Consider the following 288,358-nt stretch of genomic DNA (forward strand, 5'->3'; position numbering starts at 1 on the left):
CAGTTGTTAACTGGCAACTAAATTAATAATTTTGTCAGGTTGGCATTAAGTTGAGTTGATTTTGTTAGGTTGGCACCAAGTTGAAGATTTAAATGCATTTATCGCGGAAAAATTGATTGGGCACTGCTACTTCAATCCTGGGAATATTATATTACTAGCAGTCAGACTCGCTTCGCTCGCCATATCCGTTTAGTCTGGACCCCCGACTGGATTGTCCTAACATAATGATAAAAATGCCCAAATGAAAAATGCAGGCGAGCGAAGTGAGCCTGCTGATCTCATTCGTGGACGATCCAGTCGGGGGTCCAGGGGGCGGAGCCCCCTGGCTAGACGGATATGGCGAGCGAAGCAAGCCTGACGGCTAGTGATTTAATAGAATCAACACTTGCCAACAGTTTGCAAATTAAATAAGCTTATAGTCTTGAACATCGAACTTATTTTCAATTTTAGGTAAAAATGTTACTGAACATTAATTGTAGAGATTTCTATGCTCAATCTTATCCACTTGAAATTTTTCGTTTAAATTGTATCTGAAGCCTGATAATTGAGAATCTAAAATCAAACTTTGCATGGATGGGGCGAAGATCCTGAAATTTTTACAGATATGGGACTTGTGGCAGTTGATAGAGCTTATCAATGACTTTTTTAGGTATAAATTTGATCAAAATCGTTGGAGCAGTTTTCGAGAAAATTGCGAAAACCCCTGTTTTTGACAACATTTTTGCCATTTTAGCCGCCATCTTGAATTGCATTTGATCGAAATTGTTCGTGTCGGATCCTTTTAGGGGAAGTACCTTAAGTTCCAAATTTCAAGTCATTCCGTTAATTGGGAGATGAGATATCGTATACACAGACGCACAAACAATCATACACACACACACATACAGACCAATACCCAAAAACCAGTTTTTTGGACTCAGGGGACCTTGAAACGTATAGAAATTTAGAAATTGGGGTAACTTAATTTTTTTTCGGAAAGCAATACTTTGAATACTTTATTGAAAGTAGTCATAAAAACGTTTAGAGATGTGAATTTTCTAAGTCATCATTATAAGAGAGCTGAGGAAGAATACTCTCCAAATGTCTTAGTGCCGGTTAAATTTCAACCGTGATTAGTTCCACGAGAACCAATCACAGAAACCGTCTTATCAAAAAGGCCTTCTCTGATTGGTTTCCGTGAAATTAATCACGGTTAGAATTTTACCGGCTTTTGTACAACCGGGCCTTAATATAAAAAATCTCCATAGTTTAATCATTTATATATGATAATAAATCAACTAAAATAGGCACTCGATTTTTTATCTATCCTACAGATACACATTAACAAACTATTATTCATTTTAACTGTATTTTTACTAAGTATTATTTATTGTTGGTTATCCATCTTGTTTTCACTGATTTATTACTATTGTACTCTTATATAACTTTTGAGTGAAAAAACACTCACATTCTTTGGTGTGGCGACAACCGTTTCGTGCTGGTATTGCACATTCTCAAGCCACACAGAAACTAAAGTATCTAGTATTAAAATATATTAAGAATACAACAGTAATAAGTATAATTATTTAATAATATGCCAATTTTGGGTGATAAACAGGAAGACCAAATCAAGTTTTTCGCACAAAACAAAACTTTAATTACAAAAGTACACTATAATAATGCAACACAATAAAAACAGAATCATTACTTCGAGATTCCAATAAATACATATTTAATAAAAATATGATATCACAGATCTTAAAATAATATTTGGTGGAGTTGAAACAATGAATAACTGATTTCCATTCTATTTTGAACAAGGAAGTATAGATAGAGAATACAATAGAAAGAGAAATGATAAATTGAGGGAAAACAAGGAATATTGTCATTTAGCATGATAAGGAATTCAGTTTGTTTGGAATTTGAATCATGCTGGAAATATGAATGTTATCATTATTTGCTTGTTCTTCTTCTTCTTCTTCCACGTATTGCACAATACAAGCTCCAGGGAAAAAAAAGATGATTACTGTCGACTATTGTCAATTATTACTGTTGGAAGAAGGACTCTAGAGAGGCTGTCTGTGACAGTACAAGGCTACTGAGCATGGGATCGCCAACCCCTACGCCGAACATATCTAACATTCTCTAAATAAAATAAGCTATAAATTAGTTTGTTTGTGAGTAAAGATATTAATCCATATAATCTATAAAAATGAGGAATACGACAATGTTTGATTCAAGAATTACAATAATAAATGATGAATTTCAATCTGCAGTCTTCGGATAATGGATTTCATAAAAGTATAGAGTGAACCATCAGGAATATTTAAAACGTATTAAGAAACCTGAGAAATAATGGAGAAGCGCTAGAACGATCTGACAAATGTGAGACCATCTAGTACACGTTTAGCTGTCTGAAAAATATTACAATAATCCAGAGAATATTATAGTTATTTGAGAAATGTGTGAACTAGTAGATACGAAAAATATTGCAAATAGGCCTACTTACTCGTGAATTTTTCAATGCCATAATGCTCTAATCCACTTACTATGATTTGGAATGATAAAGTACAAAGTATTAACCTTCCGGCAGTCGCGCTGTTGTAAAAAGTACAACAGTGTCAGTTTTTTTGCTGCACAAAACTATTGAATGGGGTGGTGTCAGTGGATGAGTCACCTATGCATTCCAAAACTTTTTCCCCATCACTCCACTGAGTTGCAGTATCAACCGAGCAATGGTTCAGTATTTAGGTGCCATTTAGTCGCCACAGTGCATATGATAGGGAAAGAGACTGCCAACGAACCAATAACACAGAATTGATGGCTTTGCTTGGTGTACCTTTTATTGGGCTACGAAAAGGTAACCATGCAGATGTTCATAGGCGTAAAATAATCCAATAAGATGGAAATATTAATTATACAATTAAATGTTTTGACAGTAAACAGAGTATATAACACATAAAAAATAGGATGTTGTAAAAATTACAACACGCGACTGCTTGTGATTGAGTAGAGCGCGACTACCGGAAAGTTAAATTCTTAATATGGTTACAAAAATGGTACGGTAGAACAATAGCTTATAAACTGATTACATAAATCATTAAATTTCCAAAGCTTCTACGCATGATTGAATATTATTAGAAAATAAGATTTATAAATAGATGCTTAGATATCAGTTTAAAAACTTGACTTATAAATAATTAACACTACAATATCAGACAAATTTTTGTTAAGAATATTAATATCAGTTCGAAAAAATTACTATTATGTAATCCTCCAACATGTCTAATATCTTCATTCTCTCTTCTGTTCTTATAAAGCACATTAAAGTGGTAACGTTCAACTTTCCAAGTTCTATATCCCTACATGAAAATACTCTGCAGAACAAGGAATCTTGAGATACATTTTCTATGATAATTTCAAAATATATGTAACCTATGATATTTCCAAGTATTTACATAAAGTGTGTTGATTAGATACAAGGAATATAATTTACACGAAATATTGAATTTAATTTCAAATTTCAAGATTAGTGGGTCTTATCTCCATAGAAGAAGCCATAGCTCTTTCCTATTGAAAAGCAACAAATGGTTAGTTGTTTTTGATTAAGTTATTGTACATGGAGAGGCATGCAACATGTTGAACGGAAAAGGTATTCAACATGTTGAACATCAAAGGAAACTAAACGGCACATCAACAGCTCCTCTTGTAGCAAGTAAAAATAATTTGCAGTAAATCTTGAACCTCGTATTTTTTATCTAATCATGGCTATCTATAGTGTAACTGGAGAGAACTGTTACTATAGATGGCTATGATCTAATTCAAGATAACAATAATTTCCTAGATTACTATGTACTATGTAAATCTGTACCACTATTCTGAATCTTGAAATTGCATCGTTTAATAATCGGCCTCACGGTCACTTTCAAGAATCAAGAATCAAGATTGAGGTTCATACAAACTTTCAACATAACTAATAATTATTGAAATTTTGGAGACGTTTACATTATCCATTTCTTGCTACACGTGAGATAATTATTTATTGTTCAATTCTAAACCCTACCTACGCAATTGAATACTATTCATTCAATACAATTATATTATGTACACTTTTCTAAACTAGACGTGAATAAAATAGAATAATTACAAGCAAGAACGGTAGGAATTTATTGAAGTCTTCTGCAGATGGTGAGATGATAAAATAGATGCTGAATTTAGAGAATATTATCCCAATAACTCAATGATGTGGATAGTTGACATTGTGGATTTATTTTGTATTTTCCTAATGTTATCTTCGTTTCATAGTTCACTGGTCTCTTTCCACGGCTCTGAAACATGATAAAACAAAATTATTATAATTTTATTATTGAAATTAGTTATTCCGAAGAAGACAAAACTTGGGATGGAAATTTCAATGGAATATGAGAACAAGTTCCAACTAAACTGGGTCTAAAAATGTAGCCTATAAGCATGAAATAAAGTTGTTGACAAAGATAAGTTTAAATTAATACAGAGTGGCCCTAGAGCTACCCAACATAAAGCTTGAGTTCCATAACCATGAGTAGTGACTTTAAAGGTAGAGCCACTCAGTATATTTGTGGGTCAAGTGGGGGGGGGGGCTCTTATTGCCCCAACTTCGCCCACATTACTTTTATTGTTGTAAAGTGTAAATAAAATTCATCTATTTATCTATATTTCTTTAATTCCTATACAACGATCGGTTGTTTACCGACTCCGTGACGGCACGACACTGGAAGTTCTCCGATTGACTGATTCTTAATAATGTCAACCTGATTAGCCAATCAAAGAGCTTCCTGCCTTGCCGTGCTGTCCCGAAAACGGCTATCTTTAGTGAGGTCCACGTTATAATGACAGTATTTGATCAACTTTAGTTTTGCTATCTTTGTCTATCATTCGACAAAGCCGGTGATACTATCCTTTTCTTGGTCCACAACGATGACAATTATGTTTTTGACAGTGTAGAAATATAATTAATTAATGCAGAGAATCGGCATCGCTATTCTTCTATCTTTATCCACTGCCATTATAACGTGGACCTCACTATAGGTTGACGTATTCAGAATTGATTCTTTATCACAAATGACAATGTATTGCCAGGTTTTGCAAGCCCATCGCATACTAACACTACATAATAATGGAAACAAATGAAAATTTAATCAGAACAGATAAAATATATGTGATGAGTAGATAACTTCTAGAAACAAAGAGTAAACTATTTGTTAAATAATACAGTATAGAAATAAGAATACTAGGTAAATAAAATGAATTAACTTTTCTAAACAGTTACACATACGCTCAACGAATTCCCAAATTCCCAATTCAAAAGAAAAAAATTATTATAGAGAAAAACAAAACTAATCATTGCCCTCCAAAAGTAATTTGAAAAGTCTCCTCTTGAAAACACTAAGTGAAACAGAAAAAACTACACGTTCAGGAATAGCATTCCAAAGTCTTGCAGCAGTCACCACAAACGAAGAATTGAATCTTGCAGTCCGATGGATTGGAATCAGCAAGGTATACAAATGATATCTCGTGTTGCGATATGGATTGACCGACAAGACGGATGAAATCATCTGCCAGATAAGTAGGACCCTCCCTCATGACCAGAATTTTTACACTTGACAGAGAAGAAAATACTGTCTACCTGAAAATACTGTCTGAGAATCAGCCAATCGGAGAGCTTTCTGCCCTGTCATGTCGTTGAGGAATCAGTAAGTGTGTAAATGGTTATAATAAAATTCTGGAATTCTTGTGTGTACCACATTCTTAACAAAAAAGTATAATACTAAATGTATGAGACCATTAGGCCTATACGTTAATAGTTTTATGTATAATAATAGTTTGTTACCTTGATACGCTTGGTTGACTGTCTCCTTCAGTGATATCTTCATTTGCCGAGTTGATATCCTCGATTATAGGCGTCATTGCATCGTCAATCTTATGGATAGCTTCATCCTCATTCGGGTAAGGAATGCTCACACGCTTCCGTAGCACTATGTTCTGCTTCTTCTTTCCAGAAAACGAGCATGCCATGATATACAACACAACTGGCAATACTGATATTATACTTGTTGCTAGAAGGAACAAAAGTTCAGGCTTTTGTCTGTCCAAACAACATTTGATCGTAACACTCCATTCATACCTGGTACTATTCATGAGATCAGTTATGTCCATGCAGAAAGGTGTGCTGTCTTTTAATTCGTTGTACTTTGAATTGAGATCTAGGTAGAATTGTTTACATTCTGAGCACACAGGAGGATCGTTATGATACAAGGATGTTGTATTTTGATGTTGGTCGATGCACTCTTGTGTCAAATTGTACAAACGTAGAATTTCCTTGGTTCGCGAATTTAGTTCCTTTGGTTTGTTATCACTTCCCATATCATAGCACAGATCACACTCAGCTCTGTCCCAAAGATTTTTGATATAGCTAAAACCACCTTCCACAACTTGAAGTCTGTCCAAATTCAACAGTTTCTCTTTGCAGAGCTCACCAGCTTCATCTTCAAGTTTTAAAATGTCATCATGGACTCCCACAGTGAGTAAATAGGGATCTTTACATTGTTGACACAAAGTAATAGGCCTAGCATGACTAATGGCACAAAATGTGAAGTTAGCTGAGGTGTGAGCAAATGATTCTAACAGATATTGGCAACCGTCTTTATCATCATTTATGTTCCCAACAACTACAAAATCCGAATCATTGTTGTGTTTTGTCGTTAGACGAGTACAATTTGCAAACACCAAACAAAATACCCAACACAAATTGAAACTAATTAACACTTGTGGTGTAACCATGTTTTCCTGTTTGAATTTCACCTTATGAAGCTTAATAACAAAATCCGGTTCTATGTAAAAAATTAAAAGATAAAACGTCGATGCGGTTCATTTCGTTCTTATTTGGCACAGCACAATCAATTATTTATCGAATTTTTAGGTCAAAATATTTAAAGTAGAGCAGAGAACAAATAACTCTTCTTTCTACTATAGAAAACTGACTGAGAAAAACAAAGAGCAGACAGCAGATTCATGATTCACGAACATGATTGTGTGTGTCAGCTGATAGTGGAAACGATGGTAGGAGTGAGTTCTCAAAACAATGATATTTTTTTTATAGAATCAGATTGTATGATAATTTATAAATTTAATATTTTTCCCAATATTGATCACATAATTTGTGAAGCAACAAACTTTGAAAAATATAATAAAATATGTTAGTGCATGAAGGATCAAAGAGGCAGAACAGGATGCTTTAATTTAAGCAGAGTATCCACAGGCATTTTCAGATGAAGCATGCGACCATGTGCGTGGTGTGTGCGTTCACAAAGTAGAAGGAATTTCTTCTCTGTGGTGCCACAGAGGAAAGAAACACTACTTGTATGCTTATTCCGTGGTGGTGCGTTCCATACGTATCAATACGCTGTGTGCCGAGGCATGTTGGTGGCCCAAATCCATGTCGATATTTTGTGTCGTACCTTATACCTTCTTCTTCATCCATTACCCAGACTTGTAAGATCTATGGCATCATGTCATAAATAAAATAGAATAACAAATAAACACTAATTGATAAAGATGGCAGTGATCACTTTCCGATCGAAAAATATTTATCATATGAGGCCTTGCTCTCAAACATAATGGCACTTTAGCCTAATAACATTTGAGAAAGGTCATCATTCACATATTCCTGGACATCGTAATAACCCCTGGCTCTCATGAAACCGGTCACAACTCTCTCAAACACGCTGAGGTCCAACTGGTTCACCCCTGCAGGCAGCCTGTTGAAGTAGTGTAATGCTGAACTCCTATAGCATACCCGTGATCTCTGGAGGCGCACCCTGGGGACGTCAAACAGCTCTTGATGCCTAGTGTTGTGGTGATGCACATCAGTCTGAGTCAACAAATTTTGTTGATTCTTCTTGATGTACATGTTGCAGAGAAGGAGGAAGTGGCTGATTACGGATAGAATACCTTGACATGTGCAAATATGCTCCCTTCTGGACATGCCCTGGCGGCATGTCTGTGCTATGAAAATAACCATTATTATCATTATCACCCAACCTAGCAAAAATGGGCTTTTAATGGGCAAGATGTTCTCTTCCAGTGATGATCCTGGTGGCCCATTTTAGCAGCTTCAATAATAATAATAATAATTTCTCTGGTTGAGGGTACCACACGACCAGAGGAGTTTATTCAATAATAATAATAATAATAATAATAATAATAATAATAATAATAATAATAAACTTTCTGTCCATAAAGTGACCATGCAGGGCATGCTCACAAGAGACAAGTCAGGAGAAAACAAAAGCCAAAAAAAAAACCAGCAGCGGACATTACAGCGCCAAAACAATCAAAAATATCTACTCACCAGTGCACTGTCACATTCAAAGAATTCGTTAAGTGAGTAGAAAGGATTCTCCTGCAGGAAGTGCTTCAACCTTCGCTTTAGGGCAGCCACAGGTAGACTCCTCACTGAAATGGGCAGCTTATTTATAATCTTTCCCGGCAGGTAGACCACACTGGATTGCGTCCTCCCCAACCTGCAGTATGGGAGATCCAGCCTTAATCTGTTACGAGTGCTGTACTCATGGGAGTCTCCCCTGACAGGCTGGACCTCCAGGTCACCAAATGCATTCACAGCAGATCTGAAAATATACAGGCCATAAACAGTTAGAAGACCCTCTTGTATAAACAGTGGGCGGCAATGGGCAAGGTTCAAAATAACCTTAACCTTAACCATAAGAACACAGTTCAAAATATAGACATGTTTACAAAAATCATTTAAGCTACAATTATTCACAAAATATCAATACAATTGATTGATTATTTGCTGATCTAAGAAAATGTGGCCCCCACTATATATGAATATGGGTCGTGGATAAGTATTTCCACAACCTTGGCTGAGTGACCCCACATGAGTAGACCATAGGAGATATGGCAGTGGAAAAGTGCATGATACACCATGACCAGATATGCCTCCATTACATGTCCCCTCAGTTTGAGAAGAAGGAGACAGATTCGGGACAGTCTCTTGGTCACTTGCTGGCTGTGGCTGGCCCAGCTGAGCTTCGAATCAAGCCATAAAGCCCAGCAGCTTCACAGGTTCCTGATCATGAGGCAGACTTTGTGGCAAACTGCAGATGATGTTTTATGTCTTGCTTCCATTTAGCTGGGAATGATTTACCATGAACCATGAGGTTGAAAACCGCAGATGCTCTGCCAACCTCTCCAGCACCTGCTGAAGGTCAATGCCAGATGACAGCAATGTTGTACCATTTGCAAACAGGAGAGTTGCATCATTGTTTCACCAACAGTCATGCTCAAAGGTGTCTCGGATGAGGCTGTCTTCTACATTCTGGGCAAAAATTGCTGCTTTTTGACTGGGGCGAAACAAAATGTGAACACAACAGTCGCCATAACCAAATAATGTTCATTTCTGTACTGTAGAAGTAATTGTAACAACATTGATAAGTACAATAATTATGATCGAATGGCTAATGTGATTAGTTATTATTTATTTGATTATTTGATATGTTTGTATAATGATTGTTATCAAGAGTCATGAATAGTGAATTGCTCTCTTATCATGGGTACATATACAGTATGGACAGATTTTATTCATTTGTCCATAATAATTATGCATTATACATTTTTCATTCTTGTAATGTAATGTTCAGCAAAAATAGTGTTGGTTCAATTCTATTTTTATTTTGTTTTTCTTCAATATTCTCATGTCCCTCTCCAGTTACATTACTTTTTTTTGTTCAATATTATCTCCTCCTCTCTAATATATAAGTACTACCTTTTCTAGTATTTCTCTCTCCGTCTCAGCTATTATTATTTCGTCAAGTAGTGACTGTTTGCTATGTGTGTGTGTGTGTGTGTGTGTGTGTGTGTGTGTGTGTGTGTGTGTCTCCTGCTATTATGTAATGTCCACATCCACATTATAATGGCAGCATTTATGTTCAACATAGGCACTATCATTCAACAAAGCATAGTGCTATACTTTTCTGTCTCCATTACATTGTCAGATTATTTGTTGAAAATGTAGAAACCAACACTTTATTCAATCTTGATCATGAAAATTCTTCATTCAATCTTCGAAACATATGTTTTCTTGATAAAAAAAATTGCATGGTTGCCTGTAAAGTCGGTATATGGGCGAAAGTTTTACGTGACAACAACTTTGAGTGGTAAAATAATTTTAATGTGAATATTCATTCGTATAGTAGGAAGAAGGATGAAATAATAACTCACAATGAGAGTGAGTGAAAGCCACGCGTCCCTTCCACTCGGGCATGGTTAGCCCGCGCCCACCTAAGAGCGAGAGAGACAACCATGATTGACTTGACATTTTGAAGTAGTGGCGCAGTCGCAGGAGATTGCTTGCGGCGCCTGCGCAGGTTGACTGCTCCGTTTCACTCTCTCTCCAGGTGAATGCTTCGGGTCGCTGCTGGTTGCTCGCCACTGCTCCTATTCGTGCTCTTTCCAGACGACCGTGAACCGAAATGAACGCTCTCACTCGCTCTCATTGTGAGCACATAACGTGGGAACGTAACGCAGTTTCTTGAAGTGTCTCCTGGCAAACCAATTTATAAGACATTGTCACGTCAATAAAATAATATAATAATTGACTATTTTCAACAATAATGAACAGTTAATATTACATATAAGGTAAACCGGTATCAACCACTTCTATAAAGAGCATTAGCAAGGCAGAGAATCGGCAACTCTGTTCTCCTATTTTTTTAATGAATGAATACATTCATTTGCCAAATAACAAAAACCAAAATACAAAAAATATTATTCTCCTCTTATATTTTAAAGTGAACCAACCTCGCTATAAGCAAAAAGCTCCCTGTGACAGACGCATATTGCCTCGCTAAGGCACGCGCTTGAGCCTTGCCTCGCACGAATCTGTGCGTCTGTCGGTACTGAGCTTTTGTTTCCTATGGACTATGGACGCCACAAATGTGAAATCAAACTTTGTTTTTTACCGGAGAGATAATGTTTACTTAATAAATTAAGTAAAATTATCCATAATTTGGTTTCAAATTTAACTGAAGACTACGACAAGGTTTCATTAAAATAAAAGTGTGTCATAATGGATCTCCCGAAACCGCCACAGGGTGAGTATATTGAAAATATTGACTGTCAACTCAAAGCATATAATTTTTTTCTATTTCAACATTTAAACTAGATTTTGTTGGAATACTAAAAAATATTAATGATTATTGTAATTTTAATTCAATTATTTTACTTATTATATCCTGTATACAACTCAGTCCACGGATATTATTTCAAATCGGCATTACAGTTTTTAGGTTAAGTTTTGATTGATTTTCCTTTATTTTTTATAATATTCACAAATTATGAATTAAGCTTTCTCATATTCATTCTATAATACAGAGTATTTATAAGTGATAATCCTTGATATCCTCAAATAATATTACTAGGTTAAAGAAACTCAATAGCCTAATATGTTTATTTTAATTTGTACTATTATTGTCAAAATTGTTAAAATTTTAATCACAATTTAAGTCTGTTTTGCATTTAGAGATTCAGTTTATTGTTTCATAAAATTTTACCAATTTTATTTAATTCAAGTTCAATTTATACAGTTCAAATAAATTTTGTGTTTATTTTCCTTTTTAGATGTCGAGTTACGAAATATCATTGATAAGCTAGCACAATTCGTTGCTCGAAATGGACCAGAATTCGAGCAAATGACCAAAAATAAGCAGAAAGGCAATCCTAAGTTCGGTTTTCTGTTTGGAGGGGAACACTTTAACTACTATCAGTACAAAGTTACTACTGAACAAGCAAGTAAGTCACTCAAAATATTTTCTAGATAATAATTGCTTAGTCGAAAAACTGTCTGATATTCTTTATAGATTACGAGTTTAAATACAAAATACAATAAGTTTTTCATGAGCAGATCATTCACTATTTCTGATTTCTTGTCCAACAATGTTGGACCGGTAGAAAGACAACTAGTTGGATCTTTCATCTCTCCCGCTCCGACTGGTTGTCCACGAGTTGGTCCAAAGTCCCCATTCACATTCTAAGTCCAACTCGACTCTGACTACGCGGCTGACCTTGGCATGTAGGATGTCTTGGGTCTTCAGTTCACCCAACTCGTATGGCTAGACATCCAACATCAACAACCCCTTTGACAGTCCCACGTTGAATCCAACTTTGAATGTTGGACCTACAATTTGAAAAAAATTGGATAGTAGTGGGCCCGCTTTAGCCTTGAGTTATCTAATATTTTCGTTCAAAAATCTTATGTGCTATTATGATTTGGTTTTACTGATGCTTTGATGAAAACTTATAAAAATTGTATTCATAAAATAGAATTATAGTACCCTTTAAAATTGATAAAATAATAAAACAATAATAGCCTACAAATTGTATTAAAATTGATTTAAAAATTGATTCATTCAATTATTAAATTAGTACAAAACCTACTTTTAACTATCATACAAATAAATAAAATTAACTACACTTGTGAGAAGCATTCTCCAAATTGTCTATATGAAGATGTATATTTGTTGTAGGCTACACTGTAAACAAAGTAGTGTAAGTTACTAAAATTGTAAGAATAGCAAAAGATGAACATTTTTTGCTTCTATTTATTTACTTTTTCCTCAGAAAAACGGTGAAAAATACAAAAAGGTCAAGATGTAAAAGTACAAAAGTTTTAAATACCATGTACATTTGAGTACAGGTCATTTCCAATTCCGCGTTCCCTCAACAGCTAGTGGAAGCTAGTATTGTCTCTGTGTACAGACTGCTTTATGAACTAAAAAGAAGGATAATAATAAAAATTGATCAGCATAATATAAAAATTATACTGGAGGTTTAAGCTGGATCTCAGATGGGATAAGTGGGAGAGGGGGCTCTTACTGCCTCAACTTCGCCCACATAATTTTTAATGTTGTCAAGTGCAAAATAAGAATCCTATCTATTTAGGAAAAATCGAGTGTACATATTTTACTAAAAATGCGTTTTTTCGATTATTTAAAAAGTAGCCTACAATGCCGAGGAAAAAATGGTAACATTTTGAAGTAGTTATGAACTAACAATAAAAAATAGTACAAATTAATCAGCATAGTATAAATTTAATTAAACAAAAATACTAAGAAATTGTCAAAAACCACAGATTTATTGATACTTAGAAAGACCGGTTTTGGTTGTTACATCATTGTCAATCTCTGATAAACTAAAAAAAAAAATGATTGAGATCCAAGCTATATAAAATTGGGAGTGAATTTCTCTAAGAATGCGTTGTATTTGATTATTTGCAAAGTAGCCTATGATTACGAGGACAAGATGGTAACATCTTGATGTAGTTATGAACTAACCATACAAAATAGCACAAACTTATCAACAAAGTATAAAATGCGATGATTGAGGTATAAGCTAGACAAAATTCAAAGTGCATTTTTTCTAAAAATGCGTTCTGTTCATGCCGCTCTGAAGTTCTCAAGAAGCAGAAGCAGAGTTCAAGCACAGTGGCAGTCTCGGCCGTTTCTCAGCCGAGCTTGAGCTCGCTCGTAATGGCGGCTGCTGCTTCTAGCTCAACCAGTCAGGCCTTGCAGCAGGCGGTCACCAACTTTCCAGGTAAGATTCGCCACTGAAAATGCTGGAAAATGTAGCTTCGTTTCTGGCTTTTTGATGATGGGAAGGTCCCACTTAATTTTGGGAACATTCCAGGCAAAATTCTCAACTGAAAATACTGGAAAAATGTAGCTTCGTTTGGCTTTTTGTTGGTGGGAAGGTCCCACTTAATTTCGGGAACATTCTAGGCAAAATTCGCAACTGAAAATACTGGAAAAATGTAGCTCCGTATGGCCTTTAGTTGGCGGGAAGGTCCCACTTAATTTTGGGCAAAATTCTCAACTGAAAATGCTGGAAAAATGTAGCTTTGTATGGCTTTTTGTTGGCGGGAAGGTCCCTCGTAATGTAGGGAACATTCCAGGCAAAATTCCCAACTGAAAATTCTGGAAAAAAGTAAATTTTTGTTGGTGGGAAGGTCCCACTTAATTTTGGGGACATTCCAGGCAAAATTCCCAACTGAAAATGCCGGAAAAACGTAGCTCCGTATGGCTTTTTGTTAGAGGGGAGTTCCTTACGGGAAGGTCCCACCTTGGAAGACGTTTTGTAGATTGGTGAACTTTGCCGCGGGGGGAGGGGGCATTGGAGATACCATTGCTTTTTAGTATTCGCACTGCGTGTGTCAATGATATTACCATAGAGAAAATATAGGATAAGATATATCCCATTGCATATTTATTTAGCGTATGGCTTCCAAGACAGTATTAATTTCCATATTCACTTCTTCAGGATGATCATAATTATTCCTTGTCTCAAAGGTATAAAAATGAACATAAAAAGCAAACATAAATGGTAACAATTAATTCAAATACATATATCCGGTCCATTCAGATAGGCTATTGAATCTGAGTGTGATATTTTTGTTTTCTCATTCTGTTTTCAACCGTCAAAATTTAAAATTCTTAGTTTTCGTTGTTTTTTAGTAAGAATGGACTAAATTTTAGAAAAGTGAAACCATAACCCTATTTCGGACTTTTAAAATGTTGCTGTATCTAAATTTGGGAGAGAAATAGTACAAGGAATATCCTTAGTTTTTCTCTCTCAATCAGTGCTACTTAGTAAAAATTATGAATAAATAAATAAATAAATCTGGAGTTGCCATCAAGAAATCTTCTTCTGTTCCTCCTCTAAAGACAGTATAGTATAGGTTGTTCATGTTCCAAATTTCAATCCAATTTTTTGATAACACAAGATGATTAACTTACTGTCGACTAATGCACACTGTTTTGGCCGGGTTAGAGCGAGAGAACGGCACAGTATGGGAGACCACCAGCCTCACATAGCTTCACAAAAAATAACTACTATAGTGTGGTCCACCTTATAATGGCAGTGGATGAAGATAGAAGAATAGCGATGACGATTTTCTGCATTAATTAATTATATTTCTACACTATCAAAAACATAATTGTCATCGTTGTGGACCTAGAAAAGGATATTACCACCGGCTTTGTCAAATGATAGACAAGGATAGCAAAACTAAAGTTGATCAAATACTGTCATTATAACGTGGACCTCACTATAGGACTGTCGGCTTGAGTTATCAGTGAAATTTGAAACACAAACAATCTATACCATGGGATATCTTATGCTATCTCTTCTCTATGGTCCCATTTAGTGTTGGAAGAATTTTTGTTAATATTGGTGAGTTATGACATGCGCACTGGAGCTTCCATTGCTTCCTAGTAGCTGTCGCACTGCGTGTTCCAATGTTATTACTGTTGTGAGATTCATTTAAATCTGTCAGAATTCCTTGTGAATGACATCAATTCTTCCCTTCATGTTTATTATTGTTTGTTTATTTATTTATTTGTGGACAGAATCACAAATCATATAAATATGATTAGGAAGGAACAACAGTTGTCCAAATTTATTCCATTCCCAAATTTTGATAAATTAATAAAATGTCCAAAAAATAGGTTTATGACGTTGTTAAGTGGTAGAGTGGGAATTTCAGCCCGAACTCTGCCATGTCATCAAATAATGAAGTTTTTCTATTAAATCAGTGTTGACAGTTTGAATTTAATCGCAATATAATGTGAACCCACTGTGATAGGCGATGCTTTCTTTGTTCGAACTTGCCGCCTCCTCAGTTCTTATGTTATCTTATCTAGCACTCGAGTCCTTGGATCTAGCATTTGCTTAAACATTTTTCGGAAATTTGTAGCTAATGCCTAGTCATATCTACCTAGAACTAGCTCTTGATTATTCAACTGAATCAATTGCTAGTAGTAATAACTGGCAACTAGTGGCTAGCAAATAGATTCTAGGTTTTAATCGATTGTCCCATTGTGATAGTGTTCGGGCCGAGACACACGAGGCGTTTTTCAAACGAGTTGGCATGACAGGACAGGAAGCTTGGGTTTGTGTTGAGTGAGAGCTTCCTGTCCAGCCAATCGGCTTCCAGTCCTGTCGTGACATGCCGACTCGTCTGGAAAAAAAAACGCTTCGTGTATCTCGGCCCTAAATGTTCTAGTAAAGAGCAAAGAGCGCCAGCAGGTTAGCCGAGGCGACTCGACGCATTGCACCCTTCAGTTTGCGAGCGACCTGGTCGTGGGTTCGAATCCCGCCTGTTGGCATGGATGTTCGATCACCTTAACAAATCACCTATGCACTTTCCATCACCCACCCACAAGCTTAAAGCTCACGTAGGCACCATCCGCAATGAAAAAGTGTTGAAAAGTTATAGAACGATAAATTATGTCACGGAAATTGGAGCTGCCACTTGCCACTGCAAGCGTTAATACTTTACTGTATTCAAAAATCGTCTGATTGTTACTTTGGAAAAATTCTATGTCTGGTAAAATATGGAAAGAGGAAAACTTTGCAAGAAATTTTGGATTTATTAATTATTTATTTGATGGCTAATAGTGAGTCTTGGTTCTCAACTCTTCGTGAGCTTTGATTGTTTGCAGCACACAAACAAAAATCAGCTTGTTGTATTTCTATTTGTAATGTAAATTGGAGAATTAAGTTATGTCACGCACATTGTAATTATCACTGCTTCTTGTTGATGAATTCACTGCGTTCTTCGTACACACACTCACTGTATTAATGCACTCAATGAGTAGTCAGCCTTTATTGTTGTATCTTGACTTATTATAAAATTGTAGTTGTATTTGAATGGACAGCTATGATTTATATTAGGTAGATTCAATAGTCTTAGTCATTTTCAAAAAAATCTAGGAATCTAATCAGCTGTATAGCTAGAACTCTCTGACTAGTTGCTAGTGATTACCATAGAGAAACTATAGCGTAAGTAGATATCCCATGGCATAGGGAATTTATGTCGCAACTTTAACTGTTATCTCAAGCCGATTACTGTCGATTATTGTCAATTTTTACTGTTTTGTTGGGGTGATAGTGTATGAACGGCACAATTTGAGAGACTACCAGCGTCACACAGCTGCATAGGAAAGAACTATGTGAACTATCGGCTTGGGATAACAGTAAAACTTGCGACATAAACGCCCTATACCATGGGATATCTACTATGCTATCGTTTCTCTATGTCATTACATTCTAGTTTTTATTCAATCGACTCATTATTCAAGTCATGGATTGATAATCTTTCTAACTTCTATAGAATACAGAAATAAAACTGTTTTTTCAATTAAGAAAATAGATTTTCCAATTTTTAGGCCCGGTTGCACAACATCCGGTTAAATTTTAACCATTATTAATTTCACAAGAACCAATCAGAGAAGACGTTTTTGAAAGACTCTGATTGGTTCTCGTGAAATTAATCACGATTAAAATTTAACCGGCTGTTGTGCAACCGGCACTCAGTACTCTAGTGGAGGCCCGTAGTAAACACAGCCCGTTACAAAATGGTTATATTTACAATTTCTCGGATGAATATTAGTTTTGCACTTGTTGCAGGCTCCACATTCTGCCTTTCTCAAATGTTGTTGAATAAAAGTTTAAACCCCCAAATCGTGTTAGTTTGATAAAGTGGACTTACAGAAATCTTGGAGAATTCAAATTAGGCCTATAACCATCCTCGGTAAATTAAGGATCTATATGAAAAATTTCAAGTTAATCAGTTGAGTAGTTCAGACGTGATGATGCATCATTCGTGAATTTCCTATCTCGTACGTGTATAAGCCAATTCTTTCCTTCATTATATTATAGACTAGCAGGTAACCCGTGCTCCGCAAGGGTCTATTTTAAATCTTGAAAAAATGAAAACTTGACCGAGTGGAATCTTAAAGAGTTTGAAGTAGGCCTACAACCACCTTCGATTAATTGAGAATCTATATGAAAAATTTCAAGTTAATTTCAGTCCAGTAGTTTAGAAGTGATGATGCGTCAAACATAATTTTCCTATCCCGTACGTGTATAGGCCAGTTATTTTCTTTATTATAGGCCTAGTATACATAGATAAGTTCTTCAACTTGGTACTAACATAATAAAGTGACAGAACTCAAATCTTGTTTAGCTTCCTCAACTTAATGCCAACCTGACAAAATTGGACTGGTTATTAATTTAGTTACCAAATTTAACCATTTTGTTTCGAAGAGGTAGTCTCTCTAGATTATAGTTCTATATTAACATAATGGTTTATACATTTCAATTATAATGTCCCATGAATGAAATTTGAACATTATTTCTGAAATATCTAGAAGGAAAATTGAAATTTGGGCTTCGAGGTGCACGAGATTGATATTTTTATAATCGATTTGCAAAATTTGGAGATCTAAATCATTCCCGTTTTTCCGGTATGCAATCCACAAGTTGACGTGTTTTGATGCGAACAAACACAACCCTACTCTCTATTACAATATAGATAGACCTATAACCATCCTCGGTAAATTAAGAATCAATATGCAAAATTTCAAGTTAATCAGTTGAGTAGTTGAGACGTGATGATGCGTCATTCGTGAATTTCCTATCCCGAACGTGTATAAGCCAATTCTTTCCTTTATTATGATAGATTCCTTGGATTAATATCAGTTTAGCTCTAGTTTCAGGTTCGACATTGAACATAGCAGCTCAATGGTTGGCTGCAGCACAGTCTCAGGTGCAGCAGACGACCGCCACAGATTCGTTAGCACAGCAGCAGGCCACACTGCAGGATCAGATTAGACAAAGTGAACAGAATCTGTCCGCACAACATGCTGTGAGTAGCTGTTTATTGATAGAGCCTCTCTATTTGGCTACTACGTCTATGTAGATTGTTGTTTGTTGATAGTCTTTCTATGTTGTTTACTACATCGATGTAGATTTAGGCTCAACTCACACCTTAGACCATTTATAGAATAGACACGCTGGGAAGCCTAGCCTCTGAAGCCAACATCTAACTGCCAAATCCGCCCACATTGACGTCACAACCAAGCTAACAACAATGCATTGAATAACAACAATGTAAGTTAAACACCACAAACACCTACACAACAAACTTTTGTGACGTCAAGGTGGGCGGATTTGGCAGTTAGATGTTGGCTTCATCGACTTTCAGTATGAATATACAATGGGCCGTGTCTAATCTATAACTGGTCTAAGACTCACACTTACGCGACTCAGGTCGAGAAGAGACTCGACTCTAGTTGAGAGCATGTGTTTCCAAATGGCGACACTCAGACCAGTCGATTCTAGTCTCCGTGACTGTCACCATTTGAAAACACATGCTCTCAACTAGAGTCGAGTCTCTTCTCGACCTGAGTCGCATAAGTGTGAGTTGAGCCTAAAGCTGCGTACACATATACGCACTTCCAACCCGCACCCAGCACGCTCCGCCTTCGTACCGCCCTCGTTCCTCCATCGTACCACAGTCGCTCCGCCCGCGCACCCATCATGAACGTTACAGAAGATGTTAGATCTTCTCGCGTTCCCCGGTCGAACCATTGTTGCTCCCCGGTCAATCATCAATCGCTCTGCTGGAGTGACGTTCGGTTGCGGAGCAGAGCGACAGTCTGTACGCACCTTTAGCCTTCCATGGCTAGAGGTTCGAAGTAGTATCTATATTTGGTTACTACGTCTATGTAAATTATTGAGCCTTCAAGCTCAAGTTTACATCTTTAATGGTCGAGATATTCCAAAAAATGTACTCAATTCAGTAAATGTCATGAAATATACCAGAAATTATTGTAATATCTCAATAACTAGTGTTACTACACTCACATAGAGTGTAGTAACCACTAAATATCTTTCTGGTGGCACCAATATGTTCTAAAATTATTGTGAAATCTTATTCAATTTCTAATTTGGAGTCCAATACTACTGGGTTCAAGTTCATAACTCCAATAGATATTGAGATATTCCAATTATTTTGAGAATTATTTGAGAATATTTTGAGAATTATTTGAGAATATTTTGAGAATTATTTTGATATTGAGAATATTCACAATTCATTTTTATTACACATTCCATGGAATTTTCCAAAAATTATTGTAATACTGTATCATATTCAAAGCATAGTACTTTATATGGTATTCCACTATCATCGATATATAATTATAGTGAGGTCCAGATTATAATGGCAGTGTTTGATTAGCAATGGTATTGCTATCCTTGTATATCATTCAACAAAGCGGTTAGCGCTATCTCTTTCTCGCTTTCCTCTGTTGCCAGTTCGTCTTTTAACAATTTAGAATTAATAATTAATTAACAAAATAGTTCATCTTAATTATAAAAATTCATTATGAAGTTATTGGAAAATATAATTAATTGTTGCTTAATAAAATATAGTTCCTTATTTTAAACGAGAATGAACAGTTAATATTACATTATTAAACCTGTATCAGCTACCGTCTATAGAAGGCATTGACACGACAGAAGATCGGCAATGTTGTTCTCCTATCTTTCTCCACTGCCATTATAACGTGGACCTCACTATAGATTCTAGGTTCTATTCAAATGACCCATTGGGTCATTAATTCCAGGTCCAATTCAGATAACTACCTATACATAAATGATAGGATTCCAGTCAGCTGTATAATATAATCTGTATAGGCACTTATTTGTATTTTACCTACAATTTATTAATTAGTACCAGTATACTCCGGGTCCAGTAGCTTTGCCTATTGGCGAAGGGCCACTAGACTATAATACTACCCTACTCTGACATTATAACGTGGACCTCTCTATAGACGCAAATATAAACACATCCTATGCTCCTTAGCAGGGGAACACGAAGATCTCTTATCTAACTTGAATATAGAGAATAACTTGATAAGAACAATATGAAAACTTGTAGTACCCTTTATTATTTAAAATATTATAACGACTTTCAACCGTAACTTAGATCATTTTCAACTTGATATATTTTTTAATTCTTTTTTTAAAGAATAACTTTTAGTAAGGACACCAAACTGCGACCTAGTTATTGACCTTCCTCTCAATTTTCCTTGCCAACTATCAACAGACTGAATTATCTAACCTTTTTTTGTTTCAAACAATTTCAGGTATACAATTTTCAGTCAAAAACCCCGCTCAGTCCCCATAGGCTGCTGAAATTTCTAGCTTTTTTGTCACTCAATCATCTATAAGATAGGAAGAAATAAGATATTGAACAAAAAATACTAACAAATTGTCAAAAACCACAGATTTATTGAGTTTATCAGAGATTGACAATGGTGTAATAACTGAAACCGGTCTTTCTAAGTATCAATAAATCTTTCGTTTTTGACAATTTCTTACTCTTTTTCATTCAATATGAATAATTACCACAATATCAACTTCTCAACTACACAAAAAGTGAAAAATAAGACATTGTTGAAATTCTATATCACAATTATTTAACGTCTAATAATTTCGCAGGTATTAATGCAGCAACAGCAAACGGCAATTGAAGATACGATTGAACAAACGCGCAAAGATAAATTGCTCGCTGAAGCGAATGACTGTAACATACAGTTCAACGAATTTGATGCCGTGCTCCAACCTATCATAGATTCCTGTACTAAAGATTCCATATCCAATGGAAAAGCTTGGTAAATTGTACATAAATAATACAATGGTATGAATACCATTGCGATTGTTACCATCGTATTGATTGTAATACGCCAATTACTATATAATTAAAATTATCGTATTGGTAATTGAAATACCGGTACCATCGATATTCCAATTCGATTTAAACAGTTGAAACAATAAAATCCAATTCTAACAATTGCTTAAATAATATTTTAATTATTAATTTTCAGAGTATTGGAGCCTGGCAGGACGTTTTTGCACAAACTTCACATAATTTATTTAGTGAATGATATACTACATCATTGGTAAGTCACGTTTCACTTGATTATTTTGCAATACGCTATTTGAACATAAGTGTTAAATACTTCAATATTTGCATTTCATATTTAATTATTGACATGCACTGTGTATTGATTCAATTAACAAATATGTAACCTATAACACTAATATTGAATGTATAAGGAGGGAGTTAATTTACATAGGTACTAAAATAATAAACCTCATTCCAAATCACTTTCTCATGGACAATAAGATCAGCGGAAAAATTAAACTGGATATAAAAAACTGGACATACAGTAATTTCTTCTTCCATTTAGATATATGACTCGAGATTTCCGCTCCAGCATTGTTTTTTCATTAGTTTTTTTTTTCATTTTTCAGTGGACTTGCTTACCTTTATTTTGAGTATCTATTCCTCTGTTTTCTTCCTTCCTCCCATTTCTACCTTCCCTTTTTTTCCTCATCACTTCTCTCTTCTCTTCTTTGCCTGCCTATTACATGGGAAATCATAGTTGGCTAGGTATCTTCCTCTCTTTTCTTCTCTTTTCGAACACATCCAACCACAAATCCCATGGTTTTATATTTGTAACATTTTATTGTATTTTATTTGTTTTGTAATTCTTTGTTATTTTGTTTTGTCTTGTGTTGTGTGTCTTTAATAAATTGAAATTGAAGAAAAAAAATTGTGTGTTGATATTTTATCGTTCACTATATTTCACTAGAAAACACCTCCCTTTTGATACATTCATTATTATGTAGTTACCCAATTGGATACTCGATTATTACAGATACTCAATTAGTACCTATCATTAGGTATTCAATTATTATTATAATATCGGGGCACCGAGCTTCGCTCGTTATTTTTATTTATTGATAAACAGAACACAATTCTCTAAAATGATCGTGTTTATATTTCACAGCTGGGTTGGCAGCCCTGATCTGCTGTTGAAAGTACTGTTGAGATCGTGTCTTACCGAAAATTAATTTTAAAAGTGTTAAGTGTGTTGGAGGAAGCATTTTCATACGACAAGTAACAAGTCGAGTTGTGATTTTGTGGAATTAATTTGAATTTTGCGTCTAGAGTAGTTTTCCGTCAGGTAAATTCATAAGAAAGTAAGCTAGACCAGTTTTAAGGTTAGTCAAAAGAAGCTGGCTTTAGAGATTGTGAACGTTTCGAAGTGGCAAATGGACTTTGATACACTTGCATCAAACCTTTGAATGTAAAATTTACCAGGCATGGGAGCAGGGAGAAAACAACGGAAAGTCAAGGTCAGAAAGCTTGGTGAGTAAGAGAAGGAGAAGCATCCACATCCATTTGTAGCACTGTTATCTTATACAATGAATGCTTGTAGACCGCTATCTTCTGTAGCCTACTAGTTACTGAACATCTCAATACTCTTATCACCTGTTGCCGTTAAAATAGCTACGATTTGTTATCTTCATTGTTGTCTTAGCAAAGTAGTTGGAAAAATCGAATAAATAACAATATAATAAGTAATTGTGGATAGAACAGTTTTTTGAGAAGAGAATAAAAGCGTCGTACAATATGGCTGAGATTGAGAAAAAACTAGACAAAATTCTGGAAAAGCTGGAAAAACTAGACACTGTAGAGAATAAAGTGGACACTTTGAACTGCCATTTTGAGAAGGAAATAAATGAGATTAAGTCTGAAATCCAAAATATGAAGGAAAGTAACTCAAAAGCTGAGAGAATAAAGGAGGAAAGAGAGAGAAAATTCAATTTGTTAATATTTGGAGTTCAGAGTAGAAATTTCTTTGACATGAATGAGGAAGTGATGAGTGTGTTGAAATTTCTGGTTCCGGAAATAAATAACAATTATATTAGGGACCTATGGAGAACGAATAGGAGCAAGGAAGGATCTCCAGTTGTCGTTGTACTGAATTCCATTACAGTAAAAAACATGATATTAAGGGGGAAAGGAAAACTTCGAGGAGAACAGCGTTTCAAATATATTCAGGTTAAAGAGGACTTCACGAAAGAGATTAGGGAAACCAGGAAACTACTATTTCCACATCTTATTAGATTGAAGGAAGAAGGAAACAAAGTGATAATGATTGGAAATAAACTGAAGGTAAACAATGATTGGTTGTCACTTGAGCATTTGAACAAGCAGGAAGTAAATTTTTCAAAAAGAGCTAGAAGTGAAGAGATATCCCCGAAGGAGAGGAAAAAAGGAAACACTTATACCCAAGGAAATCAGTCAAAAATTACAGGGAGGAAAATCGTCAGAGACAGCAGCTTGGATAAGTACTTCACAAAAAGCACGGAAAGGAACATGGACACCAAACAGGCTGATGAGCAGGGGGAGTCAAAGGACATGTCTCAGAAATCGGTTGGAAGGAACGAGGAAAAAGGAGGACCTCCAAATAAACAGTCATAGCAGCAACGGACAGAAAGAAAGATCGGATTCACACAGGAACGGAAAGGAAGTAAAACAAATAGCAACAGGAAATTTATATACATCGGCACATTTAATGCGAGATCAATCTTGGGAGAGGATAAAATTATGGAATTAGAAGAAGCAATGGAAGAAATCAAGTGGGACATAGTTGGATTAGCGGAAATAAGGAGGAGCTTTGAAGAAATAGTGGAACGAAACAGTGGACATATCTTTTGCCATTCAGCTGCTATTAGAGGAAACAGAGGGGTTGGATTCTTCGTTAACAAACAGCTTAAAGGTGGATTTTCAGAATTCAGAGCTGTGTCAGACAGGATTGCGCTTCTCAGAATCAAAATCGGAAACAATAAGTTGATGATAGTACAAGTACATGCACCGACTTCGGTCAGCTCAGACGAGGAGGTGGAGATGTTTTACGAAGCAGTAGAGGAGATAATTGCTCAGAAGCGATGCGGAGAAAAATTAATCATTATGGGAGATTTTAATGCAAAGATTGGAATAACAAATAAAGATCAGAGTAGAATAGCAATTGGAAATGAAAGAGGAGAAATGCTACTGGACTTCACTTCAAGAAACAACCTAAAAGTGGTAAATAGGAGTTTCAGAGGAAGTATTGAAGATAAATGGACCTGGAAATCACCATTGGGAGGCCTGCACGAATTAGATTACTTGATTATTGAAGAGAGTAACGATATGGTTCGGAAATTAGAGGTAGTTAAAACATTCAAGTACGACTCTGATCATAGATTGTTGATGGCTGGAGTATTACTTCACAAGCGAAGGTTTTTCATAAAGAAGAAATGCATAAGGATAGAGCAAGTAAATTATGCGAGGTTTGTGGAGAAATTAGAGGAGGAAATAAGGAGTAGGAGTCGTAACTTGACGGAAACAAGCAGTATTGAAGTGATTTATGAAAATATAATACAATCTATTCATATGGCTTATAGTGGACTGGAGAGAGTGCAACAGAATGGGAGAAGACGGAGCAATAAAATTTCGCCTGAAACGAAGTGTCTGATTGAAAGGAGAGAAGCACTAAATAGGATTCCTATGAAGACTGAAGAGGAAAAGTACGAACATAGCAATCTTAGGAAAGAAGTAAGAAAAAGAATAAGGAGAGAGCTGAAAGATTACGAAGAAAATGTTATAAGTACAATTATGTCAACTTCGGGTTCGACAAAGAAGATAAATCAGAAGCTTAGTTCCACTACAAGGAAATGGATCTCCAAGTTGAATACTGAAGATGGAACAGCAACTGAAAGAAAACAAATTTTGGATCAAGTAACAGTCTTTTATGAGCAATTGTATAAAAAAGATAACCCCAACGAAATATGTACAGAGACAGATAGTCTTCAGGTGGAAATGGAGTTTCAAGGATTAAGTATATTGGAAGATGAAATAAGACATGCCATTAAAAATCTTAAAAAAGGAAAAGCCCCGGGAAAGGATGGAGTCACATGTGAAGCAATAATAACAGGAATGGAGAAACTCATAAAACCACTCACTATACTATTCAACAAGATTCTAAAGGAAAAGGTTATACCCAGTGATTGGAAAACAAACAAGATCATAATACTGTTTAAAAAAGGATCAAGGTTTGATATTAAAAACTACAGACCGATTACTCTCTCCTCAGTTATATATAAGATATTTGCCTCAATCATAAAAAACAGGATAATAAATAAAGTATATGAAAACCATCCAACTGAGCAGGCAGGATTCAGACCCGGCTACTCTACAACTGATCATTTACAGGCTGCGAATCAGATTATTGAGAAGTGCACAGAATATAGTATACCGATATACCTGGGTCTAATCGATTTCCATAAAGCGTTTGACAGTCTTAATCATTGTAGGATGTGGGATGCACTAAGAGAAACGGGAATAGATAGAGAATATATAAATGTTATTAGAAGTTTATACGAGAACACGGAGGTATATGTCGAGCTTGAGAGAAGAGGGAGAAATATTAAAATAGAGAAAGGACTCAAGCAGGGTTGTCCACTGTCCCCGGTTATATTCAATTGTTGTTTGGAGTATATATTTCGCAGATTGGAGTGGGAAGGCAGAGGGCTTCGGATTAACGGCCAAGAGCTCACGAATCTCCGATTTGCAGATGATGTTATGATCATAGCAAGCAGCGCTATAGAGATGAAGGGAATGATAGAGGAATTAGTTGGTGCTAGTGAAGCGATGGGTCTCCATCTAAATGCACAGAAGACAAGAATAATGACCAATGCAGAAAGAATAAGTGTGCAAGTAGGCTGCGGAAGTATTGAGTATGTGGAGGAATATGAGTATCTGGGTCAGATTCTATCATTCACGAATAGAGCGGCAAAGGAAGTGAAACACAGGATTGACAAAGGATGGAAAAAGTATTGGGCTTTGAAAAGAATATTTAAGGGAAACTATTCCAACAATCTAAAAGCGAGAACTCTATCAATGTGCGTATACCCTGCAATACTATATGGAGCGCAGACCTGGGCACTCACAGAAAATCAAGATAAGAAGCTGGAGACGACGCAAACTAAAATGCTGAGAAGTATTCTTGGCCTGAAGCAAGTACAAAGAGTTACAAACAGGGATATATTAAGGAAAGTAAAGGTGAAGTACTTGCAAAAAGAGGCTCATGTAATGAAATGGAAGTGGGCCGGACACGTAGCGAGACTGCCTGAAGATCGATGGACAAGGATTTGCACGGAGTGGGTACCGATGGACAGGACCAGGAGACGAGGACGGCCACCGACCAGATGGAGGGACGAGTTGTGCCAGAGAGTGGGCCATGCATGGGCGACTACGGCCAGAAATAGGCAATTATGGGCTAAAATAATACAGAAATTGCTTGCTTAATATAATAGGATTTAGGTACCAGATTAATGATTAAAGTAATTTTGTGTGAATAACTTGAACACTTTGGAGTCCAGACATACAGTTTCATGTATCTCAGAACTTATGAACTATAATCTGAAGGTGCTTCTGTTTAAAAATTTTATTTCAATTTATTTTCTTCGTTTCTAGTGCTCGTAAAAATGTGGACAGCATGAGAAAAAGTTTGGAGAGCGTAGTCGTTCCTATGTTCTGTAATACAGCTCTGGATGTCACTGAGGAGCAAAAATCTAAATTGAATAAGGTATGTTTATAATAATTATTGCATTACACTGTATGTATTTTTAGAACATTAATATAAAGAATGAAAATTTTATGTATTTCATCTAGTATGATGTTTATTATTTAATCCATAATTATATTATCTGCTATTGATCTATTCATATATATACCTATTTCAGACCAAAGTTACTCATCTAATTTCTATCATCTACACATATTCACTCTCCTTCATTCATGTGATGTTCCTTTGAAATTTTCACTTATTTATTATTAAAATTGAGAAACTAGTCTAGGAAACTTACTGATTCCACTTATCATCTTAATATTTTGTATACTATTTGATTGTATGATTGCTATAAAAATATTTGATCGCATCCAATTACTGATTGTGGATTTAGTAAGACCATAGAGGAAAGGTAGGTTGCATCAGAAGATATCCCATGGTATAGGTCGTTTATGTTCCAAATTCCAAGCCGATCACTGTTGACTACTGTCTATTATTACTGTTTTGGCTGGGCCAGAGTGTAAGAACGGCACAATGAAGAGACTACCAGCGTCACATAGCTTCATGAAGAAGAACTACTGGGACCAACGGCTCCAGTCTACAGTGATGCCGCATCTACACGTTGGCCCAGTAAGCTTGCTCAGCCTGCAATTTGACCAGTGCCCAATGATGGCCAGCATTGGCAAATCACCCATCCACACACTGGCGCTGGTCGACATTGGCCTTCATTGGCCCAACATGTGGATGCGGCATCGAATTTCGAACATAAATGCCCTATTCTATGGGATATCTTATAATGTTACATTTTCTCTATGACCTACAAAGATGCAACCAAAATTAAATACTGATGGTTCAAGCTAGTTTATTCATTTAGTTGCTCATTATTTATTAACTAATATAACTCTACAGCGCATGAGAAAGGGAGCAGAGTTGGTAAACACCATAAAATGCCGGAAACTCCAATACCTCGGACATATAATGAGGAACACTGAAAGGTACGGGCTACTCCAAGAGATCCTTCAAGGCAAGATAAACAGCAAGAGAAAACCGGGTCGAAGAAGAATATCTTGGTTGGCAAATCTGAGGAAGTGGTTCGGTAAAACATCAGTAGAACTCTTCCGAATCGCAACCAACAAAATCAAGATAGCCATGCTGATAGCCAACATCCGGAACGGATAGGCACTTAGAGAAGAAGAATATAATATATTCTTTAGTAAATGAAATAAAATGTATGTTTTACCAACATTTTTGTAGCTTCTCAACCTAGACAAGTTGTAATTGTATAGTAGTTGTTGTAGTTGTAGTTTTTTTACAAAACACACATTAATTACAGACTAATCATCCAAGCAAAGACAAGTTGTCGTTGTAGTTAAATACAATACAGGAATCAATCGTTCATAAACTTTTTGCAGCTTCTCAACCTATGGGAAACAAAGAACCATTACTGCAGTGCAGAAACGGTTGGCAAACTGAAGAACCCCGCCCAGTCGTGGGCCGACTACCAATCACAGCTGATTGCGGATAACCATGAAATAGCCACGCCCATCATCAATAACATGAAGAGCACCCTGCAGAACTACACAGCGCAACATCAGGCGTTCGTGTCGCATGCTTTGCAACAGATACAGGTTAGTTGTAACATTTGTATCACATGCTTTGCAAAGGTGCGTACAGACTTACGCTCTGCTCCGCAATCGAACGTCACTCGAGCAGATCGATTGATGGTCGACCGGGGAGCAAGAGTGGAACGCCAGAAGAGCGTGTAACAGAGCTCAAGCTTGGCAAATTCCTAGGTCGAACTAACCAATAGTTGCGCATGTGCGGTTAATGTTTTTGTTGGAACTGTTACGATATCTGTGATATCATATAAAATTATCAAAATTAATAATTAATTATTAAATAATTACCTAATGTGAAATTATAAAAACATTTTTAATAATAGGTACCAGCATATAAGAATTTAGAAGAAAGAAGTCAAACACCCTACCACGCCTTTCACCTTTCAAAACATTGACAGACATACCTTTTTTGTAATAAAACATATTTAAACGTAAATGCAACAAACATAATAATTATATAAACATAATGTATTATTATGCTACCCAGCAATTCCCTGGTCAGAAAATTTTCTTTAGTTTTGTCACGCGATCAGCTGGATTGAACGTTTCATATTTGCGAGGTTAGGTGTGGTTAGGTTGTAGAGAAGTCAACAATACGACAAGCGCGCGATCATCCTTCGAACATATTTCGAACCTCTAGCGCTCATCTGGCGTAACGTTACATGATCGGATCGAGTGCGGAGCGTGTTCGAGGCGCGTATATCTGTACACACCTCAATAGATACAGGTTAGTTTTCACATTTGAATCACATTCTTTGCAACAGATACGTGTTGGTTGTAACATTTGTATCATATGCTTTGCAACAGATACAGGTTAGTTTATAGATTATGTCTACTGTTAGGGTGTGATCACATTGGATGCGTATATCTGCAAGTGCACGCTTGGTTATGCATGACCAAGCGTGCAGATGAGAAAAAAACTATGGAAAGAGCAATAGGAACACGCACACTGAACGCTTGCACGAACTAGTTGCGTTCAGTGTGAGCAGCTGCATGCAAGGCACAACGTGTTTCAATGGCTTTTTACTGATTATGTTTTTCGGCTCATGCATGATCACCTCATATCATGCACATACACGCATTCAAAGTGATCACACCAACAACATAGAGCCTAGTCAGTAGTCACATGAGTCATTTTTCAGTCGGCACGACAGAACAGGAAGCTATCTGATTGGCTGGACAGAAAGCTCACTGGATACGCCAACCCAATCAGCCAATCGGAGATCTACCTGTCCTGTCGTGCTGACTGGAAAAACGCCTCGTGTGGCTTGGCCCTTTAGGCCATTACACACAGCAGCAGACGGAGAAAATCTCTTTTGGTTATCGTATGTTACAATAAACACAGACTTCCTTCTGTCTGTTGCTAAGTGCGTTAGCCTGTAGTTGTCATCAGGAGAAAAGTTCTGGGCATTTCACCGTTTAGGGTAACCGTCCACTGGAACCGTATTCAACCGATCCGTTCGGCCGTTGGATTGGACGAATCTGCCGGCCGAATTTATTCGGCTGAATATGGTCGTCCATTGGAACCGTTTACGTCAGTCTACTTCAGTAGTTGGCTGAACTATTGAATATTGAATAAATATTGTATTAACTACTATCATAGCCACCAAAAGTTTTCCTAAACAGTTATTATATTAAGATTTGGATAAGTGAATAAACAAATATTTACTAAATTAGTTATTCATTACAACAATCTTACCTTCCGATCCTATTTGTTCAGCAATCTTTGTCCACTGATTCCTTTGAACATCACGACGATGATATCTTTTGTCTCACATATCTCACAATGGAACACGCTCTTGAACCAAACATATCAACTTTTCATTTTTTTAAATAGTTTTAACAAACTTAGAATGAGTTGTATTGTTTTAACCGAAACCTGGTTGGATGATGATGATGTTGTGATGCAGCTCCCTGGATATAATTATTTTCGAACAACAAATAAATTAAATCAGAATGACGGTGTTGTGGTCTACATTGATGATTCGTTGGCCGTTACCTCCTGTGATCAGCTGTGCCTGGGGGGAGTCGCCAACTGCCTAGCCCTGACCTTTAATCTGAACGGCGTGCCTTGCCACCTGTTGTCCGCCTATCGTAGCCCTAACTCTTGTCTCGATTCGTTTGTTTTGGCGCTTCAGAGCTATTTTCTTAACATAAACGGTAAGGATCATTTACAATTATTCTGTGGTGATGTCAATATTAACATTCTGAATGTTCCTCCGAATTCCCCACAGGACTGTTACCTTGATATGATGCATGAGTTTGGATTTATAAGTTTAATCAACAGGGTAACATGTCCCGCGGGAAACTCCTGTTTAGACCATTTCTTCCTGAAAAATGACAAAAAACTTCAAATAAAATCTGCTATTATAGAATCATCAATTACCGATCACTATCCCATATTAGTTCAACTTAGCTCTGGCGGAGCGCCCAACGATCTTGGCATAGTCACGGGAGAGATCCACCAACTTACAGGGTTACTGATTGGAATGCCGTTGGCGCTGCCTTGTTGTCAACTGATTGGGGCTGTGTAACTGATGTAAGGGATGATGTTGATTATTCAACTGATACTTTTATTAGCGTTGTCCAGTCAGCCATAGAAGGCAATACACGGATCAAATCAGTAACAGCTAAAAACAGGAAAATAAAACCTTGGATAACTCAGAGCCCTGTTAATTCTATTAGATTCCGAGACAAATTAAGCAAAAGGGTATTAAGGCAACCTTTCAATATTCAATTGCGTCAGCAATACCGCACTTATAGGAACATTTTACATTCAACAATCAGAAATGCAAAAACAAACTACTTTAAGGAAAAAATTAATAGTGCAGGAGGGAATCCTAAAAAGTTTTGGTCAGTGGTAAATGAGTTGGCATGCAGGCCGGGTGTGGCTGGGGGATTCCCCTTGGCACAGTTTCACGGGGATGGGGTGCCATCAGAGTCGGACATCAAGCGAATTAGTAATTCATTCAATAATTTCTTTTCAAATGTTGGAGCTCGTTTGGCGGGTGCAATTCCGGAGCGTGGTCCACTATTGGTGAGTGATGTAGATCATTCTACCGATGTGACTTTTGAGTTGCAACCTGTGACACGACTTGATATTTTTAAAATAGTCAAGAATATGCGGGGAGGCTCTGCTCCGGGTCAGGATGGCATCCATACTAAATTTATTAAAGAACACATAAATGCTGTGATCGAAACTCTCTCCCACATTATTAATGAAAGTATCTGAACAGGCAAATTCCCAAATGCATTCAAAATTGCCAAGGTCATTCCCATTTTTAAATCCGGCTCTAAATCTTCAATCAATAATTTTCGGCCCATTTCCATGTTAAGTGTATTTTCCAAAATTCTTGAAAAAATTGTTAAAATTCAATTACAGTCTTATTTAGAATCAAATAATTTGTTAGTTTCCAATCAGTATGGCTTCAGATTAAACAAGAATACATCAAATGCTCTGTTCGATATCACCAGCGAAATAGTGCAAAAGGTGGGCGAAGGTAATAATGTACTTATTACCTTCCTTGATATTGCCAAGGCATTCGATGCTGTGTACCGACCAAAACTATTGCAGAAATTGGAATGCTGTGGGATCAGAGGTGTGACACTGCAATGGTTTCAAAGCTATCTACATGAACGGAAACAGACCACCTGTATTAAAAATATTTCCAGTGATATGTATAATGTAGATTACGGTGTGATTCAGGGAAGCACACTAGGCCCTTTGCTTTTTCTGGTCTACATCAATAACCTCAGTAAAGTTCCCCTAGATAGCAAGATATTCTCTTTGCAGACGACACTGCAGTTGTATCATTTGGGACTACCTGGGAGGATGCTTTCAGTAAGGCTACCAAGGATCTCTTGGTGTCAGGAAGTGGCTCGATCAGAACAAACTTACTCTGAATGTTGATAAAACTAAGTATTTGCCTATTTATTTCAAATCAAACAGTAGCCCAGTTCAGGAGATCCTCAGGCTCCACTCATGTGATGACTATCAGTCCACTACGTGTGACTGTGGGGTATTGCAGCGAGTGGAGCAGTACAGGTACCTTGGCATTCTGATTGACCACAAATTAAGCTGGGCTCCACAAGCTATTTCACTGAAGCAGCGAGTGCGCAAAATGATATATGCCTTCAGACAGCTAAGAGAGGTCCTCCCTTTACATCAACTGCGGGTGGCATACTACGCATATATCCAGTCAGTTCTTATGTATGGTGTCATAGCTTGGGGTGGAGCCTCCTCGTTTGCCTTGGAGCCGGTGGCGGTGGCACAGCGAGCAGTCATCAAGACATGTCTCAGGCGAGACAATCGCTACCCATCTTATCTTGTTTACCAAGAGTTTCAAGTTTTCAATATTAGACAGCTTTACATACGTGTTTTAATGAATTACATATACTACAACAAACATTTCATTTTCAATAATTTAGCTCATACTCATAATACAAGAAATCTAATTAACTTTGGTATTGCTCATCCCCGACTCCTACATAACTGCTTTAAAAGTAATAGTAAATACATATGTCATATATTATATAGAAACGTTCCCAATCATTTAAAACAGTCTGAAAATTACAGTATTAACACCTACAAGCAACATTTGAGTAGATGGTTATTAGAAATTGGCAGGGATGCTGCAGAGCAACTGATTCAATCCGCCTTCTTATTCAGAACTTAGTGAATTTGCCATTTATAATGATTAAGTATAGCCTTTAAGCTACTATTTATATATTTTTCTATATATACTTATTACCAGTATGGAATTTCATTGTGTGCAATTCATATTCTCGATTTGCTGATGAATGTTAGTTGATTCAATTGAAATAGTTTTAATTATATGTACAAAACATGAGAACATATTGTCAATCAACTTGAAAGAACTCACTCTCCACTCACAGACTCAAGTCTTTGTGGAGAGTATTCACTGTTAAATGTGTTAATGAATTTCATGAATTTGTATTATGTTTTGTGAATAAAAATTTATTTGATTTGATTTGATTTTTGATTCATTGTCCATAGTTACAACTTTATAAAACAGAACAACTTCAAAAAACAAGACTATGAAACAATTTGAGGTTAGGAACACTTTGTTGTCTCTGCTCGACTAGTTAGTTCGGTCGGATAGAGCCGGAAAAATCCCATTCGATTCGGATCGAAAAATTGATCGGCCGGAGACGGCCGTGCACGGCCGTATGAACTTGTTGCAATAGACGAGCATCTATTCCTTTCTTTCTTGGGGGATCGTTCGGACGAGTTCTGTAGTTTTCAGCCGATGCTAGTTCGGACGAAAACGGTTCCAGTGGACGGCCCACCTTGATATTATCACTGTTTTGAGCCAAGCCTTTTCTTCCTTTTCTAATCATGCATGTGAATTGTGTATCATGAAATATATAATGCCTAGTCCACACTCTCTCCAAATCGCTGGTCAAGCTTGTAAGCTTGATCACGTTGGTCTTGCTATCCACACTGCAATGTGGCCATTTGTGGAAGCTCGGCAGGCCACTCGCCGTTGCTCGACAAAAATGGGAGTAATGGCAAGCGAAGGCCAGTGAAGGCAAGCGCTGGCAAACCATCCATCCACACTCTCGCGCTCGTCGTCATTTATACGCATTGGACCAGAGTGTCGCTCCGATTTTTGTCACATGAATGGCTGGCCTTAGTTTATTTATTTATTTATTTATTTATTCGTGGACAGAATCACAAACCATATAAATATGATTAGGAAGGAACAACAGGCTTGGCCCAAATCTATTCCATTCCCAAATTTAGATAAATTAATAAAATGTCCAAAAAATAGGTTATGTTTCCACTGTAAAACGTTCAAGTTCAATTTTCATCCAAAAATGTATACAAGCTAAATATTATAATAGCCTAATAAAAGTACTGAGGATGCGCTAGTGTATTTTGTAAACAATGTAACAGATATGTTAAATTCCAAGAAAAAACCACTTGCAGTCTTCATGGATTTATCTAAGGCTTTCGATACCATACCACATGATAAAATTTGCAACAAATTGGAGAAGTATGGTTTCAGAGGTCATTCATTAAAGTTTATAAGAAGTTACTTGGAAGATAGATTCCAAATTTTAACAATAAATAACAATAAAAGTATAGAGAAACTGTCATCTTACGGCCTGCCCCAGGGAACTGTTCTTTCACCAATATTTTTCATTCTTTATGTAAATGATTTGCTGAATATTAAGCTAAAGAATGGGAGAATTTCATCTTTTGCTGATGATTCAGTGATTATATTTTCAGAAAATAATTGGAATGATACTTTCATTGTTGCAGAGCAAGATATGAAAATTGTGAAGAACTGGATGGACTCTAATGCTTTGAGTTTAAATGTAGAAAAAACCAATTACATAGCTTTTTCAGCAAATAGAGAGGGTAAACCTAACAATCAATATAAGTTAAAAATCCATTCAAACTGTTCTTCAATAAATCAACCAAACATTAATAGATGTTCCTGCCCTGTTATTAATAGGAAATCAAACCTCAAATATCTTGGTATATGGATCGATGAGTGTCTCAAATGGGACATCCATGTTAACTTCCTATGTAAGAGACTAAAATACCTATCTTATAAATTTTATAAATTGAAAAATGTGCTATCTTTCTCAGAATGCAAACAGGTATATACGGCACTAGTCGAATCCCTAATGCGATATGGTTTAATAGTTTGGGGTGGGACTTTCGATACCCATATTAAAAACCTTTTTCTAATACAAAAATTCATCATAAAGACAATTTTAAAGAAACCTAGAACTTATGATAGTAAGATTTTGTTCAGTGAATTTGATGTTAAAACTATACGACAGTTATATCTTAGTTGCATAACAAATTACAGTTTCAAATACGAGCATAATTTCCCTCTAGCCGATGACATAAATTATAATCTTAGACCTAATACAATAAGAAAATATGAAATATATAACACCAACTCAGCTCTTCTTAGAAGGCAACTTTACTACATTAGCAGTCAATTCATAAATATACTAGAAAGTGAATTTCCATTTAATAATTTCCGAAAAAGAGCATATAATAACACAGAAAAAGAGCCATAGAGGCATGGCTAAACTTGAATTATTTCCAATCGTTGACTTTTATACGATAATCAACTTCATATTATAAATTATATTTTCGAACACTTCATACGCTAGATTCAAGTTTATATATTACATCCCTGATTAAGCTGATTCACGACTCACACTGGCGCACAAGGAATCTTCCTTTTGCCGGTGTTTTTGCCTCACCTACTGTACTTATGCATGTGATCATAAATTGAATCTTCATTTTAAAACTATTGTTTGTAATGTAAAGGATATCATTTCGTTATTATATCCAATTAAATAAATGTATGTATCTTGATTTAAGTGCAGTAGCATATACTTATATTTATTTTTTGTAAAGCTTTTTTGTATTTTGTTTTTGGCAAATAAATTCATTCATTCATTCATTCATATTTTGAATTCATAGAAATTAAAACACCAAACTATATTTGAATATAACACTTAATTATCACTTCATATTGAACTAATCAAGTAATTTTATAAAATTTTGAACCCAAAAATACACACAACTTCTCTCACTAAGCACAGCTGAAATTTTTGCGTTCTGTGTTTAATTCTGTGTTTAGTTATTGACATATGTGTTCTCTAAGGCTCAACTCACACTTACGCGACTCAGGTCGAGAAGAGACTCGACTCTACTCGAGAGCATGTGTTTCTAAATGGTGACACTCACACCAGTCGATTCTAGTCTCCGCGACGTCACCATTTGGAAACACATGCTCTCGACTAGAGTCGAGTCTCTTCTCGACCTGAGTCGCGTAAGTGTGAGTTGAGCCTTAGATTACTGATGTCCTATAGTTTGTTATTATAAGCAATTATTATTATAAGCGTATTGTTCTACTATGTATTTATGATAAATGTGCTAAGGGAACTTTCAAGTATGATTCTATTTTCCATTGTAAGAATGTTATTAATCATTTGGATTTCTCTTTTAGAGTCTAGAACAGCAAAAACTTGAGGTTCAGCAGAAACAACAGCAGGCACCAGTTACAGTACCGACGGTCACTAATTCACAACCTGGTAAAAATTGACAATTTTTTATTTAAATAGATTTAATCATAATTGATGATGGTATTACCCTATAGGATATAGGTCACTCGATATTATTATATCTCCTATAGAAGAATTTATAGAACTTGGAAAACTCATTGGGTAAGAGCATAAGAGATTGAATTTAATTTAACTGATTTTGATACAGTAATTTGAAACCTTCATTTCATATTTTCAAAATTTATGTCAGTAGATAACCTTTTTTACAGATGGAAATAAATTGGAAGTTACATTTGTTCAAATACTACTAATTAATCAATAATTATTATTTATTTATAAGGTTAGCAAAAAATACAAGAATCGGAAAAGAAAAAACAGGCTATTGCCTAAAACTTCTTTAATTTCCTAATTTAGTTTTAAATTGTCCAAATATTATAGGTTATGTCCATTCAAATTTCTACACCAAATCACAATCTAAAATATAAATTAGAATAAAACAAACAATTTTAAATTTGGATGGATTAATAATAAAAGTTTCTTAAAAACATGAAACAAACTATAAATTTACAAAATAAAGAATAAAAACACTTAAATTTTGAGCTCAAAAATATCACATTCACCATAGCTATATAACAGCTGTATTTTTTTTAAAAGAAAATCCAAATTGAATGCTGTAAATCAACCCGAAGACTTCTGCTACTGCAAATATTGACAACAGGGTAAACAGCTAGATGCAAATTTGATGAGCGCTATTATACCTTTAGATAAATCTTTTTCATATTTAAACTTGAATATGGGTAATGAGACTGATGTTGATGATATATCAGTGGACCTACAGCTTGAGGAGGGTTCAGAACAATCGATAACTCCTTTCATTCGATAAGTTTTTAATAGAACCAAATTCCATTATTGTTTTATTATACAGGGTGTCTGATAAGTCCCTATTTTTATACAGCTATAATTTCTTTATTATTATTATTTCAACGATTCATAAGAAAGATCTCAATGTTTTTGCATCCAGTGTTGCATGGATCTCTCGTTCAGCCCTCCACCACCTTTTTAATCGCACCACAGTTCCCCAGAACTCATAACGAGCTACTATTTTGGCTAGTTCTTCCATAGTCAAGAGAGGGGGCATTTTTAAACTGAAACAAATGAAAATTGGTATTAAACACAACCTGAAGGAGTGCTCTATCTAACAAATGTAGTACTAGCAAAAGTGGTTCATGAATAAAGAAATTATAGCTGTATAAAAATAGGGAGTGACTTATTCTATTATTAAATTAGTCCGTATCGTACTTATCTTGTAAGGCTACTTGCTTCTGTTCTTGTATTAATTGTCAAATAAACTGAATTTGTTGTTGTTTGCAGAAGTGACCGGCCTACCCCCCACCACCACATCCACTCAACAACAACAGCTGCCCTGCGTCAACATCGACCAACAACAGTTGGCCTGCGTCAACATCGACCAACAACAGTTGCTGCTGTTGCAACAGACCGTGCTCAGTCAGATGCAGATGCAACAACAACAGCCGCCGACAACAACCGACCCACAGCAACAACAACAGGCGACACCGCAACAACAGCAGCAGCTGACAGAGAGGGTGATGACCCCTCCGCCGCCTATGTTGACTGGTGGGGATATTGGGGAGGGGGGACCTCCCCCTCCGATGGGGTTGGAGAACATCAGCTTCTCACAGCCACCGCCAGGGTTCTCTCCGCACATACCGCCGCGTCAGTTAATTTATTTATTCTGTTCTAAATTTAAAATAGAACTTAAAAGTACATAAAATTTACAATTTCTCGGCAGTCAACCGCAAGAAAATTTCCAATGCAAATTGAAATTGATTTATTTCTTCTCCTTTTACAAAATACAATATTTATACAATATTAAATGTGAAGAAGGTTCCTCATATGGGCGAATGCCTGTGAGTGAGGAGCGAGTTTTTTTTCAAATCAAAATTAATTTATTGCCAAAAAGAAAACAAAGTTCCAAATACAATTTATTGTGTATTCTATACTTGGATAAGAATAAATACAGATCATAGAATAGTAAAGATTTCAGCTTTTAGAATTATTGATAAAGAACAAGCGACAAAATACTTATAATAAAATAAATATTCTAAAATACCTATAAGTACAGTAGTAGAATTCAGTATCTTTTCAAGTAGGTACACTTTTCAGGCATCGACAATTGGGACAGATGGGTGCTACGTTGCCAAATAAGAGTTGATCAACATTGTCCACAGCTGATTATAAATGAATAGATGAATTTATTTCCTCCTCAAATTACATAACAATATAGGGGCACCGAGCTTTGCTCGTTATCTATTTATTGACTTTTGATAAACCGAACACAATTCTTTAAAATGATTGGGGAAGTACTAACAGGCACAGCCCATAATTGTTCCTTTCCCGAATTTTGATTTATACACTATAAATAGTCCAGAAATTAGGTTATGTTCCATACACTTGATTTCAGGTTCAATTTTCTGTTCAAATATTTGAAATCAAAAAAATTATAATTTAGATTATATACAAACCAAATTGAGTAACAAAATAACACTCACTAATCACTTGAAATTGTCAAATAATGATCAACTTTGAAAATTATGATGTACTCTAGTTTAGGAGGATTATCATGTCATGTCAACAAATCAGATTATGTTGATCAAATCGATTAAATTGTCTAGCTAGATAAAATTTCTCGCTGATTGATTACACAGCTGGAAATAATTCTGTCTCTCTCACATACAGGCACACGCATCTTCTGTTATCGAGAGACGACGAAATTATCATATGATTTCCAAGGATGAATTATCCTTTTAATGTCGTTCAGCGAGTTTTCCAAAGAATGAGACCTAGTGCAATCGAATCTTTATATCATAAACCTACTATGTTCCAAATTTCGTGAAAATCGTTAGAGCCGTTTTCGAGATCCGTAAAACATAAATAACCAGTATAGAAATAGCCAGATATATAAATACAGAAATTTCTCGCTTAATATAATAGGATATAATTAAAAATTAAATAGTATTTTTGTAATTTCGCCGATCACGTTTCGATTAGTGTGATCAGATAGACGAAAAAATTAACAAGTATATAGTAACAAGAAATATAATAAATAATAGAAAGAAAAAACTAGTATCAAGTAAGAATTAAAAAATGTGAGTCTAGTCTAAGGTTTTAAATTAAATTAAATGAGGATTAATTTATATTGATTGGTTACAAATTATATGAGATTGATTGAATATTTTTATTATACACCTGACGAATTGGCAACACCTGAGGGGGCGAGAGGTTGAGGAAGGACTCCTCTGTTCCGATTTCCATCAGCCTATTTTCGGGCGGTTGACTATGACAGCTATACTATTGTCTCTATGTGCAGCGTGCATTTCATATAAGTGGATCATAGTTATACCATAGTGTTCTGTAAAACAAAACAAAACAAAGATTATCTTCGAATAAGCTGTTTTTTTTTGCCGGCCGGGTTCGTCTAGTGGTAATGAAGCGTTACAAACTTCGGTCTGCTAGCACCGCCTGGTTCATGGGTTCGAATCCCGCCGATGGATGGATGTTTGATCATCTCATTAATTCACTAACGCACTTTCCATTATTCAAATACAATTTCATAACTATTTTGAAGGAAACGATCTCAATGTTGAAAAAATACCAACAGCTGATTCTCAGCCAATCGGAAGCAATTCTGAATGTCGGTCGGCAATCGGTATAGCCTGGTCCACACGCAACGATATGATCGCAGAAATCTGATTACACTAATAATCGTTGCAATAAATTGGACATCGACATTCCGTCCACATGCAACAATCTTTCGCCCCAACTTCTGCATTGATCTAATTGCACCTATAGTGAGGTCCACATTATAATGGCAGTGTACGATCGACAATACTGTTGCTGTCCTTTTCTATCATACAACACCTTTTCTATCATACAGCACTATCTCTCTCTCGCTTTGCAATGTTGTCTATTTGCCAGAATATTTTATATTTACTTTTGACAGTGACTGTACAAAACTGAACAAACAATAAATTCTCAGCCGCCATTTTTATTCTTCATTCTACAAAATTCTTGAGTACACAAGTCGTATAATTGATTTAAAATGTATTTTTGAAACAATGAAATAATTTTTAAACATTACCGTATGAGAAACACAAATTAAAATACCTGAAATGACATTTAAAAAGTTGATAACTAAAACCATCCTAGACTTCATCCATGCTTCAGTTAGCCTAGGTTAGACCTACTCGTACCGGTATATATAATATTGAAAATTTATTTCAGAATTAATCCATTGAAATTACTTATTTTTAAATAGGATTTCTATTATTTTAAAAAGAAATTGGAATAGAATACCTACCAAATAACTCAATTTCTGTTGTTTTGAAATTCAGATAGTTGTATCACAGCTTTTTAAATTAGCCGTCATTTCAGGTTTGTATAAAAATAAAAATCTGATCTCAGTTATGAAAGCAAACTTTTTAATCAAATTATGAAAAAATATATTTTCTTGATTAATTTGACATTAAATTGATTATTTTATCAAGGAAATTATAATTATTATTAGATGAAATTTAATGGGATGAATTGAGTAACAGCTACGTACAGACAGTGGAAAAATGCGGAGACTTGGCAACGTTTTTCTCCTATCTTTCTTCACTGCCATTATAACGTGGACTTCACATCGTTGCTCCTTTCTTTCAGTTGTGATCAACATGGAAGAGATACTGTTGTGGTCCCGTTCTGTAATTTGTTTGGTGAAAGTAGAGAGAAAGATAACAATTCAAACCAAGAAGTAAGTGGTGTCGTTATTGGTTTCTCAAGAGAGACAAGTTTTCGCATGTGAAACTAATGTGAGAATTGAGGGATGAACCAAATGACTGGCGCAACTATTTGAGAATGGCTGAAGATTCATACTTGGAATTGTTAAATTGGTTTCTTCTCTGATGAAGAAACAGGATACAGTTATGCGAAAATCAATTTCTCCCCATAACGACTCATCGCCACCCTCAGATATATTGATACAGGGCGCAGTTTAAAGTATGGAATTCACGACCATAATTTCAAATAAAGTATGAGTGTTATTATTCGAGGGACCTGTGAGGCTATATACAAAGTGATGAGAAAATACATAAGGGTAAGTTCCAAAAATATTTTATTGAACAGATTGGATTGAACAGATGATCGGAGAAATTTAGTTTGATCAATAAGTTGATCGAAGTACTGTCTAGACGATACATCTTATCGCTCCAATCTTGCTAAATTGGTGCAATCGTTGCCAGGTTGATCAAGTTCTTTCAACCCCGATATATCGCGATCAATCTCGCTCAATCGCATAAATCTTCCGTCCATACGCTCCAATATTATTGTAACAATATGATCGGTACGTACCGATCAGATTTGTGCAATATATCGTTGCGTGTGGACCAGGCACAAGTTTGAATGCAGGTGATTTTCGGCCCACAATTGTTCAAGTGTGAAAACGGTCATTGGAATTGAACTAGTTTTAGTTGTCCTGTGTCAAATCATGAGGTGTTTAATAAAAATTTGATTTTTTTGCAGCTGGTATCGCACTGCCTGATTTCTCGCAGCCTCCCCCTGGTTTCCCGGCAGTTCCTCCTCCCCCGCAGATATCGGATGTGATGCCAGATGATCTCCTCCCCTCCCTCCCCTACTACGATCTGCCTGCTGGTCTCATGGTGCCTCTTATCAGGGTAATCAACTTATTCTTATTATTTTAATTGATTAAATAATGGGGGTTCCCCTGGTGCCCTAATATTAAAAATAAATAAATAATTTTTTATAATAATAATATTCGTATGGCTTTTATTGGTGGGGAGTCCCTGACGGAAGTTCCACCTCGCCTGAATCTATCATTTAAGCCGTCAATGAGCCTTACGACCGTCATACTTGTACAGTCCGTGACCTGTAGCTTTGCCTATCGGCGGAGGGCAACTAGACTACAATACTATCCGTTCAAAAACTTCAAACATTTTTTAAAATGTATCCTTCCATAAACAACAGATGCTCTTTTGTATCTTCTCAAAAGCAACGTGTTGCATCCGAAAAGATACACAAGGAGATTTTTGGAGGTAGCCCTACATCATTTTTGCACAACACAGCCTATCAGCTGACATTCTTCCAACATGCGCTTTCCATTGTTGGTAATACGTTGCAACTCTCTTATTTATAAAGAATCTTTGTGTGTAGGTAGTTTCCTCCATCTAGGATCTCTAAAGCTGATGTTTTTGTGAAGCCGTGAATATAACCCCGCTCACCATACTTTGCCAATATGCCGTTTCAAAGTCACGGAGTCAAAGCTACGAGACGTGCAACGTTAGTAGACAGAAGGTTGATCACTCACAGGTGTAAGATTCGAAGTGGTGGGGGGAATGCCAGCGTGACGTCACGTGTAGTAAAAAAGTGATAGAGTAACCACACTGAGCATACAGTTTATTCACTGTATCTTCAAATACATCGTCGTTTAATCCCCTCAAGATTGACCTAGAACTTAAAAATTCTCCATACTTATAGCGAATTAATCACCGATACTTATAATGTTGTTTAATATTTCAAGTTCATTCAACTTGTATGAATAAAATGAAGTTGAAAGTTTTTCAAGAATCTAAACACGTGACACGAAAAAGTTAATAAGCTGGAGGAGCGTTAATAGACAACGTTATACTATTATAATTTCAGATTAACCCATAAAAAATCTTGATAAACCAATGCATTGCAATAAAACAATAAACCGATCCCGATAAATCCAATGAATTTCATCCATATAAATGTACTGAACACATGTTGGTATGGAGCACATGTTCTACGAGAATCAAAATATCTCATCCCCGAAATTCACAAGCTGATGTATAGCCAAACTACAAAATATAAACACGATCTAGAAGATAAAGAAACCTTAAGGGTTTGAAAGGGAAGGTTAGGAGGTGGGGTTTTTCCTTTTATATTGCAAAATGCTTGTATTATTCAAATGTTTTGATCATTATTGTAAAGCAGAAACATAAAGCTTGCATGTCAGAAAATGTTTGTGTTATATAATTTGACTATAGGTCACCATATGATTTTCAAGAATGCGATATTCTGCCTACTCTGTACTACAGCCTACGTCACGTCTGCAGTTCCCCCACTCCAATTGCATTTCAACTAAAATACTATAGATGAGTGACCAACCTTCTGTCTACTAACTTTGCGAGACGTGTACTGTACAATTTCGTATATATTTCATCTTCATGTAGGAAGAATAAAACGTATGTGTAATAAACGATTCTTATCACTATAATTTGTACGATGTCATTAGTATTTCATTTATCTTCTCATGTAGTTAGAATAAAACATCAGGGTAATCACCCATTCTTATAATTAAAACGTGTATAATTTTATTAATATTTTCATTTAGAGGCCGTGAAATATAACATGAACCTCCTGCTCCCACCACATGAGACTTTACTCTAAATTTTTTTAGGGTGGGGGTAATACCGTTCCTTCACCGTTTGAGGGGTTCATGTTATATCTCGTGACTTCTACCTTGTCATAAAATTATAATAAGTTATCTATCAATTGGTTGTTTGATTGTTTGTTCAGTTTGTTCTCGATAGCAGGTATCCTAACTTGGAACTTTTTCTACGCTGACCGTTTGGATGCTGAGTGAGAGGGGAAGATGTGTGAGAGAGACATGCCCACCCCTACATCCCTACCTCGCTAGACATTCCTTGAGTGTTGGAGGCTCATGTTATATCTCGTGGTCTCCAGCTTGTCATAGAATAATTTTTATTTATTTATTTATTCATGGACAGAATCACAAATCATATAAATATGATTAGGAAGGAACAACAGGCTTGGCCCAAATCTATTCCATTCCCAAATTTTGTTAAATTAATAAAATGTCCAAAAAATAGGTTATGTTTCTACTGTAAAACGTTCAAGTTCAATTTTCGTCCAAAAATATATATATAAGCTAAACATTTTGAATTTAGAGAAATTAAAACACCAAACTATATTTAAATATAACACTAAATTATCACTTCATATTGAATTAATCAAGCTATTTTATAAAATTTTGAACCCAAAAATACACACAACTTCTCTCACTAAGCACAGCTGTTATTATTCTAAGTTATAATAATAAATTATCGATTAATTGGTTGTTTGATTATCAATTTCTGATTTGCTCGAATCAATAATTATTTGATTGTTGCTTGTTTGAAATCTATACTCGGTTCTGGGAGCCAAGAGACGATGTAAATGAGCATGCGTGTGTGAGAGTGAAGCAAGACCGATTCACAATAGTCACCTGACATCTTTGTCATGTGTCGAACTGAATATCACATTATCTAATTTGGTGTGAATGTCACCATGTGAACTGGTATTTACGAGTCGAACAATGAAAGCGGATCTGAGTCATCACCTTTTTACTGTATATAACTGTGATAACTAAGTACGCGGGACTGTTGGCTGTGATATTATTTCTCTGTTTTGAGTACCTGTGTGAAATGTATGTATAATGTATATTATGTTTACCTGATGACTTTGTCAATACATCTATTTGTTCACGGCAATAAAAGATTTTGAATTTTGAATTTTACTCTCACAAGCGCAAACGATATTTTATTGCCTCCTTTCTATGAATTGACTATAGAAATTTATAAAATATATTCGTAATACAGAATTTGATGATTAGTTTTGTTGAATTTGTTATGCAGCTAGAAGACTGTGAATACAAACCTCTGGACCCGGATGCTATCAGACTTCCCCCTCCCGCACCTCCCAGTGAGAGGCTACTGGCCGCTTTCAAGCAGTTCTACTTACCTCCTGGACATTCACATCCACTCGATAGGTAACATCAACATTTATTTAATCAATCCAATTTGAAATTCTTGAGAAATCTTATGAAATATAATATGTATAAAATAACTTGCGACTTGGCACTCCATCCGAGCGCCAAATTACAGCGTTGACAAATTGTATAAAATTGCAACGTTCTCAAATTTTCAATTTAACTATAGAATTGTAATTGAAGTTGCTTTCCATGATGAAACACTATATAATAACTTTTGTTGTAGTTCTGACACTGTGTCACAGTATACATACAGTACGGAAACTTGACTATATCCTGACGCCAAAATCCGCCATCTTGTTAGGAAGCGCCGCATTGTAATAGTATTGATGGTAGGTTCGGATCACTTCAATGATCCGGATCAATCAATTGATCTCGTTCACTGCCACGAGCCAATCAGAAGACCATGTTTGAAACTTTTTGTTCCAAGAGATAAGAGGGTGGTAAAAGCGAGAAAGTTACTCAGAAAATAATGAAATTATTTTTTCAATTATCACTAGTGCATTCGTGTGACGTCAGTACAGGTAGGGCTCCTACACCAATAAACATGTGTTGATTTCAGCTGATCTATAGTGTTTTTATTGGTGTAGGAGCCCTACCTGTGCTGACGTCACCAGAATGCATTATGGCTTTGTTTACTGAGGTAGTGCAAGTAGTCGGAATAAAGTATTTTGACCTCTCAGGAGTTACAAAGTCAAGAAGAGCGGCTGAATGGTGATCCACCATAATGCTATCAAAAATTTGAGACAATCAAATCTAATCATCTTCATCATTGAGTTTCAACCTCTTTTAACCCAAAATTTTTCCAGCAATCAGATTTTCAACTTGATTATGTGTAACGCTAGTTCGCCTCCATGGTGCACATTGGGTAACGCTAAATGGACTAGCAAATAATGGCGGTCAGACAAACTTATGTTCTCCTGACCGAAAACTACACAACATCTCAATGAATTTGAAAATGTACAGTTAATATCTAGGCATTTGAGACTCATGAGCTATATATTTGTTGTGTATCTGCCATACGCTAAATAATAATCACCTTCACCTTCTTCTAAAAAATGAAGTGAATGACTCTTCTATCGTGTGGTGTATTGAAACTAGATTTGATGTTTGTTTTGCAGTGAAGGCTGGGAAAAGTTGGGATTATACGAGTATTACAGAGCAAAGAATACGGCGAAAAAGAAGAAGGATGACGACATAGCTGCCGGGCGACGCATGAAGTCACGCTCTCCCTCTCCCATCTCCCGGTCCAAGTCAAAGAGCAAGACTCCGCCGCCCAAACGCAGATATCGCAGGTATTATCTATTTTTCATATAATTTTTCCTCTATACTCTATAGTTTTTCGCCTTTTACTACATTTTACATTTTAGTAGGCCTAGTAAATACAGCTTAGTCCTTGAGGTAGGTACTTGAGGTATTCAGTACGCGTTTCATGGCATCAGGTTTTCGTTGCAGGCTGATAAACTGTCAGCTACTCCGTTGCACACTAGTTAAGGATTAGGAGAAGTTATTTGAAGGTTGAAGACTGGGTTAAGGAAAGGTTGATGGTTAAGGTTTGCTTTTAAATGGCAATATTAATATTTAATAATATGGCAAATATTTGTTTATTTATTTCTATTTCTATTTATATTTTTGGCTAAAGTGCACGTCCAGGGCCAACATACCTGTCATCAAATTTTTGGTTGGGATCGATTTAGTATGTTATATTGAGCACAAAATCACAAAAATTATGGCGCTCAGTCTCTCCGAAAGCAACAGGAACTTGACTTACTTGAAACAGGACATACAGAAGTTACCTACTGAAAGAAATGGGAAGTTGAACCATTCAGTACGTCAAGTTTTCACGGCATCAAGTTTTCGTTGCAGGCTGATATCCAGTCTCTTTAGTGTTTAGTCGCTGGCTCTTGATCAACTGAAGTTTTGATCAAGTTATTATCCATGTAAACGCTGCAATTCTTGTCACTTGTGTATACCGTACTCAGTATTATTGTTCTGTATGTTGTATAATGCTGGTTGTATTTTTATTTCATGTCGAGCAAACCATCAAAATGTCAGGAAAAAATAAAGAACTGAATTTGAAGTGAGTGTCAGAATTAGGACTATTTTCAACTCTATTCCCCTTGTTGTGATTTCAGTCGCAGCAGATCGCGATCGAAAGGGCGTAGCCCCGTTAGACGCAACAGTGGAGGCTCATCGAATAACAGCAACAATAACAACAGTCAGAATCAGAACAGTGGCGGAGGGGGCGTGGCTAGGAGGCGACTGAACAGTGGCAGGAGGAGTGGTGGAGGTGGAGGGGAGAGGTCAAGGTCACGTTCGAGGTCACCGCTCTCCCCCCTCAACACTAACACTACGCCACAGAAACAGCTGATCGACAGGGATCGAAGTCCTACGCCGCCATCTTTTGCGTGAGTTTATTTATCTGTTCATTTATAGATAGATAGATAGTAAAAACAATATAAAACTTGTAGTACCCTTTATTTTTAAAAACTTTATATTTCGGGGAGGATCAATAAAGGGAACTACAAGTTTTTATATTGTTTTTATTGATTTGTACAAAAGTAGCCCATATAAGTGAAGTGTATTTATAGATAGATACATTAAGTCTGGTTGGCCTCGAATGGCGTCAGATAAGTCAAAGTGCAAGCAAAAAGCAAGACACCATTAAAGTTGCATGCAATTATATCTAGTATATAGTTACTATTTGTCTTCGACTATATTACAGTAGTCAAAATAGTCCTTCAGACTATAAAAGCACTCCTCCTTTAGGCCGGTTACAGAGCTCGACCGGCCGTCAATGCGTACGTCAGTCGCGCTTGTCTTTTCCATAGATATTCCATGTATCCGTACAGAGCAGGACTGACGGCACGCATGCGCACGGTCACGACCATGCGTTTTACACTGCGTACGAAAACCATCGGTCGAGTTCGTCGTGCGCGTCCGTTCCACCGTTGACCGACGCGCTATTGAAGCAAGTAGAAGCTTTCAGAGCTGTACTGATCAGTAGCCCGATCGCAACATAACCAATGTGCTGACACCTCTGCCCGACAATCAGCTGATATTGAATTGAATAGCATAATGAATGAATTCAATAAATTAATAGTGTCATATTTGAATTCATAGTTTTTCTATACATTTCTTTAATCATTTTTAAAATTTTTATTGTATAAATCGTATATTATTATCTACATTTATTTGATCCGTAGCTTAAAATGACTGTAAGTATTCCCAATGGTGACCCAAGCTCGAAATAACTCATCAAAATTTCTGATGGACATTCTGAGGTAGTTAAAAAATGTATCTTCATCCCCAAGCAATGATGTATATAATGTTACTAAATTCCCTTTGAAATGCTCTTCGGGCGACCATCGGGTGAACTTGATATCTACTTCTTTTGCTCCTCCGTTTAAGTTACTAGGATAATAAGCTGCAATTGAACAACTTTTAAACGCGTCCATTTTGTGAGCAGATAAGTTTGTTCGTCAAGAGAGCTCTGAATGTGTAAAAATGATGTATGGATGCGTATGGTCAGGATGGTACATACGCACTGACTGTCGGTCGAGCTCTGTAACCGGCCTTAGAAATGATTTCAGACTTCGTTTAAACTCCTTTTTACTTCATATTTCCCGCAACCGAATTGGTGGTACTTGGTAAATCTTTCTACCAATATAACTAGGTTTTTCTTCATACAACATCAATCTATGATACTCAGAGAAGTTACTCTTATGCCGTGTATTATATTCATGCGTCTTGTTAATAGTCTTTAGTGAACACCTTCTAATATAAATTTAATTTTTTCTTCGAAAGGTTATCTTCACTTTCGAGAACTATAAAACATCACTAACCTAGTAATATTATTTAATATTTCCGTTGCTTTAACTCAAGTCTCTGTATTTACTATCCCAATAACAATACTGGCCACCAAAATTTGAAATTTCCACTTCAGTAAATAGCTTGCCATTGCGAAGTAGGTTGATCCCCCTTCCCTTATTTTTATTCATTTAAGTTACAAGATACACAATTATTCATTTAAAATAATTGGGGAGGATCAACTGGCACAGCCCAAAACTTTTTCTCCTCCAAATTTTGATTCATATACTAGTCAAGAATGAATGTTATGCTTTTCCACTTTATAAAATGTATGTCCAATTAACTGAGAAAACACTCACAAAAATGGCCTTTATTAAGTATCTTAACTTCCCAAAAACCTTATACTGGGTGTTTCAGAGAAACGGGAAATTTTGAAAGTTGAATTATTTCAAGTAAAACAAATCTTTAAATAAAGTTTTCCATATCATTCAATAGTAAAAATAATGCCATTTTAGAATAAATAATAACGTAACATTTATTTTTTGAAGATTACATCTTGCAGGTGTATTCCTTTTCTACGCAAACAATCCTGTAGTCTCTTCATCACATTGTCCATGGTTTGACGTAACATTACAACTGGAATTTGAAATCGCTTCTCGAATCTTGGATTTCAATTCTGCAATAACGGAAGACATGGAATGCATGGACAATGTGATGAAGAGACTACAGGAACGTTTGTGTAGAAAAGGAACATACATTCAAGATGTCATCTTCAAAAAATAAATGTTACGATATTATTTATTCTAAAATGGCGTTATTTTTACTATTGAATGATATGAAAAACTTTATTTAAAGATTTGTTTTACTTGAAATTATTTAACTTTGAAAATTTCCCATTTCTCTGAAACACCCTATATTGCCCAATCTTGTGTATTATTTTTCTTGAATTGTTTTGTGTTTGTGAGAAAATTAAAATGCATTTCTGTGTTGGTTTGCAGTGGCGGGGCCTACGGCAAGATCAGCCTTGAAAGGTTGGATGAAAGCAACAAGGGCCATCAGATGCTGAGAAAGATGGGTTGGGGAGGGGCCGGGTTGGGTGTCAAGGAACAAGGTATTGAGCAACCCATTTCAGGGGGCGAGGTAAGTTTGCATTTTCATCAATTTTCAAATCGAATGTGTGGATGTTGTGTTTTATTGGATTCTTATCAATGAAACACCAGGGGCCTATTACATGAGAAAATACAAACTGATTGACCGAACGCAGTGAATTCTATGTTTTAACTCGGATTTTCTTTTGTCTGTCTGTATGTAACGCATTTACGGCCAAACGCGTTGATATAATTCTATGAGATTTGGCAGGAATATTCCTTTTTTAACTGCGCGTCGATGTATACACAATGTTTTTTTGAAATTTTGCATTATAAGGATAATATGAAAGGAAAAGGAATTTCTTCCATACTCTGATATCACTATATTTTATATCATCTACTTTGAAGATAGGATTAATTAAGGCCGGTTGCAGACGAACCACTATCGTATGTGGCATGTGGGAGCTACTATTTTCCTTCTGTGGTACCACAAACGCAGCGCATATGGAATGCATTGGCAGGCATGGCAGTGGTACTGATACTTCCACATGGCGTTGCGCGCTGTGGTAGCGAATATTTTCCTTGCGATCGTGGTGCCACTGGTTTGAGCACCACGCTTCCCCTAGCTTCTGTACCACAATCGCACTAATGAGCGTTTTCTCAAATGTAGTGTGAAGACACTCTGCGTTAGTCGTATTGTTCTGTGGTATGTCGGTCTCACATCCCACATGTGATTGTGGTTCGTCTGCAACCGGCCTAATCAAACTATAGCTTATCATAATCGGCTTATTCATAATAATCAATCAGCTGACAAGTGGATTATTCATTGCATGCATTACACAGATGTCTGGAGAAGCCGGTGAACAGGTGACACCAGATACTTGTGGATGAGAAAACTGCGTGAGGTCTACTGTTCACAGAACTACTAGTAATGTTAGTAGTCAACTGGTTATTAGAATAGGAAATTAAAAAAAATATTAGCGTGTATTTTCTCATGCAACAGGACCCTGTTTTACTGTACCGTTGTCTACTGGGTGTTCTACTCAAATTTTCGAGATATTTGAGGTTAAAATCCCGGGGGGCCGGGAGTCTGCCTCATTAGGAATGCCTTCGCAGTCGCATGCGGGAGATGGTCGTTCCGCAATGACGATTCGCGTAAATGAAAACGGCTTTACGAACATAGAAGCAGACAGCTGTTGTTTTCATGCACGACCGGTTGTCGTGTTGTGTCGTATAAACGAAAAAGCACCTTTATCAGGACCTCATATAATATATAAATGAGATATAACGGAGGTCCTGTCTTCATTGAATGATTTAACAGCTTTTTGGCATATTATGAAAACTTGTACCGGGTCCAGAAAACCACCAGCCCTAAAAACCACCACAACCCAAAAAAATCTGGTGTGGCGCACTCACACAACTTTCCTTGCCGTTATGAAAATTGATCACCTGACGCTAGTGTGCACGCGCATCTCAAGTCTACTTATAAACAAAGATCTGAGCCAGCTGGTGACAGGAAAATAACGCTGGAGACATACGGTGTCTGCCATCTCTTCATAGTGAATCATTTAATAGAATCAACAGTTGTCAACAGTTTGCAATTGAAATAATCACATTTTATCGAATTTCGTGCTTATTTTCAATTTTAGGTGAAAATGTTACTGAACATTAATTGTAGAGATTTTCATGCTTAATCTTTTCCACTCAAAATTTTTTGTATAAATTTTATCTGAAGCCTGATAATTGGGAATCTAATATCGAACTTTGCATAGATGGTGAGGAGCTCCTGAAATTTTTACAGATATGAGACTTTTGGCAGTTGATAGAGCTTATCATTTACTATTTTTGGTATAAATTTGATCCAAATCGTTGGAGCCGTTTTTGGGAAAATCTCAAAAACCCCTGTTTTTGACAACATTTTCGCCATTTCAGCCGCCATCTTGAATTGCATTTGATCGAAATTGTTCGTATCGGATCCTCATAAGGGAACCTTCAGTTCCAAATTTCAAGTCATTCCGTTAATTGGGAGATGAGATATCGTGTACACAGACGCACATACACTCATACACACACACACACACACGCGCGCACATACAGACCAATACCCAAAAACCACTTTTTTGGACACAGGGGACCTTGAAACGTATAGAAATTTAGAAATTGAGGTACCTTAATTTTTTTCGGAAAGCAATACTTTCCTTACCTATGGTAATAGGGCAAGGAAAGTAAAAATGAGACAAATTGGGCTATTTCGTCAAACTGAGACGACGACAAACTAGGTATTTTTCCGATTCAGCTTGTCGCTTCACTCACATGAAGAGAGATCTTTGGTTAACTATAAAGTGGCACCGTTAGCGGAAACTGATTTAAAACTCGCTGGTATATAAATGCTACATTTATGAAAGTATCCATACTCTTTCAAAATATAAATAAGAATTTTTATTTCAATGTAATATTAAGATTTGTATAAGTAATAAATAGTATTCCATTTTATTCATCATATTCAACTATCAATTTCGATACTGAACTGGTCAAGCAGTCAACGGTTCGGTCAATAGAATTTTTCAGTTGAGTAAAGCCAGGATGATAATCATTAATAATATTAGAACTAACCTATAAAATAGATAACGCAAATTGACCACTTTGTCTGATCTGAGCATATTATATCTGAGCCTATAAGTATCTTAGTTTTGTTTCCAATACAGTTAGATACTAGATTTAAGAAAAAAAGATCGTATTAACATTATGTTCTCATAAATTTGATTCCCTGAATATGATGGAATTCCCCAATATAAGAATATTACTAAAACTAATAATAACTCCTATAATGAACACTTTTAATAGACCTATTCACTTGTCAGACTTTTTAATGAAAGACTACTACAAACTAAGAGGAATACAGGTTCAGTGCTGCCAAAAAATGATTGATGTGAAATAGGAATAGACCCAGTTTGTCTTTCACTATTCCACTTTGGTGGCGTCCCTAAAAACTGACCATTTTTTTGGTGAGTGGTGGTTTTCAGGGCAGGCGGAACTCCGGCAACCCATTGTACCGGCACTTACAGAATGGATTATGACGGAGTGATCCGTGCTCCAGTGGATGGAGTGCTTGCGTAGCATCCTAGAGATCCCGGGTTCAAACCCGCTCATCACCAATAGTTTTTAACCAGGTCACTCCCGTGTTATCGGACTGGCAGGTTAAATCTTCGGTCCTGGCTGAAGTATAACAGTCTAAGGCCCATTGACGGCTTAAATTATATATTCAGGCAAGGTGGGACCTTCTCGCAAGGGACTCCCCACCAACAAACGACTTTACTTTAGAGTATAGGACATGAGTGTTATCATTATTTATTTATTTATTTAGCGTATGGCTTCCAAGACATCAATCAGTATTCATTTCCATCTTCACTTCTTCAGGATCATAATATGGGAATGATCCCTTGTCTCGAGACATAAAATTAAACATAAATGCGTTGTTGGTTATCCATCTTGTTTCCACTATTATTATTACTATCGTATTTCATAAAACTTTAAAGTGAAAAAAAAAACACTCACATTCTTTGATGTCCGTTGGTATTGCACATTTTCAAGCCAAACAGAAACATGAGAACCAGCACGAAACGGACGTCGCCACATCAAAGAATGTGAGTGTTTTTTCGCTTTAAAGTTTCATGTAATACGATAGTAATGAAACATAAATGGTAACAATTTATTCAAATACAAATATCCAGTCCATTGAGATAGGCTATTGAATCTGGAGTTGCCATCAAGAAATCTTCTTCTGTTCCTCCTCTAAAGGCCGTGACTGGGCACTCTTTCACTATGTGGTCAATCGTTTGCCTTTCCCCACACTCACAGGAGGGTGATGGGTACTTCGCCCCATTTATACAACTAGTCAGCAAATCGACCATGTTTGGTTCTAATTCTGTTTAGAGTCGACCATGCGTTCCGTGGTAAGCCAAAAAACCTGGTGGTTTTTGAGAGAACCATGAGATTTGATTTCGCTTAGTGTTAATACTTGGACTGTAGTCTGTTTCTTTGTCCTTAAGTTGATTGTAAATGATAAGTAAATAAATATGCGGTCATGCTCGAAAGAGCTTGCATATGTGTAATGTTACTTACTTTATGTATGTAATATTGTAATAAATAAAAAATAAATAAATGAATATAATATGATTCCATCAAGAAATTGATTACAACATTCATATTTCATGCTTTTTCACATCTCTAAACTTGTTTTTATTTCCATGTTTCATGCACTTTCACATCCCTAATCTTGTTTCAATTCTAGATAAGAGACAGAACCGACCAATACAAGGGTGTTGGTCTCAACCTGAACGATCCTTATGAGAATTTTAGAAAATCCAAAGGACAAGCCTTTATAACAAGGATGAAAGCGCGAGCGGAAGAGAGAGGGTAAGTCTTTACTTTATTCACTTGAATGATATATTTTTAATTAATCCAATTTTATATAAGTTGAGGCGTTTATATAGGAAAATCATTGTAATGATTTTCATTGAGTTTACAGAGTTTTAATGAAGTTCCAGTTCGCTCGGTCTAAGATTCAGATGCCGGTTTGGCATTTCTCTTAATGTTTAAATGTTGCGCATTTACGGCGAAACGCGGTAATAGATTTTCATGAAATTTGACAGGTATGTTCCTTTTTTAATTGCGCGTCGACGTATATATAAGGTTTTTGGAAATTTTGCATTTCAAGGATAATATAAAAGGAAAAAGGAGGCTCATTCATACGCCAATATTAGAGTAAAAATCAGACTATAGAATTATTCATCATAAATCAGCTGACAAGTGATTACACAGATGTGTGGAGAAGCCAGTCTATTGCTGTATTTCCATAAGGTCTATAGTTTTAATTAGGTACTTGTGGATGAGAATACTGCGTGAGGTCTACTGTTCACATAACTACTAGTATAAAATAAATAAATATTTTACTTGGGAGTGGTCGCAGTTGAGTGGTACGATTCACGGCTTTGAAACCAGAGACCCCGGGTTCGATCCTTGGCTGGCAAGGATATTTTTTTCTCAGGCCACTCCCGTGTTTAGAATCATACTTGGAATGGTGCGGCTACATCATTCATCAAAGATTTGATTCCCTATTGCATCTGTGTTAGTCTATCAAGTATGTGATGAAAGATGAGATTCCAAGCTTGAAAAAGCTAGATTCTCACATATCAGTATCAGTATGTGTCCGGTACAGTGAGAATATTATTCCTATAAGTTCAAATGGGACTATTCATACTCGCTCGGCCGGACTGAGTGTGAATAGTCCCATTAGAACACATGGAAATTATATTTTCACTGTGCCGGCCACTTGCACTGATATGTGGAAATCCAGCTTCACCCCATCAAATATCGTTGAAATTAGATCTTTGACCTGTAATGGATCACTTGGAAGATATTGGCTTGGTTGCACAAAAGTCTGTTAAATTTCAACCGTGATTAAACGCCTCGAGAACTGATTAGAGATGCATTATTTAAAAAAAAAAACACTTTCTCTGATTGGTTCTCGATTCAATAGTGATTAAATCCCGGCCCGGGCAAGATATTTTTTGGGCCACTCCCATGTTTTGGATGGATACGTTAAGTCGTCGGTCTCGGCTACGTTAAAAGCAGTCGTCAATTCATGTCAGAGCACTACCTCCGTAAACAAAGCCGTAGTGCATTCGTGTGACGTCAGCACAGTTAGGGCTCCTACACCAATAAAAACACAAGCTGTTATAGATCAGCTGAAATCAACTAATTTTTATTGGTGTAGAAGCCCTACCTGTGCTGACGTCACACGAATGCACTACGGCTTTGTTTATGGAGGTAGAGGTCAGAGGCCCTGAATTTTATCAGGTGTGACCTGAAAACTCTGACACCAGACCTGAGCCAGCCAGGTCACTCGACATTTGTTGTGATTAAAATTTAACAGGCCTCTGTACAGCCGGGTCATAGTGATTGTAATTCCTTATTCATCTTTCTAAATTAATGTATTCTTGTGAACTTAATAGGTTTTTAATTTTAAATAAATTGATGAGTTTCTATTATTTGCAGGCAAGAGCGTGAAGCAACAGCTGCAGCAGCTTCACCGGAACGAGATTGAATAATTATTACATTATTCATGAATAATTATTTTATTATTCATGCGTGTGTGTGAAAGAGTATATATGTGTGTGTGTGTGATCAGAGATATACGCAGGTGAATAGAACTGTATAGTTCAGTAAAGTCTATTAAATTTATGGCTGGAGTTCCTCATTATTAGAAGCTTTCACATGTAGTCAATTTTATATAACTTCAGAATAGGAGCTCTGAGGAATTCGAATATTCAAAAATGACAATCATGTTAGATCATTTTTCTTTATTTTTTTATTAATTAGTTTAGAGGATGCAGGTTTAATGAGTTTCATCCAGTTCCCGCGAGATCAGAAAGAACTCTTTCATAAGAACTTCTTTTAAAACTTATTTAGGAACGTATTTTTTATTTTTGCAATGCAATTTGTCTTTCATGTTTGTGGTTTACAAAATATCATTTTCTAATCACTTGTATTGGACCTTAACTGCGTCAATGAAAAACTGAAATCAGGTTGTAACCTTACAACTGAGACGACCTCACAACCTTACAAAAATCTTCTAACACAATAAATTGAATTAATTTCGAAAAAAATCTTCTTGAAATCAATTACTTTCAAACAATTTTTTTTAATTTTAAATAAATTGATGAGTTTCTATTATTTGCAGGCAAGAGCGTGAAGCAACAGCTGCAGCAGCTTCACCGGAACGAGATTGAATAATTATTTTATTATTCATGCGCGTGTGTGTGAAAGAGTATATATATGTGTGTGTGATCAGAGATATACGCAGGTGAATAGAACTGTATAGTTCAGTAAAGTCTATCAAATTTATGGCTGGAGTTCCTCATTATTACATGTGAAGCTTTCACATGTTGTCAATTTTATATAACTTCAGAATAGGAGCTCTGGGGAATTCGAATATTCAAAAATGACAATCATGTTAGATTATTTTTATTTATTTTTTTATTAATTAGTTTAGAGGATGCAGGTTTAATGAGTTTCATCCAGTTTCCGCGAGATCAGAAAGAACTCTTCCATAAGAACTTCTTTTAAAACTCATTTAGGAACGTATTTTTTATTTTTGCAATGCAATTTGTCTTTCATGTTTGTGGTTTACAAAATATCATTTTCTAATCACTTGTATTGGACCTTAACTGCGTCAATGAAAAACTGAAATCAGGTTGTAACCTTACAACTGAGACGACCTTACAACCTTACAAAAATCTTCTAACACAATAAATTGAATTAATTTCAAAAAAATCTTCTTGAAATCAATTACTTTCAATTTTTTTAGTTTTCTTCTTGTTTCAATTATTATTACAGTATTTATGCTTGATTGATAGCAGTAATGAGTTGATAGACTTAGGAAAGAGAATTGAAATAACAAATCATTTTAAATCCTTACTTAGAAAATATTTATTTTAAAAATATTTTACAGAGGTGGCATAGACGAAACAAGTACTCCTGTTAGGTAACTATACATAGAACAATTTTAATTCAATACATACAATTATCAATATATCTAATACCGAAATTTCTATTGAACTAAATGAGGATATCCTAGGTGAAGAGGAAGATGGAAAGATTGAGAGTGAGACAAAGTATTCACTTCACATCTAATTACAGAAATAAAAGAAATTTTAATTTTTAAATTTTTTACTTGAATTAGTTTTGAATTCTTCAAAATCATAATGAAATACTTGTAGGCTTACTAAGAGAAATAAATTCCCGATTTTTCATTACAATATAACTTTCCTATCAACTTGCCAATTAACATTTCCTACTTGAATCCGTAAATTTTCTACACAATTAAATATTCTCCATCGTTTCAATACAATACTGACAAATAACAACAATGTTCATCTGGAAAATAAAAATTTGCACTTTTCCGATCTTGGAAATATTTCTCACCTCGTCATTTAATTCTTGAAACTTAATTGAAATATACTTCTTTGTAAGTAAATATTGCTGACTTATACTAATTTTCGTGTTATTAGATAACACTATACTGCAATACGTAATTTTGTTGAGAAATTAATTAAATTCAATCATAGATTTAACAAATAATTATGCACCTATTAATAGTAGGTCTATTATGTACATGAAGAACTTATAAGTAACGTTCAATATATTTTTTAATTGTACTGAATATCCAACTTATTTTAATTGTTTTTCGTATTATAAGCTAAACGTTTAAAGCTTATAGTCAAATTCTTGAATTCTTTTAAAAGACCTAATATTATTAATAGTACTCAAGTGGACAAATTTTTAAATCTTTCCATTCTCATTTTAAAATCTGATAGCTGAATTGAAAAATACACTTACAAGGAGATTGGACGATGAAATTCCAAAAAACGGTGATTCACCCTCTATCATTCATTATCCTCACATTTCAATAAATTACACATTACCCATTAAATTTACACATCAATAGTTTCTGGAATACCAGCCAAAATTATCGACTTAATAGCCTATTTTCCAATATTAATTGCAGTTGGAAATTTTTGCCAATGGTGGAGCTGTTCAATTTTAAAACTCTCACAACTAAATTTTACTAAAACTTTATGATTTTAACCACAGTTTCTATTTGACGATATACCCTTTTAAATGAAAAATCTGACATTTTTTAGAGACTGGAACCGACAAAACTTCTCGGAATAAATGCTTTGGTAAATATATTTTAGTATTAATTTGCATCTCTGGCAATTCATCTTTGTCATGGAAATTAAATAAAGCCAATATCAAAACCCCTAAAATAATTAAAGTAAAACGAATGGATCACCAGGTAAAAAGTAAATTTAAAGATACAAAGAAGGATATATTTCCATGAAAAACTAAGTAGGTTTCAAATCTAATAGAAGAGGAAAATCTTCAAATAGCCTATTAAATAGTGTTTTCACCAGCTTTCAAATCCATATCAGAAAGATTTACAACAAGATTGAAATCAACCACATCGTATTTTTTGGTGAAACATAATATAATCTTTTTCTCTCCATTGAACTATGGCGGTTATATGTTATGATTCATGTGCTGCTATCTAAAAATGAATGAAATTATTAGATATTGAGGACCTATTTCCATTACTACAAATTTCTAAACACAAATCAACAATTTCTAAGGGATGAAAAAGCTGATAGAGTGCTACAAAACGTTAATTATTTCTAAAACTTGATTCGATAATAATTTTGATAAATCGACTTTTAACGGTCACAAACACTTTAGAGGAACGGTCACAATAACGAGGAAGTAGTTCTGGTTATTGTGACAAACTGAGGTGTGCTCATTCAAGACAGTGTAAAAATGGCAATTGAGAATGTTCTTAACCAAACACACTTTGGTTACCAAGCAACCAATCAGAAAGATTCTTGTTGCTGGTTGCTAGGCAACCAAACCTTATTCAACTAAGAATGCTCTTGAGAATCGTTTATAAATACAGCTCTAAATTTTGATAACAGAATTCGAAAGTAAAGAATATTCTACCAGAGTAAAGATAGCATAAGATATCGATATTATCCCATGTGACAAAGAAGAAAGATTTCTTATGATAGGTTTTCTCTGTGATACTCTTGTACAAATACATTGATGAAATTGATATGTACCATAATATCACCTTAAATGCTGCAAATAAAGACAGATAATGTAACAAAGGAGTTGTTCCATAATTAAACGAAACACATCATTTTTAACTAGAATATTCTAAAATAAAGCAGAATATTTTTCCAACCAAAGTATTCAGTAGAAAAAGATTATATGTTATGATTCATGTGCTGCTATCTAAAAATGAATGAAATTATTAGATATGGAGGACCTATTTCCATTACTACAAATTTCTAAACACAAATCAACAATTTCTAAGGGATGAAAAAGCTGATAGAGTGCTACAAAACGTTAATTATTTCTAAAACTTGATTCGATAATAATTTTGATAAATCGACTTTTAACGGTCACAAACACTTTAGAGGAACGGTCACAATAACGAGGAAGTAGTTCTGGTTATTGTGACAAACTGAGGTGTGCTCATTCAAGACAGTGTAAAAATGGCAATTGAGAATGTACTTAGCCAAGTACACTTTGATTACCAAGCAACCAATCAGAAAGATTCTTGTTGCTGGTTGCTAGGCAACCAAACCTTATTCAACTAAGAATGCTCGTTTATAAATACAGCTCTAAATTTTGATAACAGAATTCGAAAGTAAAGAATATTCTACCATAGAGTAAAGATAGCATAAGATATCGATATTATCCCATGTGACAAAGAAGAAAGATTTCTTATGATAGGTTTTCTCTGTGATACTCTTGTACAAATACATTGATGAAATTGATATGTACCATAATATCACCTTAAATGCTGCAAATAAAGACAGATAATGTAACAAAGGAGTTGTTCCATAATTAAACGAAACACATCATTTTTAACTAGAATATTCTAAAATAAAGCAGAATATTTTTCCAACCAAAGTATTCAGTAGAAAAAGATTATATTTTGTGTTTTTGTACTAGATTATTCAGTAATAAAGCACAATATTTCGTCTTTTTCTATCAGAATATTTAGTGGAAGGAGAGAAGATTTTGCGGTTTTATTATTTGAAGACAAATATTATCTACTTGACAGAAGTTTGTTGTAATAGAACAGGTCCTCAATCTTCCAGGTTTTCGTTATTAAATACAGATACAAGTGTAATTGTTCAAACCTCTTGCACGTGCTGTCTTTAGTCGTAGGCAGTTTCGAGACAAAACACACAAATTACGAGATCACATGCCGTGGATGATAACGCGAGCACGAAAATGAGCGAACTAAACCTGTGTACTGTGAGGTAGCTGGTGTATCTGTGGCTGGGCCCACTCCACGAAATCGTCTATAAGTACGGGCCAGGCTCCTTCCTCGTCGTAATTCGACATGTCGTCGTTTATAGCCAGCGCGAAATCGAGCAGCAGATTCCAGGTGTCTTTTGGTATCGATCTTTTATGGTGATCCTGGGAAAAATCAAAAAACGAAATTGCAAAAATTTGAAAAGTAATGAATATTTATTTGTTCACTAGCTGGCCCGGCGAACCTCGTACCGCCAAATAGTTAATGTATCTCATAACAAACTTTAGCTGGATGCACACCTGAGGAGGCGCGATGCGGCATTTTGCATCCAGGTGCTTCTTGCTTATTGGTTTGAATGTAAGAACTCACACACATTGAATTGAGCATGGCGTGGAACGGTGTGATAAGGCAATCTCCATAAGATAAACACTTTGTATCACAAAGCCGCGCCTCCTCAGGTGTGCTTAGCCTTAGCTTAATCTGATGCACTATATTTTTATGAAAATTAACCAACAATCGGTATTTACATTTATATCTCAAAATGGACTTCCTATGTACTTGGTTAGTTCTGCGGCAGTTTGTATTTCTAGTTACATTTGCATGCAGCTTGCTGGGAAATCGAATGGTATATCTCCTTGCTGCTGATTTTCCAGTGCATATTCTAAATTTACAGCATTTCGAGTTCTACGACCCAAGTTTTGACGTCGTTCGTACCGCGGCATTAATAAGAATTAAAATTTTGTGAATCAGTAGAAATAAAATTGAAAACAGATCTATCGACGGCTGTTGGATGACACAAATGATTATAACAGCTAATTTTGATTTCTGTGTGTGGCCAGCTCACAAATCTTCTCCCATAAGGATTACAATGTATACTTTGAAGGACCGTTAGGAGAGAGTCCTGAAGTCGGATTATAAATTTGATACGCCATAAACCTGGTCCTGAACATAACGAACACAACTAAAAAAAAAATCATCAAATTCGGTGCACACATAAAAAAGTTATTGAATGTCAAAAATTGAGGCTCGATTTTTATTTATAGATAGATTGGTTGACTCATAAATTCCAGTTCACAGTGCTTTCACGGAAACTGAGTCACATATTGTTATTATTCAGTTCAATCTATGACAAAGATGTAAGGTAGCTACTGTGAATCGGTCTTGCTGCTCCAAGATCAACTATCAGTCGTGCATGTTTGTTTACTCCGTCTCAGCTTCCAATAAAGACTGGACTATATGAAACAATGATATATTTGGTACTATTATATAGGTCTGAAACTGAGGATGACTAAGAAAAAAGAGGTAAAGATAGTAGTGTTTGAAAATAAAGTCCTGCCCAAGATTTATGGACCCATATACCAACAAGGAGAAAGCATGACTAAGAAAACAGGACCTCTACAATTGCCTATACATTGTGAGCGAAATAGAATGTAGGAGAATAAGATGGGCTGGGCACTTACTGAAAATAGGAGAAGAATCCGAACTGAAAAAATATTAGAGCTTCAACCCCCCAGGAAGGCGACCCCTTGGAAGACTTAGACAGGGATGGTGGCAACAGGTCAAGACAGTCTTGAGAGGCTTAGAACCGGTTGCACAAAGGTCTGTTAAATTTTAATCGTGATTAAATGCAACCTGAACCAATGAGAGAAGCTTTCTTTGATTGGTTCTCGTGATATTTATAATCATGATTAAAATTGCACCCCGTTGCACAAAGGCCTGTTAAATTTTAATCGTGATTAAATGTAACCTGAACCAATCATAGAAGCCTTCTCTGATTGGTTCTCGTGACATTTAATCATGATTAAAATTTAACAGGCTTTCGTGCAACCGGGAATTAGAGCTACAGAACGAGATGCTCAGGATCGATCTTCCTGGTGGCTTTTTTGATATGTGGTCAAATGTCGACTTGGATATAGATAGCCCAGGGAGTAAGTAAATATGCTCACGAACCCCAATCTTCAAAATTTCAAAAGATATACAATTCTTCATATTTCTCATGGTAACTAAAGAGAGATAAAACTATAATTCAACAAAATTATTGTGGTAATCAGAATAAATAATACCAGAACAAACTGACATCACAGGTCGAGAAGTAACTGGCCTTGGGAGTAAGTATACCTCCTCACGAACCCCAATTTTCAAAATTTCAAAAGATACATTTTTCATAATTCTCATGGTAACTAAAGAGAGATAAAACTATAATTCAACAAAATTATCGTGGTAATCAGAAGAAGTAATACCAGAACAAACTGACATCACAGGTCGAGAAGTAACTAGCCTTGGGAGTATGTATACCTCCTCACGAACCCAAATTTTCAAAATTTCAAAAGATAAACAATTTTTCATGATTTTCATGGCAAATACACAGACGTAAAACTGTAAACAATTATTGTGGAAATCAGTAGAAATAATCATAACCTACATAATATTTGGACAATTTAAGTCAAAATTAGGAAATTGAAGTATTGGGCAATAGCCTGTTTTTTCTTCTCCGACTATTGTATTGTTTGCTCTATCCAATCAATAAATAATACCTGGAGAAACTGACACCACAGGTCCAGAAACCTGAACCGTCCATGCAGTACTATGTTCCAGTAAGTGATGGCCATGTCTAGATCAAGCCCCTTCTGGTTTGGGTTCTTGGCGTAGTTGAACGTGAAGTGGTAGAAATCTTTGAAGCGCATTGTGTCTTTCAGTTCTGTTTCCAAAGATGGCAACCGGCATTTTAGCTTTTCTACGCTGTCCACTCTGCAAAATAAAAATTAGTTGTAAAATAAATTAACAAATTCGTTGTAAAATGAATTGACAAATTTGTTGTAAAATGAATTGGCAAATTTGTTGTAAAATAAATTGACAAATTTGTTGTAAAATGAATTGGCAAATTTGTTGTAAAATCAATTGACAAATTTGGTGTGAAATAAATTTACACATTTGTTGTAAAATAAATTTACAAATTCGTTGTAAAATAAATTTACAAATTCGTTGTAAAGTAAATTTACAAATTTGTTGTAAAATAAATTGACAAATTTGTCAAAGAATCGAGTCCCAAGTCTTCAAACTTTATTTAGTTTGCCCACTCTGTGAAATAAATTTGTTGGACAGTAGTCTGAAGTCGGTCCATTCTGTGAAATAAATTCATTATTTTTTTCAAAAACCGTAGCCTGAAGTTCCATACTATCAAATTTGAAACCTCAATTAAAAACAAGAATACTCGTAAATTTCAATTATAGTAAGGTAGTTGTATCCAAATGAGTATCAATTATTGATAAATGTATTTCAGCGAGGCCACACTAACGTCTTTCAAGTGTTTTCAAACGAGTCGGTAGGGCATGAAGTTCTCATGATTGGGTTGGCATTCAGGAATCAGCCAATCGGAGAGCTTCCTGCTCTGCCGACTTGTCTAAAAACGCTTCAAATGGCTTGACCTTAAGTGTCAGACGCATTTCAAGACACTGGGCTTCATCTTCAGAGCACCATAGTTGACACTATCAGAAAGAAAAAAGAAAAATCTTAGTGCCTTTTTTTAAAAAGTGTTTAAAACGATAATTTGACACTATCAATATTCTAGTTTGCAATGTATGATTAATACAGATTACAAAACCTCCATTGATAGTAGTACCGATAACAATAAGCATTATGCACACAACATAGCTGTGAAGAATAATCGTTACATGACCCCCTAACATGTCTTTCTTATTTCTGGGATGTTGAATGTATGACGTTTCTTATACAACTAATTTTTTTTTCATTTTATTGATACTTAATTTCATACAATAATATACAAATAGAAAATATATATTTATTTACCCCAGTTCGGTCATTCCATTCATGAATTCTTCCCTTGAGAATTCGCACTGCGCGGCTGCTCTGAATTTCCACGCAATTATTAGTACTAATTTTGATTCTGGACTCAAACTTAGGTCGTCTAAAAATTTAAGTATTCCATCCGCTGTTATCTTATCTGGCTCCGAGGGATCTGTAACAGGTTATCATGTAATCTGTGAGATATTTGTAGTGCAAGTATACAATAAGTTTGTGTACTAGAAAATGTAATGATAAATGATATTAATAAGTTGGTAAAAATTGAATAATTCATTAAGAAATTGTTTTGTATTAGTATTTATTGTTTTGTGTATCCATTCTTTAAGTTGGTAAAAATTGAATCATGCATCAAGAAATTGTTTTGCATTAGTAATTATTGTTTTGTGTATCCATTCTTTTCCACTATTAATTCAACATTGAATTGGAAAAAAACACGAAGTGATAAAAGCACTTTCAGTGGTGAGGATAGTTTCGATCTGGTCAGGGTCTTCATCAGACTCTACTACTTGAATACTTTATGTAGTTGCCAAGTACTGGGGTTTCCAGATCGGAAATAGGTTAAACCCAAGTCATTAGGGCTGTGGAAATGCTGCAACCCGAAAGAGAGGCTCCTCATGTATGTCCTGCAGTAAATACAGAGGCCTATTCAGGATTCCTCAGTTTTGAGCTGAATTTTGCGTACTGAGTGTCTTGCACTTCTCTTGGCAAAGTGTTGACACATCTTAGTTGGGAAGCTGTTTTGAGTCTCTCCCAGTCTACATCGAGGCATCTCCAATCTAGCAGCATGATGAGTGTTGCGGTGTTGCGGTAGCAAGGTCTATAGAAACCTTATGCCTTAAACCTTAGAAGTCTTATAGAAACTGTATTTATAGATCTTGTGCGGTAGTGTAAGTCACTCCTTTTTGATAACTGCTCTTGGGTCTTTTCTACATACAATGATCACAGTATGTACTGGCTGTAGACTGTGAGGATTCCAAGGTTATTGAAAAGTGGACGATAGTGATCCATGTAGACCTCAAGAGCCATCAAACTCAGTGCTCTCTTCCGTAGTCGACGACGGAAAGCATTGTTGACATTCGTATCGTCCAAATTTCAAGTGTGCTAAAATAGCTAATCAAATAACTTTTTATTATTTGTCTTTATTTTTTAAAGAGTTGAACATGCTACCATTTAAAAGTATAAAAAAGTATATAAGCTCAACCTGCCCCATTAAAACATAAATGAACATAATCTTTTAGATTAAACATCTACCCAAACTGAGATTCTCTCCTTGTCGTGGTCGACGACGGCATTTATGCACAAACGAAAACCCAGCTTAAGCAGTACATCCTGAACGGCAGGAACATGTCCCCAAAGGAGTACTCAATTCATCAAATGGCTGTGGAAAGGTGTATGGTATCCAATCACAAGGCAGGTTTTGTCGACCCCTTGTCTCAGCAGTCTTTCATGTCTACACTTACTTGATGTCTTCTCTTCATCTAGTCACACTCTGCCAAGAGAAGTGCAAGAAATGCAATACTGAAAATTCAGCTTAACATTGAGGAAGTGGCGCTTTTACAGACCCTTTTATTTGCTACAGGAGTTGGGTGAGAAGCCTCTCTTTGGCGTTGAGCGCCTTCACAACCCAGAAAACCTTTGGTTTAGCAAATGATACTGCCAATCTAGAAATCCCAGTCTCTTTGGCGACAACATCAAGTGTAAGTCTTATAAGTAAGTCTTGGAAGGTATCTTGACATCTTTAGCCACACTTGGTGTATTTGGAGGTGCCCCAGAACTGTCTTATATACCTATCATTATACCTTTTCTTCAGCCATTACCCACACATGTTAGGATCAATAGCGTCCATCAAGCCAGAAGCCAAGCAGTTTGATTAGTTCACCAACAGTCAAACTGGAGCCTTCACTAAAAGTAAGTGTTTTTAAATTAATATTTGAATTCATTATTTATTACTACAATATAAACAGAGAATGATTTCGATACGTTATTTTAATGGTAAGGTACGGCAGACAATTTGCACAGCTGAAAGCATCTAAATACTTGTAAACATAGGTCTATTCTTATGTTACATTGAAGAAAACAAGTCTAAGGCTATGATCACATCGGATGCGTTTATGTGCAAGTGCACCTCAGGTCATGTAGGCCTATGAGTCTAGATATCGGTTTAATTAATATAAATACACTGAACATACCTTTATATTTTGAATATGCAACTTCAAGCTTTTTTCTATCAACTGACAACTTTTGCTCTTTGAAGTAAGCGTCAGGATTTTGAAAATAGTTGTCAGAAGCTAACTCCAACTTCCAATCATTCTGTGACAGGCAGAAGATTGCTGTAGATTCGCCAGTTTGCGTGAACGAAATGAACTTTTTTACTTTATCTCGTTGCGACGATTTCAACTTGTGCTGGAATCAAAAGTGAAACAAATTTAAAATAGATAAAACTAAAAATTTTTGTTTGTTGTAATACAATTTTTAGGCTATGTACGACAAGGAAGTAACGTTAACGATTACACGACAACAAAGTTTCGTTCAAAACTCAAATACTACTTGGAATAATTATTGGTCAATAGAACATGAAAATACGTACCATATTCAAACAATTTTAGGTCGTAAGACCAAATGGTTACTATGCAAAACACCACATAAAATCTAGAATGGAATAACAAAGCTAAAATCTTGCGCAGTCTTCCATTGCCTAGCCTTTTTTATTTCGTCCCAAACATGTCGTCTGATTATTAGAATATCAGCTGATAATGGACTATTCCCAGCTGCATTGGTTTGTCTATTGTGTTGGTATCACTGTAATCATGTATGAAATTTTTGAGGTTAGTTTGAATTTTCTGTGTTCTGTCATAAACATTTGTTCAATCTCATTTTAATGTTTGATTATTTAAATGATTAGATTAAATCATGTTGTTTCTAAAATTAGCTATTAGAAAATCTGTTTCTTCCTCACAGTGTATTTTGAGAATTCATCATAGATGTTGTTCTACAACGAAAAATATTAGAGTACGGTTTGCTCCTAGTCCTACAGGTATGTTTCAATGGGTTTTTAATCAAATTCAACGTAAAATCTTTTACAATAAGGTATTTTTATTTCAAAAATAAATTTAATCAATTAAGTTTGTATCACTCAAGAATTTGTAATAATGGGGTATACTCACACTGTAACTGGAATGTTTAGTTTAATAATTTCTGTGTTTTCCTATCTGTATTGTATGATAAATAAGAATAACGACACTTAAATTAATTTATTTCATCAAAAAAAAAAAAATTTTTACAGGCTTGCTACACCTTGGCGGATTAAGGACCGCTCTCTATAATTATTTATTTGCCAAATCCAACCAAGGCACTTTTATTTTGAGGATAGAAGACACTGATCAAACCAGACTTGTGCCCGGTGCCATAGAAAAACTCCAAGAAGATCTTGCCTGGGCTGGTATTCATCCAGATGAAGGGCCAGGATGTTCAAAAGGAACGTGTGGTCCTTACGAGCAGAGCAAAAGAAAAGATCTCTACAAGTGAGTATTACTATGAATAAAATTAATGAATTATTAAACTTTATGATTCACTTCGTTCACTTTTACAATAGAAATTTTAAATTATCTGTAAGTCTAGGCGGGTTTCAGGGCGCTGATCCCCATCTTCAGCAGGCGAGTCCCTTGATACTCATAGAGTACCTTGAGTATTTAGATAATTCAGTTTTCTCCATCCATGACCAGCACTTGCTGGATAGATTGCGTCATTAGGTCAAACTTTATTTATATAAACACAAGATCGAGATAGGTGGCAGTTAATATGAACTTGAAAAACTCCGGATCTCCTCCTCATTCAGGGAGTAAAGCGGCAGGCTCACAAGCTTTGCCCAAAGCATCCTCTCAAATATCTTCACTTCCTGCACACGGAGGCTCATTGGCATCCTGCTGAATTTTTTTTTTTGTGCACTGACAGGAAAACTACTGTGTGACCGTGTGAGTCTTGCATGAGGTAGATCAATGTCAGCCCGTTGTCTAAATACAAAAATACTGGACCAAAAATCAAGTGACGAATCAGTGTGTGATTACATAACCTTACATTTTGGACAACATTAACATTTCATCAAACCTTTTGGAGAGAAATAGTACAGGCTAAGCCTAGTTTTTCCTCCAATATCATAATTGTATTATGATTATAGTGTTTTATACAATAAATGAAATGAAATGCACCTGTCCTCTTTGGAGATAGGTGTGCTGTCCTCTTCTCAACAGTGACAGGTAGCTGAACAGATACTGACTGTGGACTGTCATAATCTTCAGTCTCCTGAAGATCGGCGCACAATGTTCCAGGCCTTTTTCTGCAGGAGCAAAATCCTTCTCCAGCCACCTGCATGACCCCACAGCACAACACCATAGTTGATATGGCTGTGGAAGAGGCCATGGTATGCTGTTACAAGGCACTCCTGGGAAACATGACTTCTCAGCATTTACGCATAATCCTTGCCTGCTGAAGATAGTGCTCAGTGCCCTGAAGCGCGTTCAAATAAGGACCTACATTAATATTCTTGACGTGTTTCAGGGCGTAAAGCCCCATCTTCAGCAGGCAAGCAGTACATTAATTGACCGAGCGAAGTGAGGTCTAAGATTCAAGTCGACGGCTTTGCATTTCTCTTTATGTTTATATGTTGCGCAATTTACAGCGAAAAGCAACAATAGATTCTCATGAAATTTGACAGGTATGTTCCTTTTTGAATTTCTCGTCGACGTATACATAAGGTTTTTTAAAATTTTGCATTTTAAGGATAATACAAAAGGAAAAAGAGTTTCCTTTAAACACCAATATTACCGTAAAAATCAGACTATGGAATCATTCATCATAAATCAGCTGTCTAGTGGACTTATAATACTACCCGTTCAAAAACATCGAACATCTTGAAAATGTATCTTTCCATCAACGTTGGTAGATAGTTGTCTACTAACTTTGTCTTTCCATATGCTGAGACCATGATTGGATTTGGAGTTTGGAGTTATTGATAGAAAACATTTTTCTTTTTTAATCTGACGATTAAAATTGCATCAAATATTATTAAAAAGGAATCGATTTCTAAAATCATGAAAAGTGAGAAATAAAGTTTGTAGGAAATCAGCATTATGGTAGTTTATTTTGTTAATTTCAACACACCGATTTCTCGCCAACACGACAACACAGAATGTTCTCTGATTAGTTTATTGGATTGGCGTATCGACAGCAGCCAGACCTGATAACAGAGCTCACTCTCACATTCCGGGACGACACGTCAAGGTACAATAGGACAGAGAGCTTTATGTTTATCTAGGATTTTTCTAGACATTTTAAATTGATAAATTATTTATTCATTTTTGAGAAAAATCAACAACAGGTCTTACTGAGCGCGAGGTCTACTGCTCACAGAACTACTAGTAATCATGGAGTACCTTTAATAGGGTATTGAGGTACTCCTTGCCTGCTGAAGTTGGGGCTCAGCGCCCTGAAACAAGTCTAGACTTACAAGTATGTTAAAAGTTCCAGTTCAAGTTAGGATGAAAACCATAGGCTTAGAAAAAATCAATGGTTTGTGAAAGAATAACTTAATATCTCAATTTCTTTGATCTTATCTCATTTTTATCTCTCCTGTTGTTCTCAATATAATATTTTCCCATGATTTTGCTTGACTATAGATTACTTTTAACATTTATAGAAAATTGTGAATTTATTAAATTTAAAAGAAAATATTTGAAAGATAAGACGTTGATGTTGTCAATACTACTATATTAAAAATATAGTGGTATATTGACTTCAACGTATTATTCTTTCAATTTAAAATATAGTGGTATTGACAACATCAACATCTTATTCTTCCAATTATGGAGAAATACCTCAACATCTCATACCATACAATCAAATTATGAAAATAAATATTTTTTCATTATTTCCAGACAGGAAACGCAGAAGTTGATAGACTCAGGACATGCCTACTATTGTTTCTGTTCGGAACATAGATTAGGGTTGTTGAGGAAAGAAGCACTGAGAATGAGGCAGGTACCAAAATACGATAATAAGTGCAGAGATCTTACAAAAGATGAAGTGAATCAAAAGCTGAGCAGTGGTGTTGAAGCCTGTGTTCGTTTCAAGGTAATTAAAATTAATTTCTCATTTAACTGAAAATCATGACATTTTATCTCTTTCATCTTGTTTTTATCAACCTAACGTAATGCTGGTTTAGTGGCAGTGCTGTAAAATTAATTAAATAAAAATATAATTAATCAATTAAATTGTATAATTATTAATGCTGTAAATTAATGCGGCTGCCATAATTCATTCGTTAGGAAGTTTACTGCAATTAAACTTGAAAAAAAAAATCCCTGGAAATTTCAGCCTTTTTCTGTCATATACAGGGTTATAAAAAATAGTTTAACTTAATTCTAAGAAAAACCTGATATTTTGTGATTGGTGGAAATCGCTGAAATATTGTTTTTCGGTAATTCTTCAAAATTATATTTTTAATATGTGAATATTTCCTGTTTTAGTTATAATAATGTAAAATATTGCTTCTATGTTCAGTTTTGGAGCATCTAAATTTGAAAATCTACTCTGTGAAAATACTTGATGACTGAAAATTTTGTAAATTGAAGAACGACAAGACTTAACCTATTTTGGACGATGTGTTATCTAAATTTGGAAGAGGAATAGCACAAGGTTACCTTATTTTTCCTCTCCCTATCATTTTAATAATGTAATTATTGTATAAATTAATTTGTATAAAATACTGAAATATTGCAATTATTCAAATGCTAATAAATCCTATTACATTAAGCGAGCAATTTCGGTATATCTGTTTATATTTTATATCTGGTTATTTATGTTCAACGGATCTTAAAAACGGCTCTAACGATTTTCACGAAATTTGGATCATAGTAGGTTTATGATATAAAAATTCGATTGCACTAGGTCTCATCCTTGGGAAAACTCGCTGAACGATATTAAAAGGATAATTCATCCTTGTCTGAAACAGCTGATACTTTCGTCGTCTGTGGAAGATTCCACAAGACGTCATCTTTAAAAAGTGAGCGAGTGATTCTGTGGAAAATCAAAATATCGCATCCCGAAATTCATAAGCTGACGTATAGCCAGCTGTAAAATATAAACACGATCATTTTAGAGAATTGTGTTCTGTTTATCAATAAATTAAAATAACGAGCAAAGCTCGGTGCCCCGATATTTAATCAACATTATTAAACGAAAATCCAAATTAAATGCTGTAATTCACCCCGAAGGCTTCTGCTACTGCAAATATTGACAACCGGGTAAACAAATCGAATTTCCATCTAGCTGTACGTTGTCAATATTTGCAGCAGCAGAAGTCTTCGGGGTGAATTATAGTATTTAATTTGGATTTTCGTTTAATAATAATTATTTTGTCGATTGATTCAATTGTTTGGTACTTTTTCAGTTGGAAGGTGGGGAGCAAACACACTGTGACATGGTGTACGGCAGCGTGAGTCACGACGTGGCCTCCATTGAGAGCGACCCGGTCATCCTGAAGACAGATGGTATGCCCACTTACCACCTGGCCAATGTGGTCGATGACCACCACATGTGTGTCACGCATGTCATGCGTGGGGTCGAGTGGCAGCCTTCCACTGCCAAGCATCTCCTGCTCTACAAGTCAGTTGCATCATAGAGAGAAGATAGCCCATGGTTTATATCCCAAATTTCACTGTTAACTCAAGCCAATCGGCCCGTTCTGTGTACATGGAATGTGTTAAATTGTCCGATTCACAATTTACCAAGTAATAAGTTCCGCGTTCCATGGGAGGAATTTTGAGATTCTGTTCCAGCTCCAAAATCCTGCCCCACAGTCGAAGTGTGGTAAATTGTCCGACCTGGTACAGTTCCAACTATCTGAGCTCTCATTGGTCGATTATTGTAGTCTGCTTGCTTCTCTGCGCGTGCGCTGATAGTTTGTTTACCATAGCATTATAGCATTGAATACATAACCAACAATATGATGTTTGATAACCATTCATTAATAATGAATTTTTCTCGATAGAAAATTTGAGAGTAATGGAATAAAAGAAATTTACACTTTTCTAGACGGTAGGTTTGTAAAACAGAATTTCTTCATTCACACAGCTAGTAAACGGCACATTGACACATTTTAGTGTAAATCAACTTTATATGTGCGCGTCAGAAGCTCTGACATTTAATTATTTAATATTTCACCTGATTTCATATAGAATATGAATGAACACGAGTTTAGATCCAAATGAAAAATAGATTTCTCCAAGAGTGCTTTCTACACAAAGGAAGAGTACATTGATCATTACTCTACATGAATTCTTCTTCTCTTCATGTTTTCTTTGTCGGTGTCTTGTTTTTGTTACTGTAGGCTGAGTCTATTTTGTTTGACCATTTAAATTTTTTGACAAGTTCCAGATCCCCCTGATTAGGTGAGCAGTGGATGCTATTCAGGCTATCTATCTATTGGATTACTCCTAACTGACGAATGAATCATGACAGCCGCATGCAACTATTGCAGCACTGCCATTAAACTTGAAAAAAATTCCCTGGAAATTTCAGACTTTTCCTGTCATATACAGGGTTATAAAAAATAGTGTTGCTTAATTCTAAGAGAAACCTGATATTAATAATTATTATTAAACGAAAATCCTAATTGATTGCTGTAATTCACCCCGAAGACTTCTGCTACTGCAAATATTGACAACACACAGCTAGATGAAATATCCATCTAGCTGTTTACCCTGTTGTCAATATTTGCAGTAGCAGAAGTCTTCACCCCGTTGTAATTCACCCCGAAGACTTCTGCTACTGCAAATATTGACAACAGGGTAAACAGCTAGATGGATATTTCATCTAGCTGTGTGTTGTCAATATTTGCAGTAGCAGAAGTCTTCGGGGTGAATTACAGCATTCATTAGGATTTTCGTTCGATAATTGACCGAACGAAGTGAGCTGTATGTTTTAACTCGGATTTTATTTTGTCTGTATGTATGTAACACATTCACGGACAAACGCGTTGATAGAATTCTACGAGATTTGGCAGGAATATTCCTTTTTCAGCTGCCCGTCGATGTATACACAAGGTTTTTTGAAATTTTACATTTTATGGATAATCCGAGAGGAAAAGGAATTTCCTCTATACTCCGATATCACTATATGTATAATCTACTCTGAAGATAGGATTAATCAGACTATAGAATTATTCATAATCAATCAGCTGACAAGTGGATTATTCATTGCATGCATTACACAGATGTCTGGAGAAGCCGGTGAACAGGTGACACCAGATACTTGTGGATGAGAAAACTGCGTGAGGTCTACTGTTCACAGAACTACTAGTAATATTATTTTGTCGATTGATTCAATTGTTTGGTACTTTTTCAGTTGGAAGGTGGGGAGCAAACACACTGTGACATGGTGTACGGCAGCGTGAGTCACGACGTGGCCTCCATTGAGAGCGACCCGGTCATCCTGAAGACAGATGGTATGCCCACTTACCACCTGGCCAATGTGGTCGATGACCACCACATGTGTGTCACGCATGTCATGCGTGGGGTCGAGTGGCAGCCTTCCACTGCTAAGCATCTCCTGCTCTACAAGTCAGTTTCTCATAGATAATCGATAGTATAAGAACATCATAGATAAAAGATAGAATTATATATATATATACGATAGAATTATATATATATATACAAGATGTCCATTTATTTATTCATAGACAACAGATACAATACAGGTAAAAACAACAGGCAATTACCCAAAACTGCTTAGTTTAGAGGTTAAGTAGAGTTCATGATTCGATTTACATACAATTTCAAGTCTAAAAGATAAGAATATATCCGATGGTATAGGTCGTTTATGTTCCAAACTTCAATGTTAACTCAAGCCGATAGATTTATAGTTTGTGTAAAACAAGTTGAGACGTGGCCCTCCATCCGAAGCAATTACAGGGTTGCCAAATCGTGTAAAATTGCAAGTTCCTCAAATTTTCAATTCAACGTCAGAATTGGATGTACAGTATCATCCCCGATACTGGTTGAAACCTTGTTCTCGTTTTCTCATCTAAATGAATGGATTGTTTTGTTAGAAGATCGTTCAGAAGCTCTAATAAGATGAATTTCCACCAGGTGAGGAATGGGATGTTAGTATAGAGAAAAAACTCCTGGACCTTGTAAAGGATACGGGAGTTGGTTCGCCCAACTAACATACTTTGGGACACACAATATAGTCCAGTCATTATAGACCTTAAAAAGGGGGTGTGCTTGCAATTTATATAGTAGTTCTGGTTTTTTTATATATTATTTGTATACATGAGAGGAGAAGTCCAGAACCAAATTCTGCATGCAAAATTTCCTTGTGCTATGTACAGGGTGGCCCTAAAACCTCGTATTTTCGGTTCATTTTCCAGTTTTCAGCTATTTCCGTGCAAAATATCACTGTGAGGACAATATAGATGGTGAAGATGGTTGAAGCTAAAAATTAGGTGTTTTTCACAATACAAGGAGCATTGTTGTCAGGTGTACCTGGAAATCTATATGAGATAGAGCGCTCTACCTAGTCTCAGATTGTAGAGCACAAAATTATGCCCAGAGGGTTTTTGAATTTTACATCTACATTGTAACAATCGGGATATATTGTTGATCAAATTCTAAATATCATCAAAATTGATTTTTCTTCTAAAATTTTACTCATTTTTAAAAATCATAACTCATTACTCATTGAAGATGGAAATTTCCGAATGATCTCATTTCATTCAGAATTTTTATTTTTTTCATTCATCATAAAAAAGGCGTGAGCAAATTTTTCTGTCCGATTACTGGATTTGGCGGAAATACCTGAAAACTGGAAAATGAATAGGAAACAACGTTGCCGATCCTCAGTCTTGTCAATGCCTTCTATAGACGGTACCTGATACAGGTTTATTGATGTAATATTAACTGGTCATTATCGTTTAGAATAATCAGTTATATTTTATTAAGCATGAACTTATTTTTTTCAATAATTTGATAATGAATTTACATAATTAAGATGGAATATTTTGTGAATTAATTATTAGTTCTACATTGTTAAAAGACGATCTGGCAACAGAGCAAAGCGACAAAGAGATAGCGCTATCCGATTTTTTAAATGATAGACAAGGAAAGCAATACCATTGCTAATCAAACACTGCTATTATACCGTGGACCTCACTATAGATAGTGTAGATAGTTTATATAACTTTTTGGGTAGGGCTACTCTTAATTATCAAGAAATAGAAAATCCGACTACCCACTCTCCATTCACAGACTCAAGTCTTTGTGGACAGTATTCACTGTTAAATATTCAATTGGGTTTTATCAATTTGTATTATGTTTTTGTGAATAAAAAGATATTTGATTTTACCCTTTTATAAAATTTTGTACTCACATGTTTCAACATTAATGATCTGAGTACTCAGTTTTTTTTATTTCTAATTTTTTGATAATTAATAAAGTTTAGATAATAATTAGTTCAGATATTTCTTCACCTTGGAAATTCGTATTAAACTTTTTGAGAGTATCATGTGACTAGTGGTGGGGGATCTTAGAAGCAAGGCCGATGTCTCCGCCCTGTCGGAGAGTTATCACAGGTATTTCCGTAAGAGATGTTTTTGTGACGCGTCACAGTTCTAAATGCAGTATTCCCTAGAGCAACGCAGTGTGACGAGGTCCCATACTTTTTAGAAAACTTGAGATAAATCTTGGGTGTTTAAGTAAAACCACCCTCATTGTTCAACAATACTTCCTACAACATTTGACGCGTCATAGAAATGCCTTTCACAAAAATGCCTGTGACAACTATCCGGCAGGACGGAGACGACTGACTTGCCGTCGGCCTTGTTCCTAAGATACACCCCCAATACCCCCCCCCCCCAACTAGTCTCCTACAGCCGCATCTCTCTAGAATGTACAGTGCTGTCGGAAAATATTCATTGACATCACTTTGCGAACAGATCCTGTATAATATGCTATCTATAATAGTCGATGCTGTAGAACTCTTTATTATCAATGTTTTGTTTTTGTATACATTCCAGTTTGATATGAAGCACGTGAACACACACGCTTGTAAACTGAATTTCAGTCAACTGCCCGAATTTAACAGAGCTGAGTTTTTGAGAGTAATGTCCGAGGAAAAAGGAATGAGTGATATGATTCAGCAGTTGAGGGTTATGCTTCGGCAAAAGTTTCAAGACAGGTAAGGAAGATATTTTCTATAAATACAAATATAAATCTGTGTACCCTTTTCAAATTATCTCCTCACAAAAATAATTAAACTTGAAAAAATTAAGAAAATTTTCTTGAAAATGGCATTATTAGCCGAAACATGTCGTGACGAAAAAAAGAGTAGGTACTCAGATTTATATTCAAAAGTAGCCCTAAAGGAAAAAAGACAATATATTTTCTTTCTGTAGTAACTCATAGTGAAAAACTGAGTTAGCTGGATGAAAAAGTTTAATAGTTTATTTAATATTCAAGCATACTTTTGTTTGTTTGTTCGTTCCAGCGTTTCCATTAGCCTTTCCAAATTCGAAATTGGAAATTTAATTCTGGTCATCTTTCTGCAATTGAAATTCTTTGCTGTTGAAAATATTGTCAGCCATAGTCTTATTTGGATGTTTTAATTACCCACTTACTTGCTCACTTAATTACATACTCATTCTTATTTTTTTATTGTGCAAAATACTACAATCATAATATAATGATGACATTGGAGGAAAAAATAGGCTGAGCCTGTACTATTTCTCTCCAAAAATTTTGATAGAAGTTAATGTTGTCCAAAGTTTGAGGTTATGATATCACACACACACTGCTTTTTCACTTGATTTTTGATACAGGAATTATATTTAAAGATTTTGAATTTTGAAGGTTAATACTTCAAATGAATCACAGAATGTATCACAGTGAATAAAAACTTAATAATTCACTTACTATAGTCTTACTTACTCCCAGGGTCATCTATTTTTGTCGAATTTGACCTCTGTGTCTTTGAAACGGCGTATAGGCAAGGCATGGTTCGAAGGTGATGCTCCTACTTGAAAAAATCATACGCTTCCAAATAATAAGTACCTAGATCCCTAGATGGAGGAAGCTCATTACAGATGTTCGATGTTTTTGAACGGGTAGTATTATATTCTAGTGGCTCTCCGCCGGTAGGCAAAGGCACAGGACCCGGACTGTACCTACTTACTTATTTACTTACTTCCTCACTTACTTACTTATGTAACCAACCCACAATGGGGGTAGAATTAAGAGATCTCTAAATTCTAAAGGGCAAGTCATGGGACTTTATTTAAACAACAAACTTTAGCATTCTATTGAACTTGTAAAATTTTATTAAATGAATTAAACTAATTTAAATTTGGACAATAACAAAAATAATCTAAATCGGTTCATTGCACATTCTAAAAATTCAAGATGACTGCATGTAAGATTTTGCTAAATGCTTATCTGGATTCTAACTGTTCACGAAGGTAGCGTGGACTTTACTCATTTCTCAATTACAAATTTATGATACTAGGGACTCGGTCATTCAAGGGTTTTTAGCATGAGCTAGAAAATATAATGGCACTAACAATCGATCAATTTATAAATCCATTACTATTTAGAAATTTTCACTACACTGATTACTCCCGGATAAATTACTAATTCAAACAAACATTGACATATTCACTTCAAATAATTAATAAACTACTTCAACTTAACTCACGGCGAAAAATAATACATATTAACAAACTTAAACAGCAAACAAATTCAACACACACGTTAATTTTGAGCCCTCGAGGCCCGAGGCTACCTCTGGATTTTTTATGTGAATTCGGCCGCGGCTTGATTGGAACTGAACTATTCCACGCATATTATGTTCCCCTTCCACCAACGAGACAACGGTCCACGTGGAGACGAGCATAATTCCGTGGGAAAGGAAAATAATGCGAGTTTGAAATATTCCCAAATACACGTGTATTTTCCATCGCTAACGGAGATACAGTTCCGTGAGAATACCTCAACCCTGCATAAAATTGGAGTCTTCCCGGACGCAAGTTAGCAAAATCTTAATGTGAGAAAATTATTTTTCAACAGAAAAATTAATTTCTCACGATAAAAATTTACACACAAAATTCAGCTACAAGATCACTAAAGTCTCATTGTTGAAGTCCTAATTCTACACTCTTCGAATGAACCCATACTAAATTTATCTCTATGAAAACACAAACCCATAATTAATTAATTTATTTCAATATTATCACCATCACACTTACTCACTTACTTACGTACTCATCTACTTACTTACTTACTTACTTACTTACTTACTTACTTACTTACTTACTTACTTACTTACTACTTACTACTTACTCCCAGGGCCATCTATTTTTTTGAAGTGTCTAATTTGGCCGCACCAATAAAAACCACCTGGTGAACCTATCCTGAGCATCTTCTGAATTTGTTTCAGTAACGCTTGTGAACTGGATCTGGATAACGAGGAGTATTTGAAGTCGATGCTCGAATGGAGTTTCACAAGGATCACGCGTTTCAGAGAGCTCATCGAGCCTCAAATGATGTTTCTATGGATGCAACCGACACTCGAACAACTTCACAATGCTGTCAATCCTAATCAGAAAGGTATACATGATTTGAATTATTTATTTTATAAATTATACATTATTTATAGTTTAGTTTCAAACTTTGGAACTATAATGAGGTCTACGTTATAATGGCAGTGTTTGATTAGCAATGGTATTGCTATCCTTGTTTATCAGTCAACAAAACGGATAGCAATATCTCTTTCTCGCTTTGTTCTGTTGCCAGATCGTCTTTCAACAATGTAGAATTAGTAATTAATCAACAAAATATTCCATCTTAATTATGGAATTATTGAAAAATATAATTTCTTGCTTAATAAAATATAATTGATTATTTTAAACGAGAATGAACAGTTAATATTACATCAATGAACCTGTATCAGATACCGTTTATAGAAGGCATTGACAAGACAGAGGTTCGGCAATGCTGTTCGCTTATCTTTCTCCACTGCTATTATAACGTGGACCTCACTATATCATTAAGGATAAATAAATTTGAATTTGAAATTTACAATTCGTTAATTATTTATTCAATACAGAATTATCTTGGATTTTATGAAACAGGAGCAGAAAGACCGATTCACAGTAGCTGCTTGAAATCTTTGAGAGTAGCAAATGAATACTGAACTAAATAATCGCAGTACTTGATTCAGTGTGATTGAAAGCACTGTGAAATGGTATTTCGAGCCCAGAAATTAACATCGGATAGATCATTGCCTCTAATTATCACACTCTAAATAAAATTATAACAAGTGTTTTGGGCGAAGTTGAGTGGATATGAGTTGAAACGTTTATACGCACACAAGCGCAAACGTTTTGTTATAGTTTTCTCACATTTTGATGAACAAACCATGGTTTCAGATAATAATGAGTAACACAGATGGAGGCCCGACTGCACAAAAACCGGTTAAATTTTAACCGTGATTAATTTTACGAGAACTAATCAGAGAAGGCCTTTTTGATAAGACGACTTTTATGATTGGTTATCTTTGAATTAATCACGATTAAAATTTAACCGGCTTTTGTGCAACCGGCACAAGGTCTGGCAGGTTTTTCCATGAAACCAGGTACTGTTTGTAAAAAATGTTGAATCAAATAGTGTTTTACAACATTTAGTTTGTTCTTATTAATTTGATAAGATATGACTCAATTGCTTGGTTAACCTTATCTACATATTTTCTATTTTAAACCTTTGTATATGAATTATTTTGTCATTAAAAAAAATAAAATTTTCTGTATTTGATTATTTTTATTAATTTTGTATTCTGATTTAGTATTCTGCAGATTTTTATTGCTGGATATTTATGTTTGTAGCAAGCGCAAACGTTTTTTATAGTTTTCTCACATTTTGATGAACAAACCATAGATGGTTTGCTTCAAATGATAATGAGTAACACAGATAAGGTGTGGTTGATAATTATGTTTGTAGAGTTATTGAATTTAAAGTTTCGTTGAGTTTGCTAAAGGCTTTCTTTTGATTTGTGTTTCAGATTCACTGCATGAATTAGTGAACGGTATTTCCGAATTGAAAGAATACAGTGAGGATAATTTAAAAACCTTGATCAGTGAAATTACCAAAAGTAAAGACTTGAAGTACAATCATTTTATGAAAACGTTGAGGTTGTGCTTGACAGGTCTGAAGGTAAGTCACATCTCACCTCTTTCTTCAAAACACTAAGGTCCGATTTCCGAGAACGGGATTTGGTTAAGTCCTAGACTTTAAACAGCTGGAGTCAGAAAATTGGCTTTCCGATACGGGGCGTAGTCGTAGTCATTGTCATAGTCACGTTTGAATTAAATTTCAAAAAACTAGAAACTTAAACACAAAATAAAATAAAGAGAAAATAGAGTAAAGTTTCAGCTATTTTGAGTTATTTAGAAATGTTTAATTTCGTCAAGGAAAAAATTTTTAAATTATAGAAATGAGAAAATTAAAACTGCGACTACTGTTTTAAAAACTGCGACCACTCCCCGTTTTGGAAAGCTAATTTTCTGACTCCAGCTGTTTTAAGTCTAGGACTTAGCCAAATCCCGAGCTCGGAAACCGGCCCTAAGTTTCAACCAGTTTTATTATTCTTATTTTCTGAAATCATTATTACTTGTTCTAGTGCTCAAACACTTTGTGTTTGATGTTTCAAAGCGGCTTATAGACAGGAATGTAGGGATTGATTATAGAGTAGGATTGTTACTGGCGGAAATTGCTTTTCATTACGTCACTTCTCATCAATTTTCATTCAACAAACATCTGTCTAAAATGTTTTTTGATAAGACGGCTACTCTGATTGGTTCTCGTGGAATTAATCACGCTTAATATTCAACAGGCTGTTGTGCAACCGGCACAAACACAGGAAGTAAGCAGGTAGAAGTGAAACGATCTCACCCTTTCACAGTTAACAAAATCATCATTCCTCCTTATCTGCTTGTTCACTCTCCACTGTCAAAATAATTATGATTGAGGAGAGAAATAGATTGCAATAAGATTGCAATGTAAATTTGACAATTCACTCACTTTTTATCGTTGACTGACTCTATTTTCAATTGAATTATTGTCCTACAGGTAGGCCCAGGAGTGATTGAAGTAATGACATTTGGGAAAAGATTGTGTATTAAGAAGACTTAGGAGATCGCTGAAACTTGGAGAAGAGAGCGTTAAACAAGGAAAAAGTTGGTAAATTGAAAAAATTGGAAGTAGGCCTATTTTTTGAGTTTTTCAACACTCACTGAGGGTTAAACCACATAAGGCGTTTTTAAACAAGTCGGCAGGGCAGGAAGCTCCGATTGATCTTCATATCATCACCTAGGCTTAAAATACTTTTAGAAAGTTGCCTTGTAAAATAATAAATAAATAAATAATTGGCTGATTATCAGGTGATCCCGAAAGCCAACCCATTGGTTTCGGGATTCCCGAAAGCTGATTAGGTTGACTCTCCGGAATCAGCTGATAATCAGCTAATCGGAGACTTCCTGCCCTGCTGAATTGTCTGAAGAAACGCCTCATGTGGTTTGGCCCTAATTGTGAATGTATTCACAGACCTTTCCTGGTTATAGCACTCTAATAGACCTCAAATGTATTTGTGTTTTTTTTCATGTTGTATTTTTTGTGTATGTGAATAAATTGAAATTGAAAATTAGACACTCACACACTACAAGTCTACAACTACATCAATCATACTTTTGTATAATATGACTCTCTAGACAATTATTGTAGTAGCTCACACTTCCAGCTATATTGTAGACCTGCTCTGTAAATAATTGAAATTAAAAATATTACAACATATTGTAGCTCCTTTATCATTTAATCCTCAACTTGGCATCCAATTAATTTCCACTGTGATGTATCATCATTATTGTAACTATTGTGTTGGATTGAAAAAAAAATGTGATCATTATTGTACATAATATTTCAATAAACATCTTTTCATAGATTTTTCCTACTATTTGCATTTTTCAGGAGAACTGTTAACACTATTGTAGCCAACTACAGGCTTCGCTTTTTATGATCCAGTTAAGGAACTGGAATAACCAACCGGCTTTTTAAAAAGAATTATTTATTTCAACATACTAATACATCTAATACATGGTTATAAGCGATGTACGCTCTACGAGCTCTGGCAACAGACTGACTCGAAAAAGCAACTAAACTAATGGCTAGTAAATAACAATGCATAGCTACATCAGCATTATAAAGGGGGTTACCAAATGTAACTCCTCCCCCCCAAGTGTGAAGCTGCCCTCAGCTTCAAAAATAAAATAGTATTAAGTCCAAGTACAAAAATTAAGTATTAGTTACATGGCAATCTTGGATACATTTGTTGGGAATCGGTATTAACAATATCGTTATCCACGCCAGAATTACAATTATTTGAGTTAGAAATGGACAGTTTTTGCCAAATTATTTTAATAAAAATGAATATCAATAAAATTACAACCAAAATAAATAATATAGTAATTACAACAATATAGATGATTCTATTGTCTTGTAGAGGTAATTCATCAATAATATCAAGTTGTTGAAATTTTATGTTTGCAGTATGTACTTCATCAAAACTAAAATTAGAAATCTTCTTATTTTCTATAAGTTTAGTTGGCACAATAACTTCATTTTCCCAAAATATGTTTGGTCTGTAATATCCAATTAAAGTCTCTGAGTTATCAATTTTTAACAATTTAGTTTTTCTGTTTGGAAAGAGAGTAACATTTTTCTTCTTGGCAGAACTGTAAATTATACATGAACTTACATTAAATAATATAAAACTATCAATTATGTTAATATATTTCACTAAAGAAGATCCATCTTTTAAAACTAATTTATTACATCCATTTAAATCTCTATCATCTAACAATTGTTCAATACATAAATTTTCAATACGACTTATATTACTACAATAATAATTATCATTGATAAGTTCGCAAGTTCCAAAAATAATTTATCATTACGGAGTACAAAAGAAGGATGTACAATTGTTGTTACAATTTCATTTTCTTGAATGACAGGATATGACAACAGGAAAAATGTTTCATAAATTGCCGACTGTAGCGGTACTTCAATGAAATAAGAAATGTGGTCTTTAAACATTGCACAATGGACTTTGCTGAGTTTCCATATTACACTGACATCGTTTGAAATGAAGCTAAAATTCGAATTTCGGTGCATGAGAAAAAGTTCATCGTGAGAAATAATAGTCGAGTGGAGTACATTCAATTTACAAAATTCTAAGCTTGTTACAATATCAGAAATTTTATTATTTAAAAGCAAGAGAGAGTCAAATAACAATGAGGATTGCTGATTAAGTTCGATTCTGTTTGATTCATTATACAATGAATTAAAGTAATTACTGATTTTCATATTATTTGATCGTATTGTTTTCATTTCATTGTTGAATTCCTCCATTAATTATGATTAACAGCAAATTGTTTTTCTACATTATTACTAAGATGGTATTCGTTTGATTGCACAGTTTGTAAAATTTTATCATATCGTTCCTTATCGTTAGCGTCCATATTACCAGTGAGCCAAGAAAGTGCAGATCCTACACTATTAAAAAGGCCTCGTTTTTGTCTATAATTAATTGATTGGATTTGATTTAATTTACTCTTCGTATACTTTAATTTAATTTCATGATGCTTAGGCGACTCTTATCAATATCCTTATTAGCTAAAAAATCAATAAATGTTTCTATATTACTTAATTCTAATCTTAAATAGCTAGTACTTATTTTATGAACATATGTGTATGTCGTGTTAACAATAAAGGAGTTCTGAATTTTAATGGGAGCAACACCGGAGGATTTGCTCAGATCAATCATTTCATAAGGTGCTGCTGGGGCCAGCAACAGGAGAAGTAGGATTGGTATCATCGTGTCCTGTAACACATAAGTTCTTTCGTTTCACCAGTTTTTTGGGGCGTTTCATTCTATTGGGGTGTACTTTAAATGGGCGTTTCTGATTGCTCGAGGGTTCGTAGCTAGTTTATCGTCTTTACTGTAGTTTACTTTGAAGAATTTCGGTTTAGTTTTTTTGTTAAAAGTTGTTTTAATGTAAGGTTCTTTTTCAATTTCTACATCCTTTTCACGATTGACATTCAGTTGTTCAGTGCGTGTTTGTTTTTCGGATTCAATTTTATTCTTTATCAACTTGTGAACTAAGTTCATTCTTTCTAAATATTGGTGAGACTGTTGTTCTGTCACCAATCTTTCCGTAACTCTGTTAACAAAAGGATTGTTTGATATGCCATAAGTTATTTCCATGGGAGTCATTTTCAGAGTTGAGTTGAGCGTATTATTAAATGCTATAACTGCTAGTTTCATGTTTGTTTCTGTTGAATTGTTTTTATTCTCCAATTGAATTGCATTTAGGATTTCGATAAGCGTAGAATGAGCTCTTTCAATTAAGCCCTGAGAGTCTGGGTGTCCAGGAGTGACATAGTATGCTTCAACACCGTACAATCTCAAAAAGTCGCGTAAACCTGCATTGTCAAACTCACGGCCGTTGTCCATTTGTATAATTTTGGGTAGGGGAAAAGATGAAAAATAATCATTCAGGCGTTCTTGAATATCGATTTGGTTCAAACTTTTTAGGGGATGGACTGTTAATCGTTTGGAAAAACAATCAATCATTGTCAAAAACTTTATTTTATCGTATTGGAAACAGTCAATTTGTAGTTTTTCAAATGGTTTATCTGGAGTAGGAGTGACTTTATATGTGACTCTAACAGGTTGTCTATCATACTTTACTTTCAGGCATACAGCACACTTGTTAATGTAATCTTACGTCTCGTAGCATTGATGGCCAGTAATATCTTCTTCTTACCTGATTATACGTTTCATTGATACCTCTGTGGTACGTCTTTCCTTCATGGTGATTTGAAATTATCTGTTTTTGTTCATCAGTATCCACTATATCTAAATTCATTTTCTTATACCTTTTCAGTTTTATCGAATCGAACGTTTCTAATAACACATTTTTAAAATTGTTGAAAATTTTCTCGTACTCATCATACAAAACACCTTCTCGCGAACAGAAAACTCCATATACTGTTTTTGGTTTCAAAAACTCAATACATTTATTTTTCATGTCATCATAATCGTTAGCGTTCCTAAAATAAATGGTCAATCGTCTTTTACCAAAAATTTTTCTTAATTGAGGGGCTTGGTCACCTCTTTCAAGAATAAGTTGGTTATGCTCAATATTAAGCAACTTATCATCATCAGCTATAACTACCTGTTCATTTGAGCTTTCTTGCGAGTGTATCGTAGCTAAGCTGCGATTATCGTTCTCGGCTTCTTGTTCGTCATCATTATTATCATTACTCACGATATTCTCACGATCAATGTCATCATAAGCATTATTATTTACAAAGTTTCCTTGATTAGCATTATTTACTAAGTTATCATTACCAGTATTATCATTCCGCTCGCCTAATGTACCTATTCGTTGAAAAAAATCTTCGTAGGTACTACTATCTATCGAGGGTACGTCAGTGTTAGTATTGAACCTTATCAAATCGTCTATACTTATATCATCATATTCGTGGGGGTCATCACTAGTATTCTCCAAACCTTGAAAATCATTCACAAAACCTCGAAAACCATCCTCGAAACCTCGAAAACCATTCTCTTCATTTTCCATCATAGTGACGTCATAAGGACGGGACAAAGCATCCGCTACAAAGTTGGTTTTCCCTTTTATGTAGGTAATGTCAAAATCGAATTCTTCTAACAAAAGTTTCCATCTTATCAATTTGGAATTTGGCTCTTTAATACTATGAAGCCATTGGAGAGGTTTGTGATCAGTCTGAATTAAAAACTTACGTCCATATAAGTAGGGCCTAAAATATTTACAACACCACACAATAGCCAATAGTTCTTTTTCTATGGTTGAAAGATTGATCTCATTTTTGTTCAATGTCCTTGAAGCATAGGCAACAGGTAGATCTTTACCATTGAAAATCTGTGAAAGCACTCCTCCAATAGCAAAATTGCTAGCGTCAGTAGTAACTATGAATTGTTTAGAAAAATCGGGTAACTGCAATATTGGACTGTTTTGTAGCATTGTTTTCAGTTTTTCAAATGCATTAACGTACTCCTTATTAGAAATGTCAACCTTGACATCTTTTTTCAAAGCTTGAGTCAGAGGCTTAGCGATTTTTGCATAGTTTTTGATCATTTTTCTGTAGTAACCAGTTAATCCTAAAAATTGTTTTATTTGTTTTTCGGTTTTGGGAATCGGGAAGTCTTTGATTGCTTTCAATTTGGCGGGATTTGGTTGAATTCCTTCTTCTGAGATTTCATGTCCTAGGTACAACAATTCTCTTTTGAAAAATTCAGTTTTATCGAGCTGTATTTTAAGATTGTGTTCTTTCAATTTTTTGAAAACGGATCTCAAATGTTTCAAATGCTCCTCTAAATTGTCAGAGAATACAATTATGTCGTCCATATACACTAAAACATTCGGCATTCTAGCAAATAGTATGTTCATATTACGCTGAAAAAATGGGGTTTGCATTTTTCAATCCAAAGGGAAGCCTTAGAAATTCGAAGTGGCCGTCTTCTGTTGAAAAAGCTGTTTTTGGGACAGACTCTGGGTCCATTTCAATCTGATGGAAACCAGAATATAAATCTATCGTCGAGAAATACGTAGCTCGTCCTATTTTTCAAATAGATCTTCAATATTTGGTAGAGGATATTTGTCAGCTATAGTTTTTTCATTGAGTTTTCTGTAATCGATTACCATTCTAATTTTCTTTTGACCAGAAGCATCCATTTTCTTGGGAACTACCCATATTGGAGAGTTGTATGGGGAGTTTGAGGGTTGAATTATTTTGTTCTTTAGCAACTTTTCTATCTCAATTTGAACGTCTTTCTTGAAAATTTGAGGGTACCTATAATTTCTTGTGTATACAGGATTGTCATCAACTGTGTTGATTTTGTGTTTGAGTAAGTTCGTCGACCCTAGAGGGATATTTTCAAGTTTGATTATTTCGGGAAATTTAATTACTAAATCAAATATCTCCCTTTTCTCTTCATCATTCATATGATCTGTACGCAAAGTTTCAAAAATCAAATTCTTCACTAATGCAAAATGTTCGGGACTCTCGGTCACTGATTCATTAGTTGGCTCATAAATAGTTTCTATCTCATCTATTTCCATGGGTTCAGGACTGATGGTCATGAGTTCATGAGAAAACGCTAGACATGTACATTCATCATTAACTATATCTACTATACCTTCTTCAATACTAAATTTATCATTTGTTACAGGTTTAAGCAATCCTCGTCCTACATTGGGAATAGACCTAACTGGGACAGTTATCACATTAAAACCTGGTTTCAATTCAATTTCGTTACTACTAGAATTCATTACAAATAATAATTTTTTCGATCCATTATCATAATCTAACGTCTTATCCTTGAAATTAACATTGGCATTGAGTACACTTAGAGTTTCATGTCCTAATAAAATGTCATACTTCTTAGAAAATTCAAATAAATACATCTTAATTCTAGCACACATTGGAAACACTTGTGACGAGTTCATAAAATATACTCATCTCCTTTTCTTTCACCAGCAGGTGTCTTCACGATAAATTCTTCCTTAAATCTAGTCACATCAGGTGGTACAATAGCGGGATTTATATAGTTCTTCACTGATCCAGTGTCAACAAGCCATTTTAGATTAGAATCATCGACAAAGTACGGGAGGGATTTGTTGATAATCTTCAACTCGAACTGATTGGCGGGTCCCCCGAAGGAGCTGGGCCTAATCCTAAAAAACGGTCTGCCAATTCGTTTACAGCTGAAGTGAGAGAATCGATTTGAGTTTGCATAGATTGAACGAAACTAGTTTCATCAAGTGGAGTGACATTTACGTTAGATTCGTCAATGCAATTTCCTTCCATAATGAACATCGTGGAACGAATTGTTCCGTGCAGAGTTGTTACTACGATTGGTTGAAACAGTACGCATTGAGACAGTATTTTGAGAATTCCAATTTGGAGACTGTCGAACGTTTTGTGCACCGCCTTGGAAATTACGAAAGTTACTGTTGAAGGATTTTGGTTGGACAGTTTGAAATTGAGACTGCTGAAATCTTGCGTTAAATGGTACTAGATTCTGTTGAGGCTGTTGAGATTGGATTTGTGGAGGTTGTTGGAATTGGTTGTGTTGAAACCTATATTGGTTAAAAGGAGCAAAAGTTTGCTTGAAGGGTTGTTGGAAACTTCGAGGTGAATACTGCCTGAATTGGGGAAACACTGATCGCGGTTGAAAGAAGTTACGCTGCCGAAATTGAGGATTGATAACTGCATTATCAGACACAGATTCCGTAAGTTTCAATTGATTTAGCACAATACTGCAATCACTGCGAAGGGTGTCGCGGGCTTCGTCCAAGTTCTTAAGCTTGTAGACTTGGAGATGAGCTCCGAGTGTTGGATGAACACCGTGAATAAGTGTCCTTACAAGTGTCATGTCAAGTTGTTCAAGAAGGTTTTTGAGTAAGTCGCCGGATACACCGTCTAATTTGTAGCGAGTAACTACCCTGGTTCGTTTTTCGTTTAGTCTGTCAAGAAAGTCAAGGGGATGTTCATGTTGAAAAGTTTTCATGATAGCAATCTCTGCTATGAGGTCTGGAACAGTACGTTTATCGGAAAAGTGTTTCTTTATGAGTTGAATAAGTTCGATTACATTGGAGCACTCACTATTTTGAACTACGCTATCAGCTGTGCCTTCTAAGTTGTGAAGTGCAGCGGTATACAAAAGCCAGTGGTTCTGGTCACGTTGAGTTTTTTCGATAGCATCATTACAGTAAAGTCTGAAAAGTTCTTCAATGGATCTGAGAAATTTGGGAATTTTATCAGGTGTCCCATCGAACTTGGGAATAAAGTCCAACAGATGTTTGGGGATAGTTGCCATAGTGGAAGAGTCTAATTTGGAGGGCTTGATGAGTTGATTTGAAGCAGAAGAAAGTGAAGCTGAGGTAGAAGAATTCATTCGTTACTTACAGTAGCAGCAATGGTAAGAACTGGATTTACTTCCGGTTGTTGGATGAAAGCGTTCCGGAAGGAGTCTGCCAGTGTGGTTGCCAAGATGAAAGGAGTCCGGTGGCGTGGTTATCCCGTGTAGAAGTTCCGTTGAAGTTGAAGGTTCACCTCACTTAGTCCTCCGATAGGTTCCTTTTCAAAGTCGAAATAAGCGATCGCGACACGAATCGGAAAACTAATATTGTCAAACGAACAACATCGGAAAACTGCGCGAGGGTGGTTCGGGCGCCAGTTAAGGAACTGGAATAACCAACCGGCTTTTTAAAAAGAATTATTTATTTCAACATACTAATACATCTAATACATGGTTATAAGCGATGTACGCTCTACGAGCTCTGGCAACAGACTGACTCGAAAAAGCAACTAAACTAATGGCTAGTAAATAACAATGCATAGCTACATCAGCATTATAAAGGGGGTTACCAAATGTAACTATAGTCACGTTTGAATTAAATTTCAAAAAACTAGAAACTTAAACACAAAATAAAATAAAGAGAAAATAGAGTAAAGTTTCAGCTATTTTGAGTTATTTAGAAATCTTTAATTTCGTCAAGAAAAACATTTTTAAATTATAGAAATGAGAAAATTAAAACTGCGACTACTGTTTTAAAAACTGCGACCACTCCCCGTTTTGGAAAGCTAATTTTCTGACTCCAGCTGTTTTAAGTCTAGGACTTAGCCAAATCCCGAGCTCGGAAACCGGCCCTAAGTTTCAACCAGTTTTATTATTCTATTTTCCTGAAATCATTATTACTTGTTCTAGTGCTCAAACACTTTTGTGTTTGATGTTTCAAAGCGGCTTATAGACAGGGAATGTAGGGATTGATTATAGAGTAGGATTGTTACTGGCGGAAATTGCTTTTCATTACGTCACTTCTCATCAATTTTCATTCAACAAACATCTGTCTAAAATGTTTTTTGATAAGACGGCTTCTCTGATTGGTTCTCGTGGAATTAATCACGCTTAATATTCAACAGGCTGTTGTGCAACCGGCACAAACACTGGAAGTAAGCAGGTAGAAGTGAAACGATCTCACCCTTTCACAGTTAACAAAATCATCATTCCTCCTTTATCTGCTTGTTCACTCTCCACTGTCAAAATAATTATGATTGAGGAGAGAAATAGATTGCAATAAGATTGCAATGTAAATTTGACAATTCACTCACTTTTTATCGTTGACTGACTCTATTTTCAATTGAATTATTGTCCTACAGGTAGGCCCAGGAGTGATTGAAGTAATGACAGTTTTGGGAAAAGATTGTGTATTAAGAAGACTTAGGAGATCGCTGAAACTTGGAGAAGAGAGCGTTCAACAAGGAAAAAGTTTGGTAAATTGAAAAAATTGGAAGTAGGCCTATTTTTTGAGTTTTTCAACACTCACTGAGGGTTAAACCACATAAGGCGTTTTTGAAACAAGTCGGCAGGGCAGGAAGCTCTCCGATTGATCTTCATCATCATCACCTAGGCTTAAAATACTTTTAGAAAGTTGCCTTTGTAAAATAATAAATAAATAAATAATTGGCTGATTATCAGGTGATTCCCGAAAGCCAACCCATTGGGTTTCGGGATTCCCGAAAGCTGATTGGGTTGGCTTTCGGGAATCAGCTGATAATCAGCTAATCGGAGAGCTTTCTGCCCTGTCGACTCGTCTGAAAAAACGCCTCATGTAGTTTGACCCTAATTGTGAATGTATTTACAGACCTTTTCCTGGGTATAGCACTCTAATAGACCTCAAATGTATGTTGTTTTTTCATGTTGTATTTTTTGTGTATTGTGAATAAATTGAAATTGAAAATTAGACACTCACACACTACAAGTCTACAACTACATCAATCATACTTTTGTATAATATGACTCTCTAGACAATTATTGTAGTAGCTCAACACTTCCAGCTATATTGTAGACCTGCTCTGTAAATAATTGAAATTAAAAATATTACAACATATTCTAGCTCCTTTATCATTTAATCCTTAACTTGGCATCCAATTAATTTCCACTGTGATGTATCATCATTATTGTAACCTATTGTGTTGGATTGAAAGAATAAATGTGATCATTATTGGGTACAGTAATTATTTCAAGAAACATATTTCATAGATTTTTCCTACTATCTGTATTTTTCAGGAGAACTGTTAACACTATTGTAGCTAACTACAGGCTTCGCTTTTTATGAAGATTTGAAAGAATGTAATAAGAAAATAAGAAGAGAACTTGGTTTGATCAATATTGAAAAAATACGACTTTGATTCACTTATGAACACATATCTATATTTTCAGAATAATTATTGGTAAGTTATGTGAGGATAATTATTCAATGTAGTTCATTATTAGAAAGATTTTGGGATTGGTTAACAGTAGTGTATTTAGTAATACTCTCTTCTTAATTCTATGTTTAACAAGGAAGTAGAAATTTAATATAGATTAATGTTTAACAGAAGAAACAATACAAATCTTTAAGGTAATCTTTAAAGTTTTATTTTTCATTCTTAATTTCTTGTTTTATGTGTCGTAATAATTATACAAGTTATCTGGTGAAGACAAAATGTCTTCTCGACCAGGATAGAGCGTTGCACACTTCAGTCTGCTAGCGCTACTTGGTCGGGGGTTCGAATCCCTTTGGCGGGTATGGACGTTTGATCATCTCATCAAATCACCCTCGCAATTTCCATTACCCATGCAAAAAGGTCATTCGGGCGACATCCGCTATAAAAAGAAACGAAGATAAATTAGACCTTCATTGCAACTTAATATGAATCTCCCTGAACTGTTGGTCCCACCCCGTTTGATAGTAAAGCTATAGAAGATAATAATTATTTAATCAGCCTAATAGTGATTGTTGTGGGTAGAGGCCACTCAAAGGCCCGGTTGCACAACAGCCGGTTAAATTTTAACCGTGATTAATTTCACGAGAACCAATCAGAAAAGAAGGATTCTCTGATTGTTTCTCGTGGAATGAATCACGGTTGAAATTTAATAGGCTGTTGTGCAACCGGCACAAACACTGGAAGTAAGCAGGTAGAAGTGAAACGCTCTCACTCTTTCACAGTTAACAAAATCATCATTCCTTCTTTATTTGCATGTTTACTCTCCGCTGTCAAAATAATTATGATTGAGGAGAAAAATTAACTACCTATATGCTTCTGAGTTCCTAAAGGTCCCATCTACAGACCGAATAAACACTACACTGAATTTCGGATTGATAGATTTGAGAAATACTGTAATCAATTTGAACTTTCCAATAAAAAAAAGGAAATAAAAATCGCAATATTTCTGCTAGAGTTTGAGAAAATTTAAGGAAGTTGCAATAATATTTCTGAAAAAAAAACAAGGTCAACAGACCTCAGAACAATATCAATAAAAGAGTTCTGCTTTATTCAAATTCTGTTTTTATTTTTTTTGTATTAAATATTCATTCTAATCATTAGAATACAAAATATTAATCACATGTGAATAATATTTCTATGATTTTAAAATGGATATTACATTACATTACAATTATATGCGATGCGGCAATTTATAATAACGTTTTGAAAATGGCGGCTTAATGCAGTGCCATCAGAGATTCTAGTTTTACTTTTAGTTCAATTTTTCATCAAGTTATTTCCATGAAAATCAATGTAATGTGTCATTCTAATTTATTTTTTTAAATTCTATGTAAAAATTTGATAGAATAAAAGGTAGAAATCGAGAAAGTTTGGGTCTTTGCAATTATTGATGAAATACCATTATTAAGTCACCAGTGCAGCAGTCGAGAAATTCTGTGACGTTTGACGCAACTTGGTTATGATTTTGGAAATAAGCAATACGATTTTGTGTTAAAATGTTGGAAATATTTATTTGATTTCAATATTGTGTTAGTGTTTTGAGAAAATAATTCAATCAACGGCTAGAAAACAATTATTGTTGAAAATGAGCTTTGCGGACAAGCAAGTTGGCTCCATGAAGGATTGGCTCACGACTCTCGAAGGTCTTCATGTCAAGAGAGGAGAGATGAACAAATTAATTATGAATTATTTGGTTACTGGTAGGTTTTAAATGAATTTTATTCATTAGTATTCATACTGTTCAATTATTTGACAAATTGATTGAATAGCTCTTGTTAATTATTATTGATTTTGTGTTTACAAAGCCTGCTGTTCGTCCATTGTCTGACGATTGCAAGTTACAACAAAGAGCTGTGATCTGAAAATGCCCTATTAAAATTCAAATTTAATATTAATTGAGATATTCTTAAAATGAAATTATCAATTTTTCATTGAATAAAATTTCTGATTGGTTGATTTTTTTGGGTTAAACTAGGCCTACAGTATATCAAAATATGATCTAAAAACCTTGAGGAATAGTTTTGTTTTTGATCATTCCAAGTAATGCAAATTTGTAATTTTTGAATATAAATTAATTTTTTTAATAACAAAAATGAATTTATTAAAATCCGAGCCTTTGGTATGTTTGTTGATATGCTTTAGCAAGAACAATTCTGGAACAAATTCAGGTGCACTACGTACTTTTAGATCACGTTATAAAATGTTCTTGAAAAACTTGAATAATTGATCCTGGCTGTTTGCTTTGATATCTTCAAAGAAGATATAAATTTTCTTTTATTATTTTTGTTATTTGAACAAATGTTACATCATATTACAGTATTGGCTAAGTTAGGACTAGCTCATAAAAAATTAAGATAAAGAAAGGAAAAAAGATGTTGTCGAATTCCACTATAACATTTTTATTCACCAAAACTAGTTTTTGTTGCCTATGGCAACATCTTCAGTCGTAGATGAACTGAAGATGTTGCCATAGGCAACGAAAACTAGTTTTGGTGAATAAAAATGTTATAGTGGAATTCGACAACATCTTTTTTCCTTTCTTTATCTTAATATGGAGAAGTTCCACAATATCTCTGATAAAAGTGTTCAATTCATAAAAAATTGTTTATACTTTCAAAAAACGGGAGTGTCTTTACTAGCCGACCTTCCTTTTGTAACAGAACCAATTTTTATTGGTTGTTCAAGTTGTATACTTTGTAAAAAACTTGAAGTAAAAAGAAACTGAAGTGTCTTCAGTTTAAAAAAAATTAAAGACTTCACTAGCCGACTTCTTATGAATAGTAATTCAATTCACAAGATATCATACGATACCTAGCTATTTTCGTCACTTTTTTATGTAGAATACTACATAGTAAAAGTTTTGAAGTATTTCTACTTTGAAAATAACATGAAGTGTCTCTACTTTGAAAATAACTTTAAAGCCTGGTTTTCACTAGTAGAGTTAGTGGTAAAGTAACTGGGATACTAACTCTACCGAGCTTACTCTACACTACTTGGTCGAGTAACTGTTTTCACTAAAATTGAGAATAGTAGGTAAAGTGTGTTGTCTAGTGAACAGAACTAACCTTATACGAAACATTCCGTAGAGTACTCTACTAGCTCGAGACTGTTTTCATTAGCGTAGTAGTGGTAGAGTAGAGTGAGAAGCGTTGGTGGGGGAAAGCAAGTGCTAGAGTACTATCCCACGGTGCTATCCCACTCTATTCTACTAAAAACTAGTATTCTACCATGACTCTACCATGAACGTTTTCATTGGGAGAGCTTACAAGATAGTTAGTGCTTGCCTAGGGAACTCTACACTAACTCTACTAATGAAAACCAGGCTCAAGAGTCTTCACTTTATACAAAACTTGAAGTGTCTTCAACACCTGACCTTTTTCCTGTGACTGAACAATCTATAGCAATTTTCCTCTTCGGTTTATGTTATGTAATAATGTGTAATACGTTGATTTGTTTGGCAGAGGGCTTCAAAGAGGCAGCAGAGAAGTTCCAGGTGGAGTCGGGCGTGCAGCCCACCATAGATCTGGATTCGATGGACGAACGCATCCGCATCAGAGACGCCATTCAGAGCGGACGCATTGAGGAGGCCACGCTATTGGTCAACCAGTTGCACCCTGAGTTGCTTGACAACGACCGATATCTCTACTTCCATCTACAGGTTAGTTGTTGATCTATTTGATTCCATGCCACTATTGGAATGGATTAGTGGGTTGAATGGAAGAGGGGGCTCTTATTGCCTCAATTTTGCCTACATCACTTTCATTGTAAAGTGTAAATAAAAGTCATCTATCAATTAGGGCCAAGCCACACGAAGCGTTTTTTAGGCGAGTCGGGAGGTTACGAGGCTGTCCGATTGACTGATCCCTGAACACTATTCCAATCAGCCAATAGGAGAGCTTCCTGCCCTGCCGACACGACTGAGAACGCGTAGAAAATGCTTCATGTGGCTTGGCCCTTATTATATAATTTTTATCAAGATTTTCTCCGATATAAGATCTCTGATACTACATAAGTCGAAATAAAATCAGTACAAATATTCTGTAGGCCTATACAAGTTTGATACAATCAGCTTGTTACACGTCGATCAATGAGATAGCATGTTGAGTATGTTGTGACTGTGTAATGTGGCTCATATGTAATGTGGAGTGATCCGTGGTCTAATGGATAGAGTGCTTGCGTAACAGCATAGAGATCCCGGGCTCAAACCCTGTCATTACCAAAAGTTTTTTAACCAGATCACTCCCGTGTTTTTTTTTCAATTTTTATTGCCATTCTTTTTTTTTACAAACAAGTGAAACAAAAACATTCTTATAATGTTATAACTAATTATAATCTAAACTAATCTAAAAAACATATTCAACGAATGTTTTCTTTTATTTTAATATTGAAATAATGGGCTCTCCCAGAAAAGCTAATGCTTGAGCTCTGGAAGAGAGTTCAAAAATGTTAAAGGTAATTAGGATGGATGTCTAAGACAATTTAATTAGTACCAGAAGAAACAAATATGCAATATAAACACTAGAATATAAATGTACAATATAACAATGTAAGCACTAGAACAAAAAGTCAATTAATCTTCTGAAATCTCAAGTCCGAAGTAAACTTTCCTACATACCCTACATTCTATTTAGTGTTGACGTTAAATTGTCGGTCCCGGCTGAAGTATGATAGTCGTAAGGCTCATTGACGGCTCAAATGATATATTAAGACGGTGGGATCTTCCCGCAAGGGACTCCCCACCTACAAAAGCCATACGAATTTACTTTTTTTGTGGCTCATAAGCTGTACAATTGGCAGCTCAGTCATACAAAACAAAGATCAATAACAAACGTAATATATAGCTGTGTCAGGAAATGCGCTTAGGATAGTAAATTAATGATAATCAGGTGCTGACGTTAGGTCTATAACTTAAGGGCTGGTTTCCGAGCTCGGGATTTAGCCAAGTACAAGACATTGAACAGCTGGCGTCTTTGAATCACTACCGTTTTGTGTCTCCGCACTTGTGCCAAATCCTTTGTTGGCTATGAAGAAAAATAATGCATAAAGCATAAAACTAATAAGTAAATTAAACAGCTGGAGTCAGAAAATTGGCTTTCCGAAACAGGGCGCAGTCATAGTCACAGTCACGTTTAAATTAAATTTCAAAAAACTAGAAAATTTAACACAAAATATAATAAAGAGAAAATAGTGTAAAGTTTCAACTATTTTGAACTATTTAGGAATGTCTAATTTTGTCAAGGAAAAACGTTTTCAATTTATAGAAATTAGAAAATAAAGATTCTTATAAAAACTGTGACTACGCCCCGTTTATGAAATCCAATTTTCTGACTCCAGCTGTTTAATAAAGTCTAGAACTGAGCTAAATCCCAAGCTCGGAAACTGGTCTTTAGTGTTTGATTCTACCTTTAAATTGCTATTTACAGGAAAAGTAGAGTTGGAAATTTACTGATGACCAGTTTTTTTTTATTACCTCACATTTCATAACTTAGCATTTTAGAGAGATGTTTGTTTAATGGAAATTGATGAGAAGTGACGTGAGGAATACCACTGTCCGCCAGTAACAATCCTACTCTACATTCTCTGTCTATATGCCGCTTTAGAAGCATTAAACACATTTAAGGCAATAAACTATTTCTGGAAGTTGTGAAATGATTAAAATCAGGTGTATGATATATCAGGTAAATAAATGATATTGAATGTAAATAAATGATATTAAATATAAATTACTGTCCACCGATCGTAACTTGGCTTCTGAGGTCTGAGGCGTAGGGGGGAAATGAACGAGTGGCGCCATGTTGTTGACGACTCGGTAGTGTGACTACAAACCGTGCTCACTAATAAAGCTATTCACCATTCAGTTTTCAGTTTTGTTTCCGCAGCTGACTTAAACGTCGAAATGTTGTGTTATTTTTTCATTAAGTTAGTAGCCGTTTTAAAATAGTTATAGCGATTTATTAAATTAGTTTTAAAATAGTTATAGTGATTCTGTGGAATAGCCTCCGTAGAACTAGCATTTTTACAATGTCACAAACTGGGGAAACTTCTAATTGTCACAACATGGATGTACATTTTAATTATTTTTACTAAAATATATGTTGGATGAACAGTATTGAAAACCAATAGAGAGTAACTTAACCATTATCCCCATTATATTGTCATAAAATCCACCCTTTTTAGTAGGCCTAAATCTAAAACTCTATTATTTTATGTAACAACTAAAAACGTTAGGATGTAATTTTACTTATAGATCACTGGTTAAATTACAAATTTGGTGGGATGGAAATTGCTTAATTACATTTGGCGAAGGCAAATAGACCATAGCGTTTGTTTACTCGCTACCTGGCTCTCCAGTGCCATATGTCACGCCTAAAACTAGATCGACTGCATTCCTTCCAGAGGCCAAGTTACGAGCGGTGGACAGTATATGATCAGGTTTTGCAACTACACCTGATCGAGCTGGCGATTCCGTTTGTTTAGCAACATTATATTCATTTTGTGACTTTTGTTGATTTCGATGTTTGCAGCAACTGCACCTGATCGAGCTGATCCGTGGCGGAAAGGTGGAGGAGGCGCTGAAGTTCGCACAGGACCAGCTGAGTGAGGCGGGCGAGGCCGACCCAACTGTTCTCAACGAGTTGGAGCGAACCCTCGCGCTGCTCGCATTCGACGAGCCTCAAGTCAGTCCGTTCAGCGACCTCCTCGATCAGACGCATCGTCAGAAGGTCAGTCAAGTCTTCCAATCACTCACTAGGCTAGTTTCACACACATTCGGTTCGTTTCCGATAAGTGTGAAACGGTAATTCGGTTTGAATTCGGTACCGAATAGGAACCGCATAGAACCGAACGCTCATTTGACTCTAATAAATTCCATCAGGTTCAAATTCGTTTCTAGCGAAGGGCTACTTTCACACACTTTCGGTTCGTTTCGTTTTCGGCAAATTCCGATAAGTGTGAAACGGTAATTCGGTTTGAATTCGGTACCGAATAGGAACCGCATAGAACCGAACGCACATTTGACTCTAATAAATTCCATCAGGTTCAAATTCGTTTCTAGCGAAGGGCTACTTTCACACACTTTCGGTTCGTTTCGTTTTCGGCAAATTCCGATAAGTGTGAAACGGTGATTCGGTTCCGAATAGCAACCGCATAGCACCGAACGCCCCCTCGACACGAATAGGTTTTATCATATTATTCCAATTCGTTGCTAGGAAACCGGAAATAAAAGCAATATTTTTCTGATATCATGATTATCTGTTTGAAAATTTCCCATGTCCAAATCATGTGGTAAATTCATTTCTGTTAGTTCTCTAGACTACTTTTTTCTCATTGAATAGTTTGCTAAAAAAATAATATAAAGATAAATTAAAACTCAGGGAGAATATTTTTATTATTTTTATTTTTCCATGAAAATTACATGCTTTTATTAATGGAGAGAAGAAATGAACGTTATGTACCATGTGTCATAATTGAAACAAATTTTCAATCCAAAAAAAATCACTCTGAACATCCAAAATTAATATAATCAAAAATAAACTTTTCAAATAGTTCACAATTATTTTTAATTAAATTGAAAATTTTGTTGTTCAAGAAACCACATCTTACTATTTGAACACCAGCTTTTATATTTTATTACCAGCATGAATTATTGTAAAAATCCAAACACAGCTGTGTTTGAGAAGAAAATACCTCATTAGAACCGTACGAATTAAAACCTGATATGTTTGAAAGCCTCATTTGTTTTCGGCAACGAACCGAACCGAAGGCAATGAACCTTAGGTTACAGGTGTGATGACATTCAAATCAAATTCAGATCTTGATTATTTTTCTGATCTTTCTTCTTTTGATGACATTGAACGCGTGCTTGTGCAATTGCACGTCGAATCATGTATGAGCCGAAAAACAAGATCTGGAAACTGCCATTGAAACACGTTGTGACTTGCATGTAGCTGCTCACTGAACGCACCAGCAAGTGCTCGCGTTCAGAGTGAGTGGTTCATATTGCTCTTTCCAGATTTTGTTCCTCATCTGCATGCTGGGTGGTGCATAACCAAGCTTGCACTTGCATATAATTATGCACATTCAAAGTGATCACGCCCTTAGATAAATGCTGTCATCCACTCATATCATTCTTATTTAAAGAGTTTGACAAATTTACGACAGAACTTGAGTATGTGGCCTAGGCCCGACTTAAAATTAAACACTGGTGTGCCTTTTGTATGCTTGCTACCATCGGACTCCCGATAAACAGTGGTTGACAACATTTCTTTGTGCTTACTCATTACGGAGAAATAACAAGTCACTCACAATACTAATGTCATAATAATTTGAATCTATAGATGTTGGTTCTTCAAGTGATAGTCCTCACAACAGGAGTAGCAAGCACATGTTGAATCATCTTATCAATGTGACGACAGAGCCAATCGCTTGTGAACTAACATCATATTCATATCAATCTTATTAAACATATTTTTTTTGAAGTAAGTTTAGTAAATACACTTTTGTTAACCAAGTGTAAAAATTATCTTTTGGAAAGATCATCCAAGATTTTTTTATTTATTTCTTATTTTACAAAGGCGACTTTCTAGAAGAGTATTTTAAGCCTAGATGATGATGATGATGAGATGAATGATAATACAATGATGTTAGCGTTATGAATGAATAAAATGATAGGTTATGCTATCCACTTGAATAACAACTAGAAAATTTTAAATGTTATGAATGAATAAAACTAGAAATTTCAAATGTTATGAATGAATAAAATGATAGGTTATGCTATCCACTTGAATAGCAACTAGAAATTTTTAATTTGATTTGATTAAAAACCAAATATAACAGAATGATTACATAAAAAAAGTTTGTTTCATACTGTAAAAGTAACTTACAGTTAAACATACTGTTAAGAGAAATGACGTTTTCCAACTTCTCATGAGCATTCAGACTGTTTGAAATTTGGGTTTGAACTCGACAATAGTACTTTTTTCAACTTTGCTTAGCGCCCCTAGAAAGTTCAAAAACGTCAAACAAAGGAACAAATTATATTAATATTTGACATTTTTTCCTCTTTCCAACCATATTGTTAGAATTAAATTTTGACTGATAGTTTTCGAGTTATTGACGTTTTTCAAAAATATCGAAAAATCTAAGTACGAGTATCTCTAAAACTAAGGTCGATATATGAACATTTCACTGGACTTTTTGTGTAGTTGGGAAGTTGATATTGTGGTAATTATTCATATTAAATGAAAAAGACTATGTAGTCTTGAGTCATAGAAAAAGACTATGAAAATGTAGTCTTTTTCATTCAATTTATTATGAAAACTTTATTAAGAAAGTTTAGGAAGATTTTATTAAGGATAAAATAACAAAAACCAAATTGAGATTAATAAGATCGTGGGTAAAACAGAACTATTATTTTAAAATTGAGTTGGCTAAATCAACAATTTTTGGTAATATTAATTGTATCAAAATTATTAAAACTTGACAATTTTTATATTATTTTTCTGTGTATCTATATTTTGTTTATCAAGTGACTATTGATAAAATTCAACATCCATAGATTATCATCCATCAACAGAATTGTATCAATTGTACTGCTGTTATTAGATTAAAAAATGTATTTCTTATTTTTAGAACTTGTGGCTGGAGCTCAAGGCTTCTTTTTCCAGTCACGCCAAAAACTATTGTAATTTAATGATTATTTTGTTTGTAAAAAATATTTCTTGTATTTCGCAATAAATTCATTATTCATTCATTCATTTTTCTGGACATTTTTTGTTGCAAATTCCATGTTGGATCTATGGTCTTCGACTGTGGCACCTTTCGTGGGAGACTGTATTTATTCATCTTAATGGCATTAGCCTATTTATTGCACTACAGCCAATTTTGTTCCATGTTTCACTCTCACTCGATTCCCATCATGTAACAACCATTGCATCAATGAATGTTTGATTGAAACAATTTTGTTATTTTTGTCAGGTTGCAAGTGAACTGAACGCAGCCATACTGAAAATGGAACACCAGGAACCGACCACACCCCGGCTCTACACTCTGATCAAGATGATTCTGTGGTCGCAGGACGAGCTGGACAAGAAGAAGGTCAAGTACCCGAAGATGACCGACCTGGGTTCGGGTACCATCGAGTCGCCCAAGTGACGATTGGTCTCCCCCCCGCCCGTCGACCACTCCATGGACACGCACGACTTCTATCAGGGACAGTAGGCCGACGTCTAAAAAACCAACCTAACATAAATAATTGGTCGAGTGTGACCCGAAAAAGTGGTTTGCATAATTTAGAAAAGTTAAGGCAGAACCTTGGAAATGGTAGTTCAGGATAGGATTGGATCACCCAATGAACTCACGACTTCTATCAGGGACAATAGGCCGACGTCTAACCTAACCTGACCTAAAAAGTGGTAGTCTTGAAAAGTGAAGGCAGAACTTTATAAATTGTAGTTTTGGTTAGGATTAGATCACCCAATGGAAACTCACTCACGATATCATTCTATCAGGGTCAGTAGGCTGACGTTCAACCTAACCTAACATCAAAAAGTGGTTGTGTGACCTGAAAACGTGATTGCATCTTGCTTAATCTAGAAAAGTAAAGGCACCTTATAAATAGTAGTTCTGGCTAGGATTAGATCACCTAATGGACACTCACGATATCTATCAGGGACAATAGGCCAACGTCTAACCTAACCTAACATAAAAAAGTGGTTGTGTGACCTGAAAACATGATTGCATCTTGCATAATCTAGGAGAGTGAATGCAAAATCTTATAAATGGTGGTTCTGGTTAGGATTAGATCACCCAATGGACATCAGGATCTCTGTCAGTGATAGCAAAACGAAATGGTGACATCCAACTTCAAAATTTCAAAGCAATCTGAAAACGTGGTTACGTGGTTGCATAATTTTAAAAAATGATGGCCAGACCAAAAAAGTGGTTGTTCAAATAGAAATAGATGACTGGCTAGCCAGCAATCATGGTTTGGAAAGAAAGTAGCTGACCTCTCATAAGAGAAATGACTGACCTAACCTAAGAAAGTAACATCTAAAGATGTGTACTAAAAACCTGAAAAGTTGTTCTATTTCAACATAGATAAAAAGTGATGTTGGCCTGGAAACTGAAAATGATTGATTTATTAGGAGAATGATTGAATAGCCTTGAAGTGATACCTTAATATCTGATTGCAATAACTAAAATGTGATTTTTCAACTTCATAGAATTAATGCCTAGCCTTGGAAGTGATCTTATTATTGAAACAGGATGGTTGATGGCCTTTTTTAATGGGAAAATGACTGATCAACCTAACCTATAGTAAAATTAATACAAAAGCTAGAAATGTGATTGTTAAACTTCAAAAAGTTAGCTGCCTATCCTAGAAAGTGATTTTGATCTTGGAAACCAAGTGTTTGACTTTTTCTAAAAGTGTTACGTCCTCTCCCTCCTGAAGCTGTGTCCCCGTCTAGTGACTAAAAGGATATGACTGACTCCTCTCCACACATTAGGGTTAGTAAATACTTGAAAATATTGCCTCACATTTTTACTATTGACTGATGCTAAGCATATTATGGTATTAGATTAATATTTGTTGATTGATCAATTTTGAAATAAAAAATAGAAAAAACTTATACATCAATTATTGGTAGCCTACCTAATCTATTGATTGAATAGAATCTAAGAGTTAAGCCACGTTTACACCAAAATTGTCATCTGAGATTCGAACAGATTTCTGTGATTTCTTGACAATTACTTAACTCTGAAGCACAGCAACATTTAACGTGTTATCTATAGAAAAAATTGAAAACTTTTTTGAAGAAAAAAATATTCGTGAACATTTTGTTGACAACACTGGTGTAAACGTGGTTCAAGGATAACAATTTTAATAGTCCAATCTTGATACTTGCCTATATTTACAAAAAATAGAATATTTTAAGGTAATTAACATGGTATTAGAATGATACCATATAATAATATTCAATATTTATTAAGAGAAAATACATTCTATGGATATTTGTCGAGTAACATAGAATTTTAAATAATTTATTGAATTTGTTTTGACTGTGCTTAAAGTAGCATGATAATTATTAGAGTTGAATATGATGATACTCGTCCTGGATACAATAAGACTCCAATATAATATCAGTTTTAATAATATATAGATTATAGTAAGTATTTTACATGACTTTTTTAATTGGATGTATTCTTATTTATTACAGATATTCAACCAATTTTTGAATTTTGAAAAATACCACCAAATTCTATAGTATAACTTAGTACATGTAATAACCTATCAGTTTTTAACTGTAGAAGTTGAATTAACTAACCCTTTTCGAATATATACTTGACATTAGATTAACATTAATCAGCTTTATATAATAGTAATACAATGAAATAGAAACACTCAGATTATGTCAATTCTAAATTTATTTATGGTACAGGATCATGGTTTCGTGGCCACATAAAGTCCGAGATAAATTACTTTTAACATGAAGAGGAGAAACCCTCATAGATCCCCTCATAAACCCACTTTTTAGATCATATCATGAAGCTGACTCAGCCACAAAATCTTGTATTATAAATAAATGTGTAAATGGTCATATAATACCATTATAAAAGGTCTTGTACTATAAATAAATGTAGCCTAGAATTCACAAAATCTGTGTGTTTTTATTTCATTATACTCTACTCTATGGATTTTCTGAATATTAACTCTTTTTATGAGTATAGGATGAACTTTATTTGATGAAAATTATGATTGTAGAATCATTCAATGATAAGATCTCTAATATTGTTATTGTGTTTGTATTCTCAGTGTTTTTCAGCTTGAAATTTTGAAAATAGAACATTTTGATGTGAACACTTTTCGATGAAATTTGTGACTTAATGTTGAAGAAATCGACATTTTTGGACACTAGACTATAATATTGTCTACTTGAGGTATGATAATGTTTATTTGTTGTGATTATGATACTAAAGCAATGTTTGATTATACAATATTGTATTATTGTTGTTTGGATTAAAATTTGTAGAAGGTAGAGGGCGTGGTTTATTGATTCCTTAGATTCTGAGGTGTTGGTAATATGTTATAGTATAGTATTTATTGTTTGAGTATTCAAATGATTCTCATTTATTGATTATTTTATAAAAGATTATTTATTGAACTGATCATATAAAAATAATTAATTCTTACCTTAAATAACGTTAATAGGTGTTAACACTTAACCATTAGGCTAGAAACACACGAGGCGTTTTTACTCTGGCGGCAGACGACTCCTCTGCCGAGTTTCAATATGCTCTTCGATTTGGCAGTCGCTCGATGTGCCACTTAATAAGGCTGGCCGCTAACGACAGGACACGCATGATGAACATGTGTGTACACATATATGTTCAACTCAACTCACACTTATGTGACTCAGGTCGAGAAGAGACTTGACTCTAGTCGAGAGCATGTGTTTTCAAATGGTGACAGTCGCGGAGACTAGAATCGACTGGTCTGAGTGTCGCCATTTGGAAACACATGCTCTCGACTAGAGTCGAGTCTCTTCTCGACCTGAGTCGTGTAAGTGTGAGTTGAACCTTAGATGCCTCTTGTGTCTATATAAGCGTCTAATCGATCGGCAGACGAGTCGTCTGTCGACTCGTCTGGAAAAAAGCCTCGTGTGTATCTAGCCTTATAACAGTAGTCTATCGTCATGCAAGTAAAGTTGTTTGGTGGTGGAACGGCAGAAACATTTTGGAGTTATTACTAGTAATTAATTGGAATAGTTATCAATAATAGAATTATTCTGAGAGTACATCCAGACCATAATTCAATTACTGTACATCAATGTTGATTCAGTCTCTGACTGTAGGCCACCTTAGTGTTCTCCTTATATAGTATTTATATTATATTTCAAATTATTGTTGATACGAAATAAAAATCATCAGTAGGGACCATTTATATTTTATAAAATTTTGAACTCATCTATTTCACTACCCTATTCATGACTTACTGCAAGTAATTATTAGTTCTAATTAGTTAATAATTAGTTATTTAACTATTTTTGACGAAATTTCAGTCAGCTTCCTTGAATAAAAGTTATTATAAACTAGTACTCACGTAGAGCGCTTTCGGGTTTTTTCACAGAAGGCGTTTTTGATTGGTTAAATTTTAACCGTGATTTAATTACATGAGCACCAATCAGAGAAGGCGCTTCTCTGATTGTTTTTCGTTGAATTAATCACCGTTAAAATTTAACGCGCTGTTGTGCAATCGGCACTCAGTGTTGAAAATGGGTTTGAGAAAACCCGAAAGCGCTCCACGTGAGTACTTGACTAGTTTTAATAACTTTCATTCAAAAAACCTGGCTGTAGTGTCGTCAAAAAATAAAGCTTTGATAAAATATAAAAGGGTACTGATGATTTATATTTCATTTCAATGATACATATTAGTACTTTAGTAGTCCTATAAAAGAAAAGTGAATATTCAATTTATCGATATTTATTTAAAAATATATTCGATATTTTCAATTTGTCTTACATTGTCAGGTCTGACAAGACTTATGGCAAACACTTATAAAATTAAACAAAACAAACAGAAAAATAACACTTCTAAATTTAAATACAATACATAGTGAAAAGTATTAGTGGAAATTAATACAATTGATGAAAATAATCTGTGCTAATTTATTGGATGGGCAGAATTCACAGGGAAGAGGAAATTCGAAAGGTACATGTGGGAGGATATTAAGGCTTGGTGAGGGGTAAGGATGTGGAATATGGAGGATTATGGATATAAAGGAACCGGGATTTTCGGTAGGGTTCTACCACTCTAGCACCTTGGGTTGTTGGGACGCTAGGCCTGCTATTCTAGACCGGCAGCACCACGGCCAAACTATTAATTGAATGAGATTGATGAAAAGATTGGAAAAAATGGAGCAAATAAAATAAATGAGAATGGAGCAAATAGAAATAAATAAATGGAGCAAATAGAAATAAGAATGAGAAAATATACGTATATTTTGAGGGCACCAGAAACTCCAATCTCATTATTGCCTTCATAACTTTATATGTTATATGAGCATTGATAGTCTACCACGGTCTCTCAACAATCAATACCGAAGGTATAGTGAATCAATTTCCCTGAATATTTAATATCCAATTTGATAATGATATTACATGCGCGTGAAATGTATCAACTTTAACTGTTTGACATATTATAAGCTCCGACACGTGTCATGTCTCGCTGACATTTCACCACATTGTAGTGCATTACATTTTTTCATTCATGTGTAATCTATTTTATGAAGGCCTGATCTCAAATAACGTTCATCACTCAGTTTACATGTAGTGTATTATTATAATAGGACTGCAGACTGCTGTTATATGCTATACTATAGTAGGGGTGCTAACACATTTAGTTTAGCGAGTAGGTAACTTGAGCCTGATTTAACCCATCAATTTTTATTCTGTGTGTTGGAGGATTCATGAATAATATAATACAGGTCAATGATGAATGATAGAACATATTAATGGCAGGAACTTGTAGCAATTTAATATATTATTGAGGAATAATATACGGTATGATTTGCAATTTATTTGCATTTATTTGCAATACAAATGAGACTAAAGTAATAACATTGGTAGATAAAATAATAAGGTAGTCCTTGTGCTATTTTTCTTCCAAATTTGTAGGTGACACAGTCCAAGATGAGTTTACAATTTCACGTGTACAATTTTCACAAAATTCTAGTCCAAAATAAACATGAAAACTATAAATTTTGAATTTATAAGGCTTGAATTAATAAATTGATTAGGAATATTCCACTCAATTACCTCTTGTAACAAATAATATTGAGTTATTGAAGAAAACAAACTTGTAAACACTATTATAATAGATATGACATATTATTCTGGGTCATATTTTTTATGGTCCAGAAAGTAGGTTATGTTCTTCCACTTTATAAAATCAATTCTGATTGAATTTAGGATGCCTGCAGGAAGAGTCCATTTAGAAGCGAAACATATTTACACCTACTGGGAAAAGAGATTGATTGATTGAGTACTTTATTTATGTAGATTACAATATATACTGGCTTATACACTTATATACAATAGCTTACAATACAGCAAAATTATAGATGAATTTACATAATATAGACTAAGAAAATAATTATTGAACTGTATATGATATGAAAAGTATAAGAGATATAGGAAGGCCGAGGAAAAGATGGGTAACGAACAGGTTATTTACTAGACCCAATCTTTGAAGTGACGAAGAAGAAGAAGATTTATTATTGAATTGAATATCTGTCAGATTACCACAAGACCTCTATTTTCATCAATTCACGTATGTGAATGTAGTTACCCCCACACCAAATAGGACATAATTCTTTTTCTTCTTCTTCTTCTTCTTCTCCTGTTTTTTCTTTTTTTTCTTCTTCTTCTTCTTCTCCTCCTCCTGTTTCTTCTTCTTCTTCTTCTTCTTCTTCTTCTTCTTCTTCTTCTTCTTCTTCTTCTTCTTCTTCTCTTCTTCTTCTCCTCCTCCTGTTTCTTCTTCTTTTTCTTTTCTTCTTCTTCTTATTCTTCTTCTTCTTTTGGCATTACAGCTCGATGTGAGCTTTAGCCTCTCGCACAAGAGCCCTCCACACATCACGTTCACATGCCTATGACTATAATATATGACATTAATCATATTGATGGATTATAGGAAAGTATTAATATATGCATGTAATCAGTATCAATCCATTATCACTTTCTATCAGAATTCAATTCTCATCAGATAGAATAAATTCATTTTTTAGTACCTATCCTGTTAGTGTTTGAGAGAACGCCTGAAAGGTTATACAGAGTATAAACGTTCATTGTTGTAAATTTCAATAATTATTGTTGACCTCCTATTGTCAACACTTATGCCCGGCAGATTTAATGGCCATTTAGATTTAATAAGAGTCCTGGAAACCCGACACTACTGTTGTAAATTTGAATGTGATACTGTATTAATTTGAAAATATCAGATTATTTTATTACCTACCGGTACCTTTTGTGAATTTAACCGATTGATCATGAAGTCAAATCCAATGAGAAACTAAACTATCCATAAACTATCAATATATAAACTTTATGATGTGTAGTGATGTATATGGGCCGCTCTGTATATTAGTTTGAAGTGAATTAATCAGTTACTGTGATTTATTTTGTGCAAAATATTTTATATTTGCTTGGTTTGAAATAATTAGTTCTTTAATTGCTAGTGCTTTTCAGTTTTGAAGCATCTAAATTTGAAAATTTACTTTGTGAAAATATTTGAGGACTGGGAATTTTGTGAATTGAAGAACTACAAGACTTAACCTATTTCGGACTATGTGTTATCTAAATTTGGGAGAGGAATAGCACAAGGTTACCTTATTTTACCTCTCCCTATCATTTTGATAATGTACTTACTGCATAAATGAATAGAATGAATATTTAATTTGGGCGTTCACTCTCAACTTCAGTTCTTGAGTATGGTCCCAAAATTGATGTAAATAAATAATTAAATTAACGTTCTAATTTATAATTTTTACTAAGTAGCACTGATTGGGAGAGAAAAACTAAGGATACTCCTTGTACTATTTCCATCCCACACTTTTAATTAAAAGTTTCCATTATTTTGTCAGATGAATCAACTCATATTTGACAAAAATATAGCCTGTAGTTTGTTTTAAAAACATGGCCGATCCTGATATTAGAAAAGTCCTACGTTTACACCAGCTTTGTGGAGCATTTCCCTTTGATTTAACCGAAGATAAACAGCTCAGACTTAATTTAAAATTAGTTGCCTACTCTATATTATTAGTTTGTTTTACTAATTCATACTTCATATATCTCTATTTATATTCAGGTCTACTAGATTTCGAAAACAAACTGCCCAAAAACATAGTTTCCCAACTTAGTATAATTTTTGAAACGGTTGTTTTTCTATCAAGATTTGTCAACGTGTTATTTTGCTGGAACTCGATCATAAGTAATGTGAATAATTATCACGCAGTTGATGATCATTTTCGAGAAATCGGGTTTTCTTTGAACTACATGCACGGAGAAAATCCATTGAAAAATCTGTTAATATCTTTATATGTTCTTTTCACGTTTTTAATAGTTGATTTTATTGCAGACTTTGTTATATTGGGTAACAATGATTTTACTATCATGTTTTGGTTGTATTTAGTTGTAGTTCTGGCTTACAATCGTTTGATTTTATTTCTCACAATAAGTTTAATCTTTGATTTACAAAACAAATTCTATACCCTGAACAGCATCTTACTGAATGTTGGGTCAGTATATACAAGTGAGGACTTTAAATCTGTTAGAATATTCGAAAATCCCCTGAATTTTCCACCTAAGACCTTGATAAAAACATTGAAAAAAGCGCGGAGCTATTGTGTTTTATTTTCAACCATACATAATGGTAACACTAGTTTTTATATTTTCTGCTATCTGGCCATGAATATATTGTCCATTATTGTTCACCTTTATTTGTTGATCATTGTTCTGAGAACATCTCACGAAAAATTGGAAATCATCTATCCAGTAGCCGTGTGCATATTGAAAGGAATAAGTCTGATAAGACTCATATCATCTCATTGTGCTACTCAAAAGGAGGCAAGTCTATTTTCCTAAATACAAAATACACTTTCTGCTCTATATTTATTTATTCATACATTGATAGATACAATATAATTCTCAAATATGAATGATTGGGAAAGGAACAACAGGCTTAAAGCCCAAAACTGTTCCTTTCCCAAATTTAGATAGAAATTGTCATGATTTTATCTTCAAAAATTAAATAATATCCAATTCACTTTTTCTTCTCTCCCATCTAGGCAAATAGAACTGCAATAGTTGTTCATAGACTGTTGAAATATGGAGACATATCAAATATAGCAAATGAGGTAAGAATATTTTATGCAGCAGTAGGTAAACCATATCATTATATATAATGAATTAAATATCGAGTACAGTCGAAATGTTAGATATAAATGGTATATAATATGGAGAAAAATATATATATAGGCCTACAGTCAGAAACTGAATAAATTGAATTAAGTTCAATCATGTAGTCGAATACCAAAAGGTTTTAATAAATAAATAAAAGGTAGAAGGTAAGTAGGCCTACCATCGTAAATATGTAAGGTAATTTGATATTTTTTCTATCAGCATTAAAATAAGGCCTGGGCTGGCCAATAAAACAAAACAATGTGTATTGTATGAGAATATGTGATATTAAATGAAAATTAATAATAAAATACTCTGACAAAATAAACAAGAATGGGAATTAACGGGAATGAACCAACTAACCTATGGTCACAAATGCACTAAAGGTAAAACCAGATTTCTTTTTATTTTTACAAAATATAATTTTTTCAGTTCAGATTAGAATTTCATTCTATTTTTTCTCTACAATTACCATCGTTTTGCCTTTGTACTTTGGATTCCTCTCATATTAAGCAGGTACCGTAGTATCTTAGAGGACATGTCACTGGTTCTAGAATCTATCAATCAATTTTCAATATAAATTGAATCATTTTACACACTCATTATTCAAGCATTATTTAAAACTTTCAAAAAACAATTCAATATATCAAACATTTAGAATAATGTAGCCTATTATCTCCATGTTTACTTTTTTGCAGCTTCAGCATTTCTCACTTGAACTTTTGCATGAAAAATTCCGTTACAGTATTTATGGATTGTTCGACATTGATTACACACTCATAACAACAGTAAGTGGAAAATTTATGTTTTTATAAAATTATCTGAAACATCAATTCTTACTATTCTTGTCCGTAACTAGACAGTTTTGTAGATTAACAAACCTATAGATACAGAAATATTAAATATTCTAGTCATAATATTTTTATATTATAAAAAAGTGACAAAGCAGTTCGTGATGGAAACCAACAGTGGAGATTTTTTATAGTCAAGCAAATAATGAAATTTTGATTCCTTTCCACAAAAAACATAGCAAATTACAATTTAAAAAAGTAGGAACTAAGTTGACCACTCTAACCAGTATTCGTGGTCAACTTACAGAAAAAATAAAAATAATCATCATTAGCCTACTAAAAAATTACATAATGGTTATAACTTGATTTAAAATTATACAAAATAAAATCCATTGATTTTTGAGTCCAGCATTAATTACAAATCTCTTGCACTCCGTGACGTCTGCAAACCAATGTGAACAAAAACCAATAATGTCCAGGTCAACTATATAGCCTAACTTAGTCATAATATTATAATACTTTCATTTATATAAAAAATTGGTATGTTGTTTCCAGCTTATAAGCTTCAAAATATTGGGAATACCGTATTTCAATTTATTATCCAATTTAATTTCTTGAAGAGTTTTAAATAAAACAAACTATTCTTCCTGTTTGTTTTTCTTTTCTTGATAAGATCAGTTCTCTATAATTCAGGCTGTGGAACAAGCAGAAGTTGAGAGTGAATAATATTCTCAAAGAATTTGAAATGAGGAATAATGGATTTTATACAAAAACTTTTTAAAATACGGTCATAAAACAGTGTAATCTTCATAGTATCTAGCTAATATTTGTCATTAACTACTATTAATATTTATAAAATGAAGACAGTTGAAGTAATTTCATTGAACATTAATATTATTTTCCTAGATAAATGCTTATTTTCCATTCAGTACGGTAGTTTACAATCATTTAACAATTCATTTTTGTATCATGCTAACAATTTTGATGAGTGTGAATTTTCTGTGAGAGTTTGAATATCCATTAATTTCGTACTTCTCTTGCTCTTTTCTCTTACTCTTATAGCCTAATATATACTCTTACTCTCACTTACTCTTTTAAACATTCAAGGAAATAAAACTTGAGTTATGTTATAGCTTCATGACTAGTTGTTAACTGTTTAAGCGATTCGTAAAATTGGATCAATGGGCTAGGCTTTAGGTAGCCTACGGTAAAGCTTTTAGTGCCAATACTTGTTCTTGAAAGAACAATGTGTAGTTTTGAACTATTAATATAAAATATATTGAGAAGTAATTTCTTGAACAACAACATTTTAAAGTTAATTGAAAATTGCGAATTATTTGAATAGTTTCTTTTTGATTATGTTAATTTTGGATGTTCAGAGAGATTATTTTTTAAATTGAAAATTTGTTTCTTGTTTTGACACATGGTATATAACCTGCTTCATCTCTTCTCTCCATTGATGAAATCGTGTAATATTCGTGGAAAAAAATTTAAAATAAAAATTCTCACTGAGTTTTAATTTATATCTTCATATTTTTTAGCAAACTATTCATTGAGAAAAAATGTTCCTGTGAACTAACAAAAATGAATTGACCATATGATTTTGACTTAGAAAATTTTGAAACAGATAATCATGATATCAGCTTAAAATAAAAACAAAAAAGGCAAGGGTGTGTAAAAGACTTTGTTTTATCCTCTTTCCCTAGCAGCGAATTCGAATATGATAAAACCTATTCGTGTCGAGGGGGCGTTCGGTGCTATGCGGTTGCTATTCAGAACCGAATTCAAACCGAATCACCGTTTCACACTAACTTATCGGAATTCGCCGAAAACGAAACGAACCGAATGAATATGAAACTAGCTTTACGCTTGCCTGTAATCTACAAAAAAGATCCATATCATATTGCATTCATGATCCTAATAAACTATGTATAAATAACTGAGTAATGTAGATAAAATTATGAATGACAGATAGCAATATGTGTAATTTATTCAGTCAAATTTATTTAATATGCATGCACGTGGATTCTTTTGCATTGTGTGGTAATCCCTTATACATGAACTTCATGATCTCCAATAACGTCTTTCATCTTCTTTGCTTTTATCACACATGGTATATAGTAATAATATATAAAATGTATAGAAGTGTCAAATTCCCAAATTGATATTTCATTGTTCGTAGCATGACAGGTAACTTGAGAAAGTGCAGTGCATTCCATCAATTTTATTTTTATTTATTTTGTGAAAATTTATGATTATGAACAGTGCAATGCAGATGAATAATGAATCATAATATTAATGGAAGGACTTGCAATTCATATACATTATATGTAGTCGAATTGAATTTACCAGGTCATCCTGACAATTGAGGTGAAGCTACCCTACGTGCAGGTTACTTTGATAATATTTTCCTATCATTAGTCTACACTCTTGCACTGCATGTTGTGTATTACCTTTATTTATGCATAGTTATTATAATTCTGTTAGAAATTTTATTGTAATGACATGGCCTAGTATAGGCTACTGTATGTATTTTCTGGTTGTAATAAAATCATTGAATATATACCGTACCGAAATTATATAAAATGCATTCAGACTCAGAATAAATTCATTCTCACATCTACGGTATTAAAATTTAAGTGTATTCAAGTTCAGTGTTCAGGAGAATGCCAGAAAATTGAAATCCTTTTTTGAGGTGTGATAAACTTTGATTTTGATCGTAACACCGACTTTCAATCACTTACTTTTAATTATCATCAACTTTATTGAGGGACAGTTTTCGAAAATTCACACTTTCTATCAAATGTCTATCATAATTAATGATGAAAGTGTGTAATTGAAATTGTATTTTTGAGCATGGAAATAATAACTTCAATCATTTCAACCTTATGGTGCATCAAATATTTTTTTCAATAGTTTTTGAAATAATTTGAGGACTCTACAGTCAAGTTTTTGAATGAACGTAGTATTGAATTACAGAATGGTGCATGGAAATACAGACACTACTTGATTTCAGAGTTCAATGGATAGTGCGTTGTGAACTGTTGAATGAACACTAAGGGAAAAGTATTTGAAAAACAAGAATGTTTAATTCTGTATGGAGTCTACTCATGTCAAACCTCACCCTGACGGTCGTTGACCAAGGGTTTAATGCTTGTTATAACTAAAATTATGTTCTTGTATAATATTATTTAGGAAACAATGTTGAAATAAAAGCAATTATTCATTCATTCATTCATTCATAGTATTGAATTAAAGTAGTATAATAGATTACGGTAGTATTTTTGTTTAATTAGATTTAGATGATAATTATTTCAATTATTCTAACTATATATATGTACTTCATATTCTATTCCATAACTATAGTTTTGTTAATTATATTAGAATGATTATATTCTAAATAATTCTCTATTTGGTTGGACTAAAGTAATCAGTTAATTAATGTTGATTAGTTTGGCTTTCAGGGTGCTATTTATACGTTTCTATTACTTTTCAGATAAATCGACTACAAACTGCTGGATAAAAATACATATATTCAGATATGGCCAATGATGGTAATAAAACTTCTGTCCTGAAAAAGATAATGCTCATGCACCAGTTGAGTGGGGTAATACCCTTTGATTTGAACAAGGACAAAAAACTCGTCCCAAACTTCAAACTATTATCCTACTCGATTCTACTAATTTTCTTCACAATTTCCTTCTTCATATATTTATCAATCACCTCGGGGCTATTCGATTTTAACAACAAACTCCCCAAAAACATTGTTGGCCAGCTAAATATCATTTTTGAAACCATAGTTTTCTTATCAAGATTCCTTAACTTGATGTTCTACTGGAAGCTGGTAATAATTAATTCGGATAACTACCATGCGGTCGACGATACTTTGCGGGAAATCGGATTCACCCCAGACTACATGGATTACTTGGCCAAGGAAAAACCGTTCCAAAAGTTATTTGTATCCCTGTATGTTTTATTCACGTTTTTAACGGTTGATTTCATTGCAGACTTTGTTATACTTGGTAACGACGACTTCAGCCTCCTCTTCTGGATGTATCTAACTCTGGTTCTAGCCTACAATCGTTTCATTCTATTCCTCACAATAAGTTTAATCCATGATGAAAAAAACAAATTTCATACCCTGAACAGCATCTTACTGAATGTAGGCTCAGTGTATACGAGCGAAGACTTCAAACCTGTAAAAATATTGAAAACCCCTCTCAATTTCCCTCCTAAAACCTTGATAAAAACTTTGAAGAGAGCACGGAATTACTGTGTAATGTTTTCAATCTTGTATAATTCCAGCTTGAATTTCTATCTTTCGTGCTATCTGGCAATGAACATATTGTCCATTATTGTTCATCTTTATCTGCTGATTATTGTTCTGAGAACATCAACAGAGAAGTTGGAAATCATCTATCCTTTAGCCTGGTGCATATTGAAAGGAATCAGTCTGATAAGACTCATATCATCGCATTGTGCTACTCAAAAGGAGGTAAGTCTTAAATAATTTTCAATTCTTTCTCATTGTATTGTAGTGAATTAATATTGAGGTAAAATTTGTTGAATGAATATAGATATTGTGGAAGTTCTCCATAATTAAAAAATTATTGCATCACTGATTCTATTTTGTCTGGTTTACTTCATTACTCAACTTACATTTATAGAACTGCAGCTTTGATTTGAAACTGAAGTTGAGTGACATTGAAATTGTGATAGAATTTGTTGAATACATAAATTGATATTGTGGCAACTCTTAATAACTGAGAAAACTCCGATTATATTGTCAATTCCATTTCAGTTTAGTTTCGTGTTGGAACTAAAGCTGAAGATGTGTTTGGTTGAACACGAAACTGCAGTCCTGTAATTTGATTAATAAAGTGTAATAATTGATAATAGAGTCAACTGGTTTTCAATTATAGTATTGTGTTCTATGATAGTATGATACTATGGGTATCAGTAAATTCATAAATATACTAGAAAGTGAATTTCCACTTAATAATTTGAGAAATAATAAACACAGAAAAAGAGCCATAGAGGCATGGCTGAACTTGAATTATTTCCAATCGTTGACTTTTATACAATAATCAACTTCATATTATAAATTATATTTTCTAACACTTCATACGCTTAATTCAAGTTTATATATTACATCCCTGATTAAGCTGATTTACGACTGACACTGGCGCACAAGGAATCTTCCTTTTGCCGGTGTTTTTGCCTCACCTACTGTAGGTACTTATGCATGTGAACATAAATTGAATCTTCTTTTTATAACTATTATTTATAATATAAAGGATATCATTTCGTTATTATATCTAATTAAATAAATGTATGTATCTTGGTTTAAGTGCAGTAGCATATACTTATATTTATTTTTTTGTAAAGCTTTTTTGTATTTTGTTTTTGGCAAATAAATTCATTCATTCATTCATTCATTTATATATTTATATTAAATGAAGAGATATAATGAAGGTACCACATCTTGATAAATATCAACAAACTAGAGTTTTTGTTGGTTTCACTATCATCAGTCAATACTAAAGTCGAATTTATACATTTTATTGATAGTTCAATAACTAATATACAGAGTGGGTGAAAAGTCCGAGAACGACTTAATATCTCATACACAAAGGTAATTTGAAGGTGGGCGTGATTGGGGATCCTACTCAAATTTAAAATACTACTTTACTATGACTTAAAATTTTGTTTCGAAATCATCTATTGCAAATCCTACTCAATTTGAAAATACTACTTTACTATGACTTTAAAAATCTGGTCCGCCATATTGAATGCAAATTTATTTTTTTTAAATAGGAAGGTGGTCATGCAATAGATGATTTCGATACAAAATTTTAAGAAATTTTAAGTCATAGTAAAGTAATATTTTAAATTTGAGTAGGATCCCCAATCACACCCACCGTCAAATTACCTTTGTGTATGAGATATTAAGCCGTTCTCGGACTTTTCACCCACTCTGTACCGGTATGTTCCATATTCAACTAATTTGTAGTTGAATACAGATTGATGATTGTGTAACAACAAACACTTTTTGAAAAATAAACTTTTTATAATTTCAAACATGTTCTACTCAACTAATTTTATTTTTTGTTTGACTCTATAGACTCTAATTTAATTGAGTCTGTCAATTAAATTCCTGGGTTGAATTAAAAATTTGTTGAATTTAGGCTATATTGTATTTCAAATTTTATTATTTTTACACATTTTATTAGAATATTTACATTTTAATATAACTCTGAGATAGGACTACTTGTAACCATCTCTCTCAATAGAAAAATTCATACTGTATTTTATATGATCTATTTTCAAACATTGAATAAAATATTCTGAAACTTTTATTAATATTTATTACTCTTTATTCCATGTAGGCAAACAGAACTGCAATGGTTGTTCATAGACTGTTGAAATATGGAGACATATCAAATATAGCAAATGAGGTAAGAAAATTGTACATAGTACTAAAATAAAATAAATAAAAGATTAATAAGTAGTAATAAACTATCACCTATATTATCAAGTTCAATCATAGTAAAATATAACAACTTTCATTGGCCACATCTGTCTATTGTTCCCATGTACTACTATACAATATTATTTTATGCGTTGCATGTTGAGAAATATGTTTCCCAGAAGCTTATATTTATTATAAATTTTAGAAAAGTAGAAACGACTTAGGGTGTGTGCACACAGGTAGCAATCAGCGGTCAGAGTGGATTGTATTCTCCTTGACCTCTGGAGCTCCGAACGCCCGACCGCTCTCTGTATGCACACACCTTCAGAACATGTAGATATTTCATAGATCTCTAAAGCTCTCTGAAGCTACTGTAGATTTGAATTATTTTACAAATTGAAATTTATTATGAGTGAGAACCAAACATTTTAATATACTTGATAAGAAATAACTTTTTTTCAATAATTACTATTGATAATAGCAAATATTTAAATCTCTATATTTTCTCAAATCTGGATAGGCTAGTTCCAACACTACAACAAGGGACTTATAAAAACGATCATTTTAGAATAGAAACTTCACTTCTCAATTGGTTCTTCACGTAAATTATTGAAATTACAAATTCAATTTAGAATAACATTGAGAATAAGTTATTGGGAGAAAGTATTTCTTTTGAGCTTAACCTTTTTCAATTCAACTTAGAATTCTAAACAAAATAGACGTCGAATCAGTAGCTCAATAAAAACAAAAAATGGAAATATACGAATTTTTCAGATATTATAATAATATATTATAGTAATGATTTGTGATTGGCAATGAAATAAATAAGTAAATTACAATCGTTAGTAAAATTACAGTAGAGATTTTTTTAGGACATCTTAGTGATTCTGGAACAAAATAATCTATTGCTAGTGCAACGAATTTTCATAAAAATCTGAATAATTTCCAATCCTTTTTTTCCAGCTACGACATTTTTCACTTGAGCTTTTGCATGAAAAATTCCGATTCAGTGTTTATGGATTGTTCGACATTGATTACACCCTCATTACTACGGTAAGTAAAACTTAAAATGTTTGATAAAACTTTTCTCAACACCAATACCAATAAGATGAGAAGCTTATTTTATATTCATAACTAGGTTTTCTCTACAAAATCTACTGCATCAATTTTTTCCTAGCTCAATGATTATTTCCCACTAGCTTATAATTGATCACTCAATATCTATTTTTCACTAGCTGGCCCGGCGAACCTCGTACCGCCAAATAGTTTAATGCATCTCATGACAAACTTTAGCTGGATGCACACCTGAGGAGGTGCGATGCTGCATTTTATTTATATAGAAAATTTCCAAATGCAAAATAAATAATTTAATAAAAATAAATTTTTTCTGAGCACCGAAGTCAGCACAATAATTCGAAACAAAGCAATGGCTTTAGAGCATGTAAGTATGAGGCCGCAGTGCTGGATGGTTACACACAGTACAGTCATTTTGTTTTTAGTCAGGGCGTTTAAAATACAAATATCGGGGCACCGAGCTTCGTTCGTTATTTTTATTAATTGATAAACAGAACACAATTCTCTAAAATGATCGTGTTTATATTTTACAGCTGGCTATAACGTCAGCTTATGAATTTCGGGGATGCGATAATTTGATTTTCCACAGAATCACTCGTTCACTTTTCACTATTCACAGACGACGAAGGTCTCAGCTGTTTCAGCCAAGGATTAATTATCCTTTTAATGTCGTTCAGCGAGTTTTCCCAAGGATGAGACCTAGTGCAATCGAATTTTTAAATCATAAACCTACTATGTTCCAAATTTCGTGAAAATCGATAGAGCCGTTTTCGAGATCCGTTGCACAAGAATAACCAGATATAAAAATATAAACAGACATACGGTACAGAAATTGCTCGCTTAATATAATAGGATACATGGTCGGTTATAGAGCAGTACACTAGTACACACTCTTGTCTACTATCTACCGATGGCTGTTGGATGACACAAATATTATAACAGCTGATTTTTATTTCTGTGTGTGGCCAGTTCACAAATATTCTTCTTTAAGGATTACATGTAAACTTTGAAGGACCGTTGGAAAGAGTCCTGAAGTCGAATTATAAATTTGATAGGCCATAAACCTGGTCCTGAACATAACAAACGCAACTAAAAAATCATCAAACTCGGTGCACACATGAAAAAGTTATTTTGAATGAAAACGACTAAGAAATTGTCAAAAACCACAGATTTATTGATACTTAGAAAGACCGGTTTCGGTTATTATGAATAATTACAGTTATTATCAATATGAACTGACCTATCAAATTCGCTTATTATCAATATGAATAATTACCACCTCTTTTATCAGAGATTGACAATGGTGTAATAACCGAAACCGGTCTTTCTAAGTATCAATAAATCTTTGGGTTTTGACAATTTCTTCGTCTTTTTCATTCAATATGAATAATTACCACAATATCAACTTCTCAACTATACAAAAAGTGAAAAAGTTATTGAATGTCAAAATTTGAGGCTCGATTTTTATTTATATAGATATCTCTTCCATTACAATAAGTTTTTTTCTGTTTTCCCAATATTTAGCTAGGTGAAAGACTGAAAGTAACCAAGAGCACAGTTTTTTATCGAAATGTAGGCCAATATAATGCAACTGTATTTTCTACTGTACAATTTTTTGATAAAATAAACATTTTGGATATTTTCTGTTTCAGGTTACAGGAGTTGTCTGTACGTATCTCATCATTCTCTATCAGTTGATGGGAAGCAAATCAAACTCTACTGAATCACCAAACACATCAATAGTTGAAGGACTCAATTAAGGACTAAGGACTCTATCAAGGAATACTACGGGATTCAATCTGTGGCTCAGGAAACTTGGATCTTCTCAAATTTCAGAAGGTGAGTTTCTCGATAATTTTGTTCTTAAAAAATAGAATCACTTTTTGCTTTTAAAATGAACGACCAACAGTCAGAATTTTTTACATTAAATGAATTAATCACTCATTCACTCACTGTGACAAACTACTGTGTTCGGTTGTCATAGTGAGTGATTAATTCATTTATTTAAAACATTTCTGACTGCTAGTCGTTCTTTTTAATAGCAAAAAGTGATTCAATAATAAGCAGTTCGTGATGGAAAACAACATTGAAGAATAATAGAATCATTCATTTGTATGGATCTATTTTAAACTATGGGATTTTGAAATTTGATTTGGTTTTCTTCATTTCACTTTTTTAGATTTTGTTGTTTTCCTAGTGACTCTTGAGTATGGGGAATCGTTGAAAAAAAAACAATAGTTTATAAATAGAACGAAAATCACAAATAAAAAACAATAATTCAATAATAAACTTATAATGATAGAGTGTTTCTAGCATTGTAATAGAATAAATACCATGTGCTGAATGTAGCTATTTTACTGTATTCTACAACTTATCAGCTACAGTAGGCATAGGCCCTAGTACCTAGGACCTAGCTATAGTAGACAGTATTTCCCAAGGACCTAGCAACAGTAGAAAATATTTTCCAAGGACCTAGTGACAGTAGACAATTTCCCAAGGACCTCTTACTTCTATATATTTATGCAGATCTATCGTATCCAAGATTATTTTATTGTGTATTAAATTCCTAAATTCTCTCTACTGCTAGAAAATGTATACCTATCGATTTCCAAAATTTTCGGCTACACAGTTATATGAAAATAATACTATAATAATAAATACTAATACTGTGGAAAAGAAGTTGTAAAGTTGTAGATACAGGGGTACTCCCCTCCTCAAAAATCTCCATCTCAAACGGCTTACCCCCTTAAATATCCCAAGTTTAGCAGCCCCCCCATAAATAAGGCACCCTCGCAGCAAAAAAGGTATCCAGACGTTATTTCAATTTCAAATGCTATTGATTATTGATGCTGACCTTTTTTTGTTGGATCTCCCCCAGGAATAGTTTCTGGGATCTCCACACAGAATTGTTGTGGAAACCTTCTCTAAGAACTTCAATGATGAAGTCAAACCATTTCAATCATTTTTGATGATTTCAATGATGAAACCTTGAAACCTTCACTAAGAATTTTAATGATGAAGTACGGTACCTATACCTGTCAAATAAATAATACTCTTTTTCTCAAGTCTTTTACATTATGTACCTTAAAGAAGGTTTCATCAAATGATTAAGAATTTATTAAGCTATATTAAATAAAGTCTGCGTCTTCAACCCCCCCTCCCCTCTCCACCTGAGGACACCTCTGGTAAATGGAAAAATATCAAATAACTCTGACAATATTTGAAGTTTCCACCCCATTTTCAAACGTACCCGCCACCCGACGACCATCCCTTGTAGGCTAGCGCCGCCTGCCGGCAACAACCGCAACTATTCGGTTCACGCATGCGCACACGCGCCAGCTTTCCCCGGTGCGACGCGACACTAGCGCCGCCTGGCGGGCGTCTAGCGAAGCAGTCGCGGGGCCTTGTCTTGTCAGGAGGTGGAGGAGACCAATTTTTCGCCACAAAATTGCGCGACTATGTTGCCCTCGGTTATTGTTCATCACTAAAACTGGAATAAATCTGTGCTGTGAGTGTGTGACTGAGACTCTACAACCGAACAGCTATCGAGTGATGTGAATGTTATTGTGGTTATGATAGAAGGCTTAGGCCTAGCATCATACGAGGTAAGTCACTCACTCACTCACTCACTCCTCTCTGCATACATACCCTTTTATTGGACTGGCCCTTTCTCAACTACTATATCCTATTACAATATCACTCCACAACAATTATTCCCTCCAAAATCACACAATTTCAACACAAACCCATCCTAAACTCACCCAAAACTCGACAATATTCTATTAGAATTATCAAAGAAAAGTGAAAACCCATGAACCATCTCAGCTATGTACGTACATTCCTTCGCTAGGTTCCCGGGCTATAATGACTGAGCCAGCGTGCTTGTCTAGTCTAGTCTCCTCGTCTACGAAATTCACCAAAATTATTTTTAGTATTAATGAATTTTCGTTCGATAGAACGACTTTTCCAATTCGTATTATGATAGAAATTCGTTGGAAATGTGGGTGTGGATGATTTTCAAATTTTGGATTAATTTCCCTCCAAAAATGATTGAGTTAATTCATTAATTAATTCGTTAAAGTAATTTCTTTAATTAATTCGGAATCCATGAAATATAGAATGATTGTTGATTGAAATACAAAAAGTTGTGACTTTGACCATTTTATTGAGTTGCAGTTAACTCATTTCTCCATCAACTGATTGCAGAGTTGAAAATTTGCAAGATTAATACGAGTATTCAAAAAGGCAGAAATTGATTGCGAGTATAATTCATATGAGATTATATTGAAACTGAAATTGTTAAGAGTTTATCACTGATATCTTTCCCTTTCTTGCATTTATCTCAAAGAATGAAGATTTTGATTACATGATTTGAAGGTTATAATTTGTTTGAAATTTTACGTAAGAATAAAAATGTGGGTGTGAATCAAAATTGTTGTCATTATGACTCTTCCCAATGATAGGCTCGTAGGCCTATCTTAATTTTCAAAATCTATAGTGCCAGAATTTCAATGAAATTGATATATCAATAATAAATGATAACCTTAAAAATATCACATGTACAAAATTCAGACTCAACTCACCTCAGAGTTGAATGGGATTTTATTCTCTCTATCATTTTACGAATACTTGATCCCTCTATAAATAAATATGAGCTATGTTGGGTTTATCGAATTGTAGTTCTCGAATTAGAACTGCAGCTATTCAAAGGTACTTCATATCAGAATCCACAAAGTGTTCCTGGGTAGAAGGAAGCCTGTAAATACAGTCATGGTATTCCACAAGGTTAAACAAAATATTTTTTAGTTGATAAAATGTCAATACTCATCGGATTTCCTGTAGTTTATCATCCTAGCTCCTCATAAAAGTATCTTATCTTGTTAATATCATTTACAATCAAAATCTTCAGAACTTTTCCAAATCTGCGGAGTTATCCACTTTAACAAGTAAGATATTTATCAATATAGTTGTATTCCAACTACTAAATAGTTAATTCGTATGGGTTTTTGTTGGAGAAGAGTTCTTTATAGGAAGGCCCCACCAAGCCTAAATATGATATTATAACGGGTTTCAACTGATTTTGAGGTAGGCCTACTCCTTCATAAATAATGGATAAAATAAATGAGATATTGTCAACCACTGTTGAATTTTCAAAAGTTTCGTATAGTAGAATCAGCTTCCACATCACTCTCTCTCTCTCTGAGCTGTGAAGCTTTCAAAATTAAACAGCCGTTTACAATATCTATTATTTCTTCTATGATGTTCATTTAGGCTCAACTCAGACTTATGCGACTCAGGTCGAGAAGACTCGACTCTAGTCGAGAGCATGTGTTTCCAAATGGTGACACTCAGACCAGTCGATTCTAGTCTCCGCGACGTCACCATCTGAAAACACAACATGCTCTTGACTAGAGTCGAGTCTCTTCTCGACCTGAGTCGCGTAAGTCTGAGTTGAGCCTAAGACGTTTATTGCTGCAATTAAAATATCAATTGCCAATCATCCAGAAGGTCGAAGAGGTTCTACTTTATAAATAGAGTGATGGTTTTACAATAATGAGATTCTCGTTATAATTTAGCACCTAATGAAAATTGGTCTGTTATCATTGTCTGTTTTTAGACAAAGCAGATAGATCTACTCTTTTCTAGCTTCGCAACGTTGTCAAATCGTTTGTAGGCTATGAAGAAATATAATCAAGTACCAAAATATTCAATCTCAGTTATTATAAAAATTCATAATCAGATGATGAAAAGATATATTTTTGAGATATAATTGATTATTATTAACAAAGAATCAACAATTAATATCTTATCTGATATTGGGACTAATTGAATCACAGCTATCTACTAAAGAAGGCGGTGGAAAAAGAGAATTGGCAACTCTGCCGTTCTATCATTTCTACTGACTTTATTGACCGAGCGAAGTGAGGTCTAAGATTCAAGTCGACGGTTTTGTATTTCTCTTTATGTTTATATGTTTTTTTGTTTTTATGTTTAAATGTTATATGTTTATATTTATGCTCTGCATTTACAGCGAAACGCGGCAATAGATTTCCATGAGATTTGACAAGTATGTTCCTTTTTGAATTTCGCGTCGACGTATATATTATATAAGGTTTTTGGAAATTTCGCATTTGAAGCATAATATAAAAGGAAAAGGAGCCTCCTTCATACGCCAATATTAGAGTAAAGTCAGACTATAGAATTATTCATCATAAATCAGCTGTCGAGTGGATTATAAATTGCATGCCATGACGCATGCAATTCAATATCTCAATGTAACTTGGTAAAAAGTCAGCTGCTGTGTGGACTATTAATTGCATGCCTTATTGAACTACTATTGATTGCATGCAATAACCCACTGCACACTGTTACTAAAATAACATAGTATTGTCTCTCGACCTTTCTCTGCTTTGAACTCGGGCTGTCCTGTCACCAGTATGTCTTGAAGGAGATTAGCTTCTGATGATAGCATTTTTGATACACCAACCCCAACAGCCATTAGCCGTTTTCACACCGATATCTCGCCGACACGACATACAGACAGGATTTACTCTGATGGACAGTATAAGAGGAGGCTGTGGATTAAAACTGCGCGAGGTCTACTGTTCACAGAACTACTAGTAACACACAATATAGTGTATATAATAGTCTCACAATATAGCTGAAAATCATGAAGCTCAAATAGGTCTTATTTGATCCATCTATAACGTCTTTTATGTGATCCTATCTATCAATGTCACTCAAAAAAGACACCAAACAATGATATTTTGTAAATTATTTGAGTGACGTTATAATTAATAATTAATTAATGACGTTTGATAATAAATTATTTGAGTGACGTTATAATTTATAATTAATTAATGACGTAGATAATAAATTATTTGAGTGACGTTACTGTCGTGTCAATCTGTCTATGCACACTCTGTATATCGTACACTGTTATGTTGATGTTATATAGATTGATGCTCGATATAGATATATAATGGGACGAGTTAGGTGTTTCCGGGTAGGTAACCAAGGTCAGTCGAAACAATTCGGCCGTCAAATCTGAAGTATCCGTGGAATTTCGATACAGCTCAAGTTCACGAGGAAAAGTCGATAAATTGTTTCATCAGAACGTGATCAGTTTAATTGAGGGTGAGTGCTCTGAAACCTCCCTGTAACTTGATTGAGTGGACGGTGTCGATATGCCAAATTTCAGCGAGAGAATGGGGCTCTTGTAAATCGTTGTTTCATATTTCACATTGATTTTTCATGTTGAGGTTTAACGTTGATGTTTCCCATTAACGTTTATTTGCGTTCATTAACGTTTTAGTTGGACGCTCCACATTGATTTGGCATTGATTGACTCTATCTTTGACCGAGCGAAGTGAGGTCTAAGATTGAAGTCGACGGTTTTGCATTTCTCTTTATGTTTATATTTATGTTCCGCATTTACGGCGAAACGCAGCAATAGATTTTCATGAAATTTGACAGGTATAACCAACATTTTGATTTGGACAGTATACAGTAGTATAAATTGGAAATGGGACAGTTTTGGGCATGAGCCTGTTGTGCCTTTCCCCATGTTTGGTATTTGTACACAATGTAATAAATATATGAATGAATGAATAAATGTTCTTTTTTGAATTTCGCTTCGACGTATACATAAGGTTTTTTGAAATTTTGAATTTTGAGGATAATACAAAAGGAAAAGGAGTCTCCTTCGAATGCCAATATTAGAGTAAAAATCAGACTATAGAATAATTCATCATAAGTCAGCTGTCGAGTGGATTATAAATTGCATGCAATGACGCATGCAATTCAATATATCAATGTAACTTAGTGAAAAAACAGCTTTTGTGTGGACTATTAATTGCATGCAGTGTGGCATGTAATTGATAACTCGAAGTAGCATACTATTCACTCCCGACTTTTCTCTGCTTTCAACTCGGTAAGCTTTTGATGGAACTAGCATAGTTTGCTGCTTACATCAAATTATTAGCATTGTCGATACAACAACCAAAACACCCATTAGTCGCTTATACACCAATATCTTGCCGACAGGACAGGACAGGACAGGAAAGAATTTTACTCTGATAGACAGTATAAGAGGAGACTATGGTTTATAACTGCGCGAGGTCTACTGTTCACAGAACTACTAGTTATCTCCGTGAAAAACGTGTATTTCCAGTTTAAAGAGCTCATTTTAAAGCTTTAAATTTTCCCAGTATTTCCCATCATTGAAGATTGCAGGGAATCTGATCCTGTAGATTGAATAATTGATAGTTTCTCGTTTATTGGTAGGAAATTCACTTAAACCTCTCCAATTATATTGAATTGTTTGCTTGAATCTATTCATAATCTACATACAAGAATCTATCATTTAAATTGTGTACTTGATATGTTTTCAATTTCAATACAACCTCTCTTCAGTAATTGAATAACTTTTCCAGAAATTGATATTTTCAGAAAATCTATGTTTTCCTAGATCAACAATACCATAAAGAATCCATCCTCTAAATCTCATGGATTTATATCGTACCGAATTTGAAATGTTCAGTCCCAAAAATTCAAACTTCAGTCGCTCATATCTCAAAAAGAAATGATCGGAAAAAATGTTTTCCTGAGAAAACTTTCTCATTTTGATAGTTTGATGATTAAAGTTAAATAAATTGATAAAAAAAACAAAATAAAATAAATTAAATTAACTTCAGTTAAAATTACTATTTCAACAATAAAATCCCTTGAAAAAAAACCTAAATAAAAGGGTAAACCACATAATCTAAATAAAGAAATTAAAAAACTTGATCTAATTATAGGACTTTGAAATCCTAGACAGATACAAATCGAAAAACTTTGAAAAATATCACGAGTAGAAAGTTTATTTTAAGCCTTTGCACAGCAAGGAACAGATATTGACATGGTATATTCAAGGAATAGATTCTGACTAGGAATATTTAAGGAACAGATACTGACAGGGAATATTAAAGGAAAAGATATTGAAAAGGAATATTGAAGGAACAGATGTTGACAAGGAATTTTCAAGGAACAGATATTGAATGGGAATATTTCAGGAACATAATACTGTATATTTACAAAGAAAATGAGACAAGGAACAGATATTGACAAGGATTATAAGACAAGGAATATTCTGATTTATGATATTGATAAGGAATGTTGACAGTTTGAATTTAATATATAAGAAAACTTGCATGTTTTGAAGTGTGGCATAGTGTGCCGATGACGTCACGAGTCTGAATTCATCCACCAAAACACCGATTCGAGTAATATGAAAAAATAGTTCCACTTTATTCTTTCTTCTTCTCTTCTCCTTTATCTATACTCATTATTCTCCTACACCCACTTCTCTTCTTTTCTTCATTCGTTTATACCACTACATGTTGTCTATCATCCTTCTTATCTTCTTCTCCTTCTTCATTTTCAACTTCTCGTTTTTCTTCTCGGCCATTACACGTCTCGCCTTGAAGTTCTCTTATTCTCTCTTTGCAATATTATTGCTTCTTCTCTTTTAACAATACTTCCGTTCACTCTTTTCTTATACTCCCTAGCCCGTTTGCACAAAAGCCGGTTAAATTTGATAAATTTCACGAGAAACAATCAGAAAAGACCTTTTTGATAAGACGGCTTCTCTGATATTTTCTCGTGGAATTAGTCAAGATAAAAATTAAACTAGCTTTTGTGCAACCGGCACCTTGTCTCTTCTTCAATCTTCACAGTTCTTCTTTCTCCACTCTTCCAGGTTTTGCCTTCCTCTCTCTTTTCATACAATATCTCATATTCTCTTCTCTTACTCTTCTTCATTAATTTGTTTCCTCTATTCTAATTGTATCTATGAATAAAAATAAAACGTTTTTTTTCCACTCACTTCTCGACGACCGCTTACTTGTTTGTTTTCCTCTTCTTTCCTTGAGAACATTCCATCTTCTTATCCTTCATATGATATTCTTCTTCTTCTCTATTTCCTGGTGAAAATTCCATCTTCGTATTTTCTCGATGATATTCTTCTTCTACTCTATTTTATTTCCCTCACAAAATAATCACGATTTCTTTATCTTCTCATTAGTAATCCATATGATAATTTGTCTTTTGGATTTTGTATCCTTCCCGATATTTTGTTCCTCCTTCCATCTTCTTTCTTCACAATTTCCTTCTCAACTTCCTGGACTTCCGTTCTCTACTATACTGCTTCCTCACCCTCTTCCTCCTGATTACCGTCTCCTTCTCTTCCTCATCCTCATTCACTTCCGTGTCATTCCATCCTCGTCCAGCTCCATCTTCTCCCCATCCCTCTGTTACTCTTTCCTTTCCACTTCCTCCACATTCTACTTTCCTCGTCCTTTGCATTCTATTTTCTCCTGCATTCTAGTTAAGCTCATCTACTTCACAAGCAGGGCGTTTCCGAAAAGAGAGAGAGAGAGAGAGTGCGAGAATGAGGGAGGGGGTCGAATTTGGCGGTAGAAGTATGATAGGTGCATCTTCCATGCACTCAACAACAAACTTTCCTCCCTCTCCTCCCCTTCATACTCCTCCTCCTCCTCCTCCTCCTTTTCATTATCCTCTTCCTTCTCCTTCTCCTCCACCACCTCTCCTCCTCCTCCTTTTCATTATCCTCTTCCTTCTCCTCCCCCTCCTCCTCCTCCTCCCTATCATATTTCTCTTCATCCTCCTTCTCTTCCTCCTCTTTCTCTTCTTCTCCTCTTTATCCTCCTCATCCTTTTTCTCCCCATCTTCTCTTTCACTTACTCGTTCACCTTCTCTCCTCATTTTTCTCCTCCTTCTCCTCCTTTCCCTTTTTCTGCTACTCCAACTTCTCTCATTTCAATTCTTCCTCCTTCTTCTCACTTTTCAATTTGTCCTCCTTCTTCTTCCCTTTTCTCCGTTCTCCGGCCCTTCTTTCTCCACCATCCTCTCCTTCTTCTTCTTCTCTCTCTCCTTTGACCCCTTCCTCCTCTTCTTCTTCCCCTCCTTCTTCTTTTTTCTTCTCCCCCCTTTTCGTTCTCCTCCAACTCCTCCTCCTTTTCATTATCCTCTTCCTCCTCCTTCTCCTCCTCGTACTCCTCCTTGTCATCCTTCAACAGTTCTCATCTGTCATTCTTCATCTATTTCTCCACCTCCTCCTCTTGTATTTCTTCTTTTTTCCTTCTTCTTCTCCTCCCTCTTCTCTTTCTTTGTTCTCCTCCTTCTTCCACTCATTCTTTACCCTCTTATACTTCGTCTCCCCCTCTCCCTGATCTTTCCCTCTTCCTCCTCCTCCTCCTCATTCCCCTCCACCTCCTTCACATCACCAAATGTGCGTTCTCTTGTACTTCTTTTTTTCCTTCTTCTTCTTCTCCTCCTCTCTCTTCTTCTCCTTTGTTCTCCTCCTTCTTCTACTCATTCTATATCCTCTCATCCCTCGTCTCCTCCTTTCCCCGGATCTTTTTATCTTCTTCCTCCTCCTACTCCTTTTCCTCCTCTGCTTCCCCAACATCACACATGTTCCAACCAAATGTGGTCCATGTTACAAGCACAAGTGCATATATTTTGTGGCTGCCACATGTTGTGTATGACACCCCCTCCACCCTGCCAACCCTGACACGGTCAAGGGCTCCTTCACTCGGTCAAGGGCCACTCAAGTGCCAGTCGCTACAAGTTATTCCCACACAAATTCTGCATGCCAAATTTCAAACCGCCACTATAAATCATTGCGTCTTTCTCAGTCGCTTACTATCTCAGTAACCTTTGTAAATGTAGTGGAATATGGTAGAGCTGACATTACTTTTGAACTCCACTCCAGTGAGGTCCAAGTTTTAATGGCAGTGGAGAACAGCGTTGTCGATTATCTGCCATGCCACTGCCTTCTATAAAGGATAGCTGAAACCAGTATATCATATGTTTTAAAACTTTTAGTTTTGGGCTATGCCTGTTGTTCTATCCCGATCATATTCATATGATTTGTAATTATATCAACGAATAAATAAATATGATGTAAAATAACTGTTCATTCTTTGATAAAATAATCAATTATACTCTATTCGTAAAGAAAATCAACTCAATTCAATTCTCGACGACGCGGCATGTGTTTTCCAATGGTGTGACTCAGACTAGGTGATTACAGGATAGACGACTCCGCAACTGCGAGACTCAGTTGCTCGGCGACTGGTCGCCAAGCTACTTGAGTAGCGAGTATCTTCAAAAGAGTGAGATTAGGATATATAGTGGAGTAGCGCAAACATGAATAAGACATCTTGAATTGTTGAATCTGTTGGAAATTTCAAAAAAGTGAGGTTAGGATTCGCAGTGGAGTAGCTCAGACATAATTGATTACATTTTCAATCATTGTATTTGATGGAGGAGTAATGGAGTTTCCCATTTTTAACTTGGTTGACACAAAACTCTTGATAAAAGTTAGCCAATAACTATCATAAAACCAAGTATTAGCTTATGCAGATGATGTTGTCCTAGTCTCAAGAAATCAAAATAGCCTCAAAGAAATTTTTAGCAAAATGAGGGAAGAGGCAAGAGAGGTGGGTCTTGAAGTGAACATAAATGAAACTAAATATATGAGAATGTCTGCAAATCTAGCAAGAAGGCAAGTATGTAATCTGGAAATAGCCGATGACTGTGTTATAGAAGGCGTCAGAGAGTTCAAATACCTTGAGGTAACCCTGACAGCAGACAATAAGACCAGTCAAGAAATACACAATCGGATAATGATGGGCAACAGAGCATACTTTGTTAATCAAAAAAATATTTAAAAGCAGGCTCATATCCAGAAAAACAGAGGTGAAAATGTTCATGACGCTAGTGAGACCAGCTGTTACCTATGGGGCCGAAACATGGACTATCTTGAACAAAGATGAAAAAGCATTAAGGTCATTTGAAAGAAAAATGTACAGAAGAATCTGGGGACCAATATGTGACGGAGGAGTGTGGAGAGCCAGATTCAATGTTGAGATAGACCAGGCCATTGGAGCAGGAAATATGGTGCGTTTCATAAAGGCCAGAAGGATTGAATGGCTTGGACACTTAGCCAGAATGAGTGACGAGAGGGTACCATCAAGACTCCTGGAAGAAAGAATGCTTGGGACGAGAAAGAGAGGTCGACCACGGACAAGATGGCTGAACGACGTGATTGGAGACCTCCGGGTGCTGGGCGTGGCAAACTGGCGACGGATAGAGACGAATGGAGGCGCTATGTTGAGGAGGCCAAAGTCCACCCAGGACTGTAGAGCCGGATAAAGTAAAGTAAATTAAATAACTATCATAATTTCAAAAAAGTCGCTCGGCTACTGGCAACTGGAGAAGTAGAAATGAACATGACAAGCAACTCAATACATAAGCGCTAAGCAGTGAACTCTATCTATACTTACGTATTATAGAGTTCACTGGGTCTCTGAGAGACTGGAGTATCCGCGACTGAAGTCGTTAGATTAGAGTCGCGCTTGTTTGAGTATAGTTTAAAGGTGCGAACAGAACAAGAAAGTCGCAGTGTAGATCGATGCCACTAAACAGCTGTGCGATGATGAAAACATTAATTTGGAGTCATTGATATAGATTTAATAGATATAGAAGAACGGTAGCGAGCAGAAATCTTCATGGTGTAGACCTACATGAAATCTATAGACCGCTGAGTCTACCCACTACCTCCTTAAACAAAGCCATAGTGCATTCTGGTGACGTCAGCACAGGTAGGGCTCCTACACCAATAAAAACACTAGCTGATATAGATCAGCTGAAATCAATAGTGTAGGAGCCCTACCTGTGCTGACTTCAACAACAAATTCTATACAAACAATTAAAATTTATTTTAATTTATAATTTATAGTTGTTATTTTGTGCTGACTTCAACAACAAATTCTATACAAACAATTAAAATTTATTTTAATTTATATTTTATAGTTGTTACTTTCGTTTTTCATAGCAATTAACAATAAAAAGAGCTTCAGTGTGAAAGATGAGCTTGTTTTTTCACACAGAGTTTGTTGAAAAGAGGTGTCAGCTCTGATTACGCTACTCTAAGTTCCTAGGTCACATCCAGTCTTGATGTAAATTTACGTTTCATGGCAGCTAGAGAAAAAACCCAGTTTCACACGAATAAGTTGTCGCAAATGAAGTCAATATCTTCAATGCCTTTTCACTCAAAAATGGGTGTTCCTTGTGCTCACCAATCCAGAAGGATGTGAGAGAATATTCTTCAAACTTCATTTCAAGCGCATGGTTTCCTTGGAGATCAATGAGGTTTTCTTTTTCTATAATGTTGAGGGAACACTCATTGATTGAGAATTTGAATGGGTTTTGAATCCATGCCAAACCATTCAAGTTCTCATTAAACTATTTCAAGTACAATTTTAAAAGTAGAAAGATTGCTTATAGTAATTATTTTAGAAGTAAATTTAAATAATTTTCCAACCAAGCTTTGCGCCCCCCCCTGAGCAGTCATCGCGCCCCCCTTGGGGGTCGTGCCTCACACTTTGAGAACCACTGCACTATGGCTTTGTTCACGGAGGTAGTGGTCTATCTGACCGTTCTTAACACTAAGCACTAGTATGACACCTAAGAGTAGGATGACACCTTAAGACTTGAGTAACATTCATCTCTAAACGATCTTAGCGAGTTCCCACTGATGACTAGAGGTTTTTGTCGTCCGTTTGGGGGTTTGTTTGTTTGTATCTTCGTCGATAACTTTCGATTGATGAAAGAAATGGACGTGAAATTTTCAACAGATTTTCTTTGAACCATTACACAGATCGAACTCGTTGGCCAACGAAATTGACTCACTCGTTCGTCCTTTCTGAGGATATAACATGATAATAACAGGATAAAACAGAAGCTGTCTCTTAGGAGTAAGTTTGAGGTAAGTTTGAGTTTCTTTTCAAGTTTTAAAAATTTCAATTATTGATACAGTATTTTTCAGTTATCAGTGATAATTTAATGAAGTATTCTTATTTAATTTGGTTTTCAACTTTTCTAGATTCTAGATTTCTAGTTTATAAATATTTTGGACCCAAAATTAGACAAAAATCATGAAGTGTGAGCATAATCTATTTTTGGACAATTTCTATCTAAATTTGGGAAAGGAACAGTTTTTGGCTTTAAGCCTGTTGTTCCTCCCCCAATCATTCATAGTTGAGAATTATATTGTATCTATCAATGCATATGAATGAATAAATAATGTTGGAAGTGCATGAGAGAAAGCTCACCAGTCATTTTCTCTTAAAATCTTGACTATCTCAGAGATCAATCTCTTGAAATTCAATCAACTTCCTTGATATACTAGGACATCAAAACTATCCTCACAAACTTGATAAAGTGTAGACATCATCTATGATCACACGATTCTTTCTCTCAATTTACTCTTGCTCAAAGTCTGAGAGTGTGAGGGAGAGATATTGATTGATTGATTGAGTACTTTATTTATGTAGATTACAATATACACTGGCTTAGAGAGAGAAACTATATACTGGAGAGAGAGAGAAACCGGAAGAGAAAGATAGATAGGGAGAGAGCGAGGTGGTGAAAGATGAAGATTAAGTAAGAGAAGGAAACAAAAAGAACTAGAGAGAGAAATTAATTGGAAGATTAAAAGTAGGAGAGAAAACAGGGAGAGCTAGAGAGAAAGGGAAGATTGATTGATTGATTGTTTTTATTGAAGGCGGAGTTAGGACTCCAGATCCTTTCTGCCACACAACCCTTTACATTTCATACAATACTATGAATAACACAATCAGATTGTAATAAAAATTGAAGAAATGAACAGAAAATCTAAACTTCAAATTGACAACTAATTCAAAGTAAATTTTGAATAGAGAATCAAAACTATGTCTATGAAAAAAGTCAATGATAATAATGAAATTTAGAGCTAAAACTCAACTAAAACATAACAGTTAAATGCAAAATAAAATGTGAAATAGATGAATTCAAGACTAGAAATAGAAAAATGAAAGATTAAAATCAAATTACAAAATGTAAATTAATTATCATTCACACACACATGCACACAGTTTAGAACAATAATTAGACTTCCCAAGATCTAGACTATTAATCTCTATATGAGAGGGAGAGAGAGAAAAATAGGAAGATGTGAAGAGAGGGAGGGAGGGAGAGAGCGGGTAGGGGAGAGATAAAGATTGAGTAAAAATGAGAAACAGAAAGAACTAGATTGAGAAAGAGAGTGAGAGATTGAGTTGGAGAGAAAAACAGAGAGAGCTGGAGAGAGTGTGTGTGTGTGAGAAAGAGAGTGTGTGTCACAGAAAGAGAGAGAGTGAGAGTGAGAAAAAGAAAGAGCTAGAGAGAGAAAGAGAGTGAGAGATTGAGTTGGAAAGAAAAACAGAGAGAGCTGGAGAGAGTGTAAGTGTGAGAAAGAGAGTGTGTGTCAGAGAAAGAGAGGGTGAGTGAAAGCGAAAGAGCGAGTGAGTGTGAGTGAGAAACAGAAAGAGCTGGAGAGAGAAAGAGAGTGAGAGATTGAGTTGGTGAGAAAAACAGAGAGAGCTGGAGAGAGTGTATGTGTGTTTGAGAAAGAGAGTGTGTGTCAGGTAAAGAGAGAGGGTGAGTGAAAGAGAAAGAGAGTGTGAGTGAGAAAAAGAAAGAGCTAGAGTGAGGATGAGAGTGACAGTTGGCGAGAAAAAGAGGGAGAGCTGGAGAGAGTGTGTGTGTGAGAAATAGTGTGTGTCAGAGAAACAGGTAGGGGGTGAGTGAGAGAGAAAGAGGGAGGGGGTGAGTGAGTGAGATTGGGAAAGAGGGGGGTGAGTGAGAGAGAAAGAGTGAGGGAGTGGAGCCTAACTATCTTGTCACCATCACCAATGGAATCTTTTAGAGGGTGTCCTACCTCCTCTATGTACCCCTATCCTTTACAGGGGGTAACTGCCCCCCCCCTCTTTTAAACCCCCACCCCACCACCCTGGCAACAGAGAGAGTTAATCCTGATGACAGGTGAGGCTGTAAGCCTAAAGCCTACAGCCCAAAGCCACCTCACAGTCTACTAGTCTATAAGTTAGCAGAAGGCTTTCATCCCAGCTTACTGCAATTCCTCATATTTTATATATATGTCATCAAACTTCATCTGACAACTTCTTACTTCTATTTATCTTGAGATTTTTCACGTCTATTTTCTTCTTTTCCTTCATTTTCTCCTCTTCATCTTGTTCTTCGGTTTCTATTTCTTTTTCCTTCCCATTCATTGTTCATAGAAATATAATCCATGTTATTTCGATTTCACTGATTTCACTGACTGAAGCCAAATTTTCACATATCAGAGTCCAGTTCAGTGAAAATATTATTATCATGATTTCTAATGAGACTATTCACAACTAATGTGACATTCATATATGCGGATGAGTGAAGACGCGAATAAGAATGATAAGTGATGAGAGAATAATTGGTAAAAATCTGGTGTGGTACACTCACACAACTTTCCTTGCTCATATTTGAAACTACGATCAGACTTTTGTGTATGTGTGTATATAATTGTTTTCAGAGTACTTTTTCCTTTGTGTAAATTGTGAAATTCGATGATTTTTAAAAAGTCGTCATTTTTTTAAAGTCGTCAAAACAGCCTTCTACAGATGAAATATCTTTTTTATGAACTGCTCTACCTACCCACCTCATGCACGAGAAGGAGGTTACAAAGGCCATTTCTCAAGGATGGGGTGGACCCCCCATTAGTTTCCCAGAGAGGAGACTCATGCCAGTTAATAGAGCTGATAAATAACTATACAGAGTATGAATTTGAAAATAATCGGTCAAGTTATTTTGAGAAAATCGTGAAAAACATGGTTTTTTAGTAATTATCCGCCATTTTTCTCAAGTATATTACGGAGCTCCTGCAATTTTCTCAGAAATGAGACTCAGGTCAGTTGATAGGACTTATAAATAGCTATCCATGGTATAAATTTAAAGAAAATCGTTAGAGCCGTTTTCGAGAAAACCGTGAATAACATGGTTTTTTAGTGATTATCCGCCATTCTTCACAAGAATACTACGGAGCTCCTGCAATTTTCCCAGAAATGAGACTCATGTCAGTTGATAGGGCTTATAAATAGCTATCCATGGTATGAATTTGAAAAAAATCGTTAGAGCCGTTTTTGAGAAAATCGTGAAAAACATGGTTTTTTAGTAATTATCCGCCATTTTTTCCGCCATCTTGAATTGAATTTTTTTGAATTTCTTACTGTCGGGTCCTCATGGTATAAGGACCTTAAGTTTGAAATTTCAAGTCAATCGGTTAATTAGGAAAGGAGTTATCGTGTTCACAGACATACACACATACACACATACACACACAGACCAACACCCAAAAATCATGTTTTTGGACTCAGGGGACCTTGAAACGTATAGAAAACTTGAAATTGGGGTACATTAATTTTTTTTGGAAAGCAATACTTTCCTTACCTATGGTAGTAGGGCAAGGAAAGTAAAAAGTGGAGAATGTGATCATTAGGAATGAGAGGAATATCGATAAAATAGTTTTTCATTTATTGATATCATTCAATAACGAAAATATGTAGTAGGAACAGGTATAGCTATTGTAATGTAGCCGATTATGTAGTTGCCTACTCGTCAGTCTAATTTTACTTGTCATGAATTTTCACCGTCGTCAACACCTTTAATACAATGGGTAGGCCTACACTCAGACTGTGAAAATACATGTCAAATAATCGGCTAAATTACACTATTTCTAACACAATTTTGAAAAATATAGTCCACATTCTCAGGTTATGTCCAAATTTCTGTTCAAGCCAAATGTTTCTATAGACCAACTGGAATAATCCGTAAAAAATTAATGACCAATTTTGAATTTAAAAAGCTTGAAAAAAAAAAACAGTGAACACTAATAAATTCTAAGGTTTCCTCAAATTAGCAATCAATTTAAAGATTTTTGAGCCGAAAATTACACGTTCAATGTAACTATTATGTGAGAATACATCTATTCGGAAATAGTAGCTTAAGTCACAAAGACGGGAAGGGGTCTTTTGCAGGCGAAAATGATGTTTCTAATCGATGCGTTAGCCGAGACTAGAATTTCATTCGAGCACTGCAAAACTCATTCACGTCCAAGTAACTTACACTATTTTTTGTCATTATAATCTAAAAAAGAAGAATTCAGAAACAGAAAACATTACCTGCTTGTGCTGACATTACTACATGCATTCTATAAACATAACCTGATTTACAAGTTTCGAATCAGGAATTTCTTGATTATAGTTGACAAAACTTCCACCTGGAGCGCTAAAAGGCGGATTTTGTACCAGTTTGGCTGTTCCAAATTCGGAACTAGGAAACATACTCGACTGTAAAGAAACCTTTGATTTTATTACAGTATAGTATGCTGTGATGAGAATCATATGTTTATTTGTTCTATAATCAGCTTCATTTCATGGATGTAAAACAGCTGAAATTGAATGACTATTTAAAAAAAAAACATATTTTCATCCATAGAGAAAAAATAGCATAAAAAGATACAGTGTAGGTCCTTCATATGTTCCATATTTCAAACTGATCCTTTTTTAACTCAAGCCGATTACTGTTGACTACTGTCTATTACTTATTTGGCTAGTTGAGAGTGTAAGAACGACACAGTATGAGAGTCTACTAGCGTCACATAGCTTCACGAAAAAGAAATACTGTACTAGGACTGTTGGCTTGAATTTAACAGTGAAATTTGCAACGTTCCAATACCATGGGATATCTCATTTATTCATTTAATCAATGAGAATTACACAACTCACAGAAAAGTACCACAGGCGTATACGCCCATAACGGTTCCAATTCTAATTTATACAACAGTACCATTAGGCTATGTGTCACTTAACATTCTTCAATTACACACTCAATTTAAGGCTGTGCAAAGGCTGAAAATCAACTTTCTACTCGTGATATTTTTCAAAGTTTTTCGATTTATATATCATCAAGCTATCAAAATGAAAAAGGTTTCTCAGGAAAACATTTTTTTTCTGATCATTACTTTTTGAGATATGAGCGCCTAAAGTTTAAATTCTTGGGACATAACATTTCAAATTCGGTACGACATAAATCCATGAGATTTAGAGGATGGATTCTTCATGGTATTGTTTATCTAGAGCTGCGTACACATATACGCTCTTCCAACCCGCACCGAGCACGCTCCTCCCTCGTACCGCCCTTGTTCCTCCATCGAACCACAGTCACCTCGCCCACGCACCCATCATGAACGTTACGGAAGATGTTAGATCTTCTCGCGTTCCCCGGTCGAACCACTGTTGCTCCCCGGTCGATCATCGATCGCTCTGCTGGAGTGACGTTCGGTTGCGGAGCAGAGCGAAAGTCTGTACGCACCTTAGTAAAACAAAAATTTTCTGAAAATATCAATTTTTAAGATACTTATTCAATTTACTAAAAATAACCAAAATTAACTTTTAGTTGAGTTATTTTTGGTAAATTGGATAACTTTTTCAAAAAATGATATTTTCAGAACATTTTTGTTTTACTAGATCAACAATACCATGATGAATCCATCCTTCAAATCTCATGGATTTATCTCTTACCAAAGTTTAAATGTTATGTCCCAAAAATTTAAACTTTAGGCGTTCATATCTCAAAAAGTAATGATCAAAAAAAAAAATGTTTTCCTGAGAAAACTTTTTCATTTTGATAGCTTGATGATATACAAATAGAAAAACTTTGAAAAATATCACGAGTAAAAAGTTTATTTTTAGCCTTTGCACAGCCTTAAAATTTAGAACACACAAAACTCATTCTTAAATTTAAAAAAATACTTCTAAATTGAATTAAATCACGATATCTTATTTTCTTTATGATACATCTAAGAAAGTATGAAAAGATAGAAAGATGAGTAACTAGAAATCGAAAATAGAAGAGGACAGACGAGAAGTGGGTAGAAAAGGAAGAGTTATAATAAGAGAATAATTTGTGGAAAGGGAGACGCCATGACAAAGAGATTGAACGTGGAGATAGTGACAAGAGCAGAGGAAACTCTAAGGAAGGAAAATCTAATGACAGGGAGGTGAAAGGATGGAGGTGTGAAAGGCGGAGGAAGGGGAAGAGTAATTGAGGTGACAGTGCGAAGAGGGTGGAGAAGGAGGAGTAGGAGGAGGAGGAGGATGAGGAGGAGGATGCTTTTGATCGAATATTCGTCACCGACTGGCAATAAATTCATCAACAGCGTCTCTGAGTCACGCTTCTGTCAAGCTAATAATATACTTCTTGCTCTTCTTTTTCCTTCCCTTTCCCTTCTTCCATCTTCTTCTTATAAATTCCCCTTCTTTTTCACCAACAAAGTTCTCCTCCTCTAATTTAGAATTACTTAACATTATTTTCCAATATTTTGTTCTTATCGTATTTAAAAACTTTTGACGCGTATGTTTTTAAAAATGATCAGATGATACTCTTCATACTCTTTTCTTCCTTTATCTTAGTTTTATCCATACTCTCTATTCAATTTTATTTTTCTTCTTCTTCTTCTTCTTCTAATACATTCCTCTTCTCCTTTTCCAAAAATTCTTCTACTCTTATTTAGAATTACTCAACATTTTCTAATATTTTGTTTTTTTCGTATTTGAAAACTTTTGATGCGTATGCTTTCAAAAATGATCAGATGATACTCTCCATACTCTCTTTCTTTCTTTATCTTAGTCATATCAATTCTCTCTCTCTATTCAATATTATTTTGATAAAATTTGTTGAATGAGAATTGATATTATCGACCGAGCGAAGTGAGGTCTAAGATTCAAGTCGACGGTTTTGCATTCCTCTTTATGTTTATATGTTTTTATGTTCGTTTATATGTTCCGCATTTACGGCGAAACGCCGTAAAAGATTTTCATGAAATTTAAGAGGTATGTTCTTTTTCAAATTGCGCGTCGACGTATATACAAGGTTTTTGGAAATTTTGCATTTCAAGGATAATCTAAAAAGAAAAGGAGCCTCCTTCATACACCAATATTAAAGTCAAAATCAGACTATAGAATTATTCCAATGTACCTAGAAACATGTATTCTAGGTACCTTGGAATTATTCATCATAAATCAGCTGTCGAGTGGATTATAAATTGCATGCAATTCATTATCTCAATGTAACTAATTGAAAACACAGCTGTTGTGTGGACTATTATTAATTGCATGCAGTGAGGCATGCGATTGATAACTCGAAGTACAGTAGCATAGTATTTTCTCCCGACTTTTCTCTGCTTTCAACTCGGTAAGCTTTTGATGATAGTAGCACAGCTGTTTACATCAAATTATTAGCATTGTCGTTACAACAACCCAAACAGCCATTAGTCGTTTATACACCGATATCTCGCCGACACGACAGGACAGGACAGAATTTACTCTGATGGACAGTATAAGAGGAGACTGTGCTTTATAACTGCGCGAGGTCTACTGTTCACAGAACTACTAATGTAATTTTTCCATAATTGAAAAAACAGTTTTATTTTTGTCACATCCACATTTATCAGATTTTTATACAGGCCTGCAGTTTCGTGTTGAAATCAACACTTCTTCAGCTGTAGATCTGTTGGTTTCAACATGACACTGCAGTTCTGTACAAAAGTATTATAAATGTAGATGTAACAGAAATAAAACTGTTTTTTTTTTTTTAATATTATTTGGTTTCTTCTTCTTCGTATTGTTTCTCTTCCACTTCTTCTATGTAAATGCTCCACTGCTTACACCGAAATACTGCAATATTTTGGTTTTGCTACCTAGAATTTTATCTGATATAATTTTACACTCTGAGATTTATCATGTGATACTTTTTCTCAATTTACTTCTTCTTTTCATGGTTCTTAGATTACTTTCATTCATTCCCTTTTAGATCCCTCTCTCATCTATTAAAAATTGTTCTTGACTTACTACTGAATTTTTCATAGATTTTGTTCTCAACCGTGTCAGAATTTTATCATATTCTGGAGAACTCATAAAAAATTATGATTTAGATCAAAAATTAATGATTTTATCATTGAAAATTATGATTTTGCTCCAATTTCTCTGTTGTATATTTCTCCAATCACCACTAATCCAGTATCTACTACATTATCTTTTCCAGTTAAATTCCTTATTGTTAAATTTTAAAGAACGAAGTTAAACTAAATATTTTCAACACTTTGTTTACAATATGTTAGAATTTTAGAAATTCATCATAATATCGGGGGACCGAGCTTTGCTCTGGAGTGTAAAACCATAGAAAATTTGTAAAGGAAGATTGAATTTATAGTTTATATTTATTTATTATTTTCACAGTTATATGAGGAGGCACAATAGGCTTAAGCCCAAAACTGTTCCTTTTCAAATTTATACTACAGTCCAAATCAAAATCTACGTTAAGCTACTATCACTCATAAAAATATCAATTTATTCACATCTTAAAAAAACAAACACAACATCAATTACAAATAGATGTACTATGAATTCGATTTAGAATGATATACTATGTTTGCTACAATATTTGTTAATGTACCATGCTCTATTCTACACTAACAGCATCTAGTTACTATTTTGGACTTTATGGAATAAACATGTTTTCTAAAAAAAGAGAAATAAACGAAAATAAGTTTTTCTTGCTGAATTATTCTTTTCTTGAGATCAGCTGAGGAATATCCCACACATGCACTCGTTCACTCAATTCCATTACGGTATCGACAGACGACAAAATTTCCAGTTGTTTTTCCAAGGTCGTATTTATCCTTTCAATGTCCTTCAACGAGTTATCCAAGGGTTGAGACCTAGTGCAATCGAATTTTCATATCATGAACCTACTTTGTTCCAAATTTCGTGAAAATCGTTAGAGCCGTTTTCGAGATCCGGGTCACATACAGATATGCAAACATTTAAACAGAAATTGCTATAAATATATAATTGAACTTGATTACTCAATTATATTTTATATGAACAGAAGAAAGCGTAATGTAATTATTCACAAATACACATAAAGAATATCAATAATATCAGTTGTGAATGACCTTGTATCAGAGTGAATTGAACACTGAACTGAGTAAATCTTAAAAAACTCATCATCTTAATGATGAAGTCAGAGTGATGTATTTTTGTCATAAAAATTGCCAATAATATTAGTGATACACCTAGTCAATGGCCTTGTTTTGGCTTGAAGCAAATACGGAACTGAGTGTTTCGGAGATGATAAGCTGACGGTCCCGACTATCTAGAAAGTAGTCGTCATCTCTCATCATCATCCTTCTCACTCATTACCCACGCACAAGCCTAAGAGCTCATGTAGGCATCACCCTCAGTAAACTTTGAAAAAACTCATAATTTTTAAAATAGAATCTCGTCATCATTCGAATGATAAAGTCAGAGATATGTTTTTTACAATCACTCATCAAAAGAAAGTTGATAATATTCGTACACCGCGTCAATGGCCTTGTTTAATTGGAAATCCAACCCGGAACTGAGTAAAAAAATTCAATTGGAACTCCTCGTTTAAGATAGGGAGAGATAAAGTCAATAATGTTAGTCGTACACTCATGAATGACCTTGCTTCAGCGGGAAACAAACACGGAAGTGAGTAAAATTTTTTAATATAAATTTTCGTAGTAATAATGCAGTCAGAGATGTATTTTACGATTTTACAATCACTCATCAGAAGAATGTCAATAATATGAGTCGTACACCTCGTGAATGACCTTGTTTTAGCGTGAATCGAACCCGGAACAGAGTGAGAGGGAGAGCCCACTTAGACAGACAACAATATAGTAATATCCGACTCAGTTCAATGGAGATTGCCGGTTCAATTTCGCCGAAGCACATTGTAATATAGCGTTATTAGTGCCGATGGACGGGGAATAACAGTTATTTAAGGCGCTGGTAACCGGTTATTGAGCGGTAACAGTTATTGCATACAAGGGCGGTGGTATCCTAGGGGTGTCTGTCCTCCCCCACACTTTCCCCCTATCATCGTTGGAGTTATCGGTCTTTCTCACTCTCTCTCACTCCCACTCGTTTTACTTATTCTTCTTCGTCTAGCTCATACTCGTTCACTTCGTTTTCATCTATTTCTTCTTCGATTCTTCTTCTTCTTCTTCGTCTGGCTCCTACTTTTCTTCACTGTCTGTTTTCACTCATTTCTAGTTCCTCCTTTTCATTTCAGTCTACCTTATTCTTTCAACTTTACTTTCTTCTTCTTTTTTCTTTTTCTTCTACTCCGATTACTGTTCATCATCTCCATCTTCTTCTTCTTCTCCTTCTTTTTCTTCATCTAGTTCTTCTTCGGTTTTTTCTTCATCTTCTTCTTCTTCTTCGTCTGGCGCCTACTTTTTCTCTTTGTCTGTTTTCTCTTATTTGTAGCTTCTCCTTTTCATGTCGGTCTATCCTATTTCTTCACCTTCTATTCTTCTTCTTCTTCTTCTTCTTCTTTTTCTTCTTCTTCTTCTTCTTCTTCTTCTTCTTCTTCTTCTTCTTCTTCTTCATCATCTTCTTCTTCTTCTTCTTCTTCTTCTTCTTCTTCTTCTTCTTCTCTTCTTCTTCTTCTTCTTCTTCTCCTCATTCTTGTTCTTGTTCTTCTTCTTCTTCTTCTTCTTCTTCTTCTTCTTCTTCTTCTTCTTCTTCTTCTTCTGGCTGATTTGGTTGACGTTCGGGAATCAGCTGATCGGAGAGCTCACTGCCCTGCCGACTAGTTTGAAAACGCCTGAAAAAACGCATCGTGTGGCTTGATTGTAATTGCCAGTCGCTTCCGACGTAGCTGTGTAGGCGATGACTCCTGTGCAGTCGATGGAGAAGAATTTAATTTTTCTTGTAACTGTGTTGACCTGCTGACAAACAGCTGAACGTTTATGTGAGCTTGAGCTATCCAACAAACCTGCTTCGCGGTAGGCATAGTTTGATGTTATGTTTAGCAGATAATGATTACTTAGCTTTGTTTTGCTATGTTTATATCACCGCTTCAGTTGATTACGAGCTCTTGAACATTCTGTATCACTGTATTTGATATATCTATTGGTATTCTAAGATTATTAAGTATTCGTTTATTACAGTGGTCACCATAGTTATGAGCCTGTGAGCTAGAATAGCATTTATAAATCTCCTAGTGAGCTACCAACGAATATTAGAATAGAGAAAGTATCTTTTATTGCCTATAAAGGTACATTTCTATTGTTGGAATCTACTTTTCTCATAGCAAAAAGTATAACAAAAGTTGAAATGTGCATTAATTTCAATGAGAGAAGTGGAAATCTTTTTGGCCATCAATATTTTATTGATGTTTGGAGTGTACGTTGTAGCCGGCATTCTGATGCAGTTGTCCAAAAAATGTTCCTATATCGATTTTTCATGAATTCCATACTTGAAAAAGATGATTCACACAAGTAGGTAGAGCTGAGCATGGCTTTCAACCTCAATGCAACTTGAATAATAATTGGATATTTTTCTTTGGGGACATGAGGCCAAATATTTCCAGTTGTAGAAAGTGATCTGAGAGACAAGATCATTTTAAAAATCCACAAATTCCATTTCAACTGAAGCCTGATTTTCACCAAAATATTTTACAACACAAAAGGAGAGTTGACGAATTGTACCATATTCGATATGCTTTTAAAATCTTGAAATCGTTGATCAAACTGTTGTCTCAAGTCTGAATTGTAACGTATTCTTGGTTATTGCTGAGGTGCTGTGACGGATTTTTCTCGTCATTGATTTTCTTCAGACTGGAAAAGTGTTTATATTCAAACTGGACGGCATTCTTTTCCCACATCTCAAGCTTCTTGGAAAACGATTTTACAGTTCAAATCATTCCACCAATAACCTTATCTTTCCCTTGAAGCTTCAAGTTTAAATCATTCAACTTCTCAGTTATATCTGTGAGAAATGCAAAATTTTGTAGCCATGTTTCTTAATGCATGGTTGACAACCTAAGCATTTCTGTGAGCTACCAAAAACTACCCCACGAGCTACCGGTAGCTCGCGATCGACTGTTTGGCGACCACTGGTTTATTTACTTAAATCTTAAATACAAGAGAATACTTGATGCCATTAGGCCAGATCAAGAACTGAAATCCCATGGCAACATTCCAATCAAGACCAAGATTGTTATAACAATAACTAGATGCCATTCCACATTCACTGATAAGGATCCTTTTGGCTCTATTATTTGATTGGAAAAGGATTTCAGTTTCACATTTGAGTCCTTTAGTGGTTCAATTTTTTTTGAAAGCTGTTCCATAGGTTGAATAAGGAAATATTGAAACACCACTTCCTGTATCTATGTATTTCCATTTCCAACAAAATTCCATCTATCACGACTGTACTCATGTATGGTCTGATCGTATTCACGTTATCGATATCCAAAACTTTGACCGCGTTGCTTCTCTCAATTTTGTTGACAACCTATTCCGGACTATATGTAACCTTCTCTAAATTTGGGAGAAGAATAGTACAAGGTTACTTTTTTTCCCCCTATCATTTCGATGATGTACTTATTGTACCAATCAATAAATAAAGAATAAAGATTCAATTATACATAGTTCTTTGAATTGATAACGTTGTTTATTAATGCTTTGACAACTCATGTACTTTGATAAGAGTCTGGTTTTCGGCTGTGGCACCTTCCGTGGGATTCCCTATATATGTTAGAAACATGTTTTTTGGCCTATAAATATGTTTATTTATTATTTTACAAAGGCGACTTTCTAGAAGTATTTTAAGCCTAAATGATAATGATGGGATAAATGATAATACAATGAAGTTAGAGTTATGAATTAATAGGTAGAGGTATGAATGAATAAAAATTATAGGTTAAGCTATCCACTTGAATTGATTTGAGTCCAATTTTTAGTCCAGAAATAAATAAACTAGAAATTTTGAATTTGATTTGATTAAAAACCGAATGTAATAGAATGATTATATTCAATAAACTCTCAGAACTTAATGTTCAAAAGACATCACTGCAATCGCATCGTCTTGTAAACTTTCCATATTCTCGGCTGCAGATTATAATTCAACTGTTGCTTCCTTGAATGTATATGATACTCAAGTCGCACGTCTCTTGGCGACTCGATATGCAAGCTTCGTGAGACCTGAGTATCCTACATGTACAATACAGTGAGGTTAGGATATCCAGTGAGATTGCGTGAATATGAACGAGAAAACGTTTAAATCAGTAGAAAAAATTGTGAAATTTCTCATTTTTAACCATTGAAAAAAATGATTAGAATATTATAATAATATTGAAAAATATTAGAAGCCTTGTGGATGACCCTAATGACATTGTCCCTGGCACCCAGCTGAGACGTAGAGAGTGGTGTGGCCTTAACCGGTTCAGGACGCAGGTGGGAAGGTGTGCTGAGCTGACGCGACAGCATGGGGATACACCTCTGACCCCTCTGTGTCAATGTAGTCAAATTCAATAAATGAATCACCTAGTATCTGAGTGTTCACAACATGAAAGAAGTTCATGCTGCTGGAGAAGTGGCTTGTTAGTGGCTCCAGAACTCACTTGGGTCTATAAGTATTTAACATATTAACCTTCCGGCAGTCGCGCTGTTCTAAAAAATACAACAGTGTCAGTTTTTCTGCTGCACAAAACTATTGAATGGGGTGGTGTCAGTGAATGAGTCACCTATGCATTCCAAAACTTCCCCCCATCACTCCACTGATTTGCAGTATCAACCGAGCAATGGTTCAGTCTTTAGGTGCCATTTAGTCGCGACAGTGCATTAAGTCGCACTGTGCATAAGATAGGGAAAGACTGTATACGGGGATTGTAAACGAATCAATAACACAGAATTGAAGGCTTTGCTTGATATACCTTATTGGGCTTATGGTAATCATCCAAATGTTCATAGGCCTAAAATAATCCAAGAAGATGGAAAAAGTAATTTCATGGCTCCCAGGAAAAACGTTACAAGCGCCAAAATTTGAGTACTCAAATTGGATTGTACTCGGATTTTTTGTTATGGAACTTTCTTTGTGCTCTTGCCTATCATGTAGTGTGACATGTATTGATCAATTTTAAATTAGGTCACAGGACCTATAATATACATTCTGCGAAAAAATACTTTTATAATTTCCAAAAAAATCATCATTGAAACGTGAAACTTTTTTTTAGTTCTTGTAAAATTTGAAAAATGGCGCTTGTAACGTTTTTCCTGGGAGCCATTCAATTATACAATTAATTTATATGTCTTGACAGTGAACAGAGTACATAACACTTCGAAAATAGGATGTTGTACAAAATACAACACGCGACTGCTCGTGTGATTGAGAAGGGCGCGACTACCGGAAGGTCAAGTGTAAAATTATAAATTAACCTTGGCCTAATGTATATCCATATATTAGAATAAGCCTTGAGTTACACAATTGAATAAATCAAATCGAAAGGTCCAAAATACAGGTACTCGCGTTTGGACTCGTACGATTCGAGTCGCGGTAGTGTGACTATACCGATATTTACACGTGATATTGGGAAATATATGTTCATTTTCATTCTCGTTCATCTGAGAGGAATATTTGATAGCATTTTCCTGAATCCATGCACTCCTGTCGCCATCATCTGAGTGATGGAGAAATTTGAAAAGGGAAATTTTGAAAGGGAAATTTGATAGTATATTTTCCTTATTGCATTCATGTAGTACTCATCATCTGAGTGATGGAGAAATTTGAAAAGGGACATTTTGAAAGGGAAATTTGATAGTATATTTTCCTTATTGCATTCATGTAGTACTCATCATGTGAGTGATGGAGAAATTTGAAAAGGGAAATTTTGAAAGGGAAATTTGATAGTATATTTTCCTTATTGCATTCATGTAGTACTCATCATCTGAGTGATGGAGAAATTTGAAAAGGGAAATTTTGAAAGGGAAATTTGATAGTATATTTTCCTTATTGCATTCATGTAGTACTCATCATCTGAGTGATGGAGAAATTTGAAAAGGGAAATTTTGAAAGGGAAATTTGATAGTATATTATCCTTATTGCATTCATGTAGTACTCATCATCTGAGTGATGAAGAAATTTTGAAAGGGAAATTTGATAGTATATTTTCCTTATTGCATTCATGTAGTACTACACTACTGAAAGTGAAATGGAAAACTCTCCATTTCTCTCCTTCAAAACCTTGACAAAATGAAGTTCTCTCATTTCTCATTTTCTCCATTAAAAGTCACATGTTTTGTGAAAAATCTTGACAAAAAAAAGTATTCATGAGAACCAACATAATAGGTATTATTGCCATGAGCTATTGTGATAATAACATGGACAGAATGGAAGATGTAGGATTTCAAACCATAACTCTTCATTGCCATGATAGTATTTTTCAGATCTCCGTTATCTCTATTATCTGGAATATTGATACGTAAGGAATAATTCACAGGGTAATCTGATGACCTTACAATTAAGTTACTAGTAGTTCTGTGAACAGTAGACCTCACGCAGTATTCTCATCCACAAGTACCTGATTGAAACTATGGACCTTATGGAAATACAGCAATAGACTGGCTTCTCCACACATCTGTATAATCACTTGTCAGTTGACTTATGATGAATAATAATTCTATAGTCTGATTTTTACTTTCCTTGCCCTATTACCGTAGGTAAGGAAAGTATTGCTTTCCGAAAAAAATTAAGGTACCCCAATTTCTAAATTTCTATACGTTTCAAGGTCCCCTGAGTCCAAAAAACTGGTTTTTGGGTATTGGTCTGTATGTGTATGTGTATGTGTATGTGTGTGTGTGTGTGTGTGTGTGTGTGTGTGTGTGTGTGTGTGTGTGTGTGTGTGTGTGTGTGTGTGTGTGTGTGTGTGTGTGTGTGTGTGTGTGTGTGTGTGTGTGTGTGTGTGTGTGTGTGTGTGTGTATGTGTGTGTATGTGTGTATGAGTGTATGTGGGTCTGTGTACATGATATCTCATCTCCCAATTAACGGAATGACTTGAAATTTGGAAGTTAAGGTCCTTACACTATAAGGATCCGACACGAACAATTTCGATGAAATGCGATTCAAGATGGCGGCTAAAATGGTGAAAATGTTGTCAAAAACAGGGTTTTTCGCGATTTTCTCGAAAACGGCTTCAACGATTTTAATTAAAGTTATACCTGAAATAGTCATCAATAAGCTCTATCAACTGACACAAGTCCCATATCTGTAAAAATTTCAGGAGCTCCGCCCCATCCATGCAAAGTTTGATTTTAGATTATCAATTATCAGGCTTCAGATACAATTTAAACAAAAAAATTCGAGTGGAAAAGATTCAGCATGAGAATCTCTACAATTAATGTTAAGTAACATTTTCACCTAAAATTAAAAATAAGTTCGAAATTCGAGAAAATGTGAATTTTCTCTTGTGTCTTCAGCGTTATTGCCCTGTCACCAGCTGGCTCAAATCTTTGAATAGTAGACTTGAGATGCGCGGGAAGACTGGCGTCAGGTGATCAATTCTCATGACGGCAAGGAATGTTGTGTGAGTGCGCCACACCAGATTTTTACTCTAATATTGGCGTATGAAGGAGGCTCCTTTTTCCTTTTATATTATCCTTGAAATGCAAAATTTCCAAAAACCTTGTAAATACGTCGACGTGCAATCAAAAAAGGAACATACCTGTCAAATATCATGAAAATCTATTACCGCGTTTCGCCGTAAATGCGCAACATATTATAAACATATAAACATTTAAACATTCAGAGAAATGCCAAACCGTCGACTTGAATCTTAGACCTCACTTCGCTCGGTCAATGATAATAATTCTTTTAGATAATACCTGAACAGGCTCATTCTTCTTTAGATGGATATTTAATTTTTTCTATTTCAATTTTTTTACTGTGCAAAATACTACAATCATAATATAATGATGACATTGGAGGAAAAATAGGCTGAGCCTGTACTATTTCTCTCCAAAAATTTTGATAAAAGTTAATGTTGTCCAAAATTTAAGGTTATGATATCTATCACACACTGCTTCTCACTACTTGATTTTTGATCCAGGAATAATATTTGGAAATTTTGGATTCTGAAGGTTGACATAATACTTCAAATGAATCACAGAATGTATCACAATGAATAAAAAACTTTAGAAATATTACACTTACTTGAAAAATTTGAATACAAAATCACAAACCTACTCAGTATTTCAACAGAAAATTCCTTGTTATTAACAAGATATTGTTATCAATATTGGAATGCAGTCTATGAAACAATAGCAAGATTCAGGTTATTTATTTATTTTTATTTATTTTTATCTATTTTATACATTGATACACATGCAATATTATTCTCAACTATGAATTATTGGGGAGGAAACAACAGGCTTAAAGCCCAAAACTGTTCCTTTCCCAAATTTAGATAGAAATTGTCCAAAAATAGGTTATGTTTACACTTAATGATTTTGAGTCCAATGAGTCCAAAATATATATAAACTAGGAATTTAGAATTTAGAAAAGTTGAAAACCAAATTATCACTTCACCAAATCATCACTGATAACTGAAAATACAATCAAAGCAAGTGAGCATTTATATGATATTAATGGTTCAAAAAATGTAATTCTCAAGGCTATTGTATTGAAGACTTCTATTCTCATGCTTCCATCGATTCAAAAGAGAGCGAACATTTTTTGAAAAGGTAATCATCCGGCTTACTGCACAGGAAGCGATATTCATTGTTATGACTGATATTATAGATGTAGATGAATGAAGTGTCAATAAAACAATTGTACGTCAGCCACTCTCAATGAAAGCCGACATTTTTTCGAGCGTGTACAACCGATGGGTGTGCGTGCGTGCGTGCATGCGTGAGAGTACGGGCCAAAAGATGAATGAGTAACGAACGCAGTTACTGGGGGCGCGGTAACCGGTTACCGGCAGCTGGTAACTGTGACCCGGCCGGGGAGTCGACACCACCTATCGACCGTTCCACTGCGCAACCCAGTCTGCGCATCCTGCCACTGCGCACCCTTGTCTGCGCATGAAGCGCGAGAAACATGGCCGACTACAGTGTCGCCCCCGGTCGGGGAGTTTTCCCCGTTGGGGGGAATTTTTGGGAAGGTTGAGTTTGAAGGTTGGGGGTGGGTTTTGCGGGGAAAATTGCGGAGACAGTAAGGTGGAAGAGGAGCTATTTTTATGAGGAAAATTGAGGAAACAATAATGTTGATTGGGAATCATTTTCTGTGAGGAAAATTCAGGACACAATAAAGTTGATGCGGACTTATATTTGAGGGGAAATCCAATGAAAAGATGGCGTGCAATGATTATGATTTGGAAAAGGAGCCTATACAGTATTTATTTTTTGCAACTCAACTTTTGAAGTAATCAACTTGTAATGGTTGAACTCTTTAAGTTCACTCAGGGAAACTGTTTTTTGAGTGGTATTCTATGACTGAACTCCCTAGAACCAATTCCGTATTATTTGTTTTCAAAAATTCATTGTATCCTCCCTTTATTCACTCTCATTCTTTTACTCCCCACAATACATTCAATTTAATTCATTCTAATCATGTAAACTTTGAAGTGAAATAGTTATGCATTCGCTTGTTGTTTCTTAATAATATCAATGATTGAAAGATGGTACAGTATTTTTTATTATCAAAATGATCAAATGAAATTGGAAAATGAACATCTTTTCTTTACTAATGAGAATGTACTCTGCGAAGAATGACGAGTGCATTCCGTGAAACTTATCATGAAACTGAACATGTGGAAGAACATTTATCAAAATTACATTCTATGGAATATTAATAGTGGATACTCCCTTGCTTGGTATTGAAATTTCTCTTTGTTAATAGAGGATATCTCTTTTTGAGTAATATGTGGAGTTTCAACAAAATCATGGAAGATTATGTGTGTAAGCTTTGTGTCTACAGTCAACAACAGACGTATAGTATATTAACATTGTTATTTTAGTATTATTGCTACTGTGTAAAAAACCATTACAATACTTATTATTATTTTATTGAAAACGAATATTACAAACTGTTATTGTATTCAACGTTGTTATACAAATTTTGTTTTGTAATGACATTACATTGATTGAAATATTTTGTTAAGAGCCTTAGTTGAGGAGTCAGTAATATGTATTACTGATTTTGTGGACTACTTTGGAAACCACAATATACATTGACAGTATACTCCGAACTGTTAAGAAAACTTGGGAACAGAGAACACATTTTTAGCCAATCAACTTCTCAAAATCGTTCCTAAAGAATTCTCAAGGGCCATTGCTTTTTTAGGATATTCCATATTTTCACGCTCTCCAAATCATCTCACTTCATAATATAATATGTTGTGATATTGGAGAAAACTCTTTTCCAAGTATATATACTTGCAGTATTCTTGTTGTTACTAGAAACCATAATTAATCCACCCTAATATGTGTAATATGTCCTACTAGGGGCCGTTTGTACAGTCAAAGTCAAAGCTTAAACTGAATTTAATCAGTTGGTGGCTTAAACTCAAAATGTAACACATAACAAACTAGACTTGATACGGATATGGTCCCGTTTAAAATGAGATTCAGTTTAAACCGTTACTGTACAAACGGCCCTAAGGGTCCGAAAAATTTCCAGCTCCAAAATCCTGGCTCCACTAATGAATACTGTTACCATTGAAAGGCATGCTAGACGGGAGGGAATTTCTTGTTGGACCGGGGAAATTTTGGTCTGCCGGCGGGGAATTTGCACTGGCAGCTGGCAACACTGGCGGACAGTTGGGTGGTGCCAGCGCGGAAGGACGCTAGTCGTCGCCGACTGCGACGCTTGCTCGCCGCGCGAAGCGAGTTCTGTGCGTGTGTGCATGTGCGTGGGTGTGTGCGTGTGTTGGTGAGGAGGAGGTAGTCGTTGGTGTAATGAGGAGGTGGTGTTCGATCTATGATCCGTGTGATCTGTGATCTGTGATCTATGATCCGTGTGATCTATGATCTATGATCTGGTGGTGCACTGAGGCTAGACAAAGATCGGGTTATAGCGGGAGAGGCCAGTCACCCAGTAGAACGTCACGGCAAGGTAGGACCAATTCTCTATCAACTTCCCCTTAAAATAGGGGATGGAAGTTGCCTTGGGTGGTTTTTTCTCCAACCAGAGGTTATCTCTTTAGTATGAGGTTAAGTCATGAAGATACTCTATTACAGTTGAGGGTTGAACATGGGTATCACCCACTAGAACGTGAAGAACTTAATATTTTACAATCAAGTACTAGATCACACTTCATGTAGGCTGCCTAAATAAAGATAATTTGAGATGTTGTTTTGTCCAGCTAGGGTTTAAGTCATGGAGATACTCTATCAGAGTTGGGGGTTCAAGGTTCACATCGGAATCACCCACTAAGTCAGGCAGTTCAAATTCAAGTTCACTCAGTGAAGAGCTTGTAAACCAAGTTCTCTACCGTGGTTGGAAGATGATATTATAAGGTACTGTTCAGTCCAGCTAGAGGTTAAGTCATGGATGTAATCTAGTTAGGTGCGTACAGATATACGCGCCGCGAACATGAACGATTTACTTTTAATCAACACTGATTATATCTGTATTTTTACAGAAACGGTAAGATACAGATATAAAAAGCTTGGCATCAGCTGATTAAAAGTGAATTGCTCATGTTCGCGGCGCGTAAATCTGTATGCACCTTTAGATTTGGTAGTTCAAGGATCACATGGGAATCACCCAACATGGATAGTTCACTGTCAAGTTTACTTCTGGTAAGGGATGAAGGTTGCCTAAGTAGAGACAATATATGGTTCTGTTCTTTTCATCTAGAGGTGAAGTCATGAGGTTACTTCATTGAAGTTAGGTGTTGAGGTTCACATAGGAATCAACCACTGAATTTTGATAGTCAGGTCGTTCAAAAGATTACTTCAAGTATGAGATAAAGGTTCATTTGGAAAAGGTAAATGGTTACTGTTGGATGAATGATGTTGTTAGAGTTGAATTATTTATTCTTTTTTACAATGAAGCACAGATCGGGAGAGAAAAACTAAGAATACCTTGTACTATTTAGAACAATATTAAAACTTGTAGTACCTTTTATTATTTAAAATATTACAACGAATAGTTTCGACCATAACTTGGGTTATTTTCAAGTTGAAATAAATATTACTATTTTTTAAGTAGTACTTGTACTATTTCTCTCCCAAATTTAAGCAACATTAAAAGTCCGAAATGAGGTTATGTCTTCTAGATTTCCACAAAATTAGATCATTAGTTAACTGTGGAGAACACTCCAATAAAGTAAGGGGTTGAAGATCATAACCAGGTAGCTAACTATTAAATTTACTACCAGTATGGGATTGAGGTCTATTCGAAAAACATGAATGGTCACTCTTGGATGGATAGTGTTGTTGGATCATGAGGTAACTGCTTGGCTTTTTGAAATGTTTTCCATTCAAGAAAGTGGGAGAAATCTAGTAAAAGAGTAAAGGAATGAGAGGAGAAGAAAAACAATACGCATGTGAGAAATGAGAGTTTCGAGGGAACAATATAGGTTAAAGATGAAGGCTAACCTTATTTTGGAGTATCTCAGAACGTTTTTTGAGAGAAAGTAGAGTACGCTCTAATAAAGTAAGGGGATTGAAGATCATAACCAGGTAGCTAACTATCAAGTTTACTACAAGTAGGGGATTAAGATTTACTTGCAAAAGATGAATGATCACTCTTGGATGATACTATCTCATTGTTGTAATATTCAAATAATTAAATAAATAAATAGTGTTGTTGAAGCTGTTATAGAACTCTGTGTGGAACTGTGATAGAAAAGGGAGGAAGATCCTTGAGTTTGAAAGGTTAGGAGAGTATATTATGTTAGGCAGTTAGAGAGAGACACCCACGTGAGTCTTGAGGTAGCTGAAGTGAGAGAGAAAGCTTACATCGAGTTCAGGGTGAAGGGAAGATTTTTGATGAAAAAAGTTTAAAAAACACTATTTTGTTGTCAATATTTTAATTCATTGACAACAAAATCAGCGGTTTCCCTGTTCAATCAGTGATTTACATGGAAGTTTCTCATTATGAATTTGATGTATTCAACATCACTTTGTTGATAAATTGTATCTAGGAAGATCTGTGGTTGGAATTGTTTAAAAAGTAGTGATCCTTTGAAAAGTGGGAAGAAACCGAAGTGAAAATATGAGGAAATTGTCAGTAGCATGGTTGAAAGATAGATATGTAAGAAGTTGAAGATAAAATAAATAAATAATTTTATTTCCATCATAAAATTCACTTGACATTCATTTCAATTTTTGGAAATTATATGACCACTTTGACAAGTTGTGTGGTCATTGTAAGTAATGTATTTAATTGTAATTACTAAATTGTTAAGACATAGATTTTTTTTGGGAGTTCAGTTCATTACTTTACAGACATTTTAGCGCACGAAGTCTGTAGCATCCTGTAAACTCTAATCACTATTCCTAACAAGCCAAGATAACCAGCAAGAAGCAAAAAAACAAATATAACAAAACAACATACATGAGTAGATCTCTGTACAGTACAATGATATACAAACATAAAATTAACAAAAAACAAAGCAGCAAACAAAAACAATACCCAAACTGAAGAACAACTGGATTCATGAATCTCCAATCAACATAATCAAAGTAGTGTATGTCTCAAATAGTGTATGGAAGTTCACTTCAATGGAATGGTATATACTTAAATTGGAATAGCATGCACGAGGAGGTAAAAAAAATCGTAGTAATGTAGGGGGATTATAATAAAACTATGGAGGAAAACACGACGAGAGCTGTTCCAAAAGGCTATGATTTGTAATAAATAGTCTCTGGACGATCAATATAATATTGTTCAATATAGAAAATACATTGCACATTGGGACACATGTCTATGACGAGCTATTATAGTTGTGTGGCCTGATTTTCACTGATTTTGTACAATAATATTGAATGTCTAGAGACTGCTTAACAGAATATACTTGAGAGAGGCTGTGTTGCAATGAGTAATAAAAGTTGTAGAGAAGTGATAATATGATGTTATTATCATATACTTCATTATTAACATATTATAATACCTGGCGACATTGAGTTGTCATAGTTTGAAAGTTGATATGCCAAGTTCAAGATGGGTAGCCGTCTAGTTGTCACCCCGACTACTTGACACCTGGTCATTTTGGCCATAGGCGATTACTTGTACCCTCGTAGAAATATGCCACTGCCGTCAAGTTGTCCCCCCGACTACTTGACACCTACTGGACCGGAGGTGTCAACTAGTCCCGATCGTAAACGACAACTTGACACCTCGCATCCTTACGACAGGGTGTCCCCCCGACTAGTTATCACCTCCTCAGAAAGGATACAACTAGACGGGCATGGCTCACGTCTACTTGTCCCCTAAAAACCGGTTTAAAAGGGGAGAACTAGTCGGGGAGTCAAGTAGTCGGGGTGGCACCCAGTCGCGTACCCTTCAAGATCATCTATAGTGAGGTCCACTTTATAATGACAGTGTTTGATTATTGCTAACCTTGTCTATTATTCAACAAATTGGATAGCGCTCTCTTTCTCGCTTTGCTCTGTTGCCAGATCGTCTTTTATTAATGTAAATTTAATCATTGATTAACAAAATATTTCATCTTAACTATGAAAATTCATTATAAAATTATTGGAAAATATAATTTATTGCCTTATAAAATATAATTGATCATTTTAAACAAGAATGAACAGTTGATATTACATCAATAAACCTGTATCAGCTACCGTCTATAGAAGGCATTGATAAGATTGAGGATTGTTCTGCTATCTTCCTCCACTGCCATTATAATATGGACTGTTAATCATGTTGTGAAAAGTTTTCAATCGATTGAATTGAAATGGAGTGGATACTAGAGTTTAAATCAATTTCAAAACTTCACAATACTATAAACAACTAGATTATCTGTGCTTTGTTAGAAATTTAATGTATTATTATCTCAAACTTAGTATGACAACTTCGTAAATATTTATTTATTCATTTTATTTATTCAATCATTCAGAATTATACAACTTACAGAAAAGTACCACAGGCTAACTTACAATAAGACAATGAGTAAAGGGAAAATAGAAGGCATCTAAATTTCTTGTATGATGGTATCTCAAGACTGGTCCTTAATAGGTACATGTACTAGATTGAATAAACTTTTTTCAAAATCTTGTAGTTGTTTTCAAGTAATGGCGAATGATGTACACTTGAATACTGGAATTCCCCTTTGACCTTCAAGTTCATAAGTTTGAAAGCTCTTTCAAAGTACACGTGACCTTTAAACTTTATTACCTTCTACAACCATTAAACATCAGCCATTGTTGCTAGCTGTGTTTGTACAGTAACCTTTCAAATGCATGTTTGCAATTTGCTACAAAATTATCATAAAAACTTAGCTGTATTTGAAGAATTACAGTTTCTCTTCATTCAATTCAGCTAAAACAAAACCAAAAAGGAGAAATGTGTAAACAATTTTTCTCGTGTTTGCAATTCGGCTACTAAATTATCATAAAAACGTAGCTGTGTTTTGAGAATTACAGTTTTCTCATTTAATTCAACTAAAACAAAACCAAAAATATGGTGTAGCGCACTCATACAACTTTCCTTGCCGTTATGAAAATTTATCACCTGACGCTAGTGTTCACGCGCATCTCAAGTCCACTATTCTAAGATCTGAGCCAGCTGGTGACAGGACAATAACGCTGGAGACACACAAGATCTGCTTTCTCTTCATAGTGAATGATTTAATAGAATCAACAGTTGCTAACAGTTTGCAATTGAATAATCACATTAATTTTCTCAAATTTCAAGCTTATTTTCAATTTTAGGTGAAAATGTTACTGAACAATAATTGTAGAGATTTTCATGCTCAATCTTCTCCATCCAAAATTTTACTTTTAAATTATATCTGAAACCTGATAATTGGAAATCTAAAACAAACTTTGAATAGATGGGGCGGAGCTCCTGAAATTTTTACAGATATAGGACTTGTAGCAGTTGATAGAACTTATCAATGACTTCTCTAGGTATGAATTTGATCAAAATCGTTGGAGCCATTTTCGAGAAAATCGCGAAAAACCCTGTTTTTACAACATTTTCGCCATTTTAGCCGCCATCTTGGATTGCATTTGATCGTAATTGTTCGTGTCGGATCCTTATAGTGTAAGGACCTTACGTTCCAAATTTCAAGTCATTCCGTTAACTGAGAAATGAGATATCGTGTACACAGACGCACGTACACTGATACACACACACACACACACACATACATACACACACACACACATACATACACACACACACACACACACACACACACACACACACACACAACACACACACACACACACACACACACACACACACACACACACACACACACACACACACATACACACCAATATCCAAAAACCACTTTTTTGGACTCAGGGGACCTTGAAACGTATAGAAATTTAGAAATTAGGGTACCTTTATTTTTTTCGGAAAGCAATACTTTCCTTACCTATGGTAATAGGGCAAGGAAAGTAAAAAGGATAAATCTGTAAACAATACAATACATGAGAATCAATCAGTGCAGGTATTTCAAGAAGAAGGCATCTGATTGATTCTTGGGCTATTCAATTGGGATTGAAAGTTAACAGACTTTTCATGAGCTTGAGTTTGAAACTCCAACCTTACCAAAAAGAAAACAATTGTTAGACTTAGAACAAGATGAGATTGTCAAAGAGGATATCTTTGATGAGATCTAGATCTAGTAGTCTAATTAATTCCTATTGAAATATTCAACAGATGCTCTTAAAGTGAACTCAATTATCTTGGTTTCATCCTGTGAGCATAGATACAACTCATCCTGATTCAAGTAACTGTAGTTGCCGCACTTCAATTGAAGTTCAACTTGTCTTTAATTAGTTGGCTAGACTGTTGTTGATGAGTTCCTTTGGAGGACTTTCTGCCGGGAATGTCTGAGTGATGCCTTCACCACTTTGAGGATTACAGTTCCTTCGTTCAATGTCGTGAAGTTCATGATAATTCAATGGGAGCATACTTATCCAATTATCAATCAAATTATATATTAATATTTCTAAATTACTGTTGTTATCTAACGAGTACTTGAGCTAATGAGTAAATTCGATCTAAATCAACTCACTGGTCTCAGGTTTGGTTCCTCGGACTGTGAGCATGAACTATGCCTCAAACTCTGATTTATTATTGAGTCTCATAAACTATTAAACAAATAGATTTGAAGGTACAGTAGATCTCACGCCGTATTGTCATCCACAAGTACCTGATTGAAACTATTGACCTTATGGAAATACAGCAATAGACTGGCTTCTCCACACATCTGTGTAATCACTTGTCAGCTGATTTATAATGAATAATTCTATAGTCTGATTTTTACTCTAATATTGGCGTATGAAGGAGGCTCCTTTTTCCTGTTATATTATCCTTGAAATGCAAAATTTCCAAAAACTTTGTATATACGTCGACGCACAATTAAAGAAGGAACATACCTGTCAAATTTCATGAAAATCTATTACCGCGTTTCGCTGTAAATGCACAACATATAAACATTTAAACATTAAGAGAAATGACAAACCGTCGACTTGAATCTTAGACCTCACTTCGCTCGGTCAATAATAACTTCAATTCGGTGAAAACAGTTTTAATCTGTTGTTCCTTCCCCATTTCAATGTTTACTTATCAAATATAATGGGCAATTGAATATCAAGATTAAACAGTACATAATACATTGAACAGTAGACTACATCAGATTCAATAAGAGTCCTAGAAGTTCAATAAAATAACTCAATATAAGGAATTCCTTTTGTTCATTTCTCAATGATTCGTGAATTCTTAAATGAATGAATAAATCAAACTTGTGATTGATTGGTGTAACCCCTTACCGTCAGTTTTTCTGTACAAAAGCATCACCAACTGCACTTCTTCAGTGAATTCAACTGTACTATTGAACAATATTTTAGCTCTATACTAATTAAACTAGAAGCGAAAGTCATCTGATAATCTGATCCAATCAACTATCAATTCAATAAGTTGAGTCATCGGTCCTGACTGCCGAAATAGCAGTCGTTAGGTCATGTCAGAGGCCCTGAAATTGATCAGTTGCGACCTGGAAACTCTTAACCTGAGCCAGGTCATCTTGACCTTGACTCTTGACCTGAGCCAGGTCATCTTGACCTTGACTCTTGACCTGAAGCGAAAGTCATTTGATAATCTGATCCAATCAACTATCGACTCAATAAGTTGAGTCATCGGTCCTGACTGCCGAAATAGCAGTCGTTAGGTCATGTCAGAGGCCCTGAAATTGATCAGTTGCGACCTGAAAACTTTTACACTAGACCTGAGCCAGCCAGGTCACTCGATATTATTATTATATCTATCTCAAATAAAATCTGGTGTGGTACACTCACACAACTTTCCTTGCTCATTGAACTGTAAGCCTCATCCTCAAACGAGAATAATTTAGGGGAATAACATAATGACGATTGGCGGTAACATATTTGAAACTACGATCATTTTACTGTATATGTGTATATATAATTGTTTTCAGAGTTCTTTTTCCTTTGTGTTAATTGTGAAATTCGATTATTCTTTCTAAAGTCGTCAAAACAGCTGTTCTACAGATGAAATATCTCGACTATGTGTTCTTTTTATAAACTGCTCTACCTACCTAACTCATGCACGAGAAGGAGGTTACAAAGTCCATTTCTCTGAGATGGGGTGGACCCCCCATCAGTTTCTCAGGAAGAAGACTCATGCCAGTTGATAGAGCTGATTAAAAACTATACAGGGTATGAATTTGAAAAAAAATCGGTCAAGTCATTTTTGAGAAAATCGCGAAAAACATGGTTTTTTAGTAATTATCCGCAATTTTTCTTAAGAATATTACGGAACTCCTGCAATTTTCCCAGAAATGAGACTCATGTCAGTTGATAGGGATTATAAATAGCTATCTAGGGTATAAATTTGAAGAAAATCGTTTGAGCCGTTTTCGAGAAAACCGTGAAAAACATGGTTTTTAGCCATTATCCGCCATTTTTTCCGCCATTTTGAATTTAATTCTATTGAATTTCTCATTGTCGGATCCTCATAGTATAAGGACCTTAAGTTTGAAATTTCAAGTCAATCGGTTAATTAGGAATGGAGTTATCGTGTTCACAGATACACACACACCCACACAGACCAACACCTAAAAATCATGTTTTTGGACTCAGGGGACCTTGAAACGTATAGAAAACATAAAATTGGGGTACCTTAAAATTTTTTTGGAAAGCAATACTTTCCTTACCTATGGTAATAGGACAAGGAAAGTAATGGAACGTATAGAAAACATGGAATTAGGGTACCTTAATTTTTTTGGAGAGCAATATTTTCCTTACCTATGGTAATAGGGCAAGGAAAGTAAAAACATTGGTTCATCTATTCACTAGAAACATTGTCAGATTATGAATACTTTAATCCCATCCAACCAATACTTATGAACGTTTTTGGCGGAATTAGGAACGCTGTCAGCATTCCTCATTCATGTATCACCAGCGCTTCCCATTCATACAATGCTGACAGTTTGAACTGAATCTTATCATATTAGGAAGAAGCCATTGGCATGTAGCCAAAGAGTTGGCCATAAATTCACCTACAGCTTGAGGCGGTTGCTATATTATACTTCTAGTCTGGAGAGCAAGTACTAGAGTGGAGGAGTGTGTGAGAAGGAGAGAGAGTGTTAGAGTGCGTACGAGACAAGATAAAATAGACCTCCAAATGTTATCGGGTAACCTAGAGAATTTGTGAACCTGGGAAGAAGTGTTGTAGAAGATACAGGATGATATAGACCTTCAGAAGCTATCATATAATGAAATGAAAACACAAATATATCATCAAATTCTACAGTTTTCTTTTTGCTACAGGACCATGATTTCATGACCAGTGTTATTGTTTCTTGTTAGAATCTGTGAACTTGAAAAGTGTTGTAAAAAGTTTTGTATAGTTGATAAGTTGATATTGTGGTAATTATTCATATTGAATGAAAAAGACTAAGAAATTGTCAAAAACCACAGATTTATTGATACTTAGAAAGACCGGTTTTGGTTATTACACCATTGTCAATCTCTGATAAAAGAGTTTGACTAAGAAATTGTCAAAAACCACAGATTTATTGATACTTAGAAAGACCGGTTTCGGTTATTACACCATTGTCAATCTCTCATGAACTAAAACTGAATACAAGAGCAGCAGAATTTATACTTAGTAAGCGAGTACTGCTATTGGTCAAAAGCATGAACACCTACCATTGGCCTAGCTAGACAGTCTCCCCCCACTCATCGGTGTCACAAAATGACGGCTTAAGCAACATACTTGCCATGATAACAAAATTTACTTTCAGTACAAAATAAGAATCAAGAAAACAAGTGAAAGATAATAAAACAAATATGTAAATGGAAAAAACATGCCCTTGACCAATAGCAGTACTCGCCTACTAGTATGAATTCTGCTGCTATTGTATTTAGTTTCAGTTTATCAGAGATTGACAACGGTGTAACAACCGAAACCGGTCTTTTTAAGTATCAATAAATCTGTGTTTTTTTTGGAAATTTCTTAATCTTTTTCATTTAATATGAATGATTACCATAATATCAACTTCTCAACTACACAAAAAAGCAATCAATAAATAATGTGAAACAAGATGAAATAGACCTCCAAATGCTATAACCTAGAGGATTTGTGACCTTGTTGAATGCTAGAATCTGTGAACTTTAGAAGTGTTGTAAAATATACAGGAGGGAATAAATAAATGTGATGAAACAGACCACCAAATGTTATCAGATAACCTTGAGAATTTGTGCTGTAAGAAATACAGGAGGAGATACATGAAAAGGAGGAGAGAGAGGTTTTTTTTGAAACATTGTGATTTTATTACTAATATATTTGGGTGGATTTAGTACAAATTCGTTTGTCTTTTTTGTCTTGAGGTGTTAATTGATTTATAGTCTGTTCTGGCAGTTGAGAGACAATGTAAACAAGCCTGCGTGTGTGAGAGTGGATCTTGAAGCAGTAAGACCGATTCACAGTAATATACCATACATCTTTATCACACACTACTGAATAATAACAGAACGTAATTTAGTGTGAATGCGAGCACTGTTAACTGGTATTCTGGAATCCAGCAATTGCAACCCAATACGAGTCATTACTTTTATACGTACACGAGCGCAAACTTATACTAGTAGTTCTGTAAACAGTAGACCTCACGCAGTATTCTCATCCACAAGTACCAGATGTCAACTGTTTCAAATGTTAGCAAACTCAGTTCACGTTTGAATTTGTATTTCATATGATATAATTCATCCAGTTCCATGATGATCTTTCTATCTGATGAAAATTAATTTTTTAGAATTAAAAATTATAATAATATCTCCAGCATTATTTAGTTCATTTGTTTATTTTTATTCACCTATTAAATTTGTTTTTTCGAATGTAAGAACTTCAATCCTGGGAATATTATATTACTAGCCGTCAGGCTCGCTTCGCTCGCCATATCCGTTTAGCCAGACGTTTAGTCTGGCCCCCGACTGGATTGTATTAACATATGATAAAAATGCTCAAATGAAAAATGCAGGCGAGCGAAGCGAGCCTGCTAATTTCATTTTTGGACGATCCAGTCGGGGGTCCAGGGGGCGGAGCCCCCTGCTAGACGGATATGGCGAGCGAAGCGAGCCTGACGGCTAGTGATGAATAATTCTAAAGTCTGATTTTTACTCTAATATTGGCGTATGAAGGAGGCTCCTTTTTCCTTTCATATTATCCTTGGAATGCAACATTATCAAAAACCTTGTATATACGTCGACGCGCAATTAAAAAAGGAACATACCTGTCAAATTTCATGAAAATCTATTACCGCGTTTCGCCGTAAATGCGCAACATATAAACATATAAACATTCAAACATTAAGAGAAATGCCAAACCGTCGACTTGAATCTTAGATCTCACTTCGTTCGGTCAATAAGAAAACTTAAAACTTTACATTATTATGTCATTGATGGATCTTCTTTCGAAAACTCGACTGTAGTTGAATTTGAAATTGTAAATATCTAGGAACCTATTGGGGATCTAACCTAACCTGTTCATGTTTGAAACTCAGTTGAAATGATGAGATCAATGTACCTAGAATACATTAGGTATTCTATTCTAGGTACCTTGGATGGGACGGTAAAGTTGACTAGTATCATAGCCACCTCTAATACAAGGCCACGGCCTACGATATTACAACGTCGCAGTGTAGGCCTACAATCTAATACATGATTGGTGAAAAAGATCAGCTGGTATTTTTTGAAAATTTTCTCACCTATCATGTATTAGATTCTAGGCCTACACTGCGACGTTGCAATATCGTAGGCCGCGGCCTTGTATTAGAGGTGGCTATACTAGTATATTATCCGACCGCTTTGTGGTAGATTCAAGTCACCCAGATGTAAATCACGTAATCACCCCGTAAACGTAACCTAATTGATTTATTTTTTTCTCTTTTGCAGGTGAGTTCACTTTTCGCAACAATCATTTGCTACTTTGAATGTTGAGATAATACCAGAGGGGTAAGTAACCGAGTATACCTTATTCTATGGAAGTATAGATCTCTTATAGTCCTACGCCCGGTTGCACAAAAGGCTGTTAAAATTTAATCGTGGTTAATTCCACGAGAACAAATCAGAGAAGCAGTCCTTTCAATAAAGCCTTCTCTGATTGTTTCTTGTGGAATTAATCACGGTTAAAATTTAACCGGCTTTTGTGCAACTGGCACTTAGACGCAGTTGCACAAAAGGCTGTTAAAATTTAATCGTGGTTAATTCCACGAGAACAAATCAGAGAAGCAGTCCTTTCAAAAAAGCCTTCTCTGATTGGTCTTTGTGGAATTAATCACGGTTAAAATTTAACCAGCTTTTGTGCAACCGGGCCCCCTACATTGAAGCTGCTATAACAATGAAAGGAAAACTTGGAATAGTGGAATAATACATAATTTCAAAGAGAATTCAATGCTCTACAAACCTACGATAAGCATCAGTTTTTATGATGCATTGTTGGAGTGTTATAAGCCCTGAAAGAGCAAAACATTGGATAAAAACCTGTTATTTTAACATTTATTATTTTTGTTATTTTATATTTATTACATACCTTCAAGAGCGAATATCTCGGGAACTGTTGGGAATATCACAAAATTCCACTGAACAAAAAGTGTAGATAATTTATCAATTTATTCACTTTATTTTTGAATAGCTATTCAAGTCGGTTGAACGCATTGTTTTCAAGATATGAGCGCGGAAGCAAAACGCTGAAAAATGCAACTTTTAAACCACCCTCATCCCCTTAGCACATGAGTTAGGAATGGGGACTTTTGATATGTTCTCCTCCTTATCAGTCTCAACAAGGCTGCAAAGTCAAAAATTTTGTTTTAAACATTCCCTCCAAATTCCTTTGTCAATTGGTCTAAGATTTCACACTCAACACTAAAGCTGCAGCAAAAGGAGTAGGGTAATTCGTAAAAGTATGAAATCATACATCAAATTGGAGAGAATTCAATGCTCTATAAGCTCATAATCAGTATGATTTTTTCAATCAATTTTTAAAAAAGCAAAAATAGGAAAAAATTGGTGGCAAACGTGTTTTTTTTCAAATATGTCACACCTTCAAGAGCGGATATCTCGAAAACTAGAGGAAATATAAAAAAAGTTGTGGAATGAATATTGTAGGAAATTACAGTATGTAAGCTTTAATATGTTATATGATAGTCAAGTCCTTAAGATAAATAGTTTTTGAGTTTTATGCGAGAAACCAAAAAATGGTACCATTAAACCACCCCCATCACCTTAGTATCACCATCACCTTAGGGGGTAGGGGTGGGGACTTTCGATATGTTTGCCTCCTTTCTACCCTTAAAAAAGAACTGTGGGGTCAAAAGTTGTCTTCCAAACATTTCCCTCTATACCCTTTTTTGAGCATTCATTGCCTGGACTATGGGCCATATGAATAAAGTTGAGCATTTGCTCATACTGTACTTCTAAAATATGGAGCATTTGCTTCATTTTCTATGAATAAACGTGAGCAAAACCTTTTGCTCATGCTCATCAAAAAAATAGTTTGAGCATTTGCTCAAAAGTAAAAGCTTTTGCTCAAAATTGTATGAATAAACTAGAGCATTCGCTCAACTTTTGAAGCAAATGCTTCAAAAAAGGTGAGTCTAGTCTAGAACAGCTTATCACCTTTTGCTCATAGTAAAATGGCTGAACTAATTCGTATGAGGAAGAGGAAACTATACCAGATACTATCACAACCAATAGTGTAAAACTATAAAACTCTTTCTAGATTCAACCATGATATATATCACCATTATTCCTACAAAAGAATAAATACAAAAGCTACCTGTTATAAAGATAGCCATCACAAAATAGGCATTTAAGAATATGAGAGTGTAGACGATTATAAGAAGGCTATTGATATTATGAGAATATGCTGAAGATTATTATAGAGATGACATTTTTTCAGGCTATTATTTCAAAATTCTAAACTCAACTAACCTAAAACTGTATTCATAAAATAGAAAACAGAGCAGACGACGCAAACACAAGCGGTGCCCCCTGTTTGCATATTTAGCGCTTCCGTGAGCTATAAATACAAATTAAGGCTACAAAAGTGAATCAGCTGATGCAAAATCTTTAAAATACGTGAGCATTTGCTCCAGAGTTCAGGAGCATAAGGTAAGAGTATTAGGTGAAGCTTATTCATATCAAAATGAGTAAATGCTTTTGCTTCTACCTTTTGCTCATCAGCAAAACCTTATGCTTAATGCTTTTGCTCATGAGCATTTGCTCTGGTTTTATTCATATGGGCCTATATGTTCTCATCGGATTTTGCAGTGAACTGAGAAATTTACATATTTATTGTAATATAACCACTGTCCATTCATGCTGAGGAAACCTTCAGTTTCATTTCGAAGAGGCATGTCATTTTGTTCAAATTCCAACAAATCTCCCTCATCAACAAGAAGGCAATTTGGTTATACGTGAATTACTATAGTGAGGTCCACGTTATAATGGCAGTATTTGATTAACATTGGTTTTGCGATCCTTGTCTATCATTCGACAAAGCAGATAACGCTATCCTCTTCTAGCTCAGCAACGTAGACAGACGTTCAACTATGTAGACATATAATTAATCCACAAAATATTCAATTTCAATTACCAAAATATATTATTCGATCATTGAAAAATATATTCTCTTGATAAATGAAATATAATCATTTTTGACAAGAATAAACAGTTGCTATTACATCAGATATAGGCCTACCGGTATCAGCTATTCTCTATAGAAGACAGCGGCAAGGCAGAATATAATTATTTTAAACAAGAATAAACAGTTAATTGACCGAGCGAAGTGAGGTCTAAGATTCAAGTCGACAGTTTTGCATTTCTCTTCATGTTTATATTTTTGTTTATATTTATGTTTTTATGTTCCGCATTTACAGCGAAACGCAGCAATAGATTTTCATGAAATTTGACAGGTATGTTTCTTTTTAAATTTCGCGTCGACGTATACATACGGTTTTTTGAAATTTTGCATTCTAAGGATAATACAAAAGGAAAAGGAGTCTCCTTTGAACGCCAATATTACCGTAAAAATCAGACTTTAGAATTATTATTCATCATAAATCAGCTGTCTAGTGGACTATAATACTACCCGTTCAAAAACATCGAACATCTTGAAAATATATATCTTTTCATCAACGTTAGTAGTCAGTTGACTATAATACTACCCGTTCATAGACATCGAACATCTTGAAAATATATCTTTCCATCAACGTTGTAGACAGTTGCAGCCAGACCTGATAACAGCGCTCACACTCACATTCCGGGACGACACGTCACGTTACGATACGACAGAAAGCTCTATGTTTATTTAGGATTTTTTCTAGTCATTTTAAATTGATAAATAATTTATTAATGAGAAAACATAACAATGTTATTTTTGAGAAAACATAACAATTGGTCAATGTAACTTACTGAGCGCGAGGTCTACTGTTCACAGAACTACTAGTATTACATTGGATATACCGGTACCAGCTATTCTTTATAGGAGGTAGGGACAAGGCAGAATATAAAATTAGGCTATTTTAAACATAAAATGATAGTCAGAGGCCCTGAAATTGATCAGTTGCGACCTGAAAACTCTGACACTAGACCTGAGCCAGCCAGGTCACTCGATATTATTATTATTATTATTATTATTATTATTTTAAACATGAATGAACAGTTAATACTAAATCAGATAAACCGGTATCAGCTATCCTCCATAGAAAGCAGTGACAAGGCAAGGAATCGGCAACTCTGTTCGCCCATCTTCCTCCACTGCCATTATAACGTGGACCTGACTGTAGACAGCCCCGCTTGGCGTCTAATCCTCAGCAATAGAGAGACACTAGGGTCGTCCCCTAATCATAGTTGATACCTTGAGTAACTCCCGCCTTTATAAAGTACTGGAAGCCATCCGTCACTCCTTGTGTGGGTTGAGATCTTTAGGGAGTGTTAGATTCACCCCTAAAACTAGGAAAGGGTCCTGGAATCCTCCTTCAAAGGATGTCTTAAATTCACCCCTAGAGGAGGTGAGAAATACATTCCGAAAGCGAGAGGGGGTTCTGAAGTGTACCCCTGAATGGGAAGGGGTGGTTTGAGATCACCGTGGGTGGGGGAGATTACCCGGAAAGGGAGAGAGGGAGGCTGAATACACCCTCAAGAGTTTGGCATGTCTTGACTTCACCGGCTGAATTCACTTTGTCTGTAAAGAGAGCAATGCTCTTTTGTAGTTACTCCAGTTGTTTTCAAATTCGTCTTTTGTTTCGTTTGTTACCTTCCCTGTTTTCTATTATTACTCAGATTTGAAAATGGAATATCGTACTTGTACTATTATTTTTGTCATACTTACACAATTACAGCTGTTTTCCACGCATTAAATCAAACCGGTAAACAGCTGTTTGTAGAACAAGAAAACATGTGATTTTCATTACAGCATACTATACTGTAAAGAGATCATATGTTTTCTTTACAGTCGAGTATGTTTTCCTAGTTCTATAGTTAATATAGTCCTATGTTAATATAATAATTCAAGAACTCATCTAAGAAGTTTCAAGTTATGAGAACTCATCTGAAATCTTATAATATAGACCTTTATTATTTTCTTTGAGCTCGATGGGTCTGTCTGTTATGAACAAGGCGCTATGGGCTAGGTCATGTTTATAAAATGCAGTAACTCGAGCATAAGCAGGTAATGGTTTCTGTTTCTCAGCAATATTATTCTTTTTCAGATAAATATGACAATAAATATTGTACGTAACTTGTACGGTAACGTATTCACCGCATTCGTATGATAATTCTGCCCTCAACTACGTTTCGGGCAGAAACAATCATACTTATGCGGTAAATTATCGTTACCGGACTTGTGACGTGAAGTACTATTACAAGAATAATTACCCAAATACATGAACATTACTATTGATGAAACTAGAATATCGGGGCACCGAGCTCCGCTCTGGAGTACAAAAGCATATAACATTTATTACGAAAGAAGAAATTATAATATACCATAGTTCATACAGAAAGGTTATATCTAATCACAGTGGATTGAGATTAATTCCCAGAGGAATGCAAAAATTTCTCTCACAAAAGCATGTTCAATTTTAATCCAAATCAGAGAAGACCATTTCAAGAAGATAGCTTATCAGATTGGTTCTACTGGAATTAATCAGGATTAAAATTTAACCGGCTCTTGTACAACCGGCACTGATTGAATGATTACAAAAGTTCAACAGCTGAGTCATAATTTTTTCTTAGTTCCACACACATGCACTGGCTCACTCACTTCCATCATCAATAGACTACAAAATTTCCAGCTGTTTTTCCAAGGACGTATTTATCCTTTTAATGTCCTTCAGAGAGTTATCCCAGGGTTGAGACCTAGTGCTCCTCATAAAAAAGCAAATTGTTGTGGTATAATGTACTACATAAGAATACATTTTATCCAACTTTTATTTGAATTTTGTTTACACAGCTTACATCATCCTTTTCAGAATTAAATTCTCTACAATTTTTATTGCGAAAAATTATTTGTTTACTGGGTCATTAAAGAAAGTTATTGGGCATCAAACGAAGAAGTCTGTGTTTTTCTACTTTTGCATATTTCAACTTTTTTCTCAAAAACTACTCACACTACAGCTTCCAGACTAGTTTTATTCAATTTTTCAGATATTTTTCCATATGAATCCAGCATAAGTTTTTCAAAAACTAGTCCCCAAACAATTCAGCATCGGTGTATTTCACCAGAGGAACTGAATTCCGGGCGAAATCTTTCACTCTGTATAGCTCGCTAATGAAGCGTTTATGGATATATGTTTATAAGAACTTTTTCTCTTATTTTTACCTCTACTATCACGTATTAAATTATTTTACCATAATTATGAATCACCCTGTATATCATGAACCTACCAAATTTCGTAAGAATCGTTAGAGCCGTCTTCGAGATCCGGTCACATACATATTATATATAAACATCTAAACAGAAATTGACAGAAATAAAACTTTATTTGAGAAAAATTGTTTGTTTAATAGTATAGGATATATTTATCAAATCCATTGCTACTGAAATGGAAACATTCTCTATTTGGTGGAGTTAGTACTTTTTAGTTTTCTTCACAACTCAACCTTGATATGTTCCCATCTCGAAGATTGTTTCTCTACTAGGAGAGTGTTATGATGTGTATTATTGAGAGATCATAAAGTGCATACAGACTTATGCGCCACGAACCCCGTACATTTCACTCTACAACAGCTTATTATATCTGCATCTAAAGATGCGTTTACACCAAAGTTATTAACTAAATGTTCATTCTTCCGTCCTTATAGATTCTATTAGATTGAACGGAACTTGACAAATACATGATATGCACATCATGTGTAGGATAAGTTATGTTCAATCTAATAGAATCTATAAGGACGGAAAAATAAACATTATGTTAATAACTTTGGTGTAAATGCAGCTACAATGTTTCTGTAAAAATAAAGATATGATTAGCTAGCATAGAATCAGCAAATGAAAAGTGGAATGCGCGTGTTGTTGGCGCATGAGTCTGTATACACCTTTAGAGGTCTCGGAACAGGTGGTACAAGAGTCTATCAAAAATCAACCGTGATCAAACGGTGATCATAGACGTCATCAACTCCCGACTAACGTATAGTATATATAGTTAGTAACGTTTAGTATATATAGATCGTTGTCAGTTCCTCGTACTATTTCGATCTTGATTAAACTTATTTCTTCATCCTCGTACATAGAATTTTTAGTATCACTCAAATGACAAGTGACATGGAAGAATAATAGAAATAATGATAATGACCACTTGTATCCTTAGCATTGGAGATTATTTAATTAGAGATTTAATAGTCGTACGTGCAACCAGGAGTTGAACTCTATTTCTTGTAATTTTTACTGTAATGATTTCATAGAAAGTGAATGAGTTAATATGGTGATACGCAGAAATGAGCAGTAGGAGAATCAAGTGTTAATCAATTAAACAGTTGATAAAAACCTGCTAATCCTGGAAACACTATCATTTTTTAAAATGTATAAATTCAGGGCTACTTCCTTGTATTTGTAAAATAGAATCATAGTACCCTTTTAAAATAATAAAATAATAAAACACGAATACAAATTGTAATGTAATACTAGTTTCGATGATCACACCGTTTTTTCAACCTGTTTTTTCTTACAAACTATCGTTTTTATTAATACTCATTGATTTGTTGAATCGAGAGTACAAGTGGGGAAGTAAGACAGCTGACAAACCTATACATCTTTCTTTCTCTCTCTCTCTCTCTTTCTCTCCCAGTTGCGTTTTTTGAACTAGTAGTTCAGTGAACAGTAGACCTCACTCAGTTTTCTCATCCACAACTATCTGGTCTCGCCTGTTTACCGGCCTCTCTAGACATCTATGTAATGCATGCAATGAATAATCCACTTGTCAGCTGATTGATTATGAATAGTTTTATATCTGATCAATCCTATCTTCAGTGCACACGATATATATTGATATCAGAGTATGAAGGAAACTTCTTTTTCTTCCATATTATCCTTGAAATGCAAAATTTCAAAAAACATTGTGTATACATCTACGTGCAGTTGAGAAAGAATATTCCTGTCAAATCTCATAGAATTCTATCAACGCGTTCGGCGCGTAATTATTTAATAATAAATAAATGAACGTGTTCGGCCGTAAATGCGTTACATATAGACAGGCAAAAGAAAATCTGAGTTAAAACATAGACCTCACTTCGTTCGGTCAATAATTGTTTGGATTAACATTGAATGTTTCGTGTTTTTGAAGGCTCAACGGAATTCTCTTGGAACAATTAAATCAATTTTCACTTCAAATCAGTGAAATAGTGAGTTTTCATAGAGATTTTCGATTGCGTTTATTACTATAATAATTGAAGAAGTATTTCTGTGAACTGTAATGACCATTTATTGAAAAAGACAAACAATTTGTCAAAAAACCACAGATTTTTAGTATCAATCAATCTGTGATTTTTTGACAATTTCTTAATCTTTTTCATCCAATATGAATAATATTACCACAATATAAACTTCTCAACTACACAGAAAATGTAATGACCATGTTCAATTCTTATGTAAGATATAAATTCACAATTCAATGTAGGATTTACAAATCCTACTATTACAGTAGGCTTACTGAATAAATTCCTGACTGTTGAAGGAGCTGTGTAGGCAACCATGCAAGCAGCTCCAGTACTCCAGTATTGAAGGAGCTATATAGGCAACCCGCTGATCAGCTCCGCGCGCAAACACACATCGTTTTTTGTTCATACGGTATTTTGCCGTCCTAAGGCTAGCTTCACACGCATTCGGTTTCTTTCGGTACGGTTCGCTTTCGGTTCGGCTCGGTTCGTTGCCGAAAAGTAATGAGGCTTTCATATATATCAGGTTTTAATTCGTACGGTTCAAATTAGGTATTTTCTTCTCAAACACAGCTGAGTTTGGATGGTAAAAATAATTCATGCTGGTAATAATATAAAAGCTGGTGTTCAAATAGTAAGATATGATTTCTTGAACAACAACATTTTTGATTTAATTAAAAATTGTGAACTATTTGAATAGTTTATTTATATTGAATTGATTTCGGACGTTCAGAGTGATTATTTTTTTCAATTGAAAACTTGTTTCAATTATGACACATGGTACATGACGTTCATCTCTTTTCTCCATTAATAAAAAATCTTCCTGAGTTTTGATTTATCTTCATATTCTTTTAGCAATGCTCCAGGGAACTAACAGGATGAATTGACCATATGATTTTAAAATGGAAGATTTTTAAACAGATAATCATGATATCAGACCTAATCACCGTTTCACACTTATCGGAATTTGCCGAAAACGAAATTAACCGAACCGAACCGATTGTGTGTGAAAGTAGTCCTTCGCTAGAAACGAATTTGGACCTGATGGAATTTATTAGAGTCAAATGGGCGTTCGGTTCTAAGCGGTTTCTATTCGGTACCGAATACAAACAAATTACCGTTTCACAATAAATTATCGAAAATTGCCGAAAACGAAACGAACCGAATGTGTGTGAAACTAGCCTTATAAATTCTATTAGATTAAACAGATAATTCCAAACAGATGATGTTTGTCAAGTTCTGTTTAATCTGATAGAATTCATAAGGACGGCAAAATAACGTATGAACAGAAATCGATGTGTGTGTGTATGCAGGGCTTACTTGTAATTGATTCAAAACACTAAATATTTTTAGCCTAATTACAGAAGATATTCATATTAGGTTGGCTACTAAAGCAGGACAAGTGTATTGAACATGTGTGAACACACAATATGTTAGTCATACCTGTTGTTTCATCAGCAAAAGGCGTCGAACAAACTTCTTTGAGGCTATTTTTTGTGTCTTCAATGTTTTAGTGTTTATTTTATCTCCGCTGTTCTATTAGTGGTTGAATATTCGCGTATCATTATAATTAATATTTTCAGTTTTGTAAGTTTCCAATTTAGTAGATTGTCTATTATCATTGATTGTTTATTCTACGTTACCTGGAAAGCTTCTGTCAAACAGCTGTTTTTCGTCGAGGCGTTTCGAGTGAATGTCTTCTTCATTCGAAGACATGTCTGTTTACACATGCTCGGAACGATTGTTCTGTCGTTAGTGGCCACCCTCAACGTTTTATTTTCTGAGGAATGAATTTCTCCAAATAATTCTGGAGCTTTATTTCTTGAATTGTAGTTGGAATTTGCTGCTTCAATCAGAAATTCCGGCTATTGCACTCCATGAGCTCTGTCAATATATCACTAGTGTCGAGTAGTTGTCCTTTTGTGGATTTGTTTGTTTGTTTAACGATTACTTACGATCGCTTCCATCAACTTCGAATCAACACACCATTATTCGAGTCAGTAAAGAGATTGAGTTCGTTGGCCAACAAATTGCCGGAATCCTTTGTTCTTTCTGAGAATATATCTTCATATTTGAAGAAATCGAATTTCAGTAGCAGGATCATATTTGAAGAAATTTAATTTCAGTAACAGGATCATATTTGAAGAAATTCAATTTTAGTAATTTATCATACCAAATCAAAAAACAACTGTAAGCTGGATTATCAATTTTATATTAGAGTTCAGCATTTTGAGCGATTTCTCAAGCCCATGAGATTCACCAGTGAAATACCTTCTCAAGGTATATCGAGGCTATTTTATATCAAGTCTATTTGTGATTTGTCAAAAAAATTATACACCAGATACTAGAATGTGAATGGAAGGAGTTTGTGAAGTAGATATCTAATTTATCGCACATAATTATGGTATCTGATACTCTTTCAATGCAACAGGTTCATAAAATCTCGAGCTCACAGCTTCTCATCTAACGGATCAGAAGACAAGTAGTTGAATACATTTTTTTTGTCTTTTTCATTCTAAGTTTTATCTTATCAGTTTATAAAAAGGAGATACCTTTAAAATATACGGGTCATCATGGAGTGAAGCAATTCATCTACAGCATACAGCATAAAGCATACAGCTTCTTATCTAAGGGATCAGAAGACAAGTAGTTGAATACAATTTTTTTTGTCTTTCTCATTCCAAGTTTTATTTCATCACTTATAAAAAGGAGGAGATACCTCTAAAATATACGGGTTAGCATGGAGTGAAGCAATTCATTCATGATATAAATCAGTATTCAAAGTTGTTGGGAATCATGGAATAGTAAAATAGCAAACACCCAGGCCCACTGTCCAATTAAGAATCACTCAGGGCTGAGACAAACGAGGCGTTTTTCCAGACAATTCGGCTCGTCACGACAGGACAGGACAGAAAGCTCTCCGATTGACCTATTGAGTTGACGTATCGAGAATTAGCCAATCAGAGAGCTTCCTGTCTTGTCGTGCCGTGTCGACTCATCTAAAAAAACGCCTCGTTTGTCTCTGCCCTTAGACTGTAACAGAATTCTCATGAACGGTTATTATTCATCGATATGAATATAGTGAGAGTAGCTTAGAACTGTCAGTATTCCTTATATAAACCACATTGGGTTTTCCCATTGTAACCATGCTGACAATTTGAATTCTTTATTCTTTTATCCTTCATTGATTCATACAATAAGTATTTATCATCAAAATGATAAGGAGATAGAAAATAAGGTAACCTTGTGCTACTCCTCTCCTAGATTTAGATAAGTTTAGCCTTATCCTTATTGTCCGAAAAAGGTCTGAATGAATGAAACCACAGGAATAAAGCTTAGTTGAAATAGATGATTAAACAGATAGAAATTGTCAGCATAGCTTTATTTCTCACAGTAAAGCTCCTACCTCTATCTTCATCACAAGCTAATCTTTTCCTATAACCAAATCTCAAATTCGGTTGAACATTCTCTATTTTTGTTTAGTAGAATTACTATTGTTTCCCACAATAGATTGCCAATAGATTTCAGATTGAATTTCGAATGTGGAAAGACGTATTTATAATCTGGGCCCTGTTTCATAAAACTTATAAGTCCTGTAATACAGGAGAATCACCATTCCAATTACATGCTCAATATAGCCGATAAAATCAGCTGTTCCTGTATTACAGGATTTCTGAGTTTTTATGAAACAGGGGCCAGGTATAATTATTTCAACCAGTAAAAGACATGATAAACATCCCTGACCACTACCATCTAGATCTACATCAAATATAATGTAGGTGGTAGTGGTCAGGCGATGCTCATCATGTCATTTACTGATCGGAATTATACCAGATTTTAAATACGTCTTTCCACATTCAAAATTCAATCTGAAATATATTAGCAATCTATTGTGAAGAACAATAGGAATTACTACTCAACAAAAATAGAGAACTAGTCGACACACTTATAGGCCAGAGCAGGAAACCCCTAATTTCATCCTTCAAGATAAGTTCTGAAGTGCTAAGGAACTCACTTGAATCCTTCATACTCACCATTACACGAAATTTTCCAGTACAGGACTCCTGTAGACATGATCCTCAAAGGGCAACATTTACGTTTAACGCTATTCCGCATTCAATATAACGCGTTTCATTCCGGGTTAAAACCTACAGCTGATCTCCGTTCAAACCCAAATGATGTATATGAACCAAAGAGAAAATATAAAATTTAGAATTATTTGGGAATGTTTCATTTCGTCAAGGAAAACCGTTTCAAATAATAGAAATGAGAAAATAAGGATTTATTCTGCAGCAACTATTTACTTCGACTATGCCCCGTTTTGGAAAGCCAATTTTCTGACTCCAGCTGTTTAAAGTCTAGAACTTAGCTAAATCACGAGCTCGGAAATCGGCCCCTACTGTTATAACCAAAGACCTTAAAGAGATATAGACCCACAATGCCTATGCCTTCCCAATTATAGCTCTTACTTGAAATTGAAGGCCGCCATTGGGGTATTTTAGCACGAGATTAATATATATTATTTATTTGTAATACTATAGATCACAAAGGCATTGGTGGCATTGGTATATAATAATCTTATGGGTTGCCCCCTCAATGGCGGATTTGCGCTGCATGTGAGTCTATGCATCTTTAAAAGATCTTTGGTAATAACCTGTTTCATTTCGGGTTAAAACCCACAGCTGATCTACCGCCGTTTCAACTCAAATGGTGTATATGGACCAAAGAAACAATAAAACTGTCATTATTAACTGGAATAGTCAATATCTATTTTAAGTTTTATCTAATAATAGAACCTTCAATTATTCAAACTGTATTTTAACTGTTGAATCACAGTTCAACGTTTCAAGTTATATTTATTTATTTATTCATTTATTAGAGCAAACAATACAATAGTCGTAAAAGAAAAAAACAGTCTATTGCCCAAAACTTCTTATATTTCCTAATTTTGACTTGAATTGTCCAAATATTATTTAGGTTATGTTCATTTTTATTTACACACCAAATCATCAATCTGAATATACAAATCAGAATAAAACAAACAATTTCAAATTTAGATATATTAACCCGATTTTCATCTTCAGTTTTGTTTCATCCTTGAATTTTTCAGTATCACTAGAAAAACAATAAATTACTCTTTTCCTATAGTTAGATTCACTTTCACAGTCAGCATTTCCTTAGAGTAACTTCAATGCTTTCCATTCAAACAATGCTAACAGTATAAAGTAAATCTCAGTTTGGATAAAGAGGAACTCTGAATTGTTCGATTACATGAATGTAATTACATGATCGATTACATTATGTAATCAGTCTGAGGTAGGAACAATATGCGACAAGCTTTCAAAGACAGGCTTCCTTTGTAGAAAGAATTAATACAATCAGTTCTTTACTACAGTAATATTGAGTTTTCTGTTCAAGTATTCTACAGTGCATAGAATCCGTACTATATAAATATGCTTTCAAAGGTATACTTCTAATACAAACGGATACTTTCTGATTTGGAATGATATCTTTCATTTTTCGCTGAGTATGGTGTCCATGTAAGCTCTGGGCTTGTGCGTGAGTAATGATACTGAACTTGAGCGGAGCTCAATATTTCAGAATAACTAAGGGCCGCTTTCCGAGCTCGGGATTTAGTTGAGTTGCAGACTTTAAATAGCTGTAGTTAGGCTTTCCAAATGGGGCGTAGTCGCAGTAAATAGTTACATCAAAATAAATCTTTATTCTCTCATTTCTATGATTGGAAAAGTATTTCCTTGACGAAATGAAACATTTTTGAATCATTTAAAATGGCTGAAACTCTACACTATTTTCTCTTTATTTTATTTTGTGTTCAATTTTCTTGTTATTCGAAATTATTTAATTCAAACGTGACTTTGACTATGACTATGACTACGCCCCGTTTCGGAAAGCCAATTTTCTGACTCCAGCTGTTTAAAGTCTAGGACTTACCTAAATCTCGATCTCGGAAACCGGCCCTAAAAGCTCATGAGAAAAATTATAATTTTCATTCTTGAAATAATGAATACAATTAATGAGTCAATGCAATTTGAACTACATCGCATGACTTTCCACTGCATTTAAGAGAACGGCCTTTTGAGCGAGTTCTCCAGCCTGGGGGGCTCCCTAGCTTTGAAATGATTAATTTACGGTGGACACTTGAGTTCCAAAAATACTGTAATGTACATTTATACATTTATTCATACATTGATAGATACAATATAATTCTCAACTATGAATGATTGGGGAAGGAACAACATGCTTGAAGCCCAAAACTGTTCCTTTCCCAAATTTAGATAGAAATTGTCCCAAAATAGGTTATGTTTACACTTAATAATTTTTGTCCAATTTTGAGTCCAAATATTTATAAACTAGGAATTTAGAATTTAGAAAATTGAATTAGAAAACTTCACTAAATCACCACTTTTGATTAAAACTGACTAGAATAATAATCATTAAACAAAGTCCAAATCAAAAGCAATCCATTTTTCTTTCTCCCGACTTAAATAATAATATTATACTCCTTCAAGTTCTTCTTTTATTCTCTTTCATGCTTCTCACATAATAATTCAAATGGATTAGTCTCGAAGTATATTAAAATTTTCATCAACGATTGAATGGGAATAATTATTGATTCTATTTATCAGGAATGCTGATGGATTCAATTGAAATCTTACTATAAAGCTATTCGGGCCTAATTTTATTCAATTAACGCCGTTAATTCTTACTCAACTATCTTGCACATTATCTAGTTCATTTAGTATTCGATTTCGATTCATCTAGAAGTTTTGTTTACGAGCCAAATATTTCTTCAAACTGTTCTTTTCTCCTTTTGTCATCACATATTTCAACAAATACACCCATATAATTGTATGAAAATATCTTATAAAAGTATAATACATTTGTTCTCAGCAGTCTTTCTACTAACTGAGCTCTCATTGGCTGGCTCCCCCCATTTCTGGGCGGAGCTAGTCCCGGCCAATCACAGCAAACCTCATCTTTTTTCTGCCTTGTTCATTTCAAGTTACAGAGAGAAAGGCTAGATGGCGTTATGGTCAGATCATGTAGTTTTTCGCTTCCATACTCGATTGTATTTGTAAGCCCAATGTAATTTCAGAAACAGATAATCATAGATAAAATGTATTTAAAAAATACTGTTATCTAATCAATGTTATTGTAATTTGGTTGAGAATGAATTTCTCATGAGAATACAAATTGATAGAACTATTGACAGATTGCAACTATTATTATAAAGAAACAGTATCATGATGGAGAAAAAAGAAAATATCTCCAGTAGCTTAACAGCTGTGGTTGAAGTTTTACAATGGATGGATTTTTGTACAATCAATAGCATTTGGATAATGCAATATTGGAAGTTTTATTAGACAATTTATTGCTCATGCTATTACTGTCGAAAACTATCATGTATCGGAAATAAATAATATTGATTAATTTCATCTCATCTCCGTGAATCAATACAATCATTTTCGTTCTCAATATATACCACAAAGGCTCAAATCACACTTGAGCGACTCAGGTCCAGAAGAGACTCGACTCTAGTCGAGAGCATGTGTTTTCAAATGGTGACGTCGCGGAGACTAGAATCGACTGGTCTGAGTGTCACCATTTGGAAACACATGTTCTCGACTGGAGTCGAGTCTCTTCTCGACCTAAGTCGCATAAGTGTGAGTTGAGCCGTATATGCTTAATTGATTTAAAACATTCCACAAATTTTATTTACAACAATGGTACTCCAAACAATAAATTCATCAGCTTGCTAAGGTTAATTCCTGCTCCCTGTTCTAAACTATATTTCCTTCCGCAGAATCCAATATCAGAATCTTATTTCAAATCGAAATGTCTTCTTATTTTCTTAGTGCTGTATTTTCACACCAGAACTGTTTCCAATGATTTGTTTTTCACTGAGGATACATTTTTCTATTTTTCACAGGTGAGCTATTGTGGATCGAGATCTAGGAGACTTACTGGCTAGCTGTGAGTAGAATAATAATTTCACAATGTGACTCTCTAACAAGATCATTGTAATTGATACAATGAATAATCGATCAATAATATGTGATTGATTATTGATTAATACAATTGTAGCTCTGGTCTAACAAGATTATTTTCGTCCTAACGAAATTAGATCTTATCTGGTCTAACGAGATTAGAATCATTCAACGAATGTCATCACAACCATAAAAATCATAAATTTAAAGAGTAACTCTGCTAACTGAGCTCTGATAATCGGAATTCTAATGTTGATATGATTACAAAGAAACATCTTTCAAATATTCGCTTGAATATAATTTTCTCATTATGAGGGATTCAAATTTGAAGATATGTTTTGTTAAAATCAGTTAAGTCAACCATGGTTAAGTTGAGGATGGTTTCAACGTTTCAGTGGGTTCGAAGTTATTCTTCTAACAAGGAAAATGCAGATTTTGTCTAAATCTTATATTTCAATCTCATGATTGGCTTATTCGAGTGTCTGATCCATAAGTGTTTGATCTAGAAGTATGAATAATTGAGGAGACCATTACAACAAGAGAAAGAAACAAATCATATAAAAAATCTGGAAGTGTATACAGACTGTCCCACAAAAGGTGTAACAGCCGGAGACCATAATAATTCTACTTTAGATTTTCAACAATAATTTTCAGTAAAATTTTTTATATCCAAGTTTTTGAGATTTATAGATTTTTCAATATTTTTTGAAAACATCAATAACTATAAAACTATCAGTCAAAATCTATATCTATATAAATGAATGTCTGTTTGTGTGTGTTTGTTTGTTCCCTATAGATTCGAAAACTACTTGACAGAACAGCATGAAACTCTGAGAATATGTTGTGTGAATATTGGGGATGGTTTCTGACCAGAAATTTCAATAGGGGGGGCTAATAATAATTATTCATTAATTCATTTTCGTAATTTTTTGGCCGAACGGCTACCGAAGCACGGAAAGATGATCATGATTCAAGATCATATTGTGATAATATGATTTAGAATCTAAAGTTACAAGCTGTATATAAACACGTCACCCTGTGATAAATATTATTTTCTGGTATTAAAACAGTAGTTTGGAGTTGAAGTGTAGTTGATTGGTACCAGCTGTAGATAATCGTTCCTTAGAAGACCTATACAAATAATATTAACACTCTCCTATCATTGAGAAACTGGAAAATGTTGGAAAAAAAATTATTCACCTCATGAAAGAGAGTTGTTCATATTATTGCATTCATTAATCACTGAAGAATGACAGACTAACTTACTTTTTTTTAAATTTAGCTTAGCTTATATTCATTCTAAAATGAAAGATGGAAAGAATATGGAATTCTGTGTAATTCATCGTACATCGCATATTTCCTGGACCATCTATTGACAATCAACAACTATGAAAACATTAAATTCATCTTTGAAACACTGATTTAACCTATCTATTTTTTTAATTCGACACTTTACTGATAGAGATTACTACCAATTGATTGAGAAGAATATGTTTTCGGAATAATAAATACTGCATGACTAAGCACATAGGAAGTCCGTATTCAGATGTAAATACTGATTGTCAGATAAATTTCATGATTCACCAAATAAAGTCAAGTGTGACATGAGATACATTGACTTTTTGGCGGTACGATGTTCGCCGGGTGAGCTAGTCTAGTATTATAAAGATATGGTTCGAAAGAGGAAGGAATCCCAATGATTCATATAATTTGTTTCGTTGTTTTACTTTTTTACATTTTTTTGCTCTTCATGAGCGCTTAAATTTGAATAGTACATTCGTCGAGCTCAAAGCGAAATTTCAAACTGAACGCTTATAAAAAGTTCAGAATAATTTCTTTACAGAATAACAAAAATTCCACTGTTAATTTTTTGTTGCAAATTCCATGTAGTCTTTGGCTGTTACCCCTTTTGTATATTCCCAAATCAGTGTACTGTTCAGTGAGGAGAACTTATTTCCATGCATTCTATTGGATTTATTTGTATACAAATAATTTATTCATTTATTGATTTATTTGTGGTCAAGTTCAAAGGCAATAGTCTCATGAGAACACATGGGAATTATATTCTCACTGTACCGGGTACAGTAATGTTTCTAATATTGATAAGCGGGAGTCCGCCAACTTCATTTCGTGCTCATATTGTGAGAGTATGTCCGAAAATTTGTAAAATTGTACTTCAAGGAAGGGCTAACTTTGAAGATATCTTCCTCGATCTCTTGTGGTATTGCTCACCTATGTAGTTATTCCTCTCAAATCTTAGGTTGGAGACTAACGGTAAGACATGCATGATGAACATGCATGCACATGTCGTCATTTATTGTTGTGTCATCATAGAGTAAGGCTTCGAGCAGATGTTTTGAGGTTAGGTCTTTGTAGCTCCGACTTTATTTTTTATTCGCTGCTCTATTTGAGGTTGAATTATTATTCTCCTTCTTCCTTCTTCATTTCAAGGTCTAGACATTTATTTATATTCATGTATTCATTTATTTATACATTGATAGATACAATATCATTCCAAATTATGAATGATTGGGAAAGGAACAACAGGCTTAAAGCCCAAAACTGTTCCTTTCCCAAATTTAGATAGAAATTGTCCAAAAATAGGTGATGTTTACACTTCATGATTTTGACGTGACAACGTCTTATAAATTGGTTTACCGGGTGACACTTCAAGAAACTGCGTTACGTTCCCACGTTATGCGCTCACAATGAGAGCGAGTGAGAGCGTTCGTTTCGGTTCACGGTCGTCTGGAAAAAGCACGAATAGGAGCAGTGGCGAGCAACGCTCGCAGCAGCAATACCCGAAGGCATTCACCTGGAGAGAGAGTGAAATGGAGCAGTCAACCTGCGCAGGCGCCGCAAGCAATCACCTACGACTGCGCCTGCTTAGGTGAATAAGTGAATAGGTTATGCTGTAGTAATCACAATAATGCATAATCACATCATAATCATGCATAAGTGAATAGGTTATGTTGTAGTAATCACAATGTTGTGGTTCAGTGCAAGATTCTTTGTATAAATTAATGTTTTAAATATAATTCTTTGTATAAATGTTTTAAATTGTTACTATTATATCATCCTTCTTCCTACTATACGAATGAATATTCACATTAAAATTATTCTACCACTCAAAGTCGTTGTCACGTGAAACTTTCGCCCGTATACTGACTTTACAGGCAACCATGCAATTTTTTTTTGTCTTTCTCTGCCTACTCAGGCTCGTAGTTGAGCACCAATTTTGGTAGCCTGTCTTCCTCCATCCTATTCACATGCTGGTACCATTCAAACCTACTCTGAGATATCTTTTCATTTATAGAAAATACCTCAAGTTGTTTCCTTATCCCAGTATTTCTGAAATGATCTCCTCGGCTGCACCCATAGGCTGTTTGGAGAAATCATATCTTATTCTACTATAATGTTTGTAACAGCTGTGCCTAGTGGAAAGTTGTGTGTATATTTTTGGCTTCAACATTTTTTGGAATGACTTAATTTATTAAAAGTGCGATGATATTATGTGCAAAATTTGACTATAATTTGGTATTTTAATCATTCTAAATTCAAAATTTCTCACTAATTATATATTCTTGGACAGAACTTTGAACTTTAAATTTCCTCAGTAAGAACATAACCTATTTTTTCGGACATTTTATTATTTATAAAAATTTGGGAACAGAATAGTTTTGGGCTATGCCTGTTGTTCTATCCCGATCATATTCATATGATTTGTAATTATATCAACGAATAAATAAATAAATATATAATTATAATTTGTAATTTCCCAGTGGTTCATTTATTGTTATCAGCTGTTTATTCTATTTTAGAAGCCTCTCGCTGATGACAAAACATGCATGATGAACATGTGTGTGTGCGTATGATAAACATGCATGCACTGTACACACATGTTTATCATGCATGTCGCACCGTTAGTGGCCAGCCTAAGGGCAACAAAGAATAAGTCCAAGTAAACACAACTTCAGTTGAAAAACACTTCATTCACATGGGCTACTTCTTAAATTGATAAAACAATATAAGAAATCTTAAAGGACCCTTTATTTTTAACTATTTAAAAAATAAAGGGTGCTTTAGGATTTCTTATATAATATAAGAAATCTACAATATAAGAAATCTTAAAGGACCCTTTATTTTTTACTATTTTAAAAATAAAGGGTGCTTTAGGATTTCTTATATTGTTTTACAACTTCAGTTGTATCAGTTGATTCACAACTTCAGTTGATTTGTAACATCAGTTATATCTTGTCGGAACACCGTGATTCAACTGTAATAAGCCTCATAAAACCTCTCCAATGGGTCGAAAAGTCAGTAAAGGCGGCTGTTCATTGGTTGGCTGAGAGCCAATCACAGAGCGTATATCATGATTTGGAACAAGAGGTGACCTATAAAACGTTGGTCGTTCTTCCTCTTCCTTCCTCGCCACCACACTCTCACGCTCTCTCTATCACTCTGTTCCCTTCTCCCTCTTTCATCACAGTCCGTTAAACCGGAAGTGTTTGGCTCACAGATGATCAGCTGACTGTTTAAAGCCTCCTCCTTTATATTCCCGTCTTTCCCCTCCACCAGCCAATAATAAATCCCTTGCATTCCTTCCTACCCTCCCACAAACCATAAACTACCCCTAATAATCGTAAACAGTTGGCACTGACTCTTTAGAGAAGGTTAAATTCGGTCAAGGTTGTTCAAGGTCATTGGTAATACGACCTAGACTAGCGTTGCATGTATTAAGATACTGGTGACTAGCGAAGAGCAAGCGTTCTTATTCCTCATCTTTGCTGAATCATTCGAGATTTGAAATTGAAGTAAAACTTCTGAAGAAATTAGGAAAGGGAGCACTTCGTATTTTCCTGATTCAAAAACTACTGTGATCTCATTTGAGAGGCGTTTCATTACTATTCATGTAACTCCAACATACGCTTTTGATTTATACGTTGTAAATTCCACGGAATATAGAAGAAGACGGTAGGTGTCGCGCATATTTGTGCTAAATTTTCGGTGTAGCTGACGTCATTTTGTATCCAATCATCTGTTTTCAACAAATACGTTTCATAAATTGCCAATAGGTGTTAGAAACCTCGGTAGGTGGCGATGACGCAATCTAGCTGGCTGGCCACTGCGCACACATTTGATGACCCCTACCGTTTTTATCTAAATACCGTGGTAAATTCTACTAGATTTTGAAATAAAGTATTCTTTAAGAAGCTATTCGAACAAATACCATTCAGCCGCTATCCTCGACTTTAAAACTCCTGAGAATAGAATTTCATTGGTCATAAAATATCCACATGAATTCATTTACTTCGTCATTTTTTTCAACACTAAAGTAAGTCAAAACAAACACAAAATCACTGAGATCAGACAGTATCAGTACAATAAAATAGAATATGAATCACATAGAACGATTCCAATCTATTCCAAAATAGTCATGTACGGTATACAAAAACATTCATCGATTTACACTGCTCTTAATATTTTTTTTAATTTTGTGCATGTGAGTACTTTCAAGTGAGTCTTTCCCCTCCACCAGCCAATAATAGATCCCTTGCATTCCTTCCTACCCTCCCACAAACCATAAACTACCCCTAATAATCGTAAACAGTTGGCACTGACTCTTTAGAGAAGGTTAATTAAAATTATAAGGTTAATAATTATAATTTGATAGATGTGAAGTGCCAGTTTCTTTGTGATTTAGTATGACTGTACAACGGAATTCTAAGTTTGTGTCTATTTCTTGTATTCAAACTATGGAAGCTATTAGAGTCATACTTATTCAAATTGCCTTGTACATAACATACTTTTAAGACATATAACGATGACAAAGTCAAGATACCTAGGTGGATAAAATAAGGTCTACAATATGCATTGGTAACTTGCATATTATTCTTATTGCCTTCTTTTAAAGAACAAAAATTGATTCGGCGTTTACAATGTTTGCCCAAAAAAGGCCACAATACGTTCTTTCGACAACTTTTAACAATTGGATAAAAAAATGCAATTATTCCTGACAAACTTTCCTGCTTCCACCACCCACTTATCTTTTGAAACATGAAAGTTTCCAGCCTGTCGGAAAATTCATGGTTTCGGCTCAAAATGTCTCGACACTGACAAACATAATTAATAATTAAAAATAGCTATTGCTCGGATAAAAATTATCCAGACACAAATAGGAAGGAGACATTCTCCCCGTTATCTTGATATAAGATTATCACTCATTATGACGCCCCATAATTCTGAGAGCAGTGATATTCAAAAGAGAAACAAATTTTTGCAATACTTCCAGTTTTATAGGAGAGGATGAATTTCCTTTTAATCTTTCAATCCTCAAACTTTTTCAGCGCTACTGGGATATCAGGGATGATAATCTACATCCAATTCTGACGTTGAATCGGAAATTTGAGAAAGTTGCAATTTCACACGATTTAGCAACCCTATAATTTCTTTAGATGTAGGGCCAAGTCTCAACTTACTTTTATACAGACTATACTTCCTGATTAGGCTTCCTCATTTTATAGATTCCAAAAGTAAAAAACCCTTCAAATAACAAAAATTACAATAAAAAAGAAAACAGAATACTGGTAAATTTTATTGATAAATATTCATGTGTTTTAAAATGATTCAACATGATAATTCACTAATGTTTCAACAAATATATTACTCGAATATTATCCGATAGTACATTAACTGAATTACTCAAATATTATTCGATAGTTCATTAGTAGAATAATTGGTTTTCCAGTTTCCCATAGGTTTATGGACCCTCAATTGGGAGTCGGTTATGTTGACCAGTGCTTCGATATTTGTTTCCCTGTTTAATAACCACAGCAATATCCGAAACTATTCATAATTCCCACAAGGATACACAGCGTTTCAAATGTTCTGATTGTCCCTGAAACAGATTATCATTTAGATTGGTATCCGTATCAAAGTTTGCAACACTTTTTGTGGCAACTTGCAACACTCCGTGTCATCATCAGAATTCAGATCCATTTGATTTGGAATTTGTGGCAGCGAACCAGTCATTTGCCTAGTCAAACTATCAGAATTACTCTAGCTATCAATGTTTCTCTAATCAAAATAATAATAGTGATATATTGTTACTCTTCTCAGTTATCAAAGAATCATTATATTATTTCATGAATGGACACGTTGACGTTTTATCCAGGTTATCAATTTTGTGATATGAGGACAAATTAAATTTTGATGATTCTAAAGTTAACTCATGATGCTTCAAACCATGATTCATTTGTCAAGTTTACACAGGGAAAAAAGCAATTCCAAAAATCATAGGAAACTTGGGCTTTGAAGGATAGTCAATGAGGATGCTTAGTTATTTTAAATGGTAGGTTTAGTTTATATTTTCAATCACGTGAACAAATACTGGTAGAGGTGTAATGATTGACAAATATTGTCCTGGAGGCCTCATATAGAATACCACAATTCCGGATGAAATTACATTGAGCGTTTGATATGACAAACTACATATTCATCGTTTAGGAAGATTCATCGTTATGGGTCCCTCTAAAAACGTTGCAACTGACAAAATTTCACAACGTGACGCTTTCGTGTAGGAACGCTGGTAGAATGATTCTCCACCCAGCAGTGACATCTGTGTTTGATAGTTTGCACTATATATTGATAGAATAGTGTGTATCATCATAGAGAAACGATAGCATAAGTATATATCCCATTGTATAGGGCGTTTATGTCGCAACTTTTACTGTTATCTCAAGCCGATAGTCCACGTAGTTCTTTCCCATGCAGCTGTGTGACGCTGGTAGTCTCTCAAATTGTGCCGTTCATACACTATCACCCCAACAAAACAGTAAAAATCGACAGTAGTTGGCTTGAGTTAACAGTAAAAGTTACGACATAAACTCCCTATACCATGGGATAACAGTAAAAGGGCTTGAGTTAACAGTAAAAGTTGCAACATGAACGTCTTATACCATGGGATATCTACTTACGCTATTGTTTCTCTATGGTATCATCAACCACAGATGCCATCACTAGGCAGGGAACTGTTCCACCAACGTCTTTACACTGAAGAATCACATTGTGGAATTTTTCAGTTGCAACGTTTTTAGATGGACCCATATAGCCTGTCTAGTTTGTCTAGCCTCTTCACAATGACAAGCATTGAGGACAGGACAATCTACTCCAGTTACTGAAAGATACCTCACTTCTTCGGTACCCAGTTCTAATCCTGTTGAGTTCTGTCCATGTTCGAGTTGAAACCCAGCCATTCTTCTCCCAACAGAATACAGCAGACTCACACCGAGAGGTGCTTTATTCATTCACTCTTCCTCTCAACTATCAGCTACAGTGGCCCTTACCTGTAGCCTTTCCTCTGTATTGTACAAATTTTTCAATTTAGTTTAGTTTGATTTGTTGGACCTTACTATAAAATTTTTACTGTATTGTATGATTTTCTTGTGTAATTTAGTTGATGTATGTTGTGTTTTTCAGGTAGCAGCAGAGATGCGCCGCCAGCTTGTGGTGGGTGAGCCTGCTGCCGGTTGTTGCGCGCCGCCCCCTTCCGCCGCCTCCGACGGAATATGCAAGCAGCTGCTGCAGCCACCGCCTCCAACGCTGACACCGCCGCCTCCACAAGCTGCTGCCGCCCCCGCCTCTGCTGCCTCCGGCTCCCTTTGCAGCAGCAGCAGCCTCAATCATCCTCACAGATTACCGTTCTTGCAGAGCAGTTCTGTCTGCAGCAGCAGCACGAGTGCTGCTCTGCACAGGAATACCCACTGCAACACTGTCAGAGCACTTCGGCAGAGGAATACCCACTGCAACACTGCCAGAGCATCTCTACAGAGAAAGGTTCCCTACAGCACTGCCAGAGTATCTTCAAGGCGGAAGTTCCACTGCAGCAGCAAAACTGTCAAAGGATCTCTACAGAGGAAGTTCTCTTGCAGCAGCAAAACTGCCAAAGGATCTCTACAGAGAAAGTTCGACTGCAGCAGCAAAAGTGCCAAAGGAACATTACAGAGGAAGTTTTCCTGCAACAGCCGAGGTGTCAATTTGCAGAGGAATATCAACAGCCGCACTGCCAGAGCTTCTCCAAGGCGGAAGTTCACCTGCAGCAGCAAAACTGCCAAAGTATCTCCAAGGCAGAAGATCGACTGCAACAGCAAAACTGTCAAAGCACCTCCACCACAGAAGTTCCAGAAGAGGTCTCAGGGCATCATTGCAAAAGAACCCTTGTGGAAGAAGACCGTCTGCAGCAGCAAAACTCTTCGAAAGCAGATGTTGCAGAAGAGGTCACATGGCACCATTGCAAAAGCACCTCTGTGGAAGAAGTCCGACTGCAACAGGAACCGAAGAAGGGCTCAGGCTCACCTTGTTCGTGGCAGGCAGACAACGCGAAGGCAGCTAGCAGGAGGAGTTCTGGCGAGGAAAGATTTCGTGTGCAACATCAGAAGAAGGCAGTGCAGTGGCAGTGGCGGAAAAGGGTGCAGCAGAGCAGAAGTGTGGCATTGGTTGTGCTGCTGCTGCTCCTGATGCCGGGCCGCACCCTGGAGATGCACGCTTGTGACCCAGATATGGCACTGCTGCCTCCTGTCGACACCTGTCAGCGACAGCGCAACCCTAACAATAGTTCACAGTGCCTTCTACGCTTCGATGAATCGCACAAAGAAACGTTCTGCAGACACGTCGTTACCAATAACTACAATAAGAATAATTACTATAATGCTAGCGATAGGATTGGTGCCCCCTCTACCTCGGACGTGCGGCTGCCGCACTGCTGCGGTCATCGGCTGCACGACGCTATGGAGCCGGCCGCGCGACTCGACCAGCACTCCTGCCTGAGACACGTGGATCGGCTGCTAGCCGCTGACGCGACGGCCGCGCGGCTCACCTGTCACTTTGCCCACCTCCTGACGCGATACGACTGCCGCCAGCCCTACTCGGTTCGCACCGGGTGTGCTGACTGTCTGGTGAGTCCTTACTCCATTCATATCTAGATGTATGCTGTTACGGACGGCAATTCAGTTGGCAATACTTGGTGTATTTGAATAAGCAATTTATACCATACTATATCAATGATCTTGATTCAATTCATATAATCAATCATGAGTAATTCTGAATGGCTAATGAAACACTGGGAACAACCGATTAACAATCAATCATGATATTGAAATCAGATAAAGTCTATTTTGAATCATCGAACTTCCATCTAGCTGTTTATCCTGTTGTCAATATTTGCAGTAGCAGAAGACTTCCGGGTAAATTACAGCATTTAATTGGGATTTTCGTTTGATAAAAACTAATCAAGATTTATGAAACACTGGGAACAACAGCTTAACAATTAATCAAGATATTAGAATGAGATAAAGTCAATTTTGAATCATCGAATTTTCATCCAGCTGTTTACATGTTGTCAATATTTGCAGTAGCAGAAGTCTTCGGGGTGAATTACAGCATTTAATTGGGGTTTTCGTTTAAAAAAAATTAATCAAGATCTGCTACTGCTACCTCTTTTACTGCCAACTGAATTTGCAAAGACACCTTACAGCAGTTCTATGATAGTTTCCTCTTTCGAAAAAGTGGAATAATTTCTCCATGATGAAGTAGAATCGTAGAATACGTCTCTGCCGCCATCAAAATAAAACGCATGTTCCTCTACTGCCCTCTACTCCCTCTAACTGTATTTTTATCTCTCGGAATATTTATTAATGCGCTATATCTAATGGTGACTCAACTAGATAGAGAAATTTATCAAAACATTAACTCCATTGTGAGCTGGTTTAGTGACTTTTGGATACCTCGTTGAACGATTGTAACAAATCCAAAATTTTCATAATTTCTTCGTATTATTTTTATATATCAAATCAGTAGGGCAATGATAATTGAACAATAGTTATCAAACAGAACTGCAAGTTATTTCACTTCTATGTGTAGGGCAAATAGCATTTCCATTAAAAAAAATTGTTAATCGATTCTTTGCACAAACTTCTCATAATAGTAATGATGAAAAATTGAAAATAGGGAAATAGTGATGAGTTATTGAACAATATAATATTAATAATAATTCATCTTTATCATCATCAGAATCATTATATTTGATACATTGTTTGATGTATTATGTCCATTATACTCGTATATCAGTTCTGAACAAAGCACGAATATAAAAGATAATACCTATAATGATTACAACTTTAATTTACTAGCAGGTTTGCCACGAACCACGATTTCAATACATTATCTTTGTCAATAATTTTTTTTCTCTTTCCTTTGATCGATTTTTCAGAATTTGCTCAAATATTTCATAAATATAATCATATTTCGTGGTTCATCTGCTACTAAATTAAAGTTGTAATCATTATAGGTATTATCTCTTAAGGTGCGTACAAATTCTCGCGCCGCGAACATGAACAATTCACTTTTAATCAGCTGATGCCAAGCTTTTTATATCTATATCTTATACCGTTTCTGTGAAAATACAGATATAGTCAGCTGATTGAAAGTGAATTGCTCATGTTCGCGGCGCGTATATCTGTACGTACCTCAATATTCGTGCTTTGTTCAGAACTGATATATAATGGACATATTACATCAAACAAGTAACAAGGTACCGAAACCGCGTATAATAGTAGAGTTGAAAACATGGAAATATGGTGATATATGAGTGGATACATGAAATATTCCTTGTGACAACACCTAGCACTGTTAATTGTAACAGAATTATCCATTTCTGTGAACCTCTAACCAAGAGAGAATACAGACAGCACTGACAGAATCTGGTAGAACGGTTACGATAGGTTAAGTTCAGGCCAAACTTCAGTAATAAATTATTCTATTTGTGGGACTGGTTAGGCTACAGTGGAGTAGCAGCCGATATAGTAACAACTCGGTAACTGAAATGAAGCATTTGTGACGTCATCTCTCTTCCTCTCACACACTCTATCACTCTCTCACGTCATCGATCTCTCTGGAATCAAATCAAAACTCACTGAACGAGTGGATGTTGAATTGGCAGATACGTTACAGCTCATCAGTCAATCAAATCAATCATTTTCTCTCTCTTTCTCCCTCTCTCTAGTTCTCTTTTTTCCCCATTATCTGTTTTCCCTCTTCCGGCTTTTTCCAGATATATCCACAGTATTGGAAGGGTTCTATTACTTTTTTCACGTATACAGAGTCAGGAAATGCTCTGAGAATACTTCTAAGAACTGAGAGAATAGCAAGGTGCTTTCTAGATAGAATTGACATGTTCTAGGTATATTATCTGAGAATACTTCTGAGGCTCAACCTACACTTACGCGACTCAGGTCGAGAAGAGATTCGACTCTAGTCGAGAGCATGTATTTTCAAATGGTGACGTCGCGGAGACTAGAATCGACTGGTCTAAGTGTCACCATTTGGAAACACATGCTCACGACTAGAGTCGAGTCTCTTCTCGCGTAAGTGTGAGTTGAGCCCAAGAATACAATCTAAGAGTTCATTTAAGTACTTCAAATATTGTTATAGTCATCAATGTGATAAATATAACGTGTCTATAAATAGAGGCCCGAATACTCTTGTACTGAAAAAAAATGTGAATGAGACGAACATGTCAACAAGTCTACATTCTTATAGTTTTTCGATGACTAGTATTTCAAATTTCTGGGATTCAAACTCATCAAATACACCTCCACCCATCTCAATAACTCTCACTCACACTGTCACTCATTTACTCTCAAACACTCATTACTTATTCTCTCGCTCTCTTCCACAATCTATTCCTTTTTTCGTCTCATTTATTCAGTATTGCATCCACTATGTATAACCATAGAGAAACGATAAGTAGATATCCCATGGTATAGGGCGTTTATGTCGCAACTTTTACTGTTATCTCAAGCCGATAATCCACTTGGTTCTTTCCGTTGAAGATGTGTGACGCTGCTAGTCTCTCATACTATGTCGTTCATACACTCTCACCCCAACAAAACAGTAGAAAATTACAATTATCGACAGTAATTGGGATAACAGTAAAAATAGCGACATGAACGCCCTATACAATTGGATATCTACTTACGCTATTGTTTCTCTATGGTATAACTCTCCCTCGAAGATCCTATTGTTCTTTATATTTTTTCTTTCTCGATCACTTGTCTCCCTGAAAGATACTTTTTTGTAATATTTTATAAATTACCCCTATTTACTCCATTTTAATCCTATTCTCCTTGTGATAACCACCAATCTCAAAAATATATGTTTTTCTCATACACAATCATACAATTTTCAATCTCTTCTACTGTACTTCCATCCTCTATCACTCCCTCATGTTCTTTTTCTAAATTAGGTACTTGTCTCCCAAATAAATACTTTTCTCTGATGCACAATCAAACAATATTTCCCATCTCATTCACTGTATCATTTTCTGTCTTTCACGGCAACTCTGTATCGCGTTCTCTCCGTTATTCATCCTCGATACAATTCTCTCTCACTCTTTATTCATCTCATACTAAATCATTTATACCCCATTACTCCGTCTCTCTCCCACTCACACTGTCTCTCAATAATTCATCGCACATTACACTCGTTCTCACTCACTCACACTATGTCTCAATCACCTATTATCTCTCTCTCACCCACTCTCAATCACACTGTCTCAATTACTTATTATCTCTCTCTCACTCAATCACCTATTATCTCTCTCTCACTCACTCTGAATCACACTACCTCTCAATCATCCATCACTCATTATCTCACTCACTCTTTCTTTCTCTTCCTCCCTATCCTCCCTGTCTCTACATTTCAACCACGCTTCTTCAACGATCAATATTTCCTTCCCTGTCATTAAGCAGGAACTGTATTGACGACAAATAGAGTGGCACGGCAGGAAGATGGGGAGTGAGAGAGAGTAAGAGAGTGACAGAGAGTGAATTTGTGAGAGAGAGAGAGAAAAAGAGAGAGAGACTCACAGACAGAGACACATAGAAAGAGAGATTGAGAAATAGTGTGTAAGAGAGAGAGAGAGAGTGTGGGAAAGAGTGTGTGAGTGAGAGTGAGAGAGTGAGTGTGAGAGAGAGATTGTGTGAGTGAGAGAGAGAGAGAGAAAGAAAGTGTGTTTGTGTGTGAGAGAGAGTAAGAGTGAGAGAGATTCCTCCTCTCAACTCGAACACTGTTTTTTTTCTTTTTTAGAAAGAGAGACTGAGAGATAGTGTGTGAGAGAGGAAAGAAAGTGTGTGTGACAGAGAGTGAGTGTGAGAGAGATTGTGTAAGTGGTAGAGAGAGAGAGAAAGAAAGTGTGTTTGTTTGTGAGAGAGAGTTAGAGTGAGAGAGAATCCTCCTCTCAATTCGAACACTACTTTTTTCTTTTTTAGGAAGAGAGACTGAGAGATAGTGTGTGAGAGAGGGCGGGAGAGAGTGTGTGAGAGAGAGTGAGTGGGAGAAAGATTTTGTAAGTGGTAGAGAGAGAGAGAAAGAAAGTGTGTTTGTGTGTGAGAAAGAGTTAGAGTGAGAGAGGATCCTCCTCTCAATTCGAACACTACTTTTTTCTTTTTTAGAAAGAGAGACTGAGAGATAATGTGTGAGAGAGGGTGAGAGAGTGTGTGTGAGAGAGAGTGAGAGAGAGAGACAAGTGTGTTTGTGTGTGAGAGAGAATCGTCCTCTCAATTCGACGACTACTTGGATTCCCGTGGGTGATAACAATTTCCCCCTCCGGCTCCCACCAACCTTGCTCAATCAAATTAATATTTGAGGACTCTGAGGAATTCCAGTAATGGTGGGGAAGAAGGTAGAGGGGTGGATGGTGCGGGGCGGGGAGTAAATGCAGCACTCTGATCATGACAGAACATTGATGATTGTAGTCGTTTACGAGTGTTAATAAATTAATAGCTCCCTGGGAATTGTTGTGATGTCTGTTAGCCCTAACGTGTGACGGTGTGAAGTGTGACACCTCTGTGCTACAATCTAATAATCGGGACTCAATTCTCACAAATATTTTACACATTTATAGATAAATAAATAGATGAATAAAAAAAAACTTATTTGACCTTACAGTTGTGTTGTGAGTGATGTTGTGGTACTTGTCCATGATGAAAACACTAATTTGAAATTGTCAACCACTTTTTATTCAATAAAAAGTGATTGACAATTTCAAATTTGTGTTTTCATTAAACTTATTTGATTCAAACACATGCTCATAAAAACGAGTTGAGTTGTATACAATCAATACATCTAATCAAATTTTTCCAGGGCTGTGTGGCAGAGAGGACCTAGAGTCTAAAGCTGTGTTTACACAAAAGTTATTAACAAAATAATGTTAATAACTTAATCCTTATGGACTCTATTAGATTGAACATAACTTATCATACACATGATGAACGTATGTGTATGATAAGTTCTGTTCAATCTAATAGAATCTATAAGGATTGAGTTATTAACATTTTGTTAATAACTTTGGTGTAAACGAGGCTTAACTCTTCCCTTGATGAAGGCAATAAATCAATTAAAATCATGTCACATCATTCAATATGTAAAAAATAGTAAGTTGATGTTGGACATCTTTCTATTATGGAGGAATATCACAACATCTCTTTCCATACAATCAAATTATCACTATAATGTCTTGAACCATGCTTTATATTTTGCAAGTATGAGAATTCCCAGTAAGGTATAATTTATTTATACATTGATACATACAATATCATCTTCAATTATGAATGATTGGGAAATGAACAAAGACCATAACTGTTCCTTTGCCAAATTTAGATAGAAGTTCTCAAAAAATAGGTTATGTTTACACTCTTCATGATTTTTGTCCAATTTTGAGTCCAAAATATGAACTAGGAATTTAGAATTTAGAAAAGTTGAAAACCAAATTAAATAAGAATACTTCACTAAATCATCACTGATAGCTGAAAAATACTGTATTAATAATTGGAAATTTTGAAACTTGAAAAGAAACGCAAACTTACTCCTAAAACTACAGATGTAATAACAGTAATTTACAAGAATCATAATATTTTTCTAAGTATTTATGGAGAATAGAGTATTTTTGAAGTATCTTGTCTTCTTAATATGCAGAACTGCAATGAGAGAGTTAATCGCTGGTCTTCCATCCTTTGAATTTTTTGTTATCGATAATATAGAGGAATGTAGTAATAGGATTCCCAAAAACAAATAATTATATATTGTTTGCTGAGAATAAAATAGAAGGAATCAGATATATTGTGTATTTTAAATATATTTGTTCGTATGAATTGTTTGATATTTCCGTTGAATAGGCTGTATGCCTTTGTTGCTTGCTGGAAATAATCCACACAGAGTAACAGGCTTTTGAATGAAAATAATTTGATATTGTCAAAATCATTCATTTATTGACTTACTACTTTGGGTTGCATCAATCTCTAGTAATATGAAGGCTCAAAAATTGTGCAGTAGAGTATGAGTAATGTCCTACGATTGGAGATTTGCTGTCGACCAATAGAGGTTGAGCTTGACTGTCATTGGCCGAGACTAGACACGCCCAAGTATTCCAAATTGATATGGTCATGTCAACACGGAAAGTTACAGGTTTCTGCAAGTGGAATAGCAAGGATGATGTCAAGAGATTAATGCTCGAAAATCGGTCTTGAACTTCCAGTATTTAAAGTTACTTTGAACTCGATAGATCATTGAACTCTGAAGAAAAATCAATCATATAAATCCTTCTAAATGAAACCCTTCTTCATCAAACAAAATTCGGTAGAGGAACAGTTTTTGGATGAATTTTGTAAGATCTTTAGCAGTCTTCCTGATTAGAAACGTTGTTAAAGCTGAATATATTCATAAGAGTTTAAAGTTTTCAGTTAAAACGATTGAATCAACACAAAATTTTTGGTCCAATAAAAAGAGTATATTTATGAATGTTCAAATTCATATTATTGAATCCTCTCTAATGTTCAGTGAACAATATGAGAATGGAGAAATTATTCCACTTATCAAAATGGACATAATTTGCATGATGAACTCCTCATACATTTTTAAATTATAAGAGGTTTCATAATATTCTTATAGTGGGCCTACGTAAGTTCAAACTCTCGTATAAATCATAATGCATGTTACCAAAAATATTATAAGTAGAGATAGTGATCTGAATGGAATAATACTGCCATCAACACATCAATCAACAAAAGGTGTTAATATATCAATGTCATGTATCTTTTAATTATGTTGCATTGCTACTTCCAATGATTATCAGTATTGAAATATCAGTGTCATTTTCAAAAGTGTAACAATTGGTCAAATCTATTACCTTTCAATCAATTTTTTGTGTGTATGAATGCAAATATTTGCATCTATACAATGATGTGTATGTGCTGTGTTGAATTGATTGATTTTCCATCACTCATCATTATTAACATGTACTCATATCATATCATTATTCAAATTTAATATTTTTAGGTTCCGATGAATCTAACATTAATCTCCTTATGTTACCTGATTCGATGTATTCATGCCTACAGTCATGTTGAATAATTTTAGCCAATTTCATGTTTATTAGAATATTACTGGTTTATCATTGAATGATTCACATCATTATAATCCAATGCATATTCTATTCCAGGTTTGTGTATTGATGATAATTTATTTCAATTCCAGCTATTGATAGAATTGTGATTTGAGAACAGTGAATGTCATGTTTCCAGTCTGCGTATTTTTGTGTTTTAAGTTGACTTTTTCTATTTTTTTAAATCTCAAAAGCATTTCTGTGTCTCATAACTTTTTTTAGACTCAAATTTTTCGTACCAATCAAGTTATCATTTTCACATAACCTCTAGACTATGTTTTCCAAATTAAGGTTTAGAGCAGTTTTAGGCGAATGCCTGTTGTTTTTACCTCGATTGTATTTGTATATGAATAAATAACCCACGCATAAGCCTTGAACTTTTGTGGAGAACATGCACATTAAAATAATTGAGATAGTTGTCTTTCAAAGAATTTAGAATAAAAACTACTAATATTATCAACGTTAGAAGTGATAACTGGAGAGAAATTGAATTTCTATTAATATATTGGGAAGATAAGACACATTCAATTTTCCCTCCTACATCTTTCACTGGTATGAGTGATTCCGAAACCCTTATTATAATAATTGAAGCTAAGATTGGTTCAGCTCCATTGGGAATTTCAATGCCAATACTGCTCTGAGTATAATTACTGTAATTATTCCCACCTTGCTCACTTCGATAATATATTATTGGATATTCAATAGTAGTTACTGTAATATTATTGAATAAAATGATCCATTCGAAACCAGTAACTCAATTTTATTTTAAATTCATCTATATAAATAAAAATCGAGCCTCAAATTTTGACATTCAATAACTTTTATATTTGTGCACCAAATTGATGATTTTTGTAGTTGTGTTCGGTATGTTCAGGACCAGGTTTTTGGCCTATCAGATTTATAATCAGACTTCAGGACTGTTTCCTACGGTCCTTCAAAGTTCACATGTAATCCTTATGGGAGAAGATTTGTGAGCTGGCCACACACAGAAATAGAAAACAGCTGTTACAATGATTACAATCAGCGTCATCCAACAGTCGTCAGTAGATAGTAGACAAGAGTTTGTGTTGCTCTATAACCGTCCATGTATTTTATTACAAACGCCCCAATTAAAAACAAAACGACTATTCTGTGTGTAACCATCCAGCAGTGCGACCTTAAGTTAGGCTAAAGACATTGCTTTGTTTCGAATAATTGTGCTGTCTTCGGTGTTCAGAATCAATTTATTTTTAGTAAATTATTTAGTTTGCAGTTGAAAAATTATCTATATAAATAAAATGCCGCATCGCCCCTACTCAGTTGTGCATCCAGCTAAAGTTTGTCATGAGATGCATTAAACTATTTGGCGGTACGAAGTTCGCCGGGCCAGCTAGTATAGTAATATTGTGGTAACAGTGAGCTACCAGAATAGTATTATATCGAATGATATGAGATATTAGAAATCAGTACTGGTATCTAATTCATTTAATTTCCAAGGTGGTACATCATACCTCGTTTCCTCGTTGGAATAAACAAGGAAATAAACTATTGTGTTGTGAGAAAAAAAACATTACATTTTACATTACAGGTAGCTGAGAATTATTGTAAATGTATCTTTAATACTTGAAATGCTTTTGAGATTCTAATTCAATATTTTTTAACAATGTTTTGTATGGTTGTGACATATCTAAAAAAATCGATCTTAACTTTCCAGGTTGTTTAGGCCTGTATGCTTCTATTTCTCATGATATCATGTATATGATGTGATTTATTGTATTATTTATTGTCAGATTTCCACTGTATTAATGTATGAATGTGATGAACGAATGAGTGAGAATGTGTTTGAATCATCATCATTTTTTCCTGAATACATTTCTCAGAAAATTAAATCATCATGAACATCCTATTATAGCTGTTTCGATCTCTCTCTCAACATTTTGGAAAGAGATGAAAGGTTTGAAACGGTATTTGTATCCCATGTTTTTTGCCTGTTATAATATGGTGTATGTCTACTGTTTCAAATCAAAGCTATAAAGGGGATATAATCAATGTTTTCACCAGTTACATTATCATAAATCAAATTTAATCTTCGATTACTGGATTAATCGGAGGTCAAGATAATATTTATCGATGTTAACGTTACTGTATGTCTATTATCGTTTCTCTGATTCCGTTGTTCTATTGTTATAATTTTTCACAATTATTGATTGATTGACTGTAAGTAAATGAATATTAGTTCCTAGTCTGTGTATCCTAATCAATGTTTTTACTAACATTGTTTAATAATGTTAAAAACCATATGTTTATGGTCATGTTAAAGTCGTTCATTAATTCTTATGATTTACTTAAACAAGACATGTTCATTATCATGTTACAATCGTTCATTATTTCTACTTGTCCATAACAGAAAATGTTATAATCACTTCATTACCGAAGGTGGATTAAAGTGTGTTCATATTATCATGTTTAACTATTGAAGAAGCTATAAATTACATTAGAGGTGGGGTGAAAAGGGGTTGATGGAAAAGAGCTCATCGATATCTTACTCAATATACATTTTTTTATTTATGTGCTCTTCCTTTATTTTCACTAGGCACTTCTCATTATAAATACTGTACTAACAATGAATGTGTAATGATTTTCATTTGACATGAATTGCAGTGTGTTGATAAATGATGAATTTCATTCATCATTCTTCTCTGAGATGTTACAGAATTTTCTAATTATCAAATGTTTAGTTCCTATTTTGTGTTCTTCCATTTATATCATGCTTAGGTTATAATTCGTATGACATTGCATTCATGATACCTTACTAATAACTAAACCATGGTGTTTGTCATAAAAAAACTGAACACCACTCTTCATAACTATTGAACTCTTGTCTTTTTTTCTTTAGGGCTACTTTTAATATAAATAAAAATATTAATCTGAGTACCCTAAGGAATTTATAAGGGTTCCCAGATAAATATTTTTATTTCTATTAAATTCTCTATAATTATTATTGAGAACTTTTAATTGGTTCAGGTGATAAATTATGTTTAGATTCCATTTTCATTAATTTTTGTATCTATTTTGTAAATAATTTCAACTTGACTTCAGGTGGAGAGAAGCCATGTTATATTTTCATTCACCTTGTCATGCATGTAGATCCGGAAGCTGCGAGGTAAGTGATTCAACCTTTCAAGTTACAGCTATCTTCAATTCACGAAAATTCTATCTCTTCTTTAATATTTTTGTAATCTTCTTCAAGGAAGGTTTCGTCGTTTTTTGTTACTTTCCTCATACAACAAACACCTTCAAATAGAATAATATAACTGTATAAATGTGTAATTGTATAATCGAGAATGATAAAATCATGATTATTATTTATCACTATCACTATCACCGGTGCTCCGCAAAGGTCTGTTAAAAAAAAAAGAAGTAGATGCAGAAAATAATTTTTAATTGTATTAAATAGAATTGAAAATAATTTCTCAAATATTATCAAGATGATAGTGAATTAATAAATTAGATAGAATAGGTCATCCTCAGTTCATTTTGAATCCTTGTACTGCTGAATTTCAGGTTAATCAGGTATTATGTAGTATTCGCATGATGATTCATCACACAAGCCGAGAAAATGATAGTATTAGCCTGCCTTCATTGAATATTATTGAATGTTATTTAGTAATATTGGAGCAATAGTAACAAAAAATTTAGGATCATCCTTTGTAATTCGTTCGTTCGTGCGTGTCATGTGATTTATATGCCGATATTAGAGTAGTATTCTACTATAGTATAGTAGTTTGTGATGATGATAATAGCAGTTTAGATGGCTCACTCAACGATGACGTCTCTCTCACTCTCTCAATGTCTCTTTTAAAAGTCTAATTTCTCTCACTCCCACAATCTATTTTGGTTTCTCTCTCTCAATCTCTCTCTCTCTCTCTCTCTCTCTCTCTCTCTCTCTCTCTCTCACTCTCTCTCTCCAGCTCGATCGCCCTCTCCTCATTTTAACTTGAATAATAATGGTAACAATATTCAGGACACAGGCATAATATTAGCTAACAAACTTCACCCTCTTAAGAATCTTTTTAAAGCCGCTCACCTCAATGTTCAATCCCTCAGCTGCCACATTGATGAACTGAGAGCAATTTTCAGATCTCAAGACTTCAATGTAATAGGTATTTCAGAATCATTTCTCAAGCCTAGTATTCATTCTAGCCAAGTTGCATTGCCCGGATATAATCTTTTTCGAAATGATAGGCTTAATAAGGCTTGTGGAGGGGTTGCAGTCTTTGTGAAAGATTATATAAAAACAAAAATATTAATCTCATCAGAGCAGGAGTATTCTGCCAGACCTGAATTCATGTTACTTGAATTATCTTTATCTAGCTCTAATAAACTACTTGTTGGTATCTGCTATCGCCCACCAAAAATTGGCCACTTCAGTGACTTCGAAAATGCCTCATTATAATCGAATACTAGTTATGGGAGATATGAACACTGACCTAAATATGACAAATCGTAACTTTGACTACTTTCAACTGACCACAATATTCCAATGCCTTAATATGACTATCTTACCACTCGACCCAACTCATCATACTAATGACTCTGACACATTCATAGACTTACTAATAGTTAGTGATCCAAATGAGGTTGTTGAAACTGGTCAAATCTCTGTGCCAGCTGTTTCAGGACATGACTTGATTTACTGTGTACTCTCTCATAGGACACCTAAACCCACTCAGAAATTTATTACTTACAGAGACTTCAAACACATTGACGAAGACGCTTTTTAGACTGACGTTGCTCAAACCCCCTGGCATCAGATTGAAACCTTACCCACTGTTAATGCAATGGTTGAAACTTTTGAAAATTTGACACTCAATCTGTATGATAAACATGCACCCTATGTGACAAGGAGGATAAACAGAAAACGACGTGTACCATGGATGACTCCTGAAATACTCAAAATGATGGGACAAAGAGACAAAGCTCACAAAAAAATTTAAAAATACATTTGACTTAGACAGTTCAATTAAGTATCGCAGTTTGAGAAATAAAGTAAAACAACAGCTACGGAATTCGAAGACTAGGTACTTGAACTCATTCATGACAGACAATAGACAAGACTCTCGATCACTATGGCGCGGAATAAAAGAATTTGGCCTTGGTAAACAGAAATCCCAAACTGAAATTGACTTACCTTTGGACGAAACAAACATTTCGTTTCTCATTCGACACAACGGGACGAGACAGTCATCAATAATCATATTAATAATCTCAAACATCAGGTAACCAATCTAAATGTACCACTTCAAAACAAATTTAGCTTCCAACTAATATCTGAACTGGACGTTTTTGAAGCAATACAAAGTAGTCACAGCAATGCAATGGGGGTGGATAGCATACCAATTGAATTTATTAAAAAATATTGTTTGCAGTGTTGCCCACCATAACATTCATTTTTAACAAGTCCCTTGAAAACAACGAATTTCCTGAAAATTGGAAGCTTGCTCTAGTACATCCACTAAACAAAGTCACCTCTCCCAATAAAGTTGAAGATTTCAGACCAATTAGTATTTCACCTGCTCTGTCCAAAATACTTGACAGAATTGTTCATTCACAAGTTGTAGAGTTTCTCGAAGCCAATAGGAAACTACATAATTTCCAATCTGGATTCAGAAAATCTTTTTCTACTGAAACCGCTCTCTTGCGTGTCACCGATGATATTAGGTTAGCTATGGATCAAAGAAAGTGTACTGTCCTCAGTCTGTTCGACTTCTCAAAAGCATTCGACACCGTAGATCATGAAATTCTCTTAAACAAACTAGCTATTCTTGGGTTTAGTTATCAAACCCTTGCATGGTTCAAATCCTATCTCTCAGGTAGAAAGCAATGTGTCTCTGTTAAAAACAATAGGTCTAATTGGTTAAATGTTAACCATGGCGTCCCTCAAGGTTCTATCTTAGGCCCCCTACTCTTCACTCTTTATGCGAATGACCTACCCTCTGTTATCAAATTTTCTAGTTTCCATACTGTGGATTCGCAAGAGCCTCTGGACGCTTAACACCTGTAATTCGGATAAAAAATCAGTCGGCAGAGCTGCCTACAGCTGTCCAGAATATCCTACAATTCCACAAGAAATAATATTTCCGCCGTACTCTGATATAAACTGCTTGAGAATCAGGCGTGATAGCCTACCAATATCTCCAGGCAATTCAAACCCGAGCACAGCGAATGTAATTTATTTCTTATGAATAACAAGTAAATTCAATATTGATATTCCAATACCTGAAATAATTCCTACAGAGGAAAACCAATATGGTAATTATAGACCGAACTGAGCAGGATCTAATTAGAGAAATTACTGAAACTGGTTAACAATTATGCAAATTTATTGATGAATTATAATCGTTAAGAATCAAATAATAATAATTAATTAAATAATTGACAAATTGGAATAATAGAGTTTTCAAAATTTGGTAATAAATGTTCTTGATATGAGATAATAATATGAATGTTCTTGGTAATATAGTGCAATTAGGATTTTAATAGGGGTTACACGGTATTATAGGAGGATATAGTCCTGCACTCTTTCACAATAATTAATTGATAGAAAATTGTAGCTTTCTCAATTCACTGATTGGATAGAATAAGTATTTTTCGCTCACCAACTCGATCGTGGGGCCCCAATTCACTTAATAATTTTATTTCACTTGAAGATCTGGCGTGGAATGGCGTCACCCAGGATTTAGTTTCACAATTCTTCCTCAGGAATAAGCTTATACAAATTGAACTTGCCTTCCAATTTAATTTAAGAGCACAAGACTACAGAGGAGCTACACATTTAACACACTGGATATATTACATTTAACAAGAAGAGAAACCATTTAAACATTAATTTTAATAGGACAAATTAAACGGGTCCTGATAATTCGATTCTCAGAAGGCAAGTGTCTCTTCTTCCCAAAAAGCGGAAATCACCTGGTCTTCTTCTGAGAAGAAGAACCACGTGATTTGGGCAAGAACCAATCCTGTGCCTAATAAGGAAAAGTCCACCAATGGGAATTTTTCCACGCGGTTTTAATATTTAAATTAGACACAGAGGTTCGAAAAACACAGAAAATGACAAAAAATTACATTAAACGGGAAGACTATAAAATTAAAGCAGATAAACAGAAAATAAACAGGGGTTGCAGAAATGAACAAGCTTGAGTTAGTTTTAAAATGAAAACAGATAATATAGAGATATCACAGTAGCCGGCAGTATCAACAGCTGACAGATAAGGCTTGTCAACAATTTTGGCGCAATTCACTCTAACCTAATTATTGAAAATAAGGTAGTAAGTAAACAAACATTGGTAGGCAGTTGACGAATGACTCTGACAATAAATTGGTAAATTATACGAAATAATACTGTAAGAATTTAATAAAACTATAATTAAATGAGTTTTACATAATTTGACGTGAGTACATTTGATTTATGCCTCAATTATACATTAATTTTAGAAAATATGCTGGCATAGGCTTTGTATCCTGACATAAAGCCCCCAAATTAGAAAGGTTTTAGGCCATTAAAGGCTTTCTAATTTCAATCAAGAAGGGTACAATGACATATGCTAACTTAAAACTACGACTTAGGGTCTATCACAAAAAATTCACCGCCAAACAACAATCTGCACAAAAAAGCATGATGTTACAACAAATATGCATGGCTTTGTGCCGCAGCAGTGGTGCCAGAAACCACAAACTAAGGTCCCGGGATTTTTGCCCAGTCAGACTTACAAAGGAAGTACAGAGGTGGGATAATACCACATGCACAAAATCCAAAAAATCCCTACGGTGAGAGGATGGGTGCACAAGCCCCCCATCACTCCTCACAGAATAAAGAGCAGAGGTGCATGAGTGAAATAGACCTGCATAGAGTGCATAGAAGATGCCAAAATAACAATATCAAAGGGCCATGCCAACAATTAACAATTTTTATCAAAAATTTACAATTTAACATTAATAACAATTTTAATCCAATATTGCAGGTCTGTTAAAATATAACTATACCAAGTTTCATCAAGTATGCCAGCTTACAAAGATTGATAATATCTCTCTGTGATTCAATACATTTAACTAGTCTCCACTTGTTCAATCAAAATTTCTACCCTGTTTATTTTTAAAGCTTGATTCCAAAATTCCCTTCATTTCTCAACATTTCTATACAAAAATACAATAAGTAACATAATATTCAAATTTTCCTATAAATTAGTTGCTGAATGCATGTTTTAGATTTCTGATGCATCATATATATTTTTTTTCAAAATACTAATCACATTTATGTGATTACAATAATTTCATTAAGTTAATAACAATAATAACATATAAATTAAGAATTCTAATCTATAGTGAGCTTTCATGCTACAAATATAATATTCAAGATAATTTTATCACCAAATGATAATTAATAGTTAATAGTGCATGTATAATGCAACAGCACAAATGATAACAACAATAATATTTCAAACAAACAATACTAATAATAATGAAGACCATTTAATGGTTGATTTTCATTCACAAAAATATCCTACACCTAAAATTATTAATAAATATCACAGCAGACTATTTTTCTATTTTATCTTCAATTTTTTTTTTTTTTTTTTTTTTTTTTTAGTAAGTTAATAAGCTAATTTTTCCAAATTATTTTATATATATATATTTTTTTTTTTTTGTCTGGATAATTCAAAATAACTTTACTTTATATTTTAGTATTAATTTCAAGTTTAGTTGTAATTGCGGGTAGGCTTAACTTGCCAGTGAGCAAATCTTTATATTACAATAATGAACAATATAATAAAATAAATAAACAACTTGCTTTGAGTTGTGGGTGCTGTGATGATAATGTGAAGATCCACGATGCGATGTGGAGCAGCTGGTGCGATGTGAAGCAGCTGGACCGATGTGGAGCCGGAGCATCGTGGAGCAGCTGGTGCGATGTGGAGCAGCTGGACCGATGTGGAGCAGCTGGAACAATGTGGAGCCGGAGCATCGTGGAGCAGCTGGTGCGATGTGGAGCAGCTGGACCGATGTGGAGCAGCTGGAACAATGTGGAGCCGGAGCATCGTGGAGCAATGTGAAGCAGCTGGTGTGATGTGGTCAATGTTTGTAGGGCTTGAATAAGACAACACTGTGATCCGGTGTCTATCACAGCTCTACATTTCAGACCATACAATTCTATATCCAGATAGGCTTGATATTGTCCATGGTTATCCTTAGGGACCTGTGGAGCTTCATCATCTAACAAATCATCTATGACATCCTCTCGGAAAATGGTGTAACTTTCGAGAATAATGGGTGAAGATATTGGATTTAAATTGGAGTTGTCTTTATTTTTGAATTCATTTGTAAAGACCAATTCAGTATGTCTCGCCTTCCTGTTATTAACACTTGGATGAGGAACTCTATCAGCTTCGGGAGGCAGAACCCGCAAACCATCACTACTAGTAGCCTCGTGGGGCAGAACCCGCAAACTGTCACTACTAGCTGACGTAATACAAGCAGGCAGATTTTTCTCTTCTTCATGACTGGATTTACCGCTGTCACGTGGTTGGGAGCAGTGTGAATTTTTTCCGCCAGACTGCAGCACCTCACGGTCGGTTACTCCTACGATCGGAATAACTTTTTTTCTGACTGTCTCGTTTTTATGATGATTGATGCCAGAGACAGTCGAAACTGGTTGTCAATTATTGTTATTACGACGCTGAGAATTATTTCCCTTCTGATTATTAGAATGGAACTGCTTTTTGTTGGACTGAGATTGTTGGTTGGGCGACGAACTGGTTGTTGATAAAGATGGCTGCGGTTGAGTGACATCATCGCTTCTGTTTATGTTTTGTTCTGGAGTTGTAGTTGAGTCGACTGATTTATTTGGAATAAATGAACTTCCCTCATTATAATTTCTCCGATGATTATCTCCAAATCCACGGCTATTATTTTGAGGTCGACTCGGTTGACTGCCTCGATTATAATTACGATGAGGAGTTTCAACTTCATTCACGACAACACCTAACCTCTCATCTTTCTGATGGTTGTTTTGAAATTCCGTGAACCAAATTTATCGTCTACACTCTGTACTCGACTCAAACAAGCCTCAAACTTGTCATAGGATTCAAAACTTTGCGAGCTTAATGCCGTCTGAATGGAATAAGGTAACTTCCCAATTAATATTTCGATCAAATTTCCATTCTCGATTGGATTATCCATCAGATTGTTCAAATAGCGAATGTGGGCTGAAAAGGCACTCATGGACAGTCCCGTATTCTGCTTGTCATATCTGCATGTAATAATGTGAGACAATAAATTTCTCTGTCTTGCGGGAGACCAAAAAGTAGCTAAGAAGTTGTCAATAAAATCCTTTAACGAGTTGAATTCAGTAATGCGACTTCTGAAGTGTATCAGTGGTTCTTTCTGTAGACATAGTAAAAGATGCATTCTCCACGTAATCCATGGTATAGTAGTAACGGAATCAATAGCCTGCAAATGCTGAATGAATGCCCGTGGTTGAATGGTGCACTCAGTATCATCAAATATTGGTAAAGATGACAAGATTTGTCCAGTATTATGATTATTACCACCAGAAACGTTAGCCAAACTATTCTTTATTTGTAGACACTCGGCTTTAGTTTGATCTAGCTGAGTTTTCAATCCCTTAATTACTTCGGGATTTAAAGTTTCAGCTGAATTCTGTGTGACATCTGCTCTCAGCTGGTTTATTTGGGCCGTGTGATTTGTTTGCTGAGCCTCCAATTCACCTAACCTCACATCATTCTGAGCTAGCTTAGCATTGGCCTGGGTAATCTTGCTCTCCAATTCACCATTTGCTTCAGTATTTTCCCGGTGTTGGTTTAGAATTCTTTCACCAAATTCACTTCTCACCGTTTGTATTTGTTCATTTGTATAATTCTTAGCTTCAATTTGTTTTTCATCCATTTTTCGATGTAAATCCTCAACGTTACTTTTGAGTTGCAAAAAGTTTGCGGTCATTTCTTCCACTTTCTTGTCCAATCTATTACTGGTTTCTTCTATTTTCTTGTCCAAACGATTACTTGTTTCTTCTATTTTCTTGTCCAATCTATTGCCGGTTTCTTCTAATTTCTTTTCTATTCCAGCAGCAGTGGTCTTGAAAACTTCAAGTATGGTTTCGATCGTCCCAGGTGGTAGATATGGCAGCCCCTGCGGCTGTTTGGTCTCCAACTCAGCAGCAACGACATCATTGGAAGACGTTTGACGATCTACCTCGCGCCGATCGACGTTGGCGATTGGTGATGATTGCACCGAATTAAGTGTTGGCTGACTTTCCTCTAGCTGAGTCGATGACAAACGCTCTCGAATGCCGCGCTCAAAGTCAACTGAAGTCGCGCTGGTTGCCGGTTTTGGAGAAGCTTCGGGTGAGACAGGATCTGCCGGTGTAAACAATGTGGTAGACCCATCCAGTTCCGTGGCGGGGTTTGCCATGATTCTCCCAAAAAGTGAAGTGTAGACGAAATCCAATAAGTGAAAAATAGTGAGTGAATGATAGTGGTGCGCGCAAATTGGAATAACAGAATCAGGTCAGTGCAAATTATCTTGTAGTTCTGAAGAATTAATACCGCTGACTAATTCCCACAACTTCAAAGCAAGACAAAATCGCGACAATAATACGTTTTAGAATACAATAATACTCTACAATATAATATACCGTAATGATCAACATAAAATTCAACACAATCAAAATAATATCCAGTGTATGAACAATCACAAATTAATAAATAAATCGACTACCTCAAGCTTGTTCATTTCAGGGATTAATACATCAGAGTAACACCGTGTAGCCCCCATTAGTGCAACAAAAAATACCTGCTCAATTCGATCAATAATTATTAAGAAATAAAATTGAACAACAATATTGAACAGAGTATTGATGGCTAGGCGACCCACGACTCCACTGAAAAGAAATATTTATATTTCTGCTCCCTCTCAAGCGTAGATAAGTCGATCTCTGAAATAAATTTATGATTATTAAGATGAAATAAGCTCCCTCTCCTTCACCGTCTTGTGTTCGGGCGCCAATCTTGTGGATTCGCAAGAGCCTCTGGACGCTTAACACCTGTAATTCGGATAAAAAATCAGCCGGCAGAGCTGCCTACACCCGTCCAGAATATCCTACAATTCCACAAGAAATAATATTTCCGCCGTACTCTGATATAAACTGCTTGAGAATCAGGCGTGATAGCCTACCAATATCTCCAGGCAATTCAAACCCGAGCACAGCGAATGTAATTTATTTCTTATGAATAACAAGTAAATTCAATATTGATATTCCAATACCTGAAATAATTCCTACAGAGGAAAACCAATATGGTAATTATAGACCGAACTGAGCAGGATCTAATTAGAGAAATTACTGAAACTGGTTAACAATTATGCAAATTTATTGATGAATTATAATCGTTAAGAATCAAATAATAATAATTAATTAAATAATTGACAAATTGGAATAATAGAGTTTTCAAAATTTGGTAATAAATGTTCTTGATATGAGATAATAATATGAATGTTCTTGGTAATATAGTGCAATTAGGATTTTAATAGGGGTTACACGGTATTATAGGAGGATATAGTCCTGCACTCTTTCACAATAATTAATTGATAGAAAATTGTAGCTTTCTCAATTCACTGATTGGATAGAATAAGTATTTTTCGCTCACCAACTCGATCGTGGGGCCCCAATTCACTTAATAATTTTATTTCACTTGAAGATCTGGCGTGGAATGGCGTCACCCAGGATTTAGTTTCACAATTCTTCCTCAGGAATAAGCTTATACAAATTGAACTTGCCTTCCAATTTAATTTAAGAGCACAAGACTACAGAGGAGCTACACATTTAACACACTGGATATATTACATTTAACAAGAAGAGAAACCATTTAAACATTAATTTTAATAGGACAAATTAAACGGGTCCTGATAATTCGATTCTCAGAAGGCAAGTGTCTCTTCTTCCCAAAAAGCGGAAATCACCTGGTCTTCTTCTGAGAAGAAGAACCACGTGATTTGGGCAAGAACCAATCCTGTGCCTAATAAGGAAAAGTCCACCAATGGGAATTTTTCCACGCGGTTTTAATATTTAAATTAGACACAGAGGTTCGAAAAACACAGAAAATGACAAAAAATTACGTTAAACGGGAAGACTATAAAATTAAAGCAGATAAACAGAAAATAAACAGGGGTTGCAGAAATGAACAAGCTTGAGTTAGTTTTAAAATGAAAACAGATAATATAGAGATATCACAGTAGCCGGCAGTATCAACAGCTGACAGATAAGGCTTGTCATCAATTTTGGCGCAATTCACTCTAACCTAATTATTGAAAATAAGGTAGTAAGTAAACAAACATTGGTAGGCAGTTGACGAATGACTCTGACAATAAATTGGTAAATTATACGAAATAATACTCTAAGAATTCCAAATCATCGAACAACTATTATACAAAATCCTCCCTTGTTAGCGGTTGTCGTGCATGGAATGCACTCCCAAATCAAATTAGGTCCATAGAGAGTCGAGCGGGCTTCACCCGTACATTGAGACATTATCTTTTAGAAAAAATGGCTGAAACTGTCCAACCCTAGAGCAGCATGACATTCAATTAACCTTCCTTAATACCTATTCTTATCCTCTATAATCATTTCCTCCACTCCAAAGTAAAAATTATGGGTTTTCTCTTTTTCATTTCTTTCATGTAAATTTAGCATAAAAATGTGTGTAGGCTACATTTAAGATTGTTTCTTATTCTAACTCTTCCTCGAGTGGATTTTAGCAACCTTATTCTATATCCCTTCCCCTCTTTTTTGTATTATGATATCCCCTTCATAATTCCCAATTAGAATATTATTTATTATTCCTCCATGAACTTTCATAATCATATTATCTTGATAATTACATGAACTAATCTCTTTTGTACAATAATTTCCCTTTGTCATCAACATTATTTTTGAATTTAAATCTACAAATCTTTTTTCTAATAATAAATTTCACTCCCTCATTATTCCAATTATTATATCATATTGATTTTCTAATTATTGGGAATTTACTTTTTCTTTTTTTTCCCCTTATTATTATTTACTCTTTTCTGTTAATTGATTCAACTAAATGATTTATCGTTTCTATGATTTTGGTTTTTACTTATTGATTTTTTTCTTAATTTTTTTCCGCTTAGACATAATATTTCGTTTGAATTTTCAACTTTCTTTTTTCACGGTTAAGTGCTGAAGGGGAGGGTATCCTTGATACCCTCTATGAGAATGGACTTCTTAAGGTCCAAACTTCACCGTTTCATGTGAAAACATTACAGTAGTATCTTAACTTTTGCATTTTTCAACATTATTCTTGCTCAATATTATTGTAGAACACATCAGTTTAATATGATTCACCATGTCATTTTACCGCTACTGGTATTTATTTTTAACGCTAGAACGTGAGTTGAATTATGTTTTGTTAAACACATGAATAAAGGAATCTGAATCTCAATCTCAATCTCTCTCTATCTATCTATTTCTCTCCCTCCCACTCACTTTTCTGCCTCTCAGACTCTGTCCTCGTAGACAGATAATTTTCTCAGAACACATTCCGTAAAAATGGAGAAGGAAATCCCAGGCATTTTGTAGTTTAAAATATTCTTAACCAAAAACATTCTGTGATGTTTGACTGAACCTACAATCTCTGTATTTCTCCCCCTCTTCACTCTCTCACACTTCCTCTCCGTAATTCTCTCTCTGTATTTCTCCCACGGCCTCACTCTTTCTCTGTATTTCTTTCTCTATCCCTTTCTATGTCTCTCTCTCTCTGTATTTCTTTCTTTGTCTCTTTCTCTTTCTCTGTATTCCTCACTCTTTCCTCTCTTTCTCCCCCTCTCTTAAAGTCTCTCTGTCCCCGTAGACAGCAGGTTTTTCTCAGAACGCATTCCGTAATAATTGAGCGGGAAATTCCCAGGCATTTAGTGGTACTTTCCGTCACCAACAATAAAACTTTGTCCAGACAAAACAAGAGCAGCGTGACGGGGTCACGTGGTCTGTCACGTGACATCACTGTGAAGGGAAGGTGGAATATGAGAGGGGGGAGACATGGCACCTGGTTGTCACGTTGGCAATGGAGATTTCCATGCAACCATTTTCTGCTACCCTCTACCTGCACCTTCTACGTTCTGCTACCATCTAGCTTCTACAAACCTCTACCCTGTATCCTCTAATACTCTCCACCCTCTATCCACCACCCCTTCTCCATGTTACGGAAACATTTCTCTCATTCTCAAACCGAAGGATTTCGTAACTGTAGCCTTTGCTTCCGCAAAAAATAAAACTTTCACAATGTTATTCACTTATTTTACAATACATTTTGAAAATTCTCCCCTTAATGGTGGTGTTACTCTCAGATCGAAGTACTTCGTAACTGTAGCCTCTAGCTTCCACCAAAATTATAAAACTTTCACAATGTTACTTCCATAATGCTATCCGATTGATCATAAGTAGAAGACGAAATATATAAAAGAATCATTTGCTCCCCAGAAGTTGTTCACACTTATGATTATTCTCCAACATAATTTCCGTGAAGGTTCATCATTCTTAATACAAGTGGACCAGTCTACCAAAACCTTCCTTAAATTGCTACCTCCAAATGAGTTTGAGTGATCTATAACTTGTATTGGAGCTCCTCGTTAGTATAGGAACTCTACTCTCAAAGTCATGTCTTGAGTTTTGGAAAGGGTATTAGTTGCTAGTGGTCGAGTCAGGTCTGTATGGTGACTGATAGAAATGATCTTTTTCTTTAGATTTATGCTAAACTATTGCATTGTGCTTGCGAAAACTGATAAAGGTGCGTAACTATCAGTTGGCGGCTCACTCAATTAAGACGGCCATGTTTGAGGGTCTATATATAAATCGATAACAATAATTGACGTTCTGGCCGCACTGATGACAGGGCGTTTTGTAGGGATGATAAGCTGTTCAGCTCTGCGAAAGTCGCCCTTCTCCGCTTGTCTGTGTCTTATGATAATTAATTATGAGATTGATTGATTGATTGATTGAGTACTTTATTTATGTAGATTACAATATATAATGGCTTTTACACTTATATACAATAGCTTACAATATAGCAAAATTATAGATGAATTTACATAATATAGGCTAGGAAAATAATAATTATTGAACTGCATATGACATGAGAAAAGCAATTGGTAATAGCTATAGATAGTATTGTTATGCATCTACATAAATTGGCGGAGCTTTGGCCATATCAATGTTCATTCTTAGGAAAGAATATTCAAAATATCCTTCCCACTAACTCTCTACCAAATCGGAGATCGGAGGTTGGAAAAAATGACCCTCGTACCTATTTTACAATAGATTCACAAAATTTGCTTCTTAATTCTTCTGCGGATTCTCATGCATAAGGACCAGTAAACGTGTGAGGTATCACGAGAATATTATTCCCATAAGTGTTAATGCGACTATTCATTCACGCTCGGCCGGGCTGGATGGGAATTATACTTTCACTGTACCGGTCACTGACTCTGAAACTGTTATGTGGGAATCCGTCTTTAATCAACTTACCTCTCCTTCACTCTTCAATACAGGGGAACTCTCTCTACTCTCAGACCAATTTAATTACAACTGTAGTCTACTTTCACAAAATTATCTGAAAATGTATTAATTTTTCATAATAATTAATACAGGAATATTCAACTCCAACATTTAAATGGCTTGAAAATCTGACGATTTTATCAATCGTTTTCGAGGACCAAATCACAAACATATTGTGTTGATGTTGTGGAACCTCTTCACTGGAGAAAAAGAAATGCTAAGAAATACTTTGAGGTCTGAAATACTGTACTAGGAACTCCCCAAATTTCCAGTTCTTTTAATAATTCGAGCAGCCATAGGACTGGAAGATAGTAGTAAAACAATAAACTATAACAGTACAACCTACAGTTTACTCAAAATCAAATAATAATCATAATTTTTCTTCTAGTGGATCGGGGATACTTTCTCCAATAATCTCGATTTTGTAGAAACCAGAAATTTTTGTACTCTCAACTTTTACCTCTCGACTTCTAGCGACAGTGTAGGTTACTTCACTCCTGAAAGTCTCGCCCACATGCTCTTTATTCACATCAGTCGTCTCCATTCTCCTCTTACTTCCTCTTCATCTCCTTCTTCTTCTTCATATTCCTCCTCTTCTCTGTTTTCTTCTTCGTCTGATATTTTTCTCATCCTTGAACTCTTCAAGTAGAGATATATGACAACGGAGACTACCTCTTTTTCTCCATCTTCTTGTCCTTCTAGTTTTCCTTCTTCTTCATCATCTCCCTCCTCTTCTCCGTTTCCATCTTCGTCTGTTATTTGTCTCGTTCCTGAGCTCTTCAAGTAGATACATATGACAACAAAGACCAGTCAAATCAGGACAAGAGTTCAATATCCTTCAAACCCACGGACCAAAGTTTATTGAGAGACTTTGGAGCACGAAAAATATACGCAATTTTGCCGAGAATAAATTCGACGCGCAGTTCCAACTAAATGAGTGGTTTGTATCGTCTTTTGAAGAATGATCAACCTTTGAAGGATTACACTTCTATTGTAGTTCAAGACGGTTGTTGTCACCCCGTGGAATATAAACCAAAAAGCGTGTCATCATGCTTGTTAGTTCTATCACTAAAATACTGAGATGTTTTCAAAACTATTTATTTAGAGACACTCTGAATGTATTGAAAGAAATCTTTCATTACATTTTTCAAAGAATTCTTTCATTATTCTGCTAGAAATAAATCATTGCTCGTGGGATAGTCAGGCCTTGAAGTCTTTGAAGGGTCATATTTTTAAAGAAGTGGAAGAAGGTACAGTTTGGTTATTTACCAATTATTGACTTATTTTCAAACCCACCTTCGCAATATTAAATAAGAAACACTTTGAATGTATTGTATCCTACCTGAAATAAATATTTGCTCGTGGAGTTCATCTAAGGTCTTGTATCTTTGAAGTGTCATACTCTTATAAAATTGAAAAGAGAGGTATCTCCATTATAGTTCTACCACTTAATTATTGACTTATTCCCAATCTCACAATTCGAATATTTATCGAGAGACGCTTTGAATTGGTGAATATAATATAACATCCCACCTGAGATGAATATTTGTTCGCAAAGAACATGTTTTCAGAGGTCTTGGACCTTTCAAGAGTCATATTTTTGTAGAAGAAATATTATTCTCACACAGGTTCTATCACTTAATTATTTTTGAACCCACTGTCTGAAATATCTGTTGAAAGGTACAGGAACTGTATTACATCCTACCTGAATGAATAAAATGTTCGTAGGTAGCAAATTGGACATTTGTAGTCTTATCTTTATTAAAGTGGAAGAAGGTTGTGGAGTACAATATTTAACAAGGGTCTCGAACTTCTCAGGTTTCATATTTTTATTGAGGTGGTGTGATATTTTTGCTACCTAATGAATTGTTAGAGTAGGAACGTGTGGAAACAGTATTCCTACGCAAGTTATGACCTAAATAAATATTATTTCTCATCGTATCTATAATCTAGAATGTATTCGAAAGTAAAGCGATACTTCGAAAACGAATTCAGAACCTTTTTAATGCCTCTTTTTCAACAGCAGACTCTTGGTAAGGTCTTTAAACGGAGGTTGATATACCTTATACATACGATATAATTGTGGGTGTAGTTTAGACTGGATGATATACAATCAATCAAGAATCTTCTCTATTCCACAATACAGCAAGTACAAAAATTATAAATAATATGAAATATAAAATACAAATAAAGTACTCAAATTAGGTTTTCATATTATACATTACGGAAAGAGCCTACATGGGCACTGTGGCCTGTGCTTAGACTCGAATACAGAACCAATTTGAAGAGTTATTCACACAAGCTCAATTATTATTGAAGAGATGAACCAATGAGATTGATGTGGGTGTTGAATAGACTAGATGCAACCTGAATAGAACCAATTTCAAAGAGGTTTTCGTATATGAGCTCAGTTATTATTAAAATGATCATGATAATTCAAATTTAAATATTTTTTAAACAATACAAGCTCAATTATTATTGAAATAATGGACCAATGATGTTGATGTACCGGGGTTGTACCGATGTTGAGGTGCGTACAGATATACGCGCCTCGAACACGCTCCGCACTCGCTCCGATCATGAACGTTACGCGAGATGTTACGCAAGGGATCGCTAGAGGTTCGAAATATGTTCGAAGGATGATCGCGCGCTTGTCGTATTGTTGACTTCGCTACAACCTAACATCACAAATGTGAAACGTTCAATCCAGCTGATCGGGTGACAAAACTAAATAAAATATTCTGACCAGGGGCCTGTTTCATAAAAATTTAGAAGTCCTGTAATACAGGAACAGCTGATTTTATCGGCTATATTGAGCATGTAATTGGAATGGTGATTCTCCTGTATTACAGGACTTGTAACTTTTATGAAACAGGCCCCAGGGGATTGCTGGGTAGCCTAATAATGGGCCTACATCATGTTATATAATAAATTGATGATAAATATTATGATTATTGCATTTATTTTTATGTTTTATTAAAGAAGGTAATGTCTGTCAATGTTTCAAAAGGTGATAGGCTTGATTGGGAGTTCGGCTTCTTTCTTCTAAATGCTAATATGCCGGTACCTATTATTTAATGTTTTTATAACTTCATATTATTCAATTGAATAATAAATTAATTATTAATTCTGATAATTTTATTTGCTAACAAAGAGATCGTAACTATAAACAAACATTACAAATAAAAACGTTGACCGTGCATGCGCAATTATTGGTTAGTTCGACCTAGGAACTTGCCAAGCTTGAGCTCTGTTAACGCTCTGTACACGCTCTGTTCGCGTTCCACTCTTGCTCCACCTGCGATCATCGATCGATCTGCTCGAGTGACGTTCGATTGCGGAGCAGAGTGAAAGTATGTACGCATCTTTATAAATTTAAAAACAGTTGATACTGTATAGACTAGACGAAACTTATAGAAGCACTTCAAAGACGTATAAATTTAAAAAGCTCAGTTATTATTGAAATGATAATGAGAATTTGAATGTTGTTGAAACTTGGTTCACCAAAAACGCCGTATTCAACTGCAAAATATAGAAACGAAAATTTTTTAGAATTCAAACGAGTATCCAAAGGGAGGGATTTTTCAAAGAAGTTTGCATTGTATTCTAGATTTAATGTTGGCCACTCAGGAATGAGTAAGAAATTCTAATTATTATAGAATCAAAGAAAGTTTCATAAAGTTGTAGAAACATTACAAATAATAATTTTTCAATTATCGATTGAATTGAGAAACGCAAGATGCACAAAAAAAACTGCAAGGAACAATAATTTCTCTTTATTAGAGAATGCAGCAAGCAGGTTAGAGGGTATGGGTTCCACATGATTAGTAGGTCCCTAGAAGGTCTTGGTGTTGGGGTGGAGAGGGGCGGTTTCATATGATTAGCAACTGGATGAGGGGAGCTGAGGGGAAGCGGTTCATATGATTAACAAGTGCACCCTTTTCCTTCTCACAGCGTTTTAGACTGAAGACGTTGCATTCTCCTTCTCCTCCTTACACTCACTCTTTCTCACTCTCTCTCTTCTCTCCTCTCTCCTCTGCCTTGCCACTTGCCTGCAAATATATGCTGACACAAAACGCCCGACTTCACGCTAGGCCCACTTGATCACGTTTTTAGCTCTCACTACTTTTTCGCTTTTCTTCTTCTTCTTCTTCTTCTTCTTCTTTCTCTCCCTCTTCCTCTCCTTCTTCTTCTTCTCATTTTTCTTCTTTTTAATTTTCTTCTCTGCCATCTCTTCCGTATTATTCCTGAATTTTCCAATCCTGCTTGCTATTTGATGACATATTTGTATGTGGGTCATTTCGTGCCCCTGTTTCAAGAATAATTGTCTCCAGTTTCATTGTAACTCTTTTGTCTTACTCGTGACTTTTTTGCTGTGTTGGGTGATGTGGTAGAATATCTGAAAAGAATGAAGGATGAAAGATACTTATTTTTGTTACAGCCACTAATTTATTAGAACAATTTGAGGAACCAGTTTCGATTGTTACACTATCATCAATCTCTAGTAATCTGAAAGCTTAAACAATGATATCAAGATTCAATTGAAACGGCTTGATATTTTTCTATTTATTGGAGAGCAAACAATAATCAATAAACAATAATAGTCGGAAAAGAAAAAATACGCTATTGTCCAAAACTTCTTACATTTCCTAATATTGTCTCAAATTGTCCAAATATGATGTAGGTTATGTCCATTTTAATTTCTATATTGTCAAGAACCACTCATTTATTGACACAATCTGAGATACTGGTTTCAATTGTTACGCCACTATTGTTAGTAATTTATTTAGTACTTTATCTATTCATTCATACAATTAGTACATTAGCAAAATGATAGGGAGAGGAAAAATAAGGTAACCTTGTGCTATACCTCTCCCAAATTTAGATAACACATAGTCCAAAATAGGTTAAGTCTTCACTTCACAAAATTTTCAAACTATCAATCTCTGGTCCAACAGAACAACAGAAAGTAAAGAGATGCTCAGTAACTGGCATATTCATGATTATTGATGCCTAAAGAATTGATTTGGTTGCAGAAGTTTGGAATTCTATATTCCAATCACTCTCATCTCCTATTGTGAATAATATGGAATACGTTTGATATCAGTTCTCATTCATAATTTTTCATTCTTCAGAAATGTCATGCGATATAATATCAGTCGACTCATTCTATAACCATAAAGCCGTGTCCACACTGAACAAATGTTCGACATACATGTTCGGCAAACATGTTTGTTGAGAAGCTCAGGGACAAACATTTTAAAAAGTTTGGACAATCTTTGTTTGTCAAACAAAAATTACTGTTTTTCTAAACATTTTCAGTGCTGACAGCTGTAAAGCATAAAACCTGAACCTGTTCTCCCCACATACAAATATTTTGTTTGGTGACGCGTCCACACTGGCCACGGGCAAACATTGTTTGTCAATCATAGTAGAAATTGCCCAAACTGTTTCAACAAACATGTTTGTCGAACATTTGTTCAGTGTGGACACGGCTTGAAACTGTCAATTTTCTGGGTTCTAATACAAATTTTGACACAGCCTTCATTATTTAAATGAGAGTAGCAAGCTCTTATTGCTGACTGGAGCCTCGAATCATTATCAGTTTGTTGATTTGTTGGCTTTCAATTTGTTTGTTCGACGATAACTTTTGGTTGGTTGCATCAATCAACTTCAAATTTGAACACATATTATTTGAACCGTTATGCAGATCGAGTTCGTTGGCCAACGAAATCGACTCATCACTCCTTCGTCACATTTAAAGATAATATAATAGGATATCATTGAAAGTGCATAAGAAACAACTCTTTGATGTTTTATCATCAAGTTGAGCGGACTGCGAATTGGTGTTTTTCGCTATTCGTGTAAACAAAACGAGTAGACGCGGTGAAGATTTCGGTATCGATGGATATTACTGATCAGTTGTTGATGATAGAAACATTTGAATGTCATCGTGCTGAACGGGAATCGGAACGTAACCGTAGTGTTCAACACAACAATGTGTTTGTGTTACATAAAGCTTGATTGAGATCGCGACTTGCACTGAAATCCAAATCATCCTGAACATTTTGTTCGTGCCTTTCTTTATCCATCAAATTATAACAGACTAGCCATCAGGCTCGCTTCGCTCGCTATATCCGTTTAGCCAGGGGGCTCCGCCCCCGGGACCCCGACTGGATCGTCCGAGAATGATATCAGCAGGCTTGCTTCGCTCGCCTGCATTTTTCATTTGAGCATTTTTATCATATGCTAGGATGATCCGGTCGGGGGTCCAGACTAAACGTCTGGCTAAACGGATATGGCGAGCGAAGCGAGCCTGACGGCTAGTAGTATGATATTCCCAGGAATAGCTCTGATTGAAGTAGCAGTGCCCAATCAATGCATTTCAATCTTCAACTTGGTACCAACCAAACAAAGTCAACTCAACTTATGCCAACCTGACAAAATTATTAAGTTACCAGTTTACAACTGTTTCGAAGAGGTACTCTCTCTAGATTATAGTTCTATATTAACATATGGTATAGACATTTTTCAATTATAATTAAGAGAATAAGAAGAATTTACATGCTAAAAGACGAACTTTAAACCCTTAAAAACTACCCTTAGAGTTAAAATATTGCCAAAAGATTTCTTAGTGCGCCTCTAAAGGGCCAACTTAACATACCAACCAAATTTGAACGTTTTTGGTCCGGTAGAATTTTAGTCTGCGAGTGAGTGAGTCAGTCAGTTAGTCAGTCAGTCAGTCAGTGAGTGCCATTTCGCTTTTATATATATATATAGATAATTTGGGAGCTATTCGGGAGCTATCGATATCGATATAGTCAGGAGCGGCGACTCGTGATATCAGCTGTGTATCTTAAACTTTGATTCTGGCTATGGTCGATTATAGTATCAACATTATAGATGCCCAACGTTAGTATAGTAGACAAAAGGTTGATCACTCACAGGTGTATGATTCAAAGTGGTGGGGGGAACGCCAGCGTGACGTCACGTGTAGTAAAAATGTTCTAGAGTAACCACACTTAGTATACAGTTTATTCACTGTATCTTCAAATATATCGTCGTTTAATCTCCTCAAGATTGACCTAGAACTTTAAAATTATCCATACTTATAGCGAATGAATCACATCACCGATTCTAATGATGTTGTTAAATATTTCAAGTTCATTCAACTTTTATGAATAAAATGAAGTTGAAAGTTTTTCATGAATCTAAAAGCGTGACACGAAAAAGTTAATAAGCTGGTAAAGCGTTAGTAGACAATGTTATACTATTATAATTTCAGATTAACCCTTAAAAAATCTTGATAAACCAATGCATCGCAATAAACCGATAAACCGATCCCGATAAATCCGATGAATTTCATTCATTGTAAATGCACTGAACACATGCTGGTATCGAGCACATGTTCTACGAGAATCAAAATATCTCATCCCCGAAATTCACAAGCTGATGTATAGCCAAACTACAAAATATAAACACGACCTAGAAGATGAAGAGTTTGAAAGGGGAGGTTAGAAGGTGGGGTTTTTGCTTTTATATGGCAAAATGGGTGTATTATTCAAATGTTTTAATAATTATTGTAAAGCAGAAACAGAAAGCTTGCATGTCAGAAAATGTTTGTGTTATATAATTTGACTATACGACACCATATGATTTTCAAGAATGCGATATTCTGCCTACTCTGTACTACAGCCTACGTCACGGCTGCAGTTCCCCCACTCCAATTGCATTTCAACGAAAATACTATAGATGAGTGACCAACCTTCTGTCTACTAACTTTGATAGATGCCATGTTCTGGCTTATTATAATATCCACATCTTGTTACAAGTTGCGGATCTCAAATTCAGTACAATAGTTCAAGAGCGAGCTCTTCAACCCGGGGGGCTCAGTATTATCAATTCAAAATATCATTCAGTTAAATATATTCGAGAATCTGATGAAGTTGTGAAGAGTCTCAAGGGATCTTTCAAGAGATTATCGCAGCCCATAAATGCTATTCCAATTGTTGAAAATATTCTAGAAATACAGATATGCATTTCAATTCTTCAATCGAATGAGAGAATTGGTTGTTCAATCAATGTAACATCTTGGATAGATTCCAAAGATTTTTTTCATCTCTGGATGACTAGAGTCTCAATACTGGTCCTTCAAATTTCTCAGTGCAATCATAACTCAATTATATATTAGATTTGGAACAAATCTCAAATTCAATTGAAAAAGGATAAAATTCAGAATCTGTCTAGAACTATTGAAGATCAGTTGGTTTTCTAAAATATAAATTGTTATTTTTTGTGCCTTCTCATATATGTGTCATAATTGTACATGACTCAATGAACAAATGACTGGATAAATAAATAAAATCCATTCCTTTATCCGTATTCAGGTGGAAATATGTGGAGAGATAGAATGATGGAATGATGATTTTTCTCAATATATTTCATAATTTCCATTGATAGAAGAGAGGCAGAGTGGGTGAGAAGAATAGAGAGAGAGAGAGGGTGTTTCTGATAGAGAGTGACAGAGAGGCCCGAGAAATCGAAGAGGAAAATGATTTTGAGAAAGACGGCTGGAGCACTATAATGACGTAATGTAGGACCGCGACTAAACGGTCGGCCGTCTCTATAGAGATCTGCTCTGAGGTTGTACTCCAATTTTGGGGTTTCGATTCAGCGGCGTTGGGGGGTGAAGTGAACAAGGGGTCTCCAATTCGAAATTTGGGGACGACTTTGAGGTTACAATTTGGTGCGGTGAGGAAAAGTTGCTCCCTTCTTCACCCCACCAATTCTGGGGGGCCTTTGCCCTTGCACCCCCCTTTAACTGAAAATAATGGTGGGGGGGGGGGTTTGCAAGCAGAGACAGCTCACTGGGGTAGCACACCCTTCCTGGGAAAAATGAATCCCTGTGATACGCAACGGCTGTGGAAAGGAAACTCGTGTATCGAGTTTTGATACACATGCGTAAACGTCCGATGCAGATGCTCAACTATTTAGACTTCAGTGGAATAAATCCGCTTTATTTTAATTTCCAGTTTCACGATTTTTCTGTCGTCACACATTGGAGGAACCATTTATAAAAATTTAGATATGAAATAATTGAAGTGAACATATACAATCTTCAAAATAGCAAGTTGGAGGAAAAATTGAGAAAATTCAAATTTTCAAAAAGTAAATAGTTGAAGTAAACGTACAATCTTCGAAAGAGCATACTGGGAGAGCAAATTGAGAAAGTTTCAATTTTTCCTGCTAGAAAATAGTTCAAGTAGGCCTAAACTTACAATTTTCGAAAGAGTTGCTAAGTTTACTGGGACCACATCTTCTCCAATTGTTGTTTCCAGCACTCTGAAAAGGTTTTCAATTTCTTCCGTTGGAGAACATGAAGTGCTATATCGTCTAATTATGATCATTTTCTAAGCCTAATCACTTAAGCATAAATATCGGGGCACCGAGCTTCGCTCGTTATTTTTATTTATTGATAAACAGAACACAATTCTCTAAAATGATCGTGTTTATATTTTACAGCTGGCTGTACGTCAGCTTACGAATTTCGGGGATACGATATTTTGATTTTCCACAGAATCACTCGCTCACTTTTTACCATCCACAGGCGACGAAAGTCTTAGCTGTTTCAGCCAAGGATATTCTTTTAATGTCGTTCAGCGAGTTTTCCCAAGGATGAGACCTAGTGCAATCGAATTTTTATATCATAAACCTACTATGTTCCAAATTTTGTGAAAATCGTTGGAGCCGTTTTCGAGACCGTTGAACAAAGATAACCAGTTATAAAAATCTGGTGTGGTCCACTCACACAACTTTCCTTGCTCATTGAACTGTGAGCCTCATTCTTAAACGAGAATAATTTAGGGGAATAACATAATGACGATTTGCGGTAACATATTTGAAACTACGATCAGATCAGAATTCTGATATGTGTATATATAATTGTTTTCAGAGTACTTTTTCCTTTGTTTAAATTGTGAAATTTGATGATTTTTTTAAAAGTCGTCAAAACAGCTGTTCTACAAATGAAATATCTCGACTATGTGTTCTTTTTATGAACTGCTCTACCTACCTACCTCATGCACGAGAAGGAGGTTACAAAGCTCATATCTCAAGGATGGGGTGGACCCCCTATTAGTTTCCCAGAGAGGAGACTCATGCCAGTTGATAGAGCTGATAAATAACTATACAAGGTATGAATTTGAAAAAAATCGGTCAAGTCATTCATAAGAAAATCGTGAAAAACATGGGTTTTTCAGTCACTATCCGCCATTTTTCTCAAGAATATTACTGAGCTCCTGCAATTTTCCCAGAACTGAGACTCATGTCAGTTGATAGGGCTTATAAATAGCTATCCATGGTATAAATTTCAAGAAGATCGTTAGAGCCGTTTTCGAGAAAACCGTGGCTTTTTAGTAATTATCCGCCATTTTGAATTGAATTTTATTGAATTTCTTATTGTCGGATCCTCATGGTATAAGGACCTTAAGTTTAAAATGTCAAGTCGATCGGTTGATTAGGAATGGAGTTATCGTGTTCACAGACGATAAATACACACATACACACACACAGACCAACACCCAAAAATCATGTTTTTTGGACTCAGGGGCCTTGAAACGTATAGAAAACTTGAAATTAGGGTACCTTAATTTTTTGGAAAGCAATACTTTCCTTACCTATGGTAATAGGGCAAGGAAAGTAAAAATATAAAAACAGCCAGATATAAAAATATAAACAGTTATACAGAAATGGCTCGCTTAATATAATAGGATATCTCTTAGTAAGGATTGCTCTGAGGAATACTAAATTCAATTTCAGAGAGGATCAACACTATATTCGTGATAGAGACAATTTATTATCCCAATTGATATATTTGATTGAATTTCAGTTGTTCTTTGAAACTTGTTCGAATTATATTCAGAGATTTAAGAGTCTCGAAGAATATTTTTCTACAGTATGGTAGCCTTCATGATTTCAATAGTAATCTATTCAATACATTAAACGAAGTAGTTGATGTTCTAAATCACACTCTTAAGAATTGAATAAATGAAGTATGCTTTGTCATATATTATATGCTCCCACATTACTATGAGCCTTGACATTCATTCGACAACTTCTCTGGTGATTCATCAAACAATTTATCGGAGCATTTGCTTTAAAAGAAGTCCAATCTTTCAAGTCCTCTGGTTGACCAATGACTGAATTCAGTGCTCGAATGAATTGTGTTGGCAATCTCCCAAGTATAAAGTAATGCTTTTCCAAGACACGCATTGAATGGAATCATGAATAGATTAATCATACATTAGATACTGTATTGCCTGTGTTGAAACATTTCTTCATTCAAGTTGGAGTGAATGGGTAGAATGATAGTTGATCCACTTTAAAACGATCTCGGTTTGAAAGTACAATCTTCTGGCATTTCTTCGCATATCTTGCCATTTCGTACCATATTCTGGCATATCTTGGAAACTGTGTCTTACGGACATGACTATCTTACGGTATGACTACAAAATTTCTTACTAGTTTCATCTTTTCCTTTTTCATAACATTTTTTGTGTATCCTATATTGTCGTCATCTTCTTACAGGGGTAGGCATTAATACCTGTTCCGCCTTCAAACATACTCCCACCTTTTTCTTGGTCTGCCAATACTTCTCCTCCCTTCTAACTTGTAAGCAATGCCAGCTTTGGGGATTCTTCCGTTTCCCATTCTCTCAACATGTTCTCTCCACTGTTGTCGATTCTCGTCAACTCGTTGAGGTATAGAGATCACATTGAGCTCTCTACGGATGTCGATATTATAAAGCCTGTCCTCTCTGGTGCATCCCTTCACTGACTTTAAACATCTCATTCCGGCCTGTAACCTGCTCCGTTCCCTCATCTTTGGCACCCAGGTTTTGAGCCATACAAAAGTGTAGGGACAATCATTACTTTGTAAAATTTGAGCTTCGTCGTCTCTTTTCGGGCTTTATTTTTCAGAGTTCTGTTAATAGTTCCGCATATGTACTAACTGGAATCTGTTAATTTTTGTATTCAAGTCATGGTCTTCCTCGTGTGTAACCTACCTTATAGACATCGGCTTACTACTATCTAAATTCGGACAGGGAACAGTTTTGGGATAAGCCTGTTGGTCCTTTTCTAATCATTTATTTTATTTGTGAATTGGTTAATGTAAATGAATAAATAAATGTAATATCGCATCCCAAATATTTGAAATGTGATACCTGTTCCAGTATTCTGTTGAAAAGTATTTAAGATCCTATTGAAGACTTCCCCAGAAACGCCATCACTTTAGTTTTGTGCAAGGAAATCTTCATATTATATTCTGAGCTCAGGAGATGGAGTTGGTATATTGCTCTTTGCAAATCGTCCTCTGATTCTTGCAATATCACTTGATCGTGTGCAAACCAAAATGAATTGACAGCAATGATGTGTTTATGTTTATGTTTTTGAAGGGACGGATTTAAAGATCCAAAAGTTCAGAGATACATATTGTGTGTTAGTTGTATACCTGGATGAATTTTTCGCTTCCACCTCGTACAAAGATCGTTCACATAAATATTAAAGAGAGTTGGTGAGAGAGGACAACCCTGTCTCAAACCAACATTGATAACAATTTCCTCTGACTGGAAGCCTGAGCAATCTAGGATTATTTTTGTCTCGCTGTACAAACTCTTGACGACTTCGACTCAATGGATTGGGAAACCTCGTTTGATCAACTTATCCAAAAATAATTGACGATTGACTTCATCAAACGCTTTTCCGTAGTCCACGAATGCAAGGTGTATCCTATATTGAAAAATTCATCTTACGAATTTTAAAAAATCTTACTAAAAAAACTCTTGTCTCCCTTTTTGCGCTTTTTGGCTCCATAACCATCGAAAAACTATTCATCAATAATTGCAATAATTGATAATCCGTGCTGATCACGAGATTATAAGTCAATGAATTCTCTCCAATTCGATTAATAATTTTACTATTTTATCCATTTTCCTATGACAGTTGAAGCTTGAGATCTTCAGTTTTGCAACAATGGATCACTTGCCAGAGAAATTCTGAGGGAATATTTGAATGCTATTTGCGACTTTGCAGCTTTCTTTGGACTATAAGGTGTACATATCAAATGTCCTCTTCTCTTGTGCTAAACGAATGAGGGTGATTTAAAAGTTGAATTTTCCTTTTTTTCTTACAAGCCTAAATCTTGAGACCCATGCGTTTCAGAGCCATACAAAAGTGTAGGGACGATCATTACTTTGTAAAATTTGAGCTTCGCCGTCTCTTTTCGGGCTTTATTTTTCACAGTTCTGTTAATAGTTCCGCATATGTACTGGAATCTGTTAATTTTTGTATTCAAGTCATGGTCTTCCTCGTATGTAAAGGTTCGTTTAAGGTGCGTACAGATATACGCGCCTCCAACACGCTCCGCGCATGCTCCGCACTCGCTTCGCAATCTCTTCACACACGCTCCGTGATCGCTCCGATCATGAGCGTGGCGGGAGATGTTAGCTCTTCTCGCGTTCCACTCTTGCTCCCTGGTCAAATCATCAATCAATCGATCTGCTCGAGTGACGTTCGATTGCGGAGCAGAGCGAAAGTCTGTACGCACCTTAACATACATAACCTATTTATCTCTTTTCTGTATAGGGCTACTTGTAATATAAATATGAAGAATAATAAAATCTCAGTACCCTCTTTGAAATATTTCATCACATGTTTCGGCCATTTATGCCATTCTTATTTTGATCATATGTTAGTGTATTTATATGTTTTTATGAACTAAATTCGCATGGGTTTAAATTCGAATTTGGGTTTTGGGAATTTGGGTTTAAAATTCGCATGATTCTATCAAAATTTACAGTCCTAGTTCATAAAAACATATGAATACACTAAAATATGATCAAAATAAGAATCTTCCAGCAGTATTTATCTATTTACTTCATATCACTTGAAAATGGCATAAATGTCCGAAACATGTTGTGATGAAATATTTCAAAAAGGGTACTGAGATTTTTCTTTTTCTTTATATTTATACATTACCTACCTTATAGACATAGGCTTACTACTATCTAAATTCGGACAGGGAACAGTTTTGGGCTAAGCCTGTTGGTCCTTTTCTAACAATTTATTTTATTTGTGAATGGTTAATGTAAATGAATAAATAAATGTAATATCACATCCCAAATATTTGAAATGTGATACCTGTTCCAGTATTCTGTTGTTGAAAAGTATTTAAGATCCTATTGAAGACTTCCCCAGAAACGCCATCACTTTAGTTTTGTGCAAGGAAATCTTCATATTATATTCTGAGCTCAGGAGATGGAGTTGGTATATTGCTCTTTGCAGATCGTCCTCTGATTCCTGCAATATCACTTGATCATCTACAAACCATAATGAATTGACAGCAATGATGTGTTTATGTTTAAGTTTTTGAAGGGACGGATTTAAAGATCCAAAAGTTCAGAGATACATATTGTGTGTTAGTTGTATACCTGGATGAATTTTTCGCTTCCACCTCGTACAAAGGTCGTTCACATAAATATTAAAGAGAGTTGGTGAGAGAGGAAAACCCTGTCTCAAACCAATATTGATAACAATTTCCTCTGACTGGAAGCCTGAGCAGTCTAGGATTATTTTTGTCTCGCTGTACAAACTCTTGACGACTTCGACTCAATGGATTGGGAAACCTCGTTTGAGCAACTTATCCAACAATAATAATTATAATTATTGACGATTGACTTCTTCAAACGCTTTTCCGTAGTCCACAAATGCAAGGTGTATCCAATATTGAAAAACTCATCTTACGAATTTAAAAAAATCTCACTAGAATACTCTTGCCTACATTTTTTGCTCCATAACCATCGAAAAACTATTCATCAATTAATCATCGATAATCTGTGCTGATCACGAGATTATAAGTCAATGAATTCTCTCCAATTCGATTGATAATTTTACTATTTTATCCATTTTCCTATGACAGTTGAAGCTTGAGATCTTCAGTTTTGCAACAATAGATCACTTGCCAGAGAAACTCTGAGGGAATATTTAGGAACGCAACTTGTGACTTTGCAGCTTTCTTTGAACTATAAGGTGTACATATCAAATGTCCTCTTCTCTTGTGCTAAACGAATGAGGGTGATTTAAAAGTTGAATTTTCCTTTTTTTCTTACAAGCCTAAATCTTGAGACCCATGCGTTCCACCTACATTTATAACCAGATAAAAATAAAGCTTGATGAATTTTCTGCAAGTTTTGTTTAGTGGAGTTTTGTGAAATCTCCAATAGTTATCGAGATAAACAGTTTTTCATCCGAACTTTTGCTCGTTCATTGCCTAAAATACGCACATTCAACCAATGTTTACATGAATAGATAGATAGATATGGAATTGTTAACTTAACTTATCTTTTCTTGTTCATCATAATTATGGAACTGCATTAAGGGAGCTCCCGCAGTATATGATACGTTAAAGTTTAATATAATTTATAATATAATATACTATCTTAAATAAAAATACTAAGAAATTGTCAAAAAACAGATTCATTGATATTTAGAAAGACCGGTTTTGGTTGTTACACCATTGTCAATCTCTGATAAACTAAAACTAAATGCAAGAGCAGCAGAATTTATACTAGTAGGTGAGTACTGCTATTGGACAAGGACATGAACGCCTGTCATTGGCCAGCTAGACAGTCTCCTCCCACTTAACGATGTTACAAAATGGCGGCTTAAGCAACAGACTCGCCATGATGCTTTTGATGCTTTGATAATTTCTTGGTATTTTTATTTAATAATTACCACAATATCAACTTCTCAACTACACAAAATAATATACCATCCTACACAACAGTCAATAGAACACGACAGATTTTACATAACATAAATTAATCAAACATCAAAGTCTGCTAATGTGTAATGAAGTCTGTAATCTTTTTTTCTCTTATCAAATAGATTCACAACAAAGTTCATAGAAGTACATGTATATTACGGTTTGATCTGTGTTGGAACCAATTTGATTCAGTTTGAAACTAGTGCTGGCAGTTCATAGTAGATCTTACAACAGTGGAAGTAACAATGTCGTGGAGAGGAAAAGAGAAAAACAGATTTTACGCTGTGCGTTTTCTTGGAATGGAACTGATAGGTTAGCGAGACCCCAATAACCTTGAATCAACTTTTGCCGTATCATAGGAACGCAACGCAAAGTGGGTTTCCTGTTTATAGGCACTTAGCGAGGGTTGATGCTCAACTGAGAATAGTGGAGAGAATGCTCTTGGTGGAAAGCGTAGGGGCGGGTCGTGTGATGAAGAAGAAGAAGAAAGAGTAGAAGAAGGAGGAGAAGAAGAATTGGGAGGAGAAGAATAGAAAGGAAAAGGTGATGAGGAAGTGGGGAATAAAGAGAACAGTGGAGCTGAAGTAGATGTGGAAAATGGAGAAGCGTGAGGGAAGAGGACGATGACGAAAAAGAAGAAAAAGGAGAAGGAGAAGGAGAAAAAGAAGAAGAGGAAGAGGGAGAAGGAGAAGAAGAAGAAGAGGATTAAGGATAGGCAGTAGGAGAAGAAGGAGAAGGAGTAAGAAGAAAATTGTGGAATAGGAAGAACAGTAGGACGTGAAAGAGGCAGAAGAAGCTGGGAAGAAATCGAGTAGGCCTAACAACCTTGGAGAACAAAGGAAAGATGAAAATGGATTAGGATGATTCAAATTCAAATTCAAATTCAAATATTCTTTATTCCATACAAAATACAGATACATTGTATTACAGAGCATGTTTTACTGGTATACCCCTACAAGACTATTCGTCTGAGAGTAGGTGGTGGGTTCTTGTTACAGTGGGTAGCCAATAGTCTATTCATAATATTATATAGGTAATAGAATGTCCGGCTTTGTTAACAAGAAGGTGAGTATAAGATAGTTTGTATTATAATTATGAAATTAAATATTACCTATTACATTGTTCATTGACGAAATTTCATAAACAGAAAAAGATTGATAAGAGTAACATATACAGATTTGAGAATTGAAATATGAATAAATTCTTGAGATTGCACGAGTGAAATATATTTTGTGTATACTTATTGTAAAAAATAATAGTAGCTTCTCATATATAAAAAAAAAATTACCGAGGAACAGAAACCAGCCGATTCCCCAGTGATCATTAAAAAGAATATAGTAATGAAGTTATGTAAATCTATACACGATTGAATAAAGTGTGTGGTAAATATAAAGAGAAGAAAGGTGAGTTATGAAAATTTATAATCTCAAAAATGAAAAAAAATCTATATATGTATAAGAAAAGCTATCAAATTAATAGAGATGATCTTAGTGCCAATAAACAGACTGAAGCAGGCTTTCTGACGACTCCCAGCCCAGGCGGTATAGCCACCCCTCCACCTTACGCTTGAATGCAGCCACACTGCATTCATCCATATCAGTTCTTCAGATTAAGGAAGAGAAGAAAATGAAGAAGGGAAGAGTACAAAATGATGGATGCAGGAAGGAAGGAAAAGAATTAGTAAGGTGGAAGAAAAAAAGAAAGGAAGAGAGGTGGATGAAGGGAAGAAAAAAGAAAAAGGGTGAATGATAACAAATAATGATGGTAGTGATGACAAGTCAGTAATAAAATGAGAGAGCAAAAAAAGATAAGAGATGGAAGGAAATTATAAGAGAAGTAGAACTACTAATCCGCACTACTTTCCTTTTCTTCAGTGAAATACAATGTTTACTTTCCTTGCCCTATTGCCCTATTATAATACTTACCATAGGTAAGTATTGCTTTCCGAAAAAAATAAGGTATTCCAATTTCCAAATTTCTATACGTTTCAAGGTCCCCCGAGTCCAAAAAAGTGGTTTTTGGGTATTGGTCTGTATGTGTGTGTGTGTGTGTATAAGTATATGTGTGTCTGTGTACACGATATCTCATCTCCGAATTGACGGAATGACTTGAAATTTGGAACTTAAGGTCCTTACACTATAAGGATCCGACACGAACAATTTTGATCAAATGCAATTCAAGATGGTGACGAAAATGTTGTCAAAAACAGGGGTTTTCGCGATTTTCTCGATAACGGCTCCAACGATTTTGATCAAATTTATACCTAAATTAGTCAGTGATAATCTTTATCAACTGACACAAACCCCATATTTGTAAAAATTTCAGGAGCTCCGCCCCATCTATGCAAAGTTCGATTTTAGATTCCCAATTATCAGGCTTCAGATACAATTTGAACAAAAGTTCTCAAGTGGAAAAGATTGAGCATGAAAATCTTTACAATTATTGATCAGTAACATTTTCACCTAAAATTGAAATTAAGCTCGAAATTCGAGAAAATGTGATTATTCAATTATTGCAAACTGTTGGCAACTGTTGATTCTATTAAATGATTCACTATGAAGAGATAGCAAACCTCGTGTGTCTCCAGGGTTATTGCCCTGTCACCAGCTGGCTCAAATCTTTGAATAGTAGTAGACTTGAGATGCGAATGAGCACTAGCGTCAGGTGATCAATTTTCATAACGGCAAGGAAAGTTGTGTGAGTGCGTCACACCGGATTTTTATTTATTTATTGATTTATACAATAATTAAATCATTGGAATGATAGGAAGAGGAAAAATAAGAAAACCTTGTGCTATTCCTCTCCTGAATTTAGATAAGGCTACTCATAGCCCGAAAAAGGTCTTGTACCTATTAACAATTTGACAACGGTTCTGTCTTAGAGAAGGATAGAGCTATCTTATCTGCTGTGTCTTATAGGGAGTTGAAAGAGGATAGAGCTGTGATTAAATACAGACAAGGTTAGCAAACGAATTTCAATCAGATGTTGACTTTTAAAGGTCGATCTCACTATATATAATGGATGGACAGGATACCTCCTATAGTGATGTCCACGTTATAATGGCAGTGTTTAATTAGTAATGGTATTGCTGTCCTTGTCTATCATTCAACAAAGCCGATAGCGCTATCTCTTTCTCGCTTTGCTCTGTTTCCGGATTGTCTTTTAACAATTTAAAATTAATAATTGAATAGAAAAATATTTCATCTTGATTATGAGAGTTCATTATGAAATTATTGAAAAATATAATTTCTTAAATGATTATTATCAAACGAAAATCCCAATTAAATGCTGTAAATTACCCCGAAGACTTCTGCTACTGCAAATATTGACAACAGGGCAAACAGCTAGATGGAGATTCTATGAGCGCTACTATTCGAAGTAGAAGTATAGATAGATTTAGAAGTCTTCGAGGTGATTTACAGCATTTAATTGGAATTTCCGTTTAATAACAATTATTCATTAATTAGCATTTGAGCAAATGCAACTTCCAATTTATTTCCATCTATATAATTTATTGTTTAATAAAATATAATAGATTATCCTAAACGAGAAGGAACATCTAATATCACATTAATAAACCTGTATCAGCTACCGTCTATAGATGGCATTGACAAGACAGAGGATCGGCAACGTTTTTCTCCTATCTTCCTCCACTGTTATTATGACGTGGACCTTTGTTATTAAATGACAAAATATTTCATCTCAATTATGAAACTATTGAAAAATATAATTTCTTGTTAAATAAAATATAATTGATCATTTTAAACGAGAATGAATAGTTAATATTACTCCAATAAACCTGTATCAGCTACAGTCTATAGAAGGAATTGACAAAACAGAGGATCGGCAACCTTTTTTTCTTATCTCTCTCCACTGCCATTACAACGTGGACCTCACTGTAGGATACAATGAGAAGATACTGAAAGGTGATGAAGGAGAGCGAATGGCTGCGGTGATGAGGAAGAAAAAGACAAGAAAGGAAAATAGAAGGAAAAGTAGAAATGGAAAAATCAAACAATTAAGTACGATTTTGAACACAATCTCAAAAAAGCGTTGGAGCGGCTTGAAAGGAACGGTGGATTGAAAATAAAAAGGAGGAGAAAGAAGCAAAAAAGAAGAAGAAGAAGAAGAAGAGGAGGAGAGAAAATGGAAAAAGATGATGGAAAAATCAAACAATAAAGGACGATTTTAAACACAAGAAATCTCAGAGAAGCGTTGGAGCGGCTTGAAAGGAACGATGAATTGAAAAGAAAAAGTAGAAGGAAGCGAAAAAGAACAAGAAGAAGAAGAAGAAGAGGAGAAAAATTAGAAAAGGATGTAGTGGCGACGAATGAAAGAGAAGGATAGGATGAGTGAGAAGCAGGTCACTTTTGGATCAATTCGGCGAAAGCAACGCACTCTGAGCGGTAGAAGAGGGAACTAGAGTGGCAAGCCGCTATAGTCGTTTATCGAACTCAGCACATCCTCTCATTCTCTATCTTTCTTTCTCTCTAACTCACTCACACACTCTCACTCTTTCCCTTTCTATTACTTTTCTCTCTACATTGTCCTCTGTTCGCAGCCTCTCTTTTCTCTCGATTATTCTCTGTTCTCCCAATCAGTCTCTCTCTTTTCTGTTCTATTTCACTCTCTCTTACTCATTCATTCTCTTGCTCTTCCTCATGCTCTCTCTTCCTATTTCTATTACTGTTTTCTCTACATCACTCTCTGTTCACAACCTCTTCTCTCAATCGTTCTCTCTTCCTATCCTCTTTCACTCTCTCTTACTCATTCATTCTCTTGCTCTTCCTCATGCTCTCTCTTCCTATTTCTATTACTGTTTTCTCTACATCACTTCTGTTCACAACCTCTCTCTTCTCTCAATCGTTCTCTCTTTCCTATCCTCTTTCACTCTCTCTTACCCATTCTTTCTCTTGCTCGTTCTCTTTTATCTCTCTCTCTCTTTGTTTTCCCATTACTATCTTCTCTACATTACCCACTTTTCAAAACCTCTCTCTTTACTCAATCTCGCTTCTCTTCTCCCAGTCACTCTCTTCCCTATTCTCCTCCATTCTCTCCTCTTTCTATCTCTCATTCACTCTCCTCCTCCATATCATTTCTTTCTCCAACCATTCACTTATGTTATTCTCGTTCCCGTTCTCTCAGTCTTTTTTTCCCTATCTTTTCTCTCTACCCCTCCTGTCTCTCTCTTTTTTCTCTGTCCATTCAGTTAACAATTGAGTGATAGGATATTTATATATATTTCACTGTATATTACTTCCCAAGAACGGTTACTCAAATGGTTTGAATTTCACCCCATGAATCGATTTGAATTTTTTTATATAATTACATTTTTTTTTATCATGTAGATAAAATCATTAGATAATACGATAGGTAACATCTATGATGTAGATAATAACTATTTACAGTTTTATTCACTATTATTCACTATTTTAATTACTATTATTGAAGATCTTTCCATTTTCCTTTTCTGTGGAAAAAAATGTCTTATAAATAAAATATGTCGTGCACCGAGCTTCGTTCCGGAGTACAAAAGCATAGAATTTCTATATCATAAACCTTATATGTTCCAAATTTCGTGAAAATCGTTAGAGCCGTTTTCAAGATCCATTGGACATAAATATATAGCAATATAAAAAACCAAATATATAAATATATACAGAAATGTCTCGCTTAATATAATAAGATTTTTGAAGATATGATTCCTAACTACTTTACTTGCATTTATATTTCGAAGATCTTTTATGAAAAATGTAGTAAAATTGACTTGAGCGTTAAAATTTCAACCAAGTATGTGGAATATCGTCTATACAATACTACTCATCCTTCCTACTTGTCCTTTTTGGAGAGAGAGCGAGAGAGAAAGATTCCGTTTAAAAAAGATAGAAAAATTAACCGTGACGAATTCAAATTTGAATATGAATGAATACCCCTATCAAATGTTGCATATCGTGAGGTCCACGTTATAATAACAATGTTTGATTGGCAATGGTATTGCTATCCTTGTCCATCATTCAACAGAGCGAATAGCGCTATCTCTTTCTCGCTTTGCCAAGATATTAAATTTTAATTATGTAAATTCATTATGAAATTACTGAAAAATGACATTTCTTGCTCAACAAAATATAATTGATTATTTTAAACGAGAATGAACAGTTACTATTACATCAATAAACCTGTATTAGCTACTGTCTGTAGAAGGCATTGACTTCTAGAGGAGGATCGGCAACGTTTTTCTCCTATCTTTCTCCACTGCCATTATAACGTGGACCTCACTATAGTTTGATTTGCAAATGAGTAAACATTCTCCGTCATGAAAAAGGTCAGAGTTGAAATTAAGTGTGACCAGGCGAAATATTAATGCCGAGCTCTCATTGGTCCAAAAATTTAAGCTAACAAACTGCCTACTATTAGTTTTGTTTATATTCGACTCATACCTTTCTCCTACCCTCAAACTTTGGTCGATTCCCTGGGATGATGAAAAAGTTGATGAAATGTGCCAGACAAGGAGAGAGACAACACTATAGTGATGTCCACGTTATAATGACAGTGAGGAAAGATAGGAGAAAAACGTTGCCGATCCTTTGTCTTGTGAATGCCTTCTATAGACGGCAGCCGATACAGGTTTATTAATGTAATATTGATTGTTGTTCATTCTCGTTTAAAATAATCAATTATATTTTTCTCATTAAGCAAGAAATTATATTTTTCAATAATTTCATAATGAATTTTCATTATTGAAATTGAATATGTTGTTGATTAATCATCAACTCTACATTGATAAAAGACGATCTGGAAACAGAGCAAAGCGAGAAAGAGGTAGCACTATCCGCTTTGTTGAGTGATAGACGAGGATAGCAATACCATTGCTAATGAAACACTGTCATTATAACGGGGACCTCGCTATAGCGTCAAAAATAATCACCAGTAAGGGCCGTTTGCACAGTGAAAGCTTAAACTGAATTCAATCAGCTGATGGCTTAAACTCAAAATCTGGTGTGGCGCACTCACACAACTTTCCTTGCCGTTATGAAAATTGATCACTAGACGCTAGTGTTCCCGCGCATCTCAAGTCCACTATTCAAAGATCTGAGCCAGCTGGTGACAGGACAATAACGCTGGAAACACACGAGGTCTGCTATCTCTTCATAGTGAATGATTAAATAGAATCAGCAGTTGTCAACAGTTAGCAATTGAAATAATCACATTTTCTCGAATTTCGAGCTTATTTTCAATTTTAGGTCAAAATGTTATTGAACATTAATTGTCTTTTCCACTCAAAATTTTTTGTTTAAATTGTATCGGAAGCCTGATAATTGGGAATCTAAAATCAAACTTTGCATAGATGGGGTGGAGCTCCTTAAATTTTCACAGATATAGGACTTGTGGCAGCTGATAGAGCTTATCAATCACTTCTTTAGGTATGAATTTGATCAAAATCGTTGGAGCCGTTTTCGAGAAAATCGCGAAAACCCCTGTTATTGACAACATTTTCGCCATTTTAGCCACCATCTTGAATCGAATTGGATCGAAATTGTTCGTGTCGGATACTTATAGTGTAAGGACCTTAAGTTCCAAATTTCAAGTTATTCCGTTAATTGGGAGATGAGATATCGTGTACACAGACGCACATTCACTCATACACACCCACACACACACACATACAGACCAATACCCTAAAACCACTTTTTTGGACTCAGGGGACCTTGAAACGTATAGAAATTTACAAATTGGGGTACCTTAATTTTTTTCGGAAAGCAATACTTTCCTTGCCTATGGTAATAGGGCAAGGAAAGTAAAAATGAACCACATTGTAACAAACGAGACTTGATACTGATTTAGTCCAGTTTAAGATGAAATTTAGTTAAAACTGACACTGCGCAAACGGTCCCAAGAGTAATAAAATAGCATTGTAATAGTATATTTCGCACCTAGGGCCGAAAATGAGACTTTTCTGGCTCGAAATCGGTTTTCAAGTCCGAGGCCGTAGGCCGAGGACTAGAAAAGATTGAGAGCCGGAAAAACATTTTTGCCCATGGTGAGAACGTTATTTTTCGCCACACAGAAAAATAAACAATATAATATATATGAGAATAATTGTCTATTATAAGCACTTCCGAAAGCAAAAGTGGAAGGTCATAGCTCTAGCAAATCTGAATATCAAGAAATTGTCCAAGTATTTTTATTTTTTATTCTGATTTGTCTAAATAACCTAAAAGATTATGTTGAATTATGTAAGAGGTTGAGTTTATACTTTTTATTCTTCCAAATGACAATAAGATGATATTATTATAATTTTTTTAATTATTGAATGATAAACACAAATAATTAAAAGTTTTTGATTTGGCCAATCTGAATGTCAACGGAAGTTTAGGTTAGAAGTTCTATCCTACTCTGAAAATCGAATTATTTGAATAGTTTATTTATATCTTATCTGTATTTTATTCATCCAAATAAAATGATAGTATATTATTACAGAATACTTTATTGAATTCTAGAAGCATAAAATGATTCCGTTTATCCACCATGTTCCGTGATAAACTCTTTACTAGGAGGTTTGAGGTTAGATTCTATTATACTCTGAAAATTGAATTTGAATAGTTTATAATCCAAATAAAATGATAGTCATTATCTTATTGCAAAAACTTTATTCAATTCTAGAAGCATAAACTGATTCCGTTTCATAAACTATTTTGTAAACACGTTCACATCAAATCAGAATCAGCTGACTTCAAGGTTATTTTACAGCCCTAGGGCCGTAAAAATTTTACCGGCCTGGTTAGAAAACAATCACTTTCGGCCTCCATATGACGCACGTAAACCAGCTCATTACATCCAAGTGGGGCGAAAACATATTAACATAGAGATTTTTACAATAATATTGAGCATGAAATATGCGAGAGAATGGACCTTTAAATGTACATTCTCAGAGAGGGTATCGAGGATACCCTTCCCTTCAGCACTTAACCGTAAAAGAGAGAGAGATTGAAAGATGGTAACATGAGAGAAATAGAGTGAAAGAGTGAGTGAGTGGGAGAGAGATTGATTTATTGCCTTTATTTAGGGCGGAGCTGGGACTCCAGGAATACTCTACCACGCAACCCTACCTGAGAGAGAGACAGTGAGAGAGAGTGTGCGAAAAAGAGAGAGTGTGAGATAGAAAATGAGTGGGAGAGATATAAAGAGTGAAAGAGAGAGATAATGGAAGTGAGAGAGAGAGAGTGTAACACACAACCCTACCTAAGAGAGACAGTGAGAGAGAGATAAAAAGTGTGAGAGAGGGTGATAGTGAGAGAGAGAGAGAGAGAGAGAGAGAGAGAGAGAGAGAGAGAGAGAGAGAGAGAGAGAGAGAGAGAGAAAGGGAGTGTGCCACACAACCCTACCTGCGAGAGACAGTGAGAGAAAGATAAGAAGAATGAGAGAAAGTGATAGTGAGAAAGAGTGAGTGAGTGTACCACACAACCCTACCTAAGAGAGACAGACAGTGAGAGATTGATTGATTGTTTTATTTTTCTCCTGGCAGGGTTGAAACCATTTGGTTCCCTCTACCACCCAACCAGGCCGATACAATTACATAGCATCAATATAAGTAATCTATTTCTAAAACAACAACATAAAAATAAAAAGGAAAATTGTCATAGCAAAAGCAATTAAAAATATTTTTTTCAAGTGTTCTTCGTGAAATTTCATAATTTCATGAAAGTATTCGTATTTTCTTATCTTTGTTTGTAAAAATAATCATGAGATTTAAGAAAATTAAACTGTTAACTTGATAACTAAGAAAAGAAAAAGAGAATTAAATTTCATATTTTCTTAACAGTAGTTCTTTATGAAGTTTTTATAAATTGAGCCACACTTTGAGTTCAATGTATGTTCATTCAATTCATTTATCATCCTTACGGACATCGCAAGAGAGAGAGAGAGAGAGTGGGACAGATAAAAAAAGAGAGAGAGTGGGACAGATAAAAAGAGTGAGAGAGTGAGGGTACCACACAACCCTACCTAGAGAGAGTGAGAAAGTTAGTGGGAGAGATAAAAAGAGTGAGAGAGCGTGATATTGATAGAGAGAGGGAGAATGAGAGAGTGAGTGAAAGAGTGGAGAGTTGGTAGACCTTGAGCGATTCTAATGGCGAAGGTGTTCTCTCTGTAATAAAGAAATAAGGTATGAGAGAATGGTAACATTATGTAGTGGAATGAGAATAGGTTGAGGAAGAAGAGTGGTTGGTGTTTGTGTGTAAACGAGAAGGGATGAGGGAGAGAGAGAAGGGTAGGTAAGTAAACTGGGCCAAATTCAAAATGTCATCCACGCCCAAGGACAGTCGGTGATGGATATGATTTGTGGAAGGAGGGTGATAGAGATAGGAAGAGGAAGAGGGAGATGAGAAAGAAGAAGAAGGGAAGAAACAAGAAAGAAAACAAAAGGAAAATAAGAAGAAACAGAAGAGGAAGGAGGAGAAAAGAGGGAAAAAAGTAAAAGGAGAAAAAGATCAATGAGGAACAGGAAATTGAACGGTAAGGAAAATAAGAGAAAGAAGACAAAGAAGCAGTCGATGTACAAGTAATAGATTATGAGTAGTAAAAGGGAAGTGGTGGGGAGTAGTGAAATGGGAATGAGAGAAGTATATAAAAAGGGAGAAGAGAAGAAGAAAAGAAGGAAGAGGAGAAGATGAAAGTCCTAAGAGGAAGGAGTCGATGTAAAAGTAATAGATAATAATTAGTAGTTATATAAAGTGGGAGGTGAAGTAGGAATGATAGTGAAGAGAAAGAAAGAAGAAGAAAAGTAGTATAGGAAAATGAGATTGATTGATTGATTGAGTACTTTATTTAAGTAGATTACAATATATACTGGCTTATACACTTATATACAAATATCGGGGTACCGAGCTTCCCTCATTATTTATTTATAAACTATTGATAAACAGAACACAATTCTTTAAAATGATTGTGGAAGGACTAACAGGCACAGCCCAAAACTGTTTCTTCCCCGAATATTGATTTATACACTAAAAATAGTCCAGAAAGTAGGTTATGCTCCATACACTTGAATTCAGGTTCAATTTTCAGTCCAAACATTTAAAAACAGAAAAGTTCTAATTTAGATTATTTACAAACCAAATTGAATAACAAAATAACACTCACTAATCACTTGAAATTGTCAAATAATGAATAACTTTGAAAATTATGATATACTCTAGTTTAGAATGATTATCATGTCACGTCAACAAATCAGATTATTTTGATCAAGTCGATTAAAATTTCTAGATAATATTTCTTGCTGATTACACAGCAGGAAATAATACTATCTCTCTCCCACACACGCATCTTCTGTTTCGACAGACGACGAAATTACCATCTGTTTTTCCAAGGATGAATAATTGTTATCCTTTTACTTTTTGTGTAGTTGAGAAGTTGATATTGTGGTAATTATTCATATTGAATGAATTTTTTTTGACAATTTCTTAGTCTTTTTTATTCAATGTTATCCTTTTCATGTCCTTCAGCGAGTTTTGCTAGGGAAAAGACCTAGTGCAATCGAATATTTATATCATAGACCTACTATGTTCCAAATCTCGTGAAAATCGTTAGAGCCGTTTCCGAGATCTGTTGAACATAAATAACCAGATAACCAGATATGAAAATATAAACAGATATACAGAAATTGCTCGCTTAATATAATAGGATAACTTACAATACAGCAAAATTATAGATTAATTTACTTTATATAGAATAAGAAAATAATTATTGAACTATATATGATACGAAAAAAGCAATTTGGAATTTAATATTGTTATGCATCTACATAAATTGGCAGAGCTTTGGACATATCAATGTCCATTCTTCGGAAAGAATATTAAAAATATCCTTCCCACTAGCTCTCTACCAAAACGGAGATAGAAAGATGTAAAGAAGTAGAGAAGTTGAGGGAGTAGAAAATAATCGAGCGGTAGAAAAAGAAATGGTAGAATAAGAGGGGAGTGCAGAAGTATTAACATGATAAGCTGGAAACTTGACGTAATGGAATCTTGAAGAATTAAAAATAGGCCTACAACCATCCTCGGTTAGTTAAGAATCTAAAAGCAAAATTTTGAGTTGATCAGTTGAGTAGTTCAGACGTGATGATGCGTCAAACATAATTTGTCTTTCTCTCTACACCTATCTCTCTACACCGAGATAGGTGTAGAGAGAAAATTAGAACAATAATTTGGGATATAGAAAAAACAAATATGACAGGAAATGAACCAACGTCGTCAAAGAAAATTAGAAGAGAAAGTAACAAGGAGGAATGGAAATAGAGGAAAAATATATAATATGGAATTAGATACAAGGAGAGTATCCTAAGCTTAGTTTCTTATCTAAAATTGGGAGAGAAATAGTACAAGATTAACTTATTTTTTCTCTCCTATCATTTTGATGTACTTATTTTATGAATCGATGAAAAATAAAGGAAGAGTTATAAAGAGCTAGTATGTATATCCAGTATGAAGTAGGCTTTTTAAGGGGTGGGATATACTGAGAAGTAAGAGAAAAGAATTACATGGTGAAGGAGGAGAAAAGGAGGAGGAGGGGGAGCAGAAGGAGAAGAGGGGGTTTATTAGTAGTAGGAGAAGGAGGTGAAGATGGGGTTTATTAGTAGTAGTTGGAGGAGGAGAAGAATAAGAAGGTAGGAGAAGCTTGATGAGGACGAGAGGGAAGAGGAGGAGAAGTAAGAAGAGGAGAAGAGGTAAAAATGAGGTACAGGCCCCTGTTAGTAATTAATTAGTGCAAAGTATAATTAGGGAAACAGCTTCTGGCGTCAAGCCACTCCCCTTCCCCCACCACTGCACAACACAAACCCCCCAAACTAGTCACAAGGGGAGAAAACACTGAAACATTTTCTCGCTGCAAATTTAGGCCATAATTTTAATAGCGAGTCGAATTCAATTTAGCAAAACCAGTGCGTTTCTATTCCTATTAAAATTATATATCTCAAATTGATTGGAAAAATGATTTGTAAAATTGTTGGAATTAACTGTTGCAGACAATGAAGATTGGTTATTGAATATTATGAATACAGATTCACACGTATTGGAAAAATGGATACAGATTAGTTATTGGTAATTATTTCAGATTGGAAATATATTTGCCATTACTGAATTTAACGAGTAGAAATTGTCCAACCACATATTTCTTAAGAATCGGAAATATGTTGGACAGTTTCTAGTCTTCTAATTCAGTATGGAAGACTAAGGCAATATCACCTTCACAATTAATCTGAAAGATTGGTCACACAGAGTTTTCTAAAGAAAGTGGCCTGAAGATTATACATATAGAAGTTTAGATTGGATTGGATTTCTCCATTCATATAGAATATGTCTAAATATCGGAGCACCGAACTTCGCTAGTTATTTTTATTTATTAAACAGAACACAATTCTCTAAAATGATTGTGTTTATATTTCACAGCTGGCTTTACGTCATCTTATGAATTTCGGGTATGTGATATTTTGATTTTTGATACTCACTTTTTTACTATCCACATCTGTTCCAGCCAAGGATGAATTATCCTTTTAATGTCGTTAAGCGATTTTTCTCAAGGATGAGACCTACTGCAATCGAATTTTTATATCATAAACCTACTATGTTCCAAATTTCGTGAAAATCGTTGGAGCCGTTTTCGAGATCCGTTGAACATAAATAACCAGACATAAAAATAGCCAGATATATAAATACAGTAATTGCTCGCTCAATATAATAGGACTCCAAGCATGTGAGCATTACAGATTACATACATTATGTAATGTATGATTGCATACATTATGTGATATGTGATTACATATATCCTTATTTGAAGAGTTTGACAAACAATTTACGACAGTGTGCCGAGCACTATTTTCAATTCAGGCCTTTTCCCAAGTTATAATAGTAAATTTAATACGCAATAGACTAGAGCCATTATTGTGAGTTAGCGAAATAAATTATTTTCTCTCTCTATTATGAACGGCCATGACTTCGAGTTTCCCATGATAGATATTTAAAAATTGTGGCTCCGAGTCGTCGAGGAATGTAGATTATGGAATTATCTCTAAAACGTAGCCTTCCTGTCGCGACATGGAGTGCGATAAGCTGGAAAACAGCAAGCATTGAAATTATAACAAACTACCGATTTTGCAGTTACTATTTGGTCCAAAGGCTCTAGAAGCCACGCGACTATTGGTCAAATTGATTCCCTTCGCCCAATAGGAGACCTGTTTCTAAATACAGTAGTGGGGGGGGGATTCCCCAGCCGCGAGACCAGATTACGTTTCGGAGGACACTTTGCTAGGAGCACTACGAGAGTAAAGATGTAGTCATTATGTTTCGCCCTTTTTGGGCAAGTTTATAAGTTTATATCATTAGTTAACGTAGGAGCTAGTTTTATTTTTATTAAAGTTTAAATTTTCTAGTAGTGCCATGTCCTGAAAAGTTTAATTGTGTTTCTTCATCATGTACGAATAATTGTTTCTTCAAATAACCGCTAAGCGGTTCATGTGTGTCCCCAAACCAACTTAATGTACCACCCCTTTGGTTCCGCAACTTTATGTAACACCGCTTCAAGACACCCGTTCAGACGACAGGTCTAGGGACGTAAGAGGACGTCGCCGTCAAGCCAAATTCAACCGGTAAAAGTTCACCGCCAAAAACAAGGTACCGTAACCCCGACGATAAAGCAACGTACAGACCAACGAAAGTGCAGTGTAGTGAAACAAAGGTTCATTCGAGAATGTCAATCAAAAGTGGGGATTCAAAATTATTATGAAATGGGTTATATGGGTTACTATCGACGAAATTTGGGTTCAACGGTCTTTTCTTTCTTGAGTAATTTCATGTTGAAATTAATTTGTTATTTTATGACTGATATTGTTTGGTTTTGTGACGTATTGCTATCTAAACGAAGGATAGTAATGCGCCCCCAAATCAGATGAAGAATGTCAACAAAGTAACATGAAATTGTTGTTTCTGTTGTTCGCTGTTAGTTGCCAATGTTTATTGAAGCTGTTTGTATTTTACAATTATTTCAAATTGTAGTGTTATTCTATAGTAGAAACCTATTAAATCAGGCATGGCAAGATTAATTGAAGTTTTCTTGACTCTAGCCCGTTCATCTGCATGAATTAAGTATAGACTCAGGTGTTTTCTAGATGTGTCAGCCTATTTCTAAATTCTAAATTTTATTCAAAATTATCTTCTTTATCATCTTTTAAACAGGTCAGGCACAACAGAACATGAGTTAGTGGCCTAGGCCCGACTTAACATTAAACACTGGTGTGCCTTTTGAATGCTTGCTACCATCGGACTCCTCAAAAGTATACTTGAGGCGCCGGGTAAAATCCGGGAAATCTTAAAACTTTTGTGAAACATTTATAATTTTGTATTATTTGATGATGAAAATAATGATATGAGGATACAGGCTGAGTAATGTATCTATTCTGATCAGTAATGCTACTAAATACTGATTTCTTTTTTATTATTATTATTTATTATTTTACAAAGGTGACTTTCTAGAGGTATTTTAAGCCTAGGTGATGATGATGGGATGAATGATAATACAATGAAGGTAGAGTTATGAATGAATATAAATTATAGGTTATGCTATCCACTTGAATTGATTAAAGTCCACTTTTCAGTCCAGAAATAAATAAACTAGGAATTTTCGATAAATTTAAATAAACAAGATAATAATGATTATCTTGTAAGTCCTCTTCATAAAAGATTGATCAATAAAATAAAACTATAATAGGCTAAAGTTTGTAGCTGAGAACAAATATCGAATTGAGTTGATAAAAGTATTTGAATGATTTCAATAGCAATTATTAATGATAACAAAAGAATGCATGAGAGTATGGAAGAATCAATAGGGCTTATAAAAGCAAGAATAAATGAAAGAGGGAAGTGAGAAAAATTGAGACAGAGAGATCAAGAAATGAACATTAATTAATGAAGTAGATATATGAAGACAATAAGGTGAGAGGAAGTGAGTTAAATAATGAAGTGAATTACACAAATATAATAATTGAATTACACAAATATAATGAAGATATTACTTTCCTTGCCCTATTACCATAGGTAAGGAAAGTATTGCTTTCCGAAAAAAATTAAGGACTTAAGGTCCCTACAATATAAGGATCCGACACGAACAATTTCGATCTAATGCATTTTAAGATAGCGGATAAAATGGCAGAAATGTTGTCAAAAACAGAGTTTTTCGCGATTTTCTCGAAAACGGCTCCAGCGATTTTCTCGAAAACGGCTCCAGCGATTTTGATAAAATTTATACCTAAAATAGTCATCGATAAGCTCTATCAACTGCCACAAGTTCAATATCTGTAAAAATTCCAGGAGCTCTGCCACATCTATGCAAAGTTCGATTCAAGATTCCCAATTATCAGGCTTCAGATACAATTTCAAGTGGAAAAGATTAAGCATGAAAATCTCTACAATATGTTCAGTAACACTTTCACCTAAAATTGAAAAAAAGATCGAAATTCGAGAAAATGTTATTGTTTCAATTGCAAACTATTGGCAACTGTTGATTCTATGGAATCATTCACTATGAAGAGATAGCAGACTTCGTGTGTCTCCAGTGTTATTGTCCTGTCACCAGCTGGCTTGGATCTTAGAATAGTAGACTTGAGATGCGCGTGAACACTAGCGCCAGGTGATCAATTTTCATAACGGCAAGGAAAGTTGTGTGAGTGCGCCACACCAGATTTTTTTTTAGTAAAGCATTCAGAGCCAACATTTTATTATTACTTTGCTAAATATTATCCCATGATCTTGTTAATTTTATTATACCGTACTGTATACTTCAACATTTTATACTTTTGTTAACTTTATAAATTTTATTATATTGGGATTGTAGAAATGTCTGTTAAATTATTCGGCAAATAAAAAAAAATTCAATTTCAAAAACAGAGGAAAATAGAAGATAGTGAAAGATGAAGAGTGAGAGAAAGAGGAATTTATAGTGTGAGAGAGAGAGAGAGTAAACAAGAGAATGAGAGAACATTTATATTGTTGATACCGTAACAACAGATCATGCATATTAGGCAAAAATGGATGGGTAGTACAAATAATGAACTAATTTTTGTCCAGAAAGGAGGGGGTCACGTTCAGGGAGAGATTACATCTAGTAAAGTGAGAGAGTGTGAGTAAATGGGAAAGAAATTTATACAGAAGGTAACAGAGGATGGTTTCAAACACAAATAATAAACTAATGTTGAAATTGGAGGAAGTAAGGTTGAGGGAGAGAGAAGATTGAGTGTTGAAGGTAGAGTCAGAGAGAGTGAGAAAATGAGGAATAAATTTATACAGTAAGAAAGATTGGGTAAGAGGGGATGGATAGAAACACAAATATTAGACTAAAGTAATTTGTGTTGAAAAGAGAGTGGGTTCACAAAAAGAGATGAAATAAAAGAGTAAGAGAGAGAGAGAGAGAGAGGGAGAGGAGAAAATGAGAAAGAAATCTATATAGTGGGTGATACGTAACATAGGGTGGATAGGTGGGTAGGGAGAGAGATGGAATTATATACAAAGTGTGGAGTGATAGTAAGTTTGATATAGCGTGGGAGAAAGAGAAAGCTATGAACTTGAGATAGTCAGATGATACGAGAAAGTGAAAGAGATAGAATGCGAAAGAAAAAGTTGAAGAGAGATTGGATGATAGTAAGAGAGAGTGAGAAAGAAATTTATACAGTGGGTAATAGATGAGGTAACAGCGGATGGATAGAAACACAAATAATAAACTAATTTGTGTAGGGAGAGAGATGGTGCTATATCCAAAAGGTGGAGACATAGTAAGTTTGATGTATGGAGAAAATGTGATAGAGAATGAAGATTTGAATAGAGAGAGAATGAGAGAAAGTTGAAGAGAGAGTGAGTGATAGTAAGAGAGAGTGAGAAAGAAATTTATACAGTAGGTAATAGATTAGGTAACAGGGGATGGATAGAAACACAAATAATAAACTAATTTGTGTAGGGAGAGAGATGGTGCTATATCCAAAGGGTGCAGAGATTGTAAGTTTGATGCATAGAGAAAATGGGATAGATAATAAGGAATGGGAAAGAGAGTGAATGAGAGAACGTTGGAGAGAGAGTGGGAAAATGAGAAAGAAACTCATACATTGGGTAATGGATTGGGTAGAAGAGGATGGATATAAACACAAATAATAAAATAATTTGTCTAGAGAGAGAGATGGTGCTATATGTGAAGAGTAGAGAGATAAGTTTGATGTAGAGTGAGAGAAATAAAAACAAACTGTGAGATACGCAGATGAGAAGAGGAAGTGAAAGAGATAGAATGCGAAAGAAAAAGTTGAAGAGAGATTGAGATAAGAAATTAAAGGGTTAAAGAGAAGAGAGAGTTAGACGGAGAGTAAAAAAGAGTAAGAGAGAGTGAGAAAATGAAAAAGAAATTTATGTTGTGAGTAATAGATTAGGTAACAGAGGAATGGATAGAAACACAAATAATAAACTAATTTGTGTAGGAAGAGAGATGGAGTTATATCCAAAGGGTGGAGTGATAGTAAGTTTGATATAGAGTGGGAGAAAGAAAAACAAACTGTGAGATAGTCTGATGAGAAGAGGAAGTGAAAGTGATAGAATGCAAAAGAAAAAAGTTGAAGAGAGAATGAGATAAAAAGTTAAAGGGTTAAGGGGAAGAGAGAGTTAGAGGGAGAGTAAGAGAGAGTGAGAAAATGAGAAAGAAATTTATGTAGTGAGTAATAGATTAGGTAACAGAGGAATGGATAGAAACACAAATAATAAACTAATTTGTGTAGGAAGAGAGATGGAGTTATATACAAAGTGTGGAGTGATAGTAGGTTTGATATAGCGTGGGAGAAAGAGAAAGTTATGAACTGTGAGATAGTCAGATGATACGAGAAAGTGAAAGAGAGAGAATTATATAAGGAGAGAGATGAAGAGAGAATGAGATAAAAAGTTGAAGGAGAGTAAAAGAGTGATAAAATGAGAAAGAAATCTATACAGTGGATGATACGTAACATACGGTGGATAGAAACACAAATAATAAACTAATTTGTGTAGGAAGAGAGATGGTGCTATATCCAAAAGGTGGAGAGATAATCAGTAAAATTTGAAGTGAGAGAAAGCTATGAACTGTGAGATAGTCAGATGGTACGAGAAAGTGAAAGAGAGAGAACTATATAAGGAGAGAGTTGAAGAGAGAATGAGGTAGAAAAATAAAGGAATATTAAGAGAGTGTGGGTGGGAGTAAGAGAGAGTGTGAGAGAGGAGAGAGTGAGATAGAGTGATAGTTGATGAGTAGGCGAAAGTAGTAGGTGTGGATGAAATAGGTTTGTACAGTAATGACGGATATTCTGTTGGAGTAATGTACACAACTCATGTGTAGATTGTAGGTTGGTGTACTCTGAGGCATTTGTCCCTCGCCAGAACTAGATACACTCCTCACAGGCATACCACTCACCAGAAATACCCTCATACGTTCAAAATTTCCCTCGTACGCCAGAAATCTTCCCTGACTATCATACAAATGATTCCATTCTCGAGGTAACACCATTTTCCTTACCGGCTAGACGTTCTCCCAAACTCTACAAATTTAAGAAATTCTTTATTGATTCATACAATAAGTACATCATCAAAAATGATAGGGAAAGAAAAATATTGCTCCTCTTAATAGAAAGTGTTTATTTTTTGAAATAGCAACGTTTACTTCAAAATAGAAAAAGAATAGAATAGAATATTTTATTTAACACACCAAAACGAAAACATCATGCAGTTGAACATCGTCACTAAAATCTAATATTAATACACATCATTATGAATCTACAAACTAATCAAATACTAAAATCGATATTAATACATATTATAAAATTTATGTGAATGCAACGAAATACAATATCAATATTCATAGTCAACACAATGATTCATTCATCACATGATGAAACACACTACGTACAAAAACACTCAAGATATCCATTCTATTCCTCCATACAATAAACATACATTTTTCTCATTATTTAGATAATTTATAGAATTTATTGCTCTTTTCCATGAACGCTGCTCAAGCTTAAAATTTCAAGCTTATTTTAAGCTAAGATTTCAGCTAGAATTTCAAGCTTAGAAGGAATTTCAATCAATAGTGAGACTCGATTTAAACTCGTCGAAGTTCTCTCTAAATAACATAAATTTTTCATATTCAATCAATTCTACCAATTTGAAGTTAAATTTATTAAAAATATCAATTATTTTTCTCGCCGTCTGGAGATTAGCAGTTTTTACACTTGACCTGCGTTTGAATCAAGACTTGACCCATTTCGGACTATGTGTAACCTTATCTAAATTTGGGAGAGGAATAGCACAGGGTTACCTTATTTTTTCTCTCCCTATCATTTTGATGATGTACTTATTGTATGAATCAATAAAGAGTAGAGAATCAAACACTGCCATTATAACGTGGGCCTGACTATAGGCAGAACGAATTCATGACGTATGAAGAATTCAAGTTTTTTGACGTTTTGAGTCGATTGGGTGATTTTGGAAACTTGAAGTCAAGTTCTAATCAAGCTTCCATGACCTCAAAATAATATAATTATGGAGTGAAAAATGAAGTAACCTCTTTCTCCCATTTGTAGGTTGATTTCTACTTTCAAGATCCGAGATGAGTTTAAAAGTCAAACATGTTCAATATTTTCTTCGATCAACAAAATTTGAAGAATGGTCTACATTGGTATTTTGTAAATTTCGTTGATTAGAGTTTCTGTTCTTGTAAACTTGAATCAAGGTTTGCAAAACCAGGATTCATTACATTAATTTTACACAAAACTTGAACTCAAGGAGACTTGTCTAATGTAAACGTCCGTCTACCGACTGTCGGCCAAAATTCAGAACTCTAGAAATTTGCCTCAGTCTTTATATTGCTTTTATTCTTTCAAGTTATTCATTGTAACAAAAATTAAATTCCCCTCAAACTCAGGAAAACACCCAAGCAATCCTTTTTTATCCTTCATATAGTTTATCTCATATTCAAAATAACAAAATTGTATTAAACTCTATACATTAAGAGAATATTGCTCTTAACCTTGACAGTTGTGCATTTTTCGAAGTACCTTAACAAAATTTCCCTCCTATCTTTTTTTAATCATAAATTCTCCACACACATTATTCCATTTCCAAAATAAGAAACTCCCTATTCAGATTTTTCTTGACAATCACTCTTATTCTTAATTATTCTATAATTCGTTATCAATAATCCTCAATTATCTACAGATGGAAATAAATTGGAAGTTGCATTTGTTCAAATGCTAATTAATGAATAATTATTATTAAACGAAAATCCTAATTATATGCTGTAAATCACCCCGAAGACTTCTGCTACTACAAATATTGGTAACAGGGTAAACTGCTAGATGGAAATTCGATGAGCGCTATTATACCCAGGCTGACAAATAATTTTTGTATAGTAGCGCTTATCGAATTTCTATCTAGCTGTTTACCCTGTTGCCAATATTTGCAGTAGCCGAAGTCTTCGGGGTGAATTATAGCATTGAATTGGGATTTTTCGTATAATAATAATTATTCATTGTTCATTGTTCATTAATTAGAATTTGAACAAATGCAACTTATAATTTATTTCCATATGTATACTCTTATTCTTATGTCTTTATTTAAAAACTATTTTTTTGACATTCAAAGTTTCCTCCAACTCTGGATATCTCCACTCCCCTGAAATCTACCACATTTCCGTTGCGTCCCATCAAAATTCCCTTTGTAAAACTCTAATTTCCCTCACAGGCTGGAAATTTCCCTCAGCCATCACATTAATCCCGAGCACCCTTTAGGGTGGCTGAAGGTGATTTGACCTAAAAACGTTACAACTGGGCTGTTCACTGCGAATATTGCTTTCAATTTGGCTGCTAGGAAAATATGGGAAGTAGGGGATGATAGGGAAAACTGGGAACAAGCAGAAAAAAAGGGGAACAGAGAAGAAGAAAAAGAAGAAGAAGAATGAGAAAAAGGTGATGGTTTATAGAGAAAGAGATTTGTGGATCTTTCTTTGTTATCTCTCTTTCAGTACTCCTTTTAATTGTATTATGATATAAAACATTGTGACATCCATAACATATACGAGTAATGTAGAATATTATAGTGAGGTCCACGTTATGATGGCAGTGGAGAAAGATAGGAGAAAAACGTTGCCAATCCTCTGTCTTGTCAATGACTTCTATAGACGGTAGCTGATACAGGTTTATTGATGTAATATTAACGGTTAGTTCTCGTTTTAAATAATCAATTATATTTTATTAAGCAAGAAATTATATTTTTCAATAATTTCATAATTAAGATGAGATATTTTGTTAATTAGTTATTAATTCTGCATTGTTAAAAGACGATCTGGCAACAGAGCAAAGCGGGAAAGAGATAGCGCTATCCGCTTTGTTGAATGCTAGACTAGGATAGCAATACCATTGCTAATCAAACTCTGTCAATATAACGTGGACCTCACTATAGTTCAATTTCTTTCAATCAACAGATATTCTAACCCTCAATTACCCATATAATATTCGAGTGAATAACAGTATTTTTTCCAATTTACATCAATATACTTTGACATATATAAGGATTCAATAGGAATCATGTTGTTTTTCTGGACGAAACACTTGATAATAACTCTGTTGGAGAAACAACATGTAATTCAAGGAGGTAACAGAATCTAATCACTTATTGACTAAAAATATTTCGTCGTATATTCGATATAGTTCTGGGTGTGAGCCTGTGGTATATTACTGTAAGTTGTGAAATGATTTAAATGATCAAATAAATAAATATAGCTCCTACTTTAGACTGGAGGCTTCAGTCGTTGTCCTCTCGTGGGTTTGTATGTTCGACGATTACTTTTGAATCTTGTCTTCAATCAACTTGAATTCCCAACACATATTCTTTGAACTATGTCAATATAGATAGATTTAATTGGTTGGAAAATAACATTAATCTTTAAAGTTTAACCTTTATTCGTTGTTGGTTATCCATCTTCTTTCCACTGGAATTATTACTATTATATTTTTATATAACTTTAATGTGAAAAAAACACTCACATTCTTTGGTGTGGCGACGACCGTTTCGTGCTGGTGTTGCACATTCTCAAGCCGAACAGAAACTGGATTATTTAAGGTAATAAATAACCTGAGTATTTTTTTCACTTTAAAGTTGTATAAAAATACAAAAGTATTAACCTTTATGAAAGGTGAGATGTATGCTAGGGCGATGTATGTTCTAGATAGAATCAATAATCACAAGATTATCGAAAATCATCTCTTAATCATCATCTGAACAATTGATCTTGTAAAACTAAAAGAGAACTAGTTGGAGATGAATGACTAACATTTAAAAATGAAAGTATAAAGAGAAAAGAGAGAGAGAAGAAATAAGATAGAAAAATGAGAACGGTGAAGCGGTTGATTGGAGAAAAAAGATTTGTAATGGTGAAAAAGAATGATTAAAGAAGAAGATGAAGTTGGAGGTCTTGTAGGAAGATTGTTTTATTAAAAGCTCACAAATATTATTTCCTGATTAATTTTAATGCCTATGGCAATTTCTTGAGGAATAAAACCAGAAATGAATCTTGACTAGTAATTAAAATTAACATTCTACTTACAAACTCTAACTCTAACCAAACTATGACACAGAGCACCTGTTGCACAATAGCTGGTTAAATCTTAATCGTGATTAAAATCCCACGAGAACAAATCAGAGAAGCCATCTTTTCAAAAAGGCCTTCTCTGATTGGTTCTCGTGAAATTAATCACGGTTAAAATTCAACCAGCTTTTGTGCAACCGGGCATAACTGACACTAACCATGTTTGTGTCTATAGGTAACCTAACTATTTTTACTTTCCTTGCCCTATTACCATAGGTAAGGAAAGTATTGCTTTCCGAAGAAAATTAAGGTACCCCAATTTCTAAATTTCTATACGTTTCAAGGTCCCCTGAGTCCAAAAAACTGGTTTTTGGGTATTGGTCGGTATGTGTGTGTGTGTGTGTGTGTGTGTGTGTGTGTGTGTGTGTGTGTGTGTGTGTGTGTGTGTGTGTGTATGAGTGTATGTGCGTCTGTGTACACGATATCTCATCTCCCAATTAACGGAATGACTTGAAATTTGGAACTTAAGGTCCTTTCACTATAAGGATCCGACACGAACAATTTCGATCAAATGCAATTCAAGATGGCGGTTAAAATGGCGAAAATGTTGTCAAAAACAGGGTTTTTCGTGATTTTCTCGGAAACGGCTCCAACGATTTTGATCAAATTCATACCTAAAATAGTCATCGATAAGCTCTATCAACTGCCACAAGTCTCATATCTGTAAAAATTTCAGGAGCTCCGCCCCATCAATGCAGATAGATTCCCAATTATCAGGCTTCAGATACAATTGAAACAAAAAAATCGAATGGAGTAGATTGAGCATGAAAATCTCTACAATTAACGTTCAGTAACATTTTCACCTAAAATTGAAAATAAGCTTTAAATTCGAGGAAATGTGATTATTCAATTGCAAATTATTGTTGATTCTATTAAATCATTCACTATGAAGAGATAGCAGACCTCATGTGTGTGTCCAGCGTTATTGCCCTGTCACCAGCTGGCTCAAATCTTTGAATAGTAGACTTGAGAAGCGCGGGAACACTAGCGTCAGGTGATCAATTTTCATAACGGCAAGGAAAGTTGTGTGAGTGCGCCACACCAGATTTTTTGTATCTGAGTACTGATTCTATAGTGAGGTCCACGTTAAAATTACAGTATTTGTTTAACATTGGTATTGCTATCCATGCATATCATTGAACAAAGCAGATAGCGCTATCCTTTTCTACCTCTCCAGCTTTGCCAGATCGCTTTTCAACAATGTAAAAAAATAATTTTAGGCTAGCTTCACGCGCATTCGGTTTCATTCGGTTCGGTTCGTTACCGAAAACGAATGAGGCTTTCATACATGTCAGGTTTTAATTCGTACGGTTCTAATTAGGCATTTTCTTCTGAAACACAGCTGTGTTTGGATTTTCACAGTTCATGCTGGTATATTTAAATATAACAGCTGGTGTTAAGTTGTAAGATGTTATTTCTTGAACAACAAAATTTTAAAGTTAATTGAACATTGTGAATTATTTGAATAGTTTCTTTTTGATTATGTTAATTTTGGATGTTCAGAGAGATGATTTTTTTAAATTGAAAATTTGTTCCTTGTTTTGACACATGGTATATAAAACTTGATCTCTTCTCTCCATTGATGAAATCATGAAAATATTCGTGGAAAATTTAAAAAAATTCAAAATTCTCCCTGAGTTTCAATTTATATCTTTCATATTTTTTAGCAAACTATTCATTGAGGAAAAAATGTTCCTGTGAACTAACAGAAATGAATTGATCATATGATTTTGACTTGGAAAATTTTGAAACAGAAAATCACGCTATCAGGTTAAAATAAAAACAAAAAAGGCAAGCGTGTGTAAAAGACTTTGTTTTTCCTGTTTCCCTAGCAACGAATTCGAATATGATGGAACCTATTCGTGTCGAGGGGGCGTTCGGTGCTATGCGGTTGCTATTCGGTACCGAATTCAAACCGAATTACCGTTTCACACTGATCGGAATTTGCCGAAAACGAAACGAACCGAATGAGTGTGAAACTAGCCCAACTCAACAGAACATTTCATCTCAATTAAGAAAATGTATTATTAAATTATAAAAAAATATTTCTTCTTGATGAATATAATATAATTTTAACAAGAATAAAAAGTTAATTGACCGAGTGAAGTGAGGATATACCGCTATCAGCTATCTATGATATAATATATAGGAAAGAATTAGCTTTTACATGGTCAGGAAATTCACGAATGACGTCTCAATTCCCGTCTGAAATACTGGACTGATTAACTTGAAATTCTGCATAATACAATTTTAATTCACCAAGTATGGTTATGGGCCTATTTTTAATTCTTCAAGATTTGAGTAGATCAAGTTTTCAGTTTGTCAAGTTTTTTAATTACACCCTTGCGGAGCACAAGTTGCCTTCTAGTCTTCTATGGAGAAGGCAGTGACAAGGCAGAGAATCGGCAACGCAGTTCACCTATCTCTCTCCACTACCATTATAACGAGGACCACACTATAGTTATAGAACACAATCTGGATGTTTCGTTTTCTCAGATAACCAAATGATGAAAAGCGACCCCATATAATCACGGTTATACTGATTGAATTAATTAACCAGGAATACACTAGTAACTCAGTTATATAACGCGGAATTAGGTCAATCTTCGATTGCTATCTGAGGATAGTTAGGTCATATGAATGGAAACTATGCAGTGATTACGATAGTGATTGCTGGATGATTTGAAAGTTAAACTCGATTTGCGTTGATATCTTGCCAATAATTGTGATTATATCCATCATTGTCGGAGTCATGATCATTGATTATGTTTAGATTGGTCATTATATTACTCATGGATTAGTAATCTTCACTCATTACTCAACATGTATTACTCATTACGTAAAATTCATTACACATTATTAATTACAAAATACTCATTATTCATTTATTTTCTATTTGTTGTGGTAAATCCAGAATCATCATCTTCATCTTATTAATAGACTAGCCGTCATGCTCGCTTCACTCGCCATATCCGTCTAGCCAGGGGGCTCCGCCCCCTGGACCCCCGAATGGGTCATCCAAAAATGAGATCAGCGGGCTCGCTTCGCTCGCCTGCATGTAGACCTTAGCGGAACCTCTGTACCGAATTCTGGACCCCCGGCTGGATTGTCCAAAAATGAGATCAGCGGGCTCGCTTTGCTCGCCTGCATGTAGACCTCAACGGAACCTCTGTACCGAATTTGAACGTATTATGTCAATTTGATCTCGAAAATCACCTGTTACTATATCGGCGTATCTTTGGCGAACAAAATTCTTCCACCTCAGTTAAACCTGTGTACTGAATTTTTTTTAGTATATTTCCATCAATTATTGAAAAAGGTGAGGAAACGCAGAAAAGCTGAGAAAACGCTAATTTTGGCTGATTGGATAAATTGGTATTTAGGAGGTCCTGGATAAATGCATTTCAATCTTCAACTTGGTGCCAACCTAACAAAGTCAACTCAACTTAATGCCAACCTGACAAAATTTTTAATTTAGTTACCAGAACAACTGTTTCAAAGAGATACTCTCTCTAGATTATAGTTCTATATTAACATATGATATGGACATTTCAATTATAATTTTAAGATATTGGAATAAGAAGAATATACATGCTAAAATAACTTTAAACCCTTAAAAACCAGCCTTAGAGTTAAAATATCGACAAAAGATTTCTTAGTGCGCCTCTAAAGGGCCAACTGAACATACCTGCCAAATTTGAACTTTTTTGGTCCGGTAGATTTTTAGTTCTGCGAGTGAGTGAGTGAGTGAGTGAGTCAGTCAGTCAGTCAGTGAGTGTATGCCATTTCGCTTTTATATATAGATAAAGGAATTGCCTTATACAAGTACGAAATACTCGATTGACGCATCATCGCTTATGGATTACTGAACTTGCAAAATTTTACATTAAAATTATTAATTTACCGTGGATGGAAATTGACTTCTATTAATCAATAAATTTCAATCTGATAAATAATTGAAACAAATTTAGCGCTCTCGCGATACATGAATTAAAGGTTGCGGGTTCCAGACCAATCAAACTATTTTTTTTCTTGCTGAGAAATTTCAATTCTGATGGGTATTCTTCTCTAAGTGCCTATCCGTTCCAGATGTTGGCTATCTTGATTTTGTTGGTTGCGATTCAGAAAAGTTCTACTGATGTTTTACTGAACCACTTCCTCAGATTTGCCAACCAAGATATTCTTCTTCGACCCGGTTTTCTCTTGTTGTTTATCTTGCCTTGATGGATCTCTTGGAGTAGCCCGTACCTTTCTGTGTTCCTCATTATATGTCCGAGGTATTGGAGTTTCCGGCATTTTATGGTGTTTATCAACTCTGCTCCCTTTCTCATGCGCTGCGTTTGTCACTTTTTGTGTCCAAGATATCCTTAAAATTTTTCTGTAAAGCCATAGTTCAAATGCTTCAAGTCTCCTGGTGATTTCTTTGTTCAGAGTCCAAATTTCCACACCATACAGCAAAACAGAGAAAATGTAGCAACGCATGAGTCGGAGTTTCATTTGTAAAGACAGATTGTGGGAATTGAAGAGTGAGCTCATTTTAACAAACACATTTTGATGGATATTATCCGCGTAATTTTGACAAAATAATAAATAATATATTATTCTATTTTTCCCATATTAAGCAGATTGCATTCTACAACCCAAGTGTTCAAATTTTGCGGTGGTTCGATTAATTGATTCAAATCAATTCTTTAAAGTTTGAGGATACAAGATTTCAAAATTCTAATTCTCATATCAGCATATCAATAGTGATTTTCATATCAACCTTAATTATAATATTTGTGGAAGTAATTGAACAAGAATGGCGATCTTTTACTGACTAAATTTTGCAAAATTACTCAAAAATGTTCAATTTTTAGAGATTTGAGTGAAATATTTTTGTTGTTAATTAGTTTTAAATTATCAAAATTTAAAATTTTTAGTTTAGTTTTCAGTTTTGAAGTGAAAAGTGAAATCTAACCTCATTCTTTTTTGAAACTTTTATTTTTTGTAAAAATTTGGGAGAAGACAGTTTTGGGCTATGCCTGTTGTCTTCTCCCAATCATATTTTAATTATGATTTGTGATTGTGAATAAAATAGATAGATAAATATTTAAGGCTCGATGTCCAATTGTGGGTTTGTGAGTTTACTCGACGATAGCTTTCGAATGGTTCCATAAAACAACTTTAAATTTTCAGCACATATTCTTTGAACAATATTTATACTGATCGATTTAGTTGGACAATAATATTGACGAAATCCTTCATCCTTCATAAGGTAAGGGAAGTCACGTGCTCAATATAACTAATTATCATGTATGCCATGATTAGAATCAATTATCAAAGAGGAAAAGTCATAACGAGAATCATATGGAATATTGTAGATCGATTCCAACCGGAGAATTTAATTGAAAGAATATCAGCGGCATTTTGAGCGACTTCTCCAGAGAGGTGGTGGGAGGGGGGGCTCACTAGTTATAACACTATTGTTATGGGTAAAACAGGCTCACTAGTTATAGCAATATTATATTTTTGTCATACTTACTCAATTGCAGCTGTTTTCCATGCATTAAATCAAGCTGGTAAACAGCTGTTTGCAGAATTAGAAAACATGTGATTTTCATTACAGCATACTATACTGTAAAGAGATCTTTACAGTCGAGTATGTTAGGACTCTACTGAGTCCTAATAACATCTGAGTAATTAATATACTAATTCAAATAATTGAAGAACTCATTTAAGGATTTTCAAGTTATAAGAACTCATCTGGAATCTTATAATTTAGGCCTTTATTATTTTATTTGAGCTCAAAGGGTCTGTCTGTTATGAACTAGGCGCTAAGGGCTAGGTCATGTTTATAGAATGCAGTAGCTCGAACAGCAGCAGGTAATGGTTTCTGTTTCTCAGCAATATTATTCTTTCCCAGATAAGTATGACAAAAAATATTGTACGTAACTTGTACGGTAACGTTTTTACCGCATTCGTATGATAATTCTGCCCTCAACTACGTTTCGGGCAGAAACAATCATACTTATGCGGTAAATTATCGTTACCGGACTTGTTACGTAAAGTACTATTACAGTACAGTACAAAGTATAATATTAATTAATGATGAATTTCTGTAACAATTTCAGTTAGCAATTAATTGACTGACTTGTTTTGAAGTGAAAGAAGGAACACATTAGGAGCCACAACCCACGTGATCGAGTGTCGGGTTACGGAATTTTCCCCGGCCTGGGAGGGCGGGGAATTTCCCTCTTTCCCTTTTCCCTGAGGCAGAGGTTTTCGGGCAGTTAGTTGGTTGGAGGGCCGCTAGGCGCGCCTCTAGCCTGGGGCCACACTCTGCCAATCGATAGGCTATGCTACTTGCTCCTCAACTGAGGAGGCATCACTCTCATCTCTCTCCTCCTTCTCCTCCTTCTCTTCCTTCTCCTCATCCTCCTCCTCCTCCTCCTCCTCCTCCTCATGTACTTTTCATTCTTCTTCTTCTTCTTCTTCCCACGCTTCCTCCTTCTCGTCTTCCTCTCTATACTTCTACGTATCCCTCGTTTCCTCCACCTTCATCATCCTCCTCCTTCTCCTCCTTGTCCTATTCACTCTTCTTCTTCTTCTTCTTCCTACTCCTCGTCTTTCTCACTATGCTCATCCTCGTATCCTCTCACTTCATCTACTTTCGACTTCACCCTCACCTCTAACTCCTCCTTCTTCTCCACCACCTTCTCTTCCTTGTCCTATTCATTCTTCTTCCTACACCTTCCACTTCACATCACCCTCTCTATGTTCCTCCGTATCCTCGTATCCTCCTACTTCATCCACTTTCGACTCTACCTTCTCATCTTCCTTCTACTCCTCCTCATCGTCCTCCACCTTTACCTCCTTTTCCTCTTTGTCCTATTCATTATTAATATCATTTTTCTTCCTACACCTCTTATTAGTCGTCTCCTTCTCTATGTTTCCCGAATTCTCATATTCTCCTACTTCATCCACTTTCGACTCTACTTTCTCCTCTTCCTTCTACTCCTCCTCATCGTCCTCCACCTTTACCTCATTTTCCTCTTTGTCCTATTCATTATTATTTTTCTTCCTACGCCTCTTATAACTCGTATTCCTCTCTATGTTTACCGTATCCTCATATTCTCCTACTTCATCCATTTTCGTCTTCACCTCCCTCCTACTCCTCCTCCTTCTTCTCCTTCTTTTCATCTTCCTCTTCCTCCACCATCACCTTCTCTTCCTACTCCTCTCTGTCATTCTCATTCTCCTTCTCCTTCTCCTTCGTGCGCCTCGTACTTCTCATCACCATCTCTGTCTTTCCCCTATCATCATATCCTCCTACATCCTCCACTTTCAACTCTACCTTCTCCTCTCCCTCCTCGTTCACCACCACCGTATTCTCCTCCTGCTTCTCCCCCTTCGCTTTGTCATTCTCATTCGTGGTATTTTTCTTCTTACGTCTCCTACTCTTCATCTTCCTGTCTATGTTTCTCCGTATCCTCGCTTCTTCCTCCTCCTCCTCCTCCTCCTCTTCCTATTTAATGTAAAATTAGTGTACAAGCCAGTAAATTTTGTAACATACGAAAAGAAAGAACATAAAGAAATAAAGAAAGAACTCTAGCCTAATCCTACACCACCTTTTCTTTCTCCTCCTCTTTGTAATTATCATTCTTTTTCTTTTTCTTAAGCGTCCTACTTCTCTTTTTCAACTTTATGTTCCTCATTATTCTCGTACTTTCGTATTCTCCTCCTCCTACTCCTCCTCCTCATCCTCCTCCTCACTTTGGCTCCTCTTTAGAACTCCTCAGGTTCTCCTTTCTTTGAGCACCTTTTATACCTCTCCTTATGATTTCTCTCTTCTCTTCATCTTCCTTCGCTCTCTTACACCTCATACTACCTTTCATATTATCTCATACCTCTTGAATCATCAAACTTCTCCTTGAACTTCTTCATTGAACGAGCGTAGCAAGCTCCTACTGATGACTAGAGGCTCGAGTTGTTCGTTTGTGGTTTGCTTGTTTGTATGTGCGACGATTACTCTAGTTGACTTTCATCAATGAATTTGAGCGTTTATATGTTTGACGATAACTTTTGATTGTTTCCATCAATCAACTTCAAATTTTCAACTCACATATCATTCGAACCATTTTACACATCGAGTTTTTGGCCTACGAAATTTACTCACTCCTCCTGCCTTTTCGAGGATATAACAAAATAACATTGAAAGGCCCGGTCGAACAAAAGCCGGTCAAATTTTAACCGTGATTAATTTCACCAGAGCCAGTCAGAGAAGGACTTCTCTTGATAAGACGGCTTCTCTAATTGGTTCTCATGGAATTAGTCACGATTAAAATTTAACCGGCTTTCGTGCAACCGGCACAAAGTGTATAAGAATAGTATCTTAGGTCACATGGACGGGAAGGGGCCTTTTGCAGGCGAGAATGATGTTTCTAGTCGAGGCGCTAGCCGAGACATTCACGTCCAAGTAACGTACACTATTTTTGTCATAATAATGTAAAAAAGGATAATTGAGAAATAGAGAACATTACCTGCTTGTGCTGACATTACTACATGCATTCTATAAACATAACCTAGTTTACAAATTCCGAATCAGGAATTTTGTGGAAGTTGACAAAACTTCCTCCTGGAGCGCTGAAGGTGGTTTTTTTGTAGCAGTTTTGCTGTTCCTATTTCGGAACTAGGAAACATACTCGACTGAAAAAAAACATACGGTTTCATTACAGTAGAGTATGCTGTAATGAGAATCATATGTTTATTTGTTCTGCAAACAGCTGTTAACGGGCTAGATTTCATGCATGGAAAACAGCTGAGATTGAATGACTATGACAAGAAATAATTTTGTGATGATTATCTGGATTATCAATTGCATGCAACAAACACAACTTTTACTCTCAAATTATAACAGCTGATGCTATTTGAGAGTTATAACACAGACAGTCCTTCATGCGCCGACACGTGATTTCAATTGATCAAGACATATTATTCACAACGTTTACATCACGTTAAACAATTCAACTCTTCCAAACCACCCTTCAGTTGAACGGATCAACATTACAGCATAATAAATTATTATTCTCTCTGAAAACTATAGTGAGGTTCTCGTTATAATGGCAGTGTACGATTGACAATACTGTTGCTGTCCTTTTCTATCATACAACAAAACAGATAGCGCTATTTCTCTCTCGCTTTGCAATGTTGTCCGTTTGCCAGAATATTTTATTTTTACTTTTTACAGTGGCTCTACAAAAGTAGACAAACAATTCTCAGCCGCCATTTTTTTCTTCATTCTATCAAAATATATGAGTACACAAGTCGTATAATCAATTTAAGAGGTTTTTTTAAACAATAGAATAATTTTCAGACATTACTGTATGAGAAACGCAAATTAAAATACCTGAAATAGCATTTTAAGAGTTGATAACTAACCATCCTAAACTTCATCCTTGCTTCAGTTAGCCTACTCTTATAGGTTAGACCTACTCGTACCGGTATAAATAATATTGAAAGGTTATTTCAGAATTATCTCCATTGAAATTATTACCTATTTTAAATAGGATTTCTATTTTTCTATTATTTTAAAAAGAAATTGGAATAGAATACCTACCAAATAACTTAATTTCTGTTGTTTTGAAATTCAGATTGTTGTATCACAGCTTTATAAATTAGCCACCATTTCAGGCTTGTATAAAAATAAAAATCTAATCTCAGTTATTAAAGCAAATTTTCGAATCAAATTATGAAAAAATATATTTTCTTGATTAATTTGACCTTAAATTGATTATTTTCTCAGGAACTGATAATTATTATTAGATCAAATTCAATGGGATGAATTGAGTAGCAGCTGTGTACACTCAGTGGCAAAATGGGGAGACTTGGCAACGTTTTTCTCCTATCTTTCTTCACTGCCATTATAACGTGGACCTCACTATAGAATACTTTTCAGAAGTAGTCAAGTTTTGCATTATTCACATGGGGAAAAAGACATCAGAGAGGAGACACATTTTTTTAATAATTTAAAAATCGGAATTTTAATTTGAAACTTTGATTTAACCACCTCCAAGTTGAGGTTAGTCAGTTGACCTCCGCAATAACATAAATTATGAGCCTCAAAAGTCACTACCCTGTGGTTTGAAACCCACCTAAAACTTTGTTACTTCCATCGTTACTTCCCATCACTCACGCACAAGTCTAGGGTTCTAGAGGGCATCATCATCCTCAGCGAGGGGAAAGGAAAAGTGATGGGGAAACAACAATGAAAAAAGAAGAGCCACGTTTGTGATGAGTAAGCACATTACGATTCAATTGGTTCATCAAGTACAGTTTGTGATTTTAATTAAAACAGTATTGATAAGGTTTAGGTAAAAACGACCAACTCTCATCACCACCTATTGTAGTCAGGAATATTGATGGCTGACATCTCTCTTCCCTTATAATTCTCTGTCTTTCTTTTTTTTATTCTCTCTTTCTCCAGAAGAATATTTTCGGGCTCATTCCCATCTTTACTTTTCCATGAATCTGTCAAAAATTCTCAAATTCATGACATATTATCTTCTTTTTTTCTTCTTTAGCTTCAATCGTTAGATTAGTAGGCAGCTTTCCATCGTTTTCTGTCCCGAGCTGTACTTTACAGTTGGATGTAGCTCTGGATCCGTAGATATTTGGTTACTTGCTACAAGTATATTTCGCACCTAGAGACAGAAAAAATGAGATTTTTCCGGCTCGAAATCGGTTTTCAAGTCCGAGGCCGTAGGCCGAAGACTGGAATAGATTGAGAGCCGGAAAAACATTTTGCCCGTGGTGCGGAACGCTATTTTTCGCCACACACAAAAATAAACATATATATATATATATATATATATTATTATATATTATATATATATATATATATATATATATGAGAAATAGTATTTACTAAGCACTTCCGAAAGCAGAAGTGGAAGATGATAGCTCTAGCAAATCTGAGGTAATCTGAATATCAGGAAATTGTCCAAGTATTTTTATTATTTATTCTGATTTGTCTAAATAACCTAAAAGATGATGTTCAATATGTGGAGGTTGAGTTTGTACTTTTTTATTCTTTCAAATGACAATAAGATGATTATTATAATTTTATTTATTGAATAATGAACACAAATGACAAGTTTTTTGATCAGCTGTTTTTTGATCACCTTTCTTAGTTCCATGTTAGCGTCTGGAAAGGGTACTCTAAAGGGCCTAGGCCGGAAAGAAACCTGTTCTGAAATCAGACGAGAGTCGTCTGCAAACAATGTCTTTCAGATCTATGTAGGGACTGGAAAACAGCTGCTTTCTGTGCAGTGTGGCGAAAATATTGTAGCCGGGGTCTTCCAAGATCCCTTTGTCCAATTATTATACCTTCCAATCATCGTGTCTGAATACATGACCAAGCCAACAATGCCGTCTGTCCGTACGGATATAATGATTCGAGCCTCAAGTGTAAAGTAGGACCTTGCTACGCTCGTTCAATCATCTCACATTAAACCTCCACATGCTTATTTGTTATTATTAATAAATACTTATTTGTTGATTATTTGATTATCACTCTAGTCTGATCCCTACAATGAAAAAAAATTAAGGTACCCCAATTTCTTAATTTCTATACGTTTCAAGGTCCCCTGAGTCCAAAAACATGATTTTTGGGTGTTGGTCTGTGTGTGTGTATGTGTGTGTGTGTATATGTGCGTGTGTGTGTGTATGTGTGTATGTCTGTGAACACGATAACTCCATTCCTAATTAACAATTGACTTGAAATTTTAAACTTAAGGTCCTTATACCATAAGGATCCGACAATAAGAAATTCAATAAAATTAAATTCAAGATGGCGGAAAAAATGGCGGATAATACTAAAAAACCATGTTTTTCTCGCAAACGGCTCTTAACGATTTTCTTCAAATTTATACCATGGATAGCTATTTATAAGCCCTATCAACTGGCATGACTCTCATTCTGGGAAAATTCCAGGAGCTCTGTAATATTCTTGAGAAAAATGGCGGATAATCACTAAAAAACCATGTTATTCACGGTTTTCTCGAAAACGGCTCTAACGATTTTCTTCAATTTATACCCTAGATAGCTATTTATAAGCCCTATCAACTGACTTGTCTCATTCTGGGAAAATTGCAGGAGCTCCGTAATATTCTTGTGAAAAATGGCGGATAATCACTAAAAAACCATGTTTTTCACGGTTTTCTCGAAAACGGCTCTAACGATTTTCTTCAAATTTTCACCATGGATAGCTATTTATAAGCCCTATCAACTGACATGAGTCTCATTTCTTGGAAAATTGCAGGAGCTCCGTAATATTCTTGAGAAAAATGGCGGATAATCGCAAAATAACATGTTTTTCACGATTTTCTCAAAAATGACTTGACCGATTTTTTTCAAATTCATACCCTGTATAGTTATATATCACCTCTATAAACTAGCATGAGTTTCCTTCCTGAGAAACTAACAGGGGGTCCACCCCATTCTTGAGAAATTTACTTTGTAACCTCCTTCTCGTGCTTGAGGTAGGTGGGTAGAGCAGTTTATTCAAAAGAACACACGTCGATATTTATTTGTAGAACAGCTTTTGACAACTTTTAAAAAATCCTCAAATTTCATAATTCAAACAAAGGAAAATGTACTCTGAAAACAATAACAATAGTATAATCGTAGTTTTAATAAAATTATTAAGCCGCCAATCGGCATAATGTTATTCCCCTAGATTATCCTCGTTTAAGAATGAGGCTTATAGATCAATGAGCAAGGAAAGTTGTGTGAGTGTACCACACCAGATTTTTTTCATTAACATCATTCACGATTTTTTCATTTTGTAAAGAAGCCACAGTTTCTCTCAACTTTTTCAAACCGGAATACAATAAAGTATCTGGAACAAGGATTTTGTTTAAATCATCGCTTCTTCAAAAACTTTTCCTCGAAAGATTTCTCGACTATTTTTGATTCCTAGAATTTCCCTTCAACCATCACTTTCATTGAATACCTTCTCATTCATACTTTCATATATCTCTTCCCCTCTCTCTTTCCCTTTCCGTCTCTTTGTCAGACACACACACTCTCAAACTACTCTCTCTCTCTCTTTCTTCGTGTCTGTGACTCTCTCTTCCCCTTCAATCAACAATCAATCAAATCAATTTATTTTCATTTTCCACATATATACAGAGCATGAAATTACCAGTTACGGGAATAATTGCAAGATAACTAACAAATCATAATCCCTTTCCGTCTCTCTGTTACACTCTCACTCCATCTTCTCTCTCTTCACTCTCTCACGCTCTCACTCTCTGACTCTCTCTCTCTCTCCTTCTTACCTGGAAATTCATCGAACTAAAAGCTAGTTCGTGATTGGTCTCAATATTTAACGAAGTAATAAACTGTTCAATTATTGGAAGCTTCAAGGCGTTCCGTTCCTGCTTGGCTGGATTGAGCGATGGAGTTTTTTGACTCTGAGAAATCCATCTGATTCACTGTGGTTTGTCTGTGCTTGTCTGAAATCTATGTCTGATAGGTCTTGGCTCTAAGCTTGTCTCACAGCTGACAGTGAGATATCATCCACCACCTTCTAGATCGCCATCAGAAATAATTGGTAACGGCAATCTCAATTGGCAAATTGCTATGGCAATTCGCAAGTCGATTCCGTGGTCTGTTCACAGATTAGACAGAGGTTGGAGGGTGATAAGAATTCGATCTTAGAGCAAGGTTGATAGATCTAATCAGTCTAATCAACGAATATAATCAAGTCTGATTAGATTTATTTCAAAGATTCCGTTGTTTTGGTGGGAGGTGATCAGTTTCCGATTGTGAAGCAAGTAGTTAAAAATCTAAATTAAAATTAAATCTAAGTTAATTTAATCTAAAATATCGTGGCTCCGAGCTTCGAGTTATTTATTTATTGATAAAAATAACTCAATTCTTTTAAATGATTGAGGAAGGACTAATAGGCACATCCCACAGAGCTGTTTCTTCCTCGAATTAGATTAATACACTACAAATATTCCAAAAAGTAGGTTATGTTCCATACACTTGAATTCAGGTCCAATTTTCAGTCCAAACATTTGAAAGCAGAAAAGTACTAATTTAGACTGTTTACAAACCAAATTGAATGAGAAAAGAACACTCACTAATCACTTAACACTGTAAAATAATGATTATATTGAATATTATGATATATACCATCTCATGTCAAAAATAAATTATTTTGATCGAGTCAATTACAATTTCTAGATTTCTCGCGAGATACGGTAAGCTAATTGATTACACAGCTGATCTTCCACACACCGTCTTCTGTTATCGACAGACGACGAAATTATAATCTGTTTTTCCAATGATGAATTATCCTTTTCATGTCCTTCAGCGAGTTTTCCCAGGGATGAGACCTAGTGCAATCGAATTTTTATATCATAAACCTACTATGTTCCAAATTTCGTGAAAATCGTTACAGCCGTTTTCGAGATCCGTTGAACATAAATAACCAGATAACTAGATATAAAAATATGAAAATATAAACAGATATACAGAAATTTCTCGTTTGATATAATAGGGTATATTTATATCAGGTATGCGCCATCTACGTTTAACGCTAATCTAGAAATGATACATCGTGTAATTGAGCCATACGATTGGTAGTTGGTTAACCTATAAAGGTCTGCCATTGGCCAAGGCAAGACACGCCCACAGTTGTAGGCGGAGCCTGTGATAAATGTTATAATTTCCAGTTAATTAGAGATTGATAATGGATCGATAAGTGAAGCCAGTTTCTCATTTTTCTTTCTTCAATGAAAGAAGATGGTTAAGAAAATTTCAAGTTATTCATATATCTATATAATATCGGTTATCGGGGCACCGAGCTTCGCTCGTTGTTTTTATTTATTGATAAACAGAACACAATTCTCTAAAATGATCGTGTTTATATTTTACAGCTGGCTACACGTCAGCTTATGAATTTCGGGGATGCGATATTTTGATTTTCCCCAGGATCACTCGCTCACTCACTTTTTTACTATCCATAGACGATGAAAGTCTCAGCTGTTTCAGCCAAGGATGAATTATCCTTTTAATGTCGTTCAGCGAGTTTTCCCTAGGATGAGACCTAGAGCAATCTAATTTTTATATCATAAACCTACCATGTTCCAAATTTCGTGGAAATCGTTAGAGCCGTTTTCGACATCCGTTGGACATAAATAAATATAACAACCAAATATAAAAATACAGAAGTTGCTCGCTTATATAATAGGATTATAATAAAGGAAAGAACTTGCTTATACACGTAAGGGATAGGAAATTCACTTATGACACCTCATCACGTCTCAACTACTCAACTGATTAACTTGAAATTTTATATTCTTTGTTTACCTAGGATGGTTATAGGCCTATTTCAAATTCTACAATATTTCAGCACGTCAAGTTTTCAGTTTGTCAAGTTTTTAATTAGACCCTTGCGGAGCACGGGTTACCTGCTAGTTTCCAATGATATGAATATCTGTAACATCATCTCCACTTCTACTACAATCTACTCCACATCTACAGAATAATCTGTTGTTATCAATCTTGAAGTCGGCATTGTATAGAAAATATTATGATGGAATTTAGCAGACTGAAAAAATACATATTGCGAACTACTAACAAATTTCATTCTCTTCTTACAGCCTTTCATTTCGAAATCGATTAATATTATTTGTTTCAATGATTGTATTGAATCAATTACTATGTTGATAGTTCCAAATTAATATCATGAACCATCATGAGAATGAATTCATTTTTAATGTTTTCCATTTTACAGTTTCAGACGGATATCGGAAATAGTTTCATTGGTGCAGAAATTGAAGTATCATGATTTTATCATGTATTTTTCTATTCTTATTATTATTATTTTTTAGCTTAATTTTCAGCTTCCTCACTATGCGTGGATGTGACAGCTACAATTCTTTTACCACATCATCAAATTCACTGATAATAATAATCTTGAAAACTTTCAGGAATTCTAAAATCTTTCGTATTCTTTTCAGGGAACAATATTCTTTCTAATGATTCATTAATTATTATTTCCAGGAGATTATTTGGTGTTGTATTTTTCCGCTCTCTTGTTTATATTTCTTATCATATACATTGTTTCCAGGGGAATAATATCTTATTGAAGTTATATATTATGTCTAATCAATATATCTTTGTCTTATATTACCGGTATATTTTTCATCATTTTTCTGTATCATGACTATAAAATCAAGTGCAGGTAATTGATGAGTTGATGTGTTGATGAAAGTTATTTATTCCATTAAAAATCCACGAATATTATTTTCCAAAATGAATAATATTTTCTATTGAAAATTAATATTTTTATCGTACAGTGCATCTTGTAATGTTGTATTATACGATAGCAATATGGATGATTACGTAGCAATAGTTATGGGTTTTGAATAATTCATGCATGAAATATGTGACGTAGAAATACGGGAATTATATTTCGGGAAATCTTTTTGTTTGCAGGATAAAAAACCCACAAGAAAAGTCCACTACTGGAAAGGAAAACGGAAAATTCATGGGAGGATGAAGATTGGAATAATCCGGTAAAGTATTAGGTAAGGAATATTTTCTTTACTAAAATTATTATATTTTCATCGGATTGATTCTCAATAAATACGTTCCTTGTTGCCCGGGGAACGAAGAGAATAGAATCGGTTCTTATGGGTGTTTTTACACACTATAACTGCAAATATGTGAGCATTTCCATAAGAACCAATGGTGTTTTATTCCTGCTCAGTAGAGAAGAAATCAATTGGAAATTAGGGCTTGAAAAACCAGAAATTTTAACTCCAAATGAATCAAGCTAGATACTGGACTGTTTGAATATAATATTATAGCATATTATGGTGATAACCTTATTAGCATTTTGTGCCGGTCGCACAAAAGCTGGTTGAATTTTAAACGTATTTAATTCACTTCAATTCTATTTTTTCAATCCAATTCATTTCCATCAACAAAAATACAGTAATAAAAAATTTACATTACAATTCAATAAAAAGTATTTTCAGGAAATAATATTTCCCCACATAGACTTTTGGTCCGTGTGTGGGGGAAGGAATTCCTATCTATAATAACTGTAAAATAAAAATTCCTGCAGAATTCTGCCTTAATATTATTCTCACTTAATTATTACAATATTGGAGATAGATAAAAATAAAGAAATATAAATCATTTATAGGTTATTTTATAAACAGAGCATGATATCGTGGTTTTTTTTATTAAAATGACTATAGTATTATGTTGGAGTATATCCTAAAGTTTTTTAATTACTTATTATAATGTTCAGAGTGCTGCATCTCAGTAACGCAGTTAACAGAGTTTGAATCAGGATCTACATATAAGGCAAGTTTCAATTCCACGAGAATCAATCAGAGAAGCCCTCTATTCAAAAAACCTTCTCTGATTGGTTCTCGTGAAATTGATTACGATTAAAATCCAACCAGCTGTTGTGCAACCGGGTCCTTGAATGTTATCCAATAGAATAGCTTTAGTATATTACTTTACAGAAATGTGGGACGTAGAAGATTGTCCTGGCTGCAACGTATGTAATTTGAGAGATTGGTATGTCAAAAGACATTTTTGAGTTGCAGCCCTACAATATATACACAGTTATTAGTAGAGTGGGAATCGCATTGATGATTCCCAACCTGCGATAAGAAAAGAAACCAAAAGAAGAAGTAGTAGAAGAAGAAGAAGAAGAAGAAGAAGAAGAAGAAGAAGAAGAAGAGAAGAAGATGTAAAAACTATGAATAATTAGTAGTTATAGGCTATAAAGTGGGAGGTGAAGTCGGAATGACAGAGGAGAGATAGAAAGAAGAAGAAAAGACAATAATAGGGCAATAATAAGGCGATGGAAAGAAGTGGGGAAGGAAAGAATAGAAATCGAGGGAGTGGAAAATAATGGAGAGGTGAAGAAAGATTAGATTAGATTAGAGTTATTTATTTATGTATGTTACTTATTTATTTACTGGCTTATACACTAATTTAAATTAAATGACGGTGATGCTAATTATTCAACGAATTTCACAAAGTATAAATAGTTAATCAATGAGAATAAAGATCAAAAATGCAATTAGAATAATGATAATATAAAATTGTAATGTAACTTCATAAATCGGCGGTGTTTCAACAAATTATTGTCGATTCTCCAAGAAGGATATACGATGGAATAGAGCTGTTGGGAATATTATAACATGTGAATAATTATGTGATTTGAATCTTAGAATTATGGGATGAATGAATAAGATGGATGATATCAGAATGATTAATAGTGAATACAATATTGCATTAATGATACACAATAGATAAATGGAAAAAAAACGTTATAGGGTGGGATTTAGTTAAAATTTTATAAATTGATTGAGTAATAATGACGATATACAATACTAAAGAACAGAAAATGTTGAGATGAGATGATGAATATGTATTATATAAGATGGATGAATGAATGGAATGAAGAATGGAAAGGAAGGGAGATTAGAATATTTGTCATGCAGTGCTCTAGGGTTGGACAGACTCAGTCATTTTCTCTATAAGATATTTTTTCAAAGATTATTTACTTTATTACTTTATTATTACATTATTACTTTATTTATGTAGATTACAATATATACACTGGCTTATACACTTATATACAATAGCTTACAATACAGCAAAATTATAGATGAATTTACAAAATATAAATTAAGAAAATAATTGAAAGATGTGAAATAAAAAGATGTGAGAGAATAAGAGGGGAATGCAGAATGGTTATGCTGATGGATATCATTTGCAGAATGCGGGTAAGAGAGCTAGAAAGAGGAAGGAGGAGAAGGAAAAGAAGAAGAAGAAGAAGAAGAAGAAGAAGAAGAAGAGAAGAAGAAGAAGAAGAAGAAGTATATTACAAGCATAATTATATTTATGAAGCATAAAGCATATTTTTGATATATTTAACCATAGACAAGCATCTGTGATACATCTTGATTCGACTGTTTTTTAGTTAGACATTAATTTGTCAGTCAATAAAGTTCGAAAAACATGAAATAATTTCCACCAGAACATGTTAGAAACTTGTAAAACTGGAATCAATCTTGGAATGTATGTCATCATCTTTGGGTCTTTTTCCATTTTCTACTGCGTTTTACTTTGGAACGCCTTCTCTCAATTGCTGTATCCTCCATTTTTTTTCGGCCCTGGGTATCCGTCTTGTCTTCCTGGTTCTCAAACGGAAATCCAAATTAAATTCAATTTGGATTTTCGTTTGATAATAATAATTAATTCATTAGCATATGAATCATCGCAATATCTCAGTAATTCCCATCTGTTTCCTGGTCCTCCATTTTTATCTTCCTGGAACGATTATTTTAAAATGCCAGTAACATCTTAATTAATAAATTGCTCACACCGGTGCGGGATCGTTGCGGGACACGAGATGACGACGAGATCCGGACAATTTCTGAGCCTGTTGAAATTGCATCGCTTTCGTCTACATCGTCCCGCGTCCCGCAATCATTTCGCACACCAAGGCTGAAGGATTTTATCTGTTTCTTGGTTCTAATTCTGCTGATTTGATGAGAAATGGAGATGAATAGTATTTAGTTGGGAGAAACCCAACATATTGAAAACTTATTGATATACATATACCGAGTGCGGCAGCGAAGTTTCCTTTTTTGAAAAAGTGAACGCCATTCAGTCAGCTGATGCCGTAGTAGAGCGAATTTGGTCTCGTTAGAGGACCAGACCATAAAGTTTTCTTCCCGACATGTTCAGTCGCCATCATGCATTGGAACAATGAGAAGCGTGAATTTGCCGTTGGGACTTATTTTTCGGGCGGATGTTCTGTGATCACAACCTCTCGCGCATTTCGAAATAACTTTAATCTAGCCCCTTTGGCTACTGTCCCGCACCGGGAATGAATTGTTACGTGGGTCACTGCGTTCAGACAAACTGCAAGTGTGACAAGACGAAGAACCGAAGTCCCTCGGCCCATTAGGTCACCTGAGAACGTTGAGGCAGTGAGAGTTTCAATGTTGCGATCACCACAGCGTTCTGCACGCAAACATGCCTCTGCTCTTGGACTTTCCGATCGTTCTGTGAGACGAATTCTTCATGATAATCTTCATTTCCATCTATACAAGATGGCAATTTTGCAGGAACTTTCTGAACGTGACTTCAATTGAGGGAGCACTTTCCAGGACGCCTCATCTCAATTAGGAGCTATTTTGGAGTAGCCAGCCCGATCTCCCGATTTAAAACCTTGAGATTTTTCTCTAAGGGGGTTTTTGAAATTCCTTTGTTTATAAGAACCTTTCAAGGACCCTAAAAGATTTGGAGACCAATATCAGGGAAGAAATTGCTAACATAACGCCTGTAATGCTGGCAGGAGTCATGACAGACACCGGAAATCGGTTTACTTAGTGTATGGAGAATGGGGAACGTCAACTACCTGATTTGATATTCGAAACATATTGAAACAAAACTCTATATATGTGTCTACATTACAAAAAATAAATACAAACTTTCTGATTCATACAAATAGTTCTATTCACTTTTAAAAAAGGGAAGTGTCGCTGCCGCACTCTTTTTTCAAATCAAATCATTTATTTGCCATACAATAAATACATATTCAAAACATAATAAAAGAAAATACATAATTTTATAATCAAACGTATAAAATAATAAAATAAAAATTAAGCATATATAATACCAAAATCATAATTAGATACTTTTCAATGGTAATTTGGCATCATCAGCAAAAGGAATTAAGCCTTGCCCGCTGGTGAGAGTTGCAATACTCTGTATATGAATAGCTAAGACTGATTTACAAAAATTTAATCTGAACGAAACCATTTGAAAAGACTGAATCGCCGAGAGATTAAGTCTCGAGTCGATTTGCGATCTGAGTCGCGCCAGTAAGAGTAATGCCCAACTTCTATCATTGTTCACAACAGCCTCTCTTTTTTTATTGTCTTATTTGAATTATTAATTGTTATCATAAATCTTCTCATTTTCACAAATTTATGAATTATAAATAAATTCTATTCATTTCTATTTGTTTCAGATAGGCTGAGAGGAAGTAAGGTTCAATGATGATAGTAGTTCATCATCACTTACCCCAAGGATATTGGTATGATAAGATATACTTTACAATTTCTAGTTTAGGGGTTCAAAATTGAGGTTCGTATATTTTTGTTTACAAAAACGTTGAAATGCATTATAGAGGTAATGTGTTTCAACTATGGTTGAGATAATCTCTTTCTTCCAAGAGTAAATAGCCTACTAATTCCAATTTCGTATTACAATAATATTTTCTATTTTCGCTATGTAAGTTTTTGAGCAGCAGTTTACATGAACATACTTTAATCCACCTGAGGTCCATCAAACTTATTAAATCTACTTTAATGACAATCATTTCATTGTATTAATTTGATCAGTGTTCAATTCATTAGGTTCCCATAGAATGGATGAATCCTACATAAGATTATGACTTGAGTTGATGAGTTTTTTATTGGAAAAACAATATTACAATCAAATTTATTAAGACAAGATTGATCAAGCCCTGAAACTAATTTTCCATCATTTTTGTTTTCAATGCCGAATTTCTAAAACTAGCCTACTGTGTTACAATTTGTTCTCATCAGTTAATCGATTAACTAAACAATAGCAGTAATAGTTTCCAATGAGAAATTCACTGTTCAATTTTTCAAGTAGTATTTGGAGATGGAAAAAATTAGCTCATTAGTCTTTAGACTAGATGGCTATAGTATTGACCAATGGAAAAAAATCAGTTCATCAAGTCCCTCAGCAATTTGCAAAACTATAAGTTCTCTATTGATTCAAAAGAATGGCTACCTATTCATAAGTTATTCATTGAAAATGTGGTGTGATTAAAAATGATGCTTACACATATTTTATGTTCAGGGTTCTTATCTTAGGTTTTAAAGATTTAAGAAAAATTATTCTCATTGGATTTCAAATTGTAGATGATTAAAGTACTTCAACCTATGATAACTTATACGAGGAAATAAGTTAATGGATACATTTATAATAATAATAATCCTCGAGAAATATTTTGAGTAGATAAGATACAGATGGGAGATAATTTGATTAAATATAACAGACAAGAAATAAAAGAGCAAAAAATCTATGAACTTCATCCAAGAGACCAGTGAGATTCCATTCACAAAGAACATTCACATGAGATTTATATTACTCAGTAGTAATGGACAATTTTTTTAATAAATTTTGACGAAAATTTGTGCAACTAAATTTTTGGGAGGGGTGGCCTTGTAGTATCAAATAAACAGGCAAACGTTTTGGTCCTTCAAGGTGATCATCTACCAAAAATGTTTTACGTTTTGATTTCTTTTTAATCGTTTCATATAATTTAGATGAGGCAAAATTATATTATTTGGTGTTCAAATTCTAATTTCTATAATTTAAGGATTGTTCTTCCTCATATCTGAGGAAAGATAATTCATTTTTCATGTATATGAAAAAAGCAGATCTTGAAATGAAGGAACCAGTCATGCTTGAATCTTCTTGAAAATCACTGTCTTGTTATACACTTACAAATATTCATTTATCCATTTACAATATCTCAATATATTACACAATATATCAGAACATACTAGATTCAATATATTTGAACTGCTCTCTTTATTTAACTAAGAATTCCAAGTTCTAAACTAGACCTGAAGTGTTCAATAGATTCTATTTCTTATAGAGGCCTATTGGTTCAATTTGTTCTCAATATTAAAGCTCATTCCAAACTTCTATTATATCTAACTTATTGAAGAACTGATCAAAATAAAATGTTGAGTACTTTAATATATTTCTATTTATTATTGCTTTATGAAGGATACTTCAACTTTTCAATGGAATTTCAATTAAAAATTGAATTTCTCAAGTTATTTCCCGCCAATGTACTCTACCTATCTCTTCATTTGTGAGATATTCAGTTCCTCAATATTTCTCATTTTTTCCAACAACTTATTAGATCATAACACCAAGAAATAAACTTATCTAAGATTCATCCAAAGTCATCAATGATTCCAAATTCATTCATAAGAAGTTTCTTTTTTGTTTGTGAGTGAAAGTGTGAGAGTGAGTGAGTGATATTCAGATTTACACGCACTAATCCGATTTTCCTTTTTTTATTATTTACAGGACAATTTTGAATATTCCATCATTTCCATCTGAGAATTTACCCTTTTTTATTATCTACAGGACAGTTCTGAATATTCCATCCACAGTATAAACAACAGAAGAAGTCACCAACCTCTGCAATATATGCATTGCCTGGACATTGGACTCCGCAGCTGGATAAAATCACTGTATCCTCATTCCTGCTTCATTACTAATGACTTTTTGATATTCCAGGAAGGAAGGAGGGAACAAAAAAAGGAATAATGTAACAAGGAGAACACCTGTTAGATTATTTAGATGGCACCTCTTCTCTACAAGGGAAGCTCAACAGTTCTTCAGGAGTGTCAGTCATGTTTATGCATGTCAGAGTAGTTTTGCAGACAACCTGTTGATTCATGATTCTAATGCTGTTTTGATATTTCAGATCACGATCTTGTAGATTGTTTTTTCTACAGTGCGTTGAGAAATAAGGGCCAGACCATATTGAGCGTTTTCAGGTGCTAACCCAATCAGCCAATCGGAGAGCTTCCTGTCCTGCCGACTCTAAAAACGCTCACTATGGTCTGGCCCTAATTCTTTCAATAACAGCCGTTGCATCACCCAATTTAAGGCTGTGCAAAGGCTGAAAATGAACTTTTTCTACAACTGCGCGTAAAAAAGAATTTACATACTCAATTCTCCTCGTAAAACAGCTTATTTCTGAGGAGAATCTACTTTTTTGCTCGCTAACCATCCGCGCATGCGCAGTAGATTTTCTTTACGCTCGGTAATCATTCGCGCATGCGCAGAAGAGTTTCTTTACGCTCACTGATCAGCTGATGGTAAGCAGCTCGCCAAAAGGTCAGATCTTAACATAAGAAGTCGGTAATTGTAACTCCGCCGATATGTAATTTAAGTAATTTAACAGGTTTGGGCAGTTGTAGAAAAAATTTTGTATGTAATTCGCGCGTAATGCTTCTTTATCGCTCTTGAAAAATTGTCACGCCGCTTCGCGTCGCGTGATAACTGTTTTACGCGAGCGATAAAGTCGCGCATTACGCTCTTAATACATAAATAACTATTTCACTGGTGATATTTTTCAAAGTTTTTCATCAATCTATCAAAATGGAAAAGTTTTCTCAGGAAAACATTTTTTCCGATCATTACTTTTTGTAAATTGATTGATTGATTACTTTATTTATGTAGATTACAATATTATACTGGCTTATACAATTGTATAATATAATAGTGTACGATACAGCAAAATGATAGATAAATTTACATAATATAGACTAAAAAAATAATTATTGAACTGTATATGATATGAAAAAAGCAATTTGGAATAACTATAGATAATATTGTTATGCATCTACATAAATTGGTGGAGCTTTGCACATATCAATGTCCATTCTTCGGAGAGAATATTAGAAATATCCTTCCCACTAACTCTCTACCAAAAGAGATATGAAAGCCCAAAGTTTAAATTTTTGGGACAGAACATTTCAAAATTCGGTAAGAGATTAATCCATCAGATTCAGAGGATGAATTCTTCATGGTATTGTTGATTGAATATAACAAAAAATATTATTATATCAATTTTTGATAAAGTTATCCAATTTACCAAAAATGACCAAAATTAACTCAACTAAAAGTTCTTTTTGGTCATTTTTGGTAAATTGAATAACTATTAAAAATTGATATTTTCATTTTTTTTGTTTTATTCAATCAACAATACCATGAACAATTTATCCTCGAAATCTCATGGATTTATTTCTTACTGAATTTGAAATGTTGTCCCAAAAATGTAAACTTAAGGCGCTCATATCTAGAAAAGTAATTATAGGAAAAAAATGTTTTACTGAGAAAACTTTTTCATTTTGATAGCTTGATGGTATACAAATCGAAAAATTTGAAAAATATCACCAGTAGAAAGTCTATTTTCAGCCTTTGCACAGCCTTAAATTGGGTGCTGCAACTGATGTTATTACTTTACTTTACTTGACTTTTATTGTTCGTCACAATTATTAAACTGCATTAAGGGAGCAACGATCCCGCAGTATATGGCACGTCAAAGTTTAATCTAATATCTACCATCCTTCATATTTCAACACAACAGATTTCACATAACACACATTAATCAAACAGGAAGTCTGCTAACCTGTACGGACACAATACAATAAGGAATTCCCTGAGTAGTTTTTTGAACTCCTTCAAGCCCTCAATTTCTCTTATGTGAGATGGAATTGAATTGAATATTTTCATACCCATATAAAACGGGCCACTCTCCAGCAGGCTAAGTCGATGATGTGGGTAAACGAAACCTCTAAATCTTGTATTATGGGGATGACTCTATCTATTGAAAGAATTAGGTCTTAACCATAGTAAGCGTTTTTAGAGTCGGCTGGACAGAAAACTCTCCGATTGGCTGATTAGGTTGGCACCTGGATGCATGCTCAGTATGGTCTGGCCCTTATTTGTCAATGCACTGTAGAAAGAACAATCTACAAGATCGTGATTTGCAATATTAAAACAGCATTAGAAAGTTTATTTTCAGCCATTTTATTGTCTCTTTTCTGTATAGGGCTACTTGTAATATAAATAGAAATAAAAATAATAATTCAAAAAAGGGTACTACGATTTTTATTTATATTTATTTTCAGACTTTGCACAGCCTTAAGCCGCGTTTACAGCAGAGACTGTAGCTGACCGATGTGTGCTATTTTATGAAATTGATTGATGTTTGTTTGATTGATTTGTGAATAAACAGGAGGCGTACAAACAGTGGGTGTGTGCGACGCTGGTGCCTCATTGGGGTGGCGGCAACGGGCAGAGGTTAAAGCCGTGCAAGTCGTTGTGTCACCGCGTCGAGCAGACTTGTCCGTTCTTCCTGCCCGGCGACCGGGCTCCCCTCTGGCCCACCCAGTATGCCGGCGAGCCTACCTTCCTGTGCCTAGGTCAGCACTTCTCACACTTACTTATTTCATTCAATAGAAAAGTACATCTGAAAATTTAAAAACAGATTTTACTTTATTCTATTACTCACGACATGTTTCTGGTCCAGTCAAGGAAAGGTTATGAACGGAAGACAATTTTTGACCCCTTAATTCCTAATATCAGGGCACCGAGCTCCGCTCTGGAGTACAAAAGCATATGAAATGTATTACTAAAGAAGAGATTATACTATTTATATTATATATAAAGATTATATATAGATATAGAGATTATATATTTATAGTTCATACAGGAAGGTTCTATCTAATCACAGTGGATAGTGATTAATTCCCAGAGGAATGCAAAAATTTCTCTCACAAAAGCATGTTAAATTTTAATCCAAATCAGATAAGACAATTTCAAAAAGATAGCTTATCAGATTGCAAAGTTAGTAGTCTGTCTACTAACGTTGATCAGATTGGTTCTACTGGAATTATTCAGGATTAAAATTTAACCGGCTCTTGTACAACCGGCACTGATTGAATGACTACAAAAGTTCAACAGCTGAGTCATAATTTTGTCTCAGTTCCACACACATGCACTCGCTCACTCACTTCCATCATCAACAGACGACAATATTTCCAGCTGTTTTTCCAAGGACGTATTTATCCTTTTAATATCCTTCAGCGAATTATCCCATGGTTGAGACCTAGTGCAATCGTATTTTCATATCATAAACCTACTTTCTTTCAAATTTCGTGAGAATCGTTAGAGCCGTTTTCGAGATCCGGTCACATACAGATATTATATAAATATCTAAACATATAAACATAAATTGCTCGCCTAATAGTATTCCTATTCAGGGTAGTAAGGAGGTAAAACTATCAAAAGACCTCACCCTCAACCCCCGTGCTAAGGGGGTGGCGGTGGTTCAAATGCACAAATTTTGGTTTCCTAAATATAACTCGTAAAATATGCAAGACAATTCTATACAAACAGGAAGTAGATGATAATTGAGAATTTCACCCCTCAAATTAGAAGGAAATCATGAAATAGTGAATAAATACATCAGATTAAAGAAAATTAAATGCCCTACAACCCTAGGCAGCCATTTTTTATGGTGCATTGTTGAAGAGTTATAATCCCTGAAAGAGCAGAAAATTGGATAAAAATCTGTTATTCCAACAGTCTCACACTTTGAAGAGCGAATATTCTGGAAACTGTTGGAAATACCACAAAACAAGTCGGCAGTACAGCTCTACGATTTGCTGATTATCAGATGATTCCCAATCGCCAACCCAATCATCCAATCAGGACCGAGTTTTTGGGCCAATTGGGAAACAGCTGATTATCAGCCGATTGGAGAGCTTCCTGCCCTGCTGACTCGTCTGAAAACACCTGAAAAAACGTTAGTGTGACCTTGCCCTAAATCAGGTACTGACTTAGAATAGAATAGAATAGCTTTTATTGATTAATCAGAAAACATACATTACAAATTATAAATTTCAATCCATGTAAGCATTTAACCCTTGATCAATGACCCATCAGGGTCAGTTGAGCATTTTCATTATTATATTCACATTGTTCTATACAAATGCATTGATAATGTTTAAATCTTCAAGAGACAGTCCAATAGAGTTCAAGGAACAAATATCACAATTAGTAGTTGAACTAAGCTATTAGATATTGTCTATATCTCCATGCATCAGAGCAATATGCCAACTCAGAAGAGTTCTCATTTGTGGCCATGAGAGAAGTGTCCTGCCAAAGTAGCGTCGCCTGTACTCGCCGAGAACCGGGCACCTGCCAATGAAGTGGGCCACATCTTCTTCCTTCAGGCTGCACAATGAGCACGTCTTGTTGATTTGCGTGGAAGAATACTTCTTTAATTGCACATGCTCGTTCCTGGCCTTGAAGTACCACTTGATTATTGTGAAGTCATGGTCCCCGAAGACGGTACTGACTTTACAATGTCAAAATCAATGTAGGCTACCCTATCATTTTTTCTGTGTCTATAAATCCTTGTGGTGACTGATTGTTTTGTGGTTGCAGATCCGAACATTCCAGAGACAGGCGAGCAGGTGACGCACTCTCTGCACGGCCCACCCGACTGCTGCTACGTGCCGTGCCAGGGCGCCGTATGTCCAGATCCGCCTCCCGCCTCCGCCTGCCTCCGCACCGCCCACCATTCTCCCGCGCCGCCCCTCGAGACCTGCGACACTCCGCCCCAGGCGCCCAGCGCCAATCCCTGCGTCCTCTACACCTCAAGGTCATCGGCCGCCGCCTCAAGGTCACCGCCCACCTCAAGGTCACGCCCATCACTCGCCATCCTAGTAGTACTCCTGCCGCTCGCCAGGTGGCACCAGCGGACATTTATCACTAGCAAATAGCTTCGATTCGCAGAGAGGTGTGGACTGCAAAAGGCAGCCGTGTGTGTGTGTGTGTGTGTCTCGGCCACCACAACGCCAAGATGCCAATACTAGGAGTTTCCATCCCACTCGTCAATGTTTACACAGGTGTTTCCAGACATGTGAGATGATGGGTTGCACACAGTTGGCTCAATCAGTTTCCAACATTGATACATTTTCCAATATATAATCTATAAGCTTGAGTGTTGGTAGGAAATGACATTGGGTAATACGGCAAGGCAGAACATCCAAAAGGATCTCTCTGATGATAAGATCCATATAAATAAATAAATAAATTTTCCGCTAAGGCTAATGCCCACATGAGCTCCATGCTTGGAACCCAGCATAAGTGTTATACAGGTGTGCTCACTCCCCCAAGTCCAAAGACGCACCCCCCCCCCCACCTGGAATCGGTGAAATCGGGTGAAACTCAGCTCTACCACTCACCCCTCCCCCACCATTGAACTGGAAACCCACAAAAAATTGTCATCAGTAGTAGCCTAGTAGTTTTTCTAAAAACAACACTGCTGACCCTTTTTAGGACCCCCGAAAGATTCAATTTTGAGCCTCTCCCAAGAATTTCTATGAATAAATTAATTTCAAGGAAGCAGTCGGCGTCCCCCCCCCCCCTGTGTTATAATATTTCAAACATCTTTGTGTGACATGTTTTACCACAAAACCAAGAAATCTTCACCTCTATCACAAAAAATCTTAGTAGGACATGGAAGTTCATGTGTTTACCAAACATGTTATTTTATTCTTTCCGTGTTTATTATCCTAATGTGCTCTAACAGAAGTTTCTTGATGTTTATCAAAAACACAAGTTGTCACACAAAAATCTTTATGTGACATGTTTTACCACAAAACCAAGAAATTTTCTTCACGTCTATCACCAAAAATCTTAGTAGGACATGGATGTTCATGTGTTTACCAAACATGCTCTTTTATTCTTTCCGTGTTTATTATCCTAATGTGCTCTAACAGAAGTTTCTTGATGAAAAATAAAAAAACTGGTAATACATAGTTTTATATCAAAATTTTCGACTTTTTTCCCTCAGAAACCTTGGTGTGATCTCTATATCAAGGCTCTCATCCCAATAAAATCATGGTAGAAATTTTTTAAACAGAAGCCTGTAAAGATTCCAATCTGGAGCGAGGTCATAGTGACCTGTCTCACCAGTAGTCAAAATCAGAATACACATATAATAAAATGTGTTATAGCAAGATACCTTTAAATAGTAATAAAAATAAAAATCTCAGTACCCTTTTTTGAAATTACTATTTATATTACAAGTAGTCCTATACAGAAAAGAGACAAGATACCTTTGTACGTGTCACTTGAAATATATTCGATACCTGAAAACTCAATGTTTCAATTTCCAAAAACTGCACCAATCTTGTGTTACCCAGAATTTCTCACATGTTTAGAATCCTGGGATCCTGACATTAAATGGAGGTTGACGCCTCGACTTGTGTGTATATTCACTGCAGCACTTATGAACAATAAAGACTCACTGCCAAATGTAAGTTGTCTTTGAGGAGTAAGATAGTAACGCACATTTCCTGAAGTTTGAATTTATTCTGTGTAAATACATACAACAAAGGCATTAAATCGCCTACATAATGATGTCCAGGAAAATACTTGAAGATTTTCTTGGAGTTGACACATCTGGGTTTTAATCAACATCCTACCCAGACATCATTGTGTGAAAATTTTCAAAATTGTGACTATGTCTCCAATTATTCTTTGTAGATAATTTTGAAGAAATGCTGCTTTAATTGAAGGCTGCAGACACAAAACAGATTAGCGTCTTATTTTACAAGATTGTCTACATAGCTGTATGATGTCTCATATTCACAAAAGAAATTCCATGACTGAAGTTTAACTTCAAATTGTTTAATTTTTCATACTGATCATGTCCATTGTAGGAGGGCCTACTCTACTGGAATATTATCAAGCCTATTGAAAACCCTCCATATATCATACAAAAAATGACCCTCCATACAGGAAATCAATCTTGATTGATGAAAGCCTAAACTGTTATACTGATTAAATTCGTCCAGTTCATTGTTTGGATTGAGATTTTGCTTTTAAAACAGTTAGATTTTAACAATTTTACAGTTCCACAATATTTCCTCTATGTTTCACTCATAAGCTTACACATCATCACATACGTTCATGGATTATGCACCAAAACTCACTTGAGTACGCTTTACTATAAGTTCCTAACACAGATTTTAGAATTGATTAGAATTTGCATACGTTTAAGAAAGGTACAATAGATAAAAAGTTGAATAGTTGCATTTTATTGGGAGCAGTTGAACGAATATAAGGATTGAAATTTTATTCTACCTATAAACTTTTCCACCTGATTTTTTAATCCGCACTAAGAATGAAATTAAACTTCTGTATAGAACCCTCAAAAATGAATAAAACTATAAACTCATAATTGAACATTTATAGATCGAAAAGTTTTGAACTTTTAGAAAATACTTCTTTCATCACTTCAGCTGGATTGTAAGTAGTATGGATGAATGTATGTTTTACTGGTTTCAAACTTTTCTTGAATTATTCTGGAGGGTTTCAAACAATTGAAGTTTATCTTCCTATTTAGAAACAGAGATTATAAAATCCTATAATTCTTAGTATTCTGGAACTAGTAGAGCACTCTAGGCTCTTAGTTTCAATTTCTCCTTTTAAATTCTCTTTTCTAACTATGTTTCTACATTTTTATCAAACTACAATATTATACAAAACAGCAGTCTTTCTGTGAAAGACTAGAATAATTGTTCCTTATTTCAATAAAATAACTGAGATATTACCCTTGAAACAACCGTAACACCCTGAAAACAACAATAATGCATACATTGACGATTTCATTAATATTTTAAAAGACATTAACTCAATTATAAATGTTTTAAACAACACTTACAAGAATTTACAAATAATCACTGAATAATTTGGTAGGTGAAAAGACTAGTGGAGGGGCGGGGAATTTTATGATAAGTTTTAAATGTTGTTTAGAATATTGTAGAGAAACAATAGAAAATGTGTAGAATTTGTTGATATGTGCATGTTATTTCAGAGAAACTAGTTTTAATGACATGGCAGACTTTATTTATGTTTGTAAAATGGAATCATTATTGTAAGATGTAATGAAAAATGGATTGATGGTTTTAAGGAACTACATTGACGTCTGACCTTATTCATCTATATTCATATACCTATATTGAAAGTTTGAACACTGATCGGTTAAAAATTCTTTACAGATGGAGAATACTGAGATATTGCAATTATTTAAATGCTAATGGATTAATTATTATTATTAAACGAATTACAGCATTTAATTTGGATTTTCGTTTAATAATAATAATAAATCTTTGTTAAATTCGGATATAAATCGAATACTTTCTAAAAAATCAAAATGAAGCTAGATTGATAAAGCATTAAAATTTTGTTAGTGATATTTGTAAGAGAGCCAATTGTTCCCCCCATAGTGGAAATAATATTGTTAAATGGTTTCAAATAAGTGAAAAGCCTCTCCTCTTTGCATAGTATGAAATATTTATAATTAATTTCCATAACATAGGAA

At 35.0% G+C, this 288,358-nt stretch overlaps 7 protein-coding genes and 1 long non-coding RNA gene across 8 annotated transcripts; 6 read left to right on the forward strand and 2 right to left on the reverse strand.

Annotated features, from left to right (window-relative positions):
- Positions 1-1,607: 1,607 nt before the first annotated feature.
- LOC111064396 (osteopetrosis-associated transmembrane protein 1) lies at positions 1,608-7,054 on the reverse strand. The gene is made up of 2 exons (XM_022352119.2): positions 5,849-7,054; positions 1,608-4,307 (listed from the first exon to the last, which is right to left on the reverse strand). The coding sequence occupies exons 1-2, from the start codon at positions 6,796-6,798 to the stop codon at positions 4,286-4,288; spliced, it is 972 nt and encodes a 323-aa protein (XP_022207811.2). The 5' UTR covers positions 6,799-7,054; the 3' UTR covers positions 1,608-4,285.
- Positions 7,055-10,962: 3,908 nt separating this feature from the next.
- On the forward strand, positions 10,963-59,615 carry LOC111054989 (calcium homeostasis endoplasmic reticulum protein). Its single transcript, XM_039440361.1, has 17 exons — positions 10,963-11,129; positions 11,656-11,826; positions 13,486-13,626; positions 18,579-18,739; positions 21,379-21,548; positions 21,765-21,839; positions 27,251-27,362; positions 28,757-28,972; positions 36,970-37,054; positions 38,396-38,758; positions 42,605-42,756; positions 45,760-45,893; positions 47,015-47,188; positions 48,029-48,301; positions 50,702-50,843; positions 55,083-55,207; positions 57,534-59,615. Exons 1-17 carry the CDS (start codon positions 11,105-11,107, stop codon positions 57,580-57,582), a joined length of 2,568 nt encoding a protein of 855 aa, XP_039296295.1. The 5' UTR covers positions 10,963-11,104; the 3' UTR covers positions 57,583-59,615.
- A 1,139-nt stretch (positions 59,616-60,754) lies between these two features.
- LOC111050934 (DCN1-like protein 1) lies at positions 60,755-68,252 on the reverse strand. The gene is made up of 5 exons (XM_039439890.1): positions 68,086-68,252; positions 67,688-67,901; positions 65,484-65,652; positions 64,211-64,424; positions 60,755-61,840 (listed from the first exon to the last, which is right to left on the reverse strand). The coding sequence occupies exons 1-5, from the start codon at positions 68,086-68,088 to the stop codon at positions 61,661-61,663; spliced, it is 780 nt and encodes a 259-aa protein (XP_039295824.1). The 5' UTR covers positions 68,089-68,252; the 3' UTR covers positions 60,755-61,660.
- Positions 68,253-68,310: 58 nt separating this feature from the next.
- Positions 68,311-92,957, forward strand: LOC111054993 (probable glutamate--tRNA ligase, mitochondrial). Its single transcript, XM_039440363.1, has 11 exons — positions 68,311-68,532; positions 68,782-69,019; positions 71,429-71,624; positions 72,943-73,161; positions 74,898-75,112; positions 75,601-75,640; positions 77,485-77,726; positions 79,980-80,149; positions 81,600-81,751; positions 91,862-91,975; positions 92,772-92,957. The coding sequence occupies exons 1-11, from the start codon at positions 68,409-68,411 to the stop codon at positions 92,781-92,783; spliced, it is 1,722 nt and encodes a 573-aa protein (XP_039296297.1). The 5' UTR covers positions 68,311-68,408; the 3' UTR covers positions 92,784-92,957.
- A 1,423-nt stretch (positions 92,958-94,380) lies between these two features.
- Positions 94,381-106,008, forward strand: LOC111054999 (glucose-induced degradation protein 8-B homolog). Its single transcript, XM_022342141.2, has 4 exons — positions 94,381-94,671; positions 96,433-96,629; positions 99,496-99,693; positions 102,947-106,008. Exons 1-4 carry the CDS (start codon positions 94,557-94,559, stop codon positions 103,121-103,123), a joined length of 687 nt encoding a protein of 228 aa, XP_022197833.1. The 5' UTR covers positions 94,381-94,556; the 3' UTR covers positions 103,124-106,008.
- Positions 106,009-119,118: 13,110 nt separating this feature from the next.
- On the forward strand, positions 119,119-122,022 carry LOC120354105 (putative gustatory receptor 28b). The gene is made up of 3 exons (XM_039440364.1): positions 119,119-119,174; positions 120,152-120,241; positions 121,915-122,022. The coding sequence occupies exons 1-3, from the start codon at positions 119,121-119,123 to the stop codon at positions 122,020-122,022; spliced, it is 252 nt and encodes an 83-aa protein (XP_039296298.1). The 5' UTR covers positions 119,119-119,120.
- A 32,845-nt stretch (positions 122,023-154,867) lies between these two features.
- On the forward strand, positions 154,868-284,747 carry LOC111058646. Its single transcript, XM_039440365.1, has 4 exons — positions 154,868-155,172; positions 191,135-192,609; positions 282,194-282,380; positions 284,410-284,747. Exons 2-4 carry the CDS (start codon positions 191,224-191,226, stop codon positions 284,745-284,747), a joined length of 1,911 nt encoding a protein of 636 aa, XP_039296299.1. The 5' UTR covers positions 154,868-155,172; positions 191,135-191,223.
- Positions 208,863-213,034, forward strand: LOC120354032. Its single transcript, XR_005572784.1, has 2 exons — positions 208,863-210,313; positions 211,277-213,034. It is a non-coding gene; the product is annotated as an uncharacterized LOC120354032 (long non-coding RNA).
- Positions 284,748-288,358: the final 3,611 nt, after the last annotated feature.

The sequence above is a fragment of the Nilaparvata lugens genome, chromosome 13 (assembly GCF_014356525.2).
Source record: "Nilaparvata lugens isolate BPH chromosome 13, ASM1435652v1, whole genome shotgun sequence".
NCBI lineage: Eukaryota > Metazoa > Arthropoda > Insecta > Hemiptera > Delphacidae > Nilaparvata > Nilaparvata lugens.

What these genes read in the sequence shown, in the direction of transcription:
- LOC111064396 (XM_022352119.2), bottom strand. Translation starts at nt 6,798, where the DNA reads ATGGTTACACCACAAGTGTTAATTAGTTTCAATTTGTGTTGGGTATTT. An exon ending in AGTCAACCAAGCGTATCAAG is followed by an intron (nt 4,308 to 5,848) that starts GTAACAAACTAT and finishes ATCATGTTTCAG; the next exon opens with AGCCGTGGAAAGAGACCAGT.
- LOC111054989 (XM_039440361.1), top strand. Translation starts at nt 11,105, where the DNA reads ATGGATCTCCCGAAACCGCCACAGG. An exon ending in AATGATATACTACATCATTG is followed by an intron (nt 21,840 to 27,250) that starts GTAAGTCACGTT and finishes CTTCGTTTCTAG; the next exon opens with TGCTCGTAAAAATGTGGACA. An exon ending in CATTCACATCCACTCGATAG is followed by an intron (nt 45,894 to 47,014) that starts GTAACATCAACA and finishes TTTGTTTTGCAG; the next exon opens with TGAAGGCTGGGAAAAGTTGG.
- LOC111050934 (XM_039439890.1), bottom strand. An exon ending in TGCATATTCAAAATATAAAG is followed by an intron (nt 65,653 to 67,687) that starts GTATGTTCAGTG and finishes AACCTGTTACAG; the next exon opens with ATCCCTCGGAGCCAGATAAG. An exon ending in AATGGAATGACCGAACTGGG is followed by an intron (nt 64,425 to 65,483) that starts GTAAATAAATAT and finishes TTTATTTTGCAG; the next exon opens with AGTGGACAGCGTAGAAAAGC.
- LOC111054993 (XM_039440363.1), top strand. Translation starts at nt 68,409, where the DNA reads ATGTTGTTTCTAAAATTAGCTATTAGAAAATCTGTTTCTTCCTCACAG. An exon ending in AAAAGAAAAGATCTCTACAA is followed by an intron (nt 69,020 to 71,428) that starts GTGAGTATTACT and finishes CATTATTTCCAG; the next exon opens with ACAGGAAACGCAGAAGTTGA. An exon ending in AAGCATCTCCTGCTCTACAA is followed by an intron (nt 75,113 to 75,600) that starts GTCAGTTTCTCA and finishes TTGTTTTGTTAG; the next exon opens with AAGATCGTTCAGAAGCTCTA.
- LOC111054999 (XM_022342141.2), top strand. Translation starts at nt 94,557, where the DNA reads ATGAGCTTTGCGGACAAGCAAGTTGGCTCCATGAAGGATTGGCTCACG. An exon ending in ATCTCTACTTCCATCTACAG is followed by an intron (nt 96,630 to 99,495) that starts GTTAGTTGTTGA and finishes CGATGTTTGCAG; the next exon opens with CAACTGCACCTGATCGAGCT. An exon ending in ATCAGACGCATCGTCAGAAG is followed by an intron (nt 99,694 to 102,946) that starts GTCAGTCAAGTC and finishes TATTTTTGTCAG; the next exon opens with GTTGCAAGTGAACTGAACGC.
- LOC120354105 (XM_039440364.1), top strand. Translation starts at nt 119,121, where the DNA reads ATGGTTGTTCATAGACTGTTGAAATATGGAGACATATCAAATATAGCA. An exon ending in TATCAAATATAGCAAATGAG is followed by an intron (nt 119,175 to 120,151) that starts GTAAGAAAATTG and finishes CTTTTTTTCCAG; the next exon opens with CTACGACATTTTTCACTTGA. An exon ending in ATTACACCCTCATTACTACG is followed by an intron (nt 120,242 to 121,914) that starts GTAAGTAAAACT and finishes TTTCTGTTTCAG; the next exon opens with GTTACAGGAGTTGTCTGTAC.
- LOC111058646 (XM_039440365.1), top strand. Translation starts at nt 191,224, where the DNA reads ATGCAAGCAGCTGCTGCAGCCACCGCCTCCAACGCTGACACCGCCGCC. An exon ending in CCGGGTGTGCTGACTGTCTG is followed by an intron (nt 192,610 to 282,193) that starts GTGAGTCCTTAC and finishes GTGAATAAACAG; the next exon opens with GAGGCGTACAAACAGTGGGT. An exon ending in GCCTACCTTCCTGTGCCTAG is followed by an intron (nt 282,381 to 284,409) that starts GTCAGCACTTCT and finishes TTGTGGTTGCAG; the next exon opens with ATCCGAACATTCCAGAGACA.